At 47.9% G+C, this 254,078-nt stretch overlaps 1 protein-coding gene across 1 annotated transcript; it reads left to right on the forward strand.

Moving 5' to 3' along the window:
- The first annotated feature begins 120,150 nt into the window (after positions 1 to 120,150).
- Positions 120,151 to 233,102, forward strand: LOC144819190 (protein mab-21-like 3). The gene is given in 6 exon segments (XM_078677166.1): positions 120,151 to 120,383; positions 120,386 to 120,707; positions 170,352 to 170,574; positions 173,825 to 173,975; positions 207,155 to 207,401; positions 232,912 to 233,102. Coding segments are annotated over 5 exon segments (987 nt in total). The 5' UTR covers positions 120,151 to 120,329; the 3' UTR covers positions 207,392 to 207,401; positions 232,912 to 233,102.
- Positions 233,103 to 254,078: the final 20,976 nt, after the last annotated feature.

Consider the following 254,078-nt stretch of genomic DNA (forward strand, 5'->3'; position numbering starts at 1 on the left):
GCATGGCGTCGCTGATTAATACCGTGGCAGTAGCCATGTGCAGCCAACAGGGAAATGTCCGCCGCAGCGCTGATGGCTTGGTTTGAGACCAGCATCCCTTCTTGGACGATCTCCATGAAGTCCTCTTTCCTGTCACGCGGGACAAGATCCGCGAACCGTTCCATGGAATCCCACAGCGCACGGTCGTATCGTCCCAGCAACGCCGAGTCGCTGGAAGCCTTCATTGTCGTGGAAGACGTCCCACACGCCTTCCTTCCAGCCGAATCAATCCAGCGGCTCCCCTTATCCGGCGGCACGGTGGAGGACGGGGAGGTAGAATGCAGCTTCCTGGCCGCCGTCACAATCACTGAGTCGGGTATAGGATCCATCCGTAGGAAGGCCGGGTCCGAGTCAGGGGCCCTGTACTTCTTTAGAAGCCTGGAGGGAGCGGCCTTTACCACTGCTGGCGTAAGAAAAAGCTGTTCAGCAGGTTCCACTAGCCCTGGCACCAAAGGCAGGAGGGGGCGAGACAGGTGCTTCTTGTGCAAAGTCTCGAATATCACGGACGTCGTAGGTGTAGGAGCTGTCACCGTGATACCCAGCTTCGCCGCACCCCTCAGGAGAACCTCCTGAAATGTACCGATGTCATCGATAGGAGACACCCTAGTCTCCGGGGAGTCTGACAGCGTAGGCGAATAGGAAGGGGTCCGAGAGGTCGAACGGGACTTGGACCTATGCCTCCTATGGCGATGCCTGGATCTCGTGGAGGACCTGTGTCTGCTCCTAGATCTCTCTCTCTCTCTCTTCCTGGAGCGAGACCTCGATCTCCTGGGCCTGGGACGTTCAGCCGGGTTCGGGGCGGACGTCTTGGGCTTAGGCGGTTCCTTCGCCTTAGGAGTCTTCTTGGGAGGGGTCGGAAGCTTGGGTAACGAGACAGACCTCGGCGGAACCGGAGGAGGCTTGAAAGGTACCGGAGTCTGCGGTCCCGTTGGAAGCGGAGGTAGAGTAGGCAATGGAGGAGGGGTCGGAGCCCTCGGAGGAGGTGTAACCGACTTCTTCGGAGTGTACACCTCCGAGTACACCGATCCCGGCGACCCGCCATCCTTCCCGGACTTAGGGGAGCCCCCCACAGTCTTAGGCCTGCCAGTACGGCCCCTCGACGTCGAAGAATGATGTCCTGACGTCGAGCGCATGTCCCTCGACGTCGAGCGCCCCTTCGGCGTTGACCGTCTCCCATGCTTCAGCGTCGAAGGGCGTCGATGCCTCGACGTCGATCCAGACCATCTCGACGACGATCCTTTATGCCTCGACGGCGATCTCGTGCGCCTCGACGGCGACCTCTTCGACCGCCTCGACGGCGATCTCTTCGACCGCCTCGACCTCTTCGACCGCCTCGACGGCGACCTCGACCGCCTCAACATCGACCTCTTCTTCTTCTTCGACGGAGTCCTCGACGACGAGGATCCCCTCGACGACGATGATGTCCTGCTCGTCGACGGCGAAGGGCGGTGTCGCCTCAACGGCGAGCGCCGACGCCGGGCCCGTCGACGTCGAGCAGTCGACGCCGACGTCGTCGACGACTACGAAGAAATCGTCACTGGGTTCGACGGCGGCCTGTGTAAGTCCCTCAACGTCGACGGGCGACGTTTTCTCGACCCAGAGCCCTGGGGAGACCGGGAACTGGCCGTGGACCTCCCTCTCGACGTCGTAGTCAGAGCCACTGACCCAGACGGAGAACGGGGGCGTTTGCTGGACTTCCTGCCCCTGGGGAGCCCCCCAGAGGCCTCAGCATGGGCAGATAAAGCCCCTCCAGACCCACCTTGAGCCTTCAGTCTTCTATCTTCGAGGCTCTGAAGTCTGATCTTCTTCCTGTCCTTCAGGGTCCTGCCAGAGAAGCCTTTACAGATCTCACACTCCTCTGGGATGTGGGAAGAGGGAAGGCAGAGGATACACACCTCATTGGGATCTGACTTGGCCTTCTTCCTGGAGCACTCCGGGCATTTGTCAAATAATGCAGGCATTATGGACAACAAAAGGGTGCAGAAAACCAAGAAGAAAGTCACCAAAGTACTTTAAAAGTACACAAAATCGAATTTAGTGAAAAAACACCAACAAAACCCTTGAAAAGGGAGAGCTCAATGCTCCAGGGTCCTGCTTGCAGGAGCCGGAAAAAAGAACTGAAAGTAACTGGGACCTGCAGGGCATTCTGGGATACTGTGATGTTCTGGAAGGTTCTCTTAAAGGCACAGTATCCTGTTCTGAGCCACATAATGGCAGCCTATGGGGCTTGTCTGTCCAGGTTCTTCTCTCTATCATTCCTGAGGGATTTTGCTGGTAAAGCAATGCAAATCTGTACAGGCTTTTGCTGTTTTGTGGATTTTTTGGTGGAATTTCTAGTTGAAGTACTAGACAGTGTAGCCTTTTAGGCTGCATTATCTGTCTTTAAATTCTCTCTTAAGTGTCTATGCATTTCTGCATTTTTTGACACTGTAAGAGATTATTTTTGATTGCTCCGGGGTCCACGCACATGGGCGGGACTATTCACTAGATTATGACTATACACAGAGATCCCCTACTACAGAAGCTAGGCTGTCTTATCACCTCCATCTCCCAACTTAAGCTACCATTTCACTTTTAAGCTCCAAGATTTCCACTTTTTCATACACCTCAATTCCTTTGGAAAACACTCACCTTCCCACAAGATGCACCTCGCCCCCACACCCCATAATGGCCAAGCATAACCTGTTGTCTGCAAACATCGCAAACTCACACAAGCACTGGAACACCACCCTTCTTCCACTTTCATCTCCAAGTAACCCTACTATCTACACTATTCTGACCATCTCCTTTGTCAGAACCAAGCATCCACCTAAACCCTCCCGAGCACCCTCGTATAAGTACAATATCCCTATCACCCCTCATAGCCACATGCCCCCGTCACCAAAACAGTCTCGACAGAGCTGCGCTGTCTGCTCCACAACTGCAGATCTGCAATAAAACACAAACCTGAAATCTCCGACACCATCATACTTCACAATATTGACATGCTCTTTCTCACAGAGACCTGGTTCAACAATACCTCTCACTCTATGCTTGATCTCCTATTACTCACAGGCTATCCTATATTTAGAAATGACAGAATTGACAAAGTTGGGGGAGGTCTTGCAGTCATCTTTAGAAACTCCCTTCAATATAAGACTTTTCCTACCAGTTCCTTCCACACTTTGAAATGCCTTTCTCTTGAGCTTCAATTGCACCACCCCTCACCCCTCAGATTCCATGCCCTTTACTGCCCGCCTTGTAGCGGCCCCTCGTTTATGGAGGAGCTCACTGACTTCATCAGTGACCAATACTCACAAAGTGACAATCAGATCTTCGTGGGTGACTTTAATCTCCACTGGAGCTTGTCTCAAGACTCTGCTGTGAATTTGCTGGCCACCTTCCTCTCTGCAAACGATCTTAACTAAACACTACACAGAAACAACACACTTGAAGAGCTCAATCCTGGACCTTGTTATTTTGAAAGCAGGCATACTTACTATTGCTACCCCTATTCATGTAGACTGGTCTGACCACCTCCTCATCCCATTCTCTCTTCACCTATCACACTCTAAACACTCGGACAACCTAAGAGGGCTACCTCCTGTTTCCGTGACACTAAAAATATTGACCTCGGTACCCTCTGTGAATCAGCTTTGCTATCACTTCCAAGGCTAGACCCGAACCTAGATGTTAACGAACTCACCTCCCAATGCCTCAGAGTCCTTGCTGTTGAAATCAATAACATCGCTCCTCTCCAAAGCAAAAAGAAAAGGCCTACTCCCTCAGTACCTTGGTTCAACAAATCCCTCTATGAAGAAAGGAAGTACCTAAGATCCCTGGAGAAACAATGGAGACAAGCGCCCTCCACCGATAATTTGGCCACTCCTCGTTCAGCAAGATCCAAGTACCACAAGCACATCTTCCTTGGAAAAGCGTCGCACTTCGGAACCCTCCATGACTCAGCCAAAAGTCGACCCAAAAAACTATTTGATCTCATCAAGAAACCAAACTGATCTCCCCCAACCTCCAAGTTGGAGGATTCTGCAAAGAAAGCAGCTGAATTTGCTATATTCTTTGACGAAAAAGTTAAATCACTTGTGGAACAGGTCATTCATCATACCCCTCCAGAGGAGTGCAAATCCGTAGCTATTTGACAGAACTTTGACCCCATCTCTGAAGATGCCCTCCTCAAATTCATCCACCAAACAAAGCCCTCCAACCATTTTCTTGACCCTATTCATAGTGCCATTGCTATTGACTTCTATACCCATTCTCTTTCCTATTGGACCACTCTGGTCAACCTCTCCCTCTGTCAAGGCTCCCTTCCTGTTTCCTTAAAAACTGGGGAGGTCACCCCTCTGCTTAAAAAACCCACTGCTGATGCGAACGAGCTCAACAACTTCCGCCCCATCACTAACCTACCCTTTCTTTTTTTTTTTTTTTTTTTTTAAAACCTTTATTTAACAAAGTATGGAAATACAGATTCTCGCCTACAACCCCTCGGGCCGGCCAAGAAAACAGCACAAGGTATAGCATAATACACAGCTCATCATCCGACAACCAGGGGTCCGGCAGCCATGGTAAGAAATTCGTTAAGTTCCAAACGACAGGATACGAGCGGTTTCATTTTATAACATTCAAACAACAAAAGAAACAAGGCTGCACTCCGATCAGTTTGGTCATTACATATGTGGCAGGAAGAAGCGGTCAGGAAACAATACGGTAGACAGGAGAAGAGTCAGGGAGGGAGGGACAGAACGGGAGCCCAGAGCAAATGGAAATATCGATATATCTGTACATGTGAGAGCCGAAGTGTACAGTCAAGGGGAACAAGGAGTATCAGGGGGATCCACGAGGGGGGGTTCACAAATGTCCCCACGGAATGCATTCCACTGGTTCCATATCCTACCCCACTTTCGGGGCCTGCCACGGGAAATTTTCTCTCTGAACATACACCAGTCCATGTTATCTTCCCACCCGGAAACCAAGGGCGCCCTCTGAGACCCCCATAACTGCGCAATGTCCCTCTTCGCGATCATGTTGCCCAGAGTCACCCATTGAGTCTGAGCAACATTACAGTCGGTCGGTTCCCACACATTCAATAGACAGCGCTTAGGTTCAGGTAGCAGCCGAACATTCGTGACTTCATTCATCACTTTATGCACTCCCCTCCAGAAGGACTCAACCACTGGGCACTCCCATACAATATGGAGGAAAGTAGCAAGCATACCACAACCCCGCCGACACAGTCCACCCTCAGAAAAACCCATACGCATCAGTCGGGGACCAGTGACATAGACTCGGTGCAGGACTTTCAGCTGAACAAGTCGCAGGCGCGCCGGAATCGCGAACTCTTTAGGAGAGGACACCGCAGCCTGCCAATCCTCATCGTCTAGCTCCAGCCCATCGGCAGTCCAGGCGCCACGCAAATGGACAAGCAAGTCCGACCGAACATTAATAAGTTTTTTGTAAATAAGAGAAATAGTGCTGTCTGGAACATGACCGTCCAGCACCCTATCCTCCAGAGGGGAACTCTCCGGAACATCAGAACCGGTCGGAAAAACCGACCCAACGGCATGGCGAACCTGAAGATATCGAAAAAATTCCGAGTCATGCAGACCATACTCTTGCTGTAGTTCCGCAAAGGTCTTCACTCTATCCTTAACCCAAAGATCGCTCAATTTACTAATCCCGATGAGGTCCCATCTATCGAACCCCTTCGACGTCCATAGTTCACCCAGTCTCTCCGCAGCAAATAAAGGGGTCGCCCTGGTAAGCCTATCCGACCACCCAGTAGCCGCGGTCGCGCTGCTCCAAACCCGCACCGCCACTGCCGTGGGACCCGTCAAGTTCCTCCTAGCACTCCTAGAATAAAATGCCCTATAGTAATCCCCCCCAGGTAAGAGCCATCGGTCCATTTCAAAAGCCGGGTTCGGGACAGGACCATACATAGCATGATTCACAGCACTCAACTGGGATGCCCAATAATATCGTCGTATGTCGGGTAAGGCAATGCCCCCGTCATACCAGGGTAGCGTGAGTTTAGCCAGTGCTATACGGGGCCGACCAGCCCACACCAGCTTCCTCTGGAGGCACTCTATTTCATGAAAATAGTGAGCCGGCACCAAATCTAGCGTGTTTTGTACGGCATACAGGAACCGGGGGAGGGACATCATTTTAAACAGCGCCGCACGTCCCAAGGGGGAGAGAGGCAGATTGCACCACGCCGCAACGTCCGACCGGAGCCGAGCGAGCGGAGGCAGCAAATTCCGATCATAACGCAGCACAGGGTCAAGTGAAATATAAATCCCCAAATATTTAAAGCCATCAGTGCAGACCGGGATCGGACATATTCGGGGCAGAGAAAGTGGGTCGCTAGTGAGCGGGAAGATACAGGATTCAGACCAATTGATAACCAACCCGGAGTTGCGGCCAAAAGAGCGCAATACGTCAATAAGAACTCCCAGCGATTTGCGGGGGGACGTCAAATACAACAGGATGTCATCAGCATAGAGAGAGACTCGGTCTTCGAAATCCGGGGACCAGCGTATACCTTTCAGAGAGGGTTCCCACCGAAGCCAGGCGGCCAGCGGTTCAAGCGCAAGCGCAAACAACAACGGCGACAAAGGACAACCCTGCCTCGTGCCACGCCCGAGAGCGAAGGGCGCCGAGGCTCTGCCATTAACCACCACCTGCGCGAGTGGCTGTTCATACAGGAGTTTAACCCAAGTGATGAATTTAGGGCCAAAACCGAACTTGGCGAGGGCGGCCCACAGATACGGCCACCCAACCGTGTCAAAGACCATCGAAGCATCGAGAGAAACCAAGATGGCCGGCTCACGAAGAGATCCCGCCCTCGCAACGACGCCATGTAAACGGCGAAGATTGAGAGCAGTATTGCGCTGAGGGATAAAACCGGACTGATCCGGGTGAACCAGTCCGCTGATCACCGTGACCAGTCGATTTGCCAGTATTTTTGCCAATATCTTCGGTTCAGCGTTCAGAAGGGAGATCGGACGATACGATGAGAAACGCTCGCGGGGCTTACCATCTTTATGAATGACCACAATGGAAGCCAACCTCTGGTCCCTGGGAAGAGAACCAAGATCTCGCGAGGCCGCAAACATACGCAGCAAATACGGCGCCATTTTGTCCGGACACAATTTATACAACTCAACCGGTATACCATTAGGGCCCGAAGCCTTCCCCGAGCGAAGGGAGCGAATGGCAAGCGCAACCTCATCGGCGGAAAAATCAGCCTCCATTAACACCTCGTCCGACTCCGAGAGACTGGGCAACACAAGGTCACGAAGTAACAAGCACGAGTCCTCCTCCGGGAGGCCGGAAACCGGGGCATATACGACCCGAAAATGCTGAGCAAACACCTCAACTATCTCCACCGGGTCCACGACTCGCACCCATCATCTCTCTCAATCACTGGCACCACACGATTCAATCTGTCTCTCCTGTCCAGCCACGCAAGCAATTTCCCGGCCTTATCACCCACATCATAAAGTCGCCCTTGCTGCATGCGATGCATCGCCTCAGCAGCGGCAGTCACAAGTGCCCTGTATTCAGTTTGCTTAAGAGCCAAAACATGCAGAATCTCAGGCGTCACTCCAGCCTCCAACCGTCCCTCAAGCACTGCAATCTCAGATTCCAAACGCACCACCTCCTCTTGGTTACGCCGCTTCTCATCGGCCACAAGGGACAAGGTCTGACCTCGGATCACCGTCTTGTAGGCCTCCCACAATGAAACCGGGGAGGAGACAGAACCCTCATTTTCTGCAAAGTAATAGTCCACACATTTGACCACCTCGGATCTGAGTCTAGGGTTCTGGAAGTGCCACGGATTGATCGGGGCGATACGGCCCCCCGTCCCCAAACAAATGTCTAAGTGAAACCATATCGGGGAGTGGTCCGAGATCCCCCTAGCCAAGTGTCTGATTTCACGCACCGAGGCCAACTGCACCATAGGCACGACAATATAATCAAGTCTCGAGAGACTTCCGTGAGCCCCCGAATGAAAGGTATACTGAAGTTGGCCAGGGTGCAGCTGCCTCCAACAATCGGCCAACCCAAAGGCATCAAGGAATTTCCCCAACCACAACTGCGATGCAGGGAGGAGCCGGGGGGGGCTACGATCACTCTCACCATTCGCCACTGAATTGAAATCACCACCCAGTACAAGCAGGCCCTCGGGCAGGCCCAGAATGACCTTGCCCAAGTCAGCGAACGTGGTAGACTGCAGCCCAGGCGGAACATAAATAGACAGTATGGAGATCAATTTCCCCTCCCACCTCCCGGTAACGCCAGCATAGCGGCCCCTATCATCTAACAGTGTGGTATCCACCTCCAAGGGAAGGGAATTCCTGACCAGGATACCAGCCCCCCTCGATCCCGAGGTGAAGCCGGAGTGCGCCACCAGACGATAGCCTCTCCTGTTCAAAGCGTGGCACGTGTTGCCCACCAAATGGGTCTCCTGAAGCAGGACCACATCCGGGGAGCACCTCTTCAAGTATTGCAGCACAATCCCACGTTTTATCCTGTCCCCAAGACCATTAACATTCCAGCTCAAAACCCTAAGCCCCCTACCCCCCATCCCTGAAGCAAACCGACCGCACTCCCCACCTCGAAACAGTCATGTAAAAGCAAGTCATAAACAGAGCACAGCCTCGACCAAACAAGAAGAAAAAAGCCCCCCCCCCACCCCCAAGGAACCCAACAGTGTCGAACCCCCCACCCTGCACCCCTGCGGTAGACCCAAAAGCCACCCCAACTTGCAGTGTGCCTGTCGCCCCATTAAACTAACCTACAGAAAGAGAGAAAGAAATCCCCAGAGGAGGAAGACCCCTCAGACCCCCTCACACCCCCGGGCAGTCACATAATACTCAAAACACAGTCCGGCAGCCCATGCGATGTAATCCGGCTCGCCAACGTAGACTCACTGCTCCTGGTCCTCCACTCCTCCCTCGGCCCCTCCCGAGTCTTCCGGGCCATCGGTACGCTTCGGTAAAGTGTCCAACCAGTCACTCACCACCTCAGGGCGGTCGAAGAAAAAGGCACGCTCAGCATGTTCGATCCTCAGGCGGGCCGGGAAAAGCATGGCATACTTCAGTCCCAGATCCCTGAGGCGCCTCTTCACGCCCGTAAAGCCCATCCTCTGTTTCTGGACGGCTTGCGTGAAATCTGGATAGAAACTTATGGAGGCGTTCTCGAATTTAATGGGCCCAGTGGTCCGCGATGCCTGCAGGATAGCGTCTCTATCGCGAAAGTTAAATAGTCTAGCTATAATAGGCCATGGAGCGGCACCGAGCTTCGGCTTGCCTCCCGGAACACGATGGGCCCTTTCGACCGCAAAAAATTTACTTAGGCCCTGCGCCGCCAGATGCTTCAACACAAGGTCCTCCACCAGGATATCAACAGGCATATCGGCAGAAGTCTCCGGGACACCAACGATGCGGACGTTGTTGCGCCTGGCCCGGCCCTCAAAATCCTCCAACCGATTGGCAAATAGGTCACAAGTGGTCCGGAGATTACGGACCGTGGTCTGGAGGTCCGAGACATCCGTGGTCAGACTAGCGGTCTTAAGATCAAGAGATTTGACACGCTCGTTAGTTTTCCCAAGGTCTGCTCTGATAAGGGAAACATCAACCGCCACTGTGTCTATTTTAGCAGCCAGGGTTTCATACTGCTGGCCCATGCTGGATTGAATACTCGCAATGGCGCCCATCACGTCTTTCAGGGTAGGCTCCTCGCCATCAGGAGCACCGTCCCCAGCTTCCTCCAGGGCACCACTCGATCCGCCCGGGGAGCCCTTGGGTCGAGTAAAGCGATCAATGGTCTGAGATTGGGTGGCCCCCCCTCGGGACGAGCCTCTTGCGCCGCGTCTCTCGACCACTGTCCTGCCCGTCATGACCGGGGAGAAACTTCAACTGGAATTGCGAAACTCGGACAAAACAGCCTCCGTCGTGGCAGGCGCCGAATTGCGAGGAAAGAAGGGCACAGCACAAGACCAGGCCAGCAGTCGCAGAGTAAGAACTCCAATCGGGAAGTTGGCTAGCACTAGAAGCAGAAACGAAACCGAAAGCACACCAAAGGAAGAGGGCGTGGCCCACCAGCCGCTGTTCTTCAATTGCCACCTGGGTACCTCGGGGACTCGAGCCCCCGGTTGGCATACGTGGTAGGCCTCAAAGTTCAGGTCGCAGTAAGTCCAGCGTGCGACGGCCAAAACAAGTCACGAAAAGAGCGCTGGCATCAGCAGGGCGTCAATGAAAAATATCCGTCGTCAGAATCAGGATAGATGACAGGATAGTCGCCGGAGGTGGAAGGGGTCCCGCGAGCTCTTAGCTCACGCGTCCATCTTGGAATCGCGCGAAGCCCCTCCAACCTACCCTTTCTTGCGAAAATCACAGAAAGATGTGAGTGAAACAACTCTCTCGTCATATCAAGGACAATGATTTTCTTGACCATTTCCAGTCCGGCTTCATCCAAAACTTCAGCACTGAAACAGCCCTACTGCAAGTGATTGATGACGCGCTGCGGATACTCGATTCGGGGGAGTCTTGGCTTCTTATTCTCCTTGACCTTTCTGCAGCCTTTAACACTGTCAATCACAACACTCACCTTAACACTCTTCAACAGAGAATGGGCATGAAGGGCACTGTGCTTAAATGGTTTGCTTCCTTCCTCTCTGATAGATCCCAAATGATCAAAATAGCGAACAGTCTTTCATCTCCTTTGGCGATAGATCAAGGTGTTCCTCCAGGCTGGAGAACAGCGTTTACAACACAACTTTTACCACGCAGTACCTTTACCACGCAGCTTTTACAATGCAAGTAGTTACAACGACTTGCGCTGGGGGGCACTGTACGATAGGGAATAGTTTAATTTACTATCCAACTCCTTCCCTACTATCCACGGGGACTGGAGTTGGAATAGTAAATTAAACTATTCACTATCCAGCACCCCCCAACACAAGTCGCTGTAACGACTTGCGTTGTAAAAGTTGTGTCGTAAAGGCATGCGTTGTAAATGCATGCGTAGTAACGACATACATCCCTCAAGGCTCTATACTTGCATCCACACTGTTCAATATCTATTTAGAACAATTGGGAAATCTCCTAAGTAAATCTGGAATCCACTATCATCTCTATGCGGACGACACTCAGATCTACCTTAAGGTGGCCTCCACTCACGATCTCTCCATCCTAAGCTCTACTCTCGATTCCACTCAAAACTGGATGTTAACTCATCAACTGATTCTGAATCCCTCTAAAACTGAATTCCTCCTCCTCTCCTCCTCACTTTCTCCTCCCCCGGTTCAATCATGGATGGATCAGATGAATCTACTTAACAATAAACCCATCATTGTCGACAGTGCAAAATCCCTTGGTGTCATACTCGACAAAAAACTCAATCTACTCTCGCACATCAATTCCATTGCAAAGTCTGCTCGATACCAACTGCGCCTTCTTTGGGGTATTTGTCGCTTCTTCCCGGAGCAAGACCTTAAAACCCTGGTCCAATCGCTGGTTCTCTCCAGACTGGACTACTGCAACTCTCTTCTTACTGGCCTACCCAAATCCCACCTCTCCCCCCTTAAATCTGTTCTCCATTCAGCAGCTTGTTTCATATATGGAGCCAAAAGAAGCAACCACACCACACCCATCTTATCCACCCTCCGTTGGCTTCCCATCGCGGCAAGATCTATCTACAAGACTGCCTGTATCACCCACAAAGCCTTGCACTCCTCCTCTCCTCGCTACTTGGCGAATAAACTGAAACTCTCTGGGGGCTCTAGACCACGGGTACCCATAGTACGGCCCGCGGCCCGGCAAGCTTTCCGTGGCGGCCCGCGGACCATGAGACATCGTACCCGTGTTTTCAAAGAGTGTCTGCAAACACTCTGCTGCTCTGTGGGGGGCGGGCGATTCATTCCAGCGAGGCCAGAGTGGAGCTGCAGGGGCGCTAAGAGGAGGTGAAATACAGCAAAGCCCCATTCACATGCAAATGGTCTTTTTAAAGACCTGTGAAGTGCTCGGGTGGGGCTGTGTGTCTATGCGCCCTGGGGAAGCTGGCTGGGGAAGCTGTCTCAGCCCGGTGACACACAGGCAGGGTGAGATAACAGAGGGTGACAGAGGGATGTAGAGGTACAGAGACAGAGGGAGAGAGGAAAAGGGAGGGAGGGAGGGAAGACAGACACAGAGGGAGAGGGAGGGAAAGGGGGACCGAGAAATGGAGACAGAGAAAGGGAGACAGACAGAGGGAGGGAGACGAAGTGAGGGAAGGGAGTGATGGAAGGGAGTGAGGGAGGGAGTGAGGGAAGGGGAGTAAGGGAGGGAGGGAATGAGGGAAGAAGAGTGAGGGAAGGGAGTGAGGGAGGGGGTGAGGGAGGGAGTGAGAGAAGGGGAGTAAGGGAAGGGAGTGAGGGAATGGAGTGAGGGGAGGGGAGTGAGGAAAGGTGAGTGAGGGAAGGGGAGTGAGGGAGGGAGTGAGGGAAGGGGAGTGAGGGAAGGGGAGTGAGGGAAGGGAGTGAGGGAAGGAGTGAGGGAAGGAGTGACGGGAGGGAGTGATGGAAGGGGAGTGAGGGAAGGGGAGTGAGGGAAGGAGAGTGAGGGAGGGAGAGAGAGAAGGGGAGTGAGGGGAGGGGAGGGAGAGAGGGAAGGGGAGTGAGGGAGGGAGAGGGAAGGGGAGGGACTGAGGGTGAGGGGAGTGAGGGAAGGGACTGAGGGAGTGAGGAAAGGTGAGTGAGGGAAGGGGAGTGAGGGAGAGAGTGAAGGAAGGGGAGTGAGGGAAGGGGAGGGAGGGGAGGGAGTGAGGGAAGGGGAGTGAGGGAGGGAGAGGGAAGGGGAGGGACTGAGGGTGAGGGGAGTGAGGGAAGGGACTGAGGGAGTGAGGAAAGGTGAGTGAGAGAAGAGGAGTGAGGGAGAGAGAGAGTGAGGGAAGGGGAGTGAGGGAAGGGGAGTGAGGGAAGGGGAGTGAGGGAAGGGGAGTGAGGGAGGGAGTGAGGGAAGGGGAGTAAGGGAAGGGAGTGAGGGAAGGAGTGAGGGGAGGGAGTGAGGGAAGGGGAGTGAGGGAGTAAGGGAAGGGGAGTGAGGGAAGGGGAGTGAGGGAGGGAGGGCGAGAGGGGAGTGAGGGAGAGAGTGAGGGAAGGGAGTGAGGGAGTAAGGGAAGGGGAGTGAGGGAGGGAGTGAGGGAAGAGGAGTGAGGGAAGGGGGGGTGAGGGAGTGAGGGAGAGAAGTGAGGGAAGGGGATTGAGGGAAGGGGAGTGACGGAGGGAGGGAATGGGAGTGAGGGAGGGAGAGAGGGAAGGGGAGTGAGGGAGGGAGAGAGGGAAGGGGAGGGGTGAGGCTGAGGGAAGGGGAGTGAGGGAGGGAGAGGGGGGATAGGGGGAAGGGGAGTGAGGGGAAGGGAAGTTCAGTGAGGGTGAGGGTGAGGGAGGGACGGAGAGGAGAGAAAGGGAGAGGGAGTGAGACAGTCAGAATGAGGGAGAGATAGGGAGAGAGATGGAGTGAGAGGGAGTGAGACAGTCAGAGTGAGTGAGACAGAGGGAGACCGGGGAGGGAGAGAGGGAGATATAGGGATGGAGGGATGGAGACAGAGAGAGGACGAGAGAGAGAGAGAGAGAGAGGTGTATGCTGGGTCTGGTAGCTCAGTGGACGAAGGTGTCTGCTGCAGGGACCTGTGTTCAACCTCATGGTCACAGTTTTTTTTGTTGCTTTAGTACCCACCCCCTCCCCCACTGACCCTACCCCACTGGTGCGGCCCTCGGACACAAACCACACTGTAAATGTGGCCCCCGAGAAAAGTTTGTGAGTACCCATGCTCCAGGCCATCATGTAATGCGGAAGATCTATTGCTTGAACCTCCCACTTTCAAGAAGGAAAGATCGATGGCCCAGTCCTTTTCAGGCAACGCAGTGAGAATCTGGAACTCATTCGGCCTCAGCTCCGGACCACCACCTCCTCCTAGGCCTTCAAAACTGACCTCAAAGCTCCCCTCCTTCAAAGACACTTCCAAACTTAATTCACGCCCTCTCTATTATCTGAAGGAAGTCCTTCCATTATAGGAAATTCTGTTCTCCATGACTATAAGAAGTGCCTTCCCAGTGTGTTTTGTGGTTTGAGAGTCTGCCATTTATTGCAGTATTATACTTCTGCTTGTATTGTGTATTCCTTTGTAACATGCACGCGTCACTTTCCCTCTTGTAATGTATCATTTACAACCTCTTGTATTTTGTTTGCTTCTGATACCTGCACCTTGTTCACTTGGCCACTGGATTCAAGATAGCCTGGCTGATGAGGATTATGAATCCAAAACCGGTCCCAGGATGCTTGTTTCCGGTCCAGGGAAGACATGGCTTGGCAGTTCGGGCTGGACTGTTCCCATGAGGCACAGGGTCAGACTGATTTTCATATAGCCATGTCTGAACTGGGGTGGCTGAGTGAACTAAAGAATGGTGCTGGATTAAACCCAGATTAGTTGACTGGGGGTGAGTGTTTGATTTGTTCAAGCAACCCGTCCATCATCCCCTTTTGTATCGCTTTGTTCGCACTAAGTGTGGCAGGGTATGCTCAGACGTGAGTCCCTTGTTCACTTGGCCACTGGATTCAAGATAGCCTGGCTGATGAGGATTATGAATCCGAAACCGGTCCCAGGATGCTTGTTTCCGGTCCAGGGAAGACATGGCTTGGCAGTTCGGGCTGGACTGTTCCCAGGAGGCACAGGGTCAGACTGATTTGCATATAGCCATGTCTGAACAGGGGTGGCTGAGTGAACTAAAGAATGGTGCTGGATTAAACCCAGATCAGTTGACTGGGGGTGAGTGTTTGATTTGTTCAAGCACTCCGTCCATCATCCCCTTTTGTATCGCTTTGTTCGCACTAAGTGTGGCAGGGTATGCTCAGACATGAGTCCCTTGTTAACTTGGCCACTGGATTCAAGATAGCCTGGCTGATGAGGATTATGAATCCGAAAACGGTCCCAGGATGCTTATTTCCGGTCCAGGGAAGACATGGCTTGGCAGTTCGGGCTGGACTGTTCCCATGAGGCACAGGGTCAGACTGATTTGCATATAGCCATGTCTGAACTGGGGTGGCTGAGTGAACTAAAGAATGGTGCTGGATTAAACCCAGATCAGTTGACTGGGGGTGAGTGTTTGATTTGTTCAAGCACTCCGTCCATCATCCCCTTTTGTATCGCTTTGTTCGCACTAAGTGTGGCAGGGTATGCTCAGACGTGAGTCCCTTGTTCACTTGGCCACTGGATTCAAGATAGCCTGGCTGATGAGGATTATGAATCCGAAACCGGTCCCAGGATGCTTGTTTCCGGTCCAGGGAAGACATGGCTTGGCAGTTCGGGCTGGACTGTTCCCATGAGGCAAAGGGTTAGACTGATTTGCATATAGCCATGTCTGAACTGGGGTGGCTGAGTGAACTAAAGAATGGTGCTGGATTAAACCCAGATCAGTTGACTGGGGGTGAGTGTTTGATTTGTTCAAGCACTCCGTCCATCATCCCCTTTTCTATCGCTTTGTTCGCACTAAGTGTGGCAGGGTATGCTCAGACGTGAGTCCCTTGTTCACTTGGCCACTGGATTCAAGATAGCCTGGCTGATGAGGATTATGAATCCGAAACCGGTCCCAGGATGCTTGTTTCCGGTCCAGGGAAGACATGGCTTGGCAGTTCGGGCTGGACTGTTCCCATGAGGCACAGGGTCAGACTGATTTGCATATAGCAATGTCTGAACTGGGGTGGCTGAGTGAACTAAAGAATGGTGCTGGATTAAACCCAGATCAGTTGACTGGGGGTGAGTGTTTGATTTGTTCAAGCACTCCGTCCATCATCCCCTTTTGTATCGCTTTGTTCGCACTAAGTGTGGCAGGGTATGCTCAGACGTGAGTCCCTTGTTCACTTGGCCACTGGATTCAAGATAGCCTGGCTGATGAGGATTATGAATCCGAAACCGTTCCCAGGATGCTTGTTTCCGGTCCAGGGAAGACATGGCTTGGCAGTTCGGGCTGGACTGTTCCCATGAGGCACAGGGTCAGACTGATTTGCATATAGCCATGTCTGAACTGGGGTGGCTGAGTGAACTAAAGAATGGTGCTGGATTAAACCCAGATCAGTTGACTGGGGGTGAGTGTTTGATTTGTTCAAGCACTCCGTCCATCATCCCCTTTTGTATCGCTTTGTTCGCACTAAGTGTGACAGGGTATGCTCAGATGTGAGTCCCTTGTTCACTTGGTCACTGTATTCAAGATAGCCTGGCTGATGAGGATTATGAATCCGAAACCGGTCCCAGGATGCTTGTTTCCGGTCCAGGGAAGACATGGCTTGGCAGTTCGGGCTGGACTGTTCCCATGAGGCACAGGGTCAGACTGATTTGCATATAGCCATGTCTGAACTGGGGTGGCTGAGTGAACTAAAGAATGGTGCTGGATTAAACCCAGATCAGTTGACTGGGGGTGAGTGTTTGATTTGTTCAAGCACTCCGTCCATCATCCCCTTTTGTATCGCTTTGTTCGCACTAAGTGTGGCAGGGTATGCTCAGACGTGAGTCCCTTGTTCACTTGGCCACTGGATTCAAGATAGCCTGGCTGATGAGGATTATGAATCCGAAACCGGTCCCAGGATGCTTGTTTCCGGTCCAGGGAAGACATGGCTTGGCAGTTCTGGCTGGACTGTTCCCATGAGGCACAGGGTCAGACTGATTTGCATATACCCATGTCTGAACTGGGGTGGCTGAGTGAACTAAAGAATGGTGCTGGATTAAACCCAGATCAGTTGACTGGGGGTGAGTGTTTGATTTGTTCAAGCACTCCGTCCATCATCCCCTTTTGTATCGCTTTGTTCGCACTAAGTGTGGCAGGGTATGCTCAGACGTGAGTCCCTTGTTCACTTGGCCACTGGATTCAAGATAGCCTGGCTGATGAGGATTATGAATCTGAAACCGGTCCCAGGATGCTTGTTTCCGGTCCAGGGAAGACATGGCTTGGCAGTTCGGGCTGGACTGTTCCCATGAGGCAAAGGGTTAGACTGATTTGCATATAGCCATGTCTGAACTGGGGTGGCTGAGTGAACTAAAGAATGGTGCTGGATTAAACCCAGATCAGTTGACTGGGGGTGAGTGTTTGATTTGTTCAAGCACTCCGTCCATCATCCCCTTTTCTATCGCTTTGTTCGCACTAAGTGTGGCAGGGTATGCTCAGACGTGAGTCCCTTGTTCACTTGGCCACTGGATTCAAGATAGCCTGGCTGATGAGGATTATGAATCCGAAACCGGTCCCAGGATGCTTGTTTCCGGTCCAGGGAAGACATGGCTTGGCAGTTCGGGCTGGACTGTTCCCATGAGGCACAGGGTCAGACTGATTTGCATATAGCAATGTCTGAACTGGGGTGGCTGAGTGAACTAAAGAATGGTGCTGGATTAAACCCAGATCAGTTGACTGGGGGTGAGTGTTTGATTTGTTCAAGCACTCCGTCCATCATCCCCTTTTGTATCGCTTTGTTCGCACTAAGTGTGGCAGGGTATGCTCAGACGTGAGTCCCTTGTTCACTTGGCCACTGGATTCAAGATAGCCTGGCTGATGAGGATTATGAATCCGAAACCGTTCCCAGGATGCTTGTTTCCGGTCCAGGGAAGACATGGCTTGGCAGTTCGGGCTGGACTGTTCCCATGAGGCACAGGGTCAGACTGATTTGCATATAGCCATGTCTGAACTGGGGTGGCTGAGTGAACTAAAGAATGGTGCTGGATTAAACCCAGATCAGTTGACTGGGGGTGAGTGTTTGATTTGTTCAAGCACTCCGTCCATCATCCCCTTTTGTATCGCTTTGTTCGCACTAAGTGTGACAGGGTATGCTCAGATGTGAGTCCCTTGTTCACTTGGTCACTGTATTCAAGATAGCCTGGCTGATGAGGATTATGAATCCGAAACCGGTCCCAGGATGCTTGTTTCCGGTCCAGGGAAGACATGGCTTGGCAGTTCGGGCTGGACTGTTCCCATGAGGCACAGGGTCAGACTGATTTGCATATAGCCATGTCTGAACTGGGGTGGCTGAGTGAACTAAAGAATGGTGCTGGATTAAACCCAGATCAGTTGACTGGGGGTGAGTGTTTGATTTGTTCAAGCACTCCGTCCATCATCCCCTTTTGTATCGCTTTGTTCGCACTAAGTGTGGCAGGGTATGCTCAGACGTGAGTCCCTTGTTCACTTGGCCACTGGATTCAAGATAGCCTGGCTGATGAGGATTATGAATCCGAAACCGGTCCCAGGATGCTTGTTTCCGGTCCAGGGAAGACATGGCTTGGCAGTTCTGGCTGGACTGTTCCCATGAGGCACAGGGTCAGACTGATTTGCATATACCCATGTCTGAACTGGGGTGGCTGAGTGAACTAAAGAATGGTGCTGGATTAAACCCAGATCAGTTGACTGGGGGTGAGTGTTTGATTTGTTCAAGCACTCCGTCCATCATCCCCTTTTGTATCGCTTTGTTCGCACTAAGTGTGGCAGGGTATGCTCAGACGTGAGTCCCTTGTTCACTTGGCCACTGGATTCAAGATAGCCTGGCTGATGAGGATTATGAATCCGAAACCGGTCCCAGGATGCTTGTTTCCAGTCCAGGGAAGACATGGCTTGGCAGTTCGGGCTGGACTGTTCCCATGAGGCACAGGGTCAGACTGATTTGCATATAGCCATGTCTGAACTGGGGTGGCTGAGTGAACTAAAGAATGGTGCTGGATTAAACCCAGATCAATTGACTGGGGGTGAGTGTTTGATTTGTTCAAGCACTCCGTCCATCATCCCCTTTTGTATCGCTTTGTTCGCACTAATCAATCAATCAATCAATCATGCCATTTGTATAGTGCACTACTCACCCGGGAGGGTCTCAAGGCGCTTGGGGGGAGGGGTATGCTACTGCTCGAACAGCCAGGTCTTGAGTTGTTTCCTGAAGGCGAGATGGTCCTGGGTCAGCCGAAGGTGGATGGGGAGGGAGTTCCAAGTCTTGGCAGCCAGGTAAGAGAAGGATCTTCCTCCGGTGGTGGCTCTTCGGATGCGTGGTACGGCTGGGAGGGCGAGGCTGGTGGACCGTAGCTGGCGGGTGGGCGTGTAGAAGGTCAGGCGGTCGTTGAGGTACTTGGGGCCCAGGTCGTGGAGAGACTTGTGTGCGTGGGTGAGGAGCCAGAACGCGATCCTCTTGTCGACGGGGAGCCAGTGCAGGTTCCTCAGGCGGCTGGAGATGTGGCTGCATCGGGGGACATCCAGGATGAGTCGGGCGGAGGCGTTCTGGATGCGCTGGAGTCTTTTCTGTAGCTTGGCTGTGGTTCCGGCGTAGAGGGCGTTTCCATAGTCCAGTCGGCTGGTGACGAGTGCCTGGGTGACAGTCTTCCTGGTCTCGGTCGGGATCCAGCGGAAGATCTTGCGAAGCATACGCAGGGTGTTGAAGCACGCTGAGGAGACGGCGTTGACTTGTCTGGTCATCGAGAGGGAGGGGTCCAGGATGAAGCCCAGGTTGCGTGCATGGTCGGTTGGCTTGGGTGTGGTGCCCAGGGCTTGGGGCCACCAGGAGTCGTCCCAGGCGGAGGGCGAAGATCCCAGGATGAGGACTTCCGTCTTGTCCGAGTGTGGCAGGGTATGCTCAGACGTGAGTCCCTTGTTCACTTGGCCACTGGATTCAAGATAGCCTGGCTGATGAGGATTATGTATCCGAAACCGGTCCCAGGATGCTTGTTTCCGGTCCAGGGAAGACATGGCTTGGCAGTTCGGGCTGGACTGTTCCCATGAGGCACAGGGTCAGACTGATTTGCATATAGCCATGTCTGAACTGGGGTGGCTGAGTGAACTAAAGAATGGTGCTGGATTAAACCCAGATCAGTTGACTGGGGGTGATTGTTTGATTTGTTCAAACACTCCGTCCATCATCCCCTTTTGTATCGCTTTGTTCGCACTAAGTGTGGCAGGGTATGCTCAGACGTGAGTCCCTTGTTCACTTGGCCACTGGATTCAAGATAGCCTGGCTGATGAGGATTATGAATCCGAAACCGGTCCCAGGATGCTTGTTTCCGGTCCAGGGAAGACATGGCTTGGCAGTTCGGGCTGGACTGTTCCCATGAGGCACAGGGTCAGACTGATTTGCATATAGCCATGTCTGAACTGGGGTGGCTGAGTGAACTAAAGAATGGTGCTGGATTAAACCCAGATCCATTGACTGTGGGTGAGTCTTTGATTTGTTCAAGCACTCCGTCCATCATCCCCTTTTGTATCGCTTTGTTCGCACTAAGTGTGGCAGGGTATGCTCAGACGTGAGTCCCTTGTTCACTTGGCCACTGGATTCAAGATAGCCTGGCTGATGAGGATTATGAATCCGAAACCGGTCCCAGGATGCTTGTTTCCGGTCCAGGGAAGTCATGGCTTGGCAGTTCGGGCTGGACTGTTCCCATGAGGCACAGGGTCAGACTGATTTGCATATAGCAATGTCTGAACTGGGGTGGCTGAGTGAACTAAAGAATGGTGCTGGATTAAACCCAGATCAGTTGACTGGGGGTGAGTGTTTGATTTGTTCAAGCACTCCGTCCATCATCCCCTTTTGTATCGCTTTGTTCGCACTAAGTGTGGCAGGGTATGCTCAGACGTGAGTCCCTTGTTCACTTGGCCACTGGATTCAAGATAGCCTGGCTGATGAGGATTATGAATCCGAAACCGGTCCCAGGATGCTTGTTTCCGGTCCAGGGAAGACATGGCTTGGCAGTTCGGGCTGGACTGTTCCCATGAGGCACAGGGTCAGACTGATTTGCATATAGCCATGTCTGAACTGGGGTGGCTGAGTGAACTAAAGAATGGTGCTGGATTAAACCCAGATCAGTTGACTGGGGGTGAGTGTTTGATTTGTTCAAGCACTCCGTCCATCATCCCCTTTTGTATCGCTTTGTTCGCACTAAGTGTGGCAGGGTATGCTCAGACGTGAGTCCCTTGTTCACTTGGCCACTGGATTCAAGATAGCCTGGCTGATGAGGATTATGAATCCGAAACCGGTCCCAGGATGCTTGTTTCCGGTCCAGGGAAGACATGGCTTGGCAGTTCGGGCTGGACTGTTCCCATGAGGCACAGGGTCAGACTGATTTGCATATAGTCATGTCTGAACTGGGGTGGCTGAGTGAACTAAAGAATGGTGCTGGATTAAACCCAGATCAGTTGACTGGGGGTGAGTGTTTGATTTGTTCAAGCACTCCGTCCATCATCCCCTTTTGTATCGCTTTGTTCGCACTAAGTGTGGCAGGGTATGCTCAGACGTGAGTCCCATGTTCACTTGGCCACTGGATTCAAGATAGCCTGGCTGATGAGGATTATGAATCCGAAACCGGTCCCAGGATGCTTGTTTCCGGTCCAGGGAAGACATGGCTTGGCAGTTCTGGCTGGACTGTTCCCATGAGGCACAGGGTCAGACTGATTTGCATATAGCCATGTCTGAACTGGGGTGGCTGAGTGAACTAAAGAATGGTGCTCGATTAAACCCAGATCAGTTGACTGGGGGTGAGTGTTTGATTTGTTCAAGCACTCCGTCCATCATCCCCTTTTGTATCGCTTTGTTCGCACTAAGTGTGGCAGGGTATGCTCAGACGTGAGTCCCTTGTTCACTTGGCCACTGGATTCAAGATAGCCTGGCTGATGAGGATTATGAATCCGAAACCGGTCCCAGGATGCTTGTTTCCAGTCCAGGGAAGACATGGCTTGGCAGTTCGGGCTGGACTGTTCCCATGAGGCACAGGGTCAGACTGATTTGCATATAGCCATGTCTGAACTGGGGTGGCTGAGTGAACTAAAGAATGGTGCTGGATTAAACCCAGATCAATTGACTGGGGGTGAGTGTTTGATTTGTTCAAGCACTCCGTCCATCATCCCCTTTTGTATCGCTTTGTTCGCACTAATCAATCAATCAATCAATCATGCCATTTGTATAGTGCACTACTCACCCGGGAGGGTCTCAAGGCGCTTGGGGGGAGGGGTATGCTACTGCTCGAACAGCCAGGTCTTGAGTTGTTTCCTGAAGGCGAGATGGTCCTGGGTCAGCCGAAGGTGGATGGGGAGGGAGTTCCAAGTCTTGGCAGCCAGGTAAGAGAAGGATCTTCCTCCGGTGGTGGCTCTTCGGATGCGTGGTACGGCTGGGAGGGCGAGGCTGGTGGACCATAGCTGGCGGGTGGGCGTGTAGAAGGTCAGGCGGTCGTTGAGGTACTTGGGGCCCAGGTCGTGGAGAGACTTGTGTGCGTGGGTGAGGAGCCGGAACGCGATCCTCTTGTCGACAGGGAGCCAGTGCAGGTTCCTCAGGCGGCTGGAGATGTGGCTGCGTCGGGGGACATCCAGGATGAGTCGGGCGGAGGCGTTCTGGATGCGCTGGAGTCTTTTCTGTAGTTTGGCTGTGGTTCCGGCGTAGAGGGCGTTTCCATAGTCCAGTCGGCTGGTGACGAGTGCCTGGGTGACAGTCTTCCTGGTCTCGGTCGGGATCCAGCGGAAGATCTTGCGAAGCATACGCAGGGTGTTGAAGCACGCTGAGGAGACGGCGTTGACTTGTCTGGTCATCGAGAGGGAGGGGTCCAGGATGAAGCCCAGGTTGCGTGCATGGTCGGTTGGCTTGGGTGTGGTGCCCAGGGCTGGGGGCCACCAGGAGTCGTCCCAGGCGGAGGGCGAAGATCCCAGGATGAGGACTTCCGTCTTGTCCGAGTGTGGCAGGGTATGCTCAGACGTGAGTCCCTTGTTCACTTGGCCACTGGATTCAAGATAGCCTGGCTGATGAGGATTATGTATCCGAAACCGGTCCCAGGATGCTTGTTTCCGGTCCAGGGAAGACATGGCTTGGCAGTTCGGGCTGGACTGTTCCCATGAGGCACAGGGTCAGACTGATTTGCATATAGCCATGTCTGAACTGGGGTGGCTGAGTGAACTAAAGAATGGTGCTGGATTAAACCCTGATCAGTTGACTGGGGGTGAGTGTTTGATTTGTTCAAACACTCCGTCCATCATCCCCTTTTGTATCGCTTTGTTCACACTAAGTGTGGCAGGGTATGCTCAGACGTGAGTCCCTTGTTCACTTGGCCACTGGATTCAAGATAGCCTGGCTCATGAGGATTATGAATCCGAAACCGGTCCCAGGATGCTTGTTTCCGGTCCAGGGAAGACATGGCTTGGCAGTTCGGGCTGGACTGTTCCCATGAGGCACAGGGTCAGACTGATTTGCATATAGCCATGTCTGAACTGGGGTGGCTGAGTGAACTAAAGAATGGTGCTGGATTAAACCCAGATCAGTTGACTGTGGGTGAGTGTTTGATTTGTTCAAGCACTCCGTCCATCATCCCCTTTTGTATCGCTTTGTTCGCACTAAGTGTGGCAGGGTATGCTCAGACGTGAGTCCCTTGTTCACTTGGCCACTGGATTCAAGATAGCCTGGCTGATGAGGATTATGAATCTGAAACCGGTCCCAGGATGCTTGTTTCCAGTCCAGGGAAGACATGGCTTGGCAGTTCGGGCTGGACTGTTCCCATGAGGCACAGGGTCAGACTGATTTGCATATAGCCATGTCTGAACTGGGGTGGCTGAGTAAACTAAAGAATGGTGCTGGATTAAACCCAGATCAGTTGACTGGGGGTGATTGTTTGATTTGTTCAAGCACTCCGTCCATCATCCCCTTTTGTATCGCTTTGTTCGCACTATTTATTTCTGAATTTATTTCTGAATTTATATAGCGCCTGGTTACACTGTCAGTGTGTCCCCGCGCTGTCCGAAGAGTCAGTTGCTCCATCAGTCAGAACAATACGGGCTTAGTCTTTAGGAAAGAGAAATGTTTTCAGTTTCCTGCGGAAGATGAGCTCCGATGTTTCAACTCTTAAGCTCAGGGGGAGAGAGTTCCATTTGTGTGCCGCCAAAGTACGAAAGGATCTGCCTCCCATTCTGGCTTTCTTGTGTCTGGGGACAGCGAGAAGGCCTGCTCCTAATGAGCGGAGTTGACGGGTAGGCGTATAGGGGCATAGCAGGTTCCGAAGGAAGGCCGGGCCCTTGCCATGTACGATCCTGTGTCCAATACAAAGGGCCTTGAAGTCGATCCTTTCATTGATCGGGAGCCAATGTAATGTTTGTAGGGATTTTTTTGAGGCGGCTCTTCTGGGCAGCCGGAGGACCAGGCGAGCGGCAGCATTCTGGATGGTCTGCAGTCGCCGCCGACTAGAGGCGTTGGCACCTAGATACAGGGCATTGCCGTAGTCCAATCTTGACGTAACAAGAGCATGGACCAGGGTCTTCCTTGAGGATTCTGGGAGCAAGTCGATGGTTTTGCGGAGTTTCCGTAGAATTGAAAAGCAAGTACCAGCTACTCGTCTGGTGTGGTAGTTGTAGTCAAGCTTTGAGTCCACCCATACTCCAAGATTCTTGACCTGATCACTGGGGGTAGGGAGGGGCCCCAAGGTCTGCGGCCACCAGGCAGATGACCAGACTGAGGGGGGTTTTCCCACGATCAGCACCTCAGTCTTGTCACCATTAAGACGGAGGCAATTCTTCGCCATCCATCCAGCCATCTCCTGTAGGCATGCTGAGAAGTTCGCGGCGGCTTGTTCAGCAGGTTGTGTCAGAGCGATCACCAGCTGGGTGTCGTCTGCGTATGTTACTACTTCCACCCCATAGCGTTCCGCAGTAGTGGCCACGGGGGTGACATATAAATTAAATCAATCAATCAATCAATCAATCATGCCATTTGTATAGCGCACTACTCACCCGGGAGGGTCTCAAGGCGCTTGGGGGGAGGGGTATGCTACTGCTCGAACAGCCAGGTCTTGAGTTGTTTCCTGAAGGCGAGATGGTCCTGGGTCAGCCGAAGGTGGATGGGGAGGGAGTTCCAAGTCTTGGCAGCCAGGTAAGAGAAGGATCTTCCTCCGGTGGTGACTCTTCGGATGCGTGGTACGGCTGGGAGGGCGAGGCTGGTGGACTGTAGCTGGCGGGTGGGCGTGTAGAAGGTCAGGCGGTCGTTGAGGTACTTGGGGCCCAGGTCGTGGAGAGACTTGTGTGCGTGGGTGAGGAGCCGGAACGTGATCCTCTTGTCGACGGGGAGCCAGTGCAGGTTCCTCAGGTGGCTGGAGATGTGGCTGCGTCGGGGGACATCCAGGATGAGTCGGGTGGAGGCGTTTTGGATGCGCTGGAGTCTTTTCTGTAGCTTGGCTGTGGTTCCGGCGTAGAGGGCGTTTCCATAGTCCAGTCGGCTGGTGACGAGTGCCTGGGTGACAGTCTTCCTGGTCTCGGTCGGGATCCAGCGGAAGATCTTGCGAAGCATACGCAGGGTGTTGAAGCACGATGAGGAGACGGCGTTGACTTGTCTGGTCATCGAGAGGGAGGGGTCCAGGATGAAGCCCAGGTTGCGTGCATGGTCGGTTAGCTTGGGTGCGGTGCCCAGGGCTGGGGGCCACCAGGAGTCGTCCCAGGAGGAGGGCGAAGATCCCAGGATGAGGACTTCCGTCTTGTCCGAGTGTGGCAGGGTATGCTCAGACGTGAGTCCCTTGTTCACTTGGCCACTGGATTCAAGATAGCCTGGCTGATGAGGATTATGAATCCGAAACCGGTCCCAGGATGCTTGTTTCCGGTCCAGGGAAGACATGGCTTGGCAGTTCGGGCTGGACTGTTCCCATGAGGCACAGGGTCAGACTGATTTGCATATAGCCATGTCTGAACTGGGGTGGCTGAGTGAACTAAAGAATGGTGCTGGATTAAACCCAGATCAGTTGACTGGGGGTGATTGTTTGATTTGTTCAAGCACTCCGTCCATCATCCCCTTTTGTATCGCTTTGTTCGCACTAAGTGTGGCAGGGTATGCTCAGACGTGAGTCCCTTGTTCACTTGGCCACTGGATTCAAGATAGCCTGGCTGATGAGGATTATGAATCTGAAACCGGTCCCAGGATGCTTGTTTCCAGTCCAGGGAAGACATGGCTTGGCAGTTCGGGCTGGACTGTTCCCATGAGGCACAGGGTCAGACTGATTTGCATATAGCCATGTCTGAACTGGGGTGGCTGAGTAAACTAAAGAATGGTGCTGGATTAAACCCAGATCAGTTGACTGGGGGTGATTGTTTGATTTGTTCAAGCACTCCGTCCATCATCCCCTTTTGTATCGCTTTGTTCGCACTAATCAATCAATCAATCAATCATGCCATTTGTATAGCGCACTACTCACCCGGGAGGGTCTCAAGGCGCTTGGGGGGAGGGGTATGCTACTGCTCGAACAGCCAGGTCTTGAGTTGTTTCCTGAAGGCGAGATGGTCCTGGGTCAGCCGAAGGTGGATGGGGAGGGAGTTCCAAGTCTTGGCAGCCAGGTAAGAGAAGGATCTTCCTCCGGTGGTGACTCTTCGGATGCGTGGTACGGCTGGGAGGGCGAGGCTGGTGGACTGTAGCTGGCGGGTGGGCGTGTAGAAGGTCAGGCGGTCGTTGAGGTACTTGGGGCCCAGGTCGTGGAGAGACTTGTGTGCGTGGGTGAGGAGCCGGAACGTGATCCTCTTGTCGACGGGGAGCCAGTGCAGGTTCCTCAGGTGGCTGGAGATGTGGCTGCGTCGGGGGACATCCAGGATGAGTCGGGCGGAGGCGTTCTGGATGCGCTGGAGTCTTTTCTGTAGCTTGGCTGTGGTTCCGGCGTAGAGGGCGTTTCCATAGTCCAGTCGGCTGGTGACGAGTGCCTGGGTGACAGTCTTCCTGGTCTCGGTCGGGATCCAGCGGAAGATCTTGCGAAGCATACGCAGGGTGTTGAAGCACGATGAGGAGACGGCGTTGACTTGTCTGGTCATCGAGAGGGAGGGGTCCAGGATGAAGCCCAGGTTGCGTGCATGGTCGGTTGGCTTGGGTGCGGTGCCCAGGGCTGGGGGCCACCAGGAGTCGTCCCAGGAGGAGGGCGAAGATCCCAGGATGAGGACTTCCGTCTTGTCCGAGTGTGGCAGGGTATGCTCAGACGTGAGTCCCTTGTTCACTTGGCCACTGGATTCAAGATAGCCTGGCTGATGAGGATTATGAATCCGAAACCGGTCCCAGGATGCTTGTTTCCGGTCCAGGGAAGACATGGCTTGGCAGTTCGGGCTGGACTGTTCCCATGAGGCACAGGGTCAGACTGATTTGCATATAGCCATGTCTGAACTGGGGTGGCTGAGTGAACTAAAGAATGGTGCTGGATTAAACCCAGATCAGTTGACTGGGGGTGAGTGTTTGATTTGTTCAAACACTCCGTCCATCATCCCCTTTTGTATCGCTTTGTTTGCACTAAGTGAGGCAGGGTATGCTCAGACGTGAGTCCCTTGTTCACTTGGCCACTGGATTCAAGATAGCCTGGCTGATGAGGATTATGAATCCGAAACCGGTCCCAGGATGCTTGTTTCTGGTCCAGGGAAGACATGGCTTGGCAGTTCGGGCTGGACTGTTCCCATGAGGCACAGGGTCAGACTGATTTTCATATAGCCATGTCTGAACTGGGGTGGCTGAGTGAACTAAAGAATGGTGCTGGATTAAACCCAGATCAGTTGACTGGGGGTGAGTGTTTGATTTGTTCAAGCACTCCGTCCATCATCCCATTTTGTATCGCTTTGTTCGCACTAACTGTGGCAGGGTATGCTCAGACGTGAGTCCCTTGTTCACTTGGCCACTGGATTCAAGATAGCCTGGCTAATGAGGATTATGAATCCGAAACCGGTCCCAGGATGCTTGTTTCCGGTCCAGGGAAGACATGGCTTGGCAGTTCGGGCTGGACTGTTCCCATGAGGCACAGGGTCAGACTGATTTGCATATAGCCATGTCTGAACTGGGGTGGCTGAGTGAACTAAAGAATGGTGCTGGATTAAACCCAGATCAGTTGACTGGGGGTGAGTGTTTGATTTGTTCAAGCACTCCGTCCATCATCCCCTTTTGTATCGCTTTGTTCGCACTAAGTGTGGCAGGGTATGCTCAGACGTGAGTCCCTTGTTCACTTGGCCACTGGATTCAAGATAGCCTGGCTGATGAGGATTATGAATCCGAAACCGGTCCCAGGATGCTTGTTTCCGGTCCAGGGAAGACATGGCTTGGCAGTTCGGGCTGGACTGTTCCCATGAGGCACAGGGTCAGACTGATTTGCATATAGCCATGTCTGAACTGGGGTGGCTGAGTGAACTAAAGAATGGTGCTGGATTAAACCCAGATCAGTTGACTGGGGGTGAGTGTTTGATTTGTTCAAGCACTCCGTCCATCATCCCCTTTTGTATCGCTTTGTTCGCACTAAGTGTGACAGGGTATGCTCAGATGTGAGTCCCTTGTTCACTTGGTCACTGTATTCAAGATAGCCTGGCTGATGAGGATTATGAATCCGAAACCGGTCCCAGGATGCTTGTTTCCGGTCCAGGGAAGACATGGCTTGGCAGTTCGGGCTGGACTGTTGCCATGAGGCACAGGGTCAGACTGATTTGCATATAGCCATGTCTGAACTGGGGTGGCTGAGTGAACTAAAGAATGGTGCTGGGTTAAACCCAGATCAATTGACTGGGGGTGAGTGTTTGATTTGTTCAAGCACTCCGTCCATCATCCCCTTTTGAATCGCTTTGTTCGCACTAAGTGTGGCAGGGTATGCTCAGACGTGAGTCCCTTGTTCACTTGGCCACTGGATTCAAGATAGCCTGGCTGATGAGGATTATGAATCCGAAACCGGTCCCAGGATGCTTGTTTCCGGTCCAGGGAAGACATGGCTTGGCAGTTCGGGCTGGACTGTTCCCATGAGGCACAGGGTCAGACTGATTTGCATATAGCCATGTCTGAACTGGGGTGGCTGAGTGAACTAAAGAATGGTGCTGGATTAAACCCAGATCAGTTGACTGGGGGTGAGTGTTTGATTTGTTCAAGCACTCCGTCCATCATCCATTTTTGTATCGCTTTGTTCGCACTAAGTGTGGCAGGGTATGCTCAGACGTGAGTCCCTTGTTCACTTGGCCACTGGATTCAAGATAGCCTGGCTGATGAGGATTATGAATCCGAAACCGGTCTCAGGATGCTTGTTTCCGGTCCAGGGAAGACATGGCTTGGCAGTTCTGGCTGGACTGTTCCCATGAGGCACAGGGTCAGACTGATTTGCATATAGCCATGTCTGAACTGGGGTGGCTGAGTGAACTAAAGAATGGTGCTGGATTAAACCCAGATCAGTTGACTGGGGGTGAGTGTTTGATTTGTTCAAGCACTCCGTCCATCATCCCCTTTTGTATCGCTTTGTTCGCACTAAGTGTGGCAGGGTATGCTCAGACGTGAGTCCCTTGTTCACTTGGCCACTGGATTCAAGATAGCCTGGCTGATGAGGATTATGAATCCGAAACCGGTCCCAGGATGCTTGTTTCCAGTCCAGGGAAGACATGGCTTGGCAGTTCGGGCTGGACTGTTCCCATGAGGCACAGGGTCAGACTGATTTGCATATAGCCATGTCTGAACTGGGGTGGCTGAGTGAACTAAAGAATGGTGCTGGATTAAACCCAGATCAATTGACTGGGGGTGAGTGTTTGATTTGTTCAAGCACTCCGTCCATCATCCCCTTTTGTATCGCTTTGTTCGCACTAATCAATCAATCAATCAATCATGCCATTTGTATAGTGCACTACTCACCCGGGAGGGTCTCAAGGCGCTTGGGGGGAGGGGTATGCTACTGCTCGAACAGCCAGGTCTTGAGTTGTTTCCTGAAGGCGAGATGGTCCTGGGTCAGCCGAAGGTGGATGGGGAGGGAGTTCCAAGTCTTGGCAGCCAGGTAAGAGAAGGATCTTCCTCCGGTGGTGGCTCTTCGGATGCGTGGTACGGCTGGGAGGGCGAGGCTGGTGGACCATAGGTGGCGGGTGGGCGTGTAGAAGGTCAGGCGGTCGTTGAGGTACTTGGGGCCCAGGTCGTGGAGAGACTTGTGTGCGTGGGTGAGGAGCCGGAACGCGATCCTCTTGTCGACAGGGAGCCAGTGCAGGTTCCTCAGGCGGCTGGAGATGTGGCTGCGTCGGGGGACATCCAGGATGAGTCGGGCGGAGGCGTTCTGGATGCGCTGGAGTCTTTTCTGTAGCTTGGCTGTTGTTCCGGCGTAGAGGGCGTTTCCATAGTCCAGTCGGCTGGTGATGAGTGCCTGGGTGACAGTCTTCCTGGTCTCGGTCGGGATCCAGCGGAAGATCTTGCGAAGCATACGCAGGGTGTTGAAGCACGCTGAGGAGACGGCGTTGACTTGTCTGGTCATCGAGAGGGAGGGGTCCAGGATGAAGCCCAGGTTGCGTGCATGGTCGGTTGGCTTGGGTGTGGTGCCCAGGGCTGGGGGCCACCAGGAGTCGTCCCAGGCGGAGGGCGAAGATCCCAGGATGAGGACTTCCGTCTTGTCCGAGTGTGGCAGGGTATGCTCAGACGTGAGTCCCTTGTTCACTTGGCCACTGGATTCAAGATAGCCTGGCTGATGAGGATTATGAATCCGAAACCGGTCCCAGGATGCTTGTTTCCGGTCCAGGGAAGACATGGCTTGGCAGTTCGGGCTGGACTGTTCCAATGAGGCACAGGGTCAGACTGATTTGCATATAGCCATGTCTGAACTGGGGTGGCTGAGTGAACTAAAGAATGGTGCTGGATTAAACCCAGATCAGTTGACTGGGGGTGAGTGTTTGATTTGTTCAAACACTCCGTCCATCATCCCCTTTTGTATCGCTTTGTTCGCACTAAGTGAGGCAGGGTATGCTCAGACGTGAGTCCCTTGTTCACTTGGCCACTGGATTCAAGATAGCCTGGCTGATGAGGATTATGAATCCGAAACCGGTCCCAGGATGCTTGTTTCTGGTCCAGGGAAGACATGGCTTGGCAGTTCGGGCTGGACTGTTCCCATGAGGCACAGGGTCAGACTGATTTTCATATAGCCATGTCTGAACTGGGGTGGCTGAGTGAACTAAAGAATGGTGCTGGATTAAACCCAGATCAGTTGACTGGGGGTGAGTGTTTGATTTGTTCAAGCACTCCGTCCATCATCCCATTTTGTATCGCTTTGTTCGCACTAACTGTGGCAGGGTATGCTCAGACGTGAGTCCCTTGTTCACTTGGCCACTGGATTCAAGATAGCCTGGCTAATGAGGATTATGAATCCGAAACCGGTCCCAGGATGCTTGTTTCCGGTCCAGGGAAGACATGGCTTGGCAGTTCGGGCTGGACTGTTCCCATGAGGCACAGGGTCAGACTGATTTGCATATAGCCATGTCTGAACTGGGGTGGCTGAGTGAACTAAAGAATGGTGCTGGATTAAACCCAGATCAGTTGACTGGGGGTGAGTGTTTGATTTGTTCAAGCACTCCGTCCATCATCCCCTTTTGTATCGCTTTGTTCGCACTAAGTGTGGCAGGGTATGCTCAGACGTGAGTCCCTTGTTCACTTGGCCACTGGATTCAAGATAGCCTGGCTGATGAGGATTATGAATCCGAAACCGGTCCCAGGATGCTTGTTTCCGGTCCAGGGAAGACATGGCTTGGCAGTTCGGGCTGGACTGTTCCCATGAGGCACAGGGTCAGACTGATTTGCATATAGCCATGTCTGAACTGGGGTGGCTGAGTGAACTAAAGAATGGTGCTGGGTTAAACCCAGATCAATTGACTGGGGGTGAGTGTTTGATTTGTTCAAGCACTCCGTCCATCATCCCCTTTTGAATCGCTTTGTTCGCACTAAGTGTGGCAGGGTATGCTCAGACGTGAGTCCCTTGTTCACTTGGCCACTGGATTCAAGATAGCCTGGCTGATGAGGATTATGAATCCGAAACCGGTCCCAGGATGCTTGTTTCCGGTCCAGGGAAGACATGGCTTGGCAGTTCCGGTTGGACTGTTCCCATGAGGCACAGGGTCAGACTGACTTGCATATAGCCATGTCTGAACTGGGGTGGCTGAGTGAACTAAAGAATGGTGCTGGATTAAACCCAGATCAGTTGACTGGGGGTGAGTGTTTGATTTGTTCAAGCACTCCGTCCATCATCCCCTTTTGTATCGCTTTGTTCGCACTAAGTGTGGCAGGGTATGCTCAGACGTGAGTCCCTTGTTCACTTGGCCACTGGATTCAAGATAGCCTGGCTGATGAGGATTATGAATCTGAAACCGGTCCCAGGATGCTTTTTTCCAGTCCAGGGAAGACATGGCTTGGCAGTTCGGGCTGGACTGTTCCCATGAGGCACAGGGTCAGACTGATTTGCATATAGCCATGTCTGAACTGGGGTGGCTGAGTGAACTAAAGAATGGTGCTGGATTAAACCCAGATCAGTTGACTGGGGGTGATTGTTTGATTTGTTCAAGCACTCCGTCCATCATCCCCTTTTGTATCGCTTTGTTCGCACTAATCAATCAATCAATCAATCATGCCATTTGTATAGCGCACTACTCACCCGGGAGGGTCTCAAGGCGCTTGGGGGGAGGGGTATGCTACTGCTCGAACAGCCAGGTCTTGAGTTGTTTCCTGAAGGCGAGATGGTCCTGGGTCAGCCGAAGGTGGATGGGGAGGGAGTTCCAAGTCTTGGCAGCCAGGTAAGAGAAGGATCTTCCTCCGGTGGTGACTCTTCGGATGCGTGGTACGGCTGGGAGGGCGAGGCTGGTGGACTGTAGCTGGCCGGTGGGCGTGTAGAAGGTCAGGCGGTCGTTGAGGTACTTGGGGCCCAGGTCGTGGAGAGACTTGTGTGCGTGGGTGAGGAGCCGGAACGTGATCCTCTTGTCGACGGGGAGCCAGTGCAGGTTCCTCAGGTGGCTGGAGATGTGGCTGCGTCGGGGGACATCCAGGATGAGTCGGGCGGAGGCGTTCTGGATGCGCTGGAGTCTTTTCTTTAGCTTGGCTGTGGTTCCGGCGTAGAGGGCGTTTCCATAGTCCAGTCAGCTTGTGACGAGTGCCTGGGTGACAGTCTTCCTGGTCTCGGTCGGGATCCAGCGGAAGATCTTGCGAAGCATACGCAGGGTGTTGAAGCACGATGAGGAGACGGCGTTGACTTGTCTGGTCATCGAGAGGGAGGGGTCCAGGATGAAGCCCAGGTTGCGTGCATGGTCGGTTGGCTTGGGTGCGGTGCCCAGGGCTGGGGCCCACCAGGAGTCGTCCCAGGAGGAGGGCGAAGATCCCAGGATGAGGACTTCCATCTTGTCCGAGTGTGGCAGGGTATGCTCAGACGTGAGTCCCTTGTTCACTTGGCCACTGGATTCAAGATAGCCTGGCTGATGAGGATTATGAATCCGAAACCGGTCCCAGGATGCTTGTTTCCGGTCCAGGGAAGACATGGCTTGGCAGTTCGGGCTGGACTGTTCCCATGAGGCACAGGGTCAGACTGATTTGCATATAGCCATGTCTGAACTGGGGTGGCTGAGTGAACTAAAGAATGGTGCTGGATTAAACCCAGATCAGTTGACTGGGGGTGAGTGTTTGATTTGTTCAAACACTCCGTCCATCATCCCCTTTTGTATCGCTTTGTTCGCACTAAGTGAGGCAGGGTATGCTCAGACGTGAGTCCCTTGTTCACTTGGCCACTGGATTCAAGATAGCCTGGCTGATGAGGATTATGAATCCGAAACCGGTCCCAGGATGCTTGTTTCTGGTCCAGGGAAGACATGGCTTGGCAGTTCGGGCTGGACTGTTCCCATGAGGCACAGGGTCAGACTGATTTTCATATAGCCATGTCTGAACTGGGGTGGCTGAGTGAACTAAAGAATGGTGCTGGATTAAACCCAGATCAGTTGACTGGGGGTGAGTGTTTGATTTGTTCAAGCACTCCGTCCATCATCCATTTTTGTATCGCTTTGTTCGCACTAAGTGTGGCAGGGTATGCTCAGACGTGAGTCCCTTGTTCACTTGGCCACTGGATTCAAGATAGCCTGGCTGATGAGGATTATGAATCCGAAACCGGTCCCAGGATGCTTGTTTCCGGTCCAGGGAAGACATGGCTTGGCAGTTCTGGCTGGACTGTTCCCATGAGGCACAGGGTCAGACTGATTTGCATATAGCCATGTCTGAACTGGGGTGGCTGAGTGAACTAAAGAATGGTGCTGGATTAAACCCAGATCAGTTGACTGGGGGTGAGTGTTTGATTTGTTCAAGCACTCCGTCCATCATCCCCTTTTGTATCGCTTTGTTCGCACTAAGTGTGGCAGGGTATGCTCAGACGTGAGTCCCTTGTTCACTTGACCACTGGATTCAAGATAGCCTGGCTGATGAGGATTATGAATCCGAAACCGGTCCCAGGATGCTTGTTTCCAGTCCAGGGAAGACATGGCTTGGCAGTTCGGGCTGGACTGTTCCCATGAGGCACAGGGTCAGACTGATTTGCATATAGCCATGTCTGAACTGGGGTGGCTGAGTGAACTAAAGAATGGTGCTGGATTAAACCCAGATCAATTGACTGGGGGTGAGTGTTTGATTTGTTCAAGCACTCCGTCCATCATCCCCTTTTGTATCGCTTTGTTCGCACTAATCAATCAATCAATCAATCATGCCATTTGTATAGTGCACTACTCACCCGGGAGGGTCTCAAGGCGCTTGGGGGGAGGGGTATGCTACTGCTCGAACAGCCAGGTCTTGAGTTGTTTCCTGAAGGCGAGATGGTCCTGGGTCAGCCGAAGGTGGATGGGGAGGGAGTTCCAAGTCTTGGCAGCCAGGTAAGAGAAGGATCTTCCTCCGGTGGTGGCTCTTCGGATGCGTGGTACGGCTGGGAGGGCGAGGCTGGTGGACCATAGCTGGCGGGTGGGCGTGTAGAAGGTCAGGCGGTCGTTGAGGTACTTGGGGCCCAGGTCGTGGAGAGACTTGTGTGCGTGGGTGAGGAGCCGGAACGCGATCCTCTTGTCGACAGGGAGCCAGTGCAGGTTCCTCAGGCGGCTGGAGATGTGGCTGCGTCGGGGGACATCCAGGATGAGTCGGGCGGAGGCGTTCTGGATGCGCTGGAGTCTTTTCTGTAGCTTGGCTGTTGTTCCGGCGTAGAGGGCGTTTCCATAGTCCAGTCGGCTGGTGATGAGTGCCTGGGTGACAGTCTTCCTGGTCTCGGTCGGGATCCAGCGGAAGATCTTGCGAAGCATACGCAGGGTGTTGAAGCACGCTGAGGAGACGGCGTTGACTTGTCTGGTCATCGAGAGGGAGGGGTCCAGGATGAAGCCCAGGTTGCGTGCATGGTCGGTTGGCTTGGGTGTGGTGCCCAGGGCTGGGGGCCACCAGGAGTCGTCCCAGGCGGAGGGCGAAGATCCCAGGATGAGGACTTCCGTCTTGTCCGAGTGTGGCAGGGTATGCTCAGACGTGAGTCCCTTGTTCACTTGGCCACTGGATTCAAGATAGCCTGGCTGATGAGGATTATGTATCCGAAACCGGTCCCAGGATGCTTGTTTCCGGTCCAGGGAAGACATGGCTTGGCAGTTCGGGCTGGACTGTTCCCATGAGGCACAGGGTCAGACTGATTTGCATATAGCCATGTCTGAACTGGGGTGGCTGAGTGAACTAAAGAATGGTGCTGGATTAAACCCAGATCAGTTGACTGGGGGTGAGTGTTTGATTTGTTCAAACACTCCGTCCATCATCCCCTTTTGTATCGCTTTGTTCGCACTAAGTGTGGCAGGGTATGCTCAGACGTGAGTCCCTTGTTCACTTGGCCACTGGATTCAAGATAGCCTGGCTGATGAGGATTATGAATCCGAAACCGGTCCCAGGATGCTTGTTTCCGGTCCAGGGAAGACATGGCTTGGCAGTTCAGGCTGGACTGTTCCCATGAGGCACAGGGTCAGACTGATTTGCATATAGCCATGTCTGAACTGGGGTGGCTGAGTGAACTAAAGAATGGTGCTGGATTAAACCCAGATCAGTTGACTGGGGGTGAGTGTTTGATTTGTTCAAGCACTCCGTCCATCATCCCCTTTTGTATCGCTTTGTTCGCACTAAGTGTGGCAGGGTATGCTCAGACGTGAGTCCCTTGTTCACTTGGCCACTGGATTCAAGATAGCCTGGCTGATGAGGATTATGAATCTGAAACCGGTCCCAGGATGCTTGTTTCCAGTCCAGGGAAGACATGGCTTGGCAGTTCGGGCTGGACTGTTCCCATGAGGCACAGGGTCAGACTGATTTGCATATAGCCATGTCTGAACTGGGGTGGCTGAGTGAACTAAAGAATGGTGCTGGATTAAACCCAGATCAGTTGACTGGGGGTGATTGTTTGATTTGTTCAAGCACTCCGTCCATCATCCCCTTTTGTATCGCTTTGTTCGCACTAATCAATCAATCAATCAATCATGCCATTTGTATAGCGCACTACTCACCCGGGAGGGTCTCAAGGCGCTTGGGGGGAGGGGTATGCTACTGCTCGAACAGCCAGGTCTTGAGTTGTTTCCTGAAGGCGAGATGGTCCTGGGTCAGCCGAAGGTGGATGGGGAGGGAGTTCCAAGTCTTGGCAGCCAGGTAAGAGAAGGATCTTCCTCCGGTGGTGACTCTTCGGATGCGTGGTACGGCTGGGAGGGCGAGGCTGGTGGACTGTAGCTGGCGGGTGGGCGTGTAGAAGGTCAGGCGGTCGTTGAGGTACTTGGGGCCCAGGTCGTGGAGAGACTTGTGTGCGTGGGTGAGGAGCCGGAACGTGATCCTCTTGTCGACGGGGAGCCAGTGCAGGTTCCTCAGGTGGCTGGAGATGTGGCTGCGTCGGGGGACATCCAGGATGAGTCGGGCGGAGGCGTTCTGGATGCGCTGGAGTCTTTTCTGTAGCTTGGCTGTGGTTCCGGCGTAGAGGGCGTTTCCATAGTCCAGTCGGCTGGTGACGAGTGCCTGGGTGACAGTCTTCCTGGTCTCGGTCGGGATCCAGCGGAAGATCTTGCGAAGCATACGCAGGGTGTTGAAGCACGATGAGGAGACGGCGTTGACTTGTCTGGTCATCGAGAGGGAGGGGTCCAGGATGAAGCCCAGGTTGCGTGCATGGTCGGTTGGCTTGGGTGCGGTGCCCAGGGCTGGGGGCCACCAGGAGTCGTCCCAGGAGGAGGGCGAAGATCCCAGGATGAGGACTTCCGTCTTGTCCGAGTGTGGCAGGGTATGCTCAGACGTGAGTCCCTTGTTCACTTGGCCACTGGATTCAAGATAGCCTGGCTGATGAGGATTATGAATCCGAAACCGGTCCCAGGATGCTTGTTTCCGGTCCAGGGAAGACATGGCTTGGCAGTTCGGGCTGGACTGTTCCCATGAGGCACAGGGTCAGACTGATTTGCATATAGCCATGTCTGAACTGGGGTGGCTGAGTGAACTAAAGAATGGTGCTGGATTAAACCCAGATCAGTTGACTGGGGGTGAGTGTTTGATTTGTTCAAACACTCCGTCCATCATCCCCTTTTGTATCGCTTTGTTCGCACTAAGTGAGGCAGGGTATGCTCAGACGTGAGTCCCTTGTTCACTTGGCCACTGGATTCAAGATAGCCTGGCTGATGAGGATTATGAATCCGAAACCGGTCCCAGGATGCTTGTTTCTGGTCCAGGGAAGACATGGCTTGGCAGTTCGGGCTGGACTGTTCCCATGAGGCACAGGGTCAGACTGATTTTCATATAGCCATGTCTGAACTGGGGTGGCTGAGTGAACTAAAGAATGGTGCTGGATTAAACCCAGATCAGTTGACTGGGGGTGAGTGTTTGATTTGTTCAAGCACTCCGTCCATCATCCCATTTTGTATCGCTTTGTTCGCACTAACTGTGGCAGGGTATGCTCAGACGTGAGTCCCTTGTTCACTTGGCCACTGGATTCAAGATAGCCTGGCTGATGAGGATTATGAATCCGAAACCGGTCCCAGGATGCTTGTTTCCGGTCCAGGGAAGACATGGCTTGGCAGTTCGGGCTGGACTGTTCCCATGAGGCACAGGGTCAGACTGATTTGCATATAGCCATGTCTGAACTGGGGTGGCTGAGTGAACTAAAGAATGGTGCTGGATTAAACCCAGATCAGTTGACTGGGGGTGAGTGTTTGATTTGTTCAAGCACTCCGTCCATCATCCCCTTTTGTATCGCTTTGTTCGCACTAAGTGTGGCAGGGTATGCTCAGACGTGAGTCCCTTGTTCACTTGGCCACTGGATTCAAGATAGCCTGGCTGATGAGGATTATGAATCCGAAACCGGTCCCAGGATGCTTGTTTCCGGTCCAGGGAAGACATGGCTTGGCAGTTCGGGCTGGACTGTTCCCATGAGGCACAGGGTCAGACTGATTTGCATATAGCCATGTCTGAACTGGGGTGGCTGAGTGAACTAAAGAATGGTGCTGGATTAAACCCAGATCAGTTGACTGGGGGTGAGTGTTTGATTTGTTCAAGCACTCCGTCCATCATCCCCTTTTGTATCGCTTTGTTCGCACTAAGTGTGGCAGGGTATGCTCAGACGTGAGTCCCTTGTTCACTTGGCCACTGGATTCAAGATAGCCTGGCTGATGAGGATTATGAATCCGAAACCGGTCCCAGGATGCTTGTTTCCGGTCCAGGGAAGACATGGCTTGGCAGTTCGGGCTGGACTGTTCCCATGAGGCACAGGGTCAGACTGATTTGCATATAGCCATGTCTGAACTGGGGTGGCTGAGTAAACTAAAGAATGGTGCTGGATTAAACCCAGATCCGTTGACTGTGGGTGAGTGTTTGATTTGTTCAAGCACTCCGTCCATCATCCCCTTTTGTATCGCTTTGTTCGCACTAAGTGTGGCAGGGTATGCTCAGACGTGAGTCCCTTGTTCACTTGGCCACTGGATTCAAGATAGCCTGGCTGATGAGGATTATGAATCCGAAACCGGTCCCAGGATGCTTATTTCCGGTCCAGGGAAGACATGGCTTGGCAGTTCGCGCTGGACTGTTCCCATGAGGCACAGGGTCAGACTGATTTGCATATAGCCATGTCTGAACTGGGGTGGCTGAGTGAACTAAAGAATGGTGCTGGATTAAACCCAGTTCAGTTGACTGGGGGGGAGTGTTTGATTTGTTCAAGCACTCGGTCCATCATCCCCTTTTGTATCGCTTTGTTCGCACTAAGTGTGGCAGGGTATGCTCAGACGTGAGTCCCTTGTTCACTTGGCCACTGGATTCAAGATAGCCTGGCTGATGAGGATTATGAATCCGAAACCAGTCCCAGGATGCTTGTTTCCGGTCCAGGGAAGACATGGCTTGGCAGTTCGGGCTGGACTGTTCTCATGAGGCACAGGGTCAGACGGATTTACATATAGCCATGTCTGAACTGGGGTGGCTGAGTGAACTAAAGAATGGTGCTGGATTAAACCCAGATCAGTTGACTGGGGGTGAGTGTTTGATTTGTTCAAGCACTCCGTCCATCATCCCCTTTTGTATCGCTTTGTTCGCACTAAGTGTGGCAGGGTATGCTCAGACGTGAGTCCCTTGTTCACTTGGCCACTGGATTCAAGATAGCCTGGCTGATGAGGATTATGAATCCGAAACCGGTCCCAGGATGCTTGTTTCCGGTCCAGGGAAGACATGGCTTGGCAGTTCGGGCTGAACTGTTCCCATGAGGCACAGGGTCAGACTGATTTGCATATAGCCATGTCTGAACTGGGGTGGCTGAGTGAACTAAAGAATGGTGCTGGATTAAACCCAGATCAGTTGACTGGGGGTGAGTGTTTGATTTGTTCAAGCACTCCGTCCATCATCCCCTTTTGTATCGCTTTGTTCGCACTAAGTGTGGCAGGGTATGCTCAGACGTGAGTCCCTTGTTCACTTGGCCACTGGATTCAAGATAGCCTGGCTGATGAGGATTATGAATCCGAAACCGGTCCCAGGATGCTTGTTTCCGGTCCAGGGAAGACATGGCTTGGCAGTTCGGGCTGGACTGTTCCCATGAGGCACAGGGTCAGACTGATTTGCATATAGCCATGTCTGAACTGGGGTGGCTGAGTGAACTAAAGAATGGTGCTGGATTAAACCCAGATCCGTTGACTGTGGGTGAGTGTTTGATTTGTTCAAGCACTCCGTCCATTATCCCCTTTTGTATCGCTTTGTTCGCACTAAGTGTGGCAGGGTATGCTCAGACGTGAGTCCCTTGTTCACTTGGCCACTGGATTCAAGATAGCCTGGCTGATGAGGATTATGAATCCGAAACCGGTCCCAGGATGCTTATTTCCGGTCCAGGGAAGACATGGCTTGGCAGTTCGGGCTGGACTGTTCCCATGAGGCACAGGGTCAGACTGATTTGCATATAGCCATGTCTGAACTGGGGTGGCTGAGTGAACTAAAGAATGGTGCTGGATTAAACCCAGTTCAGTTGACTGGGGGTGAGTGTTTGATTTGTTCAAGCACTCGGTCCATCATCCCCTTTTGTATCGCTTTGTTCGCACTAAGTGTGGCAGGGTATGCTCAGACGTGAGTCCCTTGTTCACTTGGCCACTGGATTCAAGATAGCCTGGCTGATGAGGATTATGAATCCGAAACCAGTCCCAGGATGCTTGTTTCCGGTCCAGGGAAGACATGGCTTGGCAGTTCGGGCTGGACTGTTCTCATGAGGCACAGGGTCAGACGGATTTACATATAGCCATGTCTGAACTGGGGTGGCTGAGTGAACTAAAGAATGGTGCTGGATTAAACCCAGATCAGTTGACTGGGGGTGAGTGTTTGATTTGTTCAAGCACTCCGTCCATCATCCCCTTTTGTATCGCTTTGTTCGCACTAAGTGTGGCAGGGTATGCTCAGACGTGAGTCCCTTGTTCACTTGGCCACTGGATTCAAGATAGCTTGGCTGATGAGGATTATGAATCCGAAACCGGTCCCAGGATGCTTGTTTCCGGTCCAGGGAAGACATGGCTTGGCAGTTCGGGCTGGACTGTTCCCATGAGGCACAGGGTCAGACGGATTTGCATATAGCCATGTCTGAACTGGGGTGGCTGAGTGAACTAAAGAATGGTGCTGGATTAAACCCAGATCAGTTGACTGGGGGCGAGTGTTTGATTTGTTTAAGCACTCCGTCCATCACCCCCTTTTGTATCGCTTTGTTCGCACTAAGTGTGGCAGGGTATGCTCAGACGTGAGTCCCTTGTTCACTTGGCCACTGGATTCAATATAGCCTGGCTGATGAGGATTATGTATCCGAAACCGGTCCCAGGATGCTTGTTTCCGGACCAGGGAAGACATGGCTTGGCAGTTCGGGCTGGACTGTTCCCATGAGGCACAGGGTCAGACTGATTTGCATATAGCCATGTCTGAACTGGGGTGGCTGAGTGAACTAAAGAATGGTGCTGGATTAAACCCAGATCCGTTGACTGTGGGTGAGTCTTTGATTTGTTCAAGCACTCCGTCCATCATCCCCTTTTGTATCGCTTTGTTCGCACTAAGTGTGGCAGGGTATGCTCAGACGTGAGTCCCTTGTTCACTTGGCCACTGGATTCAGGATAGCCTGGCTGATGAGGATTATGAATCCGAAACCGGTCCCAGGATGCTTGTTTCCGGTCCAGGGAAGACATGGCTTGGCAGTTCGGGCTGGACTGTTCCCATGAGGCACAAGGTCAGACTGATTTGCATATAGCCATGTCTGAACTGGGGTGGCTGAGTGAACTAAAGAATGGTGCTGGATTAAACCCAGATCAGTTGACTGGGGGTGAGTGTTTGATTTGTTCAAGCACTCCGTCCATCATCCCCTTTTGTATCGCTTTGTTCGCACTAAGTGTGGCAGGGTATGCTCAGACGTGAGTCCCTTGTTCACTTGGCCACTGGATTCAAGATAGCCTGGCTGATGAGGATTATGAATCCGAAACCGGTCCCAGGATGCTTGTTTCCGGTCCAGGGAAGACATGGCTTGGCAGTTCGGGCTGGACTGTTCTCATGAGGCACAGGGTCAGACGGATTTGCATATAGCCATGTCTGAACTGGGGTGGCTGAGTGAACTAAAGAATGGTGCTGGATTAAACCCAGATCAGTTGACTGGGGGTGAGTGTTTGATTTGTTCAAGCACTCCGTCCATCATCCCCTTTTGTATCGCTTTGTTCGCACTAAGTGTGGCAGGGTATGCTCAGACGTGAGTCCCTTGTTCACTTAGCCACTGGATTCAAGATAGCCTGGCTGATGAGGATTATGAATCCGAAACCGGTCCCAGGATACTTGTTTCCGGTCCAGGGAAGACATGGCTTGGCAGTTCGGGCTGGACTGTTCCCATGAGGCACAGGGTCAGACGGATTTGCATATAGCCATGTCTGAACTGGGGTGGCTAAGTGAACTAAAGAATGATGCTGGATTAAACCCAGATCAGTTGACTGGGGGTGAGTGTTTGATTTGTTCAAGCACTCCGTCCATCATCCCCTTTTGTATCGCTTTGTTCGCACTAAGTGTGGCAGGGTATGCTCAGACGTGAGTCCCTTGTTCACTTGGCCACTGGATTCAAGATAGCCTGGCTGATGAGGATTATGAATCCGAAACCGGTCCCAGGATGCTTGTTTCCTGTCCAGGGAAGACATGGCTTGGCAGTTCGGGCTGGACTGTTCCCATGAGGCACATGGTCAGACTGATTTGCATATAGCCATGTCTGAACTGGGGTGGCTGAGTGAACTAAAGAATGGTGTTGGATTAGACCCAGATCAGTTGACTGGGGGTGAGTGTTTGATTTGTTCAAGCACTCCGTCCATCATCCCCTTTTGTATCGCTTTGTTTGCACTAAGTGTGGCAGGGTATGCTCAGACGTGAGTCCCTTGTTCACTTGGCCACTGGATTCAAGATAGCCTGGCTGATGAGGATTATGAATCCGAAACCGGTCCCAGGATGCTTGTTTCCGGTCCAGGGAAGACATGGCTTGGCAGTTCGGGCTGGACTGTTCCCATGAGGCACAGGGTCAGACGGATTTGCATATAGCCATGTCTGAACTGGGGTGGCTGAGTGAACTAAAGAATGGTGCTGGATTAAACCCAGATCAGTTGACTGGGGGTGAGTGTTTGATTTGTTCAAGCACTCCGTCCATCATCCCCTTTTGTATCGCTTTGTTCGCACTAAGTGTGGCAGGGTATGCTCAGACGTGAGTCCCTTGTTCACTTGGCCACTGGATTCAAGATAGCCTGGCTGATGAGGATTATGAATCTGAAACCGGTCCCAGGATGCTTGTTTCCGGTCCAGGGAAGACATGGCTTGGCAGTTCGGGCTGGACTGATCCCATGAGGCACAGGGTCAGACGGATTTGCATATAGCCATGTCTGAACTGGGGTGGCTGAGTGAACTAAAGAATGGTGCTGGATTAAACCCAGATCAGTTGACTGGGGGTGAGTGTTTGATTTGTTCAAGCACTCCGTCCATCATCCCCTTTTGTATCGCTTTGTTCGCACTAAGTGTGGCAGGGTATGCTCAGACGTGAGTCCCTTGTTCACTTGGCCACTGGATTCAAGATAGCCTGGCTGATGAGTATTATGAATCCGAAACCGGTCCCAGGATGCTTGTTTCCGGTCCAGGGAAGACATGGCTTGGCAGTTCGGGCTGGACTGTTCCCATGAGGCACAGGGTCAGACTGATTTGCATATAGCCATGTCTGAACTGGGGTGGCTGAGTGAACTAAAGAATGGTGCTGGATTAAACCCAGATCCGTTGACTGTGGGTGAGTGTTTGATTTGTTCAAGCACTCCGTCCATCATCCCCTTTTGTATCGCTTTGTTCGCACTAAGTGTGGCAGGGTATGCTCAGACGTGAGTCCCTTGTTCACTTGGCCACTGGATTCAAGATAGCCTGGCTGATGAGGATTATGAATCCGAAACTGGTCCCAGGATGCTTGTTTCCGGTCCAGGGAAGACATGGCTTGGCAGTTCGGGCTGGACTGTTCCCATGAGGCACAGGGTCAGACTGATTTGCATATAGCCATGTCTGAACTGGGATGGCTGAGTGAACTAAAGAATGGTGCTGGATTAGACCCAGATCAGTTGACTGGGGGTGAGTGTTTGATTTGTTCAAGCACTCCGTCCATCATCCCCTTGTGTATCGCTTTGTTCGCACTAAGTGTGGCAGGGTATGCTCAGACGTGAGTCCCTTGTTCACTTGGCCACTGGATTCAAGATAGCCTGGCTGATGAGGATTATGAATCCGAAACCGGTCCCAGGATGCTTGTTTCCGGTCCAGGGAAGACATGGCTTGGCAGTTCTGGCTGGACTGTTCCCATGAGGCACAGGGTCAGACTGATTTGCATATAGCCATGTCTGAACTGGGGTGGCTGAGTGAACTAAAGAATGGTGCTGGATTAAACCCAGATCAGTTGACTGGGGGTGAGTGTTTGATTTGTTCAAGCACTCCGTCCATCATCCCCTTTTGTATCGCTTTGTTCGCACTAAGTGTGGCAGGGTATGCTCAGACGTGAGTCCCTTGTTCACTTGGCCACTGGATTCAAGATAGCCTGGCTGATGAGGATTATGAATCCGAAACCGGTCCCAGGATGCTTGTTTCCAGTCCAGGGAAGACATGGCTTGGCAGTTCGGGCTGGACTGTTCCCATGAGGCACAGGGTCAGACTGATTTGCATATAGCCATGTCTGAACTGGGGTGGCTGAGTGAACTAAAGAATGGTGCTGGATTAAACCCAGATCAATTGACTGGGGGTGAGTGTTTGATTTGTTCAAGCACTCCGTCCATCATCCCCTTTTGTATCGCTTTGTTCGCACTAATCAATCAATCAATCAATCATGCCATTTGTATAGTGCACTACTCACCCGGGAGGGTCTCAAGGCGCTTGGGGGGAGGGGTATGCTACTGCTCGAACAGCCAGGTCTTGAGTTGTTTCCTGAAGGCGAGATGGTCCTGGGTCAGCCGAAGGTGGATGGGGAGGGAGTTCCAAGTCTTGGCAGCCAGGTAAGAGAAGGATCTTCCTCCGGTGGTGACTCTTCGGATGCGTGGTACGGCTGGGAGGGCGAGGCTGGTGGACTGTAGCTGGCGGGTGGGCGTGTAGAAGGTCAGGCGGTCGTTGAGGTACTTGGGGCCCAGGTCGTGGAGAGACTTGTGTGCGTGGGTGAGGAGCCGGAACGCGATCCTCTTGTCGACAGGGAGCCAGTGCAGGTTCCTCAGGCGGCTGGAGATGTGGCTGCGTCGGGGGACATCCAGGATGAGTCGGGCGGAGGCGTTCTGGATGCGCTGGAGTCTTTTCTGTAGCTTGGCTGTGGTTCCGGCGTAGAGGGCGTTTCCATAGTCCAGTCGGCTGGTGACGAGTGCCTGGGTGACAGTCTTCCTGGTCTCGGTCGGGATCCAGCGGAAGATCTTGCGAAGCATACGCAGGGTGTTGAAGCACGCTGAGGAGACGGCGTTGACTTGTCTGGTCATCGAGAGGGAGGGGTCCAGGATGAAGCCCAGGTTGCGTGCATGGTCGGTTGGCTTGGGTGTGGTGCCCAGGGCTGGGGGCCACCAGGAGTCGTCCCAGGCGGAGGGCGAAGATCCCAGGTTGAGGACTTCCGTCTTGTCCGAGTGTGGCAGGGTATGCTCAGACGTGAGTCCCTTGTTCACTTGGCCACTGGATTCAAGATAGCCTGGCTGATGAGGATTATGAATCCGAAACCGGTCCCAGGATGCTTGTTTCCGGTCCAGGGAAGACATGGCTTGGCAGTTCGGGCTGGACTGTTCCCATGAGGCACAGGGTCAGACTGATTTGCATATAGCCATGTCTGAACTGGGGTGGCTGAGTGAACTAAAGAATGGTGCTGGATTAAACCCAGATCAGTTGACTGGGGGTGAGTGTTTGATTTGTTCAAGCACTCCGTCCATCATCCCCTTGTGTATCGCTTTGTTCGCACTAAGTGTGGCAGGGTATGCTCAGACGTGAGTCCCTTGTTCACTTGGCCACTGGATTCAAGATAGCCTGGCTGATGAGGATTATGAATCCGAAACCGGTCCCAGGATGCTTGTTTCCGGTCCAGGGAAGACATGGCTTGGCAGTTCTGGCTGGACTGTTCCCATGAGGCACAGGGTCAGACTGATTTGCATATAGCCATGTCTGAACTGGGGTGGCTGAGTGAACTAAAGAATGGTGCTGGATTAAATCCAGATCAGTTGACTGGGGGTGAGTGTTTGATTTGTTCAAGCACTCCGTCCATCATCCCCTTTTGTATCGCTTTGTTCGCACTAAGTGTGGCAGGGTATGCTCAGACGTGAGTCCCTTGTTCACTTGGCCACTGGATTCAAGATAGCCTGGCTGATGAGGATTATGAATCCGAAACCGGTCCCAGGATGCTTGTTTCCAGTCCAGGGAAGACATGGCTTGGCAGTTCGGGCTGGACTGTTCCCATGAGGCACAGGGTCAGACTGATTTGCATATAGCCATGTCTGAACTGGGGTGGCTGAGTGAACTAAAGAATGGTGCTGGATTAAACCCAGATCAATTGACTGGGGGTGAGTGTTTGATTTGTTCAAGCACTCCGTCCATCATCCCCTTTTGTATCGCTTTGTTCGCACTAATCAATCAATCAATCAATCATGCCATTTGTATAGTGCACTACTCACCCGGGAGGGTCTCAAGGCGCTTGGGGGGAGGGGTATGCTACTGCTCGAACAGCCAGGTCTTGAGTTGTTTCCTGAAGGCGAGATGGTCCTGGGTCAGCCGAAGGTGGATGGGGAGGGAGTTCCAAGTCTTGGCAGCCAGGTAAGAGAAGGATCTTCCTCCGGTGGTGACTCTTCGGATGCGTGGTACGGCTGGGAGGGCGAGGCTGGTGGACTGTAGCTGGCGGGTGGGCGTGTAGAAGGTCAGGCGGTCGTTGAGGTACTTGGGGCCCAGGTCGTGGAGAGACTTGTGTGCGTGCGTGAGGAGCCGGAACGCGATCCTCTTGTCGACAGGGAGCCAGTGCAGGTTCCTCAGGCGGCTGGAGATGTGGCTGCGTCGGGGGACATCCAGGATGAGTCGGGCGGAGGCGTTCTGGATGCGCTGGAGTCTTTTCTGTAGCTTGGCTGTGGTTCCGGCGTAGAGGGCGTTTCCATAGTCCAGTCGGCTGGTGACGAGTGCCTGGGTGACAGTCTTCCTGGTCTCGGTCGGGATCCAGCGGAAGATCTTGCGAAGCATACGCAGGGTGTTGAAGCACGCTGAGGAGACGGCGTTGACTTGTCTGGTCATCGAGAGGGAGGGGTCCAGGATGAAGCCCAGGTTGCGTGCATGGTCGGTTGGCTTGGGTGTGGTGCCCAGGGCTGGGGGCCACCAGGAGTCGTCCCAGGCGGAGGGCGAAGATCCCAGGATGAGGACTTCCGTCTTGTCCGAGTGTGGCAGGGTATGCTCAGACGTGAGTCCCTTGTTCACTTGGCCACTGGATTCAAGATAGCCTGGCTGATGAGGATTATGAATCCGAAACCGGTCCCAGGATGCTTGTTTCCGGTCCAGGGAAGACATGGCTTGGCAGTTCGGGCTGGACTGTTCCCATGAGGCACAGGGTCAGACTGATTTGCATATAGCCATGTCTGAACTGGGGTGGCTGAGTGAACTAAAGAATGGTGCTGGATTAAACCCAGATCAGTTGACTGGGGGTGAGTGTTTGATTTGTTCAAGCACTCCGTCCATCATCCCCTTTTGTATCGCTTTGTTCGCACTAAGTGTGGCAGGGTATGCTCAGACGTGAGTCCCTTGTTCACTTGGCCACTGGATTCAAGATAGCCTGGCTGATGAGGATTATGAATCCGAAACCGGTCCCAGGATGCTTGTTTCCGGTCCAGGGAAGACATGGCTTGGCAGTTCGGGCTGGACTGTTCCCATGAGGCACAGGGTCAGACGGATTTGCATATAGCCATGTCTGAACTGGGGTGGCTGAGAGGACTAAAGAATGGTGCTGGATTAAACCCAGATCAGTTGACTGGGGGTGAGTGTTTGATTTGTTCAAGCACTCCGTCCATCATCCCCTTTTGTATCGCTTTGTTCGCACTAAGTGTGGCAGGGTATGCTCAGACGTGAGTCCCTTGTTCACTTGGCCACTGGATTCAAGATAGCCTGGCTGATGAGGATTATGAATCCGAAACCGGTCCCAGGATGCTTGTTTCCGGTCCAGGGAAGACATGGCTTGGCAGTTCGGGCTGGACTGTTCCCATGAGGCACAGGGTCAGACTGATTTGCATATAGCCATGTCTGAACTGGGGTGGCTGAGTGAACTAAAGAATGGTGCTGGATTAAACCCAGATCAGTTGACTGGGGGTGAGTGTTTGATTTGTTCAAGCACTCCGTCCATCATCCCCTTTTGTATCGCTTTGTTCGCACTAAGTGTGGCAGGGTATGCTCAGACGTGAGTCCCTTGTTCACTTGGCCACTGGATTCAAGATAGCCTGGCTGATGAGGATTATGAATCCGAAACCGGTCCCAGGATGCTTGTTTCCGGTCCAGGGAAGACATGGCTTGGCAGTTCGGGCTGGACTGTTCTCATGAGGCACAGGGTCAGACGGATTTGCATATAGCCATGTCTGAACTGGGGTGGCTGAGTGAACTAAAGAATGGTGCTGGATTAAACCCAGATCAGTTGACTGGGGGTGAGTGTTTGATTTGTTCAAGCACTCCGTCCATCATCCCCTTTTGTATCGCTTTGTTCGCACTAAGTGTGGCAGGGTATGCTCAGACGTGAGTCCCTTGTTCACTTGGCCACTGGATTCAAGATAGCCTGGCTGATGAGGATTATGAATCCGAAACCGGTCCCAGGATGCTTGTTTCCGGTCCAGGGAAGACATGGCTTGGCAGTTCGGGCTGGACTGTTCCCATGAGGCACAGGGTCAGACGGATTTGCATATAGCCATGTCTGAACTGGGGTGGCTGAGTGAACTAAAGAATGGTGCTGGATTAAACCCAGATCAGTTGACTGGGGGCGAGTGTTTGATTTGTTTAAGCACTCCGTCCATCACCCCCTTTTGTATCGCTTTGTTCGCACTAAGTGTGGCAGGGTATGCTCAGACGTGAGTCCCTTGTTCACTTGGCCACTGGATTCAATATAGCCTGGCTGATGAGGATTATGTATCCGAAACCGGTCCCAGGATGCTTGTTTCCGGTCCAGGGAAGACATGGCTTGGCAGTTCGGGCTGGACTGTTCCCATGAGGCACAGGGTCAGACTGATTTGCATATAGCCATGTCTGATCTGGGGTGGCTGAGTGAACTAAAGAATGGTGCTGGATTAAACCCAGATCCGTTGACTGTGGGTGAGTCTTTGATTTGTTCAAGCACTCCATCCATCATCCCCTTTTGTATCGCTTTGTTCGCACTAAGTGTGGCAGGGTATGCTCAGACGTGAGTCCCTTGTTCACTTGGCCACTGGATTCAAGATAGCCTGGCTGATGAGGATTATGAATCCGAAACCGGTCCCAGGATGCTTGTTTCCGGTCCAGGGAAGACATGGCTTGGCAGTTCGGGCTGGACTGTTCCCATGAGGCACAAGGTCAGACTGATTTGCATATAGCCATGTCTGAACTGGGGTGGCTGAGTGAACTAAAGAATGGTGCTGGATTAAACCCAGATCAGTTGACTGGGGGTGAGTGTTTGATTTGTTCAAGCACTCCGTCCATCATCCCCTTTTGTATCGCTTTGTTCGCACTAAGTGTGGCAGGGTATGCTCAGACGTGAGTCCCTTGTTCACTTGGCCACTGGATTCAAGATAGCCTGGCTGATGAGGATTATGAATCCGAAACCGGTCCCAGGATGCTTGTTTCCGGTCCAGGGAAGACATGGCTTGGCAGTTCGGGCTGGACTGTTCTCATGAGGCACAGGGTCAGACGGATTTGCATATAGCCATGTCTGAACTGGGGTGGCTGAGTGAACTAAAGAATGGTGCTGGATTAAACCCAGATCAGTTGACTGGGGGTGAGTGTTTGATTTGTTCAAGCACTCCGTCCATCATCCCCTTTTGTATCGCTTTGTTCGCACTAAGTGTGGCAGGGTATGCTCAGACGTGAGTCCCTTGTTCACTTGGCCACTGGATTCAAGATAGCCTGGCTGATGAGGATTATGAATCCGAAACCGGTCCCAGGATACTTGTTTCCGGTCCAGGGAAGACATGGCTTGGCAGTTCGGGCTGGACTGTTCCCATGAGGCACAGGGTCAGACGGATTTGCATATAGCCATGTCTGAACTGGGGTGGCTAAGTGAACTAAAGAATGATGCTGGATTAAACCCAGATCAGTTGACTGGGGGTGAGTGTTTGATTTGTTCAAGCACTCCGTCCATCATCCCCTTTTGTATCGCTTTGTTCGCACTAAGTGTGGCAGGGTATGCTCAGACGTGAGTCCCTTGTTCACTTGGCCACTGGATTCAAGATAGCCTGGCTGATGAGGATTATGAATCCGAAACCGGTCCCAGGATGCTTGTTTCCTGTCCAGGGAAGACATGGCTTGGCAGTTCGGGCTGGACTGTTCCCATGAGGCACATGGTCAGACTGATTTGCATATAGCCATGTCTGAACTGGGGTGGCTGAGTGAACTAAAGAATGGTGCTGGATTAGACCCAGATCAGTTGACTGGGGGTGAGTGTTTGATTTGTTCAAGCACTCCGTCCATCATCCCCTTTTGTATCGCTTTGTTTGCACTAAGTGTGGCAGGGTATGCTCAGACGTGAGTCCCTTGTTCACTTGGCCACTGGATTCAAGATAGCCTGGCTGATGAGGATTATGAATCCGAAACCGGTCCCAGGATGCTTGTTTCCGGTCCAGGGAAGACATGGCTTGGCAGTTCGGGCTGGACTGTTCCCATGAGGCACAGGGTCAGACGGATTTGCATATAGCCATGTCTGAACTGGGGTGGCTGAGTGAACTAAAGAATGGTGCTGGATTAAACCCAGATCAGTTGACTGGGGGTGAGTGTTTGATTTGTTCAAGCACTCCGTCCATCATCCCCTTTTGTATCGCTTTGTTCGCACTAAGTGTGGCAGGGTATGCTCAGACGTGAGTCCCTTGTTCACTTGGCCACTGGATTCAAGATAGCCTGGCTGATGAGGATTATGAATCTGAAACCGGTCCCAGGATGCTTGTTTCCGGTCCAGGGAAGACATGGCTTGGCAGTTCGGGCTGGACTGATCCCATGAGGCACAGGGTCAGACGGATTTGCATATAGCCATGTCTGAACTGGTGTGGCTGAGTGAACTAAAGAATGGTGCTGGATTAAACCCAGATCAGTTGACTGGGGGTGAGTGTTTGATTTGTTCAAGCACTCCGTCCATCATCCCCTTTAGTATCGCTTTGTTCGCACTAAGTGTGGCAGGGTATGCTCAGACGTGAGTCCCTTGTTCACTTGGCCACTGGATTCAAGATAGCCTGGCTGATGAGTATTATGAATCCGAAACCGGTCCCAGGATGCTTGTTTCCGGTCCAGGGAAGACATGGCTTGGCAGTTCGGGCTGGACTGTTCCCATGAGGCACAGGGTCAGACTGATTTGCATATAGCCATGTCTGAACTGGGGTGGCTGAGTGAACTAAAGAATGGTGCTGGATTAAACCCAGATCCGTTGACTGTGGGTGAGTGTTTGATTTGTTCAAGCACTCCGTCCATCATCCCCTTTTGTATCGCTTTGTTCGCACTAAGTGTGGCAGGGTATGCTCAGACGTGAGTCCCTTGTTCACTTGGCCACTGGATTCAAGATAGCCTGGCTGATGAGGATTATGAATCCGAAACTGGTCCCAGGATGCTTGTTTCCGGTCCAGGGAAGACATGGCTTGGCAGTTCGGGCTGGACTGTTCCCATGAGGCACAGGGTCAGACTGATTTGCATATAGCCATGTCTGAACTGGGGTGGCTGAGTGAACTAAAGAATGGTGCTGGATTAGACCCAGATCAGTTGACTGGGGGTGAGTGTTTGATTTGTTCAAGCACTCCGTCCATCATCCCCTTGTGTATCGCTTTGTTCGCACTAAGTGTGGCAGGGTATGCTCAGACGTGAGTCCCTTGTTCACTTGGCCACTGGATTCAAGATAGCCTGGCTGATGAGGATTATGAATCCGAAACCGGTCCCAGGATGCTTGTTTCCGGTCCAGGGAAGACATGGCTTGGCAGTTCGGGCTGGACTGTTCCCATGAGGCACAGGGTCAGACTGATTTGCATATAGCCATGTCTGAACTGGGGTGGCTGAGTGAACTAAAGAATGGTGCTGGATTAAACCCAGATCAGTTGACTGGGGGTGAGTGTTTGATTTGTTCAAGCACTCCGTCCATCATCCCCTTTTGTATCGCTTTGTTCGCACTAAGTGTGGCAGGGTATGCTCAGACGTGAGTCCCTTGTTCACTTGGCCACTGGATTCAAGATAGCCTGGCTGATGAGGATTATGAATCCGAAACCGGTCCCAGGATGCTTGTTTCCGGTCCAGGGAAGACATGGCTTGGCAGTTCGGGCTGGACTGTTCCCATGAGGCACAGGGTCAGACTGATTTGCATATAGCCATGTCTGAACTGGGGTGGCTGAGTGAACTAAAGAATGGTGCTGGATTAAACCCAGATCCGTTGACTGTGGGTGAGTGTTTGATTTGTTCAAGCACTCCGTCCATCATCCCCTTTTGTATCGCTTTGTTCGCACTAAGTGTGGCAGGGTATGCTCAGACGTGAGTCCCTTGTTCACTTGGCCACTGGATTCAAGATAGCCTGGCTGATGAGGATTATGAATCCGAAACCGGTCCCAGGATGCTTGTTTCCGGTCCAGGGAAGACATGGCTTGGCAGTTCGGGCTGGACTGTTCCCATGAGGCACAGGGTCAGACTGATTTGCATATAGCCATGTCTGAACTGGGGTGGCTGAGTGAACTAAAGAATGGTGCTGGATTAAACCCAGTTCAGTTGACTGGGGGTGAGTGTTTGATTTGTTCAAGCACTCGGTCCATCATCCCCTTTTGTATCGCTTTGTTCGCACTAAGTGTGGCAGGGTATGCTCAGACGTGAGTCCCTTGTTCACTTGGCCACTGGATTCAAGATAGCCTGGCTGATGAGGATTATGAATCCGAAACCAGTCCCAGGATGCTTGTTTCCGGTCCAGGGAAGACATGGCTTGGCAGTTCGGGCTGGACTGTTCTCATGAGGCACAGGGTCAGACGGATTTGCATATAGCCATGTCTGAACTGGGGTGGCTGAGTGAACTAAAGAATGGTGCTGGATTAAACCCAGATCAGTTGACTGGGGGTGAGTGTTTGATTTGTTCAAGCACTCCGTCCATCATCCCCTTTTGTATCGCTTTGTTCGCACTAAGTGTGGCAGGGTATGCTCAGACGTGAGTCCCTTGTTCACTTGGCCACTGGATTCAAGATAGCCTGGCTGATGAGGATTATGAATCCGAAACCGGTCCCAGGATGCTTGTTTCCGGTCCAGGGAAGACATGGCTTGGCAGTTCGGGCTGGACTGTTCCCATGAGGCACAGGGTCAGACGGATTTGCATATAGCCATGTCTGAACTGGGGTGGCTGAGTGAACTAAAGAATGGTGCTGGATTAAACCCAGATCAGTTGACTGGGGGCGAGTGTTTGATTTGTTTAAGCACTCCGTCCATCACCCCCTTTTGTATCGCTTTGTTCGCACTAAGTGTGGCAGGGTATGCTCAGACGTGAGTCCCTTGTTCACTTGGCCACTGGATTCAATATAGCCTGGCTGATGAGGATTATGTATCCGAAACCGGTCCCAGGATGCTTGTTTCCGGTCCAGGGAAGACATGGCTTGGCAGTTCGGGCTGGACTGTTCCCATGAGGCACAGGGTCAGACTGATTTGCATATAGCCATGTCTGAACTGGGGTGGCTGAGTGAACTAAAGAATGGTGCTGGATTAAACCCAGATCCGTTGACTGTGGGTGAGTCTTTGATTTGTTCAAGCACTCCGTCCATCATCCCCTTTTGTATCGCTTTGTTCGCACTAAGTGTGGCAGGGTATGCTCAGACGTGAGTCCCTTGTTCACTTGGCCACTGGATTCAAGATAGCCTGGCTGATGAGGATTATGAATCCGAAACCGGTCCCAGGATGCTTGTTTCCTGTCCAGGGAAGACATGGCTTGGCAGTTCGGGCTGGACTGTTCCCATGAGGCACATGGTCAGACTGATTTGCATATAGCCATGTCTGAACTGGGGTGGCTGAGTGAACTAAAGAATGGTGCTGGATTAGACCCAGATCAGTTGACTGGGGGTGAGTGTTTGATTTGTTCAAGCACTCCGTCCATCATCCCCTTTTGTATCGCTTTGTTCGCACTAAGTGTGGCAGGGTATGCTCAGACGTGAGTCCCTTGTTCACTTGGCCACTGGATTCAAGATAGCCTGGCTGATGAGGATTATGAATCTGAAACCGGTCCCAGGATGCTTGTTTCCGGTCCAGGGAAGACATGGCTTGGCAGTTCGGGCTGGACTGATCCCATGAGGCACAGGGTCAGACGGATTTGCATATAGCCATGTCTGAACTGGGGTGGCTGAGTGAACTAAAGAATGGTGCTGGATTAAACCCAGATCAGTTGACTGGGGGTGAGTGTTTGATTTGTTCAAGCACTCCGTCCATCATCCCCTTTTGTATCGCTCTGTTCGCACTAAGTGTGGCAGGGTATGCTCAGACGTGAGTCCCTTGTTCACTTGGCCACTGGATTCAAGATAGCCTGGCTGATGAGTATTATGAATCCGAAACCGGTCCCAGGATGCTTGTTTCCGGTCCAGGGAAGACATGGCTTGGCAGTTCGGGCTGGACTGTTCCCATGAGGCACAGGGTCAGACTGATTTGCATATAGCCATGTCTGAACTGGGGTGGCTGAGTGAACTAAAGAATGGTGCTGGATTAAACCCAGATCCGTTGACTGTGGGTGAGTGTTTGATTTGTTCAAGCACTCCGTCCATCATCCCCTTTTGTATCGCTTTGTTCGCACTAAGTGTGGCAGGGTATGCTCAGACGTGAGTCCCTTGTTCACTTGGCCACTGGATTCAAGATAGCCTGGCTGATGAGGATTATGAATCCGAAACCGGTCCCAGGATGCTTGTTTCCGGTCCAGGGAAGACATGGCTTGGCAGTTCGGGCTGGACTGTTCCCATGAGGCACAGGGTCAGACTGATTTGCATATAGCCATGTCTGAACTGGGGTGGCTGAGTGAACTAAAGAATGGTGCTTGATTAAACCCAGATCAGTTGACTTGGGGTGAGTGTTTGATTTGTTCAAGCACTCCGTCCATCATCCCCTTTTGTATCGCTTTGTTCGCACTAAGTGTGGCAGGGTATGCTCAGACGTGAGTCCCTTGTTCACTTGGCCACTGGATTCAAGATAGCCTGGCTGATGCGGATTATGAATCCAAAACCGGTCCCAGGATGCTTGTTTCCGGTCCAGGGAAGACATGGCTTGGCAGTTCGGGCTGGACTGTTCCCATGAGGCACAGGGTCAGACTGATTTGCATATAGCCATGTCTGAACTGGGGTGGCTGAGTGAACTAAAGAATGGTGCTGGATTAAACCCAGATCAGTTGACTGGGGGTGAGTGTTTAATTTGTTCAAGCACTCCGTCCATCATCCCCTTTCGTATCGCTCTGTTCGCACTAAGTGTGGCAGGGTATACTCAGACGTGAGTCCCTTGTTCACTTGGCCACTGGATTCAAGATAGCCTGGCTGATGAGGATTATGAATCCGAAACCGGTCCCAGGATGCTTGTTTCCGGTCAAGGGAAGACATGGCTTGGCAGTTCGGGCTGGACTGTTCCCATGAGGCACAGGGTCAGACTGATTTGCATATAGCCATGTCTGAACTGGGGTGGCTGAGTGAACTAAAGAATGGTGCTGGATTAAACACAGATCCGTTGACTGTGGGTGAGTGTTTGATTTGTTCAAGCACTCCGTCCATCATCCCCTTTTGTATCGCTTTGTTCGCACTAAGTGTGGCAGGGTATGCTCAGACGTGAGTCCCTTGTTCACTTGGCCACTGGATTCAAGATAGCCTGGCTGATGAGGATTATGAATCCGAAACTGGTCCCAGGATGCTTGTTTCCGGTCCAGGGAAGACATGGCTTGGCAGTTTGGGCTGGACTGTTCCCATGAGGCACAGGGTCAGACGCATTTGCATATAGCCATGTCTGAACTGGGGTGGCTGAGTGAACTAAAGAATGGTGCTGGATTAAACCCAGATCAGTTGACTTGGGGTGAGTGTTTGATTTGTTCAAGCACTCCGTCCATCATCCCCTTTTGTATCGCTTTGTTCGCACTAAGTGTGGCAGGGTATACTCAGACGTGAGTCCCTTGTTCACTTGGCCACTGGATTCAAGATAGCCTGGCTGATGAGGATTATGAATCCGAAACCGGTCCCAGGATGCTTGTTTCCGGTCCAGGGAAGACATGGCTTGGCAGTTCGGGCTGGACTGTTCCCATGAGGCACAGGGTCAGACGGATTTGCATATAGCCATGTCTGAACTGGGGTGGCTGAGAGGACTAAAGAATGGTGCTGGATTAAACCCAGATCAGTTGACTGGGGGTGAGTGTTTGATTTGTTCAAGCACTCCGTCCATCATCCCCTTTTGTATCGCTTTGTTCGCACTAAGTGTGGCAGGGTATGCTCAGACGTGAGTCCCTTGTTCACTTGGCCACTGGATTCAAGATAGCCTGGCTGATGAGGATTATGAATCCGAAACCGGTCCCAGGATGCTTGTTTCCGGTCCAGGGAAGACATGGCTTGGCAGTTCGGGCTGGACTGTTCCCATGAGGCACAGGGTCAGACTGATTTGCATATAGCCATGTCTGAACTGGGGTGGCTGAGTGAACTAAAGAATGGTGCTGGATTAAACCCAGATCAGTTGACTGGGGGTGAGTGTTTGATTTGTTCAAGCACTCCGTCCATCATCCCCTTTTGTATCGCTTTGTTCGCACTAAGTGTGGCAGGGTATGCTCAGACGTGAGTCCCTTGTTCACTTGGCCACTGGATTCAAGATAGCCTGGCTGATGAGGATTATGAATCCGAAACCGGTCCCAGGATGCTTGTTTCCGGTCCAGGGAAGACATGGCTTGGCAGTTCGGGCTGGACTGTTCCCATGAGGCACAGGGTCACACTGATTTGCATATAGCCATGTCTGAACTGGGGTGGCTGAGTGAACTATAGAATGGTGCTGGATTAAACCCAGATCCGTTGACTGTGGGTGAGTGTTTGATTTGTTCAAGCACTCCGTCCATCATCCCCTTTTGTATCGCTTTGTTCGCACTAAGTGTGGCAGGGTATGCTCAGACGTGAGTCCCTTGTTCACTTGGCCACTGGATTCAAGATAGCCTGGCTGATGAGGATTATGAATCCGAAACCGGTCCCAGGATGCTTGTTTCCGGTCCAGGGAAGACATGGCTTGGCAGTTCGGGCTGGACTGTTCCCATGAGGCACAGGGTCAGACTGATTTGCATATAGCCATGTCTGAACTGGGGTGGCTGAGTGAACTAAAGAATGGTGCTGGATTAAACCCAGTTCAGTTGACTGGGGGTGAGTGTTTGATTTGTTCAAGCACTCGGTCCATCATCCCCTTTTGTATCGCTTTGTTCGCACTAAGTGTGGCAGGGTATGCTCAGACGTGAGTCCCTTGTTCACTTGGCCACTGGATTCAAGATAGCCTGGCTGATGAGGATTATGAATCCGAAACCAGTCCCAGGATGCTTGTTTCCGGTCCAGGGAAGACATGGCTTGGCAGTTCGGGCTGGACTGTTCTCATGAGGCACAGGGTCAGACGGATTTGCATATAGCCATGTCTGAACTAGGGTGGCTGAGTGAACTAAAGAATGGTGCTGGATTAAACCCAGATCAGTTGACTGGGGGTGAGTGTTTGATTTGTTCAAGCACTCCGTCCATCATCCCCTTTTGTATCGCTTTGTTCGCACTAAGTGTGGCAGGGTATGCTCAGACGTGAGTCCCTTGTTCACTTGGCCACTGGATTCAAGATAGCCTGGCTGATGAGGATTATGAATCCGAAACCGGTCCCAGGATGCTTGTTTCCGGTCCAGGGAAGACATGGCTTGGCAGTTCGGGCTGGACTGTTCCCATGAGGCACAGGGTCAGACGGATTTGCATATAGCCATGTCTGAACTGGGGTGGCTGAGTGAACTAAAGAATGGTGCTGGATTAAACCCAGATCAGTTGACTGGGGGCGAGTGTTTGATTTGTTTAAGCACTCCGTCCATCACCCCCTTTTGTATCGCTTTGTTCGCACTAAGTGTGGCAGGGTATGCTCAGACGTGAGTCCCTTGTTCACTTGGCCACTGGATTCAATATAGCCTGGCTGATGAGGATTATGTATCCGAAACCGGTCCCAGGATGCTTGTTTCCGGTCCAGGGAAGACATGGCTTGGCAGTTCGGGCTGGACTGTTCCCATGAGGCACAGGGTCAGACTGATTTGCATATAGCCATGTCTGAACTGGGGTGGCTGAGTGAACTAAAGAATGGTGCTGGATTAAACCCAGATCAGTTGACTGGGGGTGAGTGTTTAATTTGTTCAAGCACTCCGTCCATCATCCCCTTTCGTATCGCTCTGTTCGCACTAAGTGTGGCAGGGTATACTCAGACGTGAGTCCCTTGTTCACTTGGCCACTGGATTCAAGATAGCCTGGCTGATGAGGATTATGAATCCGAAACCGGTCCCAGGATGCTTGTTTCCGGTCAAGGGAAGACATGGCTTGGCAGTTCGGGCTGGACTGTTCCCATGAGGCACAGGGTCAGACTGATTTGCATATAGCCATGTCTGAACTGGGGTGGCTGAGTGAACTAAAGAATGGTGCTGGATTAAACACAGATCCGTTGACTGTGGGTGAGTGTTTGATTTGTTCAAGCACTCCGTCCATCATCCCCTTTTGTATCGCTTTGTTCGCACTAAGTGTGGCAGGGTATGCTCAGACGTGAGTCCCTTGTTCACTTGGCCACTGGATTCAAGATAGCCTGGCTGATGAGGATTATGAATCCGAAACTGGTCCCAGGATGCTTGTTTCCGGTCCAGGGAAGACATGGCTTGGCAGTTTGGGCTGGACTGTTCCCATGAGGCACAGGGTCAGACGCATTTGCATATAGCCATGTCTGAACTGGGGTGGCTGAGTGAACTAAAGAATGGTGCTGGATTAAACCCAGATCAGTTGACTTGGGGTGAGTGTTTGATTTGTTCAAGCACTCCGTCCATCATCCCCTTTTGTATCGCTTTGTTCGCACTAAGTGTGGCAGGGTATACTCAGACGTGAGTCCCTTGTTCACTTGGCCACTGGATTCAAGATAGCCTGGCTGATGAGGATTATGAATCCGAAACCGGTCCCAGGATGCTTGTTTCCGGTCCAGGGAAGACATGGCTTGGCAGTTCGGGCTGGACTGTTCCCATGAGGCACAGGGTCAGACGGATTTGCATATAGCCATGTCTGAACTGGGGTGGCTGAGAGGACTAAAGAATGGTGCTGGATTAAACCCAGATCAGTTGACTGGGGGTGAGTGTTTGATTTGTTCAAGCACTCCGTCCATCATCCCCTTTTGTATCGCTTTGTTCGCACTAAGTGTGGCAGGGTATGCTCAGACGTGAGTCCCTTGTTCACTTGGCCACTGGATTCAAGATAGCCTGGCTGATGAGGATTATGAATCCGAAACCGGTCCCAGGATGCTTGTTTCCGGTCCAGGGAAGACATGGCTTGGCAGTTCGGGCTGGACTGTTCCCATGAGGCACAGGGTCAGACTGATTTGCATATAGCCATGTCTGAACTGGGGTGGCTGAGTGAACTAAAGAATGGTGCTGGATTAAACCCAGATCAGTTGACTGGGGGTGAGTGTTTGATTTGTTCAAGCACTCCGTCCATCATCCCCTTTTGTATCGCTTTGTTCGCACTAAGTGTGGCAGGGTATGCTCAGACGTGAGTCCCTTGTTCACTTGGCCACTGGATTCAAGATAGCCTGGCTGATGAGGATTATGAATCCGAAACCGGTCCCAGGATGCTTGTTTCCGGTCCAGGGAAGACATGGCTTGGCAGTTCGGGCTGGACTGTTCCCATGAGGCACAGGGTCACACTGATTTGCATATAGCCATGTCTGAACTGGGGTGGCTGAGTGAACTATAGAATGGTGCTGGATTAAACCCAGATCCGTTGACTGTGGGTGAGTGTTTGATTTGTTCAAGCACTCCGTCCATCATCCCCTTTTGTATCGCTTTGTTCGCACTAAGTGTGGCAGGGTATGCTCAGACGTGAGTCCCTTGTTCACTTGGCCACTGGATTCAAGATAGCCTGGCTGATGAGGATTATGAATCCGAAACCGGTCCCAGGATGCTTGTTTCCGGTCCAGGGAAGACATGGCTTGGCAGTTCGGGCTGGACTGTTCCCATGAGGCACAGGGTCAGACTGATTTGCATATAGCCATGTCTGAACTGGGGTGGCTGAGTGAACTAAAGAATGGTGCTGGATTAAACCCAGTTCAGTTGACTGGGGGTGAGTGTTTGATTTGTTCAAGCACTCGGTCCATCATCCCCTTTTGTATCGCTTTGTTCGCACTAAGTGTGGCAGGGTATGCTCAGACGTGAGTCCCTTGTTCACTTGGCCACTGGATTCAAGATAGCCTGGCTGATGAGGATTATGAATCCGAAACCAGTCCCAGGATGCTTGTTTCCGGTCCAGGGAAGACATGGCTTGGCAGTTCGGGCTGGACTGTTCTCATGAGGCACAGGGTCAGACGGATTTGCATATAGCCATGTCTGAACTAGGGTGGCTGAGTGAACTAAAGAATGGTGCTGGATTAAACCCAGATCAGTTGACTGGGGGTGAGTGTTTGATTTGTTCAAGCACTCCGTCCATCATCCCCTTTTGTATCGCTTTGTTCGCACTAAGTGTGGCAGGGTATGCTCAGACGTGAGTCCCTTGTTCACTTGGCCACTGGATTCAAGATAGCCTGGCTGATGAGGATTATGAATCCGAAACCGGTCCCAGGATGCTTGTTTCCGGTCCAGGGAAGACATGGCTTGGCAGTTCGGGCTGGACTGTTCCCATGAGGCACAGGGTCAGACGGATTTGCATATAGCCATGTCTGAACTGGGGTGGCTGAGTGAACTAAAGAATGGTGCTGGATTAAACCCAGATCAGTTGACTGGGGGCGAGTGTTTGATTTGTTTAAGCACTCCGTCCATCACCCCCTTTTGTATCGCTTTGTTCGCACTAAGTGTGGCAGGGTATGCTCAGACGTGAGTCCCTTGTTCACTTGGCCACTGGATTCAATATAGCCTGGCTGATGAGGATTATGTATCCGAAACCGGTCCCAGGATGCTTGTTTCCGGTCCAGGGAAGACATGGCTTGGCAGTTCGGGCTGGACTGTTCCCATGAGGCACAGGGTCAGACTGATTTGCATATAGCCATGTCTGAACTGGGGTGGCTGAGTGAACTAAAGAATGGTGCTGGATTAAACCCAGATCCGTTGACTGTGGGTGAGTCTTTGATTTGTTCAAGCACTCCGTCCATCATCCCCTTTTGTATCGCTTTGTTCGCACTAAGTGTGGCAGGGTATGCTCAGACGTGAGTCCCTTGTTCACTTGGCCACTGGATTCAAGATAGCCTGGCTGATGAGGATTATGAATCCGAAACCGGTCCCAGGATGCTTGTTTCCGGTCCAGGGAAGACATGGCTTGGCAGTTCGGGCTGGACTGTTCCCATGAGGCACAAGGTCAGACTGATTTGCATATAGCCATGTCTGAACTGGGGTGGCTGAGTGAACTAAAGAATGGTGCTGGATTAAACCCAGATCAGTTGACTGGGGGTGAGTGTTTGATTTGTTCAAGCACTCCGTCCATCATCCCCTTTTGTATCGCTTTGTTCGCTCTAAGTGTGGCAGGGTATGCTCAGACGTGAGTCCCTTGTTCACTTGGCCACTGGATTCAAGATAGCCTGGTTGATGAGGATTATGAATCCGAAACCGGTCCCAGGATGCTTGTTTCCGGTCCAGGGAAGACATGGCTTGGCAGTTCGGGCTGGACTGTTCTCATGAGGCACAGGGTCAGACGGATTTGCATATAGCCATGTCTGAACTGGGGTGGCTGAGTGAACTAAAGAATGGTGCTGGATTAAACCCAGATCAGTTGACTGGGGGTGAGTGTTTGATTTGTTCAAGCACTCCGTCCATCATCCCCTTTTGTATCGCTTTGTTCGCACTAAGTGTGGCAGGGTATGCTCAGACGTGAGTCCCTTGTTCACTTGGCCACTGGATTCAAGATAGCCTGGCTGATGAGGATTATGAATCCGAAACCGGTCCCAGGATACTTGTTTCCGGTCCAGGGAAGACATGGCTTGGCAGTTCGGGCTGGACTGTTCCCATGAGGCACAGGGTCAGACAGATTTGCATATAGCCATGTCTGAACTGGGGTGGCTAAGTGAACTAAAGAATGATGCTGGATTAAACCCAGATCAGTTGACTGGGGGTGAGTGTTTGATTTGTTCAAGCACTCCGTCCATCATCCCCTTTTGTATCGCTTTGTTCGCACTAAGTGTGGCAGGGTATGCTCAGACGTGAGTCCCTTGTTCACTTGGCCACTGGATTCAAGATAGCCTGGCTGATGAGGATTATGAATCCGAAACCGGTCCCAGGATGCTTGTTTCCTGTCCAGGGAAGACATGGCTTGGCAGTTCGGGCTGGACTGTTCCCATGAGGCACATGGTCAGACTGATTTGCATATAGCCATGTCTGAACTGGGGTGGCTGAGTGAACTAAAGAATGGTGCTGGATTAGACCCAGATCAGTTGACTGGGGGTGAGTGTTTGATTTGTTCAAGCACTCCGTCCATCATCCCCTTTTGTATCGCTTTGTTCGCACTAAGTGTGGCAGGGTATGCTCAGACGTGAGTCCCTTGTTCACTTGGCCACTGGATTCAAGATAGCCTGGCTGATGAGGATTATGAATCTGAAACCGGTCCCAGGATGCTTGTTTCCGGTCCAGGGAAGACATGGCTTGGCAGTTCGGGCTGGACTGATCCCATGAGGCACAGGGTCAGACGGATTTGCATATAGCCATGTCTGAACTGGGGTGGCTGAGTGAACTAAAGAATGGTGCTGGATTAAACCCAGATCAGTTGACTGGGGGTGAGTGTTTGATTTGTTCAAGCACTCCGTCCATCATCCCCTTTTGTATCGCTCTGTTCGCACTAAGTGTGGCAGGGTATGCTCAGACGTGAGTCCCTCGTTCACTTGGCCACTGGATTCAAGATAGCCTGGCTGATGAGTATTATGAATCCAAAACCGGTCCCAGGATGCTTGTTTCCGGTCCAGGGAAGACATGGCTTGGCAGTTCAGGCTGGACTGTTCCCATGAGGCACAGGGTCAGACTGATTTGCATATAGCCATGTCTGAACTGGGGTGGCTGAGTGAACTAAAGAATGGTGCTGGATTAAACCCAGATCCGTTGACTGTGGGTGAGTGTTTGATTTGTTCAAGCACTCCGTCCATCATCCCCTTTTGTATCGCTTTGTTCGCACTAAGTGTGGCAGGGTATGCTCAGACGTGAGTCCCTTGTTCACTTGGTCACTGGATTCAAGATAGCCTGGCTGATGAGGATTATGAATCCGAAACTGGTCCCAGGATGCTTGTTTCCGGTCGAGGGAAGACATGGCTTGGCAGTTCGGGCTGGACTGTTCCCATGAGGCACAGGGTCAGACTGATTTGCATATAGCCATGTCTGAACTGGGGTGGCTGAGTGAACTAAAGAATGGTGCTGGATTAAACCCAGATCAGTTGACTTGGGGTGAGTGTTTGATTTGTTCAAGCACTCCGTCCATCATCCCCTTTTGTATCGCTTTGTTCGCACTAAGTGTGGCAGGGTATGCTCAGACGTGAGTCCCTTGTTCACTTGGCCACTGGATTCAAGATAGCCTGGCTGATGAGGATTATGAATCCGAAACCGGTCCCAGGATGCTTGTTTCCGGTCCAGGGAAGACATGGCTTGGCAGTTCGGGCTGGACTGTTCTCATGAGGCACAGGGTCAGACGGATTTGCATATAGCCATGTCTGAACTGGGGTGGCTGAGTGAACTAAAGAATGGTGCTGGATTAAACCCAGATCAGTTGACTGGGGGTGAGTGTTTGATTTGTTCAAGCACTCCGTCCATCATCCCCTTTTGTATCGCTTTGTTCGCACTAAGTGTGGCAGGGTATGCTCAGACGTGAGTCCCTTGTTCACTTGGCCACTGGATTCAAGATAGCCTGGCTGATGAGGATTATGAATCCGAAACCGGTCCCAGGATGCTTGTTTCCGGTCCAGGGAAGACATGGCTTGGCAGTTCGGGCTGGACTGTTCCCATGAGGCACAGGGTCAGACTGATTTGCATATAGCCATGTCTGAACTGGGGTGGCTGAGTGAACTAAAGAATGGTGCTTGATTAAACCCAGATCAGTTGACTGGGGGTGAGTGTTTGATTTGTTCAAGCACTCCGTCCATCATCCCCTTTTGTATCGCTTTGTTCATACTAAGTGTGGCAGGGTATGCTCAGACGTGAGTCCCTTGTTCACTTGGCCACTGGATTCAAGATAGCCTGGCTGATGCGGATTATGAATCCGAAACCGGTCCCAGGATGCTTGTTTCCGGTCCAGGGAAGACATGGCTTGGCAGTTCGGGCTGGACTGTTCCCATGAGGCACAGGGTCAGACTGATTTGCATATAGCCATGTCTGAACTGGGGTGGCTGAGTGAACTAAAGAATGGTGCTGGATTAAACCCAGATCAGTTGACTGGGGGTGAGTGTTTGATTTGTTCAAGCACTCCGTCCATCACCCCCTTTCGTATCGCTCTGTTCGCACTAAGTGTGGCAGGGTATACTCAGACGTGAGTCCCTTGTTCACTTGGCCACTGGATTCAAGATAGCCTGGCTGATGAGGATTATGAATCCGAAACCGGTCCTAGGATGCTTGTTTCCGGTCCAGGGAAGACATGGCTTGGCAGTTCGGGCTGGACTGTTCCCATGAGGCACAGGGTCAGACTGATTTGCATATAGCCATGTCTGAACTGGGGTGGCTGAGTGAACTAAAGAATGGTGCTGGATTAAACACAGATCCGTTGACTGTGGGTGAGTGTTTGATTTGTTCAAGCACTCCGTCCATCATCCCCTTTTGTATCGCTTTGTTCGCACTAAGTGTGGCAGGGTATGCTCAGACGTGAGTCCCTTGTTCACTTGGCCACTGGATTCAAGATAGCCTGGCTGATGAGGATTATGAATCCGAAACTGGTCCCAGGATGCTTGTTTCCGGTCCAGGGAAGACATGGCTTGGCAGTTCGGGCTGGACTGTTCCCATGAGGCACAGGGTCAGACGCATTTGCATATAGCCATGTCTGAACTGGGGTGGCTGAGTGAACTAAAGAATGGTGCTGGATTAAACCCAGATCAGTTGACTTGGGGTGAGTGTTTGATTTGTTCAAGCACTCCGTCCATCATCCCCTTTTGTATCGCTTTGTTCGCACTAAGTGTGGCAGGGTATGCTCAGACGTGAGTCCCTTGTTCACTTGGCCACTGGATTCAAGATAGCCTGGCTGATGAGGATTATGAATGCGAAACCGGTCCCAGGATGCTTGTTTCTGGTCCAGGGAAGACATGGCTTGGCAGTTCGGGCTGGACTGTTCTCATGAGGCACAGGGTCAGACGGATTTGCATATAGCCATGTCTGAACTGGGGTGGCTGAGTGAACTAAAGAATGGTGCTGGATTAAACCCAGATCAGTTGACTGGGGGTGAGTGTTTGATTTGTTCAAGCACTCCGTCCATCATCCCCTTTTGTATCGCTTTGTTCGCACTAAGTGTGGCAGGGTATGCTCAGACGTGAGTCCCTTGTTCACTTGGCCACTGGATTCAAGATAGCCTGGCTGATGAGGATTATGAATCCGAAACCGGTCCCAGGATGCTTTTTTCCGGTCCAGGGAAGACATGGCTTGGCAGTTCGGGCTGGACTGTTCCCATGAGGCACAGGGTCAGACGGATTTGCATATAGCCATGTCTGAACTGGGGTGGCTGAGTGAACTAAAGAATGGTGCTGGATTAAACCCAGATCAGTTGACTGGGGGTGAGTGTTTGATTTGTTCAAGCACTCCGTCCATCATCCCCTTTTGTATCGCTTTGTTCGCACTAAGTGTGGCAGGGTATGCTCAGACGTGAGTCCCTTGTTCACTTGGCCACTGGATTCAAGATAGCCTGGCTGATGAGGATTATGAATCCGAAACCGGTCCCAGGATGCTTGTTTCCAGTCCAGGAAAGCCATGGCTTGGCAGTTCGGGCTGGAATGTTCCCATGAGGCACAGGGTCAGACTGATTTGCATATAGCCATGTCTGAACTGGGGTGGCTGAGTGAACTAAAGAATGGTGCTTGATTAAACCCAGATCAGTTGACTGGGGGTGAGTGTTTGATTTGTTCAAGCACTCCGTCCATCATCCCCTTTTGTATCGCTTTGTTCGCACTAAGTGTGGCAGGGTATGCTCAGACGTGAGTCCCTTGTTCACTTGGCCACTGGATTCAAGATAGGCTGGCTGATGAGGATTATGAATCCGAAACCGGTCCCAGGATGCTTGTTTCCGGTCCAGGGAAGACATGGCTTGGCAGTTCGGGCTGGACTGTTCCCATGAGGCACAGGGTCAGACTGATTTGCATATAGCCATGTCTGAACTGGGGTGGCTGAGTGAACTAAAGAATGGTGCTGGATTAAACCCAGATCAGTTGACTGGGGGTGAGTGTTTGTTTTGTTCAAGCACTCCGTCCATCATCCCATTTTGTATCGCTTTGTTCGCACTAAGTGTGGCAGGGTATGCTCAGACGTGAGTCCCTTGTTCACTTGGCCACTGGATTCAAGATAGCCTGGCTAATGAGGATTATGAATCCGAAACCGGTCCCAGGATGCTTGTTTCCGGTCCAGGGAAGACATGGCTTGGCAGTTCGGGCTGGACTGTTCCCATGAGGCACAGGGTCAGACTGATTTGCATATAGCCATGTCTGAACTGGGGTGGCTGAGTGAACTAAAGAATGATGCTGGATTAAACCCAGTTCAGTTGACTGGGGGTGAGTGTTTGATTTGTTCAAGCACTCGGTCCATCATCCCCTTTTGTATCGCTTTGTTCGCACTAAGTGTGGCAGGGTATGCTCAGACGTGAGTCCCTTGTTCACTTGGCCACTGGATTCAAGATAGCCTGGCTGATGAGGATTATGAATCCGAAACCGGTCCCAGGATGCTTGTTTCCGGTCCAGGGAAGACATGGCTTGGCAGTTCGGGCTGGACTGTTCCCATGAGGCACAGGGTCAGACTGATTTGCATATAGCCATGTCTGAACTGGGGTGGCTGAGTGAACTAAAGAATGGTGCTGGATTAAACCCAGTTCAGTTGACTGGGGGTGAGTGTTTGATTTGTTCAAGCACTCGGTCCATCATCCCCTTTTGTATCGCTTTGTTCGCACTAAGTGTGGCAGGGTATGCTCAGACGTGAGTCCCTTGTTCACTTGGCCACTGGATTCAAGATAGCCTGGCTGATGAGGATTATGAATCCGAAACCAGTCCCAGGATGCTTGTTTCCGGTCCAGGGAAGACATGGCTTGGCAGTTCGGGCTGGACTGTTCTCATGAGGCACAGGGTCAGACGGATTTGCATATAGCCATGTCTGAACTGGGGTGGCTGAGTGAACTAAAGAATGGTGCTGGATTAAACCCAGATCAGTTGACTGGGGGTGAGTGTTTGATTTGTTCAAGCACTCCGTCCATCATCCCCTTTTGTATCGCTTTGTTCGCACTAAGTGTGGCAGGGTATGCTCAGACGTGAGTCCCTTGTTCACTTGGCCACTGGATTCAAGATAGCCTGGCTGATGAGGATTATGAATCCGAAACCGGTCCCAGGATGCTTGTTTCCGGTCCAGGGAAGACATGGCTTGGCAGTTCGGGCTGGACTGTTCCCATGAGGCACAGGGTCAGACGGATTTGCATATAGCCATGTCTGAACTGGGGTGGCTGAGTGAACTAAAGAATGGTGCTGGATTAAACCCAGATCAGTTGACTGGGGGCGAGTGTTTGATTTGTTTAAGCACTCCGTCCATCACCCCCTTTTGTATCGCTTTGTTCGCACTAAGTGTGGCAGGGTATGCTCAGACGTGAGTCCCTTGTTCACTTGGCCACTGGATTCAATATAGCCTGGCTGATGAGGATTATGAATCCGAAACCGGTCCCAGGATGCTTGTTTCCGGTCCAGGGAAGACATGGCTTGGCAGTTCGGGCTGGACTGTTCCCATGAGGCACAGGGTCAGACTGATTTGCATATAGCCATGTCTGAACTGGGGTGGCTGAGTGAACTAAAGAATGGTGCTGGATTAAACCCAGATCCGGTGACTGTGGGTAAGTCTTTGATTTGTTCAAGCACTCCGTCCATCATCCCCTTTTGTATCGCTTTGTTCGCACTAAGTGTGGCAGGGTATGCTCAGACGTGAGTCCCTTGTTCACTTGGCCACTGGATTCAAGATAGCCTGGCTGATGAGGATTATGAATCCGAAACTGGTCCCAGGATGCTTGTTTCCGGTCCAGGGAAGACATGGCTTGGCAGTTTGGGCTGGACTGTTCCCATGAGGCACAGGGTCAGACGCATTTGCATATAGCCATGTCTGAACTGGGGTGGCTGAGTGAACTAAAGAATGGTGCTGGATTAAACCCAGATCAGTTGACTTGGGGTGAGTGTTTGATTTGTTCAAGCACTCCGTCCATCATCCCCTTTTGTATCGCTTTGTTCGCACTAAGTGTGGCAGGGTATACTCAGACGTGAGTCCCTTGTTCACTTGGCCACTGGATTCAAGATAGCCTGGCTGATGAGGATTATGAATCCGAAACCGGTCCCAGGATGCTTGTTTCCGGTCCAGGGAAGACATGGCTTGGCAGTTCGGGCTGGACTGTTCCCATGAGGCACAGGGTCAGACGGATTTGCATATAGCCATGTCTGAACTGGGGTGGCTGAGAGGACTAAAGAATGGTGCTGGATTAAACCCAGATCAGTTGACTGGGGGTGAGTGTTTGATTTGTTCAAGCACTCCGTCCATCATCCCCTTTTGTATCGCTTTGTTCGCACTAAGTGTGGCAGGGTATGCTCAGACGTGAGTCCCTTGTTCACTTGGCCACTGGATTCAAGATAGCCTGGCTGATGAGGATTATGAATCCGAAACCGGTCCCAGGATGCTTGTTTCCGGTCCAGGGAAGACATGGCTTGGCAGTTCGGGCTGGACTGTTCCCATGAGGCACAGGGTCAGACTGATTTGCATATAGCCATGTCTGAACTGGGGTGGCTGAGTGAACTAAAGAATGGTGCTGGATTAAACCCAGATCAGTTGACTGGGGGTGAGTGTTTGATTTGTTCAAGCACTCCGTCCATCATCCCCTTTTGTATCGCTTTGTTCGCACTAAGTGTGGCAGGGTATGCTCAGACGTGAGTCCCTTGTTCACTTGGCCACTGGATTCAAGATAGCCTGGCTGATGAGGATTATGAATCCGAAACCGGTCCCAGGATGCTTGTTTCCGGTCCAGGGAAGACATGGCTTGGCAGTTCGGGCTGGACTGTTCCCATGAGGCACAGGGTCAGACTGATTTGCATATAGCCATGTCTGAACTGGGGTGGCTGAGTGAACTATAGAATGGTGCTGGATTAAACCCAGATCCGTTGACTGTGGGTGAGTGTTTGATTTGTTCAAGCACTCCGTCCATCATCCCCTTTTGTATCGCTTTGTTCGCACTAAGTGTGGCAGGGTATGCTCAGACGTGAGTCCCTTGTTCACTTGGCCACTGGATTCAAGATAGCCTGGCTGATGAGGATTATGAATCCGAAACCGGTCCCAGGATGCTTGTTTCCGGTCCAGGGAAGACATGGCTTGGCAGTTCGGGCTGGACTGTTCCCATGAGGCACAGGGTCAGACTGATTTGCATATAGCCATGTCTGAACTGGGGTGGCTGAGTGAACTAAAGAATGGTGCTGGATTAAACCCAGTTCAGTTGACTGGGGGTGAGTGTTTGATTTGTTCAAGCACTCGGTCCATCATCCCCTTTTGTATCGCTTTGTTCGCACTAAGTGTGGCAGGGTATGCTCAGACGTGAGTCCCTTGTTCACTTGGCCACTGGATTCAAGATAGCCTGGCTGATGAGGATTATGAATCCGAAACCAGTCCCAGGATGCTTGTTTCCGGTCCAGGGAAGACATGGCTTGGCAGTTCGGGCTGGACTGTTCTCATGAGGCACAGGGTCAGACGGATTTGCATATAGCCATGTCTGAACTAGGGTGGCTGAGTGAACTAAAGAATGGTGCTGGATTAAACCCAGATCAGTTGACTGGGGGTGAGTGTTTGATTTGTTCAAGCACTCCGTCCATCATCCCCTTTTGTATTGCTTTGTTCGCACTAAGTGTGGCAGGGTATGCTCAGACGTGAGTCCCTTGTTCACTTGGCCACTGGATTCAAGATAGCCTGGCTGATGAGGATTATGAATCCGAAACCGGTCCCAGGATGCTTGTTTCCGGTCCAGGGAAGACATGGCTTGGCAGTTCGGGCTGGACTGTTCCCATGAGGCACAGGGTCAGACGGATTTGCATATAGCCATGTCTGAACTGGGGTGGCTGAGTGAACTAAAGAATGGTGCTGGATTAAACCCAGATCAGTTGACTGGGGGCGAGTGTTTGATTTGTTTAAGCACTCCGTCCATCACCCCCTTTTGTATCGCTTTGTTCGCACTAAGTGTGGCAGGGTATGCTCAGACGTGAGTCCCTTGTTCACTTGGCCACTGGATTCAATATAGCCTGGCTGATGAGGATTATGTATCCGAAACCGGTCCCAGGATGCTTGTTTCCGGTCCAGGGAAGACATGGCTTGGCAGTTCGGGCTGGACTGTTCCCATGAGGCACAGGGTCAGACTGATTTGCATATAGCCATGTCTGAACTGGGGTGGCTGAGTGAACTAAAGAATGGTGCTGGATTAAACCCAGATCCGTTGACTGTGGGTGAGTCTTTGATTTGTTCAAGCACTCCGTCCATCATCCCCTTTTGTATCGCTTTGTTCGCACTAAGTGTGGCAGGGTATGCTCAGACGTGAGTCCCTTGTTCACTTGGCCACTGGATTCAAGATAGCCTGGCTGATGAGGATTATGAATCCGAAACCGGTCCCAGGATGCTTGTTTCCGGTCCAGGGAAGACATGGCTTGGCAGTTCGGGCTGGACTGTTCCCATGAGGCACAAGGTCAGACTGATTTGCATATAGCCATGTCTGAACTGGGGTGGCTGAGTGAACTAAAGAATGGTGCTGGATTAAACCCAGATCAGTTGACTGGGGGTGAGTGTTTGATTTGTTCAAGCACTCCGTCCATCATCCCCTTTTGTATCGCTTTGTTCGCTCTAAGTGTGGCAGGGTATGCTCAGACGTGAGTCCCTTGTTCACTTGGCCACTGGATTCAAGATAGCCTGGTTGATGAGGATTATGAATCCGAAACCGGTCCCAGGATGCTTGTTTCCGGTCCAGGGAAGACATGGCTTGGCAGTTCGGGCTGGACTGTTCTCATGAGGCACAGGGTCAGACGGATTTGCATATAGCCATGTCTGAACTGGGGTGGCTGAGTGAACTAAAGAATGGTGCTGGATTAAACCCAGATCAGTTGACTGGGGGTGAGTGTTTGATTTGTTCAAGCACTCCGTCCATCATCCCCTTTTGTATCGCTTTGTTCGCACTAAGTGTGGCAGGGTATGCTCAGACGTGAGTCCCTTGTTCACTTGGCCACTGGATTCAAGATAGCCTGGCTGATGAGGATTATGAATCCGAAACCGGTCCCAGGATACTTGTTTCCGGTCCAGGGAAGACATGGCTTGGCAGTTCGGGCTGGACTGTTCCCATGAGGCACAGGGTCAGACAGATTTGCATATAGCCATGTCTGAACTGGGGTGGCTAAGTGAACTAAAGAATGATGCTGGATTAAACCCAGATCAGTTGACTGGGGGTGAGTGTTTGATTTGTTCAAGCACTCCGTCCATCATCCCCTTTTGTATCGCTTTGTTCGCACTAAGTGTGGCAGGGTATGCTCAGACGTGAGTCCCTTGTTCACTTGGCCACTGGATTCAAGATAGCCTGGCTGATGAGGATTATGAATCCGAAACCGGTCCCAGGATGCTTGTTTCCTGTCCAGGGAAGACATGGCTTGGCAGTTCGGGCTGGACTGTTCCCATGAGGCACATGGTCAGACTGATTTGCATATAGCCATGTCTGAACTGGGGTGGCTGAGTGAACTAAAGAATGGTGCTGGATTAGACCCAGATCAGTTGACTGGGGGTGAGTGTTTGATTTGTTCAAGCACTCCGTCCATCATCCCCTTTTGTATCGCTTTGTTCGCACTAAGTGTGGCAGGGTATGCTCAGACGTGAGTCCCTTGTTCACTTGGCCACTGGATTCAAGATAGCCTGGCTGATGAGGATTATGAATCTGAAACCGGTCCCAGGATGCTTGTTTCCGGTCCAGGGAAGACATGGCTTGGCAGTTCGGGCTGGACTGATCCCATGAGGCACAGGGTCAGACGGATTTGCATATAGCCATGTCTGAACTGGGGTGGCTGAGTGAACTAAAGAATGGTGCTGGATTAAACCCAGATCAGTTGACTGGGGGTGAGTGTTTGATTTGTTCAAGCACTCCGTCCATCATCCCCTTTTGTATCGCTCTGTTCGCACTAAGTGTGGCAGGGTATGCTCAGACGTGAGTCCCTCGTTCACTTGGCCACTGGATTCAAGATAGCCTGGCTGATGAGTATTATGAATCCAAAACCGGTCCCAGGATGCTTGTTTCCGGTCCAGGGAAGACATGGCTTGGCAGTTCAGGCTGGACTGTTCCCATGAGGCACAGGGTCAGACTGATTTGCATATAGCCATGTCTGAACTGGGGTGGCTGAGTGAACTAAAGAATGGTGCTGGATTAAACCCAGATCCGTTGACTGTGGGTGAGTGTTTGATTTGTTCAAGCACTCCGTCCATCATCCCCTTTTGTATCGCTTTGTTCGCACTAAGTGTGGCAGGGTATGCTCAGACGTGAGTCCCTTGTTCACTTGGTCACTGGATTCAAGATAGCCTGGCTGATGAGGATTATGAATCCGAAACTGGTCCCAGGATGCTTGTTTCCGGTCGAGGGAAGACATGGCTTGGCAGTTCGGGCTGGACTGTTCCCATGAGGCACAGGGTCAGACTGATTTGCATATAGCCATGTCTGAACTGGGGTGGCTGAGTGAACTAAAGAATGGTGCTGGATTAAACCCAGATCAGTTGACTTGGGGTGAGTGTTTGATTTGTTCAAGCACTCCGTCCATCATCCCCTTTTGTATCGCTTTGTTCGCACTAAGTGTGGCAGGGTATGCTCAGACGTGAGTCCCTTGTTCACTTGGCCACTGGATTCAAGATAGCCTGGCTGATGAGGATTATGAATCCGAAACCGGTCCCAGGATGCTTGTTTCCGGTCCAGGGAAGACATGGCTTGGCAGTTCGGGCTGGACTGTTCTCATGAGGCACAGGGTCAGACGGATTTGCATATAGCCATGTCTGAACTGGGGTGGCTGAGTGAACTAAAGAATGGTGCTGGATTAAACCCAGATCAGTTGACTGGGGGTGAGTGTTTGATTTGTTCAAGCACTCCGTCCATCATCCCCTTTTGTATCGCTTTGTTCGCACTAAGTGTGGCAGGGTATGCTCAGACGTGAGTCCCTTGTTCACTTGGCCACTGGATTCAAGATAGCCTGGCTGATGAGGATTATGAATCCGAAACCGGTCCCAGGATGCTTGTTTCCGGTCCAGGGAAGACATGGCTTGGCAGTTCGGGCTGGACTGTTCCCATGAGGCACAGGGTCAGACTGATTTGCATATAGCCATGTCTGAACTGGGGTGGCTGAGTGAACTAAAGAATGGTGCTTGATTAAACCCAGATCAGTTGACTGGGGGTGAGTGTTTGATTTGTTCAAGCACTCCGTCCATCATCCCCTTTTGTATCGCTTTGTTCATACTAAGTGTGGCAGGGTATGCTCAGACGTGAGTCCCTTGTTCACTTGGCCACTGGATTCAAGATAGCCTGGCTGATGCGGATTATGAATCCGAAACCGGTCCCAGGATGCTTGTTTCCGGTCCAGGGAAGACATGGCTTGGCAGTTCGGGCTGGACTGTTCCCATGAGGCACAGGGTCAGACTGATTTGCATATAGCCATGTCTGAACTGGGGTGGCTGAGTGAACTAAAGAATGGTGCTGGATTAAACCCAGATCAGTTGACTGGGGGTGAGTGTTTGATTTGTTCAAGCACTCCGTCCATCACCCCCTTTCGTATCGCTCTGTTCGCACTAAGTGTGGCAGGGTATACTCAGACGTGAGTCCCTTGTTCACTTGGCCACTGGATTCAAGATAGCCTGGCTGATGAGGATTATGAATCCGAAACCGGTCCTAGGATGCTTGTTTCCGGTCCAGGGAAGACATGGCTTGGCAGTTCGGGCTGGACTGTTCCCATGAGGCACAGGGTCAGACTGATTTGCATATAGCCATGTCTGAACTGGGGTGGCTGAGTGAACTAAAGAATGGTGCTGGATTAAACACAGATCCGTTGACTGTGGGTGAGTGTTTGATTTGTTCAAGCACTCCGTCCATCATCCCCTTTTGTATCGCTTTGTTCGCACTAAGTGTGGCAGGGTATGCTCAGACGTGAGTCCCTTGTTCACTTGGCCACTGGATTCAAGATAGCCTGGCTGATGAGGATTATGAATCCGAAACTGGTCCCAGGATGCTTGTTTCCGGTCCAGGGAAGACATGGCTTGGCAGTTCGGGCTGGACTGTTCCCATGAGGCACAGGGTCAGACGCATTTGCATATAGCCATGTCTGAACTGGGGTGGCTGAGTGAACTAAAGAATGGTGCTGGATTAAACCCAGATCAGTTGACTTGGGGTGAGTGTTTGATTTGTTCAAGCACTCCGTCCATCATCCCCTTTTGTATCGCTTTGTTCGCACTAAGTGTGGCAGGGTATGCTCAGACGTGAGTCCCTTGTTCACTTGGCCACTGGATTCAAGATAGCCTGGCTGATGAGGATTATGAATGCGAAACCGGTCCCAGGATGCTTGTTTCTGGTCCAGGGAAGACATGGCTTGGCAGTTCGGGCTGGACTGTTCTCATGAGGCACAGGGTCAGACGGATTTGCATATAGCCATGTCTGAACTGGGGTGGCTGAGTGAACTAAAGAATGGTGCTGGATTAAACCCAGATCAGTTGACTGGGGGTGAGTGTTTGATTTGTTCAAGCACTCCGTCCATCATCCCCTTTTGTATCGCTTTGTTCGCACTAAGTGTGGCAGGGTATGCTCAGACGTGAGTCCCTTGTTCACTTGGCCACTGGATTCAAGATAGCCTGGCTGATGAGGATTATGAATCCGAAACCGGTCCCAGGATGCTTTTTTCCGGTCCAGGGAAGACATGGCTTGGCAGTTCGGGCTGGACTGTTCCCATGAGGCACAGGGTCAGACGGATTTGCATATAGCCATGTCTGAACTGGGGTGGCTGAGTGAACTAAAGAATGGTGCTGGATTAAACCCAGATCAGTTGACTGGGGGTGAGTGTTTGATTTGTTCAAGCACTCCGTCCATCATCCCCTTTTGTATCGCTTTGTTCGCACTAAGTGTGGCAGGGTATGCTCAGACGTGAGTCCCTTGTTCACTTGGCCACTGGATTCAAGATAGCCTGGCTGATGAGGATTATGAATCCGAAACCGGTCCCAGGATGCTTGTTTCCAGTCCAGGAAAGCCATGGCTTGGCAGTTCGGGCTGGAATGTTCCCATGAGGCACAGGGTCAGACTGATTTGCATATAGCCATGTCTGAACTGGGGTGGCTGAGTGAACTAAAGAATGGTGCTTGATTAAACCCAGATCAGTTGACTGGGGGTGAGTGTTTGATTTGTTCAAGCACTCCGTCCATCATCCCCTTTTGTATCGCTTTGTTCGCACTAAGTGTGGCAGGGTATGCTCAGACGTGAGTCCCTTGTTCACTTGGCCACTGGATTCAAGATAGGCTGGCTGATGAGGATTATGAATCCGAAACCGGTCCCAGGATGCTTGTTTCCGGTCCAGGGAAGACATGGCTTGGCAGTTCGGGCTGGACTGTTCCCATGAGGCACAGGGTCAGACTGATTTGCATATAGCCATGTCTGAACTGGGGTGGCTGAGTGAACTAAAGAATGGTGCTGGATTAAACCCAGATCAGTTGACTGGGGGTGAGTGTTTGTTTTGTTCAAGCACTCCGTCCATCATCCCATTTTGTATCGCTTTGTTCGCACTAAGTGTGGCAGGGTATGCTCAGACGTGAGTCCCTTGTTCACTTGGCCACTGGATTCAAGATAGCCTGGCTAATGAGGATTATGAATCCGAAACCGGTCCCAGGATGCTTGTTTCCGGTCCAGGGAAGACATGGCTTGGCAGTTCGGGCTGGACTGTTCCCATGAGGCACAGGGTCAGACTGATTTGCATATAGCCATGTCTGAACTGGGGTGGCTGAGTGAACTAAAGAATGATGCTGGATTAAACCCAGTTCAGTTGACTGGGGGTGAGTGTTTGATTTGTTCAAGCACTCGGTCCATCATCCCCTTTTGTATCGCTTTGTTCGCACTAAGTGTGGCAGGGTATGCTCAGACGTGAGTCCCTTGTTCACTTGGCCACTGGATTCAAGATAGCCTGGCTGATGAGGATTATGAATCCGAAACCGGTCCCAGGATGCTTGTTTCCGGTCCAGGGAAGACATGGCTTGGCAGTTCGGGCTGGACTGTTCCCATGAGGCACAGGGTCAGACTGATTTGCATATAGCCATGTCTGAACTGGGGTGGCTGAGTGAACTAAAGAATGGTGCTGGATTAAACCCAGTTCAGTTGACTGGGGGTGAGTGTTTGATTTGTTCAAGCACTCGGTCCATCATCCCCTTTTGTATCGCTTTGTTCGCACTAAGTGTGGCAGGGTATGCTCAGACGTGAGTCCCTTGTTCACTTGGCCACTGGATTCAAGATAGCCTGGCTGATGAGGATTATGAATCCGAAACCAGTCCCAGGATGCTTGTTTCCGGTCCAGGGAAGACATGGCTTGGCAGTTCGGGCTGGACTGTTCTCATGAGGCACAGGGTCAGACGGATTTGCATATAGCCATGTCTGAACTGGGGTGGCTGAGTGAACTAAAGAATGGTGCTGGATTAAACCCAGATCAGTTGACTGGGGGTGAGTGTTTGATTTGTTCAAGCACTCCGTCCATCATCCCCTTTTGTATCGCTTTGTTCGCACTAAGTGTGGCAGGGTATGCTCAGACGTGAGTCCCTTGTTCACTTGGCCACTGGATTCAAGATAGCCTGGCTGATGAGGATTATGAATCCGAAACCGGTCCCAGGATGCTTGTTTCCGGTCCAGGGAAGACATGGCTTGGCAGTTCGGGCTGGACTGTTCCCATGAGGCACAGGGTCAGACGGATTTGCATATAGCCATGTCTGAACTGGGGTGGCTGAGTGAACTAAAGAATGGTGCTGGATTAAACCCAGATCAGTTGACTGGGGGCGAGTGTTTGATTTGTTTAAGCACTCCGTCCATCACCCCCTTTTGTATCGCTTTGTTCGCACTAAGTGTGGCAGGGTATGCTCAGACGTGAGTCCCTTGTTCACTTGGCCACTGGATTCAATATAGCCTGGCTGATGAGGATTATGAATCCGAAACCGGTCCCAGGATGCTTGTTTCCGGTCCAGGGAAGACATGGCTTGGCAGTTCGGGCTGGACTGTTCCCATGAGGCACAGGGTCAGACTGATTTGCATATAGCCATGTCTGAACTGGGGTGGCTGAGTGAACTAAAGAATGGTGCTGGATTAAACCCAGATCCGGTGACTGTGGGTAAGTCTTTGATTTGTTCAAGCACTCCGTCCATAATCCCCTTTTGTATCGCTTTGTTCGCACTAAGTGTGGCAGGGTATGCTCAGACGTGAGTCCCTTGTTCACTTGGCCACTGGATTCAAGATAGCCTGGCTGATGAGGATTATGAATCCGAAACCGGTCCCAGGATGCTTGTTTCTGGTCCAGGGAAGACATGGCTTGGCAGTTCGGGCTGGACTGTTCCCATGAGGCACAAGGTCAGACTGATTTGCATATAGCCATGTCTGAACTGGGGTGGCTGAGTGAACTAAAGAATGGTGCTGGATTAAACCCAGATCAGTTGACTGGCGGTGAGTGTTTGATTTGTTCAAGCACTCCGTCCATCATCCCCTTTTGTATCGCTTTGTTCGCACTAAGTGTGGCAGGGTATGCTCAGACGTGAGTCCCTTGTTCACTTGGCCACTGGATTCAAGATAGCCTGGCTGATGAGGATTATGAATCCGAAACCGGTCCCAGGATGCTTGTTTCCGGTCCAGGGAAGACATGGCTTGGCAGTTCGGGCTGGACTGTTCTCATGAGGCACAGGGTCAGACGGATTTGCATATAGCCATGTCTGAACTGGGGTGGCTGAGTGAACTAAAGAATGGTGCTGGATTAAACCCAGATCAGTTGACTGGGGGTGAGTGTTTGATTTGTTCAAGCACTCCGTCCATCATCCCCTTTTGTATCGCTTTGTTCGCACTAAGTGTGGCAGGGTATGCTCAGACGTGAGTCCCTTGTTCACTTGGCCACTGGATTCAAGATAGCCTGGCTGATGAGGATTATGAATCCGAAACCGGTCCCAGGATACTTGTTTCCGGTCCAGGGAAGACATGGCTTGGCAGTTCGGGCTGGACTGTTCCCATGAGGCACAGGGTCAGACGGATTTGCATATAGCCATGTCTGAACTGGGGTGGCTAAGTGAACTAAAGAATGATGCTGGATTAAACCCAGATCAGTTGACTGGGGGTGAGTGTTTGATTTGTTCAAGCACTCCGTCCATCATCCCCTTTTGTATCGCTTTGTTCGCACTAAGTGTGGCAGGGTATGCTCAGACGTGAGTCCCTTGTTCACTTGGCCACTGGATTCAAGATAGCCTGGCTGATGAGGATTATGAATCCGAAACCGGTCCCAGGATTGTGGAAAAGTAAATTTTGCCATGTTCTGTGTCCCTACGTGTTCCCCATCTTATGTTATGTGTGCATGATTAATATGCATATGTATTCCCCATGATCGATTAAAGACGCAATTACAGTTGTGTCCATCTCTAGTATGCCAGTTTCCAGTTCTCGTGAAAGCTACGAGTATTGAGCCTATGCAAAGCTACGTTGCCACGTTTCACAGTGTGCACGTTATTTCATTGTAAAGTCCCTGTTTCTAGGCCTCAAAAGGGCCCGGACTCAGATTCAGCTCCTGTCTCCTGAACCCTCGCTGAGGAGCGATACAGCCCCCACCTGTATCCCTGACCCTTCACTTACTTCCTGCCTCACAGTGCCCGGCTCGGCCTGGCTCTGCCTGCCAGTCTGCCAAGAGTATGTTATGATTCCAGTTATCAGTCCAGCTCTCCTTCTCTGCATTCCTAAGCTACTGAATCGCATCAATAGTTTCAGTCATCGTCTAGCCTTTACGTCTCCATGTAAGAGAAATACTGTATTAATGATCATTTAATATTCCTCAACACACACTACATGTAGAATAATGCATGCACCAGTCTTAGTGTCTGTTAGCCTTTGCCCTGATAACTTTTGGATTCTATCAACATGTTCTCTAAACATCAGATACTAGATAGTGTTTAGGTACATGTCGCTCTGACTCTCCAGACTTCAGTCTCTCCTTCTAGCGCAGAAGTCATAGCCCCCAGCTTCTCCTTAGTAACACGTCATTGCCAGCCTGCGCGCACCGCTAGGTTAGAGGTCCCGGCTCCTTAGGTAGCCCCCTCCATGTTTCCGCCCCATTTGTGACATATTCCGTTACGTTTACATCACATGTCTATGTATACGCCCTGTTCACGCCTCTTGTTACACCTACTTTCACCCTTATCTCTCGCGACTGTTACAGGCCCCACCCACTGTTACGCCTACTGTATGTACTGTAATGTATTTTGTTTAACTATATATACTTGTGTACTGTTATTAAAAGCCAGCGCACTCATTCCAGCTCCTGCCCGACAGCTGTCGGGGCCCCCCTGTTGGCTAGCCATCCTAGATCTTGCCCGTGCAGGTTGTCCTGTTCCTGTCCTTTATGCTGTATTAAAACCTGCAAACTCCTACTACCTCGAATCTTGACTCTTATTTATTGAGCTATCTGTTATTGTTATGTCCAGTCAAAAATAGAGGTATTATTTATTTATTTACCACATAATGGCGCCCGAATAGGGACTTGCCCTTACCCCACGCGCCGGTGAAGCCACGCAAGCCCCCTGATCCTCTGCAGCCGTGACGGAACCATACCGTGCACGTGCAGATATTTCTGCTTCAAGTATCCCTCAGGCCCGGATGTATGATGTTACAACGCATACTTTTACTCCGCATACCATTACAACGCGGTATTTACAACGAATACCGTTACAACGCATAGCGCTTAGAGGTGCTGGATAGTGGTAAGTATAATTTTCTATTCCAACTCCAGTCCCCGTGGACACTAGGGAAGGTGTTGGATAGAAAATTAAACTTATTCCCTATCCTAGAGCGCCCTCCAGCGCAATGCGTTGTAATAGTATGCGGAGTAATGGTCGCGTTGTAGTGGTAGTGCGGAGTAAAAAATGCGTTGTAACAGGTGTATACCCTCAGGCCCACGGAGGAGACGGAGGTTGCGGTCCAGCATCCAGACGAGGCGGTGGAGGAACGCGGCGAGTCCCGACCAGAGCCCAAGCCGAGAGTTCAAGGTCCGAGGTATCCGGAGGCCCACCCGTAACAGAAGTCCGAAGTCCGTCCGTCCGGCGTCGTAGCAGTCCAGTCCAGTCCGAGGCCTTCCGTTCTTGCTGCCCGGTGAGTACCGTTGCTGGGGTAGTATCTAGACAGGGTCAATTGTATTGTCTCTGGTCCATGGGTTTGGGTACACAGATCCAACACGAAGTGTCCACTTAGGTGGATGCGGGTCCTGACGTGTCTCTTTATGAGACCGGTAAGTTTCGTACTGTTTTAGCAGTGCATCTAGTTTCAGTTCTAGTCCGTTCTGTTCTCGAGAAATTCATGTATTCTGTTTTCAGTATTCCAGGTAGTATTTTGTCAAAACTGTTAATTTAAATGTCATTTATGTATTTCAATGTCGTGGTATGAAAGTGGTGTAATTATCGTGTTCATTGTGTATTGTATTGTGTCTAGACTACAGTTCAGTCATGCCGCTGCTCTCAAAACTACGTCAGTTAAAAACTAGAAAAGGTCTGTTAGAAGAAGCAGTTCCTGTCCCGCCTAGGGACAGTCCAGGTCATTTTATGTATCAGAAACATGGCATAAGTGCCATATTATATCTAGATTTATGGGTGGAGTACACCAAACAGTTAGAAGAAAAGTACAGATGGCCCGTATCGGGTACATGGGATGCCGAGTGCATCATGCGAGTAGAAGAAGTATTATGGAAAAAGAAAGCCAGACAGTCACAGAAAGATGCCATCGAGTTATGGCGCAAAGAATCTCATAAAAGAACCGAAAAAGAAATCAGAAAGTCAGAATTAAGTAGAGAATCCTTAGAAAGAGCCCAAGAAAGGGAATTAATCGAGATAGGTGAACGAGTTAAAACCGAACAGTCAGACAGACAGAGGAATGCCCTCATTAAGGGTATGTACCCTCTTCTTGCCGAGGGCTTGCCAAAAGCAACCCCGGAAGCATCCAGTAATTTTCCGCCACCTTTAGTTCCGACCAATCTGCGTCACAAACCGACCGCAGCTGAGATTTTTCTCTCGTCCTATTTGGACGACACAGTCCCAGAATATGCAAATCCTGTTCCGCCAGCTCCAGTAAATAATGTAAATCCTGCTCCTCCAGTCACCGGGGCACCTGTTGCAGTACCTGTTACGGTACCCCCGGTCCAGCCCGTAGTACAAATTCCCGCTACTTCAGTCACTCTGCCAGCTCGAAGAGTATCAGTCGACGATTCCAGTTCAGGGGCCGCGGGAGGAGGTCCTCCTGGTACCCCGCCGCCAAGTAGACGTTTAGGAGCAGTCGAGTTACATGAACGTGCGTTACAGCGTACGCCCAAATATAAGACTATTGCAGAAATCAGGCGACTTCTTACTGAATGCTGTTATGATCCAGTCCCAGGCGAGGATAGTATGGTTATATATTCCGTACGTATAAGACAGGTGTCCGAGTATTTGGTCACCCTACCGAATATGAAAGAAGATCTAGACAGAATGTATCGTTTCATTCGTACAGGAGACGATCCAGAAAGTATTGGTGAAGTCATGTCTCTCAGGAAAGCTGAGATCCAGTTCATGTTATTAAAGTTTCTGATCAATTGTTTAATACGGGAACAAGATTCCCCGACTAAAGATCCGACCGAAATGAGAATTCTGACAAAGTGGAGTGATAATATAGCCGAGGGTAAGCACAAGACACTCAATAGTATAGAGAGTATGTACAAGAAAATACGTAAAGAAATAATAAGGTTACACGAACAACGCAAAGAAGCACAAGTAAGCGAGAAAGAAAATGACTCTTCTACTGAAGAGGTAGACGACGAGAATACCGCCAGAATAGCGTATGTAGGTAAATCTAGATTTCCAGACCGACATTTACGCCTAGAACACAAGAAAACTGTTCCTCTTCCAGCACCAGAACAAGGTTCTCTAGAACAAAAATTTCAAGCTACCGATCACATTCTGAAATCACGAATCGGTTATAGTGAATTAAGTACTATGCATGAACAAGAACTAGCCCGATCAGCAGTCCGATGGATTACTGATTCTACCACTTTTCCAGACGAAATAGTGGCACAAATGTTTCTGAAACTGCCCCCAGCCGAGCAGCGACTGGTGGGTATGTATATGATCCAACACCTCATTACGCTGTATGAGGGTCAACATTCTGATCCAGGTCCGTTACATGATGTCCTGAACGAGTTACTCCAGTATAGATGGAAAGGTTTAGGTACCGATTTAATTAGTGTCATTCTAGAACAGCGCCACAAATATAGAACGTTTTTAAATCCGCATTTTGTTCATGTCTCACCTCCAGAAAGTAAACCGTTTTACATAGACAGGCAGCATCCGTTACGAGAAGTACACCCAGTTAGGACACCAGATGGTGAAATGCAACGAGTATTTGTTTACACCCCAGTTACCAAGATGGAACTCTTAGAGATGAAGAAATTAATTCCCTGTCACGACAAAGATCCAGCAGGGTTCCACCGAGAATTAAAAGACATGCTCCGTATGGGAGAATACACGTATCCAGATATTATTAAAATGTTAAAAGTCCTGTTGCCTGCGGGCATATATGAAAAACTCAAGGAAAAGGATTGGGAGGTGGGAGAGAAAAAGATCGATTGGACAGCTCTAGAAGCTGAAGATAAGATACGAGTACCAGGTACCGGCCTTGGAGACAAATGTAAAGAATTACCAGAATTATTAATACAAGTTTTACCTAGATTATTAGCCACTAAAAAGGAAGACTGGGATGCAATCTCAGCCTGTAAACAGAAACAAGACGAAGACACTAGTGATTTTTATTCCAGATTTGAGAAATGTTTTATAATAAACAGTGGTTTGAAGACGAGTAGCGAGTCATACCCTCATCTTTTTGTTACTAAATTAGTCGAGAATTCAAGTCCACAAGTTAAGAATCGAGTTTTGAAAGTCGAAAGTACTTGGCAAGCTAGTACCCCGTCCCAAATGCTCCAGATGCTCCAGTATCACCAGAATAGAATCAGAGAAGAGCAAGAACACGAGAGAAGACGTATGAAAGACACAAAAATGAAAGTACTAGTTGCACAATCTGTTCCTCAAGACAGTCAGAAGAGGGGTCCGAATCAAGCCAGTCATCCTGCAGCTCCCGTTAAAGGGACATGCAATTACTGTAAACAGCCAGGTCATTTCATAAACGAGTGTGCAGTTCTGAAACACAATATAGCCACTGGTAAAACTAAAGAAAGACCACGTCCGCCAAGACAAGAACAAGTTTCACAGACTTCTCAGCCACAGAATGCACAACAGACAGTTCCAGCACCGCAGCCTATTGCTGCAACACAGCATGTTACACAGCAGATGTACCAGTATGCACAGACAGAGTATCCAGAGTATCAAGCGTATTCATGAAACAGCCTAGAGAGGGAGGTAGGCTTGCCTCTCATCGAGATTCCTGTAGATCAAGAAGGTCCCTATGTTCATAGTCAAGTACTAGGGAAAGACAGAAAGTTTCTGATTGATACAGGGGCAAGTAGGACTACCATTAGTCACGACGAGGTTCCAGGGGCTCCGCTCTCAGGCTCTAGAAATGTTTCCCTTGGATTTTCAGGAAAGCCTATTGTAAACGAGATTTCAAAGCCAGTTACTCTAGAAGTAGGTCCATTGTCCCGAACTACTGATCTATTGCTTACGAAGTCATGTCCAGAAAATTTGTTAGGTATTAAGACACTGAAAGAATTAGGTGCAGTTATTTGTTGTTCCCCAGAGGGAATACGTTTGTTTTTACGTGACTTCAAGGGTCACTATGTTCTACGAGACTTTGATCCAAGATTGTCTAATGTCCCGCAGCATCTATGGGCGCAAGGTCCAACTGATGTTGGTTTCATGCAAATCACACCCCATCGTGTGACTCTCAAGCAAGGTATAGTCCTGCCACGAATCAGACAGTACAGATTGCCACCTGAGGCTGTAGCAGCCTTATCCAAAATTATTGACGAGCTCATTGCTCAAGGAGTAGTTGTAGAAACTGACTCCAATGTATGTAATTCTCCTATCATTCCAGTCATGAAACGTACTGATCCAAATGCACCCCCAGTATATCGATTAGTGATTGACCTTCGAGAACTCAATAAATGTATCATTCCCCAGTATCCAGTAGTCCCAGATATCTCATCTCTATTGACAGCCATTGATTCTGAGGCAATATTTTTCACCGTAATCGACCTCAAGAACGCATTTTTCAGTGTTCCAATTCATCCAGACAGCCAGTACCTTTTCGGTTTTTGTTTAAATGGAAGGAGCTATAAATTTACACGAGCTCCTCAAGGTTTCACAGAAAGTCCAAGTATTTACAGTCAAGCACTTAAGAGACAACTAGACAACATTCACATGCCAGCTGACACTGCCCTGCTCCAATATGTCGATGATCTACTGATCACAGCCCGTTCTGAACGTGCTTGCGAGCGAGCATCGCTTACAGTCCTGTATTTCCTAGCCGAGATGGGGCACAAGGTGTCTCCTTCAAAGCTTCAATTCTGTGTCCAGCAAGTGATCTACTTAGGCCACTTACTGTCCAAGTGGGGTAGGCAGTTGACACCTGACCGTATCCAGTTAATAGCGAGTCTTCCTCAGCCCAAGACCCAGAAGGAGGTACGTGCTTTTATCGGCCTTACTTCTTATTGCAGACAATGGATTCCTCAGTATGCATTTCTAGCCAAGCCACTGATACAGTTAACGACACAGGAGGCAGCCGTATCGACTGTCCTCCCTTGGACATCTGAACATACACTTAGTTTCAATGAGTTAAAGAAAGCCTTATGCCAAGCTCCCGTTCTAGCTACACCGAACTACAGTAAGCCTTTTACACTTTTTGTCACAGAACGTGATGGTACAGCATTATCTGTTCTCACACAAGATCAAGCAGGACAATACAAGCCCTGTGCTTATTTTTCGAGCACATTAGATCCAGTAGCCCAGGCTCTGCCTGCGTGCCTCAAGTCAGTTGCAGCCACAGCTCTAGCTATCAGACAAAGTGATTCCATAGTATTAGGACATTCCTTGGCAGTACAAGTTCCACACTCTGTGGAAGTTCTTTTAAACCGAACACAGACTCAGCACTTGACAATTGCACGTTTAACAGGTTAGGAACTGACACTGTTCCAGCCACACATAGAAATCAGACGCTGCAACGTTCTAAATCCTGCTACACTGTTACCGTCAGTTACTTCAAATCCTGCCACACATGACTGTGTGGAAGTTGTTAACACTATGACTAAGCCAAGACAGGATCTGACAGATATTCCGTTACCAGACCCCGACCTGACACTTTATGTGGATGGTTCATGTATGAGAACGAGTACAGGAGAACTAGTAGCCGCGTATGCAGTGACTACTGACACTGAAGTTATTGAAACACACCGTATTGACACCCTGTCTGCTCAGGCAGCAGAGCTAGTTGCTCTGACACAAGCCTGCATACGTGCCAAGAACCTGAAAGTTAACATTTACACAGATTCACGTTATGCATTCGGAGTCGTACACGACTTTGGAGTGCTCTGGCAAGAGAGAGGTTTCATGACTTCTCATGGAACCAAGATTCAGCATGGTCTCCTTATTCAAGCTCTGTTAGATGCAATACATTTACCGACATCCATCGCTATCATGAAGTGCAAAGCACATACGAAAGTTACAGACATTATTTACCAAGGTAATGATCTAGCAGATCGAACAGCCAAGCTTACAGCACAGACACCAGACATACCAGTTAACAAGACACCGACATCCACTCTAGAACAGACTACTTGTATGACAGTTAAGGACCCTACTCAAGATGTCATAGATATCCAGTTACATGCTACTCCCGAAGAAATCAAGAAATGGTCCGAACAAGGAGGGGTCCAGACAGATCAGGGATGGGTGACAAAGGGAAAAGCCACATGGTTTCTCCCCGACTCAATGGTTCAAGTCATTATCAATACCGCACATAGTCCTGCACACTTAGGAGAAAAAGCCATGTTAGACAGTATCCAGAACATTTGGTTTAACAAGCATTTACGAGCTGCAGCCAAGCAGAAAGTCCGTACTTGTATGATATGTTGTCAATTCAATCCAGGTAAAAGTGTCCCGGTGGAACAAGGTGGATTCCAACCCCCTGACCACCCTTTTGAAGTCCTCCAGATGGATTATATTCAGATGGAGCGATGTCGAGGTTTCAAGTATGTCCTTGTAGTTGTATGCGCCTTGTCCAGGTGGACAGAAGCATATCCAGTCCCAGATTACACAGCCGCGACCACTGCCAAGCAGTTGGTTCGTGAATATTTCCGCCGTTATGGACTCCCAAGGATCGTATATTCTGATAACGGCCAGCCCTTCTCATCTGAATTAATGAAGCACGTTTCCCTGTTGTTAGGGTACCAGTGGAAGTTCCATTGTGTACGCCATCCAGAAGCAGCCGGTCTCGTAGAGAGACATAATCAAACCTTGAAAATCCGTATTGCCAAAGTCTGTAAAGAGAAAGGTGTAGACTGGTTAGTTGCCCTGCCAGTCGCTCTGTTCTATATGCGCATGGTCGCACATTCTAGATCAGGTCTGTCTCCTTATGAGGTCGTATTCGGCCGTCCCCCGAACGTGTGGGGTACACCCAGACCCCGAAGTATTACAGATGTTTCCAGTAATATGCTGACAGATTACCTAGCTTCCTTGATGTCTGCCCTACACTCTTGTCGTTCACAGGTTGCCGCCGCATTTCCAGATAATACTGAGGTGAAACCGCATGAAATCGTTCCAGGAAGCTTGGTTCTCGTCCGGAATTTTGATCGTTCAAGTCCGCTGGAGCCTCGCTGGAAGGAGCCGAAGTTAGTCCTTCTAACCACCCGTACTGCCGTCAAGTTGGAAGGCAGGAAGGGGTGGGTGCATCTGTCACACGTCAAGAAATTTCACGGACTAAAAGCTGTTTCCAAGAACATTTCCAAGGATTGTCAAGATTTTAAAGACTGCCAAGATACTATTCTTAAGGACTGTCCCGCAAATGACATTGATATCAAGCCCTCCCTGTTAGAGAAAACTCCACAGCAGGAGTATAAAAGTAAGCTACGGTCTAGTAAAATAAGTCAGCCAGTTTAATTGTCTAAGTCCTCCCCTAGGTGAAACGGTTAGACAGGTATCTGACATGTATGAAATAGACCCCCATAGTGAGAGAGTTAGTCAAAACTCAATCCGATGTATCGTTTTTCTAAGTTTTATATTGTTTTTAAGCTTAATGGTTACCTGCACGAGTTATGCATTTCATTTATGTTTTCCAATTTCTCATGTAAATAAGTCTTCTAATGCTACAGTAGAGCACACGTTTAGTGATCTACCTCCTCACGAACTATCCTATCGTCTTGCTATGTGCAACAATTCATTTATCCGTATGTTAAATTATTCACACCAGACCAGCAATGCCACAAATTGTTGGGTGTGTGGTCGACTCCCCCCTTTCCAGACACCGAAGGGAGTTCTGCCACTCTTTCCTTATCCGTTTTCACATAATGGTTCATGTGGAGCATGGTCCATGTTAACGTCATCCTCAACTGATATGTCCCTTCTGAACAGTACATGTTTTCCAGACAAGCAAGGTCTTCCCCACAGAACAGGGTTAGATCTAGAAAATGAAGTTTATAATTTAGGTAATTATTCTTCGAATTTTATGGTCCTGAATGTTCAGTCTGATCCTACTCCAGACTTACCTGCTATTTCAGTATTACCAGTCAAAGGCGAATTATGTGTCCGAAATAACGGTTCCGTACATGTAGGACATAGTGATTGTACTACTATTGTCATGTATAGTGACAGTGGGAAATTTATTTTCAAAGCTTCACGTCATTCTTATTTTGTTTGTGGTCAGACCACATATGTTCGTCTGCCCCTCGATTGGGAGGGAACCTGTTACATTGCCTTCCTACTGCCACCAGTTTTCCTAGCCCCATCTGATTATCACAGAAACACACATCTAGTACACATTAGACATAGAAGGGAGATCGAGTCCCCAGTTGTCGATCAAACTGAAACTGCTCTAGAACAGTATACAGATTTCAATAGAGAATTCTTTTTCTTTATAGGACCTATCCAGAATAGTAAGTTAATCCGTAGGTTAACAAGAACTCTTGAAGCAGTAGTGAATGAGACTGCCTCTGCCCTAGGTAACTTAACCGAAGAGCAATCTGCTATGAGATTTGTCGTGCTCCAAAATCGTCTCGTTCTTGACGTCATACTGGCCGATAGAGGAGGAGCATGTAGAGTCATCGGATCTAGTTGCTGCATTTTCATTCCAAATAACGCGCCGTCTGTTTATTCAGCTATAACCAGACTTCATAAAATTGCCCATCAGTTACACCAGGATCCAGGCACCTGGACATGGTCCGGTTGGTTTTGGAGTATAATTTCTGCCTGGGGATGGAAAATATTGTCCTTTCTAGGTATTGCAGTAGCGATCATATTCAGTTGCTGCCTCTGTATACAATGTGGCCCTGCGATTTGCGGCATTTGTGCAACCTCTTGTATTCCTAGTCCCAAGTCCCGTCCTAGATCCCGTTCCAAGAAAATTCGAGAAGAGCAAATGATACTGTATGAAATGATAGATGGTATCATGAATATTGATGTTTCTTGATGGAAACGCAGTGACAAGGAGGGAATGTGGAAAAGTAAATTTTGCCATGTTCTGTGTCCCTACGTGTTCCCCATCTTATGTTATGTGTGCATGATTAATATGCATATGTATTCCCCATGATCGATTAAAGACGCAATTACAGTTGTGTCCATCTCTAGTATGCCAGTTTCCAGTTCTCGTGAAAGCTACGAGTATTGAGCCTATGCAAAGCTACGTTGCCACGTTTCACAGTGTGCACGTTATTTCATTGTAAAGTCCCTGTTTCTAGGCCTCAAAAGGGCCCGGACTCAGATTCAGCTCCTGTCTCCTGAACCCTCGCTGAGGAGCGATACAGCCCCCACCTGTATCCCTGACCCTTCACTTACTTCCTGCCTCACAGTGCCCGGCTCGGCCTGGCTCTGCCTGCCAGTCTGCCAAGAGTATGTTATGATTCCAGTTATCAGTCCAGCTCTCCTTCTCTGCATTCCTAAGCTACTGAATCGCATCAATAGTTTCAGTCATCGTCTAGCCTTTACGTCTCCATGTAAGAGAAATACTGTATTAATGATCATTTAATATTCCTCAACACACACTACATGTAGAATAATGCATGCACCAGTCTTAGTGTCTGTTAGCCTTTGCCCTGATAACTTTTGGATTCTATCAACATGTTCTCTAAACATCAGATACTAGATAGTGTTTAGGTACATGTCGCTCTGACTCTCCAGACTTCAGTCTCTCCTTCTAGCGCAGAAGTCATAGCCCCCAGCTTCTCCTTAGTAACACGTCATTGCCAGCCTGCGCGCACCGCTAGGTTAGAGGTCCCGGCTCCTTAGGTAGCCCCCTCCATGTTTCCGCCCCATTTGTGACATATTCCGTTACGTTTATATCACATGTCTATGTATACGCCCTGTTCACGCCTCTTGTTACACCTACTTTCACCCTTATCTCTCACGACTGTTACAGGCCCCACCCACTGTTACGCCTACTGTATGTACTGTAATGTATTTTGTTTAACTATATATATTTGTGTACTGTTATTAAAAGCCAGCGCACTCATTCCAGCTCCTGCCCGACAGCTGTCGGGGCCCCCCTGTTGGCTAGCCATCCTAGATCTTGCCCGTGCAGGTTGTCCTGTTCCTGTCCTTTATGCTGTATTAAAACCTGCAAACTCCTACTACCTCGAATCTTGACTCTTATTTATTGAGCTATCTGTTATTGTTATGTCCAGTCAAAAATAGAGGTATTATTTATTTATTTACCACAGGATGCTTGTTTCCTGTCCAGGGAAGACATGGCTTGGCAGTTCGGGCTGGACTGTTCCCATGAGGCACATGGTCAGACTGATTTGCATATAGCCATGTCTGAACTGGGGTGGCTGAGTGAACTAAAGAATGGTGCTGGATTAGACCCAGATCAGTTGACTGGGGGTGAGTGTTTGATTTGTTCAAGCACTCCGTCCATCATCCCCTTTTGTATCGCTTTGCTCGCACTAAGTGTGGCAGGGTATGCTCAGACGTGAGTCCCTTGTTCACTTGGCCACTGGATTCAAGATAGCCTGGCTGATGAGGATTATGAATCTGAAACCGGTCCCAGGATGCTTGTTTCCGGTCCAGGGAAGACATGGCTTGGCAGTTCGGGCTGGACTGATCCCATGAGGCACAGGGTCAGACGGATTTGCATATAGCCATGTCTGAACTGGGGTGGCTGAGTGAACTAAAAGAATGGTGCTGGATTAAACCCAGGTCAGTTGACTGGGGGTGAGTGTTTGATTTGTTCAAGCACTCCGTCCATCATCCCCTTTTGTATCGCTTTGTTCGCACTAAGTGTGGCAGGGTATGCTCAGACGTGAGTCCCTTGTTCACTTGGCCACTGGATTCAAGATAGCCTGGCTGATGAGTATTATGAATCCGAAACCGGTCCCAGGATGCTTGTTTCCGGTCCAGGGAAGACATGGCTTGGCAGTTCGGGCTGGACTGTTCCCATGAGGCACAGGGTCAGACTGATTTGCATGTAGCCATGTCTGAACTGGGGTGGCTGAGTGAACTAAAGAATGGTGCTGGATTAAACCCAGATCAGTTGACTTGGGGTGAGTGTTTGATTTGTTCAAGCACTCCGTCCATCATCCCCTTTTGTATCGCTTTGTTCGCACTAAGTGTGGCAGGGTATGCTCAGACGTGAGTCCCTTGTTCACTTGGCCACTGGATTCAAGATAGCCTGGCTGATGAGGATTATGAATCCGAAACCGGTCCCAGGATGCTTGTTTCCGGTCCAGGGAAGACATGGCTTGGCAGTTCGGGCTGGACTGTTCTCATGAGGCACAGGGTCAGACGGATTTGCATATAGCCATGTCTGAACTGGGGTGACTGAGTGAACTAAAGAATGGTGCTGGATTAAACCCAGATCAGTTGACTGGGGGTGAGTGTTTGATTTGTTCAAGCACTCCGTCCATCATCCCCTTTTGTATCGCTTTGTTCGCACTAAGTGTGGCAGGGTATGCTCAGACGTGAGTCCCTTGTTCACTTGGCCACTGGATTCAAGATAGCCTGGCTGATGAGGATTATGAATCCGAAACCGGTCCCAGGATGCTTGTTTCCGGTCCAGGGAAGACATGGCTTGGCAGTTCGGGCTGGACTGTTCCCATGAGGCACAGGGTCAGACTGATTTGCATATAGCCATGTCTGAACTGGGGTGGCTGAGTGAACTAAAGAATGGTGCTTGATTAAACCCAGATCAGTTGACTGGGGGTGAGTGTTTGATTTGTTCAAGCACTCCGTCCATCATCCCCTTTTGTATCGCTTTGTTCGCACTAAGTGTGGCAGGGTATGCTCAGACGTGAGTCCCTTGTTCACTTGGCCACTGGATTCAAGATAGCCTGGCTGATGAGGATTATGAATCCGAAACCGGTCCCAGGATGCTTGTTTCCGGTCCAGGGAAGACATGGCTTGGCAGTTCGGGCTGGACTGTTCCCATGAGGCACAGGGTCAGACTGATTTGCATATAGCCATGTCTGAACTGGGGTGGCTGAGTGAACTAAAGAATGGTGCTGGATTAAACCCAGATCAGTTGACTGGGGGTGAGTGTTTGATTTGTTCAAGCACTCCGTCCATCATCCCCTTTTGTATCGCTCTGTTCGCACTAAGTGTGGCAGGGTATACTCAGACGTGAGTCCCTTGTTCACTTGGCCACTGGATTCAAGATAGCCTGGCTGATGAGGATTATGAATCCGAAACCGGTCCCAGGATGCTTGTTTCCGGTCCAGGGAAGACATGGCTTGGCAGTTCGGGCTGGACTGTTCCCATGAGGCACAGGGTCAGACTGATTTGCATATAGCCATGTCTGAACTGGGGTGGCTGAGTGAACTAAAGAATGGTGCTGGATTAAACACAGATCCGTTGACTGTGGGTGAGTGTTTGATTTGTTCAAGCACTCCGTCCATCATCCCCTTTTGTATCGCTTTGTTCGCACTAAGTGTGGCAGGGTATGCTCAGACGTGAGTCCCTTGTTCACTTGGCCACTGGATTCAAGATAGCCTGGCTGATGAGGATTATGAATCCGAAACTGGTCCCAGGATGCTTGTTTCCGGTCCAGGGAAGACATGGCTTGGCAGTTCGGGCTGGACTGTTCCCATGAGGCACAGGGTCAGACGCATTTCCATATAGCCATGTCTGAACTGGGGTGGCTGAGTGAACTAAAGAATGGTGCTGGATTAAACCCAGATCAGTTGACTTGGGGTGAGTGTTTGATTTGTTCAAGCACTCCGTCCATCATCCCCTTTTGTATCGCTTTGTTCGCACTAAGTGTGGCAGGGTATGCTCAGACGTGAGTCCCTTGTTCACTTGGCCACTGGATTCAAGATAGCCTGGCTGATGAGGATTATGAATCCGAAACCGGTCCCAGGATGCTTGTTTCCGGTCCAGGGAAGACATGGCTTGGCAGTTCGGGCTGGACTGTTCTCATGAGGCACAGGGTCAGACGGATTTGCATATAGCCATGTCTGAACTGGGGTGGCTGAGTGAACTAAAGAATGGTGCTGGATTAAACCCAGATCAGTTGACTGGGGGTGAGTGTTTGATTTGTTCAAGCACTCCGTCCATCATCCCCTTTTGTATCGCTTTGTTCGCACTAAGTGTGGCAGGGTATGCTCAGACGTGAGTCCCTTGTTCACTTGGCCACTGGATTCAAGATAGCCTGGCTGATGAGGATTATGAATCCGAAACCGGTCCCAGGATGCTTTTTTCCGGTCCAGGGAAGACATGGCTTGGCAGTTCGGGCTGGACTGTTCCCATGAGGCACAGGGTCAGACGGATTTGCATATAGCCATGTCTGAACTGGGGTGGCTGAGTGAACTAAAGAATGGTGCTGGATTAAACCCAGATCAGTTGACTGGGGGTGAGTGTTTGAGTTGTTCAAGCACTCCGTCCATCATCCCCTTTTGTATCGCTTTGTTCGCACTAAGTGTGGCAGGGTATGCTCAGACGTGAGTCCCTTGTTCACTTGGCCACTGGATTCAAGATAGCCTGGCTGATGAGGATTATGAATCCGAAACCGGTCCCAGGATGCTTGTTTCCAGTCCAGGAAAGCCATGGCTTGGCAGTTCGGGCTGGACTGTTCCCATGAGGCACAGGGTCAGACTGATTTGCATATAGCCATGTCTGAACTGGGGTGGCTGAGTGAACTAAAGAATGGTGCTTGATTAAACCCAGATCAGTTGACTGGGGGTGAGTGTTTGATTTGTTCAAGCACTCCGTCCATCATCCCCTTTTGTATCGCTTTGTTCGCACTAAGTGTGGCAGGGTATGCTCAGACGTGAGTCCCTTGTTCACTTGGCCACTGGATTCAAGATAGCCTGGCTGATGAGGATTATGAATCCGAAACCGGTCCCAGGATGCTTGTTTCCGGTCCAGGGAAGACATGGCTTGGCAGTTCGGGCTGGACTGTTCCCATGAGGCACAGGGTCAGACTGATTTGCATATAGCCATGTCTGAACTGGGGTGGCTGAGTGAACTAAAGAATGGTGCTGGATTAAACCCAGATCAGTTGACTGGGGGTGAGTGTTTGATTTGTTCAAGCACTCCGTCCATCATCCCATTTTGTATCGCTTTGTTCGCACTAAGTGTGGCAGGGTATGCTCAGACGTGAGTCCCTTGTTCACTTGGCCACTGGATTCAAGATAGCCTGGCTAATGAGGATTATGAATCCGAAACCGGTCCCAGGATGCTTGTTTCCGGTCCAGGGAAGACATGGCTTGGCAGTTCGGGCTGGACTGTTCCCATGAGGCACAGGGTCAGACTGATTTGCATATAGCCATGTCTGAACTGGGGTGGCTGAGTGAACTAAAGAATGGTGCTGGATTAAACCCAGATCAGTTGACTGGGGGTGAGTGTTTGATTTGTTCAAGCACTCCGTCCATCATCCCATTTTGTATCGCTTTGTTCGCACTAAGTGTGGCAGGGTATGCTCAGACGTGAGTCCCTTGTTCACTTGGCCACTGGATTCAAGATAGCCTGGCTAATGAGGATTATGAATCCGAAACCGGTCCCAGGATGCTTGTTTCCGGTCCAGGGAAGACATGGCTTGGCAGTTCGGGCTGGACTGTTCCCATGAGGCACAGGGTCAGACTGATTTGCATATAGCCATGTCTGAACTGGGGTGGCTGAGTGAACTAAAGAATGGTGCTGGATTAAACCCAGATCAGTTGACTGGGGGTGAGTGTTTGATTTGTTCAAGCACTCCGTCCATCATCCCCTTTTGTATCGCTCTGTTCGCACTAAGTGTGGCAGGGTATACTCAGACGTGAGTCCCTTGTTCACTTGGCCACTGGATTCAAGATAGCCTGGCTGATGAGGATTATGAATCCGAAACCGGTCCCAGGATGCTTGTTTCCGGTCCAGGGAAGACATGGCTTGGCAGTTCGGGCTGGACTGTTCTCATGAGGCACAGGGTCAGACGGATTTGCATATAGCCATGTCTGAACTGGGGTGGCTGAGTGAACTAAAGAATGGTGCTGGATTAAACCCAGATCAGTTGACTGGGGGTGAGTGTTTGATTTGTTCAAGCACTCCGTCCATCATCCCCTTTTGTATCGCTTTGTTCGTACTAAGTGTGGCAGGGTATGCTCAGACGTGAGTCCCTTGTTCACTTGGTCACTGGATTCAAGATAGCCTGGCTGATGAGGATTATGAATCCGAAACCGGTCCCAGGATGCTTGTTTCCGGTCCAGGGAAGACATGGCTTGGCAGTTCGGGCTGGACTGTTCCCATGAGGCACAGGGTCAGACGGATTTGCATATAGCCATGTCTGAACTGGGGTGGCTGAGTGAACTAAAGAATGGTGCCGGATTAAACCCAGATCAGTTGACTGGGGGTGAATGTTTGATTTGTTCAAGCACTCAGTCCATCACCCCCTTTTGTATCGCTTTGTTCGCACTAAGTGTGGCAGGGTATGCTCAGACGTGAGTCCCTTGTTCACTTGGCCACTGGATTCAAGATAGCCTGGCTTGTAGTGTAGTTCCTATTATCCCAATAGGCTCTGCGCATTGGAATAATACCTTCAATAGTATAGGCCTAGACCAGACGTTAACTAGGTCTACTACTGTCGATATTAGACTTAAAGTTTTGGGTTTTGCCAGCTAGCTCAGAGTTCACTAGAAACTTTCTCGAATAGGCAAGGAGGAGTTGAACCTCCCTGGATAGACAAGAAGGGATTTAGTTTCTGACAACCATAGAACATGACAACTTTGCTCTCCCCTAATCAAGAGTATATCTCTAGAGTCGTGTGAAAACAAAAGACGACTTATTTTACTCAGTCAGTACGTGCATTCTTAGTCTCACCAGTTTGTAGAGAAAAGGAAGAGACGGGCGTGTTCAATGAAAGATGTTATTTATTGATCAGTCTCTTTTCTCATACAAGAGAAATGGATCGATATTATTGCAATACTTATGGTTAAGTAAAGTGCATACAATAAAAGCAGAAGTATAAAATAATACTGTAAAAACATTGATATGGTTTCTAAGCCATATGAAGGTTTAAAACGAATAAAATGAATACATACACATTTACATTTGACTAATCGTACTCAACTGGTGTTTCTAATTACGCCTACCCCGTGTACCTGACCTAAGCCTAATACGTGGGCGGGAGTAGAAAGTTACAGTTTAAGTTAAGTTTGTTTTGCCAAGTGACTGACTAAAGAATTCTCTGCAAGGGGTTATTCAGTTCTGTACCTGGAATCTAGGATGAATGAGGGATGGTATCTCTCGTCTCTGGTCTCGATATTCCAGGCTGCCTGCGAGGGCTACCCGGAAGCGCCGGAGCTGGATTTCTCGGCAGGAGAAAGCAGCGTCTCGTTCTCAGCGCGTCAGGAAGGCGGGGCTGCGCCAGCGGGGTCTGCTCTGCTCTGGGCTTCGGCAAGTCTGGCTGCTCCGATCTCGTCACCACCGCGTGTGTTTGCATAGGGCAATATCGGTAATATTTATACCTTTAAGGTGCCGAGATTGACGTAAGGATGGACATAGATACGTCAATAAGGATGTCATACGACCTGGTCGTTAGCACATTCTTTTGCTGAAGTTCTCGGTGAAATCAAAACAATGGCCGCAGGGTTTTTCCCAGGTCTGTCATAGGTTTGATTTGTTTTGAGAACTCCGTATGCCTTATCAGGGGCTGGAGGAATATCGCTTGTCTAATTAGATGGCAAGCGTTATGACCTAATCAGATAACACGTTCCTGTGCCGTAGTGTGGCTTTATCAGATAACGGTTCCTGCATCATGGGGGTTTTCTGCCTCATGGGATGGCTGCTAGTTAACTTGTTAACCAGAATAGGGTCAGGAATAGGGGGATCGATACAGAACCTATAGGAATACATCACACCCACTCCACGCTAACTATGGACATATTTACGAATCTATGCATAGTAAAACATACTGTAGAGTATCGTGTATACCTTACCACCCCAAAATACATAAATGCATTTTGAAATTATCAAATATACGAAAAAAAACAGTCACATGTAATATATGCACTCAAGCTGTAGAATAACGCTAAAGTAATCACGCATATCTATACATTATCACTAATTTGTATATGAGAATTTACACATGAAATGGCTCTTAATACAGAAAAAAGGGTCGAGACCATTCCATCACAGAATAAAATAATTATGAACATTCCAGCGGGCAGATAATGTCTACAAAGTATCTAAAAATAGAAAGTTTAGTTCTCTAAGAATAGTTCTTACTTTAAGCAGAAAATAAGTGTCCCGAAAAATTCGTAAAAAATATTTTGGGGCTGCTGAAAAAAAATTGCTGTCCGTGCACTGGAGGGAAAATCGTTCATGGTATTTTTGCTATTCTAGTTGAAGGCCAAATTCAGGGAACGCCGTGTGCGAGCTTGCTCAAAAGTCTCTATTTCTGCTCTGGTGAGAACATCATATCATTTAGACTGTCAAAAAAGCTGTCAACAGCTTCCTGGGAGAGTTCCACCAACTCGGAAAAAGATGTAACCATGCATTCGTGCGCATGATTGTTTCCATTGACGTTTTGATTAGTATTGCTGACAGAAGGTCGTACCTGATCAATGCTGCTTTCATCTTGAACTTCACTACCCCTTAATCGTAGTGGTGAAGCTTCCACGAATGCCGTCATCAGGATTGGTAGCCGTTGAGGGCAGCACAAAGCATGAGCCTTTATTGGACTCAACAATGTTTCTGCATCCATTGGCGCATCTGATTGTAGAGTCAGACATGTGTCTAACACGCATTCTTCTCCGCATAGCAAGCACCTTAATACAGGTGAAACACATCGATGCCACATTGGTCGAAATGAAAGAAACCACGTCATGTTCAGGTCTCTAAGCCGGGATAGTCCCAGGATTTTTGATATCCGGTCCCGGTATCCAATGGCTAGGATTGTTTCTTCCCTTGTCGCAGGTGTTTTGTCTGTGACATGGTTTGCCATAACGAAATATAAGGAGTAGGAATAGGATTCCTGCAATTAGTCCTAAGATGAGGGGAAGTCCGCCAAAAATCGAATGGACGAAATCTGGAAAAATACCCAGTATGGCTTTGAATGGTGTTAATGCCATCGAAAATACTGTCTTAAATACTTTTGAGACTCCACTGGTATCAGAAATATTTAAGATTTCATTCAGGATTTCTGCGAAATGTATGGGGGAATTAGTAGATAATAAGGAGTGAATCTCTGCAGTCGTCCTTGCGACTAGGAGATCATACGTTTCTTTTGATGACGTGAGTCTGGTCGGCGTCTGAAGAAGCACTGTTTTCATTCTGCTTAAAGTATCTATTCGAATAGAAGTAATTTTCAAGTTGGGCCATGCCCTTGCCTCCCTGTCTGGAAGGGAGCTGGGGAACAATAAGCGTCCACAGCACTTGACCTTCGCAGTCGTAGTTACGAGATAAGGAGTCCCGGGCATAAGACTACAGCATCTGCGATCTACAATTAGAATGTAACTCCCATTATAGAGTCTTTGAAAGAATGGTTCTATCTCTGTTGCAGGTGCGCCTAGCTGGTGACATGAAAGGTTATTTGAGTTCCCTTCACAGGCTCCATGCAAACTAATTCCATTACACAGAAGTGTACCGCTCAGTGACATTGCACAATTATTGCCACTAAGAAACACTTTCTGTCCTTTATTACTGACACATGCATGTGAATAGGGCAAGTTCCATGTTGTTTTAATGTACCCCTTTCCCAATTTTTCGTACATGCCAGCCTGTATATATTTTTGGCAGTATTGAAACCTGAAGGTTGATATTGGAATATTAATTATCCCATGTATTATCCATTCACTGACAGGTCGTTCTGACATTGTCACTGGTAATCTCTCGAGTTTCTCAATGCTCAGGATTGTATAATCAGCACCCTTTTGTGCCATACTGATTTGTTTATCAGTAAGGTTAAAGATATTGAATAGTGACGTTGTGTTGATTAAACGCCAAGGCACATAGCCTGAACGCAGATTTTGTAACGTCCAGCCAAGCTGTACAATAGAACGCAATTGAGACTGACCGTGTTGTAACAACAGCAAGTCTTGCGATATTATGTCGATTGCTGAAGACACAATGCTGTCCAGAGAAAAAATTCTGGAGGACAGAGTCATTAACCCATTGTCCACTACAGAAAGTGATTTTTCCAAATTAATACGGTCAATTTCCCGTATTCTTTCTGCTGTCTCAATTTGAGTTACCTTCCAGGCCTCGTTGTATGCTGCATATACAGAGGCTGCTATGAAACGTTTCTGACGCTGTTTGCGCGGTCCCATAATGAAATCACGCAAGTCAGCACCATCAGTAAGTAAAGTTAGGTGTTGCTTAATTTCTGCCAGTGTGGAAGTCTGTAGCCACTGAAGGCATAATTTTCCCACACTGTAGGTGGTTATTATTCCTGGGTGTTGTCTTTGGGAATATCTAGGGTCTGGCCTGGTCATTTGGAACCCCTGTGTTTTGTTCAGGAATCTGTCTTGACAGTTATTAGTATCTGTGGGCCAGATCAACCACTTTTTCCAATCAGGATGTGTTCTGTTTTGGTTTAATACATAATTTACGTCTATCTCTTCATCTGTGGAGCTATTGCTGTTCATTGTTGGTTTTGGAATAGACGGTTTATTTAAGTCTTTGATTTTGGCTAAGCCAAGACAGGTAGTTTGTTGAACAGTGTCATTTAAAAATATAATTTGTTCTGGGATCATGCAGGCTCTAAACAAAGATTCTATACCCTGTACTTGCCATTCTTTTGTACCCCAAACACTTTTTACTTCAACATTTTTGTCCCAATAATCAAAACCAAAAGTATTCATTTGTTCAAAGAATGAGTCTGAATATATCAATTTCGTGTTTGTTATCATGGTCTTTGTCCCTGTCTTATTTGACAATTTGAAATAAAATGTTTTGGCATTACTTGTGTTAAAACCTGAAAAGTATGAGTATTTGTCATAAACGGTTCTTGAGCTTCCTTTTGGAGGGGTTGCACAATGTTCCCATTGATTATAATTTAAAACATTTCTAGGTTGTGCAGATCTATGTAGAAAATGGTTACCATAGTGGTTATAACAGTACATACTATCATAATTTGTCGAACCCTGCAAATAATCATGTTTGGTAAATTTAGCAGACATCACTAAGTCAGGCATCATATTATTTATACTTTCAAAGTCCCAATCATCAGCAAATGAGCTTGGTTTTACAAAGTCACTCAACGAGATCTTAATTTGGTGTGGATATTTCAGGATTTCAACCGGCCCATAAATTTCGTAGTCAGTTTTGTCCCATGCTACCCCACCCGGTATAGGATTGGCTGTGAAGTTGACTGAAGAAAGTTCTCTTTTCTCGACGTGTGAAGATGTGTGTGGTTTGAGGATCAAGTTGATTTTCTGACTTGCTGTGTCCATTTTAGCATATTTTCCCTCAATGAAGCGTCCCAAAGTTAGTACCATGATGAGCCAAAGTATGAGGATAAATGCACCAAAACCCACCCAAAATTCAATCCATGGAGAAATTAGATATGTTTCTTTCAGTTGTTTCAAAAGTACTTTAACTTTATCTTTAAAGGTTTTTGTTGATGGCTGTGTTTTTGATTCATTGAAGCCTTCAGAGGAATCATCGAAGTTTATGAAGTAGCCGGATGCAGTTCTGTCAATTGTTCCAATTGCTTCAGGATTACTGTTTCTTGCATAGTCGTTTGTTACTTCATTATAGATTGGTGTGTCTCTGCTAAATGTTTTTATTTGGGTTTTCAGAGGTCTAAGTTCCATTGCATTGTTGCATAGTCCTTGTTGTAGTTCTGTAGGCGTTTCGAATGTGATTAGCCTCTTAGATTGAACCTCTGTGTTAGTAGCAAATCTTGGTGTTCTACTACTTCGCGGGAGTCCACTTGGCCTACTATTTGTTATCGGCCACATGTTGTGGTTTTACCAGGTCGATGGATACAACTCGGTTCTCCTTTTTACCAGCAAGCGGCGGTAGTACAACTGATCTTGTCCCGTTGACAGACAAGACAGGAACTGCTTTTCTGTAAGAAGGCCCAAATTCCTTCTTTACCGCGATCTTTTCTCTGACTAGATCCCCGACTTTTGGAATCCAGACAGGTCTTGCTGGGACAGGTGGTGGTTCTTCAGTGGTTGTTGGCTGCTGTTTCAACTTTATGTTGCTCAGGTCTTTTCTTGTTTCGTTTAAGTCCTGCAAAACAGCCAAACGATCTTTGATATCAAAGCTTTTTTCCTTCACCACTGAAGTCTGACTGTCGAGGTCTAAGACTAACATCCTAGTTCCAAATAATAATTCGTACGGACTGAATCCCTTCAGAGAATTTCTTGGCAAGTTATTTAGACTACGTTGGACACTTATTAGATGTTTGACCCACCCAGCTCCCGAACCTAATACCTTTGCCGTTATAGATTGCTTTATGTCACGGTTTTTTCTTTCAACAATTCCGTTCCCCTCAGGGTGAAATGGACAAGAGTACCGCAATGTAACGCCCATGCTGACCATGGCCTCCTTATAAGCCCTAGAGCTAAAAGCAGGACCATGGTCCGAATGCAGCATGCCAATTGCGTATGTGCCGATAAAGACTCGCAAATCTTTTATAACAGTTCTGGCGTCAGCCGTTCGCTGGGGCCACATCCATATGAATCTCGTGCATGAGTCCACTGCAACCAAGATGTATTTATAGTTACCATCCCTTTGTAAGGGACCACAGTGGTCTAGGTAAACACAGGCTAATGGTTTATCCGAGATTAGAAGGGGCGTCTGCGCTGGACGTCTCGCCGTTGATACTTTCATTCTTTGACATATTTCACATTCTAGAACATAGTTCCTTGTTTGTCTTCTCATTTGTGGCCACCAGTATCTCTGTTTTAATAATGATACTGTGGCTGAGACGCCAGCATGTATAGAAGCAAGCCCTTCGTGTGCCGCTATTATCAGTCCTAACCTATGTTCCATGTTTGGAATTGCCCTATCCCCCACTCCAGGGATTCGAGCAAAAGGAACATTGTTTGCATCAGTTATGTATGAGTATTTTACTGGAAAGCCTTTCGGGAGTGTTTCTATCGAATCCTTTTCTGTAGCGCTGACAGCCTGTAATATTTCGCTGTCTATTTTTGTTTTTGACCGTGTGATGGCAGCTATGGAAGCCGTTTGCACAGCTGCCTTCGCGGCCTCATCAGCCAATTAATTCCCTGCAACGTGAACGCCATCACGTTGATGACTCAGCGTATGTATCACGTGAGTCTTTGGTAGTTCTTTTTGTAATAGAACTACTTGTTCCCAGAGCATCTTATGCTTGATTGTGCCTCCTTTTGCATCCTTAAAGCCATTCTGAAGCCAGATCTGCAAGTATTCATTGTAAGACTGAACGCAGTAATACGAATCGCACACTATGAGTGTGGGGAATTCTCGATCGGTATTTTCAAGCGCCATCTTAAACGCTAGTAGTTCTGCTCGCTGAGCTGTACAATCTCCTAGAGATTGTGTCTTAGTGATAGCCGGTTTGAATTTTCCTTCGTGCCAGCGACCTTTAACAATCGCGCACGCAGCACTGTAAGCTTGTTTACCCCCTACTGCGGGTTGTGCTGATCCGTCTGTATATATTATACAGCCGTAATGTTCTAGAGGCAGAATTTCGGTCGGCGGAGGATATTCAAATTCATATTGGAGAAATTCTTGTGTTTTTAAGTTAGGATCAAATTCGTATACCACGTCTGTTGCAGCAAGAGAATTAGCCCATTGTATCCATCTCGGATGGAGCGCTTTAGCATTTGGAATGCTTGCTTTTGTTACAGCCTCTAGGGCTGGTATTGGTGTCACGATTATTATTCGTTTACCTTGTGCCAGGGCTCGTTCTTTTGCTATAGCTGTCTGTGTTGCAGTAAGAATTTTTTCCGTTGGGCTAAATTTCATTTCAGCCTTAGTGTACAAGTGTGATTTGAATGCAATTGGTACCTTTTCTCCCTCATTAGAGGTCAGGTATGTGAATCCGCATCTTCCTGGGATGACTCGAATCACAAGATTGCGTGTGTTATCACGTGTTTCTAATTTTGTTTTAATTAACATGTCTGTTTGTAAGGATCTCAAAATTTCTGTGTGTATTTGAGTCCAATTGGTTCTTTTAAAATCTGGTTTTATTAGATCATAAAGGGGTTTGACCCTTTCTGCGTAATTTGCAATGTATGTTCTTCCGAAATTTAGGAAGCCTAGAATTGACTGTAGGTTTTTTAGTGTTCTAGGTGCTTGGAGTACGGCACATTTCTCTAGGAAATTGTCAGCCAGGCTTTTGCCTTCACTTGATAATTCGTATCCTAAGAACAGGACTGTTAGATGGGCAATTCTGGATTTTTTAAAGTTGAATTTGTAACCCTCTGCTGCGAACCCAAGTATTATGGTGTTTACTCTCTTCAAGTGAGTATCCAAGTCATCATCTGTTAAGTATATGTCGTCGACATAAGATAATGCTTCGTCATCATATGTTTGTAGTAATTCTGTTACTCTCGCTGAGAATACCCCTGGGCTATTCTTGTACCCCTGGGCTAACCGACAGAATTGTTTTTGAGTGCCATTTATTGAGAATGCAGACAAATATCTGCTCTCTGGTGCTATGTTTTGACAAAAGAATCCATTAGAGATGTCTAATGTTGTTTTGTATTTTTTGCGCACTATGTTATTCATTAGTGCAGCACTATGCGAGTTTTGCACTGCAAAAGTTTTGCAACATGAGTTAAGGTGTCGGTAATCCAAAACTAGACGATATGAATTGTCTGGTTTGGAGACCAGAAACAAAGGGTTGTTCATTTGTGAGGTGCAAGTTTCAATCACCCCCTGGTATTCTAGTTGATCTAGGATTTCTTTTACCTGTTTTTTAGCTTCTTGCTTAATTGGGTACTGTCTTTGTGCAGTAGGTTGTGATTTTAACTGAATTTTGTGAGGAGGAGAGTCCTCATCCCATCCTACATGATTTTTATATAAAGCAGGAGCTTGAGCTACTGCCCACTTTCTGGCAAGTGTGTATTTTTTATGAATTGGGATATGATTTGAGAAGGCAGGCATAATTATTTCTTCGCCATGAGGGCACTCCCTGACAAACTCTGGTGGCCAGTCTTTTTCAGCTAGAAGGATGTCATAGCCCTTGGAGAGATTATCCCAAAATAGTCCCCTTATTTTTCTAGTCTTTTCCCCTTCTATACGTAAAGTTATTTCATATATTTTGTGAGGTTTGCTAACTCTGGTGTCTGCAGTTTCCACTTGAAGATATTCATTCGTGTCCACTGTCTCCAGAAGATTCATAAGGACTTTGCGAGCTATGCTCACTTCTGCTGCGCTGTCTAGCATTTCTGAGCCCATTCTCCGTTTTTCATTTGTGTCCTCAGTATTCTCGGCATTGTTAACTACCTTGATACTGGCTACCTTCTTTTTTGGAAATTGTAATTTCTTTTTTAGATGAGCAGGTTCCTTGTCTTTGGACTTGGCGTGCTCTTCTCTTTGTTCTGATCGTCCTCTCCTTTCCGATTTCTGCGAGGAAGTCTGAAAAGATTGAGAGGGACGTGTATCAATGTCTTGATATCTATCAGGCTTCTTTATATTATCCCTATTTCTAAGGTTATATCTTTTCCTAGAGGGGTCACTTTGGGGTGACCTGTGTCTTTGGTTTGGAGATTTTTCTCTCCGCCTAGGAGACCTTCCTCTGGACTGGAATTTCTTTTCTTTAGGATTGGATTGTTTGTTTCCATCCCAGCTCTTTTTTTGTGATGTTGAATTATTATTAAAAAATATTTTTTCGGGACTTTCAATCAGTTGTGGTTTTACTGGTATTCCACCTAAACTATCTCTACCTAGTTACTCATAGGATTTTTCTATAATTCTGGCAATTTCAGCTGGTTGGTCTGCTATATCTGTCTCCTTTAACCTCTGGCGGATCGCCACATTTGCTGCTTCTCCCTTTATGTTGGCTAATAATATAGCCGAGACCTGCTTGAAGTCTTTTAGTAATTTCATACCAAGAGTTAAAGCGGGTTCTGGACCGTATTCGTCTTGAATTTGTTTTAGCACATCTGGTATTACCGAAATGGATGGAACACCGTGCGTTTTTGTGTAGATGGAAGCAAAGACTGTACCCCAAGTGTCACAGTCCTCCACGTGTGGTGCGATTCCCATTGGAAGACAGATAGTCAGAATCCTGTGTTTTCCTAACGGGGTGGTGTCTGGAAACACCGCCTCTATTTGGGTGATTTTTTGTGCTAACCAGAATGGTATTTGTTCCCGTTTAGCTGGTACCTTACCTAGGCAGGATTGTATGTTCTGTGGTGTAATTTTATTTGTGTTCCCCTGATGAGGGGTCAGCTGTGGAATTTTAATTGCTGGTTGAATTGTTGAAGTCCGCATCACATATTGGACTAATTGTCTATGTAGTTTTATTAATTGTTTTAGCTGTGTTAAAAGGTTTGCTGCAGACATCCCATCGATGTCTGGATGTGGTGTGTATCCGGCTAGAACCGGCCACGTTGCTCCTGGTCTTCCTAGTGGACCGAGCCTGGTGATGTGATTATTATGTTTTAGGGCGCCATTAAATAAGTGCAGATGCTCTTGAAATTTAAGTGGTACTTCCACCTCCTCGAAAGGAGTGTACTCATTAGGAGGGTCCTCTGTTTTGTAATAGTGGAAGTACTTTGTTACAGCATTTGCTGCTGGAAAATGTATCCATGAATAATATACCTCTGTCTGCCGATATTCGTGTGCCTCAATCACGAATATGACTGTGCCACCTCTAGGTGTCAGTCCATTTTCTATAAGTTTTAAAGTTATAGATTTCCTCTTGATGACCGGGATGAGTATTATATCCGGGTCTGTGTCTAGCAGTGCATTATCAGCTGCTGCGAGTTCAGTTGCTATCCTAACTGTCTCTCTTTCTTCATCACTGTCTACCATTTTACCGACAGGAAGGTTATTTAGTTTGTTTGCAGATCAGGTTTCTTATGGAAACAAAGATTAGATGCACAATATTTTGGAACAGTGTATCCTTCAACGTTGACTAAACCAAGGACCATACATAGGAGTTTCCTCCTGCGAGGTCTGGCGGATATTACCTTTTACCCACTCCAGACGTCTTTGGAGTATTATGGGAAAAAAGGGGTCTGAGTGAAAAAGCACGACTGAGTTACTCTAAATGTCTTACGTTAGTTTTATCGCCCTTCCAAACGCGTTGGGCGCCATGTAGTGTAGTTCCTATTATCCCAATAGGCTCTGCGCATTGGAATAATACCTTCAATAGTATAGGCCTAGACCAGACGTTAACTAGGTCTACAACTGTCGATATTAGTCTTAAAGTTTTGGGTTTTGCCAGCTAGCTCAGAGTTCACTAGAAACTTTCTCGAATAGGCAAGGAGGAGTTGAACCTCCCTGGATAGACAAGAAGGGATTTAGTTTCTGACAACCATAGAACATGACAACTTTGCTCTCCCCTAATCAAGAGTATATCTCTAGAGTCGTGTGAAAACAAAAGACGACTTATTTTACTCAGTCAGTACGTGCATTCTTAGTCTCACCAGTTTGTAGAGAAAAGGAAGAGACGGGCGTGTTCAATAAAAGATGTTATTTATTGATCAGTCTCTTTTCTCATACAAGAGAAATGGATCGATATTATTGCAATACTTATGGTTAAGTAAAGTGCATACAATAAAAGCAGAAGTATAAAATAATACTGTAAAAACATTGATATGGTTTCTAAGCCATATGAAGGTTTAAAACGAATAAAATGAATACATACACATTTACATTTGACTAATCGTACTCAACTGGTGTTTCTAATTACGCCTACCCCGTGTACCTGACCTAAGCCTAATACGTGGGCGGGAGTAGAAAGTTACAGTTTAAGTTAAGTTTGTTTTGCCAAGTGACTGACTAAAGAATTCTCTGCAAGGGGTTATTCAGTTCTGTACCTGGAATCTAGGATGAATGAGGGATGGTATCTCTCGTCTCTGGTCTCGATATTCCAGGCTGCCTGCGAGGGCTACCCGGAAGCGCCGGAGCTGGATTTCTCGGCAGGAGAAAGCAGCGTCTCGTTCTCAGCGCGTCAGGAAGGCGGGGCTGCGCCAGCGGGGTCTGCTCTGCTCTGGGCTTCGGCAAGTCTGGCTGCTCCGATCTCGTCACCACCGCGTGTGTTTGCATAGGGCAATATCGGTAATATTTATACCTTTAAGGTGCCAAGATTGACGTAAGGATGGACATAGATACGTCAATAAGGATGTCATACGATCTGGTCGTTAGCACATTCTTTTGCTGAAGTTCTCGGTGAAATCAAAAGAATGGCCGCAGGGTTTTTCCCAGGTCTGTCATAGGTTTGATTTGTTTTGAGAACTCCGTATGCCTTATCAGGGGCTGGAGGAATATCGCTTGTCTAATTAGATGGCAAGCGTTATGACCTAATCAGATAACACTTTCCTGTGCCGTAGTGTGGCTTTATCAGATAACGGTTCCTGCATCATGGGGGTTTTCTGCCTCATGGGATGGCTGCTAGTTAACTTGTTAACCAGAATAGGGTCAGGAATAGGGGGATCGATACAGAACCTATAGGAATACATCACAGGCTGATGAGGATTATGAATCCGAAACCGGTCCCAGGATGCTTGTTTCCGGTCCAGGGAAGACATGGCTTGGCAGTTCGGGCTGGACTGTTCCCATGAGGCACAGGGTAAGACTGATTTGCATATAGCCATGTCTGAACTGGGGTGGCTGAGTGAACTAAAGAATGGTGCTGGATTAAACCCAGTTCAGTTGACTGGGGGTGAGTGTTTGATTTGTTCAAGCACTCGGTCCATCATCCCCTTTTGTATCGCTTTGTTCGCACTAAGTGTGGCAGGGTATGCTCAGACGTGAGTCCCTTGTTCACTTGGCCACTGGATTCAAGATAGCCTGGCTGATGAGGATTATGAATCCGAAACCAGTCCCAGGATGCTTGTTTCCGGTCCAGGGAAGACATGGCTTGGCAGTTTGGGCTGGACTGTTCTCATGAGGCACAGGGTCAGACGGATTTGCATATAGCCATGTCTGAACTGGGGTGGCTGAGTGAACTAAAGAATGGTGCTGGATTAAACCCAGATCAGTTGACTGGCGGTGAGTGTTTGATTTGTTCAAGCACTCCGTCCATCATCCCCTTTTGTATTGCTTTGTTCGCACTAAGTGTGGCAGGGTATGCTCAGACGTGAGTCCCTTGTTCACTTGGCCACTGGATTCAAGATAGCCTGGCTGATGAGGATTATGAATCCGAAACCGGTCCCAGGATGCTTGTTTCCGGTCCAGGGAAGACATGGCTTGGCAGTTCGGGCTGGACTGTTCCCATGAGGCGCATGGTCAGACTGATTTGCATATAGCCATGTCTGAACTGGGGTGGCTGAGTGAACTAAAGAATGGTGCTGGATTAGACCCAGATCAGTTGACTGGGGGTGTGTGTTTGATTTGTTCAAGCACTCCGTCCATCATCCCCTTTTGTATCGCTTTGTTCGCACTAAGTGTGGCAGGGTATGCTCAGACGTGAGTCAATTGTTCACTTGGCCACTGGATTCAAGATAGCCTGGCTGATGAGGATTATGAATCCGAAACCGGTCCCAGGATGCTTGTTTCCGGTCCAGGGAAGACATGGCTTGGCAGTTCGGGCTGGACTGTTCCCATGAGGCACAGGGTCAGACGGATTTGCATATAGCCATGTCTGAACTGGGGTGGCTGAGTGAACTAAAGAATGGTGCTGGATTAAACCCAGATCAGTTGACTGGGGGTGAGTGTTTGATTTGTTCAAGCACTCAGTCCATCATCCCCTTTTGTATCGCTTTGTTCGCACTAAGTGTGGCATGGTATGCTCAGACGTGAGTCCCTTGTTCACTTGGCCACTGGATTCAAAATAGCCTGGCTGATGAGGATTATGAATCCGAAACCTGTCCCAGGATGCTTGTTTCCGGTCCAGGGAAGACATGGCTTGGCAGTTCGGGCTGGACTGTTCCCATGAGGCACAGGGTCAGACTGATTTGCATATAGCCATGTCTGAACCTGGGTGGCTGAGTGAACTAAAGAATGGTGCTGGATTAAACCCAGATCCGTTGACTGTGGGTGAGTGTTTGATTTGTTCAAGCACTCCGTCCATCATCCCCTTTTGTATAGCTTTGTTCGCACTAAGTGTGGCAGGGTATGCTCAGACGTGAGTCCCTTGTTCACTTGGCCACTGGATTCAAGATAGCCTGGCTGATGAGGAATATGAATCCGAAACTGGTCCCAGGATGCTTGTTTCCGGTCCAGGGAAGACATGGCTTGGCAGTTCGGGCTGGACTGTTCCCATGAGGCACAGGGTCAGACTGATTTGCATATAGCCATGTCTGAACTGGGGTGGCTGAGTGAACTAAAGAATGGTGCTGGATTAAACCCAGATCAGTTGACTGGGGGTGAGTGTTTGATTTGTTCAAGCACTCCGCCCATCATCCCCTTTTGTATCGCTTTGTTCGCACTTAGTGTGGCAGGGTATGCTCAGACGTGAGTCCCTTGTTCACTGGCCACTGGATTCAAGATAGCCTGGCTGATGAGGATTATGAATCCGAAACCGGTCCCAGGATGCTTGCTTCCGGTCCAGGGAAGACATGGCTTGGCAGTTCGGGCTGGACTGTTCTCATGAGGCACAGGGTCAGACGGATTTGCATATAGCCATGTCTGAACTGGGGTGGCTGAGTGAACTAAGGAATGGTGCTGGATTAAACCCAGATCAGTTGACTGGGGGTGAGTGTTTGATTTGTTCAAGCACTCCGTCCATCATCCCCTTTTGTATCGCTTTGTTCGCACTAAGTGTGGCCGGGTATGCTCAGACGTGAGTCTCTTGTTCACTTGGCCACTGGATTCAAGATAGCCTGGCTGATGAGGATTATGAATCCAAAACCGGTCCCAGGATGCTTGTTTCCGGTCCAGGGAAGACATGGCTTGGCAGTTCGGGCTGGACTGTTCTCATGAGGCACAGGGTCAGACGGATTTGCATATAGCCTTGTCTGAACTGGGGTGGCTGAGTGAACTAAAGAATGGTGCTGGATTAAACCCAGATCAGTTGACTGGGGGTGAGTGTTTGATTTGTTCAAGCACTCCATCCATCATCCCCTTTTGTATCGCTTTGTTCGCACTAAGTGTGGCAGGGTATGCTCAGACGTGAGTCCCTTGTTCACTTGGCCACTGGATTCAAGATAGCCTGGCTGATGAGGATTATGAATCCGAAACCGGTCCCAGGATGCTTGTTTCCGGTCCAGGGAAGCCATGGCTTGGCAGTTTGGGCTGGACTGTTCCCATGAGGCACAGGGTCAGACTGATTTGCATATAGCCATGTCTGAACTGGGGTGGCTGAGTGAACTAAAGAATGGTGCTTGATTAAACCCAGATCAGTTGACTGGGGGTGAGTGTTTGATTTGTTCAAGCACTCCGTCCATCATCCCCTTTTGTATCGCTTTGTTCGCACTAAGTGTGGCAGGGTATGCTCAGACGTGAGTCCCTTGTTCACTTGGCCACTGGATTCAAGATAGCCTGGCTGATGAGGATTATGAATCCGAAACCGGTCCCAGGATGCTTGTTTCCGGTCCAGGGAAGACATGGCTTGGCAGTTCGGGCTGGACTGTTCCCATGAGGCACAGGGTCAGACTGATTTGCATATAGCCATGTCTGAACTGGGGTGGCTGAGTGAACTAAAGAATGGTGCTGGATTAAACCCAGATCAGTTGACTGGGGGTGAGTGTTTGATTTGTTCAATTACTCCGTCCATCATCCCCTTTTGTATCGCTTTGTTCGCACTAAGTGTGGCAGGGTATGCTCAGACGTGAGTCCCTTGTTCACTTGGCCACTGGATTCAAGATAGCCTGGCTGATGAGGATTATGAATCCGAAACCGGTCCCAGGATGCTTGTTTCCGGTCCAGGGAAGACATGGCTTGGCAGTTCGGGCTGGACTGTTCCCATGAGGCACAGGGTCAGACTGATTTGCATATAGCCATGTCTGAACTGGGGTGGCTGAGTGAACTAAAGAATGGTGCTGGATTAAACCCAGATCAGTTGACTGGGGGTGAGTGTTTGATTTTTCAAGCACTCCGTCCATCATCCCCTTTTGTATCGCTTTGTTCGCACTAAGTGTGGCAGGGTATGCTCAGACGTGAGTCCCTTGTTCACTTGGCCACTGGATTCAAGATAGTCTGGCTGATGAGGATTATGAATCCGAAACCGGTACCAGGATGCTTGTTTACGGTCCAGGGAAGACATGGCTTGGCAGTTCCGGCTGGACTGTTCCCATGAGGCACTGGGTCAGACTGATTTGCATATAGCCATTTCTGAACTGGGGTGGCTGAGTGAACTAAAGAATGGTGCTGGATTAAACCCAGATCAGTTGACTGGGGGTGAGTGTTTGATTTGTTCAAGCACTCCGTCCATCATCCCCTTTTGTATCGCTTTGTTCGCACTAAGTGTGGCAGGGTATGCTCAGACATGAGTCCCTTGTTCACTTGGCCACTGTATTCAAGATAGCCTGGCTGATGAGGATTATGAATCCGAAACCGGTCCCAGGATGCTTGTTTCCGGTCCAGGGAAGACATGGCTTGGCAGTTCGGGCTGGACTGTTCCCATGAGGCACAGGGTCAGACTGATTTGCATATAGCCATGTCTGAACTGGGGTGGCTGAGTGAACTAAAGAATGGTGCAGGGTTAAACCCAGATCAATTGACTGGGGGTGAGTGTTTGATTTGTTCAAGCACTCCGTCCATCATCCCCTTTTGTATCGCTTTGTTCGCACTAAGTGTGGCAGGGTATGCTCAGACGTGAGTCCCTTGTTCACTTGGCCACTGGATTCAAGATAGCCTGGCTGATGAGGATTATGAATCCGAAACCGGTCCCAGGATGCTTGTTTCCGGTCCAGGGAAGCCATGGCTTGGCAGTTTGGGCTGGACTGTTCCCATGAGGCACAGGGTCAGACTGATTTGCATATAGCCATGTCTGAACTGGGGTGGCTGAGTGAACTAAAGAATGGTGCTTGATTAAACCCAGATCAGTTGACTGGGGGTGAGTGTTTGATTTGTTCAAGCACTCCGTCCATCATCCCCTTTTGTATCGCTTTGTTCGCACTAAGTGTGGCAGGGTATGCTCAGACGTGAGTCCCTTGTTCACTTGGCCACTGGATTCAAGATAGCCTGGCTGATGAGGATTATGAATCCGAAACCGGTCCCAGGATGCTTGTTTCCGGTCCAGGGAAGACATGGCTTGGCAGTTCGGGCTGGACTGTTCCCATGAGGCACAGGGTCAGACTGATTTGCATATAGCCATGTCTGAACTGGGGTGGCTGAGTGAACTAAAGAATGGTGCTGGATTAAACCCAGATCAGTTGACTGGGGGTGAGTGTTTGATTTGTTCAATTACTCCGTCCATCATCCCCTTTTGTATCGCTTTGTTCGCACTAAGTGTGGCAGGGTATGCTCAGACGTGAGTCCCTTGTTCACTTGGCCACTGGATTCAAGATAGCCTGGCTGATGAGGATTATGAATCCGAAACCGGTCCCAGGATGCTTGTTTCCGGTCCAGGGAAGACATGGCTTGGCAGTTCGGGCTGGACTGTTCCCATGAGGCACAGGGTCAGACTGATTTGCATATAGCCATGTCTGAACTGGGGTGGCTGAGTGAACTAAAGAATGGTGCTGGATTAAACCCAGATCAGTTGACTGGGGGTGAGTGTTTGATTTTTCAAGCACTCCGTCCATCATCCCCTTTTGTATCGCTTTGTTCGCACTAAGTGTGGCAGGGTATGCTCAGACGTGAGTCCCTTGTTCACTTGGCCACTGGATTCAAGATAGTCTGGCTGATGAGGATTATGAATCCGAAACCGGTACCAGGATGCTTGTTTACGGTCCAGGGAAGACATGGCTTGGCAGTTCCGGTTGGACTGTTCCCATGAGGCACTGGGTCAGACTGATTTGCATATAGCCATGTCTGAACTGGGGTGGCTGAGTGAACTAAAGAATGGTGCTGGATTAAACCCAGATCAGTTGACTGGGGGTGAGTGTTTGATTTGTTCAAGCACTCCGTCCATCATCCCCTTTTGTATCGCTTTGTTCGCACTAAGTGTGGCAGGGTATGCTCAGACGTGAGTCCCTTGTTCACTTGGCCACTGTATTCAAGATAGCCTGGCTGATGAGGATTATGAATCCGAAACCGGTCCCAGGATGCTTGTTTCCGGTCCAGGGAAGACATGGCTTGGCAGTTCGGGCTGGACTGTTCCCATGAGGCGCATGGTCAGACTGATTTGCATATAGCCATGTCTGAACTGGGGTGGCTGAGTGAACTAAAGAATGGTGCTGGATTAGACCCAGATCAGTTGACTGGGGGTGTGTGTTTGATTTGTTCAAGCACTCCGTCCATCATCCCCTTTTGTATCGCTTTGTTCGCACTAAGTGTGGCAGGGTATGCTCAGACGTGAGTCAATTGTTCACTTGGCCACTGGATTCAAGATAGCCTGGCTGATGAGGATTATGAATCCGAAACCGGTCCCAGGATGCTTGTTTCCGGTCCAGGGAAGACATGGCTTGGCAGTTCGGGCTGGACTGTTCCCATGAGGCACAGGGTCAGACGGATTTGCATATAGCCATGTTTGAACTGGGGTGGCTGAGTGAACTAAAGAATGGTGCTGGATTAAACCCAGATCAGTTGACTGGGGGTGAGTGTTTGATTTGTTCAAGCACTCAGTCCATCATCCCCTTTTGTATCGCTTTGTTCGCACTAAGTGTGGCAGGGTATGCTCAGACGTGAGTCCCTTGTTCACTTGGCCACTGGATTCAAAATAGCCTGGCTGATGAGGATTATGAATCCGAAACCTGTCCCAGGATGCTTGTTTCCGGTCCAGGGAAGACATGGCTTGGCAGTTCGGGCTGGACTGTTCCCATGAGGCACAGGGTCAGACTGATTTGCATATAGCCATGTCTGAACCTGGGTGGCTGAGTGAACTAAAGAATGGTGCTGGATTAAACCCAGATCCGTTGACTGTGGGTGAGTGTTTGATTTGTTCAAGCACTCCGTCCATCATCCCCTTTTGTATAGCTTTGTTCGCACTAAGTGTGGCAGGGTATGCTCAGACGTGAGTCCCTTGTTCACTTGGCCACTGGATTCAAGATAGCCTGGCTGATGAGGAATATGAATCCGAAACTGGTCCCAGGATGCTTGTTTCCGGTCCAGGGAAGACATGGCTTGGCAGTTCGGGCTGGACTGTTCCCATGAGGCACAGGGTCAGACTGATTTGCATATAGCCATGTCTGAACTGGGGTGGCTGAGTGAACTAAAGAATGGTGCTGGATTAAACCCAGATCAGTTGACTGGGGGTGAGTGTTTGATTTGTTCAAGCACTCCGCCCATCATCCCCTTTTGTATCGCTTTGTTCGCACTTAGTGTGGCAGGGTATGCTCAGACGTGAGTCCCTTGTTCACTGGCCACTGGATTCAAGATAGCCTGGCTGATGAGGATTATGAATCCGAAACCGGTCCCAGGATGCTTGTTTCCGGTCCAGGGAAGACATGGCTTGGCAGTTCGGGCTGGACTGTTCTCATGAGGCACAGGGTCAGACGGATTTGCATATAGCCATGTCTGAACTGGGGTGGCTGAGTGAACTAAAGAATGGTGCTGGATTAAACCCAGATCAGTTGACTGGGGGTGAGTGTTTGATTTGTTCAAGCACTCGGTCCATCATCCCCTTTTGTATCGCTTTGTTCGCACTAAGTGTGGCAGGGTATGCTCAGACGTGAGTCCCTTGTTCACTTGGCCACTGGATTCAAGATAGCCTGGCTGATGAGGATTATGAATCCGAAACCGGTCCCAGGATGCTTGTTTCCGGTCCAGGGAAGACATGGCTTGGCAGTTTGGGCTGGACTGTTCTCATGAGGCACAGGGTCAGACGGATTTGCATATAGCCATGTCTGAACTGGGGTGGCTGAGTGAACTAAAGAATGGTGCTGGATGAGACCCAGATCAGTTGACTGAGGGTGAGTGTTTGATTTGTTCAAGCACTCCGTCCATCATACCCTTTTGTATCGCTTTGTTCGCACTAAGTGTGGCAGGGTATGCTCAGACGTGAGTCCCTTGTTCACTTGGCCACTGGATTCAAGATAGCCTGGCTGATGAGGATTATGAATCCGAAACCGGTCCCAGGATGCTTGTTTCCTGTCCAGGGAAGACATGGCTTGGCAGTTCGGGCTGGACTGTTCCAATGAGGCACAGGGTCAGACTGATTTGCATATAGCCATGTCTGAACTGGGGTGGCTGAGTGAACTAAAGAATGGTGCTGGATTAAACCCAGATCCGTTGACTGTGGGTGAGTGTTTGATTTGTTCAAGCACTCCGTCCATCATCCCCTTTTGTATCGCTTTGTTCGCACTAAGTGTGGCAGGGTATGCTCAGACGTGAGTCCCTTGTTCACTTGGCCACTGGATTCAAAATAGCCTGGCTGATGAGGATTATGAATCCGAAACCGGCCCCAGGATGCTTGTTTCCGGTCCAGGGAAGACATGGCTTGGCAGTTCGGGCTGGACTGTTCCCATGAGGCACAGGGTCAGACTGATTTGCATATAGCCATGTCTGAACTGGGGTGGCTGAGTGAACTAAAGAATGGTGCTGGATTAAACCCAGTTCAGTTGACTGGGGGTGAGTGTTTGATTTGTTCAAGCACTCGGTCCATCATCCCCTTTTGTATCGCTTTGTTCGCACTAAGTGTGGCAGGGTATGCTCAGACGTGAGTCCCTTGTTCACTTGGCCACTGGATTCAAGATAGCCTGGCTGATGAGGATTATGAATCCAAAACCGGTCCCAGGATGCTTGTTTCCGGTCCAGGGAAGACATGGCTTGGCAGTTCGGGCTGGACTGTTCCCATGAGGCACAGGGTCAGACTGATTTGCATATAGCCATATCTGAACTGGGGTGGCTGAGTGAACTAAAGAATGGTGCTGGATTAAACCCAGATCAGTTGACTGGGGGTGAGTGTTTGATTTGTTCAAGCACTCCGTCCATCATCCCCTTTTGTATCGCTTTGTTCGTACTAAGTGTGGCAGGGTATGCTAAGATGTGAGTCCCTTGTTCACTTGGTCACTGGATTCAAGATAGCCTGGCTGATGAGGATTATGAATCCGAAACCGGTCCCAGGATGCTTGTTTCCGGTCCAGGGAAGACATGGCTTGGCAGTTCGGGCTGGACTGTTCCCATGAGGCACAGGGTCAGACTGATTTGCATATAGCCATGTCTGAACTGGGGTGGCTGAGTGAACTAAAGAATGGTGCTGGATTAAACCCAGATCCGTTGACTGTGGGTGAGTATTTGATTTGTTCAAGCACTCCGTCCATCATGCCGTTTTGTATCGCTTTGTTCGCACTAAGTGTGGCAGGGTATGCTCAGACGTGAGTCCCTTGTTCACTTGGCCACTGGATTCAAGATAGCCTGGCTGATGAGGATTATGAATCCTAAACCGGTCCCAGGATGCTTGTTTCCGGTCCAGGGAAGACATGGCTTGGCAGTTCGGGCTGGACTGTTCTCATGAGGCACAGGGTCAGACGGATTTGCATAGCCATGTCTGAACTGGGGTGGCTGAGTGAACTAAAGAATGGTGCTGGATTAAACCCAGATCAGTTGACTGGGGGTGAGTGTTTGATTTGTTCAAGCACTCCGTCCATCATCCCCTTTTGTATCGCTTTGTTCGCACTAAGTGTGGCAGGGTATGCTCAGACGTGAGTCCCTTGTTCACTTGGCCACTGGATTCAAGATAGCCTGGCTGATGAGGATTATGAATCCGAAACTGGTCCCAGGATGCTTGTTTCCGGTCCAGGGAAGACATGGCTTGGCAGTTCGGGCTGGACTGTTCCCATGAGGCACTGGGTCAGACGGATTTGCATATAGCCATGTCTGAACTGGGGTGGCTGAGTGAACTAAAGAATGGTGCTGGATTAGACCCAGATCAGTTGACTGGGGGTGAGTGTTTGATTTGTTCAAGCACTCCATCCATCATACCCTTTTGTATCGCTTTGTTCGCACTAAGTGTGGCAGGGTATGCTCAGACGTGAGTCCCTTGTTCACTTGGCCACTGGATTCAAGATAGCCTGGCTGATGAGGATTATGAATCCGAAACAGGTCCCAGGATGCTTGTTTCCGGTCCAGGGAAGACATGGCTTGGCAGTTCGGGCTGGACTGTTCCCATGAGGCACATGGTCAGACTGATTTGCATATAGCCATGTCTGAACTGGGGTGGCTGAGTGAACTAAAGAATGGTGCTGGATTAGACCCAGATCAGTTGACTAGGGGGTGAGTGTTTGATTTGTTCAAGCACTCCGTCCATCATCCCCTTTTGTATCGCTTTGTTCGCACTAAGTGTGGCAGGGTATGCTCAGACGTGAGTCCCTTGTTCACTTGGCCACTGGATTCAAGATAGCCTGGCTGACGAGGATTATGAATCTGAAACCGGTCCCAGGATGCTTGTTTCCGGTCCAGGGAAGACATGGCTTGGCAGTTCGGGCTGGACTGTTCCCATGAGGCACAGGGTCAGACGGATTTGCATATAGCCATGTCTGAACTGGGGTGGCTGAGTGAACTAAAGAATGGTGCTGGATTAAACCCAGATCAGTTGACTGGGGGTGAGTGTTTGATTTGTTCAAGCACTCCGTCCATCATCCCCTTTTGTATCGCTTTGTTCGCACTAAGTGTGGCAGGGTATGCTCAGACGTGAGTCCCTTGTTCACTTGGCCACTGGATTCAAGATAGCCTGGCTGATGAGGATTATGAATCCGAAACCGGTCCCAGGATGCTTGTTTCCGGTCCAGGGAAGACATGGCTTGGCAGTTCTGGCTGGACTGTTCCCATGAGGCACAGGGTCAGACTGATTTGCATATAGCCATGTCTGAACTTGGGTGGCTGAGTGAACTAAAGAATGGTGCTGGATTAAACCCAGATCAGTTGACTGGGGGTGAGTGTTTGATTTGTTCAAGCACTCCGTCCATCATCCCCTTTTGTATCGCTTTGTTCGCACTAAGTGTGGCAGGGTATGCTCAGACGTGAGTCCCTTGTTCACTTGGCCACTGGATTCAAGATAGCCTGGCTGATGAGGATTATGAATCCGAAACCGGTCCCAGGATGCTTGTTTCCGGTCCAGGGAAGACATGGCTTGGCAGTTCGAGCTGGACTGTTCCCATGAGGCACATGGTCAGACTGATTTGCATATAGCCATCTCTGAACTGGGGTGGCTGAGTGAACTAAAGAATGGTGCTGGATTAGACCCAGATCAGTTGACTGGGGGTGAGTGTTTGATTTGTTCAAGCACTCCGTCCATCATCCCCTTTTGTATCGCTTTGTTCGCACTAAGTGTGGCAGGGTATGCTCAGACGTGAGTCCCTTGTTCACTTGGCCACTGGATTCAAGATAGCCTGGCTGATGAGGATTATGAATCCGAAACCGGTCCCAGGATGCTTGTTTCCGGTCCAGGGAAGACATGGCTTGGCAGTTCGGGCTGGACTGTTCCCATGAGGCACATGGTCAGACTGATTTGCATATAGCCATGTCTGAACTGGGGTGGCTGAGTGAACTAAAGAATGGTGCTGGATTAGACCCAGATCAGTTGACTGGGGGTGAGTGTTTGATTTGTTCAAGCACTCCGTCCATCATCCCCTTTTGTATCGCTTTGTTCGCACTAAGTGTGGCAGGGTATGCTCAGACGTGAGTCCCTTGTTCACTTGGCCACTGGATTCAAGATAGCCTGGCTGATGAGGATTATGAATCCGAAACCGGTCCCAGGATGCTTGTTTCCGGTCCAGGGAAGACATGGCTTGGCAGTTCGGGCTGGACTGTTCCCATGAGGCACAGGGTCAGACGGATTTGCATATAGCCATGTCTGAACTGGGGTGGCTGAGTGAACTAAAGAATGGTGCTGGATTAGACCCAGATCAGTTGACTTGGGCTGAGTGTTTGATTTGTTCAAGCACTCCGTCCATCATCCCCTTTTGTATCGCTTTGTTCGCACTAAGTGTGGCAGGGTATGCTCAGACGTGAGTCCCTTGTTCACTTGGCCACTGGATTCAAGATAGCCTGGCTGATGAGGATTATGAATCCGAAACCGGTCCCAGGATGCTTGTTTCCGGTCCAGGGAAGACATGGCTTGGCAGTTCGGGCTGGACTGTTCCCATGAGGCACAGGGTCAGACTGATTTGCATATAGCCATGTCTGAACTGGGGTGGCTGAGTGAACTAAAGAATGGTGATGGATTAAACCCAGATCAGTTGACTGGGGGTGAGTGTTTGATTTGTTCAAGCACTCCGTCCATCATCCCCTTTTGTATCACAAGTGCCACCATTGCCTCATGTAACGCAACGTTTGTTCTTGTGTTTTGGTATCTGCCATTTAGTGCAGTATTATACCTCTATTTGTACTTTGTACGCTTTTGTAACATACACACATGTCACTTTTTCCTACTGTAACGTATCTTTTGCTACCTCTTCTTGTATTTTGTTTGCTTTTGATACATGAACAATTGTCCCTTTTGCTTCTAATGTAACGTTTGCTTTTGTAATTTGTTCACTTGTATTTTCTCCTCATTTATCATTACTGTTCATATTGTGAGGCGCTCTGACACCTTCGGGGAAAGTCCGTGCTTTATAAAAACGCATTAAATAAATAAAATATTTTTTTTAAAAATTCAAGAAAGTGCCCACCCTAAGGCGGTGGTTGATCTGTGCGCATTTGTCTGGCGGGCACTGGCGGGTGCCTGGAGCGGGCATGGCTTCCTCCGTCCCGGCTGCGCAGTCACCCTCCTGGAGCAGACGTGGCATGACTCCCGGTGGCTTTGCTCATTCGCTGTCCCCGTCCGTGGGCGTGGACGGACGAGGCGCGGGTCATATGAACTGGTGCCTTCTCTCGGCTCACTCCTGCAGGTGCCAAGCAAGAAGAGAGGTGTCTACTAGTGTCTGTGCCAATCCTGGCCATGAGCGCGCAAGAGGGATGGGGCCCCCTGGCCCCCGAGACTCTGAAGACCTTCCTGGAGGGACAAGTCCTGATCCGCAGGGAGGACACCTCCCGGGCCCTGAGGGGGGTGCTGGCGGCGGTGGAGCCCCTCCTGAAGGAGGTGCATGCCCGGGATCACAGGTTCTCCTCGGTCGCGCTGAGATCCGGCAGCTACATCGAGGGGCTGAAGGTGTCCGCGCCCGACGAGTTCGACCTGCTGGTGCCTCTGGGCGGGCTCCCGGCCCTCTGCACGGCCCCGGCGTCCTCCCTGTGGGGGGTGAGTGAGCAGCCCCCCGATGCTTCCTTCCAGGCGGTGGTGCTCAGCAGCAATGTATGGGGGGGTGGAGCGGGGGTCGCGGGCCTGCAGGACTGGCTCACTCTCGTCCACCAGCGACAATGCATTTTTGTTGGTTGTAACTATATCTCTGTGAGCATGCTGATCCCCGGGAAATTGATGCAGAGCTTCAAAGCGCTTGTCCGTGACGTCAACAGCTCCCGGGCAGGTAAGTGGCTAAGATTTAAAGCCATGCGTAAAAGGCTTGCAGGCACCTGTCGGGATAGCTGCGATATTGCCATGCCTACTATTTTTAAAACTCTTGTGTTTTCAGTTTATTCCTGTTAAAGTGTTGCACACATACCTTAAGGCCTCGCTGCTTTGGTGCCAGGCCACCAGCGGCTTAAACGCAGGTTCTTTTAATGACGTTTCTCCCTGACAAGGATTGTGGCTGTTCCTTCAGAAGGGCTCTCACCCCCTAAACCCACACCCAATTTACCACCGTGGATTTGTTAATAGTGCTCGGCCTGGAGAAACCAGAGGGCGGGTGAGCTTTCAGCCCCGCCCACTGCTTTTAACGTTATCCTGTCAGTGTCTTTTTTAAACTGTAAATGTAAATGTAAATTGATACTTGTATAGCGCACTACTCACCCGCAAGGGTCTCAAAGCGCTTGTACGAATACTGCTGTGGAACCCATCCTGGCTTTCCCTGTGAGGTGTCCACTCCTGGGCACCCCCAAGGTGGAGGCCAGGCATCCTTAGCCTTGTGGGGGCCGTTGTGGAGATTAAGCAAGCTATTGCCCAGAGTTGCAGAGTGGGACCCATGATTGGAATAGGCACCGAGGCGAGAATTATCAGGTCCGTGGAAGTTGAGCCCAAGACCCGCCGAGGTGGGGAATTGAACCCTGGTCCCGGGCCAGACCTCTGCATCAGGGTCTGCCGCTCTAACCATTGAGCCACACTTCTCCACACTTCTCCAAACTCTGCCTTCTATATTGTTATTTTGCTCTTTGTCCCGCCTTTTTCTGGTTCGTTCACCCCGGGAGCAGTTCCTCATTACTTGCACCCTTCCACATGTCCCATTTAGCTCATGGAAAAGGGCTACGTTTTACTTAGTGTTAGAGCACCCCCAGGAGCAATAGATGTTTCCACTTGATCCGACTGTCACTGCCAGTGCTGGGCTCTAAATCTGGTCACCTTTATTAGGTCGAGTGCGCAAGCGCTGCTCTGCGAAGACCTGGGGTAGTTGAGTACGGAGGGAAGCTTCGCCCACTCCCCCGCCCCTATTTTCATTGCCTTGTGTGTTTGTTCTTTGTCAATGCTGTCTTCTAATTCATTACGAGGCTTGTTAGTCCCTTCTTAGTACGGCCATGTCTTAATTTGTATCCTATATACGCACAATAACCCTAATATTCAAAAAGGGGAGGGAACCAGAGGCTACGGGGCAGTCAAGGGTAAGCTGGCCTGCAGGTGACATGTAACACACAACCAGAAGCTCCCGCCTCCCAGCTGCTCCTCCCTCGCTCCGCCCCCCTCCACTATCTACTTATGTCAAAGCAACTTTCGTGCAGTGTTCACGCGCAGCGGACGCGCCCCATGTGCGCCGAAGGCATGCCAAAGGTAAGCCCGTCTACGCCCGTCCGCGCCAGGACCGCGCCCAGCGCCAGATCCCCTGGTCCCCGCAAAATCCACTCCAGCCGCATAACGTACGACGCCGATACCCTCTCAGCACTCAACTCCGCCCGTCTCCCAGACTGCCACCAAGCCGCCCCAGGACACACCCATGGACCCTTCACCTGCCACTCCTGCAAGTTCGACAGCATCAGGACCCACGCCAAATACACTCACACCAAACAGAGCTCCGATACCATCCACCTGAAGTGCATCCTGCTCAACACCCGCTCGGTCCACAAACACGCCACTGAACTATGGAACCTACTAGACACCACAAAGCCGGACGTCGCCTTTCTTACAGAAACCTGGATGAACGCCTCATCTGCGCCCGTCATCGCCATAGCCATCCTGGACGGCTACAAGATCATCCGAAAGGACCGCATCAACCAAACAGGAGGAGGCAATGCCATCGTCCATAAGAACACCATCCGCATCACCACCAGTTCCGACGACAACCTCGCAGCCGCCGAACACCTTCACTTCCAGATTCACACCGACCCTAAGACCACACTCAGAGGCACCCTCATCTACAGACTACCAGGACCCGGCACACAATTCAGCGAAGACATCACTGACTTCATCAGCCCACACGCCCTCCCCTCCAAGGACTACATTCTACTAGGAGACTTTAACTTCCACCTGGAAAAGAACAACAGCAGCAACACCACCACCCTTCTGGACAACCTCGCCAATCTTGGACTCAAACAACTGGTAGAACCCCCACCCACTACGCCGGACACACGCTCGACCCAATTTTCTCCTCCAGCAAGCACATCTCCTTTAATCACGCCACAGGACTCCATTGGACGGACCACAGCTGCGTTTACTTCAAATATAGAAAAACCACGACCCACCACCACCCACAACAAATCCCCCGTAGAAACTGGAACAAAATTACCACCGACCAACTCACCAAATCGCTATACCAAAACCTTCCCGCCAAATCATTGGACCCAAATCAAGCAGCCATCAACCTCACACAATGGATCACCCACACCGCTGACGAATTAGCACCCTTGAAAAACCATAAAAACAAGCCTGGTAGCAAAAAAGCCCCCTGGTTCAATGACGACCTTAAGAAATCCAAAAAGATCTGCCGCACCCTCGAGAAAGCATGGCGAAAAAACCCAACCACAGACAACATGACCGCCCTCAAGAACGCCACCCGCAAACACCACCAGCTGATCCGATCCACCAAGAAATCAGCATTCAAGGATCGACTAGACAACAACGCCCACAACAGCAAAGAACTCTTCAACATCGTCAAAGAGTTTACTAACCCCACCGCCGGCACCAACGACATCACTCCCTCTCAAGACCTCTGCGACTCTCTAGCCTTGTTCTTCCACAGCAAAATTGCTGACATACATAACAGCTTCGGCGACCAGTCCACCCTCCTTACCTCTGAATCAAAGCCCCCCACCACCAACCTTTACGCCTGCAACCCAATCAGCACTGAAGACACCATCAGCTTGATGAACTCCATCCACTCCGGATCGCCAACTGACCCATGCCCCCACCACATCTTCAACAAAGCCGACTCCATCATCGCACCCCATCTCCGAGATATCATCAACTGCTCCCTCAACACCGCTACCTTCCCTGAAAGCTGGAAACATGCCGAACTCAGCGCCCTCCTGAAGAAACACACAGCAGACCCCACCGAACTTAAGAATTACTGCCCCATTTCGCTCCTCCCATTCCCTGCCAAAGTCATTGAGAAAACCGTCAACAGTCAGCTCGCCGCCTTCCTCGAGTCTAACGGCTCCCTCGACCCATCACAGTCCGGCTTCCGAGCCAAACACAGCACCAAGACCGCCCTCATCGCAGCCACAGGCGACGTTCGAACACTACTTGACAACGGAGAAACAGCTACCCTCATCCTACTGGACTTCTCCACAGCGTTCGGCACGGTCTGTCATAGCCCCCTTATTCAATGCCTCAGCAACGTCGGGATACAAGGAAAAGCATTGGACTGGATCATCTCGTTTCTCGCCGGAAGAACCCAGAGAGTCCGCCTCCCCCCTTTCAAATCAGAGGCCACTGAAGTCATCTGCGGCATACCACAAGGATCATCACTCAGTCCCACCCTCTTCAACGTCTACATGAGCCCCCTCTCATCCATCGCGCGCCAACACAACCTCAACATCATCTCCTACACAGACGACACCCAGCTGATCCTCTCCCTCACCACAGACCCAAACACCGCCAAAACCAACCTACACGAAGGGATGAAAGACGTAGCCGAGTGGATGAAGAACAGCCGTCTAAAACTGAACTCAGACAAGACGGAAGTCCTCATCCTAGGATCATCCCCCTCTGCTTGGGACGACTCATGGTGGCCACCGGCCCTGGGCAGCGCACCCAAACCAACGGACCACACACGCAACCTGGGCTTCATCCTGGACTCCTCCCTTTCGATGACCAAACAAGTCAACGCCATCTTATCATCATGCTTTAACATCCTACGTATGCTCAAAAAGATCTTCCGCTGGATCCCCACCAAAACAAGAAAGACGGTCACCCAAGCACTTGTCACTAGCCGACTGGACTATGGAAACACCCTCTATGCCGGAACCACAGCTAACTTACAGAGAAAACTCCAACGCATTCAGAACGCATCCGCCAGACTCATCCTAGACATCCCCGCCACATTCACATATCTGGTCACTTGAGAGACCTCCACTGGCTCCCCGTCAACAAGAGAATAACGTTCCGTCTCCTCACCCACGCACACAAAGCCCTCTACGACCTAGGACCCAAATACCTCAACACGCGCCTGTCCTTTTACACCCCCACCCGCCAACTACGATCGTCCAATCAAGCCCTCGCCGCGATTCCACGCATCCAACGATCCACCATGGGAGGAAGATCTTTCTCCTACTTAGCGGCCAAAACCTGGAATTCCCTCCCCACCCACCTCCGCCTTACACAGAACCACCTCTTCTTCAGAAAACAACTAAAAACGTGGATATTTGATAAGTAACGTACCCCCCTCCCTCAAGCGCCTTGAGACCCTCTGGGTGAGTAGTGCGCTATACAAATCTTAACTTGACTTGACTTGAGAAGCTACCCTGGCTCGGTGTATTTTTCCTAAAGAAGGTAGCGGCGCCCTATGCCTATTCCCTATGTGGTGTCGGCAAACTCAAAAAAAATGTAAGGACTGTCCTCACACACCACCAGGTGTCATGCTTCATCATTGGCAGTCCTCGCTCTCTAAAGACCGCGTTGGATAGAGAGCGGGTGTAGGAGAGTAGGGTCTGCTATCCTATGGTCACCCCAAATTTTTGCTTTTTGCTTCACTGGTTTTCGACTACTGAGGCTGTGGGCCTGCTGATCAGACCCCCAGCCTGCTGTTCTCTCACTAAATTAATGACACATGTGCTATAGGCACATACCAATTGGAAATGGACTCCTTGTCAGCCCCTGTAGAATGCACTATAGGTGCACAGGGCACAGGAGCCACTAAGGCCTACCAGGGGCTGCAGCATATCTTTTGCCACCCCTGGCTGGTTCTTAAATTGACACAACTGGCTGATCACCCAGCTGGGGTAAGGTGGTGTACACACCCCTTGCTTAGATATAGTATACCTATGTCTAAACCTATATCTGGACACATGTAAACCTGTGAGCCACTCCTATAGTCAGGCCTCACCAATCCTGGAGGCTGGGTGCATGGTTTTATGTGAGATGGAGCTCTAGCATGAGCTGAGCCTGTCTGCAGCCGTCGGGAACAAATCCCTAAGCTGTTTCAGGATAATGCCATACTATATACTATTAAGTGCCTTATAATCCTCGCGGTTATTTAGCAACTTTGGTTTGGCTTTATCAAAACATGTCGTGTAAGGTGTCATACGCTTTGGAATACCATCCCCTCGCCAGTTCTGGCGACGGGGATGGCATTCCACCCCTCTAGAGGGGTAAGACATGTTACTTCACTTTAATGCGGTTGATTTCTCCAAAGGCCTTAAGATCCACAAAATGGATGCCTCTGCCACAGACAAATGTCTGGACCCCTGGAGCTGACCGAAACTCAGTCAAGGGGGTCCTGGACAAAGGGTTTCCTGTCACAGGAGGGTGTCACCGCCCTCCAGACAGGAGATAGTGTATTGTAGCAGGGAGGTTTGAAAGAAACCAGACACTGCCTGGGGCGCACAAGGCTGCCCCTTGCATAATCCGGCCAAACCGGTTCTGGGGCACTCCAGCCCTCGTGCCAGGGCGGCCTGGATCAAAGGAAGGGGGTGTATCCACCCACTTCCTGGGTCCCACCCATAGGAGGGGACCTAGCAGGTAATCACGCCCACCAGATTCGAATAAGAGTGGGAGCAGTGCTAATGCACATCAGATTTCCTGGAAGAAACATTTGAAACGATATTCTGGACCCTTCGCCCTCCATCTCAACGTGGAAGCCCGAAGAATCTCCCTTGTGGTCAAGGAGTGACCACCCTGCAGCAGCAGGCACCATCCAGCCCTCGATGTCTACTTAGTTGCAGTTCCCGCCGGAACTCGAGCGACTGAGATCGACGAGATCAAGCCTGCCCAGCTTCTAACAGCCCGATCCACAGTCCCTGCAAAGATGAGACCCGTGGAGGCGACCGGAAGCGTGGGGCACGCCATCTTGAAGTGACCACGAGACGCTGACCGTGCAGCCCACGAGTGACCCTTGAAGCTGTACACCGGGGTTTGAGAAGCCCCCACCCTGAGCTACTCCTGAGCCGAAGTTCAGCCCTCCACACTCGACGAGTGCTGCGTGGGGCCCTTTGGCACGATTTGGCTCAACGCGTTGGCCCGGTCACTTGCCAGCTGGCTTGTGGTCCCTGTGCCGACGAACTACCTAAGAAGACTTGTGATTCTGGTTGCTCCAGATCCACACCAGCTCCCCTGAAAAGGAGCCCCGACTCTGACCTTCCTGGTCCGAGTGAGAAGCAATCTTCTGATCCTGCGTGGATTGCTCTTACCAAGGCTTGTTTGCTCCAAACTTGAAGCCGACTGCACCGACGGTGAGAGCCTGCGTGGGACAGATCGTGACCTGCTCCTGGACATTGCAGATGCCCCAGAGCCCACGTGACAGCGGAGAGAAGCTCCTCGACGACCACCTGATTGCGCCCGACATTGCCTGGTTCCGTCCTGGTTCCACCCTGGTCACTGCTGAGTGACCCAGACTCTGTCCCCTCTGCTTTCAGGTACTCTACAACTTGAGTCCACCCTTGGACTCCACCGGACACTTCATCTTTAACCCGCCTGCAGCCCTTTCAGCTCCAAGCACCAAGAGCCTGCGTGTCAAAACCCGACGCCACTTCGACCCTGTGCACCCACTTCCTGTGGGTGAGGTAACTTTGCTCCGCCGGTGTTCCACACTGGTGCACACCTCTAGGGTCTGTGTGTTAAGTTTTGTTCCTCTAGGTTCAGCGGAAGTGTCCTTAAACTTTAACTCTTTGACTTTTACGCACCATTGGTTAACATTGGTGCATGCGTGCGCTTTCCGCACATCTCCCGAATCCCGAGGGCCATTCCCGACTTCAGCATTGCTTGTCCTGACTGCTCCCAGCGATTCCCTAGGCCCTAGGCCTAACCACTGCTCGAGTGGCATCTCTTATACCACTTGTTTAGTATATGGTTTGAGTGGCCACCCGCCCTCATCCATAATTGTGCAACTTGTATGTTTAAACAGTGCTTTTTGATTTAACGCTTGTGCCCCTTTATTCATAAAGAATACTGGGGATTGTTTTTAGTAATAAATACATATATTTTTATAATATATACTTGTGTGGTGTCCTTTCATTTGGTATTACAGGATTGTATGTGGTAAAACAGCTCGCTTAACACGACCTCTTAAGTTAAGCCTTTAGGCTGCTTAGTCCATGCTACCCCTAGGATAGCTTGTCTAATAAGGTTGACTTACAACCAGACACCATAAGGGATTGTTTGGTCAGGTAGTAGGTGGTTCCAGAATTGGAAACATCCCCTACCAGGCCAACTTCTCACATTGGTGAGCAGCGGTGCGGATTTGAGCTTGCTGTTGTTTTACCATTGCAATCTTTATATCAAATTGAAAGATCACATCAAGTACCTCTAGGTACATATAAAATCAAAAGCTTAGCATATTAAGTTCTACTGAACTTAGTAGTTGTAGGTTGAAGGGAGTAGCACACCCCTGACTACAACTCACTAGCAAGGTCCAGTAGGAAAACACTTAGTGTAGGTAAGTGCACCACTTACACCTCACTAGTAACCATGTCTGACACAGGAAAGGCCTCAGGGTCTAGTCCTGTGACAGTTGACCCTACCCAGGCAACTTTTGGATATGACAAACTAACCCGCAGAGACTTGATTGCCTTGTGCAAAGCAAGAGGGTTAAAAAGGGGCAGAAGCCCCACCTGCCTAATCCTGGTAGAAATCCTAGAACAGGATGACTTAGAGAAGGCAAAAGCAGCTTCCCTAGACACAGGAACTGGAGGGAACCCCCCTGCAGTTGATCCCCCTGAAGAGGAGGATGATGATGACTTGGATGAGGACTCAGAGGTTGAGGACTTAGAAGTACAGGATCAGGGTAGCCAGGTTCCAGTTGGTAGGCTTAGCCAGGCCAACTTGGACCTACTGGGGAATGGAGAGGGCCAGCACCTCCCCAGAACCCAACATGTTATTCTCCCAGGCAACAGAAGAGTGAGATCCCCCTCAGGGGACTCTCATATTTCTAGTGCCTCCAGAGAATCACAGAGAGGCATGAATGCTTCTCAAAAGCTAGAGCATAGGGCCAGAATGAGGGCTGTCAAACTCCAGATAGAGAGGGAGGAGGTAGCCTTGGCTCAAGCTAGACTTGCCTTGGCAAGAGAGCAGAAATTAAGTGGCTTAGATGTCACTGGTGGCAGCAATTTTCCAAGAGAAAAAGACAGGGCCTATGATAATAGAAACCTGACCAAAATTGTGCCCCCCTTTAAAGAAGGGGATGACATCCACAAATGGATGACTGCTCTTGAGAGAGCCTGCATGGTACAGCAGGTTCCTGAGAATCAGTGGGCTGCAATTTTGTGGTACTCCTTTTCACAGTTAGACCTGAGGATGCCAAAAACTACTCTGTTTTGAAGAGTGCTCTCATTGAAGGGTATGGCCTAACCACTGAGCAATACAGGTTGTTGTTCAGAGACACCCAGAAAGCACAGACTCAAGACTGGACTGATTTTGTGGAGTGTGCCACTAAGGCTTTGGAGGGTTGGTTGCAGGGAAGTAAAGTTTCAGACTATACAGGATTGTACAATCTTATGATGAGAGAACAGATCCTTAATAACTGTACAAACCAGCTGTTGCATCAATACCTTATTGACTCTGATCTGACCTCTCCCCAAGAATTGGGAAAGAAGGCAGACAAATGGGTCAGAACAAGGATTAAGCAGAAACCCCAGAACCAAGGTGGTGACCAGAAGAAAACAGACCAGAAGGGTGGTAATCAGAATCAGAAAGATAAAGAAAAAGACCAGAAGTATTCAGGCCCCCAAACTAATAGTAAGGAGGGTGGTTCCCAAAATGGTAACAAGAAGAAGAAGAACAAAGGTCCAAAGACACCTTGGTGTAATACCTGCAAATCAGTTTCACACTGGGGCAGTGAGTGCACCAAGGCAAATCCAGTTCCCACCACTACAGCTCCTAAAGCAACTGCAACCCCAAGTACAGTAAGCAGTGGTGGAACACAGTCCAAGGGTGTAGCTGGGTTGACCCTGGGTATTGAAGTAGGATCTGGCCTAGTCAGAGTCCCTACACAGGCAGTTCTCCTGTATGATGTGGACATTGAGTTGCCCACTGCAGTAAGCCCCACTAACCTGGGCAAATACAGGCAGACTCCCTTAATAAATGAGAAACTGGCTCAAGCTTACAGGGACACATGTGCTAGTGTCACCATGGTGACCCCTGGCTTTGTGGACCCTGGACAGATTGTACTAGGAGAGAGCTACCTAGTAACCAATGCAAGCAACTCCACTACCTCCCATAGTGTGGCAGTTGTGAACTTCTCCTGGGGAGGGGTTGATGGCCTAAAGAAAGTTGTGGTGAGTGCAGACCTACCGGTAGACTGTCTGTTAGGCAATGACCTTGAAAGCTCAGCATGGTCAGAAGTGGAGTACAGGACTCATGCAGAAATGCTAGGGATTTCAGAGCATGTCCTTGCCATGACAAGGGCTCAGGCTAAGAAGTGCCTTCCTGAACCAGTGGTGGATCTTGAGACCATAGACCAGCCACAACCCAAGAGAAGGAGCAAGAGAGGAAAGGCCTCGCCTTCCACCTTGCCCCAGGTTGAGGATCAGGTTTCAGAGGAAACTGATTCTGCAGTCCAAGAGGAGACTGTCTCTGAGGAGCTTGAACCTGACCAGGTTGAGTTTCTGGGGACAGGGGGACCCTCAAGGGCAGACCTGAGGCAGGCTCAATTAGATTGCCCTTCCCTTGAACCCCTCAGACAGCAGGCTGCTGCTGAGGCTGCTGGGGATGCCCAAGGTACCCATACTGTGTATTGGGATGAGGGACTCCTTTACTCAGAGGCTAGAGCCCCCAAGCCTGGCATGACCAGGAGGTTGGTGATACCTCTGCAGTTTAGGGGATTCCTCCTTACCTTGGCCCATGATATTCCCCTTGCAGGACACTTAGGCCAGAACAAGACGTGGGACAGGCTTGTTCCACACTTTCACTGGCCTCACATGTCAGAGGATGTCAAGGAGTTTTGTCGCTCCTGTGTCACTTGCCAAGCCAGTGGTAAGTCAGGTGGCACAACAAAGGCCCCCCTAATACCACTACCTGTGGTGGGGGTCCCCTTTGAGAGAGTTGGAATTGATATTGTGGGTCCAATGGACCCCCAAACAGCATCTGGGAACAGATTCATACTGGTGGTAGTGGATCATGCCACCAGGTACCCAGAGGCTATTCCCCTAAGGACCACCACAGCACCTGTGGTGGCAAAGGCCCTCATTGCAGTTTTCTCAAGAGTGGGCTTTCCTAAGGAGGTACTATCAGATAGAGGGACGAATTTTATGTCCAGCTATCTAAAAGCAATGTGGAAGGAATGTGGAGTAAACTATAAGTTTACCACCCCATATCATCCACAATGCAATGGGCTTGTGGAGAGATTTAACAAGACCCTAAAAGGCATGATAAAGGGATTACCAGAGAAGCTCAGGCGGAAATGGGACATTCTTTTACCCTGCCTGCTCTTTGCTTACAGAGAGGTCCCACAGAAGGGGGTTGGCTACAGCCCTTTTGAACTTTTGTTTGGCCACCCTGTGAGAGGTCCATTGTGTTTGGTGAAGGAAGGATGGGAGTTACCTCTCAAAAAGCCCAAACTAGACATAGTGGACTATGTACTTGGTCTCCGCTCCAGGATGGCTGAGTACATGGAAAGAGCATCCAAAAACCTGGAGGCCAGCCAAGAATTACAGAAAGCTTGGCATGACCAAAAGGCTGTGCTGGTAGAGTTCCAACCAGGACAGAAGGTATGGGTACTGGAGCCAGTGGCTCCAGCAGCACTCCAAGACAAATGGAGTGGACCCTATCCTATTATTGAGAAGAAAGGGGAAGTCACCTACTTGGTAGACTTTGGAACACCCAGGAGCCCTCACAGGGTAATCCATGTGAACCGCTTGAAAGCATTTGTGGACAGGGAGGACATGAGCTTGCTCATGGCCACAGATGGGGAACAGGAGGAAGAGAGTGACCCTCTCCCAGACCTGCTTTCTCAGAACCCTGATGATGGTTCAGTTGATGGAGTAGCCTTGGCAGGCAGCCTCACTGACCAACAACAGAGGGACTGCAGACAAGTTTTGCAGGCTCACAGGCAAATGTTTTCACTCACACCCAGCCAAACTGACTGGTGTACCCATGTTGTGGACACTGGTGACAGTCTGCCTGTCAAGAATAAGATCTACAGGCAACCTGATCATGTCAGGGATTGCATCAAGGCTGAGGTGCAAAAGATGTTGGAGCTTGGAGTGATTGAGCCATCAGAGAGCCCATGGGCCAGCCCAGTAGTCCTGGTGCCAAAACCTCATACCCAAGATGGTAAGAGAGAAATGAGGTTTTGCGTGGATTACAGGGGTCTCAATGCTGTCACTAGGACAGATGCTCACCCCATTCCAAGAGCAGATGAGCTCATTGACAGATTGGCTTCTGCCAAGTTTCTGAGCACATTTGATCTGACAGCTGGCTACTGGCAAATCAGACTAGCTGAGGAGTCAAAGGCCAAGACAGCATTCTCTACCCCTAGTGGACATTATCAGTTTGTGGTAATGCCCTTTGGTTTAAAGAATGCACCTGCCACTTTCCAAAGGTTGGTGAACCAAGTCCTTACTGGGTTGGATGACTTTTGTGCAGCTTATCTAGATGATATTGCTGTCTTTAGCTCCACCTGGGAGGATCACCTGATCCACCTGAAGAAAGTTTTGGAGGCCCTGCAAAAGGCAGGCCTAACTATCAAGGCCACAAAGTGCCAGATAGGGCAGAGTAAGGTTGTATACCTGGGCCACCTAGTAGGTGGAGGCCAGGTTCAGCCACTGGAAAGCAAAATCCAGGCCATACAGGACTGGGCTCCTCCAGTTACCCAGACACAAGTCAGAGCCTTCTTGGGCCTGACTGGGTATTACAGAAAGTTTGTGAAAAACTATGGGTCTATAGTGACACCATTAAATGACTTGACATCCAAGAAGATGCCAAAAAAGGTTCAGTGGACAGTTAGCTGTCAGAAGGCATTTGAAGACCTGAAGAAGGCCATGTGCTCTGCACCTATCCTAAAGAGTCCTGACTACTCCAAACAGTTCATTGTTCAGACAGATGCTTCTGAGTTGGGGGTGGGAGCTGTACTCTCACAACTTAATCAAGATGGTCAAGACCAGCCAATTGCTTTCATTAGCAGGAGGCTAACCCCAAGAGAAAAACGTTGGTCAGCCATTGAGAGGGAGGCCTTTGCTGTGGTTTGGGCATTAAAGAAGTTGAGGTCCTACTTGTTTGGAACTCACTTCCTGGTGCAAACGGACCATAAGCCCCTCTTGTGGCTTAATCAGATGAAGGGTGAAAATCCCAAACTACTCAGGTGGTCCATTTCCCTACAGGGGATGGACTTTACAGTGGAGCACCGCCCAGGGACTGACCATGGTAATGCAGATGGTCTCTCCAGGTACTTCCACTTAGAACATGAAGACTTATCTGGTCAAGGTTAGTTTAATGTCCCTGCGTTTGGGGGGGGGTTGTGTAGGAGAGTAGGGTCTGCTATCCTATGGTCACCCCAAATTTTTGCTTTTTGCTTCACTGGTTTTCGACTACTGAGGCTGTGGGCCTGCTGATCAGACCCCCAGCCTGCTGTTCTCTCACTAAATTAATGACACATGTGCTATAGGCACATACCAATTGGAAATGGACTCCTTGTCAGCCCCTGTAGAATGCACTATAGGTGCACAGGGCACAGGAGCCACTAAGGCCTACCAGGGGCTGCAGCATATCTTTTGCCACCCCTGGCTGGTTCTTAAATTGACACAACTGGCTGATCACCGAGCTGGGGTAAGGTGGTGTACACACCCCTTGCTTAGATATAGTATACCTATGTCTAAACCTATATCTGGACACATGTAAACCTGTGAGCCACTCCTATAGTCAGGCCTCACCAATCCTGGAGGCTGGGTGCATGGTTTTATGTGAGATGGAGCTCTAGCATGAGCTGAGCCTGTCTGCAGCCGTCGGGAACAAATCCCTAAGCTGTTTCAGGATAATGCCATACCATATACTATTAAGTGCCTTATAATCCTCGCGGTTATTTAGCAACTTTGGTTTGGCTTTATCAAAACATGTCGTGTAAGGTGTCATACGCTTTGGAATACCATCCCCTCGCCAGTTCTGGCGACGGGGATGGCATTCCACCCCTCTAGAGGGGTAAGACATGTTACTTCACTTTAATGCGGTTGATTTCTCCAAAGGCCTTAAGATCCACAAAATGGATGCCTCTGCCACAGACAAATGTCTGGACCCCTGGAGCTGACCGAAACTCAGTCAAGGGGGTCCTGGACAAAGGGTTTCCTGTCACAGGAGGGTGTCACCGCCCTCCAGACAGGAGATAGTGTATTGTAGCAGGGAGGTTTGAAAGAAACCAGACACTGCCTGGGGCGCACAAGGCTGCCCCTTGCATAATCCGGCCAAACCGGTTCTGGGGCACTCCAGCCCTCGTGCCAGGGCGGCCTGGATCAAAGGAAGGGGGTGTATCCGCCCACTTCCTGGGTCCCACCCATAGGAGGGGACCTAGCAGGTAATCACGCCCACCAGATTCGAATAAGAGTGGGAGCAGTGCTAATGCACATCAGATTTCCTGGAAGAAACATTTGAAACGATATTCTGGACCCTTCGCCCTCCATCTCAACGTGGAAGCCCGAAGAATCTCCCTTGTGGTCAAGGAGTGACCACCCTGCAGCAGCAGGCACCATCCAGCCCTCGATGTCTACTTAGTTGCAGTTCCCGCCGGAACTCGAGCGACTGAGATCGACGAGATCAAGCCTGCCCAGCTTCTAACAGCCCGATCCACAGTCCCTGCAAAGATGAGACCCGTGGAGGCGACCGGAAGCGTGGGGCACGCCATCTTGAAGTGACCACGAGACGCTGACCGTGCAGCCCACGAGTGACCCTTGAAGCTGTACACCGGGGTTTGAGAAGCCCCCACCCTGAGCTACTCCTGAGCCGAAGTTCAGCCCTCCACACTCGACGAGTGCTGCGTGGGGCCCTTTGGCACGATTTGGCTCAACGCGTTGGCCCGGTCACTTGCCAGCTGGCTTGTGGTCCCTGTGCCGACGAACTACCTAAGAAGACTTGTGATTCTGGTTGCTCCAGATCCACACCAGCTCCCCTGAAAAGGAGCCCCGACTCTGACCTTCCTGGTCCGAGTGAGAAGCAATCTTCTGATCCTGCGTGGATTGCTCTTACCAAGGCTTGTTTGCTCCAAACTTGAAGCCGACTGCACCGACGGTGAGAGCCTGCGTGGGACAGATCGTGACCTGCTCCTGGACATTGCAGATGCCCCAGAGCCCACGTGACAGCGGAGAGAAGCTCCTCGACGACCACCTGATTGCGCCCGACATTGCCTGGTTCCGTCCTGGTTCCACCCTGGTCACTGCTGAGTGACCCAGACTCTGTCCCCTCTGCTTTCAGGTACTCTACAACTTGAGTCCACCCTTGGACTCCACCGGACACTTCATCTTTAACCCGCCTGCAGCCCTTTCAGCTCCAAGCACCAAGAGCCTGCGTGTCAAAACCCGACGCCACTTCGACCCTGTGCACCCACTTCCTGTGGGTGAGGTAACTTTGCTCCGCCGGTGTTCCACACTGGTGCACACCTCTAGGGTCTGTGTGTTAAGTTTTGTTCCTCTAGGTTCAGCGGAAGTGTCCTTAAACTTTAACTCTTTGACTTTTACGCACCATTGGTTAACATTGGTGCATGCGTGCGCTTTCCGCACATCTCCCGAATCCCGAGGGCCATTCCCGACTTCAGCATTGCTTGTCCTGACTGCTCCCAGCGATTCCCTAGGCCCTAGGCCTAACCACTGCTCGAGTGGCATCTCTTATACCACTTGTTTAGTATATGGTTTGAGTGGCCACCCGCCCTCATCCATAATTGTGCAACTTGTATGTTTAAACAGTGCTTTTTGATTTAACGCTTGTGCCCCTTTATTCATAAAGAATACTGGGGATTGTTTTTAGTAATAAATACATATATTTTTATAATATATACTTGTGTGGTGTCCTTTCATTTGGTATTACAGGATTGTATGTGGTAAAACAGCTCGCTTAACACGACCTCTTAAGTTAAGCCTTTAGGCTGCTTAGTCCATGCTACCCCTAGGATAGCTTGTCTAATAAGGTTGACTTACAACCAGACACCATAAGGGATTGTTTGGTCAGGTAGTAGGTGGTTCCAGAATTGGAAACATCCCCTACCAGGCCAACTTCTCACATTGGTGAGCAGCGGTGCGGATTTGAGCTTGCTGTTGTTTTACCATTGCAATCTTTATATCAAATTGAAAGATCACATCAAGTACCTCTAGGTACATATAAAATCAAAAGCTTAGCATATTAAGTTCTACTGAACTTAGTAGTTGTAGGTTGAAGGGAGTAGCACACCCCTGACTACAACTCACTAGCAAGGTCCAGTAGGAAAACACTTAGTGTAGGTAAGTGCACCACTTACACCTCACTAGTAACCATGTCTGACACAGGAAAGGCCTCAGGGTCTAGTCCTGTGACAGTTGACCCTACCCAGGCAACTTTTGGATATGACAAACTAACCCGCAGAGACTTGATTGCCTTGTGCAAAGCAAGAGGGTTAAAAAGGGGCAGAAGCCCCACCTGCCTAATCCTGGTAGAAATCCTAGAACAGGATGACTTAGAGAAGGCAAAAGCAGCTTCCCTAGACACAGGAACTGGAGGGAACCCCCCTGCAGTTGATCCCCCTGAAGAGGAGGATGATGATGACTTGGATGAGGACTCAGAGGTTGAGGACTTAGAAGTACAGGATCAGGGTAGCCAGGTTCCAGTTGGTAGGCTTAGCCAGGCCAACTTGGACCTACTGGGGAATGGAGAGGGCCAGCACCTCCCCAGAACCCAACATGTTATTCTCCCAGGCAACAGAAGAGTGAGATCCCCCTCAGGGGACTCTCATATTTCTAGTGCCTCCAGAGAATCACAGAGAGGCATGAATGCTTCTCAAAAGCTAGAGCATAGGGCCAGAATGAGGGCTGTCAAACTCCAGATAGAGAGGGAGGAGGTAGCCTTGGCTCAAGCTAGACTTGCCTTGGCAAGAGAGCAGAAATTAAGTGGCTTAGATGTCACTGGTGGCAGCAATTTTCCAAGAGAAAAAGACAGGGCCTATGATAATAGAAACCTGACCAAAATTGTGCCCCCCTTTAAAGAAGGGGATGACATCCACAAATGGATGACTGCTCTTGAGAGAGCCTGCATGGTACAGCAGGTTCCTGAGAATCAGTGGGCTGCAATTTTGTGGTACTCCTTTTCACAGTTAGACCTGAGGATGCCAAAAACTACTCTGTTTTGAAGAGTGCTCTCATTGAAGGGTATGGCCTAACCACTGAGCAATACAGGTTGTTGTTCAGAGACACCCAGAAAGCACAGACTCAAGACTGGACTGATTTTGTGGAGTGTGCCACTAAGGCTTTGGAGGGTTGGTTGCAGGGAAGTAAAGTTTCAGACTATACAGGATTGTACAATCTTATGATGAGAGAACAGATCCTTAATAACTGTACAAACCAGCTGTTGCATCAATACCTTATTGACTCTGATCTGACCTCTCCCCAAGAATTGGGAAAGAAGGCAGACAAATGGGTCAGAACAAGGATTAAGCAGAAACCCCAGAACCAAGGTGGTGACCAGAAGAAAACAGACCAGAAGGGTGGTAATCAGAATCAGAAAGATAAAGAAAAAGACCAGAAGTATTCAGGCCCCCAAACTAATAGTAAGGAGGGTGGTTCCCAAAATGGTAACAAGAAGAAGAAGAACAAAGGTCCAAAGACACCTTGGTGTAATACCTGCAAATCAGTTTCACACTGGGGCAGTGAGTGCACCAAGGCAAATCCAGTTCCCACCACTACAGCTCCTAAAGCAACTGCAACCCCAAGTACAGTAAGCAGTGGTGGAACACAGTCCAAGGGTGTAGCTGGGTTGACCCTGGGTATTGAAGTAGGATCTGGCCTAGTCAGAGTCCCTACACAGGCAGTTCTCCTGTATGATGTGGACATTGAGTTGCCCACTGCAGTAAGCCCCACTAACCTGGGCAAATACAGGCAGACTCCCTTAATAAATGAGAAACTGGCTCAAGCTTACAGGGACACATGTGCTAGTGTCACCATGGTGACCCCTGGCTTTGTGGACCCTGGACAGATTGTACTAGGAGAGAGCTACCTAGTAACCAATGCAAGCAACTCCACTACCTCCCATAGTGTGGCAGTTGTGAACTTCTCCTGGGGAGGGGTTGATGGCCTAAAGAAAGTTGTGGTGAGTGCAGACCTACCGGTAGACTGTCTGTTAGGCAATGACCTTGAAAGCTCAGCATGGTCAGAAGTGGAGTACAGGACTCATGCAGAAATGCTAGGGATTTCAGAGCATGTCCTTGCCATGACAAGGGCTCAGGCTAAGAAGTGCCTTCCTGAACCAGTGGTGGATCTTGAGACCATAGACCAGCCACAACCCAAGAGAAGGAGCAAGAGAGGAAAGGCCTCGCCTTCCACCTTGCCCCAGGTTGAGGATCAGGTTTCAGAGGAAACTGATTCTGCAGTCCAAGAGGAGACTGTCTCTGAGGAGCTTGAACCTGACCAGGTTGAGTTTCTGGGGACAGGGGGACCCTCAAGGGCAGACCTGAGGCAGGCTCAATTAGATTGCCCTTCCCTTGAACCCCTCAGACAGCAGGCTGCTGCTGAGGCTGCTGGGGATGCCCAAGGTACCCATACTGTGTATTGGGATGAGGGACTCCTTTACTCAGAGGCTAGAGCCCCCAAGCCTGGCATGACCAGGAGGTTGGTGATACCTCTGCAGTTTAGGGGATTCCTCCTTACCTTGGCCCATGATATTCCCCTTGCAGGACACTTAGGCCAGAACAAGACGTGGGACAGGCTTGTTCCACACTTTCACTGGCCTCACATGTCAGAGGATGTCAAGGAGTTTTGTCGCTCCTGTGTCACTTGCCAAGCCAGTGGTAAGTCAGGTGGCACAACAAAGGCCCCCCTAATACCACTACCTGTGGTGGGGGTCCCCTTTGAGAGAGTTGGAATTGATATTGTGGGTCCAATGGACCCCCAAACAGCATCTGGGAACAGATTCATACTGGTGGTAGTGGATCATGCCACCAGGTACCCAGAGGCTATTCCCCTAAGGACCACCACAGCACCTGTGGTGGCAAAGGCCCTCATTGCAGTTTTCTCAAGAGTGGGCTTTCCTAAGGAGGTACTATCAGATAGAGGGACGAATTTTATGTCCAGCTATCTAAAAGCAATGTGGAAGGAATGTGGAGTAAACTATAAGTTTACCACCCCATATCATCCACAATGCAATGGGCTTGTGGAGAGATTTAACAAGACCCTAAAAGGCATGATAAAGGGATTACCAGAGAAGCTCAGGCGGAAATGGGACATTCTTTTACCCTGCCTGCTCTTTGCTTACAGAGAGGTCCCACAGAAGGGGGTTGGCTACAGCCCTTTTGAACTTTTGTTTGGCCACCCTGTGAGAGGTCCATTGTGTTTGGTGAAGGAAGGATGGGAGTTACCTCTCAAAAAGCCCAAACTAGACATAGTGGACTATGTACTTGGTCTCCGCTCCAGGATGGCTGAGTACATGGAAAGAGCATCCAAAAACCTGGAGGCCAGCCAAGAATTACAGAAAGCTTGGCATGACCAAAAGGCTGTGCTGGTAGAGTTCCAACCAGGACAGAAGGTATGGGTACTGGAGCCAGTGGCTCCAGCAGCACTCCAAGACAAATGGAGTGGACCCTATCCTATTATTGAGAAGAAAGGGGAAGTCACCTACTTGGTAGACTTTGGAACACCCAGGAGCCCTCACAGGGTAATCCATGTGAACCGCTTGAAAGCATTTGTGGACAGGGAGGACATGAGCTTGCTCATGGCCACAGATGGGGAACAGGAGGAAGAGAGTGACCCTCTCCCAGACCTGCTTTCTCAGAACCCTGATGATGGTTCAGTTGATGGAGTAGCCTTGGCAGGCAGCCTCACTGACCAACAACAGAGGGACTGCAGACAAGTTTTGCAGGCTCACAGGCAAATGTTTTCACTCACACCCAGCCAAACTGACTGGTGTACCCATGTTGTGGACACTGGTGACAGTCTGCCTGTCAAGAATAAGATCTACAGGCAACCTGATCATGTCAGGGATTGCATCAAGGCTGAGGTGCAAAAGATGTTGGAGCTTGGAGTGATTGAGCCATCAGAGAGCCCATGGGCCAGCCCAGTAGTCCTGGTGCCAAAACCTCATACCCAAGATGGTAAGAGAGAAATGAGGTTTTGCGTGGATTACAGGGGTCTCAATGCTGTCACTAGGACAGATGCTCACCCCATTCCAAGAGCAGATGAGCTCATTGACAGATTGGCTTCTGCCAAGTTTCTGAGCACATTTGATCTGACAGCTGGCTACTGGCAAATCAGACTAGCTGAGGAGTCAAAGGCCAAGACAGCATTCTCTACCCCTAGTGGACATTATCAGTTTGTGGTAATGCCCTTTGGTTTAAAGAATGCACCTGCCACTTTCCAAAGGTTGGTGAACCAAGTCCTTACTGGGTTGGATGACTTTTGTGCAGCTTATCTAGATGATATTGCTGTCTTTAGCTCCACCTGGGAGGATCACCTGATCCACCTGAAGAAAGTTTTGGAGGCCCTGCAAAAGGCAGGCCTAACTATCAAGGCCACAAAGTGCCAGATAGGGCAGAGTAAGGTTGTATACCTGGGCCACCTAGTAGGTGGAGGCCAGGTTCAGCCACTGGAAAGCAAAATCCAGGCCATACAGGACTGGGCTCCTCCAGTTACCCAGACACAAGTCAGAGCCTTCTTGGGCCTGACTGGGTATTACAGAAAGTTTGTGAAAAACTATGGGTCTATAGTGACACCATTAAATGACTTGACATCCAAGAAGATGCCAAAAAAGGTTCAGTGGACAGTTAGCTGTCAGAAGGCATTTGAAGACCTGAAGAAGGCCATGTGCTCTGCACCTATCCTAAAGAGTCCTGACTACTCCAAACAGTTCATTGTTCAGACAGATGCTTCTGAGTTGGGGGTGGGAGCTGTACTCTCACAACTTAATCAAGATGGTCAAGACCAGCCAATTGCTTTCATTAGCAGGAGGCTAACCCCAAGAGAAAAACGTTGGTCAGCCATTGAGAGGGAGGCCTTTGCTGTGGTTTGGGCATTAAAGAAGTTGAGGTCCTACTTGTTTGGAACTCACTTCCTGGTGCAAACGGACCATAAGCCCCTCTTGTGGCTTAATCAGATGAAGGGTGAAAATCCCAAACTACTCAGGTGGTCCATTTCCCTACAGGGGATGGACTTTACAGTGGAGCACCGCCCAGGGACTGACCATGGTAATGCAGATGGTCTCTCCAGGTACTTCCACTTAGAACATGAAGACTTATCTGGTCAAGGTTAGTTTAATGTCCCTGCGTTTGGGGGGGGGTTGTGTAGGAGAGTAGGGTCTGCTATCCTATGGTCACCCCAAATTTTTGCTTTTTGCTTCACTGGTTTTCGACTACTGAGGCTGTGGGCCTGCTGATCAGACCCCCAGCCTGCTGTTCTCTCACTAAATTAATGACACATGTGCTATAGGCACATACCAATTGGAAATGGACTCCTTGTCAGCCCCTGTAGAATGCACTATAGGTGCACAGGGCACAGGAGCCACTAAGGCCTACCAGGGGCTGCAGCATATCTTTTGCCACCCCTGGCTGGTTCTTAAATTGACACAACTGGCTGATCACCGAGCTGGGGTAAGGTGGTGTACACACCCCTTGCTTAGATATAGTATACCTATGTCTAAACCTATATCTGGACACATGTAAACCTGTGAGCCACTCCTATAGTCAGGCCTCACCAATCCTGGAGGCTGGGTGCATGGTTTTATGTGAGATGGAGCTCTAGCATGAGCTGAGCCTGTCTGCAGCCGTCGGGAACAAATCCCTAAGCTGTTTCAGGATAATGCCATACCATATACTATTAAGTGCCTTATAATCCTCGCGGTTATTTAGCAACTTTGGTTTGGCTTTATCAAAACATGTCGTGTAAGGTGTCATACGCTTTGGAATACCATCCCCTCGCCAGTTCTGGCGACGGGGATGGCATTCCACCCCTCTAGAGGGGTAAGACATGTTACTTCACTTTAATGCGGTTGATTTCTCCAAAGGCCTTAAGATCCACAAAATGGATGCCTCTGCCACAGACAAATGTCTGGACCCCTGGAGCTGACCGAAACTCAGTCAAGGGGGTCCTGGACAAAGGGTTTCCTGTCACAGGAGGGTGTCACCGCCCTCCAGACAGGAGATAGTGTATTGTAGCAGGGAGGTTTGAAAGAAACCAGACACTGCCTGGGGCGCACAAGGCTGCCCCTTGCATAATCCGGCCAAACCGGTTCTGGGGCACTCCAGCCCTCGTGCCAGGGCGGCCTGGATCAAAGGAAGGGGGTGTATCCGCCCACTTCCTGGGTCCCACCCATAGGAGGGGACCTAGCAGGTAATCACGCCCACCAGATTCGAATAAGAGTGGGAGCAGTGCTAATGCACATCAGATTTCCTGGAAGAAACATTTGAAACGATATTCTGGACCCTTCGCCCTCCATCTCAACGTGGAAGCCCGAAGAATCTCCCTTGTGGTCAAGGAGTGACCACCCTGCAGCAGCAGGCACCATCCAGCCCTCGACGTCTACTTAGTTGCAGTTCCCGCCGGAACTCGAGCGACTGAGATCGACGAGATCAAGCCTGCCCAGCTTCTAACAGCCCGATCCACAGTCCCTGCAAAGCTGAGACCCGTGGAGGCGACCGGAAGTGTGGGGCACGCCATCTTGAAGTGACCACGAGACGCTGACCGTGCAGCCCACGAGTGACCCTCGAAGCTGTACACCGGGGTTTGAGAAGCCCCCACCCTGAGCTACTCCTGAGCCGAAGTTCAGCCCTCCACACTCGACGAGTGCTGCGTGGGGCCCTTTGGCACGATTTGGCTCAACGCGTTGGCCCGGTCACTTGCCAGCTGGCTTGTGGTCCCTGTGCCGACGAACTACCTAAGAAGACTTGTGATTCTGGTTGCTCCAGATCCACACCAGCTCCCCTGAAAAGGAGCCCCGACTCTGACCTTTCTGGTCCGAGTGAGAAGCAATCTTCTGATCCTGCGTGGATTGCTCTTACCAAGGCTTGTTTGCTCCAAACTTGAAGCCGACTGCACCGACGGTGAGAGACTGCGTGGGACAGATCGTGACCTGCTCCTGGACGTCGCAGATGCCCCAGAGCCCACGTGACAGCGGAGAGAAGCTCCTCGACGACCACCTGATTGCGCCCGACATTGCCTGGTTCCGTCCTGGTTCCACCCTGGTCACTGCTGAGTGACCCAGACTCTGTCCCCTCTGCTTTCAGGTACTCTACAACTTGAGTCCACCCTTGGACTCCACCGGACACTTCATCTTTAACCCGCCTGCAGCCCTTTCAGCTCCAAGCACCAAGAGCCTGCGTGTCAAAACCCGACGCCACTTCGACCCTGTGCACCCACTTCCTGTGGGTGAGGTAACTTTGCTCCGCCGGTGTTCCCACACTGGTGCACACCTCTAGGGTCTGTGTGTTAAGTTTTGTTCCTCTAGGTTCAGCGGAAGTGTCCTTAAACTTTAACTCTTTGACTTTTACGCACCATTGGTTAACATTGGTGCATGCGTGCGCTTTCCGCACATCTCCCGAATCCCGAGGGCCATTCCCGACTTCAGCATTGCTTGTCCTGACTGCTCCCAGCGATTCCCTAGGCCCTAGGCCTAACCACTGCTCGAGTGGCATCTCTTATACCACTTGTTTAGTATATGGTTTGAGTGGCCACCCGCCCTCATCCATAATTGTGCAACTTGTATGTTTAAACAGTGCTTTTTGATTTAACGCTTGTGCCCCTTTATTCATAAAGAATACTGGGGATTGTTTTTAGTAATAAATACATATATTTTTATAATATATACTTGTGTGGTGTCCTTTCATTTGGTATTACAGGATTGTATGTGGTAAAACAGCTCGCTTAACACGACCTCTTAAGTTAAGCCTTTAGGCTGCTTAGTCCATGCTACCCCTAGGATAGCTTGTCTAATAAGGTTGACTTACAACCAGACACCATAAGGGATTGTTTGGTCAGGTAGTAGGTGGTTCCAGAATTGGAAACATCCCCTACCAGGCCAACTTCTCACAGCGGGCCTTCACCTGCAGACAGGGAGGCACTTCCACAACTAAGAGGGGCCCGTGCTAGGAAAGTTAGTGAGTGGTGTTAACCCTTTGGCTGTGCCGCCCGTTTTGTGTAAGTGCGGCACTTCTGCAAAACGGGTGGGGCCTGTCGGCCATTGGCCAACGGCAGCACCAGCGAGGTAGTGCTGCCATCAGCCAATGGCCGACGGCAGCATGGAAGGGGTTAAAAATTGATACAAATACTACATGAATATTTTAATTGCACAGTATTTGCTCAGTATTAAAACTAATAGAGGGGACTTGGGGCTTTAGTACCCCCATCCCCATCAGTGTCGACGGCATTCATCAGGATGTGAGAAAATGGGCTCCTATCTCGTCTGTAAGAGACTAAGATGAATCCACTTAAGTAGGTCGACCTTTGTCAGACTCTACTATGAGACTTCAAAACCCCGGATTAGGGGTAGGATTGTCCCATGGGAAGAAAAGAACTTGCCATGCGGGGAAGCAACGAGGACATCACGTAGGAGCATCGCGAAGGACACACCTTGAGGCAAGTGTGACTACAGGGGTCTCTCGAGTCCTTTTCTTCCCATGGGACATGGGCGGGGGATTTTTTGCTTAACTGAAGCAACCTGTAACATGCCCTCGGTTCCAGATTGCACATACTTTGCTAAGTTTGACCCGACATTTGCACAGACCTTTTTGATTGCTAAACCAAGGCGAACACATTAATGGTGTCAAATTTTGTTTGAGGAACTGTATGTATTGTGCCCTCTATTGCTGTCACCACACCCTTTCTTGGAGTAGTAATTTACTCAGCTCACCAGGCTTGCTTAACTGCTAATTAGCTGTGACCCTTGGTGCCTGAACCAGCAATAGACCTAGTTCACTTAGTTTTCCCCGGAATTGACTGACCTCCATCAAATACAAGCTGGGTTCGGATTTCATGTTGGTACATTTTTACCCCGCATAGTCAATGATAATGTCGGAATCAAGATTCCCAGTTTCATGTTTTACCGCAACCCACCTTTTGTGGGGCCGCTGGGACCCCTCTACCTCCCTGCAAGTAACCTTTTTACTTAATACAAATCCCTTACTGCACTTGCCTGTCACTCAAAGACAACTGGCCACAACATGACGCCCTGACGCTCGGAGAAGAAGATGCTTGAGCCAAACGTACCCCAGTCCGTGTTTTCAGCATTTACCCTTTATGGAGGCTCCCGTTCGTGTGAAGTGTGTGTCAATAGCCTGTTCAACCACGGTGACTATCCTACAATGATATGTAAAGGCGCAACTATCCAATGAGCTTAGAACTATGTGACATTAAGCAAGGGAGTCCTCGTGTACTTGCCATGTATCACTCTTATCTTACAGGAATTTAGCCTGTTCAGTTTATCGGTGGTGTTTGGCTCCTGACTTCCCAGGCTGCTTACTGCTAACCATGTGAGCAGCTGCTAACGTTAATGAGGGAAGTCTCCGAGCTGCAACTTGACTTATACACCGCCGCCTTAATGTGCTACTATGTAGACAATGAAGCATCTAACTTATATCCCTTCCCCTTGAAACGATACAATAAACCCCCTGGGTCATGAGAACCATCATGAGCACAAAGTTTTAACATGGACATCCTCTAAGTGAGATTAAGTGAGATGGCTCTACTCAGCCATAAGACCAGAGATACTCATGCATTAAACCCACAGATATACCTTTGAGGTATGCTGACCTGTCCCAAAATCTGCTTTCCTCTGCTCCTGAACTGGGAACCTGTTCCTGGAGGTACAACCCCATCACCCCTGAAACTCTCAATGATATCAGCTGGCTGAAGCTGCGAATAAAGGCATTACATTTGTTTGCCCAGGCCTGTTGAAAGTACATTTTATTCGGAGTCTGTGTGATCTTGAGGTGGGTGGTGGGACTAATACCTGCCTTCAAAGAACCAGACTTAGGGCCATATGTATCAAGCACTAATGCGTTCGAAAACGTCGAAATTCGCAGAATTTCAGCGTTTGCGAACGCATTAGTGCTAAATGGTATGTATGAAAGAAAACTGCGTGCAAAATAAGGAATCGAAAAATTAGCGATTCCTTATTTTGCGATTGCATTTAAGGAATCGCAAATTTTGCGATTCCTTAAATGCAATGTAAGAAGCAAAAAAAATCCAAATTTACCTTAAGGAACCGCAAATTACCACCAACTTCAAGTTGGTGGTAATTTGCGAATTCCTTGAAAAATTCACTTTTTTGCATTTTTCAAAGTGCAATGTGAAGCACATACATGCCCTTAGGTCATGTATGTGCGCCACACGTGCACCCATGCTAATTTCAGGGGTGCAACAGGGTGTCCTTTGGACACCCCTGCACCCTTAAAATTATTCTCAATTTACGATTCTCAAATTGCGAATCGCAATTGGAGAATAACTTCCCATAGAAATGAATGGGAAAGAATTCCTTAATTGTGATTCGCAATTAGCGAATCGCAATTAAGGAATACTAAGAAATCGCAAAAAAATTGCGATTTTGTACATACATCCCTATTTGCGATTCTCAAATAGCGATTTCTAAAAAATCGCTACTTGAGAATCGCAAATCAGGTTGTTGATACATATGGCCCTTAATGTTTTAACCAGTTTATGATCCACGTGCTGCATAAAACCGGTCCTTCAGATCCCCCAAGCTATGGAATACTCTGCCTCTTCACATCAAGTGTAGTCCCACCCTCCTTCAATTCCGTAAGCATCTAAAAACCTGGTTGTTTACCCAATAGTCACTCATGCTCAGAGTTATTCACAAATAACTGGCATACAGCGCCAAGACGCCTACGGGTATAAGCAGCGCTTTAGAAATGTTAAAAATAAATAAATAAATAAATCTCTGACTCTCTCCAATTAAAGCATAAACCTGTGGCTTTGCCTAAGAAACCTGTATGTATGTGTCTTTGAGTGCACCGTCACCCTGAAAGGTCTGCTGGCTCTGAATAACAGATGTCTGTTGATACTCAACTTAATGGTAGTCATATTATCGACCTCAAGAGGCCGAAAGGCTAGGTGAACCTGCTGGGAGCTGCACCTGTGACAAAGGGTAAAAGACGGTCCCGTACCGGGTATGTAATATTCCTAATGCTTTCGTCTGTCTAAAGCAAGGAATGCCCCCGAGTGCAGCGCTCAATCCCTCCCGAATCATAATTGTTTGCACTGGCAAGGTTAGCCTAGGTGATTGTTCCATTGAGGTCCTGTATGGGGCCTACTTCACACTATAATAATAATAATAATAATAATAACGTAATTTTATAAAGCGCGCAGCTGCCCCAGCAAAGGGGCGTCCCGGCGCTAGAAGCAAAAAGCAGAACAAAGGCAGCTGCACAGTGTAGGCAGGAAACAAGAGGGTTTTGATGGCCTTACGGAAGGGGAACAGACCATCCAAATGGCGGACATAGGCAGGGAGGGAATTCCACAGCCTAGCCGCCAAAAGGCAGAAAGACTTCCCTCCGGCACTGGCCAGCTTCACACAGGGAACCACAGCCAACAACTGCTCCGAGGAGCGAAGTTGGCGATTGGGAACATAAGGAGTCATTAAATTGGATAGAATCTCACGAGAAGAAAATTTTAAAATCTTAAAAGTAAGACAGAGTGCTTTAAATTCAATCCTTTTTTGAAAAGGCAACCAATGAAGTTGCCGGATGGCACCTGACACGGAACAGAATCTAGGGAGCCTAAGCAGGACCCGTGCCGCTGCGTTTTGGACTCTCTGCAGGCGGAGAACGTCCGCCTTGTTGGCCCCTAACAAGAGAGAATTCGAATAATCTATGCGTGAGACAATGGTGGCCTGAACTATCAGTTGGCGAGTGGCAGAATCAAAGAATCCCAAAATGGGCTAAGGCCACGTAGGAGACCAAAACAAATGCCAGCCACCTTTTTAGTGTGATCCTGAAACCCCAGAGTAGAATCAAGCCAGATCACCAGATTTTTTACAACTGGCTTGGGAGTTGGCGCGTTGCCCATAGAAGTAGGCCACCACTGTGAGCTCCAAAGGTCCTTGTTTTTGCCAACCAGCAATACTTCCGATTTGCTAGCATTTAATTGAAGACAATTCGAGGTCATCCACTCCGAAATTGCCTCGAGTCCAGTACGAAACTGCACCGGACCACAGACTCCGCCATCCGAGAGGGCAACCACCAATTGCGTGTCGTCGGCATATGACACTAAGGTCAAGGCGGCTTCATGCGCCACTCTTGCCAGAGGCTGGACATAGATGTTAAACAAGCAGGGGCTCAAGGCAGAGCCCTGAGGAACCCCCTGCTTGCTAAAATGGACATGCGAAAGAAAAGGGGGCGAAGTAACCTGGAACGTCCTGTCAGCAAGAAAGGAGTGAAACCAATCCAAAGCAAGGCCCACTACCCCCGCCTCCTCCAGCCTGCTTAGTAAGATCTGATGAGAGACAGTATCAAACGCGGCGCTGAGATCACTTAAAGAAAGACCTACTATCTTGAAGGAGGTGATGCACGTTTGAACTGGCGGCTACTATTGTTACTTACGCCTGCATATATTAAGCTCACAACAGAGTGCACTTGCTCTGTAGTCCTATGGATTCTTGTTTGGCATTCCTTTATGCACAGATATACCTAGGGCAATGCTTCAATTCTGAAATGATGGGATTGTGCAAGACTGTATCTGGGGCCTTATATATGCTTAGGGTCACATAGTCAGCATAAGACCAAGGAGCAGTCCTGGCTCATGTAAGCATGCAAAATGCCTAATATGGGCATGCAAGATCTGCTTTCTGAACAAAGTGGGAGGAGAGTTACTTCTCCATAGAGCAGCAAAAATAGCCTGACAGTTATACTATAGGAGCAGGTGCATTCTACTAGCTAGGCCCTTCTGAGCATATGCAAGGCTCTCAAGAGGGAAATAGCGCATGGCGAGAACAAGGCTAACTTAAATGTCCGCCAAAATACAAAATGGCTTTCAGGTCATGCTAACAAATCCCTGCAATCTTTAACAGATAGTCCTTTTAGCATGAGCTAAAGACAGTAGGAACGCAGAAAATATTTGCAAATTAATTTTCATAAATTTATCAATATCCTAATTCATTGCTAGGTGGGCATTTTCCATTCTAAACATTTCATTAAGCGGGTATATATGAGGTATAAGCAGGAAAACAAAGGGAACATAGCATCGGGTCATAATTAACATTCAGATAGCAGGAGAGAGTAATGACCACTATTACAAACAGAATTATAATTTTTCCTAGTCCTAAGCAAATCCTAGAACCATCTAGTAAAAACATTTTCTGGGCTCCTATGCATTTCAGTGACCATCAATTTCAGTTTCAGAATAACTAACAGGACATCTCTTATAAAAACATTTTCCAATTGACTTTTACATTTTCCTTTTATGAGGGTTAGAACATCAATTATATTTGGGACCAGGAGGACCACAGAGGGCCATAGGAATTAGGACGAAGAGCTGCAAAGGGCTGCTCCTCCTCAAAAATGGGACGACTAAAGGGGTACATTATTTTTTTTTAATATATTTTTTTATTTTAACAGTAAGACAAGAATAGGCAACACAAACATCAGGTGTTTCGCAGTGAAATACAGAACAGGGCCAGGCGGGGGAAATATACAAACAATAATCACCGTAGGAAGTAAAACGCCCATCACGGGTACACATAACGGAAAAAGGAAATAAGCAATCTGTTAATCAATCAAAGGCAATCCCACCCGCGCGACCTCGTCCACAATGTTACAGGATAATTAAGCCAGCGAAGACACCCGGACAATAAAGGATTCGTGAAAAAGAAACAGCCCATCTCTCGTAGAAGGAAAAAGAAAGACAAAAGGGGCCATAGAACAAAAGAAAGGCAAAATAAAAAACCCCACCCCTAACCCCCCACCCTGCACCCCTGCAATGGCTACGGCCTAACCCCACTAGCAGCGTGCCTGTCGCCCAAGAACTACCCTAAAGGAAGGGAAAAGAGAAAGCGGAGGAGGAGAAAGCAAACACACTCCCGGTCTCCAACACCCCCCGCCAACAGCGACCACCACGAGACATGGTAAAATCAATATTTAGCAATTATACAAACCAGTCAGGGGAGGATAAACAACAACCACCCAATTCCCATCACAATATAGGCACAACCCCGGCATTGCGAAAAGCTATTATATCGGATCCCAGCAGGAAAGTTCAACCCTGGCCAGTACGGTCCGTCAGAAGAGTCTTTGCCACTCGAGCCGCCATTTTGATGGAAAAGGCAAAGCGTCCATAAAAGTTCTTGGCAGCACAGGAGGATCGAATACAGGATAAAAGTTCATGGCTCGAACGAGGAAAGGCGTCCAAGAACAGCAAGTATCCGAAACCATCACCAAGGAACTCGTAGCCACACGGAAGACCGTCTATAGATGGGTTGGGCGGCAGCAGGGTCAGGCAAAAGACGCTAGCGAGAAGCACGGGCTGGCTTGCCGGTAATAGGGGACCGTCAAGGTTCATGAATTCCGGGTTATGCACGGGGACCTCGACCTCTGATGTGCAATGCACCGCTGGTACCATCTCTAGCTGGAAACTAAACGAGGTGTCGTCCTCAGGTTCCAGGATACCGTCCACTTTCACCATCAGTGTCCGGAACACAGCGACTGTGTGCGAATGAAGCGCCCCAATGGCGGCCACAACGGCCTGTAGCGATGGCGTGCCCTCCGTCCGCTCCATGTCCTCTCAATAGGCGACAGAGCCGGACTTGAACCCCGGAGGCCGGCTGCTCCAGAGTCGCAGGCCATGCAAATCTGATATCAAATAATGGGCGCTCCTCGTCTTACAGAACACACCTTCGCCGTCAGAGAGGACCCCAGCCCGTCGACCCCGAGGGGGCAGCAAGGTCTCCGGGCACCGGGCCCCCACCACAGCAGCCGGCGTGGCACGCTGGCGTGTCCCGGGTGTAGATCGTTCAAAGGATCGTCACAAAAAGTCAACAATTCAGGCACTCTTCGGGAGACCGGGCTCAGTCCAGGTCTCACGGCCGATGTTGTTCAACTCTGACTCGGGTAGTCTAGAAATCGAGGCCCCGGCTTCCACACGTTGTTAGGCCGAGAATGGAAACACGGCGTATCTTCGTCAGCCGATGAGGTAGAAATCTCGGGATTGCACCTTTGGAAGCAGTAGACCTTCATAAACAAGGAAATCAGGTGCAATACCCTTACAAAACTATGTAGCATGAGAATAACATACAATAATGGTGTTATCACCTAAGACTTGTAGAACAAAAACTACCCACATCTAGTTCCCCTTAAATATCAAAATAAGGGAGCAACAATCTAGACTACTGATCCTGTCATAATTTCATCAAACAGCAGTAACATAACATATATACTTATTAATTTTATTAATGCTAACAATGTTTAAAACAGTATTACTGAATAGCCAATTAAATGTCTCATTGCTATTTCACAGACAGCTTAGACAGGCTACAAATAAATGAGAAAAAGAGAGAGCAACATACATATTACCTAGCCTTAATTTGTAGAGGAGATAGCCTCCTTCCCCCATTTTGAAAGTAGGAAACCTGAAACAGGTTTCACTTCTGTCAACACTATCAACCCCTATTTGTAGCAACTGGGCATAAACAAAGTTATAGGAGGTAAATAGTACGTTGAAGCTAAAAACATGAATACCCAAACACCAATCCTTTTAGCAAATGTACAAATGTAACATGAGGGCAAATTTATTCAAACTAAATTTCATTGCCTTAGCTTTTTTTACAGTAATCCTCAGGCTAAAAGCATTAGTGCTGTATATAAATATGGCACAGCATGTCTGTTATGTTGTGGCTCACTGGTTAGAGGCGGCAGACCTGGGAGCAGAGGACAGCCCGGGACCAGGGTTCGATTCCCGACGCGGCAGGGTCTTGGACCAGGGTCAACGGACTCGATAATTCTTGCCTCGGTGCCTACTCTAACTAGGAATCACACTCGGCAACTCTGGGCATTAGCTTGCCTCAACTCCACACCGGCCCCCCACATACGCCGGGGATGCCTGGTTTCACCTTGGAGTACCCAGTAGGGACCATCTCACAGGGAAAGCCAGGACGGGTTCCCCAGCGGTCTACAGCGCAGAGATACTCCTTCGGGAGTCGATTCTAGCGCTTTAGAAACCCGCAATTAAATTAAATTAAATTAAATTAAATTAAAGTTCACATATACCATATAACATAAAGTTTTCTATCATATGAGTACATAAAGTACTTGCTTTTGCCAAAAAAGTAAAACTTCTCCTTTTCTCCCCTGTCCTCTTTCAAAAAGTTTTAGAAGTCAAAATGTCAAAGCAGACCTTTCTATGGGAGCCATAGGCTACTAAATATAGAACTGACATTTAACCCTTCCCAGCTGTCCTATTCTGTATTCAAGGGTTTCCATGCAGCTGTCCCAATTCAAAGTCACCCTAGAGACAGAATGCTGACCCATTCCCCTGTTTGTCAGTTTAGAGCTAAGAAAATAACTTCTGCTGGTTTGTTTATATTTATTTTCAGTTTTAAGCAGTGTGCAGTATACTTGTCTAACAATATAGAAGTCAGCTGTTTGTATTATACCTAAGTGTATGCATTTACTGAAGCCTAAGGCAGTTTAAAAGCTGCTCAGAATGGCAGAATTTGTTTTTAAATTAGTGAATTTTACCCAATTTCGACTCTGATATTTGGGGCACTTAAAAATGAATATTCTATACTTTATTTGCATAATAGTCATCCTCAGAATGTTCTCTACAAATTCCAGAGATTGGGCATCAGAAATATATCATTTAAACCCTCATAAAAATTAGTTTTTTACGCCTGCGCAGACTGATATTTCATATGCAAATTTCCTCATTATGCGGTATAACACAACGTACATTTAATCTTAATGCTAGGAGGTCAAAGTGTGAGTATTACGCTTTATAAATATTAAAAAACGAGTTTAAAAGCACTTATTTTTAAAATATTATTTTCATATATATTTATTTTAATAATAAAACCAATCATGTTGGTAATTCCACATATGAAAAGCAAGCTGCATCCCTTGCCTATCATTTCATTTCATAAATCTTTATTTCGGTAAAAATTTTCACCATAAAAGACATTTATAACATCCATAAAAGTATTTAAAAGATAAAATGTATACTTTATAGGGTCACCCATGACCGTTAAAAACAGAGTTTCGTAGTACAAATGTCACATTCTTGGTACGTTAGAGTCAGTGGCCGGCCTTAAGGCATTTTCTTCTCAGAAACCAAATGGCACCCAGGTATTTGGCCACTGCAAAAACGATGTGGTCCGACAGATCTGATTTCAGAACTCTAAAGGCAGCTAAACACTCTCCAAATCCCAAGTTTCTGCATAGAGGGACTATCCATTTCTTGCGAATCTCATGGTAGACCGGGCAAAAAAAGAGTATATGGAGTTCGGACTCATGGGACATTCTACAAGCTGGGCACACACTATCTGATTGTTCTCTCCACTTGCTTGTGAGTGTTCGAAGTGGGAGGGACCCGTGCCTCCATTGCAGATAAAGTTTCCTAAGCAAGGGAGGATACAATTTATCTAGAACTGGCTCAAAGCTGTAGGTGTCCTTAATAATTAGAAATGACTCCGTTAGTAACCCGGAATTTTGACGGTGTAGGAGTGCCATTAATTTACTATCATGGTATACCTTTGCTAGTGTCCTTTTGGGAAAAAGTGGACAAGTGCATAGAGGATCAGACCACAACTTTGGGAGGCCCAGGCCCTCCAGCTCTGATTTAATAAATTTCAACCATTTAATTTTCCCTGCATTGGGCATGGCGAGCACCTCCTGGAGTCCCTGTCTATAGCTGATCAGTTCGGGAATTGCCCACAACCTGCGCCAATAAGCCAAGGGTCGAAAAGCCAGTTCTTCATCTAGGGGTCGCATCCCTAGAGCTAGCCTTAGAGGGACAAGAGGCGTACTGGGGGGAAGTGCTACAACCCTCCGAATGAATTTATTCTCCTCTTTTACCAGGTCTGGGGGTACTGCATGGCCCCAGAGCTCACACCCATACATGGCTGCCCCCCTTGCCTGTGCCTTATAGATCTGTATGGGAGGACCAACAGGCCGAATGGATGACTTGTTTTTACCCAGAAGCTTCATGGTACCCCCCGAATACTGAATCAATTTGAGGAGTGCTTTCTCTTGGGGCGTGCTCCAGGATAGTCTCTCATTTAGCATAACTCCAAGGTACTCAAAAGTTCTCACCCTTTCTAATCTGCTCTGTCCGATTTTAGGGCTAGAGCGAAATTTCGGTGGGGGGTTAAACACCATGAATTTGGTCTTTAGGGTGTTAATTTCTAGACCATGTTCCCCACAGAAGTCCGCAAAGCCGTCAAGGACACGCTGGATGTCCATTGCAGACTTTGAAAGCAACAGGGTGTCATTGGCGAACATGATCGCCGGCACCCTGATACCCGCCAGCTTTGGAGCATCGGAGTTAACAACCCCATTCAGGTGAGAGATAACCCCGTTGACGTAGAGGCAAAACAGGGTCGGTGCGAGCACACAACCCTGTCTTACCCCCCTGTCAACGGGGAACCTATTCGACAAAGCTCCCTCCTTACCGCACCTCACCTTTGCAAAATTGGCAGTGCGGAGCCGAACAATCATCTCCAGCAAGCCCTCAGGGACCCCCAGTTTGGCCAACACCTCCCAGAGCTTTTTGCGGGGGACCAGGTCGAAGGCCGCCCTCAGGTCCACGAATACAGTGTAGAGGCTGCCACCCTCCAACTGCACCGTTTTCCAGAAAATGAGGACGAGCCGAAAGACCTGATCTATAGTTGAGACCTTCTTCCTAAAGCCCGCTTGGAAGGGACTCAGAATATCATATTCCGTCATCCATTCCAACAGACGGTCCAACAGCAACCTGGCGAATAGCTTTTGTGAGACGTCTATCAGGCTTATTGGCCTGTAGTTGACTGGGAGCAGAGGTGATCCCTTCTTAAAAATTGGGACTATCTCTGCCCCCAGCCAAGTTGGGGGGATCGTCATGCCATTCAAAATCGCGTTGAACAGCACCCTAAGGTACGGGGCCCAGATTTTGACTTCATGTTTATATAGGTCCCCTGGCAGTCTATCTAGACCTGGCGCCTTTTCAGCAGCCAGGCCCATGATTGCCATACTAACTTCTGCCAGAGTGAATCCATCCATGGGAGCTACAGTTTCATTAGATTGGTCCATTATAACTTCTGAGGAAGTCAGCAGTTGGTCCGGATTATGTGATTTATACAGGGTATTAAAGTGGTCCTCCCAAACGGCGGGTGATATATTTGCTTCTACTGCCGCTAGAGGTTCAGCTGAGCCGTGCTTAACGATTTGCCAAAATTTTCGGGCATCTCGCAGTGTCAGGGCAGTTATCATTTCAGACCAATTTCCCTCATCCCATTCTATTTTGGCGTTGCATAGGGTGGACTTATAAGCTAACCTCTTTTCCCTGATCTTGCTGGGAGTTTCTCGTATTTTAAGGGACTCTAGTAGGGCGGCCTTTGCTCTCCTGCAAGAAGCATTGAACCATGAGGCTCTTTTCTTCTTGGGCTTCTTCAGCCTGGTCACCGGGTTCAGTACTTCTACCATATTAGAGCATAGCTCAGAGTGAATAGCCCCTAGCGCAGTGAACTCTGCAGAATTGGCTAGCAAGATGATAGATGCCTCGGCTTTTTCTAGAGCAGATGGCTCAGTGTCATTGACTGGCTGATACCTAAGAACCTCGACCTTTTCTAGGGCAGGAACCACTGCCGCATACAACCTTTGGATGTTAGAGGGGTTCTCCAAGAGTTTTAGCCATTTAATTCTACGTCTGTTGCTAGTTAAAACTAGGTCAGCTGGGAATACTAAGTTTTCTTCTGCCTGACCCGTGGGCGATCCCTGGATCGCAAATCTCAGTGAGAGTACGTTATGGTCACTGTCAGACCTGGGAACTATCCCAAAGTCCCTCACTTTAGCCCAGTCCTTCGCTAAGACCAGGATGTAGTCTATATGTGACTCATAACCAGGTCTATTGAAAGTGTGTTTTGGTGGGATGTCCCCTTTAATCCGCCCATTGCAGGCCCTCAGGGAGTGGCAGAGCGTAAGAGATGTTATTTGTGTGGCAAGTGGTGTCCAAGCCTTTACAGGGGGACCCACCAAGGTGGAGATATCCCAAAGATCATCCTCTTCACTTGTTAGGCCTGCCAGATGATCCGGGAGGGGCTCATACTGAGTGTTAAAGTCTCCGCCAACTATTAGTGAGGAGCAAAGAGTGGCGGAATCAAGGAACAACGCTAAGTCCTCGATTGTTCCCGAGGAGCCTGCTATCCCTACCTCTCTTGAGTATACATTAATCAGTGTTACACTTGCCCCACATGGCCACTCCAACGCTACGCACTGGAAGTCTGCTGAGTTAGTTTCGAGTTTTGTAGCCCTACAGCCAAGATGGGATCCCACCCAGATCAGAAGCCCCCCAGATGGTCGTCCCTTTCCACCCCATTTTGCCAGAATCTCAAAGGAAGCATATCCTGTACGGGATTGTTTTTCCCTGGCCCATGTTTCTTGGAACAGGCATATGTCATGCCCTTCAATTAGTTCCGCCCACTCAGGGTAATCTAGTTTGTTGGCCAGCCCGGCGACGTTCCAAGAGAGTATGGATACTACGCCAAGCGCCGCCAGCTTATCAGTGGCACTAGCTACCGGAGAACACTTGTGTATCCCGGACTGGCCTTGCTGAGAGAAGGGCAGTCCATCCGTTACCGCTGACCATATTTTCGGCGTGACCTCAGGAGGGGGATTGTCCTTATTAATTTGATCTACTTTGGCTTTATCTGTGTTGTTAATTTTGACATTAATTGACTTGGTTATTGTGGTGCCCGCAAGATATTCAGCGGAAGCCCTATCTTTGTACCTAGTTTCACCTGCGGTTTGATTATAGTCTCCCAATTGGAGTTTTAATGAGGGAGAAGCAGGTCGGCCCAGGGGGTAGACAGAGCGACAGAGTAAGTCTGCCACTGATGGAATGTTAATGGACCTATGTGAGAGTCAATCCACTTCCTCGAGGCACCCAAATCTATTGTGGGTAGGTGCCCCAGTCCACCCACTGTATGTGTCTGGCCAGTAGTTGGGTAACCCGCCCCGCACACCTTTTCTCTCCGGGATCCAGCTCCAATTCCCTCCTGTATTAGAATGTAAGCGTGGTGGATAAAAGTAAGTGAGGGGTCTCGATGCTATGGGTGAGTTTACACTGATGTTATTCCAGGAGTGAATAGACTGCGCAGTGTTGGGATTTTCAAATGAAACAATTACACAGTCGCCAGTAATAGACTTGTGCGAAGTGCCTATCCACGGGACCCGACGCACCATGAGGATTTTACTCCTCAGGTGGTTCGGTATTGGCCTATTGACGTTGAGCCAATGGATTACTTTGTTCTTTAATGATCCAAAGTCTTCCTGCTGGTGGTATGGCAGTTCCGGCACCCCTGTTAACACAACTACATAAGGTCTTACATCAGGGGGAAGATCAACGTAGCCCCTGTAGAGATTTTTTTTGTTAGCGTTTACTCTCTGGGTAGTGGGATGGTTGGTGTTATAATCTGTGGCCCTCGGGATAGCCGTAACTGTGGGAGGTAATACAGGGTGACCCACCATAAATGCCGGAAGTGGTGCAAGGTGAGCCGCCGGCTGGTTAGTATCCGCCGCTACCCTGTTAGCGGAAGTATCTATAATAGCCTTATGTCGAGGTTTTGGAATGGGTTTAACCTTCGGGGCAACAGATGGAATAGCAACAGATAGTGTTGTGGCGACAGGTAGTGATGGAGTGTTGGTAGTGGCCAGTGGGCAAGTTAGTTTATTGTCATGCATACTAAGGGTTGCTTGGTTCAGGATGCTTTTTTCAGTCTCCAGCAGCTGGGTTTCTATGCGCGAAAGTCTTGCTTCAAGGGGGGTTAAAAGTTTTTTTAATGTTTCCCACACAATTGTTAGGAATTCCACATCCTTCCCTTTTATAGTACAGAGTGGAACCCCACCGTTCTCGCTTTCTGTCACAGGGTTATCATTATCATGTTTACCCACCAGTTGTGTGGAGCTGAGTTCTATTCTGAGTTCAGAAGGGCATGTATTGCTCATTGGAAGGGGTTCTGGGAGTACCTGGGGTAATGCCTGAGTGGGTAACTGGGCCTTTGCTACCTTGGCCTTTTTCCTTGAGTAGGCAGAAATATTATTACGCTTTCTTTTCTGGTTTGGCCCCTTTTGTGGGGTGTGGAAATTCCCCCCACCCATTGCCATAGGTTTAAGAATTGGTGCCGTCTCTAAAGGGACCCCATCACCCACTGTGTCCAGCCTAACTATCCCACCCGTTGAAAGTCTTAAAATGGCAGTGGATGCAGGTGGGGACCCCAACTTGGGTAAGGATGACGTAGCTACTAGTGGCTGGTGAATATCTGCCTGTGTCACAATCAGAGTGGGAAGTGGGCCAATTGGACGGTCGGGTGTTTTAGCAAAGGCAAAGTGCCCTAGGGAAGATTTTTTGGCCGCGGCCAGCTCCTGGGATATCCTTCTTGCTGCATCTAGTTCAGTAGATACTCTGTGCTGCATTTTGTTAATCTCCGTATCAATAGCAATATTAGTCCTAGTGATAAAGTCATCTAATGTCCCATTTTTCAGCTTGCCCTTAGCTGCCCTACTTCTGTACTCACGGGATGACATGGTGCTTTAATCTGCAAGAGGTTCAGCAGCCGTTACGGCTAGGATACAAGGTTAGGGCCAAGGGGTGTGGGCCAGTCCAGTCACTCCCGGTCTCTAACGGCCTCAACCGGCCCGCTCTTTGCCCGGTCTTCGCCCCGAGCTCCGTCCCGCGCGTGTCCCGCTGCGCGTGACGGTTACACTATTTTTATCCTTCCAGGCGGGTGGGCGTTGCCGCTGCGGGAAGAGGCTGCAGGTGTGTTGGTTCGCCTCGCAGTCCCGCAGCGGTGTGGGCGGGTCCGGGGTCAAGCAGCAACTGTGGAGCGGGTGCCGCGACCGCAGGACAGCATGGCACAGTCCGGCCAAAGTTCCGCTGGTGAAAGCGCCCAGTCAGGTCAGCAACACAAAGCCCCAGCAAAGAGTAGCACCCGCGCAGCGTATGCTGCGAGATTAAGTTCAGGAGCCAGGCGGGGGGGGCGTTGCCGCTGCGGGAAGAGGCTGCAGGTGTGTTGGTTCGCCTCGCAGTCCTGCAGCGGTGTGGGCGGTGTGGGCGGGTCCGGGGTCAAGCAGCAGCCGTGGAGCGGGTGCCGCGACCGCAGGACAGCGAGGCACAGTCCGGCCAAAGTTCCGCTGGTGAAAGCGCCCAGTCAGGTCAGCAACACAAAGCCCCAGCAAAGAGTAGCACCCGCGCAGTGTATGCTGCGAGATTAAGTTCAGGAGCCAGGCGGGGGGGCGTTGCCGCTGCGGGAAGAGGCTGCAGGTGTGTTGGTTCGCCTTGCAGTCCCGCAGCGGTGTGGGCGGTGTGGGCGGGTCCGGGGTCAAGCAGCAGCCGTGGAGCGGGTGCCGCGACCGCAGGACAGCAAGGCACAGTCCGGCCAAAGTTCCGCTGGTGAAAGCGCCCAGTCAGGTCAGCAACACAAAGCCCCAGCAAAGAGTAGCACCCGCGCAGCGTATGCTGCGAGATTAAGTTCAGGAGCCAGGCGGTGTGGGCGGTGTGGGCTGGTCCGGGGTCAAGCAGCAGCCGTTGGAGCGGGTGCCGCGACCGCAGGACAGCAAGGCACAGTCCGGCCAAAGTTCCGCTGGTGAAAGCGCCCAGTCAGGTCAGCAACACAAAGCCCCAGCAAAGAGTTGCCTATCATATTTAGACACATTCATTTATGAGCCTAAGCACAGAAGCCTAACTTGAAACATGAAAAGTTTTGCGCCACTTTTTAAAACGACAGTCATTATTTAACATCAGAACCAAGAATGTGCTTATGTAAAAAGGCATTAACCCCTTCGCTGCGGGGGTTATTCCCCCGCTGTGCTGGGGGTGAGGGGGCGCGCACAGCGCCCACATGCTCATGACGAGCTCAGCTCATCATGAGCTACGTCGCTCCGGTGCTCATGACGAGCTGAGCTCGTCACAGGTGCATTGGCTTCCTTGGAACGCTCAGCACTGCGGGGGAATTCTCCCCGCACCTGAGCTTTCCACGGCTCATAACGAGCTGAGCTCGTCATGAGCACCGGAGCGCCGTGGCTCATGACGGGCTCAGCTTGTCATGAGCTCCGAAGGTGCTAAGAAAGGAAATCCCTACTTTAAATGTTTTCCTGTTATCTAAAATAATGAACCTGATTTTTGTAACTTTTTAAAACAGCAGTCTGAAATGCAGGATTTTTACAGTGTGTTTCCACTTAGCTGAGTCAACAGCCCTGTCTCTCGGTGGCCTACAATCAAAACAACAGCTGTTGCTCAGCGGCAGTTAAAACACAGCTGTTGGAAAGCCTTTTTTAGTGTTGAAATGTAAGCACGATGACAGTCTATTTAAAACTGAGGCATTTCAATGCATGTTCTTTAACGTGTTTAGTTCAGCAAAAATGTACTCAGATGATGTGTTTGCCTGTTAATATCTAATACAATGTATCTAAGGAAAATGTTGTAACATTTTATAATTGTTTATTTATTGCACAACACACAATTTCGTTTTTGAGGCCTATTTTATTCCTATTCAATGTGAATTCTAATTTGAGCTTTTAAGCATTGGCAGTTTGTACATGTGCAAAGTTGCTTACTCTATCAATTTAATAGTAACATCCAGATATTTAGCATATCATATGGTTCATTTCTGGATTTTTATTTAATTTGTATTTAATATTAATTAAATGACATTTTGCATAACAGACTGATGGCAGCAAGAAAACACAAACAAACACATTGAGCTCATTCCAGACATATACAGAAGGGGGGTCAAACACTTAAAACACACAATACAGCTTGCTTAAGGCTAGCCATTATTTCACAAATAGCGCAATCGCTATTTACGCACAGAAGTACCACTAATGTGAAACCACGAACCACATAGACATTTAAACACACGATTAACCCACATATCAACACTTAGGACAGAAACAAAGGACAGCCCACAGACTGTACTTAAACCAAACCATTTGTAAATACTAGTTGTAAGTCATATTTACAAGAAGAGCTTCTCAATAGTATTCCAAATGACTGCAAAAAAACAGCCCACCAGACTGTTTTATTTCCAAGAACCAAAATACACTCAATTCACTAGCTTTGGCTGGCAGGACACCAACAATTCGCTCTGCATATCTCCATTTATAAACGTAAGCAGAAAAGGATCCTTGTTTGTATTATTGTCATATTATAATTCCATTGGGGTACAGAGTCACCAAGAAAGAAATATGTTTTTATACCTAAACCTATTTAGGTATCTCCTCAGAGGAGCTTGCTAATTTAATTCACATCTCACTATGGTACCTCCAAAAAGCAACACATTCTTCGATGTGTGCTTGAAACAGGCATGCCAAAAATATTGCAACATATGCAAATATTATAACCAAAGTAGCACTTAAGGTACTCTTGTACTGTGTGCCGTTCAAATCAATTCAAAACAGTGAAAATGTTCCTCATTACCTACCTACATAAATTGCAATTTATATATTACATACATACAAATACAAATATTGGCCAATCATTCAAATCAAAAGCCATAGTAAGCATTACTAAACTACCTTACCAATCCAAGGCATCAAAAACCAACAGCAAGTGTTGCATCAAAACAACCCTTACTAATCACTTGGTGTCCAAATTCTAACTGTCAAGTTCTGATTGACCTAACGGTCGTTTTTAGAATACTCACGCCAAAAAGGTTCTCAGTCAGGAGTGACATCATGTGGAGAATCAAAATCAGGAAGATCAGAAAAATATTGAGCTGCAGAGACAGATAATCCCCAGAATCTCTGTGCACAAAATACCTCCTTAGAAGAATCCTGTCCTGTCCTCCTCAGTAGTTTCTGTCTCATGACAAGATCACTCCCTTAGATAGCCACTTCTCTAATGAGGTCCACCTTGGAGCGCCATTTGAAGAACATAGAAACCTTCTCATGGGTCTGACTGATACCTGGTCCTTTTACACCAACAAAGAAGAAGTTGGTACAGAAGCTGAAATATAAAAAGAATGCATTTATTCACCTCAGATGAAGGAGACTACGTCACACAGAACCCTTAGCAACTGAATGAGGCAGTCTAAGGAGTACAGATTACTGGGGCCTTATATATGCTTAGGGTTACATAGTCAGCATAAGACCAAGGGGCAGTCCTGGGTCATGTAAGCATGCAAAATGCCTAATATGGGCATGCAAGATCTGCTTGCTCAACAAAGTGGGAGGAGAGTTACTTCTGCATACAGCAGCAAAAATAGCCTGAAAGTTATACTAGAGAAGTAGGTGCATTCTACTAGCTAGGCCCTTCTGAGCATGTGCAAGGCTCTGAAGAGGGAAACAGCACATGGCTAACTAAAATGGCTGCCAAAATACAAAATGGCTTTCAGCTCATGCTAACAAATCCCTGCAATCTTTAACACAACTACTTAAACCTACACCTTGGCAATAGTTTATCCACTAAACATACACCTGAGAACCCAACTGCTCACTTTCCCACTGAGAATACCTCCACACTGGCAGCATGCTGGAGGTCTGCACCACCGAAACAAACTGCTCAAAGTGCACCCTGGACGTGAGCCCCACCAACCTCATAGCATAAAGCCGCAGGGCAGCTTCATGTGCACTGCTTATCTGGCAGCTAAGAGGAAATTGCATTTTTCCTTGGGAGACCGGATGCTATCAATAGATAAACGCAAAAAAATACATGGGGCAGGAAGGGATACTCTGAACCCTAGACCTGCTGGTAAGGTCCCCGCCTGGGGCCAAAACTTTTTTTTTAGATTTTGCTGCACATTTTGGAATTTGTTTAAACAGTTTTAGAAATTAACAGGAAAAAACCAAAGGTTAATGTAATGTTATAGTTAGGTGAAAAAAGAAAGAGAAAAAAGAAAAAAAAAAGAAAAAGAAATGTAAAAAGAGATAAAAAAGAAAAAAAAAGGACATCATGATAGATCCAAGTCTACGGACTAGATTCCTCTTTCCATTGCCTAATCGGGTCCCAAATTCGCTCCCCCAGCTTTCTCCCTTTTTTCCCCTTTCTAGCAAATATTGCAGTCTCCAGGTTATATATCGACAGTAACCTGGCTAACCATTGATAATATGTTGGAGGTATAACGTCCAACCAAGCTGAAGCGATACATAGTCTCAACACTGCCATTGCGACAAATATAAAATATCCCCCCTTCATATGCCTATCATTATTGTTGACGCCAAGAAGAATTATCGAAGGGGAGAGAGTAATTTTACCACCTAACACTCTACTAAGGAATCTCTCTATATCTTTTTGAGTTGATTGCAAATGTGTACATGTCGCAAACATATGTGCTAAATCAGCGTCTGCACTTCCACATCTAGGGCAGCTAATTCCTGAAATCCCTCCCCACTGTGCAATTCTTGCAGGGGTATAGTATAGATGGAATAGAGTTTTATAGTGCTGCGCCTGGAGGGGTGCAGAACATAAGATACTATGCCCCAACTCTAACGATATATGAAAACATTCCTCTCCTATTGCGAGCTTGTTCGCCCATTTCTCCGCCGTCCTATCAGTGTCACCCTGTTTCACTTTTATCAGTTCCAAGTATAACCTCGTGATCGTGCAGTCCGAGCCTGCTGGTATGATATCCATAATTGTGATTTTGCCAAACCCTGCCGGTCCCCCCCTCTTTGTTTCAATATAGCTTCTCACTTGTGGAAATTTGAAGAAGTGACTCGGATCTATTCCATACTTTGTCTGCAACTCCGAAAATTGCAATACCCCTTGTGTATTCCTTAGATCACCAATCATCCTTATCCCCTTCCTCCCCCATTCTCCAAAAACCAAGCCCGTAAATATATCTACAGGGAAAGTAGGATTCGCACTCATCCTAGTGTAAGCATTATATTTCCCTAGTCCAAAGCTTTTTGCGAATGCTTTCCAAATGGTATAAGCTGCCAAAATCGTCTTAAATTGTGTCCTTTAAAAATAACTAAAGTCAGTATACTTCAAAAACAAGTTCTCTGCTTCTGCTCCCATAACTAATCCGTAAATTGCTAATGTGCCGAACTCGTTCTGGCCTTCTGCTTCTGCCCCTCCTAGGAGACCTGCCATATTTTGTAATGCCGCTGCCCAGTAATAAAGTTTTAAATCTGGCAATGACCATTCACCCCCCAGATAAATCTAATTATCATATGCTCAGATCCCTTAAACCATTTAAGTTCAAACAACAATGGAATCGCTCTAAAAATATATAAAAACTTGGGTAAAACCATCATCTTTACAATGTTGGTGCGTCCCACAATTGAGAGATGTAAATTCTCTAGTCTATCCAAATCCTTCCTTACTTTAGCCAAAATTGGTGTTATATTTTTCTCCACTCGGGTATCTAAATCAGACGAGATGGTTACCCCCAGGTATACTCCAGCCTGCACCATTCGATGATCAGAGCATTCAACAACATTGTTTTTTATTATTTGCGTTTTGCTAGTGTTCAATGCATATCCTGAGACCTGACCAAATCTCTTAGCCTCAATCTCAACCTGTACTATAGCCTCTGTGGGGTTAGGTGTAATCACTGCCACGTCATCGGCATATGCAAGCAATTTACATTGACCCATAGGCGTGTACAATGGGGGAATACTCTCACAGCTCTCTATTCTTCGTATCAACGGGTCCATGTACATCGCGAATAGAAGCGGGGAGCATGGACAGCCCTGTCTGGTGCCTCTCCTTATTTGAAGAGGGCGAGTTGAGCCTGCATTTATCCGAATTGCAGCTCTCGTGTCCCTGTATAATGCCTGGATTGCCTTAATGTAACCACCACCAAAGCCTGCTCTTCTTAAGATATGCCACAGATAGTCCCAGGAGACCCGATCGAAAGCTTTTTCTGCATCTAATAGCATTACCGCCATCGGGTCTCCTGCTACCTCCATGGCATCGAATAATGTAATAACCTTACGCGTGTGATGAGTCGTACCCCTGCCCGGGATAAACCCATGTTGATTACTACTCACAAGGGAACCTATTACTTGTGCGAATCTTGTTGCTAGGGCCTTCGAGAATATTTTGGTATCAGAGTTCATAAGCGTAATTGGCCTATAAGAACCGGGTTCAATGGCTAGCTTCCCCTTTTTTAAAATTATCACTATGTCAGCACCTCACCATGACCCCGGTATAGAGTCCCCAACCTGTGCCTCCTGCATCGTTGTTACCATGTCCTCCCGAAGAACATCCCAAAATACCTTATAGAATTCCATAGGAATTTGGTCAGGACCTGACGCTTTTCCAGAAGGGAGGTTTGATGAAGCAATTTTAATCTCTTCTGAATATAACAATTTTTCCAATCCTTCCAATTCAACCTCCATCACTCGCACCACTGGAATGTCTTCTAAGTATGTCCCTATTTCCTCCGGGTCTCGTCCTTGCTGATCATCATATAGTGTGGCGTAGAATTTCCTAAATACCTCTCTTATCTCGTCTGGATCTGTGTGTAATCTACCTGCAGAGTCCCTGATTTCCCTTACTTCTCCCGAGGCAACCTTTTGCCTTGTGCCTACGGCTAGGGTTCGGCCCAACTGTTTCGCTGAACTCATGGCATCTCTCCTTTTTGGTCAGAAAGATCTTAGCTGCTTTATTTGCGATATCCTCTTCCGCCTCCATTTTTACCTTTGCTATTTTTAGGAGGACCTGGTCCAGCAGAGCCCCTGTTGAGACACAGTGATGAAGCTCTTCCTCCGCATCCAACACTGCCCTCGTCAGATCTCTGTTCCTAGACTGTTCCAGGTTTCGTTTATGGGTATTGAAGCTTAAGGTTTCACCCCGTGCTCCCGCCTTCAAGGCGTCCCAAACTATCCCTGTAGCCGCGCTGCCCCTGTTAATTTAAAAAAACTCTTTAATCCAGCGAGCCATGTGCAATATATAATTTTGGTCCTGCGGGAGCCCTGTCTCAAAAGTCCAGACTCTCTCCTTGCTGACCCTAATTGTTATATCTAACCTTAAAATCAAAGGGTTATGGTCACTCAGTATTCGGGGGCGTCTCTCAATCTTAACGCAAGAGATCAATGAGTTGGAGGCAAAAAAGTAGTCCAGTCTCACACACACCTGATGAGGGGCAGAGTCGTATGTGAATCCTTTGTCACTAGGTCTTGTTTTCCCCCAAACATCTGAGAGCATGTTATTTATTACCAATTGTCCTAATGCTCGATGCACTCTTTTTTTCCTCCCCTGATATCTCCCAAAGGGCCCTACACCTAACCCATCCGCTCTGTTAATATTAAAGTCCCCCCAGTATAACTCGAGGAGCCCAAGCGGCTAACTCCACATCTAGAAACTCAAGAATCTCCGAATCATCCTCCGTTGAGCCATAAATTACCCCTAGGGTAAACCACACTCCCTCCCAAAGACATTCAAGTAATGCCCTGCCCACCTACCCCATTGATCTTCAAGTTTCTTTCTAGTGATCAAATTCCTACTCTTAGATAATATAGCGACACCTCTGTGTTTTGAACCTTGTTTTGAGTACGCTAGTACCTGGAAGCCTAATTGATCCAAAAGGTACCCATGCGAGTCCATAACATGAGTTTCTTGTAACAACATAAAATCCACGTTCATCCGCTTTAGTGATATTGCAATTTTTTGTCTTTTCTGACAATCATTCAGGCCACTAACGTTCCAAGTTACTATACTAATAACCATTAAGTAGTATTGGATGCATCACCTACGATGTAGTCAAGAGACCAACAAAGAAAATGTCCTTCCCCTTCCCCTTCCCAAATGGCATTTACATCTGATTCTAACTTCTGTTCAGTTATTATTTTCATCATTTCCTTTATGTAAAACATGATAAACCAAACCCACACCAAACCTGTTCCCCTCGTGCCTGTCTTAATCTGTCGTGCCCTGCCCCCCTTCTCCCCCCCCTCCCCCTCCCCGGACACCCCACCCTTACGAACCCCCCCCCCTTACTAGCAAATAGGTCAATCCTGACCTATGTTTGACAGTCTGGGCCCCAGGATGTCTCCCCCCCCCTTTCCTTAACTGTCTATTTCTCGTGTGCTGATCCTGATTTTGTGCCATTTATCACCTTTTTGTGCTAGCATTCATTCATCTAGCGGTCTAGGAAACTATTATTTCTGAGACTTCAGATTAACTTGCACTAGAACCATTGACTGGGTTTTCTGGCCCCTACTCTCCTTCAGTGATGAAAGATACTCCTGAGCCAGTATTTCAGAATAAAACATCCTAAACTGCCCATTGGTTCCTACTTTGAGACGGGATGGGAACATCAAATAAGCTTCACAGCCAACATTTCGGAAAGGAGTTATTAATTGTCTCATCCGCCACCTTCTCTCAACGGTGGTGTGGCAGAAATCCGGCCGGGCAAAAAATGTTACATCTTTATACACTCTTTTAGCCCCTGGCTTTGCCTTGCTCATTATTTCCTCCCTTGCCAGAAAGTTCCCGACATATACCAATATCGCCCTTGGTTTGCCGGCTGTGATCCCTTTTTTCTGGGCCAGGGGAAACCGATGGGCCCATTGTACCTCTTCTTCCCAATCCCAATTAGTGATTTCAGGGAATGCTCCTCTGAACAGTCCCACCACAAATGCTCGAGCGTCCTGCCCTTCCTTTCCTTCATCCACTCCAAGCAATCTTATATTATTTCGCCTTTGCCTGTTCTCAAAGTCTTCGAGCTTCCACAGAACATCTGATGTTGTTTTCTCCTGCTCCTGTTTATCCACCTGGAGCTTGGCAACTTCATCCTCCAGCTTCCCAGTCCTATCCTCGACTTCTGCAACTCTACCAGCCATATCTGCATATAATTTATTGAGTTTTTGCAGAGACCCCTGTATTTTTTTATTAGCATGTCTCTACGACCTTCAGCTCTTGCTTCACTCTGCATTTGTTTTAAGGTTGTAAATAACAAATCAAAGTTAGCGCTAGAGTTAGAATTAGGCTTAGGATTAGAGCTGTGACTAAGTGATTGATCGAGTTGGTGAGACCCGGCACCAATGCCCTCGGGGTAAACTTGTGATGTAGCAGAGTAGTCCCAGTCTAGCTTCTTGGCCACTTCCCTCTGGCTGGACTAAGTGAGCTCTGTACTCTCATATGTGACCTCCTCTTGGCGCTACAGGGGCCCTGTGTGCTGTTACCCGTTCAGCTTCTGATATTTCTAGCCCTGAGTTCCCATTTTGCTGTTCCGGTGAAAGGGAGGCCTCATCTGGATCTGATTCAATGCTACCACTTTTGCTTAATCCTGAACCTACATCCGTTTCAGAGGCGCCTTCCTCATCATTGACTGAGAAAAAACATTCATCGCTAGGTGAGCCTGGCACACTTAATCCTTGGGCAAAGAGAACGTCAGTAGCATGCTCCTCTCCATTGTCTGCCCTGCCTTCCCTTAGGCCCTTTAAGTCAGGTAGACTCTTCACCCCAGACTCACCGCCAGCGTCATGTCTTAACAACTCATAGCCCATAATCATAGAAGATTCAACAGTATTTCCACTTGCCCCTAGCTCAGCAGGTGCATTTATACTAGGCCCACTCAATGATCCTGCTCCATGGGGTGCAACCTCAGTCAATAATACGTCGATAATTGTAGGGTCCCGTACCTGAGCATGCGCCCGAGCCTCTCCCTTTTTCAAAAGTTCCACATTTTCTGGCTGCGACCTCGCATCTTCGCTATCCCCCCATGTTTGCCCTTGTACCTGTGTTTCAGTCAGGGTCTGACCTGCTTGGAGGCCCCGGTACTCGTCCTGATGGGCACGTTGTTTCTGCATGGGAGTGGGCACTGCTGAGCTTTCCGCCGACACACCCCTAACGTTCGTGTTCTGGGCTCCTGAAGCCGAGCCCGTGGCCTGCGTCTCCGTTACTGCCGATTGCTCGCAGCTCGCCTTGCTGATCTCATCCTGGATGCTGCTGCTGCCGGCTGCCTCCGATCCCGCGTCACAGATGAGAGGCGGCGGCGGGAGAGATGTCTGGTCCTGAGCGGCTCTCGGAGGAAGTGGTGTTCCCGCGGAGAAAACTTCAAGCAAAGTAGGTTGACAGAGAACCGTCTCTTTTACCACTTCAATCGCTGTTGCTGGCTCCAGATCAGCCAACCGATCCTTAGCGCCTTTCTTAATCAAAAGCGCTTTTGCCTTTCTTTCCTTTTCTTTTTCTTTTTTAGCCACGCTCTCTGGTATTCTGTCACCTTTCTCCGCACCAAGTGTACCATCCTTCCGTGCCTGTATCTTTAGCCTGGACTTTGCTCTCAAGTTATCTGCTGGGGCACCGGGGTCACTGTGCACCGCGTTGTCGTTTTCGCTCTCCTTTTCTCTTTCCCCCAGCAAGTCTCTCAGCTCCTTCACCGCCCGCTGAGGTTGCGGGGCCATTTTCTGCTTAGAATACCACTAAAGAGAACTATAACAGAATAATGTGCCTATGACTTCAATTCCGCCGCTAGCACTCTGGGTGATTTTCCTTTGGACTTTCAGGTTTAGTTTATACAGCTGAAACCGTCGCATTTCTCCTTTACTATCTCGGGCTGACCCATTTAATGAAGCTACCTTCTATTTAGCCATTGTTAGCCATTGTTGATGCACAACTCAGGATACAGCGCCGGTGAGGATCAAAAAGTAGTATAGCCACAGGAGGAGAGGGAGAGTGCGACTATCCCTTACGGCCAGCCGGCGGCCATCTTGCCCCCAGAGTAAGTAACAATTTAACATTTCAAACAAAAAAAGGACAGAAATTCTCCAATTATAATTATCTCAAATAACTATAACTCGTGCCCAAAGTTAACTATAACTCCCGCCTTCGCCCTGCACTGCTAATTATGCACATATTACATTTCGCATGGCATCTTCTATGACATCATCGATAATATCACAGCAACATTTACAATGATATGATTGATGAGAAAACTGTGCACGGTGGGGGCGTGACGATATAGATATACACATATCATGACAGTAATTTTACGTTGGTAAGCATAGATTTACTATACATCACTCCACCTCTGCGTACCTTGAAGATATATGTATATCATGATGGTACGTTTATGTGCATAAGTATAAATTTACGGTAGCAGGAGGAGTTTGTGAAGTGTAGATGTATTTGTAGACCCTTAATGGCATCTGAAATCTTTGAACAATTGTATCTTAATGCCCCCGTCGTATGTTTCTGCTGTGTAGGTTCAGTGACAGTCCGGCCACTGCAGCAGGAGACACCCGCACTCACACTCACGGTGACCTACCACAGGAAGGAGATCAGCGTGGACCTGGTGCCGGTCATCAAGAATCCGTTCAGTCAGTGGAGCATCAGATGGCCGCGTTGTGGACAGTCCTGGCCATCTGCAGAGAAGATCCAGGAGATCCAGGAGACTGGCGTGGACCTGGTGGCCAAGCACAAACTGTTCTGGAGGTAAGAGATGGACTGGGCAAAGAATAACTTGAAACTGGTTCTTGCCTTTATGGGGGCCTGTGACGTGACTGTGTTTCTCCATTGTTCTATTTCCATGAGGAGGAAGAGGATGCAGGGTCCCCCCACTGCATAGAAAGATAGGTCTCTAGTGTCCACCTCACTCCACTCGCCCCCTCACATTAACAACTTACCAGCCTGATGGCTTTGTTGGTGCTTAATGCATAAGACACACATGCAGTTAGATGGAAAAGCAACATTCCTCAATCAAACGTGTAGGTTTGCTTAATATTGGGAATATCAGGTTAACAATGGGGTTTGGGCACGTCTGGTAGGACATCAGGTATACCTGTTGTCCGCCTGACCCCGGTTTTCTCTCTCAAACACCTTCTACTGAACTAGGTGTTCCAGGCCAAACCACCTCAGCCTTCTTATCCTGGAGGAAGCTTTGTGTAAAGTGTGCACCTCTGTAGAAAAGTGGGGTATTAGTCAGTGAGGCTGCAGGGCCTTTTCTATGTAATACCTTCATGATACCCCCAATAGGTTCTTTGCATTCACAATAATAAATCCCTAGCTCATGTGCTAAGCATGTCAGAGTACCAACATGGATGATACGTCATTGACACAACTCGAAAGAAATCCGACACCAATTTATAAAAAGAAAGCATATTTTAATATCATTTTAGACTCAAAAATAAATGTAATTGGATGAGTATAACGGAAGCTATGGATTTTTAAACGAAAAATAAATCAGTGCACTTTACTCTTGCAAAGCTTTGACATTGCGGTCAATAGAGAAATGGACTAGTGGTAAATGGCCACTTGCTGGTCAAGTTCATGGGACCCCTTAAAAGGTTAAGGTGAGGCTGATCTTAGGACCGGACCTGGACAGTCCATAGATTTGTTACCAGGATCGTACGGCCCATGTGCAGTGTTGTTGGGGCTGTCTGTTGTGCGGAACGGGAGGGCAGTGGGGGCTGGATTTCCTCTTTGATGGTGCTGGTGAGGAACGGGATGCAAAATCTCAACAACAGGGGCCACTGGGGCGACAGGTTGAGGATGCTGTCAAGTTCCCTCGAGGCACAGCGTCAAGCAAAGTAGGCGGTAGCTGGACTGGCCACTAACAAGCCTTGGTACTAGCAAACACAGCTGTCAATTATTTCGATATCCTGAAGTTCAGGGGGAAATTGTAGCCACCTCAAACTTGCTGGAGGTTAGGACTACATTTCCCACATGCACTGGACTTTTTACCAGTCCCTCTGCAGGCCCACTGGCCCATGATTCTTTGGTTCCGGGAGTTCGAGTTGCCTGTGGGCTGCAGGGGACTAGTACCTCTAGTCCAAGGGAGGTCTGGAGCTGCCTTTGGCTTGCAGAGTGGTTCCCCTTTCATTTGGAGCTGGTCTCTGGTCCAGGATGACTTGTAGTTGTGCAGTTGCACGATGGTTGTACCTGGTGCAGGTTATAGCACCTTTATTTTGTGTAGGTCCTGAAGTAGCAGTCACGGGTCTGTTGTTTGTCTTTTGTAACAGGTTCCCCAGATCTGAGGTTCTGTGTCAGGGGTCTACCTTAAAACCTACATTTATGGGTGTTAGGGGTATGGAGGCTAATGGACAATGGGCTACTAACCCCAGCGTCTAATCTGCCCCTGAGCTGACCACGTATGTAGGAGTGTTTCACATATTCTGCCCCTCTCTCTCCCAATCAGTGACTGTTGGTTACTTTTGAGAGTGATGGGGGCGCCGATATCCTTTATGACTCTCACTTAGCAAATAGGCAAGCCTGGTTCATACAATGAGTGTTCAGGGACAATGGTGTTCACATAAACAAAGTATAATGTTTACAAACTCTAGCAGACAGAAGGGACAAGTGGACAGAGAGAGAGAGAGAGAAAGAGAGAGAGGCAGTAGGTAGTTAGACGCAAGAGAAGGGTAACTATGACAGACCCGAAGAAACCCAAACAACCAAAGAAAACCAATAACCTTAGCTGAAGATATTGAGGTACTGGCATTTCAGCTCTCCTCTGCATTGCCAAAGGCTGTCTGGTAAGATATATTAATTGTATCACTTGGCACCAATGAATATAAAGACAATTTCTCTAAAATGTTTCTTTTAAAAGGGGAATAGTTTACCAACCCTATCTAAGTGTGCTGGCCGAAGGTCCCACCTAGGTGTCTACCAAGACATCCAAGTTAAAGATTGTGCAGGCTCCAACAACAAAGGGCCTTGTACATGCACTAAAATCAATGCTAGATGTCATCATGAGCCGGTGCAGGGCTTGTAGACGTGCTGAAACGTACTGACTATGAGATGGCCCTGGCAGCATCATTGTGGGGCCTTTGTAGCTGACCCAAGTGAATGTTCTACCTTGAGGGTTTCATGAATGTGTTCACCTGTGTTCACATCCAGGGTTTGAAATTTAAGGACACATGAATAACTCAGTGTCAGTAGAGCATGCACAGAACCAACCAACACCAACTCAGTTTTGGAGGAGTGAGGGATAGTTGTAACGTGTCCAAGACTAGAACATATTCTATAGCTTGTATATGCTCTGATATCCATTCCCGTCTCTCTAGATAGAGGTGATGCTAGCTGGGTGTTAGCGACGTAAGTGTGGTGGCACACAGATCCCGGCAGCCTGCAAGAGTGGTATAGAGTGACTGTGTGGATGTATTAAAAACAACAGTTTATTTGAGGAAAACCCTGATGGATCCCAGAGTGACCAACAGGACATTAGGATCCAAGCGGCCGAGTGCTCGTTGCGTTTACCTTGGGGCCACAAATCTTTCAAAAGCAGTTTGAACCACAAAATTGGTGAAACATGGGGCAGAGCAAGTGCAGAAGGAGCAAATACAAGGGAGGCAGACAAGAGCTGTGATTGGAATAAGAAGCAGAAGAAGGACAGGGATTCATTAAGGGGTGGTAGGACAGAGATGGAACATTGGATGGGGAGGGGTAGAAAAAAGATATGGAAGCCAACAGTGAGGATTGGCTGAGTGGAAGGAGTTTTACGGGGGTCTTCACCATGTCGCAGTGGGCTCAGGGGCGGCTCTGCTTTCAAAATGGGTTGCTGGATGGGCAAGAGTTGTGTGTGAGATATAAAAATGTTGATGATTTGGAAAAATTAAACTAGACCTGAACCTCTCAGGATATAATATAAGGTCTGCACCCTCTCATTGTATAATATAGGTAATCTGTCCAGGAACTGCTCTGTTTGTGTTTCAATAACTTGATGTGCTTTGCTTGCATCGGTCAGATATTCTTTCTCTCGAATTGAGCGATTGCTGCTTGAAAAAATTGATGAAGATGGAGGACGCCGGCGTGACAGTCTTCGTATCCTGAAGAAGGTCCGAGAGGATCATTGGAAGACCAAGTATGGGAAGGTGCTGGTGTCCTATCACCTGAAGGTGAGTCTGCAGTAAACTTATCTCCTTTGTGTAAATCTTTATCAGTCGGGAGCATCAGCCATGATCATGGTACCTCTCTCACCCACGCCCCACTTGCCATATATTATATTATGTATTATATATAGTAGAGAAGTGTGGCTCAATGGTTAGAGCGGCAGACCCTGATGCAGAGGTCTGGCCGGGACCAGGGTTCAATTCCCGCCTCGGCGGATCTCGGGCTCAATTTCCTCGGACCTGATAATTCTCGCCTCGGTGCGTAGTCTAATCATGGGTCCCACTCTGCACCTCTGCGCAATAGCTTGCTTAATCTCCACAACGGCCCCCACAACGCTGAGGATGCCTGACTTCACCTTGGGGGTGCCCCGGAGTGGGCTCCTCACAGGGAAAGGCCAGGAAGGGTTCCTCAGCGGTATTCATACAAGCGCCGAGATGCCTACGGGTAGTCGTGCGCTATATAAGTGCGTAATCATTTCATCATCATCATTTCATTTCATTTCATTTCATATATTCGTCATTAACTGACCATCTCAGTGACCTGTCATGCCACTGCAACAATCTCAGTTTGATAATGTGCTGCCAGCTCCACAGCTACATTCAGTTACTATTAGAAAAACACTAATTGACTCATTTCTGTTGAAGAGTAACACAACTCCTGATTGTGGCTGTATATGGTCTTTGCATGCACTGATTGTTCCAAGAGATTTCCAGAGTATGAACCTTAGCCAGGTTGTTTTCCTCCCAAGATCTGTTTTCGGCATGGGACTTCCAATATTTTTCTTGATCGTCTACAGTTTTGAACCTCAGATTTATGATTTTGCTCTGGTTTCCATTTTTTTTGTTACAAACTGGTACACAAGAGTCTGGTTCTATATCTACAGTGGGTGTCAATGTAGTCACATCTGCAGCTAATTGTTCCCGTCAATCAGTAATGAGATTTTCCTCCTTCAGTCGCTAGTTCTCTCCGATGGCTATAAAGCATCCCTTAAGTCCCCTTAGGTTCACATCCACTTTTCAAAAACCTGATTTATCATTGGCTGAAAATCTCATAATTGGGCCATCCTGTGACCAAGGGAGGATATAGATTTGTGGCGGGTGATCGGAGGATTATGATCCAAATTTCTATTTTAGAAGGTGATCAATCCCATGCATATCTGGACTGAAGTTCCCACTTCTGCTGTTAAGCTTCCTTTCCCTGCTCCTTACTGAATGAGGTGAATCCACTTCCCCCAGATGTTGCTAAAACTAAAAAATGACTAAAACAATAGAATTCCCTAGACCCTCCTATCACGCTGCACCAACTACCCAAGAACCTTAATTGTAACTAGGGCAAGCCATAGGCATTCCCCTATGGAATGACACAGCTTGCCCACACCTGATAAAAAGCCAGATCTTGCATTATGGGATACTTCCTGGCCACATGTGAGCATCCATGGCATAATGTCTCCCCCTCATAACATGCTGGCCCTGGTCCAGTGGTTGTAGTTCTTGGTGTCATGTGTCAATCCGGGACATCTACCAATTGACTATACATGATAAAATGCTGGCCCTTGCATAAGAGTAGTATCTCTTGGCAAACCATATGTTATCCATGGCAGGATTTTAAACACTGGTGAAATCTGGGAACGTATATAATTGTGCCTTTTCACAGCAATGTTTGCCCCCTGATTAATTATTGGTACTGCAGGCATCCATGTTATGATGGTTTCAACCTCTGGCATTATTGGAGGACTTTACATAATAGTGGTAATTCCTGGCATACCGTCTCCATCCATGGAATAACCATCTCTTTCTCTCTCTCTCTCTCTCTCTCTGGCACAATGCTGGTCCTGAAAGAATGGAAGACATTTTTGTCTTATCATGGCTGTCAAGGTGGTGCCCACCCATGGCATATCTGTGGTCCAGGCAGGTAATTCTTGACATATTGTGACCACCCATGGCTCTATGGTGCCATGTTGTCATAATGCTGGCCCTGGCTTGATGGTAGCAGTTCCTAGCATATTGTGGGCAGCCATGGGGGGATGGTTCTGAGGCACAAATATAAATAATGTTGACTGTGTTAAAGTTCACGCAGATAAATACACTTTATCTTAGGGAAAGCAGTCTTGAAAGGATGAGTATAATGTTTCTGTCACCTACTATCCAGATTCTCACTCCATGAAAAAAGATAGGCCCCTCAGCTGCACGTGCTGCGGGGTCCCCTGCTTCCCTTTCACAATGGTGCACACTTGTTGCCTCACTCTTTCGGTATGGTGTTACAAGATTTTTTCATTTTAGTAAATCTATATGTTGAAAAGAAGACTCTCAGAGGCATGAGAAGTTAAGAGTAGTCTTTATTCTGCCACCCACTCTCCAGACTGCCTGGAGGATCTCAACATTCTAAAGCAGACTCGTGGAACACACCAACAGGTGGGGTCCAGAGGGGGTAGCGGAATGTGCCACTATAAAATACATAACAGTGTAAGCAGATTACAACACTTCTCCCTTCGCTAAGGATAGGTAACAAGAGGAGGAGGGAGAAGGGAATGAGATCTAGCACAGGGAGAGTGGAAAATATAAGAGAAGGTGTGGTAATAACAATGCAAAACAGAGGCAAAATTTAACAAGGGTGCAGTCAAGGATAACCCTTGATGTACACCAGCAAACAGGAGGAGCGGGTGGAAGCGGGAGAATGCCTAGGACCTGTAGGAAAAGAACGGCCGATGGGAAATAAGATCAGTTAAGAATAAACATATTATAATGTCGATGGTAAAGGTACACTTGCACAGACTGCAACAATGTAATGGCTCTCTAGACATGGACCTGTAGAAAAGAAAGGCATGTGGATTGTACTAGCATTTACAAGAATGACACATTTGTCATGTCGCAGGGCAAAGTACCCAGGTACACATCCACCATTGTATTTTTTTTTTTTTTTTTTTTTTTTAAAAAAAACCTTTATTGCGCAATATCATGCAACAAATACGGGCCTACAACCATCCGGCCGGCCTCAAAAACATTGTGGAGCACATCCGCAAACAATACGACATCGCAGTAGTACTTAAAACAAAATATAGTCGATTCGAGTCACATTGGAAAAATACGTACTACTGGGGAGCAGGAGAAGAGTCATTGTTAAAGGTTTTTCTTTTTTAATGCTATAAATGAAGAATATTAAGCTGGAAGAGACTAGAAAGGATCAAAGACCGAACCTATCAAACAAAATGGAAGTGGGCAACGCACAGCAAGAAATCCAGCAAGCATGGAGACATCATCAAAATGGCGGCACTAAAACAGCAAATAAGGATAGACAATCGCAGAACACGTTGTGTGCCAGTTGCTACCCACCCACCGAAAACTAACACCAGTGACCCAAGAAAAGGGGAAAGGAAAAGAATATAAAATAAAGAGAAATAAAGGCCCATAGAAACCAAAAAGGACAAAATAACAGCCCCCCACCCTACACGCATGCAGAGGCTACGGCCTACCCCCCCCTCGCAGTGTGCCTGTCGCCCCAAAAGAGTACCCGAAATGAAGAAGGAAGAAAAGAGAAGAAAGGAAAAGAAAAACATGTATTACCGGAGGAGGGCCATTCACATGCACCCAGAACGATCATCAGGAGTACTATCGGCCACCCCACCCCCGACCCCTAATCAAACATAGCCAACGTCCAGCTCCCTTGTCTATCCATCATCGGTAAATAAAAAGGGGAAAAACAGAGTCAACCTTGTCCCTTGCGATACAGTGTGCCAATGAAGTACAGTAGCGAAGTAGCCCCACGGAACCAGGGGGGCAGCCAGAATGACCACAGCAAGACGAGGCACCATCCACCTATATCCATCCGACTCCAGACAATGCTATCCATCAAGGCACAGCACGGGCCAGCACACAGCAGCAGTCCAACCAAGCGAGTAAACCCAGGCGCAGGCAACATGTCCAAAAGAAGAGCGTCAGTCTCGCCATTAGATCTCAAAGGAGGCATCAGACATGGCTTCCAACGGCGATCCCCCAGCATCCGTAAAAGCGCGGGGCGCGAGCCAACCACCAATGTTGTGACCGGCAGAGTCGCGATGTCGTTTGGCTCCCTCAACCTTAGACTCTCATCGCACTTCTGAAGAGGCGGCTCGCAACAGTCGAGCCCAGGATGTGGCAAAACGCTCCGCACGCGAGCGCCAGCTCGGTCAGGCGAGGAGAGTGGGGACAAAATGTCACACAGTCGGCCCTCCAGATCACGGGCGTTATAACACAGGGCATCGCGCAAGTCTGCCAGAGTACGAAGAACAGTGCCGATATTCAAAGGCGCCTCGAAAAAGGGCGATATTACAGCCCCCTGTACATGGGGCTCACTGACGCGTGGCAACCCCCGGTCTCGATCGCTGGCGCAAGCTCCCAGCCGTCGGTCATCAATTCGGCTCCCCGACAAGCACAGCCAGGGCGAGGGGACCAGGGTAGCACCTTCCATGTCAGCCCGCGTATGATGGCAATACAATGTCAGTTGCAGCAGGCATCCACGGCAAAGAACAGTTCGGCAATGCCGGCGCTGATCACTCCGTCCAAAATGGCCCCCACCCCTCCGCTCCAAAACCAGAAGATTCACGGAACCATCAGGGGAGAGGGATACAAATGTTGCAGCGCCAGCGAAGAAGCCTTGAGAGCGCGGAAACCAAAGGGAATACTGTTGCGCCACTGCAAAAGACCCAGGACCGCCGCCGTGAATCACCAGCCGATGCCGCCCGTCTTCAATGGCCGACGTTGTTGTTGTCCGGCCGGGCGCAGCCGAGAACAAAGGATCGGTCCCCTTCTTCGAACACCAGCAGGATAGAAGGGCGTCCTATCACTTCCACCGCAGAGAAACCAACGGGGAGCACATCGTTGGAAACAGCGTCGCTTCCCAAACCCGATACCGCACAACAGTAACAAGATAGCACGCAGGAGAAGAAGCGGTACGGGAGGGAAGCGGAAGGGTCGGCGGAGCCAAGGGCTCAGGCGGCCATCACCACATCCACCATTGTAACAACAGAAAAAGATCTAAAGGCACAGGAAAAAACGTATAATGCAAATATTCCTAGGCATACAGCTAGAGAGAAACCTTGAGGGGTAAAAAGCAGAAGCTCACCCTGCCATCCCTTTAAAACACGAACTTGGGAGTCTGTTCATCTTCACTGTGTACCACCCTTACCTGATTCATCTCCCCTTCTTTGCACACTCTTGCAAAATGGCCCTTTTTATTGCACTTAATGCAAGTGGAATTACGTGCGGTGCAATGGACACTGTTGGCCAGGTGATTGCTGCTCCCACAGTGGGATTTTTAGCAAGTAATTTCTCTTTTATTCGAGGGTTGTGTGTACACCTTACCAGCTGATCCCTGATAAGGGAGTCATTCAATTCTCCAAATTCGCATAACTGAGTAAGACCCCGGAGTGCGGCTATATAATTGGTGACTGGCTCATGCTTACCCTGAACTCGCGAAAAAAAACTTATGCCGCTCTAGGACCACATTAACTTTGTCCCCAAAGTGGGTTTCTAGTTTCAAAGTGGTAATCCTAAATACATCTAAGTCTATCTCATCATCCTCTAATTCTGGATCAGGAAGGGTGTCATAAATTTTCCTTCCCTGAACTCCTAGGTTATGGAGTAACACATGGTGTTTACGTACAGCCTAAAATTCCCCCCCCCCAATGGCAATGAGGTAGGAATCAAATAAATTGATCCAGTCATTCCAGTGGATATTTGGATCCCCTATTTTGTTTAAACAGGAGGGGGGTGGGTTCATGGATGATGCCGCCATGAGAAAGGAAACACATTGCTTTACTACAAGTTACAATTGAGGCAGGAGGCCGAGAAATGTAGAATCTAACTTTAGCTCTGGAGACTTACAAAAGGTAATTTTCCTAACTAAACCTTACAAAATTACATGCAATGCTGTAAAATGTGTCCACAATGCACGATAAGACTGAAAACTGGTACCCTTAAAGTTCAAAATCGCTCCGAAAATGTACAAGGGAACAACTTGACTGTAAAAAATACAGGGTACTTACAATCTTTGAATGATAGAACTAACACACTCTACTGACACTGCAGAATGTACCTAGTGTACCAAGTTCTCACCACTACCCACTGTAATTATACTTAGTCACAAAAGCACAATATCACGTAATTCTGAGTTTGTAAACACCACAGTACAAAACATCCCCCACCCCGAAAAGTTAAATACATGCAGGAAAATAACCTGGGGGAAACTGATTACAGAATACTATAATGTACCTAATAAATATGGTAAAATACAGAGTCACTCAGTGTGAACACAGGAAGATACCTGATCTCTGATTTTAAAATGAGGGGAAGCAGGGGGTCGACATACATAAGAGCTAAAGATGGCACCAATGACTGTTAAAAGCTATAAATTAGAAAATATTGACGCAATGCAGAGTGAACCCTGCAAACATTAAAACTACACCTCGAACACTGTGTTTTATCCCCTAACATAGAAGAGATGTAAAGAGGAATACAATTCCAATGAATCTGCTCATTAAATACAACAATACGACTAGGAAGCGGGGAGTAAGTAAATTTTATCCAGAAGGCTGTAGTAAGGGAAGATTGAAATAAAAACAAAAAAACAGTCTAATGAGGCTAAAGTCAGGTCTAGGAAGGCGTAAAATGATTGGCAGTCTTACTGTAGGAACAGACAGTCTCACAATGTCCCCTTCTTCAAAAGTAATAGTTCCACAGGTAATCAGGTAGCTTCTGACTCAATCTGCACCAATCGGCACATCCAGCGACATCCAGGAACTGAATTGCTGCCGGTAACTGATGAGATGACAGACTAATAGTGCTGAGGCGGTTGGGGCGCCGGGAGACTGGCTAGGTGTGCCCAGAAAAGAATGACGAGCACATGCGAGGAAGATGATGGCTGGAAGGCAGGAACGGTGCTGAGGCGGCTGGGGCGCCGGGAAACTGACAAGATGTGCCCTGAAGAGAAATGACACGCTGATGCTGACAGGAACACTCTCAAACAAAGAGCTTCCCCCTGGAGGATCTGTTGCGCGCAGCCGGTGCACTTTGAAACTGACGAGAGGCACGCTGAGGGAGAATAATAATCGCCACTGGCAGAGCAAAACCCATGGAACACTTGAAGAAATACAAGCTGCCCCCTAGGGAATTGGCGCACACAACTGGTGCCCAGGAACTTGACTGGAGGCGCAGTGAGGGAACAATTTCTTCCTACAATCTCGGCGCTCTTAATTCCAGGACCACAGAGTCCATAGCACAACCGCCCAGAAAGCAAATGTAGAGCGGAGCACAGGGGCAAGCTTGAACGGTGCAAAAGGAACAGAACTTAAACGATGGGCCATCTGAGGCAAGGAGGAGGTCAAAGTTCTTGAAGCACAAACAGCCAGGTAACTTGAGACAAAGCTCTGCAAAGCGCTGTGGGTTTCGGCAGAAAGTGCAGTCTCACATTGGAAGTCACAGTTGGACCAGAAACCAAGGTAGGTCGGTCACTCTACTGGGAAAGGACCGCGAAAGGTGCCAGGGACACAGGACCTTGAAGGTACACGCAGTTAATTGATGACAGGATCCCACGTTGTCACAAGCGACACCGGAATGGTCCTCCCCCAGGAGATCAACCGTTGACAATACAAGAACCTCACCACCACTCCAACAGGCAGTCACTGGCTTAAGGACCAACACGGGCAGGGGTGTACTCACACTTCCTATGGCTCTAGATTAACTGGAAGTAGTTTCCCCCGTTTTCACCATAATCCTCACCATCCGCTTGCAATTAGTACAATATCACTGAAGAACTGGACACCAGGGACAATAAGCAGTTTTCTTCATGTATCGCACCAAATTCACCTGGAATCTGCAGCAAATGGAGAGAGCACTGAAAGGGGAGGTGACAGTGTGGCCCCCTTTGCCAGTTTTCGTCGCCAGTGTTGAAAAGAAGACACTCAGAGGCATGAGAAGGTAAGAGTAGTCTTTATTCTGCCACCCACTCTCCAGACTCTCAACATTCTAAAGCAGACTCCAGTGGAACACACCAACAGGTGGGGTCCAGAGGGGGGAGCGGAATGTACCACTACAAAATACATAACAGTGTAAGCAGATTACAACACTATATATGTTACATACATTCTGATAGGGGCTTTCGTCCAGGCCTCTTCATCCATTGATCTGTTGGTGTGTCATGGAGAGTTTTCTTCTGCCCACTACAGCATAAACATTGGCACTGGGTCAGCCCACTTCAGTCATTGGCTAACTTCACTGTGAGTGACAGTATATTTCCCTTTGACAAGAAGCACATCCACACACAAAGTAGTTTCCTTCAGTGATAGGTACTACAAGGCAATTATAAGATGACTGTTCCAGCGTCAGTCACAAAATCACCAGTTGCTATCACTTCAAAAATACTCTTGCGTGTTCTCACATGCAGCAAGCGCGCCATGGTGCTGCCGCTGTAGGAAGGGTGGGGAGCTACCACTGTAGCAATCCTTGCTGATCCAACATGCTCCCAAAGTCCCCTGTCTTATATTATTGCAATGTTTTTATTACACAGGGATAACTACATGGTAGAGTATTTGATTACAGGTCATGAGGTCTACTGTCAAAGTGAACTCTTATCATTTTAAAGATGCTTTAGATCCGGTGCCATTATTTTGTCGTTCCTTGTGGGAACGCACCTTCTCTCACTAACACGCACATGTATTTTCTGTGCACTGCAGAGCACATGGCACTCTTCCTGCACTGTAACATGAAGATTACTGGTAAGTAATCGGGGCATTACCTCTACGCCCCTCGTCGTCATCACAGTCTATAAACTCTGAGATGTACCACATTATTTGCCTTTGTCAGAGGCGTTCCTCCCTGCGAAATGCAGGTTTAAGGAGCGCCTTTTAACGTTTATAGACCCAGCAGTTCTTATACCTATTGCGGAAGTATGAGTTGTGTAAACCTTTGCAAACTCTCTAATAACAACCAGAATACATTTAACACTAAAGTAGAGATGCCATGTACACGTTAAGCCTCTGGTGGCTGTGTTTGCACTGAAATAGCTACAACTTAGGGGCAGAGGGACTAAATGCTGAGGAAACAGCCTCTGGATCACCATACTCTTGGGGCCCGATGTACGAAAGGAAATTTCATTTCTTAATGGACCGAATAGCAATTTCGGTCCATTAAGAAATGCAATAATGTTTTCCAACATCCCCAAAGGACCAAACGCGGTGGCAAAATGAGATTTTACCCAGTAGAAATCGCATTTTGCGATTCCCCAGGTAGAATTCGCAAATAGAGATTTCCTATAAGCACATGTACAAAGCATTCCCGAAATGTGAAATGGGTTTTCAGGAAATGCTATTTTCATTGACTCCAAGTCGATGGTAACCATGCACAATTTTAAAAATACACCCAAAATTCACTTTTCAAAGTGCCATGCAGTGCCCAAATGCCCCTAAGGCTTTTGTGCGTTTTACCTGTGCACCACTTTATTTGATGTGTCTCAAGGGGGCTGTAGGCCCATAGGAACCCTTGGTTTTGCATTTCCTAATTTATGATTTTCTATTAGAGAATTGCTAATTCGGAAATGCAAACCCATTCGTTCCTATGAGCCTTTGAGGCAAGATGTACAAAGCATTTTACAGGTTGCCAAAGGCCAGGCGGGCTGTTTGCGGCTGGTAAAATGCTTTTTGGACAGTTCTAGGAAACAAGGGAACCCGAAGGTAGTACACTAGGGACCTTGGGCGTTTAGCTTATTACAAAAAACTGTGGACCCTAGTAGTTTGGGTGATCAGGGTAAGAATAGACACAAACTGGAATAGTATTTATGTCCTTTGTCCAGCCGGACAGGAATTTATTTGGCGATGCACACAATCAGAAAGTAATGTCAAGGGCGCACAGCCCGTGACCCACAGTGAACAAGACAAAACAACAAGTATAGGCAAGAACGAGCAAATCGGTCTGTATACTTATAATCAGTGAACAGACTTGATTGTAGTTTGAATGACCATTGTACATAGTATTCACAAGCATATTCAGTACATATGATCCTATTGTGTCGACGACGTTTCGATGCCGAAAAACAAGATAAATGGCATCATCTTCAGGACAAATATATAAATCATGTTTGTCTTGGAATTATAAACAATTGCTTTTCATGTAAGACAAATCCTTAGGCGGGGAGGTAGTACAGGTCGAGAGAGGTGGATCGATTTGGACCAATGATACAGTGTATTTCAGATTATCCAGCTTTTGAGTCAATTAGACCATCCAGATCACGGCTCGAGTTGTGCCGGTTGCAGAATCGCAGGACGCGGCATCTCTGGTGGGGATCGCTTGACATTACTTTCTGATTGTGTGCATCGCCAAATAAATTCCTGTCCGGCTGGACAAAGGACATAAATACTATTCCAGTTTGTGTCTATCCTTACCCTGATCACCCAAACTACTAGGGTGCACTGTTTTTTGTAATAAGGTAAAATGCTTTTTGGCATGTGCCAACCCTATTTTGATGAGTCTGTAACCTATTACTGACTCGCAGAACAGGTTTGTGATTCACTATTAGAAAGGGGAGTGTTAACCTCTTCCATGCTTTGGACGGCCCCCAGCCGTCATACGTCACAGTGGGCATGTGCGGAGTATGGCCGTTGGCCGTCCGAATCCCTCCCACTATGCAAATCGCCCCCACAATGCGAAAATGTGCACAGCATGCAAAGCGTTAAGGGCGTCCCTTCCTAATAGCGAGTCACAATGGTATGGTGGATTGTCTTGCAAGTGAGAATGCAGTTGCAAAACATTTGCCGTTACCACCGGTCCACAGACATAATATCGACTTTTTTTATTTTGACCTCCATAAATATTGAGTTTTAAATATCGTAGGGACAGAATATCGACATCAAGAATATCAGTGACCAGAATATAGAGCTGAAGTTAAGAAATATTGTTTTTGATAATATCGAAGTTAGTAATATCGATAGCAAAAATATCGATGTTAATAATATCGGTGTTTATGATAGTGTTATATAGTTTAGTATGTATTTTATATGTATGTGTTCCACATGTTTTGTATGTTTTTTTAAAATATATGTAATAAATGTTTAGAAGTTAGTAATTTTTTTTAAGTAAATTTTGCGTTTTAGTGCTGTAGTGGGTTGTGGGTTTATAAGGGAATAGGATGGGAAGTAATTTAATTATAGTAAATTAGATCCTAATCTTTAGAAATTATTCATTATTTTTAATTAAATTTTGCATTTTAGTTCCATAGCCGGTTGTGGGTTTATAGGGGAATTGGGTGGGAAGTAAGTTAATTGTAATTAAGTAATGATTAATGTTAATTTATTGGGATTTATAATTCATTTATTGTTAAATAATTATTCATTGGTAATTAATTTGTATTAATTGATTAATTGATAATTATATTAATTGTGTTATTTTTTTATTGTAGTGGGTTGTGGGTTTATAGGGGAATAGGGTGGGAAGTAAATTAATTATAATAAATGAATTTGTATCTTTTATTTTTTGGTATTGATAATTAATGTACTGTTAATGAATTATGAATTGTAAATATTTTAATTAACTAATTGATAAATATATTAATTGTGTTAATTTAATTTAGGAGTGGGTTGTGCGTTTATTGTCAGGGTGTGGAAGGTGAAATTGTCTGATTGGGTGGATCTCCTAGAGTTCTTTGTTAAGCCCTACCCTATTTAACATCTTTATGTTCCCTCTGACCTATATGGTTGAGCCGTTTGGGTGTAAAATCATTCCATAAGCCGATAACACACACTCGCTCTTTGCCTTCAATGGTTCCGGTGCCTCAATTGCAATATCTTTCACTGAATGCATCCAAGCCATTTTTGATTGGATGCCGGGTAGTCAACTCAAATGTAACACGGAGAACACAGATATTATCCCATTTGGATCACATACATCTAACTGGTGGGAAAATCTCTGCCCCCCCTGCACTGCGGGCCACACCCCCTCCATCTTCAGTGGTTAAAAACTTTGGGGTGAAGCTGGACATTGCCCTCTCAATGCGGCCGCAGATCTCAGCAGTGGCGGGCCAATGTTTCGCTATGCTTCACACTCTGAAGAAATTCCTCCCCCTCCCTTCTCTGGAGGCTAGGAGAGTGGTGATTCATGCGCTGATCACCTCGTACCGTGACTATGCTAACACCATCCATCTAGGACTTGCGGAGGCTCTGGTGAATCACCTGCAGGTGGTACAAAATGCAGCAGCAAGGCTTCTCCTGCATTTACCTAGACATTCTTTCATTTTGTCGGCCCGGAAAGCCGGCCATTGGCTGTCCGTCAGGACATGGACTCTATTTAAAGCCCTGGTCCTTGTTCATAGGGCAGTGTTTCAGTCCATCCCATGCTATCTGCCGAAGAGATTAGCAAAGTCTCACTGCACCAGAGCACTGTGTTCTGCCTTTGCCTTGCTTCTGTTGAATCCTCGCTTTCAGCGTGTTCTAAGGGGTAGTAAAGCTTTCTCTTTTCGGGTGGCCAAAGCATGGGACAAGCTCCTAAGTGAATTGCATTTGATCTTCCTTGAGACTGTATTCAACAAAAAACTAGAAATGTGGCTTTTCTCTGCGGGGCAGTAAGGCCTGTGTTTTTGTGGCCGTGTACCTTGGGGCACTGCCCGTTAATGTTGGGACACTCCTTGGAGCAGCTGCTTGCTCTACAAATCCCCATCATTCATTCATACGCCTGGGAGACATAGCATTGTGACGAATTCCCACCTCTACCACTAATGGTATATCTGGGACTGTGCAAAAGTACATGGGTGGATGTGTGGGACCACCCAGTCTCCACTCATGGAACGCCTCCCTGCCACAGAGTAACGCAAGGCAGCGATTTGAGCTGCTTTGCGTAACTCTAGATCTAGGAAGCCATGCAGGGCCAGTCAAGGTGGCCTTGTATAGCTCGACAAATCTCACTTAGGTTTTGTGTCTCCCTTGCGCCATCTTGCGTGGAGCAAGGCCGATGCAAAACCTTGATAAATATGGGCCCATGTCTAGTGTGCTCAATGTCTCAAAGGTAATTGTAGGTCTCGCTAGGGTACTCATTTAACTGCAAACGGTGTAGGTCTGTATGCCTAAAAGCTCCCTGTGTTGGGACATATATCATCAAACCCGAATTCTCTACCCATAATTAAAAGTATTTGTGAGAGAAATGCAGCAAATGTATCCACAAATATTTCAAAGAGGTATGCAGCATGTGTATTCACCCTCTCTTCCTTTTAGGAACACATCTAGCAAAGAGATATGTTTGTGTGCCCTTAACTAACTCCTATTGCAATAGAAGTTACTTGTACCACGTTAGCAAACAGATTTAATAAACATGAGATTCATACTCAGAAGCCAAATGGAGAATAACCTTTAATCAGTGGAGAGCTTAACAAACCTCTGTCAAATGGTGCTCCCTGATTGACAAGTAGGAGGTAACACCAAAATTATACCTGATGGTTCAGACATCTATTTTTAAGCGTAAAATTAGTCTTTTGAGTTTGCAATCAGAAAAAACGAAAAAGTTCAGATAATCAGAAGGTTCCACATTGGGCACCAATGTTGCATAAATTGAGGGGCTTATTTAAGAGCCCGTGCATCACTTTTGCGCCACCGGTGCGTCACTTTTTGTGACGCACCAGCGGTGTAAAAAATTTGCCTTGTTGCACCATATTTACAAAGTGACGCATCTCGGTAGATGCGTCACTTTGTAAACCCCTGCGCCACATTATACCTGCGCCAGGTATAATGTATGCAGGGGGGCATTCCGACGCAAGAAAGGGTCATAGAAGTGACGCAGTGAAATCTATAAGATTTAACTGCGTGAATTCTAGGATGCAAATGCGTCAATATCCTACGTCTGCCTCATGGCAGGCGTAAGACTGACCCAGGTAGATTTCACATGGGACTTGCTCATGTGTAATGACCCATTGCTAGAGTTGCGTCACTTTTGTGACACACTCCAGCAATGCGTTATTTTTGCGCCTACAGATACATCAGAAATACTGGCGTATCTGTAACTCCTTGCGGCATGATGTGTCATACTGTAAATATGACGCATCATTGGTGTCGCAAGGAGGGCGCAATGAAAAGGGACGCATCACTGTTTTCTTGCAGCGACACGAGTAAACTTAGTTCAATGCACCAGCGCTGAATCTTTAGTGGAGAAGCGTGACTCAGTGGTTAGAGGCCGCAGACCCAGAAGCTGAGATCGACCGTGGACCAGGGTTCGATTCCCCGCCTCGGCGGGTCTCGGGCTCAAAAATTCCACGGACTCGACAATTCTTGCTCTGGTGCCTACTCAACTCACGGGGTCACACTCTGCGACTCTGGGCAATAGCTTGCTTAATCTCCACTACGGCCCCTCGCGGCGGGATGCCTGGCTTTCACCTTGTGGATACCCTGCAGGGGTATCTCACAGGGGAATACCAGGACGGGTTCCCTAAGCAAGTGCCGGGACGCTTACGGGCAGCTGTGCGCTTTACAAGTCCAGCACATTTACATTTACATTTACAATGTGAAAAACTGGTTATTATAGCTCTGCAGAACCAAACCCAAGACATAAGTGAGGTGGTGTCAGTGGTTTTGGGTTACTAACAGGGAGCAGTGGTTAATCCTAGCTATAATTCATAAATAATTAACAAACTTGACGTCACTAGAAGCAGAATATGTGTTTTAACATATTTATTTTAAAACAGTTATTTTTAAATGCTGGGACCTAGTGCACATAATATCGGTAACATCACAGAAGATACTAAGAAGCAGCTAAGCTTTTCAATAACAGAAAAAAACATTTAAAAATCATAGCATCACAATGTGTAGCCCTTACAGTCTCACTGTGCTATCTCCAAGCGCTATGCTAGTTCTAGCAGATGAATAAAGAATAAGCCTGAGTTTTGGAGGCGTATTTATTCCCGTACAACAGGGTTTGCTGTCGGTTTGGAATAGCTTGTCAGCTATTTCAAGCACAAGGCCAAGGGCTAGGAGAGTGTGTTTCCAAAAGAACACAATCTTGGCACCATTTTCTGAAGGCAGAATGGAATGCTCAGCAAAGCCTCAGGAGTCTTGCTGCGGGCTTCTTCTGTTGAGCTGGACACTGGTACTGCTCTCATCTGCGTCTGTAACCTGGGTTAAGTCATTCCACACTTTACCAACCAACCACCCCACCTGCTTGTATCATGGCAACACAATCTCACCATACCAATCCTTGCTCGACCACCACTTCGAGAAGGACAATAGCGCGTCAAATCGACAAAAATGTTTTCACCACCACCTCCCTGCATACACGGCCTAACCACAAGCCCAAAAGAACCAACACACTCACACCTCCACCTCCAATAGACCTACACAACAAAGAGACTCAGACAGAACAGACACCTCAGTACCCCCCAACCTAAACTCCACCCTCCGACCACTATGCTGAGCTTGAAGCCAGACTTAGAGACATCACACAGGCTCTCCAGCAACTCAAAACTGACTTACTGAATCTAATGAACATCACATCGGATATCTCACACAAAAGAGGACCCTCTAAACTACAGGAGAAACTTCAACCATTACACATTATCAACAATTCACACCACTCCCACACCCCCAAGTATGACTCTCAACAGATCCACCCCTTTACGCCCACCCCTGGCACTAAAACTGTGCTCCACACACCACAACCCCTCATCTAGACTGGCCAGGACCAAGATTCCCTTCTCTGAAAAGGACATCCAAGCCCTTCTCCTCACTTACGAGACAAAACATCAGGACTTCCCACATAATCTGAACCCCATCTCAACAATTGCATCAAACCCACACAGAGAACAAAGACCAAACTCGAGAGAGATAAATAACGCCAACCTCAAAATAGTACCCCTGATGGAGACAACCTCTACGGACAAAAAAACCTCCCTTGAAGTGCATGCTCCAAAACTGCAGGTCAGCCGTAAATCACGCAGCTGACATAGCAGACCTCATTCTTACGAATGATATTGACCTAATCCTCCTAACCGAAACATGGCCAAAGACATATTCTACACCCATACTTGACTTTCTAATCCCTCCAGGCTATGACATCATAAGGGCAGATAGACCAAAAAGATCAGGGGGTGGCATAGCTTATATACATCTCACTAACCTCAAGGTAAACCAATCTCAAACCACAGACCACCCTTCCTGCTACTACCTAAGCAAATTACACCTGATTTACCACCCTTAGGACAACAATCACTCATTAATTGGACAAATTATGGAGACCATCTCCTCCAACACAGGACAACACTGCACCCACATCTTCCTTGGAGACTTCAACCTACACTGGAACAATCTCAATGTCCCCCCAGTCAAGAGCCTTAAAACCTTACTCACTGACCTTAACCTGGTCCAAATATGTGACAGCCCAACTCACAGCCAGGGTTCAATACTGGACCTTGTCATAGCTAGACCAAATTCCATCAAACTAGAATCGATCATACCCTCTGATTGGACAGATCACCACTACATCACCTTCCTCATAACCGAACCAACTAAAACACATAAACACCAACTTAAGAAACCCAAACAATGGAAAAGGAACACCTGTGACATCAACCCCCATGACCGAACCTGCCTCAGCAACAACATTCTATTACCGCCAGTAGACATGACAGAGGTCCTCGTCCTCACTAACCACTACAACAACTCAATGACAAGCATTCTTGACGCAGTTGCGCCATTTCAGCTAACAAGAACCTCCTCGAAAGACTCCAAACCATGGTTCAATGGGTGCCTAAATGACCAAAGACTCAACCTGAGACTAGCTGAACGGACAACTAAACAACTAAACTAGGCCAAAATTTGGCGAAGGAAACTCTTCGAAATTATCAAGCAACAATCCGCTCAACAAACCAATGCTTCCAGGTTAGGACCAAACTCCCAACCAAACTGCAACATATTTGCCTCCCACTTCCTTGAAAAGTCTAAAAACATAGAGAATGAACTCCTAATAGCAAATGACCACCTCAATAAAATACCTCACCCTACCCCCCACTAACCTCCATCTAAACAAACCCCTAACCAAAACGAACTCCCCCTAAAAAAAAACGTCATATAACACCTTCAAATCTCGTCCCGAAAATGACATTCTCAAGATCATAACATCACTTAAACCATCTAACCACTTCTGCGACCCCCTTTCAGCCAATATCTTCAATGAGATCAACACCTCTCTAATCCCACTCTGGACAAAGATTGTGAATGCCTCCCTACTGCAAGGAACCCTTCTGAGCTGCGGAAAAACAGGTCAGGTAACCCCCATTCTAAAGAAACCCACAGCTGACCACACTATCCCAGATAAATGCCGTCCAATCTACACTATCCCTACCCCAGCAAAACTACTAGAAAAATGAGTCCATTCCCAACTATGTAGCCACATAGCTCAATTCCACCTCATTGACCAGTTCCAATCTGGCTTCTGTCAGGACCACAGCACGGAAACTGCCATGAGGCGTGGATGACGAGCTCAGGATACTAGACCAAAATAAATCCTGCCTCCTAGTCCTCCTAGACCTATCCTCAGCCATGATACGGTCAAACACGATAGTCTCCTAGACTTACTTGAACACAGAATGGGGGTATCTGGGAATATCCTAAAATGGTTCGCCTCCTTACTAGACAACCGAACACAAAGAATCAAGCTAGACCAATTGCTGTCGGCCTCCACGGGGTCACCTTAGGAGTCCCTCATGGCTCCTCCCTCTCACCTACTCTCTTCAATCTATTCATGGAACCCTTAACCAAAATTCTAAAACTCTCTAATGTTCAATACCACAAATATGCTGATGACGCCCAACTACACCTAAAAGTATAATCACCTGAGGATATCCGCTCACTCAATACAACCCTACAAAAAACACACAACTGGCTAACCAGAAACCACCTCAAACTCAACGCACTCAAAACTGAATTCCTCCTAATTACCCCACCGCGAGGACACTCTAACATAAAAGACTGGATGAAACATTTAACAGCCTTCGACTGCAAACCACACATCATAGATTCCGCAAAATCCCTAGGAATAACAATCAACGAAAAATCTCAACATGCAGGAACACATCAGTGCAGCCACCAGAGGAGCAAACTTCCACATGAACATCATCAAAAAAATAAAACCGATCCTTCTCATCGACAAAAAAGCAGCAATACAATCCCTAGTGATACTGAGACTAGACTATGATAATACAACTTTATGTGGTCTACCAAGATCCAGCCTAGCTCCACTAAAAGCCTCGCCCAATGCGGCCGCAAGACAGGTCACCGACTCCAAAAGGAACAACCACATCACTCCTGATCTAAAGGCACTGAACTAGCTCCCTTTCGAGGCAAGATCCCGACTAAAAGTCATCTGTATGACACACAAAGCCTTGCATTTCTGCACACCAAAGCATCTAGCAGATAAAATGGAACTATCAGGCACTGGCAGAGCATCGAGAAGATCCAGCACCTGGCTATTAAAACCACAAAAATTCTGAAAAAAAGAACATACATCCAAACTCACTCAGGAACCCCCACGGACCCCTGCCCCCCTCACATCTTCCACAGAGCCTCCACGGCCATTGCTCCAGAGCTAGCCCGCACCGTCAACTCCTCCCTGGCCTCAGGCACCTGCCCCATGGACTGGAAACGTGCAGAAGTGAAGCCCCTCCTCAAAAAAACATCGGCCGACCCAACTGAGCTCAAGAACTACTGGCCCATCTCCCTCTTTCCCTTCATTGACAAAGTCACCGAAAGACTAGTGAACGCCCAGCTGGCAACTTTCATTGAAGACAACAGCATCCTGGACCCATGCCAATCCGGCTTCCGCAGCAACCACAGCACAGAGACAGCCCTGATCGCCGCCACAGACGACATCCGTATGCTGCTCAACCAGGGCCACACCGCAGCCCTCATCCTCCTGGACCTCTCCGCAACTTTTGACACCGCACACTTACCACCAGGCTCCATAATGCAAGAATTCATGGAAACACCCTCAACTGGATCCGCTCCTTCCTCTCCAACCGAACACAGAGAGTCAATCTCCCCCCCCTTTCTCTCCGAACCCACCCACATCATCTGCGGAGTTCCCCAAGGAACCTCTCTGAGCCCTACTCTATACAACATCTACATGGCCCGATCACCGCCATCGTCAGACAGCACGGACTCAGCATCGCGTCCTACACTGATGACACCCAGCTCATCCTCTCCCTCACCACCAACCCAGAAGACACCAGACTCAGTTTTTAGGAAGGAATGAGGAACATGGCCACCTGGATGAAGGACAGCTGCCTCAAACTCAACTCCGAAAAGACCGAGGTTCTCATCTTCGGACCCCACCCCTCCACCTGGAGCGACTCATGGTGGCCTTCCACCCTCGGACCCCCACCCACCCCTACAGACCACGCTCGGAACCTCGGCATAATCCTGGACTTCTCCCTCTCCATGAACCACCAAATTAACGCTATCTCCTCCACCTGTTTTAACTGACTCCGGATCCTTCATAAGATTTTCAAGTGGATCCCCCCGGACTGCAGAAAGACCATCACCCATGCACTCATCCCCAGCAGGCTCGACTACGGCAACGCCCTCTACGCAGGAATCAACAAATCCCTACTATGCAAACTCCAAAACATCCAGAACGCAGCCGCCAGGCTCATCTTAGGCATACCGCAACATGAACACATAACCCCACACCTGGGAGAACTCCACTGGCTCCCAGTCGAGAAGAGGGTCACCTACAAACTACTCACGCACGCCTACAAATCACTCAACCACATCTGACCCAAATACCTCAACAACGGAATGAGCTTCCACGCATCCAAAAGGAACCTCTGTTCAGCCGACCTCGCCCTGGCAGAGGTCCCCCGCATCTGCCGAAGCAGATCCGGAGGGAGAGCCTTTTCCTACACCGCGGCCACAGCATGGAACACTCTCCCAGTAGAAATGAGAAGCTCACCAACCCTGCACACCTTCATACGGGCTCTCAAGACCTGGCTTTTCGACTGACCGGAACTGCCCTACCCCCCCCCCCCCCAGCGCCTTGAGACCCTCATGGGTGAGTAGAGCGCTTCACCAAACCCCTGATTGATTGATTGGCGTAGCACCCAGAATCTGGAATGCCCTGCCCCCAAAAGTTAGAATGAACCCTTTGAGCACCTCCTTCAAAAATGAAGTTAAACTGCTTTTAATTAACACATTTCTACCCAACCACCTCATTCAACTTGCTCGCCAAACAGAACCTACACTTGATCATCAGGACCACTGACTTTCACACTCCTGAATCCCCTGGACCTCGAAGACTGTTTGATGTCAAATCTGCCCACCCTACTCCTTACTCTCTCTTTGTAGCTATTTGTATTAAACTTTTACGTGTTGTAACTTTTGTAAAGCACTCTGATACCCTTCCAGGGTTATTCTGCACTATAGAAAACTTTTCAAATAAATAAATAAGTGTCTCTCTGTCGGAAGCTGGCTTTTTATATGGTAGTGCCAATGCAAGGGTGCACCATGAAAAATGACCAGACGACCCTTATTAGTTTATAGGCCTTAAATTAATAATCCCAAACGCACTCCTTTGTGGTAATATAGTAGAGCAGTTTAGACTTACCAGAGGGTAGTGTTAAGCATTTGTTGTACACACAGAGTCAATAAATGAGACGCACTCAAGAAGAAAATCCTAGACCAATTTAGAAACATAACAGATTTTTATATAAATATAGACACCACAATCATTGAAATCAGATAACTACTCTCTGAGTCATATTTCGGAGTTATAGATTTTTGTAGCAACAGAAAATACAGTCGAATAACGATTTTGAGGAGTGAGTGGTAATGTAATCCTATGGGAGAAACATACACACTGCATAGATACACTTACGATTGGTTTCAAGGGGAACCTTTCCGAACTTAAGGTGTTTGGGGTCCAAGGAACAAAGAACCAGCACCAGTTTGGTGCCCTGGTGTGTCCGGGTACAAAGGTGCAGGGCACAATGGTAGCCTTGAGCTCTACATGGTAAAGTCAATGGAAGGGTATCTGTATGAAAAAGGCTGCAAGTGGGGACTTAGGAACAAGTTTGGCTGAACCCAAAGGGGGGCTCAGCTCATGAAGGTCTCTGGGGAATGTGGACACTGTCGTTCTCTGTGAACTTAGGCCGTGGCGCTTGGGTGCAGAGTGTTTTGTCCGGAAGGGGTCACTGGAGTTAGAGGCTATCACAGTTCTTGGGTGACCTGGACAGGGGACGAAAACAGGGCAGCAGGGCTGCTCTTGGTGTTGGCCTTGTTGGTCCTGCAGTCCTTCGTTGGTAGGTCAGTTGTGGCATTAGTGATGCCTAGACTAGACACACAACAAGCCTTGGTTCTGGCAAAAGCTCCAATACCCTTGGTATTGATGCTGAGTGAGTCTTGGAGGGCCTGGTGTCTCCAAACTCTGCAGGGACTTGGGTTTGACCTCCTGGAGCAGTGAAGAATTCTTCCTGGCGAGATGCTCCCTCTGTGGACCCAATGGCCAGCAAGTCGAATATAGGGCAAGTGCGGCCGGTGCCTGCAGCTGCAGGTGGATGGCTCCTCCACCCAAAGGGCGATGTTAACTAGTTTCTGAAGTGCTGGGCAGTCCTCCAAGCATTGGAGAGTGAGCACAGCTTTTGGACGAGCCGGGTCTTTGCAGTTGTCGAGGGTCCAGCAGTTAGGCAGGGTTTTATGCCAAGTTTGTGGTCCGTCCTCATCTCTTGTGGTGACGGCTTTCCCTGTGTCCTCTCCAGTTCCCAGTAGACAAACCTTATTTTCTTGTGTCAGGGGAACACCTAAATACTAGTGTTTGGGGTGTTTAGAGGAGTGTAGGATAGTACCAATGGACTACTTACCTCTGGGGTGACTACACCCCCATATGACCACTTCCTGTGAGGAGTAGGCATAATCCTGACCCAGAGTTCCTAGTTTCACTAAAAGCAAGATGATGTAACCCTTCCTCGACTGCCCACTTCAGGTGGCCCACCTTAGGGATGTGCCCAGCCTGTAAGGTGATACAGGCAGGGGAAACCCAATAAACCCTTGTAGGCCTGGGCACTAGATATTTAAAGTCAAAGTATGCTACAAGGGACTTATTTAAGAAAACAATAAATCTTAATTGTGAGTCTAACACATGTAACACACTCAAGTGTATCCACAAAATATCACACTTCGTATTCAACTGGAATAAATCAAAGGAAGGAAGAGAGAACACACGGAGGAAGTGAATAATATTCAGAATAAATTGTATTTAGTGATGAAACAACAAATGTACATCTGGGGAGACGGATACAAGGAAATCAATTAAAGCAACAGTTATGAACAGACGTATAAATGACATCTACTCATCAGTTCACAACAAAAACATCAACTCCTGGTAATTATGACAGACTACCAAATTAATCAATAAACAATGGTCGTATGTTGGTGATAACGCAACATTTCTGGAGATGATGGAGATGTCGACGTTTCGGTCTAATATGCAGTCGTCATGAAGACCATCATCAGGACAGAATATTTCATTGCTGAAAAAACTCCCTACATTGAAACAATAAATCCAAGTTACTAACAATGTATGTTAAAAATCACTAAACTTATACATAACCAACATTCTGACAAAATTAAAAATGTTTTTTTATAAAAGAACTCCTTGTGTCAGGCAGAGACCCGATGTCTAATTTATTCCAAGCATATTACCCCTTCCTGGGAATGCCTAGAAGAGACATTCATTCGACAGTTAATCATGAATTTAACTTATTGATTTTATGGGGGGGTCGCAAGAACTATATAAAGATTCTCAAATCTTTATGAATTGTAAGAGAAAAATTATCTAGTATTTTGTCTTTAGAACATTGTTACAGTACACTAAAATATTTACATTTGTACAGTAATAAAAACAAAACATAGACAAGAAACAACTTATCATCCTACTGAATGTGGATACAGTCGTATAGCCAACACAGAGAATTGGTAAAACAACACGTTTGTCACCTGAAATTTCCAAGAAGGTTTGTTTCTAATTTCGATGAAACAATAGATATGGGGCAGAGGATCCAACAGATTGGTTTGAATCTAAAGGGATATATAACTGCTATTAATATGGTGTTATGAGTCGTAGGAGCAGCCTAATGAAACAGGCGTAGTTCTAAGCATACCTTCAATTTGGTATATGGAGGCCCCCTTTGATGAACGGTTCTTGGATAGCTGGTAGCTAAACGTACAGCGTAGCTCTGAAATTTTATAAAAATAGACATCACGTCTTAAAATGCTTATATTCAAGTAGCCTTTATCTATTGTATGGCAAGACATGACAAATAGTCTGTTTATATTAGCAGGAGTTATGCCAAGAATGTAACAACATGAAAGGCATACAGGGAACACAATCCTACGTGGTTACGGGATGACAAAGATGCGCATCGTAAACCTGAATAGTTATGATAAATTGAGGACAGAACAAACTAACCGACAGTTTGGGCAACCTACTTGGAAACCGAGCACGATTCTCATAGTCTATGGAACCAATATCCGCTATTTAAAAAAAACTATTTTTTTTTTTACAGAATAGCGGTGCTATCTTACTTCAATCTAACAAGTTGCGCGATCGAGAAAGCAGCGTCTTCCTTCGGCATGCCAGGTCATGGATCGCCAAAGGTGGACCATGTTGTGGCATTTAAACCCGCCGAACCGGAAATGATTTGGCGGACAAAAAATCGAGGCCGGACTGTGTTGTTAGTTACATACAACAACGGTCGCCATCTTGAATGAGTATATATTTATTTCGTAAAATCTACTTGGGAGTTCTTACTCGGTATCTAAACCAAAATAGTTCTATAAATGTTGTATAATGTACCAACACCTACAAAGAGCCCCTAGGGTAAATAAGGTATCAAACAAGTTGCTAGTGATTTGTGATGGGATATGTCAGCCTGGCGGACATATTGAAGGAATGATATTGCCAATTGTGTGTGATGGAATTATTGATTAACAGAGTCGGGAAATTTCAAATGACAAACGAAATAGACAATCAATATTTCAAAGAACTGTTTTAAATAAATAAAAAAACGAGAAAAATTAAAAAAAAGCATGTGTTAGACCATAATCACATTTGTATAAGCCTAGGTTAGACATGGAATAGAGCCTATATATAATACGACCGCAAACATACTAGTATATGTGTTATTTGGCGATGTGCATATAGAAATGCTGATCACTGGGTGTGAAATGACTAATTTAAGTAAGGCATGCCAATGCATGCCATTCTGTACTAGAATTCAAGCCAAATTTCACTGAGTCTGCCAGACAGATCCAACGTTGCTCTTTGAGCGTCAACAAATGGTCAACATTGGGTTGTCTAATTGTGGGCTTGACAACCTCTACTACCCACCAGTGTAGCTCATTTTCGTTGTGTTTACTAGCTGAATAAAGATCCACGAGTGGAGCATTCTCTGTATGGCAGCGAATTCTGGATTGGTGTTGCAGAATTCTTTTTTTGATGGGCTGTGATGTCTTACCGAAATATTTCAGGCCACAAGGGCATTCAATGCAATATACAACATTGGTTGTATTGCAATTGGAGAAGTTCTTTAACAAAAAAGTTTTATTATTCAAGCTGAATTGTTTGATATTTACCGTGGTGGCACACGCTGTACAATGATTGCATTTGTAGTGTCCTTGTAGTGGACTAAGTTGTCTCATGTTGTCCACTAAGTGGGTTTCTTTATTCTTATAGGCATGCACCAACCTATCCCTCAGGTTCCTACCCCTTTTGAACGCAAACATAGGTTTGTCGACCAATTCCAGTAAGTCTGAGAGAAGGGACCAGTTTTTAGAAATTGATTTTTTGATGGAGTTACTTGATGTGCCAAAGGTGGTAACACATACAAGTTTGGGTTCAGTTCAGTTGGTCTTGCCTTAACTTGAAGGAGTGATTCTCGATCATGGTACCAAGCCCGCTTTAATGAGCGTTTCAATAGTCTGTTTGGATAACCGCGAGCCAGCAATTTGATTTTTAGTTGTTGTGCTTCCCTGAAATAGTCAACCCGCCTGGTACAATTTCTACGCAAGCGTAGAAATTGTCCAAAGGGTAACCCATCACGTAATGCTTGGGGATGACAGCTGTTGTATTTTAACAGGGTATTTTTGGCAGTGGGTTTGGTGAACAGAGTGGTGTATAAGGTTTTTTCCTCATTCACCTTGATGGAAATATCTAAAAAATCCATACTAAGGTTGTTTGAAACCATTGTGAACTGTAGGTTGATATTTCTAGAGTTTATCCATTCATAGAATTCAGTTAGTTCGTCAGAGTTACCATGCCAAATGAAAAAAATGTTGTCTATGTAACGCAGCCAACATCGAAGATGGGCTGCGAAAGGGTTGTTGATATCATAAATGAACTTATCCTCGAAGTCAGAGACATAGATATTAGCTATGTCCGGCGCAAAAAATGCGCCCATTGCCACACCTTTCAATTGTTGATAAAAGGTTCTATCATAGATGAAAAAGTTTTCACACAAAGGAATGCGTAGACAGTCAATGATGAACTCCGATGGAACTGAAAGGGGTCTTGGTCTACTTTCAAGCTGTGATAGCAGTATGGTTAATGCATCATCCTGAGGGATGTTAGTATATAGACTTTCGATGTCCATGGACACCAAAAGTTCCTTATCACTATCAAACGGAGTGTTCTCCACACTATTGATCACTGCCATTGTGTCTCTGATATAGTTCTTATTCTCTGTGGCAAAAGGGCGGATGAAAAAATCTGCATATTGAGCCAGGGGTTTCAAGATGGAATTACACCCTGACACGATGGGACGTCCAGGAGGACAGGTCTGATATTTGTGAACTTTTGGCAGTATATAAATTGCCAGAACGGTGGGCGCCTTATTAATAAGGAAAGCTGCCTCTTTTTCACTTAACCAGCCCCCATTTAAGCCAGCCCTGGATAGATCTTGAATTCTTTTCTCTAATTTGGGAGTTGGATTGCATGGTAATCTACGATAGTTGGATTCAACTGAAAGTTGTTTTTGTAATTCCAAATTGTAGGCTGCTTCATCCCACAATACTATCCCCCGCCTTTATCGGCTGGTTTGATGATGGTATCAGGGAGGGATTGTAGATGGAATAAAGCCTGTTGTTGTTCCTTACTAAGATTATAGGGGAACCATTTCGGATGTTTGAATAGATGTTCAATTTCGGTCATCACAACATTCTCAAAAGTAATGATTTCTTTGGCTACCAAGTTGTTAGATGGAAAAAAGGTTGAGTTAGGACGTAGACCAGTCACGTCAAAGCATGGGATATTAGTTTTGTTGGCAAAAAAGTTTTTGAGACGAATGGCTCTAAAGAACTTATACAGTTCTAACTTGGTAGAAAATAATTCGTTCTTATATGTTGGGACAAAATATAGGCCTTGTGAAAGGCCAGATATTTCAGTGGTGGTTAAGGTGTGTTTAGATAAGTTGAAGAAGGGTAAACTTACATTGTCTTCTACCACTCGTAATATTGGTTCCTCGTGCGTCGGAACCCCGGGGTATAGTTGTTCCGTCCCCATCCTCTGCGTGATTGTCTCTGCTGGCCTCGTGATGGTGGACCTTGTCCCCTCTGGCCCTGTCCTAAAAAAGGCTGCCTGGAAGTAGATGGTTGTTCCTGTCATGCTCTTTGTTGGTAATCAGCGCCCCTTTTACTGTCAGTGTCTGAATCCGTGCCTGAGAAGGTAATTCTCTTCTGTTGACCACGAAAAGGACCTTGTTGATACCCTTGAGGTTGGTAGAAGTCTTTGTTAAGATAGGGGTAGGTCTTCTCTTTATTGTACCGCTTGATGTCTAATTGAAGTTTCGTAGTCTTTTTCTGAGAATTAAAAGCTTCAAAATCTTTGATGGTGAGGGCTATTTTATCAAGCAAGGCCTTCACATTGTTGTTACATTCTTGGCATAACTCCTGCTAATATAAACAGACTATTTGTCATGTCTTGCCGTACAATAGATAAAGGCTACTTGAATATAAGCATTGTAAGACGTGATGTCTATTTTTATAGAATTTCAGAGCTACGCTGTACGTTTAGCTACCAGCTATCCAAGAACCGTTCATCAAAGGGGGCCTCCATATACCAAATTGAAGGTATGCTTAGAACTACGCCTGTTTCATTAGGCTGCTCCTACGACTCATAACACCATATTAATAGCAGTTATATATCCCTTTAGATTCTAACCAATCTGTTGGATCCTCTGCCCCACATCTATTGTTTCATCGAAATTAGAAACAAACCTTCTTGGAAATTTTCCGGTGACAAACGTGTTTTTTACCAATTCTCTGTGTTGGCTATACGACTGTATCCACATTCAGTAGGATGATAAGTTGTTTCTTGTCTGTGTTTTGTTTTTATTACTGTACAAATGTAAATATTTTAGTGTACTGTAACAATGTTCTAAAGACAAAATACTAGATAATTTTTCTCTTACAATTCATAAAGATTTGAGAATCTTTATATAGATCTTGTGACCCCCCCCCCCATAAAATCAATAAGTTAAATTCATGATTAACTGTCGAATGAATGTCTCTTCTGGGCATTACCAGGAAGGGGTAATATGCTTGGAATAAATTAGACATCAGGTCTCTGCCTGACACATGGAGTTATTTTATTAAAAAAAATTACATTTTGTCAGAATGTTGGTTATGTATAAGTTTAGTGATTTTTAACATACATTGTTAGTAACTTGGATTTATTGTTTCAATGTAGGGAGTTTTTTCAGCAATTAAATATTCTGTCCTGAAGATGGTCTTCATGACGACTGCATATTAGACCGAAACGTCGACACCTCCATCATCTCCAGAAATGTTGCGTTGTCACCAACATACGACCATTGTTTATTGATTAATTTGGTTGTCTGTCATAATTACCAGGAGTTGATGTTTTTGTTGTGAACTGATGAGTAGATGTCATTTATACCTCTGTTCATAACTGTTGCTTTAATTGATTTCCTTGTATCCGTCTCCCCAGATGTACATTTGTTGTTTCATCACTAAACACAATTTATTCTGAATATTATTCACTTCCTCCGTGTGTTCTCTCTTCCTTCCTTTGATTTATTCCAGTTGAATACGAAGTGTGATATCTTGTGGATACACTTGAGTGTGTTACATGTGTACGACTCGCAGCCTGTAAGGTGACACGTCATATGATCTGGGGCAGTGCCTCCTTTAGAGCATTGGGGGTTTGCCCTACTTATATTATGGCCCCCCAACCCTCTATTAATCTGAGTAAAGTACCATTTATAAAAATGTACTGTTTACGTTCTGCCCGCAGCCCACGGCAGTCATCTTTTGCCATTGGTCGGTTGCATAATCGCGGCCGATGCGGGTCCTAAGCCTGGGCAGGCCTGAGGGAGGTGGGGCTCGCTTAACATTATTGGCAGACACTCGTTAGAGGCACCTGGGCCCAAGTGCGCATGTTGAGTTGGCCGGCTGCCTTTCTCCGGCCAATCCTACATGCACACTAGAGGCCTCTCTAGTGCCTATTAGTGGGCCAGGGTGACTCAAAGCCACATCCCCTGGTCTCAGTAATGAGCACTGAGGTTGCCTGCCCTAGCCAATCCAAGTGCAGCTGTAACAGCAAAAGCAGCATCTGGATTGGCTAAGAGGCGTCTGGTTTTTCAGACAGGGCCTTTGCCCTGGTGTGGACTGTATGTGCATGTGACTGAGGTAGCGCGGGGATAGGAGGAGGCTGTCTCTCTTCCCTTTTCATGCCGCAAGGACAGAGACAGTCGCAGGGGTTGTTGATTCCTAGTTTTGCTTCGGGCTTACAGCATGCACTTGATTTGAAAAGTGCTTCCATCCACAGCAGGTAAGTTTGAATTGCCTGCATTACAGAAAAAGGTTTTGTTGCCAGCTTCCCTCGCCTTTGTTCGAGGACCAGCCAGTTGTGTGTAAACGATGATTCACTTCACGTCGAAGGATTTGTTTTTGTTTTAAATCGTCCCTGAGCTACAATTTTAATTGGCACTGATCCTCAGCTGGTACCTTCTATGTTAACAATAATTATAGCTCATTGAGGCATGTTAAGGTATGCCATATGATCAGGGCACGAGTCGGGGGTACACGCAGATACACGGCGTCCACCCCCTATTTTCACAGGGTGGACGCCGTTCCCCTCCGGCCAAGAAGTTAGGCCCCACTGAAATATGTTGAACTTCAATCATAGTAGTACAATCAGAGTACTTGTAGAGCGCGCTACATACCCGTGAGGGTCTCAAGGCGCTGAGGGGAGTGCTGCTACTGCTCGAAGAGCCAGGTCTTGAGGAGTCTTCTGAAGGTGAGTAGGTCTTGGGCCTGCCCTATGTGGGTAGGGAGGGTGTTCCAGGTCTTGGCGGCGAGGTAGGAGAAGGATCTGGCGCTGGAGGTCGTTCGTTGGATGCGGGGAACAGCGGCGAGGGCGAGGCTGGCGGAGCCGAGCTGGAGGGTGGGGGTGTAGAAGCTGAGTCTGCTGTTCAAGTAGGCTGGTCCGGCGTTTTGGAGTGCTTTGTTTGCGTGGGTGAGGAGCTTGAAGGTGATCCTCTTGTCGACGGGGAGCCAGTGTTGGTCTCTCAGGTGGGGGGTGATGTGACTGTGGAGGGGGACTTTGACGATCAGTCGGGCGGAGGCGTTTTGGAAGCGTTGTAGTCGACGTAGGTGTTTGGCTGGGATTCCTGCGTAGAGTGCGTTGCCTCTGCTGCTGACGAGGGCCTGTGTCACAGTTCTTCTTGTTTCGGTCGGTATCCACTTGTAGATCTTGCGGAGCGTGCGGAGGGTGTTGTAGCAGGAGGAGTTGACGGCGTTGACCTGTTTAGACATGGAGAGGGAGGAGTCGAGGATGAATCCTAGGTTGCGTGCATGGTCGGTGGGTGTTGGTGCTGCTCCCAGTGTGGTCGGCCACCAGGAGTCGTCCCAGGCTGAGGGGGTGGGTCAGAGGATGAGTACCTCCGTCTTGTCCGAGTTCAGCTTCAGACGGCTGCTCCTCATCCAGTCGGCGACGGCCTTGATTCCCTCGTGGAGGTTGTTCTTGGCGGTGTGTGGGTTCTTGATGAGGGAGAGGATGAGGTGGGTGTCGTCGGTGTAAGAGATGATGTTGAGGTCGTGATGGCGGGCCACTTGTGCGAGGGGGGCCATGTAGATGTTGAACAGTGTCGGACTGAGGAATGAGCCCTGGGGGACGCCGTGGATGATTTCTGTGGCTTTCGATCGGAAGGGTGGGAGGCGGACGCTCTGGGTTCTGCCGGAGAGGAAGGATGTGGTCCAGTCAAGGGCCTTCTCTTTGATTCCGTGTAAGACACCAGGACACGTTCAGCTGCGCATGTACGTTGGCTTCTTTCAATTCCAGCAGCAACGTGCAGGCAGCGAGGGAGCCTCTTTTCACCTCCAGCTGGGCCAAATTTAAGGGGCCATCTGGCCTCCTTTTGTTTGTGTATGCTGACTGGGGGCCGCCTGGAACCTCCCACGTAAATTTGAATGCCACGGAAGGGAAATAAAGGCACACAGCTTGCAATCTCTTCACAGGTACTTAAGAGAGGCAGCTTTTGCCTTGGTCTATCCCTGTATATAAATGCAGACACTGTCAGACTGTCAGATGGGTTGGTCTGTCCCAGTATTTACACAAATAGTTTAAAAGCGCTATTTATTTCTTTTATAGCGATACGTCGTGATGTCATGATGTCATTTGCATACTGTCTTACTTGGTCAGTCCCCCCACTTCTCTCTTATAGGACCTGTGCCCTGCATATGATGTCTTCGGCCCCGGCCCGTACAGGTAAGAGCGGCGGGGCCGGGTGGGGGGAGGGGTGGATTTTGACAGACGACAATGAGGGGAAATTAAATAAATAATTAAGTTTCCCTTTTCAATGTCTGTCGAAATCCCACCCACCACTCTTACCTGCGCGGGCCGCGGCTGGATGTCTCCCCAATTAAATTTACAGTAGGTCGTACGCTGGCCATTTCTCAGTAACTGCCTGTTGTGTATTCCAGCGGCATCCGTGGTTCTGCATGTAAAGTTTTGTTTTGTTTTACGCTTTAGGTTTGTACGCGCATGCTACACAGCTGCACAACAAAGAGTGTTGTGCAAAGCTGATCGTTAATTTGTTCCAGTGACATAAATCACCCCTGACCGGTGCAGCACCAGGCACGCCACGCGGCCCTCTGTCTCCGCGAGGATCGATAAAACAACTGTTTTACTGATGTACTATTATTGTGCACATTTTATTTACATGTGAGCGAGAGGCGAGCCTGCACGCCTTTCCACAGTTTTTCACAATTGACTTGGGCTGTCTTGTCATTTCCTTCACCAAGAGTTTACAGCCCATCCGACTCCTCCTGAGGACTGGCCTCAGCCCTGTGTGCATTCCTTGCCTCCAGCAATTTTAGGCAACAATAAAAATGTTAAATTAACCCTGGTGATTATTGTTTTTCCTGGAGAGTTTTGTCTAGTGGACGTTTTGACTCGTGGAAAGGTAGTGCAGAGGGTTAATGTGCCTGCTGCAAAGAACGTGTACCATACAGATCACACAGTGCATATAATGTAACTAGGTCAGTGGGTTACTGCTTTTGTCAGAGAGATCCTTTTGTGACTTTCAGTTTATAAGTTAAACCTTAATATAGAACAGTGAGTTATTAACTGTCATCAAAGAGCTGCATGCAAACTGCACAGTATAGTTTAGAGTGTCGTGATTTTCCCTAGTCTTTCATGATCCTAATGTTGTATAAAGGGTTAATTTCCATATAAATCAATTCTTATTACTAAAGAGAACCCGAACCATGGTGTTAGATTTTAAATTCTGAGTTTGTGCTTCTCCAGACCAAGCACTCTTAAAATATATTGTCTAGCCGTTTAGATGACATGTGACTTCTACATCTTGTATTCCTTTGTCGAATTTAACATTTCCTATACACTGATTTATACAAGTATGATTGATTGTCTCTGTGTAATGTGTGTGAGACGTAATGTAAATGTAAATGTACAGGAATTTATATAGCGCAAATCACCAAGCGGTTTCTAAGCACTTGCTTAGGGAACCCGTCCTGGTATTCCCCTGTGAGATAACCCCGGCAGGGTATCCGCAAGGTGAAAGCCAGGCATCCCGCCGCGAGGGGCCGTAGTGGAGATTAAGCAAGCTATTGCCCAGAGTCGCAGAGTGTGAACCCCTGAATCGAGTAGGCACCGAAGCGAGAATTATCGAGTCCATGGACATTTTAGGACTCAAGACCCCGCCGAGCCGGGAATTGAACCCTGGTCCCGGGCTGACCTCTGCTTCCAGGTCTGCCTCCTCTAACCAGTGAGCCACACAGTGTAAAGTGCTCTGACACCCTACACTGGTATGAGTGGCACTATAATACTAATTAATTGCATCTCAGAGAGAGAGTAGTTATGGAGACTTGAGGGGCACGGTTAAAGGGTGCTAGTAAGGGTATCCGTTGCGGATCTGGTCATTGGGGGGCGCCAACAAACATTGTCTCACCGGGCGCCATCAATACTAAAGCTGGCCCTGCTGTGTGCTGTCTTCATGGCCTGACAAATGGCTCGCATGCTGCCTACAAAATAAACTCATTGGTTTGCTGTAAGCAGGCTCTTTCAAATGCAGGCAGTAAAATTCAAGCCATTTGTCAGGACAGAAGCTAACACAGGGCCTGCCTGGTGACAGATTCCATGGGTGGCCCCAACGGGGCTGACACAATGATCAGAAGGGGGGTGCTGTCATCAAAGTTGCATGCCTGACTGAAGTCTGGGATTTTTAAAAATACACGGGTAGCACGTAGCAGTGCACACAGAACAGGTGTTGCAATATGATATATGAAATCTCTTTATTGATGTCATAATTACACTTTCACAATTGCTCTATTAACCTTCTTCCTTTTTCAAATTTCCTTGAAAATGCACCAGTGCCCACTCTTTTTTTTCCGGGGGGGGGGGGGGGGGGGAAACTTCCGGTCCTCCTTTACGGCAGTCAGGCTCACTCACTATGCTCACTCACCACAGGGCAATTATCACAAACTTTTGCGCCTCACCACTTTAAAATCTCACCAGCCACCACTGATACATAGGAACGTCTTATATAATTACCAAAAACAAATGCCACAAAAACCATTGAATGCAGTGATTCGCACATGGCTTGATGAGGCGGTTTAGAGCATCTTTTCAGGGACTAATAGTTTATGTGCTTGTTTCTACAGACCGTGTTGTTCTGGGCCTGTGAGGAGCACCCCTCAGAGAATGATTGGGAGGACCTGACGGTGAGCTTCAAAAGGCTGGTGAATTATCTTGTGTTTTACCTCCGGCAACGAAATCTACCCCATTACTTCCTGGGTGCAGGTGTCAACCTGTTCAAACCGGAGCATCGCCCCCGCCTCCAGGAGCTCCACGATGACGTCATCAAGTTCAAAACTTCTCCAATGGAGTATTTCAAATGATAATTCCCAGGTAACCCCACCACATTTTGAGCAGAGGTTTGTTCATCCCACATGCACCCACGACTGTTTTGAAAATTTTCTGATGCTGGGATTGTGGACCCTTCAGTCGAGCACCCGGTGGATTTATTTTATACTGCGCATGCCCTAAGCATCATCTTGGTGCTGGTGAAAGGTGTTTATTGTTACTTAAAACCAGAGGAAATGTGGCTATTTACTGTGTGATTTTATTTCTATTAACATTATGTGGCATGAAAACGATGTGATTTTAGGAATCTCAATTTCTGTATTAATGTTAACGCAAAGTCTGACACTAAGGGACTAATTAATATTATAGCAGGGGGCCATCTCTCCATCAAGGAGACCAGGGAGACAGAGTAAATTACTCTCTCTCCCTGATGGAGGTGACCACTAAGCTGGTGATCCTTTCTAAAGCATTGGCTGGAATGGTCATCATGGCGGTTCCCGTCAATGCTGTTATAATTGGGTGCAAGGCTCCGTCAACATTACAAAGCTCTGCACCACACTATTTTCTTTTCTACATTCAAAAAGAAAATCCTGAACATTGGAAATAATAAAAGAAAATGCGCCTTTCGCCATGGGAGCGCTCCCATTTCAAGAGGAGCATTTATCAGTTTTCACTGCCCCTCATCGCTAGTGGTTTCCTGGTGGTGACGGACACTGAAAACTGACCTCTGATTCCGTCCAACTAAATTTGGTGGTTGGAATTAGAGGTCTGCATGGGCATTGGAGGGTTTTAACCATAGTGGAGGTGGAGTAGTCTCTGCTGTAATTAAATCGAAGGTCCGTTTGCTTTTGAATTTGGCTGGCAGATCATTACCTTTGCGCTATGTATACTCCATCGCCGTTGCAACGGGGTATACATACATCCAAGATATAGGTTAAGCCCTAATTCTATCTTTTCTTTAGGCCCCCACCCATATGTGTAGTCTTATCTTAGACTGAATTTTGGGAACCTTATATGTAATGTTATTTTATGTTAATGTATTTATAAAGTGTGTGATTACCTAGAGATGTTTTGGCGCTCAGAGAACACTGGCCACAATCCAGTGGAAAAACTAATGTCAGAAGAAAAGGTAGATCTTCAGGTCTTTGCGAAATGGAACAAAAAATGTAATACCCGGTGCAGGTCAATTCAATTCAATTCAATTCAATTCAATTCAATTCAATTCAATTCAATTGTCCTTATTCGATCTTCCAGAGGCAGATCATAAAAGATACACACAATATAATAATCATACAATAAAACACACAACATGTTAAAAGAAACATCTATGGTTAAAAAGAAGTGGTCATTTGTTAATTCACATTTGATAAAGTGACAGTGCATAAAAATTGGTTCCAAAAACATCAAATCAGATAAAACAGCATAGTGAGAGAATGAGGAATGTAAGAAACAGAATACATTTTGCAGTACGGAGCCGGCAATACTTGATTAAAAACAAATATAAAAGCTTGTTTTATCAAAACAGCCTATGCCTTCGTTTGGCCAAAGTGCATTTCAGAAAGCTAACAACTGCGTAGCATACGCTACAGTCATTGAGTCGCAAAAAACAAATAGAGCGGCTTTAGATTTAGAAAATTTGTATCTAAGCAGCAGAGGTGATAAAAACTTCCTTAGTAAATTGCAAATAAAATTGGCAGAAAAAGACAAAGTGTGAAATAGTTTGATTAGATTGCTCATCACAAGGACAGGTTCCAATAGAGGCAGGTGAATACTAGCCTAATTGAAAACATATTAACTAGTGAACAGAACCTACCCTAAATCTAGCCAACAGTGTTTTCTCATGGACGTTGTAATAGTATGTAGATGGGGACGCCCTCTAAATTTACTTCAAGCCAGGGAAAAGAGGGGAAAATGTACACACATGAATAAAGAATTTCCCTTATGGCTTACATAATTTATACATTGTGTCTCAGTTCACATCAATATCTCATGTCCTTCAAAATATGCTAATAACACATTTTTTAGATTTGTATTTATCAAGTTTTATTTCTTTTTTTAAAGAGTATATCAAAAAAGAGCTTTTTTTCCTTTTTAGATGCTTTTTTTATATAACATTTATAACATTTCTTTTTTATAAATTCATTTGGACAATTAACACATAATTCATCATTTACATATTTGTTTCAAGTTTTTATCCACAAAATGTAAAAAACTATCCTGATGCCCACACCTAAATCACACTCAACAGTCGTTCATACTAACACTTGCATACTATCCATTTATCCACTAAATATTCTTTCTGTATGTAAGGTTTTGACAGAGAAAGAAACTCTGACTGAGTAGCAACCACAGAATGTTATGTGGGATTCCACGCTAGGTCGACGCGCGTTTCGGCGAACTTGTACCACCTTCCTCAGGACCTCAAAACTGCTATTTTTTGATTATCGTGTGGATGCAGGGTATCCTCAAGCTAGCGTTGCTACAAGTTGCGGGGTCTGTCAATATCCAAAGGGATATTCGTATTGGTTTTCACTCCCCATATCATAACTGACTTATTTATTCAAAACTATTCTCAAAACGGCTTCACTTTTTCAACTTCTGTGCGACTTCAGTAGAAATTTTTTGTTTTCTGTATTTTTCAGGTCTATAAAAACTTTGCCATCCTTGTGATTAGCTTCGTTTTGTTGTCCAAAGTCGAGGGAAACACTTTTTATACGAGAGGCCACATCTTATATAATTGCCATAAGTTACGGCAGGAGTTGTCAATATCAGTCCACACGAAGGCCGTCATGGACGTTGATCACATATAATAAATATGGAGCGATTGTTGGTAACATTTGGATAATACAATTATCTCTGACTAAAGGTTTGGAAACTTCTGTTAATTCCCTCATCACTAGTTTATACTTACGAAAGCTATCCTGAACCCATGTTTTGTCCTTTTTTTGGATGGACTCTGGATGCTCGAACATCTGGACACAACCAAGGGCCAAAAAACTATCTTTAATATATTTTTGCGATGGAATAGCCAGACCGTGGGCACAGGATAAACAATCTCTAATGACTGCCCGATTAAGAGCGGCTTCGTTGTTATACTGAATTGAGCACCAGAGAGCTAACGGAGCAACATTGATGATATCTTCGACATACTCCATGCTTAGCTCCAGGTGCAGTGGGAAATGTGAGGTTGCGGGAGGCGACAGAATCTATTCTCCTCCGTCTGCATTGCATGAACATCCCTGCCTCCCCAAATACCCATTCCATACGTTAAATTTGGGAGGCATTTCTGATTATAAATATCTAAAATCGGGGCAATATGTTTTTTGTCAATGTACATTGCGAGCGCTGAAGTGGTACCTACAGCTTGGGTGTGACGAGTTATCCTATTATTGGTACGAGTTGACCATGTACATTCGTCATCGAAATCTATGCTCAGGTAAGAAAAGGTGCTGACCCTACCTAGTATTTTACCATCAATATTTAAGGTACAGGTTTTCGTATTTCTGGAGCCACATACGATGGTGAAAGTTTTCTCAAGGTTGGTCTCCAGGTCTTTCATAAAGCTATCATAACTAGAAATAAGCTTCTTGAGGCTGTTGGCCGTCATTTGCAGGAGGACCGCATCGTCATCATAGGATAGTGTGGGCACAGCCTTCTTCGCCACATACGGAACGTCTGCCCCAACAGATACCAAATCGTTAGTATAAAGGAAAAATAGGACTGGGGCTAGGACACATCCCTGGCACACCCCACGTTTGATGCTAAATGGCTGTGTACATGCGCCAGCACTGCCCTACCTAACTGATGCTGTGAGATCATGGTGTCAGTCTCTAGAAAATAAAACCAAACCTGCATCAATATGCATACTCTCTAAAAAAGCCCCAAGTGGGTAGAAACTCCCTTGGCATATTTGTATTTTGCCATAAAAAGATGGAGTTTGAGGCACTGTTCAATAGTCCCAAGGCCCTTCCTAAACCCATAATGACTTTGGACAAGTAAACTCTTTTTATTGATCCAGTCAAGTAAACTGTCCAAGGCCACCCTCCCAATGACTTTAACTGTGGAGTCTAGCAGGGGAATCGGCTGATAGCTTTTGGCATCATGCACATTACCTTTTTTAAAAATAGGGACGATTATTGAAGAGCTCCATGACCTTGGCACACCCAGGTTACAGACTGCGTTAAATACCAATGTAAGAATCGGAGTCCCAAAAACGGGCTTTCTTCGCTGCTATTTTTAAAGTCATCCTACCTTTTATCTGCTGCTATTTTTATAGAAGCCTTGCAGAGATTGGCATTGTATTTTTCACCTATCCTGTTGAGCCTCAAGTGAATCATTCCTCTTCACCTCTTTGTCAGCCTGGCGACGGTTTGAAGGCTTTCACCCCTCCTAACGTAGACCAGGTTCCGCAGATTGTTAGATCAGTGAAAGCAGGGGCTCCATCAGAACCCTGAGAGGGGGGTTATTGGTTTAAACTTATGTTGGGCAAAAGGGATCATTAGTTGCACAAAAAAGGGGTTATGGTCGCAGTAAATCTCAGTAAGGACCTCGCTGTTTATTATATTTGGAGACATGCTCCAAGAGCTAAAGATATAGGTCCCGATTACGATGCGGTTGGGAAATCTTCCCGATCAAATGGGTTTGGGAATGGTTTCCGGCCAAGACGAATTGGGAGAGTCCGACCGACTGAGTATGATGCATCTGGATGCTTCCAGATACGATTTGGTTGGACTCCCATTGACTTCAATGGGAGCCTATGTTCCTAACCGCATCGTAATCTGGTCCTCGGTCGGGAAGAAACATTCCTCATTTGATTAAGAAGGAGCAAATGCCGTTAGGAGGCCATTGTGGTTTCTGAACTCACTACTTGCAGTTTCAGATGTTTGATATTTACTCTTCCATTTAAAGCGAGGAGAAGAAGATCGAGCTGCCACAATATCGAGGTACAAATATTGAGTAACAGAATATCGACTTCCTATCTACAAAAGGTAAATATAAAAATATTGAATCCTAAATATCATTGTTAATAAAATAGTTTGCTAAAATATCGACTTGTCTTAAAAGTAATATAAAATTAATTAAATAATAAATATAATTAAGTATAGCTTCTTAATAAGAATTAAAAAAGATTAAAATTAATAGATAATAAATGTAATGTAAAAAACATGCATTTTCAAATGTTTTATACATATTAACTTAATAATATTAGAAAATAATATATATTTAAACAAAATATTAAAAACATAATTTAAAATATAATTACATACATATATAAATAAACCTATAACATGAATATTAAACTAAATTATGTATAATAAGTTAAAACATTAAAATAAATATTAAAAAAAATAATAATATTTTACACTACATTAAATATAACAATACTGAAAATTTTGCATAGCGTAGGGGATAAAATTACTATTCCTACTCCAGCGAGTGGTACAGTAGGGAAAGTGCTGGATAGCAGGTGGATAAAAATGACTATTCCAACTCCTGTGAGTGGAACAGTAGGGAAAATGTTGGATAGCGGGTGGGGAAAGATTACTATTCCCACTCCAGCGAGTGGTACAGTAGGGAAAGTGCTGGATAGCAGGTGGATAAAAATAACTATTCCCACTCCAGTGAGTGTAACAGTAGGGAAAGTGTTGGATAGTGGATGGGCAAAAATTACTATTCCCACTCCAGTGAGTGCAACAGTAGGGAAAGTGTTGGATAGCGGGCCGGTGAAAATTACTATTCCCATTCCATGGAGTGCAACAGTAGGGAAAGTGTTGGATGGTGGATGGTTAAAAATTATTATTCCCACTCCAGCGAGTGCAACTGTAGGGAAATTGTTGGATAGCGGGAGTTTAAAAAATACTATTCCCACTCCAGTGAGTGCAACAGTAGGGAAAGTGTTGGATAGCGTGTGTGGGAATAATTTACTATTCCCACTCCAGTGAGTGCACCAGTAGGGAAAGTGTTGGATAGCGGGTGGGTAAAAATTACTATTCCTACTACAGCGAGTGCAACAGTAGGGAAAGTGTTGGATAGTGGGAGGGTAAAATTACTATTCCCACTCCAGTGAGTGCACCAGTAGGGAAAGTGTTGGATAGCGGGTGGGTAAAAATGACTATTCCCACTACAGCGAGTGCAACAGTAGGGAAAGTGTTGGATAGCAGCTGGGAATAATTTAATATTCCCAATCCACCAAGTGTAACAGAAGGGAAAGAGTTGGATAGCGTAGGGGAATAACTTAGTATACCCACTCCTGCAATATAATTAATTTACCTCCCACCATTTTCCCCTATAAATGTCACCCACAATATTGTTAAATATTAATAAATTAACATAATTAAATAATGAATTAATTAACTAATAACAATTAACAATAAATTAATAACATCAAATCTAAATTAATTCACACAATTAACACTATAAAATACCTTTTAATAAATATTATATAAAAATATCAAAAATTACATTAAAATTAAATTACTTCCCACCCTACTCCCCTATCAACCCTCAACCCACTCCTAAAAAAGTACACAATTAACATATTTACAAATTAAGTATTAATAATTAATATCTAATTAATTACAAATAAAAAAACACAATTAAGAATTAATTATTAATTGTTATTAGTCAATATATAATTAATTACTAATAAATAAATTAACTTAATTAACAATATAAATTATTAAATACTAAATTATTAATTAATTAAATAATTGATTTATTAATTTCAATTAATTTGCTTTCCACCCTATTCCCCTATAAACCCACAATCCACTACAGAATTAAATTATGCAAAAAGTAATTAACATATAATTATTTAATTCTAAGTAATTCTTAAAAAATATATCATAATTAGGGCTTTCGGTTTTATGGTATTTTTTCACGTTTCCGTCTGTATTTATCCATATTTATATTTTGTCAACTTTATCTGTATTTGTCCATATTTATTATGGGTTTTGTGAAAAAAATAAAGCTGAAACTGGTGTATTTCTGTATTTAACCAATAAATATGTAGTCACGCTTGAATGCCTGCCAGGACTCAGTGATCTAAACACCTGCAGAAGATAAATCATTGCACCTAAATGAAAATATGCACATTTCAGTATCAGCCTTGTGCATATCTACTGCTGTTTAACCTCTTTACTAAAAATCCCTTTTGTTAAACCAGCTTACCTATCAATCCACACAGTTTTTGGCCTGGCAGTCATGGCACAGTGTATTTAGAATCACTCAAAAAACACAAAATTTCCGTTTTTATCCACATTTAAAAATAAATCCATACAAGAAAATAAATGGTTTTCTGTATTTATCTGTAAAAATCAGTAAAAACGGAAAACAGGAAGCCTTAATTATAATTAAATTACTTCCCACCCTATTCCCCTATAAACCCACAACCCACTACGCAATTAAAGTACGCAAAAATTGATGAACATACAATGCATTATTTAAAAAAAATTCAAACATACATTACAAAAATAATACATACTTGTAACACATACTAACATACAAAACACAAAAAAAGTCAAAATTATTAAAAACGATATTTTTACAAACAATATTGCTAACTTTGATATTATGAAAAACGATATTTCTTACCTGCATGTTGATATTCTTACCACTATATTTTTGCCAATCGATATCCTGTCCACTCGATATTAAAAACTCAATATTTTGTCCACTCAATATTTCTAATTCGATATTGTGACTAGTTACCGATTTAAAGAGTAGGCGGTACCCCTTCACGACTCTTTTAAATGTTCTTAATTGAAGTGTATTAACAAAGGGTAGAATTGTCCTACTCAGTTTTTTGCAATAAAAATAAACTTCTTTTTAGTCCATGTGCATCGAAGGCCATCGTACTGTATATTCATTATCAAAACACTTTATTTCGGTCAAATGACCATAAAAGTGCAACAGCAATACATACATACAGTACATAAATAGCCACCATTTTAAGTGCTCATTTCCATTACCAATAAATGTCCATTCAAGCATTTTATAACGTCCTCTGAAGGGACAATGAGCTCGAAACAATATAAACCCTCCAAAAATACTAAACACTGGACTAAAGGGGTCTGCCAAGTTGGATGTCTACTCCATGCCGGTAAACAGCATTTACTTTGCATGCTAAACAACGCATGCCATAACAACGCAGTCGTTACAACAACCGCGTTGTTATTTAGCATACCGTTACAATGCAAGTTGGAAAAAGGACTTGCGTTAGGGGGCAGAAGGTGTTGGATTTAAAATCCAACACCTTCCCTAGTGTCCGCACAGACTGGAGTTGGAATAGTAAGTTATACTATTCCAACATCCAGCGCCCCCTAAAAGCAAGTCGTTGTTCCGACTTGCGTTGTAACAGTATGCGAAATAACAACGCGGTCGTTGTAACAACCGCGTTGTTATGGCATGCAAAAAAAAGGCCTATATTCCTCGTGATGTTTGATCGACCCCGCCGTGCCGGAATGACCCCCGCCATATTAGCATGGCTGGGGGGTCTGCGGCGGACGGAAAGACCGTCCGCCGCTTTGGCGACCGGGGCGGAAAAGGGATTATATGGTGGCAGTGTCTATCAGACACCTCCATCCATTTTTGGATGGGCATTTACCAATGTCGCCACGGAAAGGCATGCGGAGTCTACTTCGCCACTGCAGGGCCTGCATGTGCACATTACAACTACTTGCCAAGCCTTTTCCTCCCATTTTATTACACATAGGTCACCCCTAAGCTAGGCCCCAGGTATCTCTATGAGCAAGGAGCTGTGTAAGCAAAAGGTGCAGTGTCCCCCTGGCACTCCTTTGTCTCCCCAATAGGGGTTCAATGGTTCCACAAATATACTCAAATAAAAAAAAATATATATCATCCAACTGTTCTTTTGCCTGAAACTCAAGTGCATTGAATCCTTAATAATTACATTTCATGTTTATCCATTTCACTCATTCATTAAATGTTCAATCTTTGAATCCTCAATGCATTTCAGACATCATTGTCCTTCATCAAGAGGTTAAATTTATGCTACAGAACAAAAGAAAAACAATATAACAATGTATGTTCAACAAATATATCAAAATTGTACATCTGATTATCATAACATCACTGTTAGATGATCACTTGTTCTCCCCTGACACAGATAGAACTCTCTATAAGGTCCATATGAGACAGGTAATCATGGACTCTAGGTGGTAGACACTATTGGGACTCTATCGGTTCAGCAAGAATCAGGCACACATGCGAATATATATAATGATATTGTGGGGTATAGATTTGAGCTGTTTTGCAATATTTCAAGTTCCTGACCTCAAATTGGGGAATAACACAATCCAGGGCCACCTAATCCTTTATTTGGTAATTCAACCTTAGTGCTAAAGTCAGACTCGAACTCCTCATGTTTTGTAAGCAGGACTTTCTAAAGTACTTCATACTACATATAGATCTTTCTTTTTTTTAATTTCTGTAATTTTTTATTGTAGAAAAAATATATATTTACATGGAGCATAACATATACGTGGGTGGGGGAAGAAAAAGAAGAAAAAAGAAAGAAAAAGAAGGAAAAGAAAAACGCCCGGGGGAGGGGGGGGGTGGGGGTTGGAATGCTTCGTTTCTGGCTTCCAGTCTTATTGGAGTAGGTCCGATTTCCAGTCGTTCGAGCGCGGTTTTGTCGTTTTGGTCCTCCGTCCCCCGTGTTGGATTGATTGTCCTTCTTGGTCCCACACCCCGGCCACATGCGGGAGAGATAGAGAGGGAGGAGAGAAAAGGAGCAGTGCGGGTTTCTGGTGTGTGCACTATCAGGTGGTCCATATAGATCTTTCTAACAGTGGCAGGGCGGGCTGGAGGGGACGGTCTGATTTGCACATGGCTAGATCCAAACTGGGGTGGCGTGAGGAGCAAAACAACGATGGATTTAGGCCCAGATCTCTCTACTGGGGGTGAATGTTTGACATTGTTCAGCATTCCGACCATCAATTGTTCTTTTTGCTCAGGCAGTGTATGCCGAATCACCCTTGATTCCCCAGAAAACAACGTGTTGCCTGACTTGTGCCGTACAGGCAGTTCGTGCGTAAGCCAATGAACCACATTTGTTTACACGTGTTGCCAAGGCAACGTGGAGACCTCAGAACAGTGCAGCCTCTACCCTCCCCCAGGGAGCACAACACTCGTTGCCTGTTCCTTGCTAGAAACCCGGAGGGAGGAGCCCGACTGGGCTAGGCATTAAGACAGGAATCCAAAGATGATGATAACAAGCATTTACAAGGCAACAGGTCTCGCATTTACACAAGTTTGAGTTATTGGCATTGTAAATGACAATGCGTTTTATTTGTGTTTCAAAAACCAAAACATTAATAAAAAATGCCTAGAAAAATCCAAACTTTTTTACTAGACCTGCAGGGGTCTAGTGACATGAATAATCTACTCGACCTAATTATAATGCTTTTGACCCTTAAACTGGTTTTAAACTGTGTGATCCTGGGCAAGTATTTTAATTCACTGAGACACCATTTTCTTCTTTATCACATATGAGAGCTCCTACAAATACGTAAGATCAGCATGTCTGCTGTACATAAAACTCTTGTTTAGTTTAAAAGACTAAATCTTTGCTCCATATATAAAACAAATCTTGCCACAAATAGGATGACGGCTGAGTAGCCTCAATTCATTAACCACATTGTCATCAGTGCAGGGGCATGAATGTTTAAAAACTGTCACTTTTAATACATACATAACTAAAGCATGAGGTAGCAACACATTTGCAATCAGCAGATTTTACATTGAAATGCCGACAGAATTTCCCAATGACATGTGGTTTTACAACTACATAGTATACAATGTTTTGAAATCGAGTTTCTGCAAATATTTGTCATTTTCACATCACCAAGTAAAGTGTTATGATTTGTTTTGCTCCTGTGTAAACTTTGTTTGCAACACACTTCTGAATTGCAAAAAAAGTTCTTTCATAATTCCTGATATATTTTGAAATAATTGTACTATTTATTTACAAGCTATTTAAATGTCCTGTTAGGAAAAAAAACTGACATTTTACAGATTTTTGTTTCACAATTATTGTCAGATAAATCAGTTGACAGAAGGCACTAACTATAATAAGAGAAGGAAAAGTGAAACAAATTTTCCATGAACAGATAAGCAGCAATTACTAAAAAAAAAAACTAACATTTGATCTCTGTCCTTGAACATACAGCAAATGTGTCAAGACAAAAAAGATTTAAAGGCGTCTTTATTGCTTACTCACTTTCTGAATGAACCAAACACCTGTTCCTTCCAGTTTAAATTAACTCGCCAGCATGGTCGAGTAATTGCAAAAAATTGCTCGACCTGACAAAATCTCTGTCCACATTGCGAGTGGGCAAGAGGATTTTTCGTGTCCTGTAAAAGGCATTGTCATTTACAATGCCAATAGCTCAAACTTGTGTAAATGAGAGACCTGTTGCATTGCAAATGCTTGTTTGCATTTGCTACACTGAACTGATACGGACAGCGCAGCAAATTAATTAAGTAAAGCAGCGCGGCTGCTAAGGTGAAAGTGTACCGTGCTGGACTAAGGAAAGCCCATTAAAGAAAATAGTTCACACCCGCTAAATAACAGAGACCGTGTAACGAGCCAAGTAAAAGGTCCAGTCTTTATGAGCGGTAACAAATGCAGACGCGGCGGTACCAAGGCGGTACTAAGAAGCCTATGTACTAATCAGAAGCCAGCATTTTTGAAGGACAATGACACAAGCCAATGACAAATATTGGTGGAGTGTGGACGAGGCTTCCAAGTCATACTCTAATACAGCATGCCTCGCAGAGCGAGCAGCGCATGCGCGCTTCCGCTAGGCTCGACCTCAAAAAGAAGATTTATTTTAAATAATAAATATCATGAAGGCCCACACGCAGGTGAAATCCATACGTGCTGCTCCTGAACGAAGTGCCGACAAATTCATCCGACATTCCATTACATCATGTAAATACCCAACAAAGATTCCATGATGATATATCATAATGTTGATCAACCTGATTGGACACAAAAGTCAGGAAATACACTTGCACTATATGGCACTGAGATCTAAATAAATAATTGAAACATTGCAAAAAAGAGCATATTTACAACACTAGGGATCGCTGTGTTCTTTGCCCTTGAACAGCCCACGTGGCCCCAACTCTCAAGGCAGTTCCCCCGCCACTTTCACAAATGCGGCAAGGCAGGCGAGTGTAGTCGCCTGGCGCTCCAGCAAGCGTGGGCCCTGAGAGACGCGCTGTTGCAAGGGACCGCAGGAGGCCCCTCGGGCTCTCACTTTGTGCAACTCGGTTGGGCCGATAGATGCCATCACAAGGAGTTGGCGGAGTGTTGAGTTGCCCGCTCCCGCCTTAAGGAGTCCTTTGATTAATCCCTGATGAGGATCATTGTCCCTAAACAGACTGGTTACCATTAATGCCCTGGTAGAAGCAAAGGTGCTTCAAAGCTTGTTGTTTATTTGTTGTATTTAATGTGGTCTTAACATCTCTCAAGGAAGCAAATGTTTATTAGAACATTGGATGCCCTTCAGACATTTATTGTGATAACTAGAACGGTACTTGTGGATATTTGTATTGCATTTGTCTTGTGTGAATAACATCCCAGAAAGTACCGTATAACTGCTAGTAGGAGTGCGGTGCTTCTGTGCCCAGGCTTTTCCTGCGATATATAGGATTGCTCCTGAAAGGTACTGTGCACTGGGGAAAGAGACTCTCTGTTACCCACATCATGAAGTAATAATTATGCAATGGTTATTTTCTGAATCTAATGGGACATTGTGATCTGACATTAATCACACTACTTTTGGACCTCATGTCATTTTGATCTTCTGATAAATATAATACTGAAAGTACATTTTTAAACAATCCTAAGTGTAGTTTATTTTGTGGTGTAGTCATTGTGTTGCTGTGTGAGTTTGTTGCACAAATGCTTTACACATTTCCTCTGATAATAAGCCTGCCTGCTCTGCACCAGGCTGGCAGAAGGTAAGCACAGGTTACCTCTGTGTGTAACTGACTTGCCCTGGCGAGAGTGGTGGGTTCTGCCTGGCTTAGGTGCATACTCTGGCCTACCAGAAACCCCATTTCTTTTTTTTTTAAGTTTGATTTTATTGAAGAAATGAAGAAAGGGAGGGAGGGGAGGGAAGGGGGAAAGTAGTAGTTACAATGAATATATAACTGAAATAGGCAGTACAATAAAATTCTCATGATAAGCAAACATAACAAGCATGAGGATTTATGAACAAATCATATAAATACGAATTAAAGATACAATACAATACAATATAATGAAAATTTAAATTATAATTACAAGAATAAGGCAGAGGGAAAATCATGGGGGGTTGCGTACCTCGACTGTGCTAGAATCTGGAGAGGGATGCACAGGAGCAGAGGAAGAAAGATATGTCACTAAAGGAAGCCAAACCAGGTCACGTTTAATTGCTAGGGAGGTGGGGGACACATAGTTGGTATCTAAACGATGATGAAAGCAGACTGCATTCCACCAAGATTGGTAGGAGATATTGGTAGCTTGCTTCCAGTTAGAAGTAATGGTATGGAAAGCTACAGCTATGAAAATGTCAAGTAATAGATAGTGACGGGGAGATTGAGGGAGATCCGGTGAAAGAGAACCAAGAAAAACTTGTGAGGGGGAAAAGGGAACTTGAAATTGGAAAATCTTTTGTATTTGGTTCCAAACTAGCTGCCAGAACTGGGAAATAGGAGGACAATCAAATAACATGTGTTTGAGATCTGCAAAGGAACAGGAGCATGACCAACAAGTAGAGGGGGAATCTGATGAAAAACGGGATAAAGCAAGTGGGGTAAATAAAGTTCTGTTATAAATGAAATATAACGTTTGGGTAGTATTAGCAGCTCTAGAGGTTTTATGAAGTTTAGTCCATATTTTATTCCAAAGAGGTACCGGCCATTCCTGAGTAAGATCCAATTCCCAGGCATTCTCGATTTTAGACTTTAGTCTATCATTGGTGTAACGGAAAAAATTGTACAGAGCAAAAGCAGAGGGAGAGGCCTCCAACAATAAGGAAGTGGGTTTACGCTCTAAGGGAACATCATTGGAAGATGATAAGGAGCGAAGGTACAAGATCAGGACTGGGTAGAGGGCAGCGTGTTGTGCTTGAGCAAAAGCTGGCAGTGAGAAAGAGGTTTGAAGAGCCTGAAAGGAGAGAGGAGTACCATGAGAAATTAATTGAGAGATCCAACATAATCCTCAAGAATGCCATGTTTCCCAGAAGATGATGCGATTACGGATTTTGAGAAGCGAATTGTTCCAGATCGGCTGTTCGTGAATGGAAAGGAGGGAAGGGTAAAATGAAGATAAGTAGGTTAGAAGGAGAGAGCGGGAATGAGAAATAACAGGCGTACGAAGACGGGCTGAAGGAGATGTAAAGGCCATGAATTCGTGAAAGGTGAAGGGGGAAATAAAGGAAGACTCCATACTCAACCAAACAGGAGGGTAGTGAGGAAGATCAGAAGAGAACCAACGGATTGATTGTTTCAGAGAGAAGGCTCGATGGTATTCCCTGAAGACAGGAAAGCGTACTCCAGAGTGAGCTTTGTCCTTGCGTAAGGAGGCAAGAGCTAACCGGGAGCGTTTACCGTTCCACAAAAATTTCAGCAGTAAAGAATCGATCCTTTTAAAGAAAGAAATTGGGATGTGTAAGGGAAGCATGGAAATAGTATAAAGAAGAAGGGGGCATAGCATCATCTTTATAGAGTTGAGTCGACCCCACCAGGACAAAAAGAGTGGATTCCATCGAGTAATAGCCGCCTCCATTTTCTTGGAAATATAATAAAAGTTTAGTTTGAGAGTATCAGACAAGAGAGGAGCGAACCAAACACCCAGATATTTGATTTTAGATGGCTGCCATGAGAAACCGGTTTGAGAAAAGAGATGTTTCTGGCAGAGAGGATTTAAAGGTACAATTTCACACTTATCAGCGTTTAAGCGATAGCCAGAGACTGCAGAAAAGGAAGAGACCTGCTGAAGAAAGGAGGGAATAGAAGAAATAGGATCCGAGCAATAAAAAAGAATGTCATCAGCATAAACCGAAAGTTTAACCTGAAGAGATCCAATTTGGAAACCAGAAATGGTGTCATCCAGACGAATCTTAGTAAGGAAAGGTTCCGGAGCTAAAACAAAAAGCAAAGGGGACAAAGGGCAGCCCTGTCCAACTCCCCTATGTAAAGAGAAATAGTCAGATGACATTCCGTTAACAAAAATGGAAGCCTGAGGGTCGGAATAAAGTAGAGAAACAATAGAGATGAATTTGGAAGGGATGCCGATCCAGCGCAAAGCCTGGAACATAAAGTCCCACCCAATCCTATCAAAGGCTTTCTCCGCGTCTAAAGAGATAGCCGCAAAAGGGAGAACCATAGAGGAAGCCTTGTTAAGTATGTTAAGGAAAACATGAGAATTGTCTGATGAGAGACGACCCTTGACAAACCCCGATTGTTCGGTTCCAATCAAATCTGGTAAGAGGGGATCCAAGCGTAACGCTAATATCTTAGCTAGGATTTTATAATCAGTATTGACCAGGGATATTGGCCTGTAGTTCTTGCATAAGGAGTGATCCTTATCCTCCTTGGGAATCAAACAGATTAAAGCCTGCTGAAAAGAACCGGTTGATGAGCCCGGTCCAAGGAAGGATTGAAATAAGAGTACAAGCTTAGGAAGAAGGAGAGAAGTGAAGTGACTATAAAATTCGATAGTAAAACCGTCCGGGCCTCGAGATTTCCCGTGACGTAGTTTAGACACAGCGTGAGAAATTTCAGATAGTGAAACATCTCGTTCCAGGGGGTGAAAATCAACATGAGAAACCGGAGGAGAGGGAAGAGATTGAAAGTAAGAAAGAAGATCAGCAGACTCCGGGACCCGTTCAGGAGTGTATAGATTGTCGTAAAACTTGACAAATTCAGCAAGAATGTCTTTATCCTTAAATGTAGATTCTCCAGAAGAAGTCTTAATGGATTCAATCTTAGTATGCTCCTTTCTTATCTTTAAGTAATTGGCTAGGAGTTTTCCCATCTTATTCTTGCCTCCATAGTAACGAGGGTTACATTTTAGTAAGAGATTAGAGGCGGCGGCCGTTGTAAATTTGTTAAAAGAGATTTTTGCCTCAATAAGTGCCTTAAGGGAAGACTCAGATTTAGAAGCGTAATAAGCAAGTTCTAAAGTTTTAATGTCAGTTAAGATTTTCTCAGACTTGAGCTCACGGAGTTTCTTCCGCCGAACTACAAAGTTGATAATAAAACCCCTAGAGGCTGCTTTAAAAGAGTCCCAAACCATGACAAAAGGGGAATTAGGGGTATGATTTAGCAGGAAAAATTCAGTGGCAATGGCGCTAAATTCAGAACAAAAAGTGGGTTCCAAAAGCAAAGCATTATTGAAGCGCCATCTGCCGGAATGGGGAAAAAAAGGGAGTAAGTCAATGTCCACAAAAACCGGAGCATGGTCGGAAAGCAGAATGGAAGCAATTTCAGAGCGAATAGCATGTTGGGACAGGGATTTACTAAGGAAAATATGATCAATGCGGGACTGAGATTGGTGGGGAGGGGAGAAAAAACTGTACTCTCTAAGGTCAGGGTTACACAATCACCAAATATCTACCAAAGCATTGTTTTGAAAAGTATTTACAAACTGAGTATGAATTTTAGAGGGGACAAATTTGACTTTGGAATGACGATCAAGGAAGGGATCAACAACCTGATTACAATCACCTCCGAGAAGTGTGTAATCCCCAGAGATAGAGGACAACTCAGCAGAAATAGAGGGCCAGAAGGATCTATCAATCCCAGTAGGAGCGTATACATTAAAAAGGGTGAGAGGAATATTGTCTATAAGCAATGTAACAATAACCCAACGACCGACTACATCACATTCATGAGAGATTGAAGAAACGTTTAACTTTTTATGTAACAAAATTACAACAGCATTCTTCCTGGAAACTGTGGGAGAGTAAACAACATCACCCACCCAACAACGCTTGAGCTTTAGAGCCTCTGCTTCAGAGAGATGAGTCTCCTGGAGGAGGGCAATATCAGTCTTAAGTCTTGCTAAATGTGACAAAACTCTTTGTCTTTTAATGGGATTATTCAATCCCTTAACGTTCCATGTCGTTACACGGAATGGAACAGTAAAGAAAAACACCTATCAGCAACATGCTTATTAATACATAAAAATGAACTGAGAGAATTGAGAAAAATGCAAACATAGTGATGAGGAAAAAAGGAAAAAGGAAGAGAGAGACAGGAAGGAAAAAAGTAATTAATAGGCTAAAGAGGAGAAAAATGGAAAGAGAAAAACCACTGCTACAGAGAAAATATTGAGTTCGAGAAAAAGAAAGGGGAAGTAAAGGGAGGAGAAAGGGGGAAGAGAAGGAAAGGAAAGAGGGAAGAAAATCTGTCAGGAGAACAAGTGCAGAAGAGTAGGATAAAAGGACAGAAATGAAAACGAACAAGAAGACAGTACATGTCCAAAATGAGCGACTGAAGTACATACTTACGAAAACGAAAAACGCAAAAACGAGGATGGGAAGGTGGCGTCGGGAGACAACAGCGACAACATCCAGAGCGGACATCAATCCTCTAATATCATGAATCCAAACGCAGCATATAGAACAGTATGGTACACCAGGGTAAAAAGAGAAAGAGAAAGGGGAACATCTGCAAAAAAACAAGAGAAACAGACTAGTGAATAGAGGAATGCATCAAAAGAAAACAGGAAAAGAAACTAAATATGAACAATAGAGACACAAAAGAATAAAATAACGAATGTAATGGGAAACATTAGGAAAGCACAACGTCAGCATGAATAAAGAGACAACCGGACCATAGCACAACAAGAAGAAAGAGTCAGCAGGTCCCGTCAACCAGGATTTGATACATCTATAACATCTGGACAATGTCGTAGAAGAAACGCTTGCAAGGCTGCAGGATCATCGTAGGTGGTCGTTCTGTCCTTATAAGTGACCTTGAATAGGCAAGGATGAAGGAGACCATATCTAGCATTGAGTGCCCTAAGCTGAGGTCTCAAGTCCAAAAACTTCTTCCTCCGATCCGCGGTGGTCTTGGAGACATCTTGCGATAGAAACAGGCGGTGTCCTTCCCATATGATTTGTTTCTTGAGCTTGGCAGGTGAAAGGACCTGTAAAAGGTCAGTGAATTGCAGGAATAACATAATGACACCTCTAGGTTTGCTAGCGACCTTGGGACCAAGGCGATGAGCCCGTTGGATATTGACGGAGGCTAAGGCCAGAGCGTCCAAGATCTTGGCGAGAAAGGATTGGAAGAAAGTGGTAGGATTAGACCCCTCTGTAAGTTCTGGAAGTCCATATAAGCGTAGGTTGTTCCTACGGTTCCTGTTTTCCAAATCCTCCGTCTGGCGTTTAAGGAGGAGTATCTCCGCCTCCAGTGACGGGATATTAGAACAAGAAGATTGCAAAGAATCTGTCGTAAGTTCCAGAGTCTGAACACGTGAGTCCAAAGAAGACCATTTTTCCTGCATAGCCTGCATGTTTTTGGTGGTGGCTTCCATAAAAGGTTTGAATGCACGAAGTTCTTCCAAAATGAGATCCATAGAGGAGGATGATGAGTTGCTCCCTGGTGATGGAGGATCTTTCTTGAGACGTTTAGAGGAAGTTAAGGAAGACGGCGCCTTGCCTTTGCTACGTTCTTTCGGGATGGCTCCACGAGTTGAAACAGCTTTTGATGACGCGTCGTCCTCCATGTCTTGGTAAGGAGAATCCGAATCTGAGCCAGCCGGCAAAACAGAGGAGGCAGCCAGTTTTAAAGTACGAATTTTCCCCATGAAAAACTGGAAAGTCAGGTGAAGGTAAGCAAGCCGCCAATGATGAGGAAAACAGAACTATTAACACAGAGTAATGCAAGAAAAAATGAGAATAAATTGAAGTCACATGAAGGCCAAACAGGGCGGTCTGATGCGGGCCAGACAGGGTTACGCAGGAGTAAGGTGGTTAGAGGATATGTGTAGAAGTACACGCTGAAAGCTTGTAAAGGCAGATCCTGAAGCGACAAGTTCCATCAACGATGAGTGTCACTGCATGACTCAAAAAGCGTTAGCGAGGGTATATATGGCAAAAAGCACAGCAGGCCATAGAAACTCTAGTGAGCTGAATGTTAAGAGGAAAAGCAGGGAACATGAGGAGGTTGGTAATGGAGGACATAGGTAGTGCGCAGAGTAATGGTTAGACCGCTGACAAAAGGCTCTCTGTAGGAGAAAAGGCCAGGAAAGAAACAATCAACATCTGTGCCAGGTCACCAACGGTTTCCAATGTAGAATAGTATGTCTGAAGGAATTGCAGACATCTTATGATTCACGGTCCCTCAGGAATACACAGCCAGCTCATGAAAAGTAGATATAAGGGGTAAAGACAGGATCCTTTGCGTAGTATGGAAGAAGCGCAGTGTAGGCAGCAAACAATGATGAGGGGTTCCAAAATACGCTATAAGAGCGAGCTGCGGTGATCAGAGAGACCTTGTGGAGAGGTGAGGGAATCCACAAAATGGCGGGCGGAGCCGCAAATGCCAGGTCGCTTCAAGCGCAAAGTAAAGGAAATGTCCAGAAGCAACACCAGGGTGGACGGAGGGCTCACCTCTTGTGCAGGGCCGTATTCAGGATAATTGGCTTAAGTTGCGGCATGTCAGGAACTTCTCAGCCGGCCGCTGCCGGCGCACAAAATGGCGGCCGCAATCGCCGGAATCAGCACCTCCGTGTAGTAGGCGAAATTCAGTGCGGAACCGGGAAACAAAGAGGGCATGCAGCGCACCTCACGTTCCGGTCCGCATATTCGCCTCAAAACAGCGTGAAAACCCCTTCAGTGCTGCGAAGAGAAAGTGGTGCGCTGAGGCTTGTGCCGGAGCTCCGGAGCTATGCCGCCATCATGGCCGGCGCTCAAGCGACGCCCCCCCAGAAACCCCATTTCTAACACTAATATTTATCAATAATGAAGGTAACTCATTTCACTTATTACGCATCTTATCCACATTTATTCCTTAATATTGCATATATGTCGATGATCAATTGTTTAACATGGTTGATGGCTGGCATTCCAAATGTCTCTTCTCCCATTAATGTCAAAATATGTCCGCATTACCAGAAATTAAAAGCAAGTAACATATTTTTAAAGTCTCTCATAAACTATTCCACAAAAATAAACTGGTATGAGGGGTAAAGACAGGATCCTTAGCGCGGAGATACCCCTATGGGGGTCGATTCCTGCGCTATATAAGAAAATAAATAAATAAATAAATAAACTTACTAAGGCGTTAGGTTAGAAGGCTAGAGTAAGGTGATTGGTTGGAATGGCTAGGGCGGTTGACTCTGCATCTGGGGAACTGGGTTTGTGTCTCAGCAATGACGCTGACCATCGTGTGATTCTGGGCAAATCACCTAATCTCCTTGTGCCTAACAAAAATGAATGTGTCCTCATGTAATGCAACTGGTGCTATGTAAAGCGTTTTGATACCCTATTCGGGTCAAGTTTCTGCTATATAAAACTCTGCAAAAAAAAAAAAAAGAAGCTAGAGTAAGGTGAAGGGTTGAAAGGCATGAACAAGGTGTTGGGTTGTAAGACTAGTGTAAGGTGTTGAGTTCTAAGGCTAAAGTAAGGTGTAAGACAGGTTGTAAGGCTACAGTAAGGTGTTAGACAGGTGGAGCTAGAGTAAGATATTGGGTTGGAAGGCTAGAGTAAAGTGTTGGGTTAGACAGCGAGAGTAAAGTGTGGGGTTGGAAGGTTAGAGTAAGGTGTTGGGTAGGAAGGCCAGAGTAAGTTGCTGGATTGGAAGGCTAGAGTAAGATGTTAGACAGGTTGGAAGGCTTGAGTAAGGTGTTGTGTTGGAAGGCTAGAGTAAGGTGCTGGATTGGAAGGCTAGAGTAAGATGTTAGGTTGGAAGGCTGGAGTAAGGTGATGGGTTTTAAGGCAAGGGTGAGGTGTTGGGTTGGATGGCTAGAGTAAGGTGTTGGGTTGGAAGGCTAGAGTAAGGTGTTAGACAGGTTGGAAGGCTGGAGTAAGGTGATGGGTTTTAAGGCTAGAGTAAGGTGTTTGGTTGGAAGGCTAGAGTAAGGTGTTAGAAAGGTTGGAGGGCTAGAGTAAGGTGTTGGGTTGTAAGGCTAGAGTAAGGCATTAGACAGGTTGTAAGGCTATAGTAAGGTATTGGTTTGTTAGGCAAGAGTAAGATATTAGACAATTTGGAAGGCAAGAGTAAGGCGTTGGGTTGGAAGGCTAGAGTAAGGTGTTAGACTAGTTGGAAGGCTAGAGTAAGGTGTTAGAAATGTTGTAAAGCTAGTGTAAGGTGTTGGGTTGGAAGACTAGATTAAAGTGTTGGGTTGTAAGGCTAGAGTAAGGTTTTGGGTTGTAAGTTTATAGTAAGGTGTTGGATTGGAAGGCTAGCGTACGGTGTTAGGTTGGAAGGCTAGAGTAAGGTGTTAGACTGGTTGGAAGGCTATAGTAAGATGTTGGGTTGTAAAGCTAGAATAAGATGTTAGGCAGGTTGGAAGGCTAGAGTGAGGTGTTTGGTTGTAAAGCTTGAGTAAGGTGTAAGAGAGGTGTTGGGTTGGAAGGTTAGAGTAAGGTGTTGGGTTGGAATGCTAAAGTAATGTGTTAGACAAGTTGGAAGGCTAGAGTAAGGTGTTAAACAGGTTGGAAGGCTAGAGTAAGGTGTTGGGTTGGAAGGCTAGAGTAAGGTGATAGACAGGTTGTAAGGCTAGAGTACGGTGTTGGTTTGGAATGCTAGAGTAAGGTGTTAGACAGATTGGAAGGCTAGAGTAAGGTGCTGGGTTGGAATGCTAGAGAAAGGTGTAAGACAGGTTGGACCGTTAGAGTAAGGTGCTGGGTTGGAATGCTAGAGTAAGGTGTTAGACAGATTGGAAGGCTAGAGTAAGGTGCTGGGTTGGAATGCTAGAGAAAGGTGTAAGACAGGTTGGACCGTTAGAGTAAGGTGCTAGGTTAGAAGGCTAGAGTAAGGTGTTGGGTTGGAATGCTAGAGTAAGGTGTAAGACAGGTTGTAAGGCTAGAGTAAGGTGCTGGGTTGGAAGGCTAGAGTAAGGTGTTGGGTTAGAAGGCTAGAGTAAGACTCTTGAACTAAATGTACAGACTACATAGTGACAATGCCTACGAGGAATATGTGCAGCACATTCTCGTGTTAGAAACGAATTTGCGAAAAGTCACCATTGGAAAAAGATGTCAAGCTAAAAAGGGAAATCCAAAATGGAGATTAAGGACAGACCCGACAACACAACATGCTTGGCTTTTCCTCTTGGTCAGTCTCCTACTCCTGGACCAGGCTCTCTCCTTCATTGTTTCAGCAGGTGGGAGACTTCTCAGCAAAGTCTCAGCTACTCAAAGTGCAGACTTCAGGTGATGGCCCCTCAACATCCATGTGTGAGTCTGGTTGTCATACAGACACCAGCCCTGGTCACACGATAGTCCTTCAATTACTCTAGAGATGCCCCCTTCCTTGGACGAGAAGAACCTGAACTGGAACAAAGTGGGATACTTTGGATTTCACTTTTATACTCGGTTTTCATCCGGTTTGGGTTGGTTCTCTTTCAAATGTCAGTGTATGGGTGCTTCTCGGTAATGACTCTCAGCAGGGAATAATGATGCTGACTCCAAGCAGGAGTGCACATAACAAGGGCACAGAGTGACGCGTGAGAGCTCGCAGGAGTGCACATAACAAGGGCACAGAGTGACCCGTGAGAGCTCGCAGGAGTGTACATAACAAGGGCACAGAGTGACCCGTGAGAGCTCGCAGGAGTGTACATAACAAGGGCACAGAGTGACGCGTGAGAGCTCTGTACCTAATGGTCATCTGCCTTCCTAAAGCAGAAATCAAGGACAGATGAAAATATGTACCTAGAAAATATGTATTTGCCTTGAACAACAGACACTACAGCCCCACCCCTCATCCCTAAATATTATCAAAATGGCAGTGCTAAAGAAGAACTAATCAGTAGTAAGGATTGCGAGGAATTACTATAGGTTGCCATACATCTATGTCCCTCAGTATGGTGTCTGGGTCTGCACTCTACAGTCATAGAAATGCAGTCAGTACACTTCCACTGTCTGGGAACGCAGTATCCACCCTTCACCGTGGAGCATGACAAATCAGGAACCCGCCAAAGTTGATACCACTTGCCTCCAGTCTGCAGACTTTCACCAAACAGAGCCCTGGTTCCATACATGGGCACCACCCTCACTGCACACACGTGCGATCAGCACATATACAGAATGTCAGCTCTGTCAGGGTTCCATTAAACTGGAACTTTACGCCAGCTTGGTCAGGAGACTTCACTCTCCCCTGATCCAGCTAGTAATGGTCTGGTCCTACTAAACATTCACAAATAGGGTCACCACAGAGGCAGCAAACATGGCAGCTCCTGGGTTTCCCTTTTGTGGATGCCTCATGGGCAGTGAGTGAAATGATAATATAGAAGTGCAGGCATTTACTACTTAGAGAATTGCTTGCTGCTGAGAAGTGCCGGTAGGCTCCTATTAAATGCATTCCCACAGCGCGGAGAAGTGCCGGTACGCTCCCTTTCAAAATAAAGAAGTGCAGGTACTCAGTACTGGACACAAACTGCTAACTTGAAGCACTGTTCAAGTCAGAGGTGCAACATTTCTTGCTGCCATGGTTCTCGAGGGGGTCAGAAGTGGATACTGGCATGGTAATTAAAGAAGTGTGCCTATTAGCCAAAGGTCTGTCTGGGAAGGGGTCTTGTGGTTGTGGTGTTCAGGAATGCAGGAGGAAGAGGAAATAACCAACAGTGGCCAAAAGAAGTGGCAGAATCATAGATGGTTGCAGCGCAGGGCCTGACTGGCTGTAGCATTTCCCCGGTGGGCTGCCAGGGTGGGAGCTGGTTTTGGGCCCCCGGGGGCCGTTTTTGTTATAGGGCTGCTTTTGCAGCATAGCTGCAATATCGGCCTCTGTAACAAAATTGTCAGAAACCGGCCCCGGCAAACAGCTCGGCCGCAACCTCAACCCCCCGGGTGTCCGGCCGAGCACTTTGCTAGGGCTGCTTTTGGTTCCCAGTCCAGCCCTGTTGCAGGGTCCACATTTACCCTGTTTTGAGTCACTCAAGGTTACCGGAAATTTTATGAGGGCTGAAATCCCACTGCTGCCAGGGAAAACCTGACTTCGCTAAACAGACTGGCTGACTCCACTCGTGGAGGAGAGCCAACATCCTGTGTCTGAGATGTTGTGATATTGTTGCTACCTCTTTTGAGATATGATCCTACAAGATTTTGCCTCCCACTTCTCACTCGGGAGAGTCATGAGGTGAAGATTATTAGGTTGTTTTTTAATTTCCAAGAGTATTGATTCATGTAGAGTTGTACTGATATGTGGTATCGAACGACCTGTAATGGGGCCGCTCCCACTTGTCGGACCCCTTGGAGTGGCTTGTACTATACTCACCCCTTTCTCTGATTCTGGAGGAAGCAGGCAAGCCAAGGTTCTGGTTGGAGACCCCCACTGTGGTTTCCAGACTCTCCTGCAAGCAAGTGAGTGGTATCAAAGCCGTCAAGAGTCGAGCATGACCACTTCTGCAGCCCCACCCACGCCAGGCCTGGCTCGAAGAAAAGATCCTTTTTAAAGTCCATTGGATCACTTTCACACTCCCTGCGGGGGCCTTTGTACGAAGGCAGGATTTCTCTGGGTGCAACACCCAATTCTTTTACATCAGAAAACCATAAACTGTTGGATACTGGTTTGGTGTTTGGACAGAATATCGATTCCAAAATATTGTGTGAAGAATATCGAGGACAAAAATATTGTGAAGGTAAGTTACTACGGGTGAACATAGTTTCACTATCCGTCACTCCACATATATGTACAATGAGGATACTCGTCTTCAAGGTAAGATGTGGAGTTAAGAACAGTAACTCTATACTTACCCCTTTGCACTTACCCTCTCGATAATTGGTCCTCGATATTTGTGACACAATATTCTGTCCACATGATACTTTTTGCATTGTTATCCTGTCAGACGACAGTTGGATTTATCACTGTTTGTTTAAAATTGTTTCTGGTCAGCAGAGCACCGAGCGTCCTTTACAGCTTCCAGCTTAGAAATGACCTTTTACTATGTGGAAGTGTTTGCAGCATCCTACTTACAGGCAACAATACTTGAAAAGAGCTGCTTGGCAGCTAAAATGTGCACCATGTAGTTACAAGAACTATTATAACACAACGCATTGCGAGTGTGCAGGTGCCCTTAGTGTCTGCATCTCAGTCAGATCAGTACATAAGAGAGGAGGGGCGTCGAAAAAACTACAACAAACTACCATTGGCTTATGTTGATGTGACGAAACATGTATACGATGCATGATCTATGATCCATAATGTCTATCATATCCCACCCTCTGACTCCCATTGGCTTATGGACATGTGACGTATCACGTACATGATGTATGATGTCTATGTCTATCATCTCCCACCCTCTCACTCCCATTGGCTTATGGTGATGCGATGTACATGACCTCTAATGTCGTTCTCTTTCCATCCACAGCCCCGCCCTCTCTTTCGACGTGTCATGCCATGTGACATCATCCATGACCAATGAATGAAGACATTACCCAATAAGAAGCGTGAGATCCAGATCTGGGACGTCATCAAGCCTTGACATAAAATTGTGACTATGTTGGTAAAAAAAGATTCAATTGGCAAAGTATAATTATAAAAAATAAAGTATTGCATGCATTCGCTGCCTCATTGTGGTCTATTCCAACAGCGATGAAGTGAGAACAATTAAACAGCCTTTTACTATGATCAGTGCCTGAGTGATAGTGGCGAGGTACCTTCAAAGAGTAAAGATAACTCGGTCAGGACTGCAGCAGGGCAGTCTATAGGCCCTAGAATAACTGACTACACGCCTGTAGCTCCCTCTGACCTGTGATGGGTCTTGAGGCGTAGATGACCTAATCAGTGCAGAACAAAGTAGAGCTGAAGTTTGAAACTTCCCGCTTCTGGACATGGGCAAAAGAAGAGAATCCTGCACAACCCCCCAAAGTTTTCATCGTTGGCACCTCCCAGACAAGAAACAATGGGGAATATTCACAAGCAAGAGGCGTTAGCCTTCTTGGCTTAACTCCTCTCTTCGCCACTTCAGAAAAGCAAGGCTGCGCCATATTCACAAGCACATGGTGCAGCCTTGATTTTCCCCCTGCGATTGCGCTGTTTCACAACTTACCGCCAACGCAGGCACCCTTGCACTAGAGTACAAGGATGTCTGCATGCAGGGGAGGATTGGTTATGTGTAGGAAGGTGCCCCTTCCTGCACATAAACAATCCTAAAATGCCGGTTTGTTAAATTTCATCTGTGGTGCTTCATGCAGCACACATGAAAGTGACAAATTTGGCATTTAAAAAAATTGTTAATGTACAGGAAGGGGCACTTTCCTGAACAGAAACAAACCATGGCATTTTGCATTTTCCGTGTGTGCTGCACAAGGCGGATCGCGATTTCGCGATCCGCGAATCACGTGAAATCACGGCAAAATCCACGAATTCGCGAGCAGGACTTATTTGGCTCAGGAAGCACTTACAGGGTTACAGCAGGTGCCCAAGTTTAAGCTAATTTAATAGTAACCATTTACAAAATGGTTACAAAGAAATTAACTTCAACTTGGGCACCTGCTGTAACCCTGTAAGTGCTTCCTGAGCTGTGCCTTCTTGCCTACTTGCAACTATTCTCTGACCCTGCTCTGACCCTCGAAGCAGGGTCAGAGAATAGTCACAAGTAGACAACGAGGCTCCTGCAGGAAGCACTTACAGATATAGATAAAGCAGGTGCCTGAGTTGAAGGTCAAATTCAGTAACTCCTTAATCAGCCCAAAAAAAATGTGCGTTTTGATGAGGCTGGGCAGGTGTGTGTTCTCCCCATATCTACCGTCGAAAATTAGCTATGATGCCCTTCAGCGCGATGGCAAAGTTAATCAGCCCAAAACAAATGTGCGCTTTGTCCAGGCTGGGCAGGTGTGTGTTCTCCCCATATCTACCTTTGAAAATTAGCTATGATGCTTGATGGAGGCCTTTGCATCCTTGACTTTCACGAGCTCTATCCCCGTGCAGTTCCTGTGACCACAAGCTTCTTTCTCCCCGGATCTGCTGCTCTGATCGGTGCCTGTCCTTTTATACACACAAGAGGCATGTGAACTCGCATAGAAGCCCGCCCGTTTGCCCCCCGGGCCCCCACAGACACACTAGTGGTGTGCACCGTCTTCCCACCCTTTAGCCACTATGATGGACAGCTCACTCGAGGGTCCCCGGCGCCCTTCAGCGCGATGGCAAAGTTATCAGCCCCAAAAAAATATGCACTTTGTCCAGGCTGGGCAGGTGTGTGTTCTACCCATATCTACCGTTGAAAATTAGCTATGATGCTTGATGGAGGCCTTTGCATCCTTGACTTTCACGAGCTCTATCCCTGTGCAGTTCCTGTGACCACGAGCTTCTTTCTCCCCGGATCTGCTGCTCTGATCGGTGCCTGTCCTTTTATACACACAAGAGGCATGTGAACTCGCATAGAAGCCCGCCCGTTTGCCCCCCCACACACACTAGTGGTGTGCACCGTCTTCCTGCCCTTTAGCCACTATGATGGACAACTCACTCAAGGGACCCCGGCGCCCTTCAGCACGATGGCAAAGTTAATCAGCCCAAAAAGAATGTGCTTATGTCCAGGCTGGGCAGTTGTGTGTTCTCCCCATATCTACCGTCGAAAATTAGCTATGATGCTTGATGGAGGCCTTTGCATCTTTGACGTTCACGAGCTCTATCCCTGTGCAGTTCCTGTGAACACGAGCTTCTTTCTCCCTGGATCTGCTGCTCTGATCGGTGCCTGTCCTTTTATACAGACAAGAGGCATGCGAACTCGCATAGAAGCCCACCCGCTTGCCCCCCCACACACACTAGTGGTGTGCACCGTCTTCCCGCCCTCTAGCCACTATGATGGACAGCTCACTCGAGGGACCCCGGCGCCCTTCAGCGCAATGGCAAAGTTAATCAGCCCCACAAAAATGTGTGTTTTGTCCAGGCTGGGCAGGTGTGTGTTCTCCCCATATCTACCGTTGAAAATTAGCTATGATGCTTGATGGAGGACTTTGCATCCTTGACCTTCACGAGCTCTATCCCCGTGCAGTTCCTGTGACCACGAGCTTCTTTCTCCCCGGATCTGCTGCTCTGATCGATGCCTGTCCTTTTATACACACAAGAGGCATGTGAACTCGCATAGAAGCCGCCCGTTTGCCCCCACACCACACACACACACACACTAGTGGTGTGCAGCGTCTTCCCGCTCTTTAGCCACTATGATGGACAGCTCACTCGAGGGACCCCGGCACCCTTCAGCGCGATGGTAAAGTTAATCAGCCCCCCAAAAATGTGCGTTTTATCCAGGCTGGGCAGGTGTGTGTTCTACCCATATCTACTGTCGAAAATTAGCTATGATGCTTGATGGAGGCCTTTGCATCCTTGACTTTCACGAGCTCTATCCCCGTGCAGTTCCTGTGACCACGAGCTTCTTTCTCCCCGGATCTGCTGTTCTGATCGGTGCCTGTCCTTTTATACACACAAGAGGCATGTGAACTCGCATAGAAGCCTGCCTGCTTTCCCCCCCCCACACACACTAGTGGTGTGCACCGTCTTCCCGCCCTTTAGCCACTATGATGGACAGCTCACTCGAGGGACCCCGGCGCCCTTCAGCGCGATGGCGGAGTTAATCAGCCTAGAAAAAATTTGCGCTTTGTCGAGGCTGGGCAGGTGTGTGTTCTACCCATATCTACCGTTGAAAATTAGCTATGATGCTTGATGGAGGCCTTTGCATCCTTGAATTTCACGAGGTCTTTCCCCGTGCAGTTCCTGTGACCAGGAGCTTCTTTCTCCCCGGATCTGCTGCTCTGATCGGTGCCTGTCCTTTTATACACACAAGAGGCATGTGAACTCGCATAGAAGCCCACCCGTATGCCCCCCACACACACTAGTGGTGTGCACAGTCTTCCCGCCCTTTAGCCACTTTGATGGACAGCTCACTCGAGGGACCCCGGCGCCGTTCAGCGCGATGGCAAAGTTAATCAGCCCAAAAAGAATGTGCTTATGTCCAGGCTGGGCAGTTGTGTGTTCTCCCCATATCTACCGTCGAAAATTAGCTATGATGCTTGATGGAGGCCTTTGCATCCTTGACTTTCACGAGCTCTATCCCCGTGCAGTTCCTGTGACCACGAGCTTCTTTCTCCCCGGATCTGCTGCTCTGATCGGTGCCTGTCCTTTTATACACACAAGAGGCATGTGAACTCGCATAAAAGCCCGCCCGTTTGCCCCCCCACACACACTAGTGGTGTGCACCGTCATCCCGCCCTTTAGCCGCTATGATGGACAGCTCACTCGAGGGACCCTGGCGTCCTTCAGCGCGATGGCAAAGTTAATCGGCGCAAATAAAATGTGCGTTTTGTCCAGGCTAGGCAGGTGTGTGTTCTCCCCATATCTACCGTCAAAAATTAGCTATGATGCTTGATGGAGGCCTTTGCATCCTTGACTTTCACGAGCTCTATCCCCGTGCAGTTCCTGTGACCACAAGCTTCTTTCTCCTCATCTGCTGCTTTGATCGGTGCCTGTCCTTTTATACACACAAGAGGCATGTGAACTCGCATAGAAGCCCCCCGTTTGCCCCCTCCCACACACACTAGCGGTGGTGCAATATCGGAAAAAAATCTGCGATTTTGCAGGGAAATCCGCGAATTCGCAGATTTATTTTGCGATTTCGCGCAAATTCGCGAACCGCTGATTCGCAAAATTTGCCCATACTTAGTCTTAAGTTTGGCGTTAACACCTATTTACGCTGCCCTTGTGAATAGAGGGCAGCGTAAATATCAATGGGTGTTGCGGTGGAACACCCACCACAACACCCACTGCATGCCCCTATCATGCTAAACACATCGTGAAAGGGGGCCTTTTCACAAGCAGCATTACGCCACGTTAGGTGTCTTAATGCTGCTTTGTGAATAAGGTGAAGCCCCTTTCTCCACCACAACGTCACTGGAAGTAACGTTGTGGTGGCATAGGGGCTTGTGAATATGCCCCAATGTTTCTTTAACCCCTTCGATGCCTCTGACGCGCGGGAGCCGTCCGACGCATCAGTGCTCATGTGCGTCGGACAGCTCCCGTGTGTCCGACGCCATGGCACTGGGAATCCCTCTGGTGTGGGCACCAGAGTTATTCCCTGTACCCTCTTAAGAGCCTCGGGAGCTGAGGAAGAGCTTCCCCTGCTCTCGAGGCCCCCCCTGGTTTCCCTGAAATGACGATCAACGCGCACGTCGCGCTGACGCCATTTCAGTGAATAAACACAAACTCCATTTGGGTCTCTTTTAGAGCATACACATTTACACTTCTTTCATTCCAATTCAATCAAATCACCAAAAGTTGAATAGAAAACCAAAAGATTACAATACAATATATCTTTATTTCATCACATCCTATTTGTATGTGTCACAATATTATGATTCATTAAAAAAACTATCTATCTTCATGTATGTCATATATTAAAACACAATTTATATTAAAAACTTGGGAGAATCTCACAGACAAACAATATATATATCCAAGACCAGAAGGGCCTAAGGTCATACAACAAGTGGAACAACAATTATTATAATCACTGGTTCCACACTTAATACAATTATTTTATTCCTGGCGGATCGGTGTGGCTTGGGTGACATCTAAAAACAAAGTGACGCGTTTCGGTGAAGTAATCTGGTAAACCACCTTCTTCAGGCTTACAATTGTATAGTGGTGTCTCCCAACACAGTTATCCACTATAATAAGTGGGATGTCGGAGGAATCTCAGTTCTCCTCGATGGAGTCTTCACACATATGAGTACTTATTTAAGCCAACTCCCTTTTTTATAAATTCATCTGTGTACTGCAAAACTGATTAAAACAATCTCACCATAGAGATGAAAGCATATCTTTCCTATGATCCTTTTGTAAAGAGTTTCTTTTCAATGGCCACTGGGGCTGTGGTCCAAACCGTTAATTACACGTTGTCCAAAGAGTTCTTCAGTCAATAATCGCTCATTGGTTGATCAGAGGTAAGGTGCTAGTCTGAGCCGTCGATCTCGGGATTGAAGAATCTCCATGCGGGCTCTGGTATCATTTGTAAAGCATAATGGTCATTTCAGTGAAACCAAAACTGAAATGAGCCAGTTCCCCTTTCTACTTGCTCAGGGGGCTATCTAAGCCCCCTGAGCACATACAAAGACGGGAGAGGTATCGTTGGAAAGGGGAGAATCTCCCCTTTCAATTGTACCCCTCCCCAGTGAATGTTTGAAGTTTTTCTTATTAAATTAGCACAGTTAATTAAAGCCATTGCGATGGAGTGTCAACATAGCACAATTATCACGTTAAAAGCAAAAACTAAGAAAACCATCAAGGTTTAAGTTCCTATACATATAACTAAAAAGGCAATCTTGTAGTTAACATTGTAATCACATAACAGGATTCCAAAGCCTAAAATAAAATAAATTAGTAAAGGAATACTAGGCCAGGGGACGAAAAAAGTCTATGATAAGTTTTTGAGGAGGGAGGAACTGGAAGAGCAGGGGCCAAGGAGGGTAAATAAAGATTGTCCAGGAGTCTCACATATTTTCTAGTCCTTGCAAGCACTTGAGTGTCTAAGGAAGTAAAGCAAAGGGCAGATGTCTCCCAACATGTCCTGATGCCCCATTTTAAATATAAGGGTTTTAAAAGAAGTCTTCTGGGAGAGTCAAGGGCGGGACAACAGCACAGAAGATGCAACCATGATTTGGACCTGTGGTTGCAGTCTGCAGGCCCCCTCCTCAATTGTTGGAGCCCATCGGTTGAAGCGCAGACCTAGGAGACGCATGAACATTATGTTCTTCCGAGCCACTGCGTTCAGATTTTCCAGGAGGTAAGATTGAGGTACCCCAGGGAGGTATGAGATATTCAGGGAAGCAAGAGAGTTGATGTTTTTAGAGCCTGGGATTCCATCCGGTGGGAAATTTGTCTGACCTGCTTATTGATAACCTTTTTCCAGACTGTGTATGGAATAGTGTCTGTGGTTAGTAATGAGTTATCGATGTCTAGCGATCTTATGGCCTTTATGATTTGACAATTCCACGGATTCCCAGGGCTGGCAAGAGTTTCTTTTAACCGGGATTTTAGGGTGTTGTCTGCGGCTTTTAGTGTCCTTATAAAGTATTTCAGGGTATTAGCCTCACAAAAAATAGATTGTCTTTGAAGGCCCAGCTCCAGTTGTAGTCTTGCCCTGTGGATGAAGTTCGGAAGATGTAAAAAAATTTTATAAATGGAAACTTGGGCGTGGTCGAGACTGGCAGAACATGCGCCAGGGAAGGCCTGATGCCCATAGTTTAAGGCGGGGAGAAGAGTGGCTTTAATAGCCTTCAGAATGGGTCCTGCAGAAGGACTACTCAGGGACTGGTTAAGTCGGATTAGAGAGTACGTTATTGCTCCAGCTCTCTTTTTCAAGGCAGCTAGGTGAGCTGATGGTCTAGAGGACTCGCTAAACCAGACCCCCAGGTAATTATATTTTGATGTTGTTTTGATCTTTGCGGGCCCAATGTTCCACCTTAAATTTTTCTTGTTCTTGCAACAGTCGAATATCAAATAATTCCCCTACAGGCCATGGGACGAAAAAAGTCTATGATAAGTTTTTGAGGAGGGAGGAACTGGAAGAGCAGGGGCCAAGGAGGGTAAATAAAGATTGTCCAGGAGTCTCACATATTTTCTAGTCCTTGCAAGCACTTGAGTGTCTAAGGAAGTAAAGCAAAGGGCAGATGTCTCCCAACATGTCCTGATGCCCCATTTTAAATATAAGGGTTTTAAAAGAAGTCTTCTGGGAGAGTCAAGGGCGGGACAACAGCACAGAAGATGCAACCATGATTTGGACCTGTGGTTGCAGTCTGCAGGCCCCCTCCTCAATTGTTGGAGCCCATCGGTTGAAGCGCAGACCTAGGAGACGCATGAACATTATGTTCTTCCGAGCCACTGCGTTCAGATTTTCCAGGAGGTAAGATTGAGGTACCCCAGGGAGGTATGAGATATTCAGGGAAGCAAGAGAGTTGATGTTTTTAGCGCCTGGGATTCCATCCGGTGGGAAATTTGTCTGACCTGCTTATTGATAACCTTTTTCCAGACTGTGTATGGAATAGTGTCTGTGGTTAGTAATGAGTTATCGATGTCTAGCGATCTTATGGCCTTTATGATTTGACAATTCCACGGATTCCCAGGGCTGGCAAGAGTTTCTTTCAACCGGGATTTTAGGGTGTTGTCTGCGGCTTTTAGTGTCCTTATAAAGTATTTCAGGGTATTAGCCTCACAAAAAATAGATTGTCTTTGAAGGCCCAGCTCCAGTTGTAGTCTTGCCCTGTGGATGAAGTTCAGAAGATGTAAGATTTTTTTATAAATGGAAACTTGGGCGTGGTCGAGACTGGCAGAACATGCCCCAGGGAAGGCCTGATGCCCATAGTTTAAGGCGGGGAGAAGAGTGGCTTTAATCGCCTTCAGAATGGGTTCTGCAGAAGGACTACTCAGGGACTGGTTAAGTCGGATTAGAGAGTACGTTATTGCTCCAGCTCTCTTTTTCAAGGCAGCTAGGTGAGCTGATGGTCTAGAGGACTCGCTAAACAAACAAAAACCTCCTGAGGCGGAAAGCCGGGAGCGCTGCAGGAATTGGTATTTTGCTTTTAAAACTTGTGAATTATTGTGTTTTTAAAACTTACTTGCACTGAAGCCAGGCATTGAACTTTAAAACCCCCGAACAGCCGACTTGACGCTGTCACGGGGAATCTTTTCCTCTCGATCGCCATTTCCAGCGAGGGACTTAGCCCCGCCCACCTCGCTGGTCACGCCCCCCTCCCCCCAGGCTAAAAGGGCGCGCTGACTACAAGCGCGGCCATACAAACAAAAACCTCCTGAGGCGGAAAGCCGGGAGCGCTGCAGGAATTGTTATTTTGCTTTTAAAACTTGTGAATTATTGTGTTTTTAAAACTTACTTGCACTGAAGCCAGGCATTGAACTTTAAAACCCCCGAACAGCCGACTTGACGCTGTCACGGGGAATCTTTTCCTCTCGATCGCCATTTCCAGCGAGGGACTTAGCCCCGCCCCCCTCGCTGGTCACGCCCCCCTCCCCCCAGGCTAAAAGGGCGCGCTGACTACAAGCGCGGGCATACAAACAAAAACCTCCTGAGGCGGAAAGCCGGGAGCGCTGCAGGAATTGTTATTTTGCTTTTAAAACTTGTGAATTATTGTGTTTTTAAAACTTACTTGCACTGAAGCCAGGCATTGAACTTTAAAACCCCCGAACAGCCGACTTGACGCTGTCACGGGGAATCTTTTCCTCTCGATTGCCATTTCCAGCGAGGGACTTAGCCCCGCCCACCTCGCTGGTCACGCCCCCCTCCCCCCAGGCTAAAAGGGCGCGCTGACTACAAACGCGGCCATACAAACAAAAACCTCCTGAGGCGGAAAGCCGGGAGCGCTGCAGGAATTGTTATTTTGCTTTTAAAACTTGTGAATTATTGTGTTTTTAAAACTTACTTGCACTGAAGCCAGGCATTGAACTTTAAAACCCCCGAACAGCCGACTTGACGCTATCACGGGGAATCTTTTCCTCTCGATCGCCATTTCCAGCGAGGGACTTAGCCCCGCCCACCTCGCTGGTCACGCCCCCCTCCCCCCAGGCTAAAAGGGCGCGCTGACTACAAGCGCGGGCATACAAACAAAAACCTCCTGAGGCGGAAAGCCGGGAGCGCTGCAGGAATTGTTATTTTGCTTTTAAAACTTGTGAATTATTGTGTTTTTAAAACTTACTTGCACTGAAGCCAGGCATTGAACTTTAAAACCCCCGAATAGCCGACTTGACGCTGTCACGGGGAATCTTTTCCTCTCGATCGCCATTTCCAGCGAGGGACTTAGCCCCGCCCACCTCGCTGGTCACGCCCCCTCCCTCCCCCCCACTGCCCTTAACGCTGCCATAAAAATATGTGCATTGGCCGGAAGCGCAGCGGACGGGCGCAGCGGGCGCGACGATTGCGCGCCGAACGTGCGCCTAAGGCAAGCCCGTCTGCGCCCGTCCGTGACCAACCGGGGCCAGGGGCACTCCATTCTGCCCAATTTATCACCTACACTTCCCCCCAATTCCTCAGTCTCCAAGGTACTTGGTCTCTACCCGCTTCTGCTCGTTCCCTTATATCTTCTCTTGATTTGTCCCCTCCCTTCCCCCCCCCCGAAGGAGATACTAGCCCAGCATTACCTAGGACTCTCTCAGCCTACTACCTTAACACCCGGTCAGCAGTGGCCCATTCGCACGAACTGTCGGTGCTGTTGGATCTCAACGCACCGGATCTTCTCTTCCTAACAGAAACTTGGTTTAGTGACGACTCCCTCCCCGTTTTACTGGCCACTCTCCCCGCCCCATATTATGCCCTACGTGCTGACCGTTCTGCGGGTAGGGCGGGAGGTGGTGTAGCGGTCATTGCTCGAGCTGACCTTTCCTTTCAATTATTATCTTTGCCAGGTATTGCCACTACAGAGTATCTGGCCATTCGTACCACATCTACCACTCCCCCTCTTACTTGCTTTCTCACCTACCGCCCCCCTCAATCACCTTTATTGTTTCTCTCCGAGTTTCAGGAGGTATTGGCCACCCTTACGGTTAATAACTCCTCTATCTTATTATTGGGAGATTTTAATTTTTGGCCTATAGACCCAGCAGAATGTCCGTCCTCTAGAGAGTTTTCAGACATCCTCCAATCCCTTAATTTTATATCCCATGTTCACTCCCCCACTCACGTCAAAGGACACATTTTAGATCAGATCTGGTCTCTAAATTGTCCGGTAAGCTCCCTATCTATCTCACCCTGCACCTGGTCTAACCACCATTTGATCTTTTTCTCCCTCCCCATCAACCCCTCTATCAGGCCCCCGCTCCCTAAGAATGTGTGGGTCCCATCATGGAGCCGAGTGGATCCCGAAAAATTATCCACATCACTAACCTTTTCCTACCCCACCCTACATGGTTTATCCACTCTCTCTCAAGCCATTGCCATTGAACACTGGCTCTCCTCAAGCTGTGACTCCGTTACCCCGTTGAAGCGGGTAACTTCAAAGCGGGAGAAGGACGCCAACCTGTGGTTTAAAGAAGATCTCAAGACCTCCAAACTAGCGGTACGCCGAGCCGAGCGTGCCTGGAGGAGGAATTACTGCCCCTCTCTCAGATCTGAGTTTATCAATACTCTGGCCCAATACAAGAAGGCTATCTTAGCTGCCAAAACGGCCTACTTTCCCTCTAAGATCCTTGCAGCGGAGAATCAATCGAGGGAAATTTTCTCGATTGTTCACAACCTGGCATTCTCCGACAGGACATCTCTAAAGCCCACTCCCTCCCAGGATCTCTGCCACTCCTTAAATAATTTCTTCATAGAGAAGATTGCCATTATCAAAGCCAATATTCCCCCACCCTCCCCTTCTTTTGTTGACCCTCAGTGCCCTCCTCCTAAGGGACAACTCAATGTCCTTCCTCCTCTGACCAAGGAAACCCTGTCCTCGATAATTCCTCTTGTTAAATCTGGCTCCCCATTAGACATCTGCCCTGCGCACATCCTCCGCCATATTTTCACTTCGTGCCCGGACCCAGCTCTCCACTTCCTCAATAGCTCTCTTACTCATGGGGTTGTTCCCAGCTCTCTGAAGACAGCAGGTATTGTCCCCATTCTGAAGAAACCCGGCGCAGACCCCTCGGGACCCTCCAACTATCGCCCCATCTCCCTCCTACCATTTCTTGCCAAAGTGCTCGAACGTCATGTCACCAGTTCTTTGAGCACTTTTGTGGAGAAGCATGGAGTCTTAGCCCCCCGCCAGGCTGGTTTCCGCCCCGCACACTCTACTGAGTCCGTTATACTCTCGGTCCTCGACAACCTCAGGGAGGGTATGGATACCAACCAGACCCAGGCTTTGATCCTCCTTGACCTCTCAGCCGCCTTTGACACGGTTGACCACACCATCTTGCTTTCCCGTGTCAGGGCGGCTGGGATCGGAGGGACCGCCCTGGTATGGTTATCCTCCTTCCTGAGGGACCGCACCCAGGCCGTCCGCCTGGGTGATTTTTCTGCGGACTTCCAGAAAGTTCAGTGCGGGGTCCCCCAAGGTTCCTCCCTCTCACCCCTTTTGTTTAATCTTTATATCTCCCCTTTAATTTTTGCACTACAGCAAATGGAGGTCGACGTATACAACTATGCGGACGACCTCCAACTTGTGTTCAATCTATCTCCTTCCCCTGCTTCCATCCCTAATTTTCAGTCTATTATGATTTTTATCCGGGACTGGATGAACCACAATCATCTGAAACTTAATACGGACAAGACCGAGTTGGTGTTGACGGGTGGTTCATCCAGTCCCTGGTCCTCGCTTTTCTGGCCCCCTTCGCTTGGCCCTCCCCCCGTCCCTTCTACCTCAGTCAAAACATTAGGCATCAAGCTCAATTCTGAGCTCACCCTTCACTCCCAGGTTAGCGCTGTGGTGTCCTCTTCCTTTCTGTCACTTCGCACCATACGCAAGGTTTCCCGCTTCTTTTCCTTTGATGCCCTGAAAACGATCATCTTGGCAATGGTTATTTCCCGCCTGGATTATGGCAACGCCCTATATGCAGGTTTACCTGCATATAGCTTAAGGCGTTTGCAGTTGATACAGAACCAGGCGGCGCGGCTGGTATTCAATCTCCCTAAATTCCATCATGTAACACCCCTTCTCAAATCCCTTCACTGGCTTCCTGTTCGTGAACGTGTCCAGTTTAAGCTTGCTTCTATCATCTGTCAAGTACGACTGGGCATGGCTCCGGCCTTCATTACATCAGAGATAGTTCCCTACGTTCCCCTAGGGCACTGCGTTCAGCCTCGCAAGCCCTCCTGACAGTTTCCCGCTTCCGGAGGAAGAAATGGGGAGGATCAAAGTTTTCCACCCTCGCACCTATTCTATGAAATTCCCTGCCTTTAGAGCTTAGGTCCACACCTCTCTACCCTCAATTCCGAAAAAAGCTCAAGACCTATCTATTTGCCAAAGCTTTTAACTAGACCACTCGCTACTTCTGTTCTCATTTCATTTACCCTCTCTCATTTCCCACCCTTTGAGGTTTGTCTGTTGCAGCGCCATGAAACCGCTGGTGAAAGTGCGCTTTATAAATAATTTTAAATTCAAATTCAAATTCAAACCAGACCCCCAGGTAATTATATTTTGATGTTGTTTTGATCTTTGCGGGCCCAATGTTCCACCTTAAATTTTTCTTGTTCTTGCAACAGTCGAATATCAAAACCTTTGTCTTTTCCTGGTTGATTTTTAGAGCGTTAGCAGTATTATATTTGTGGAGCGTGCTTAAAGCTTGTTGAAGCCCAGATTTTGCCTGGTCCATTATGACAATATCGTCGGCATATTACAAAATGTGCAGGTTCGTTTTTACAAGGCCCAGTTTTGGCGGAAGGAGATTGCCTTTCTCCAGGAATGTTCCCAGGTCAGCGGTGTAAAGGTTGAACAAGAGGGGGGCGAGAACGCAACCTTGCTTTAGGCTGTCTGAGGTTGGAATTTTTGCAGAGACTGTCTTTGGGTCAGTTCCAACTTGCACCCATGTGTTCTTATGCAAGGCTCCAGCAGACTCTGAGGGATCCCCTACTTGTCTAATTTCCTCCATAAGGTGTTATGAGACACTTTATCAAAGGCAGCGCTGTAGTCTATAAAGCAGCAATAAAGAGGTAGATGATTTTTTGTGCTGCGTGTTGACTCAGGATAGCTAGAGTGGTGATGTTTTCTATTGTAGAGGCCGAGGATCGAAACCCAGTTTGAAAATATGGTAGAATGTTGTTTTCTACTATACCTTATGGCATATACCTTATGGCATACACCTTGGCCTCAAGATCTAATAGGGCAATGAGCTGATAATTAGCTGGAAGAGAGGGATCTCCTTTCTTAAATATTGTGCATAAGATCGAACCTGTCCATGAGTCTGGTAACCGATAGGTAGTAAACCCGTTGTTGTATAAGGGGACCAAAAGCTTGGCCCACTCTTCGAGCGCACATTTGAATACCACATCACATATCACTTTGACCGAAGGATTACATGTTTGGGAATCTACTTTTTCGGTTGGGTGTGTATATCGCACTTGTAGTCACTTTAACGCCTTTGTTTTGGTCATGAAAAACAGTGATGTATGTGGTGCAATTACATGTATGTAACATGCAACCATTGTACATTTTGTAGAGCCCTGATGAAGTCGTGGGCAAAGTGCCCTGACGAAACACGTGTTGGCTGGGCGTTGTGAATAAAATCTGAATTGAAGAATCTGAGTTGAAGGAATACATCTATCAAGGCTTCATCTGCATTTATTGTGTTTTACTTTGTGCTTTTGTTATAATACGACCTACAGTATTTTTCCTGCAATAAGTGGACATGTGCACAGATCTCTGTTGTAACAGATGGAAGGCCGTTGGGCCCGGGAGCACCATCGTTTTTCATGGCTTTCCAGTAGTTGGAGACCTCAGCGGGAGTAGTCAGCTCATGGATTTCTATCTGCGTAGTATCGACACAATCTCTAAATTCGCTCACCACAGGGTCCAGGGTGTCACAGCAGTATTGTTGAATCACATGCTGGGCCCAATCTTCTTCACGGACCGCGTGCTCTCTGTTCTTATTGGAGGAACAAAGCTTGTTTATGTGACTCCAAAACTGGGACAGGTTTTTTCCCTTTAACAGGGCAAATATTTTTAGCCACTCATTCTGTTCTTTTTGACTCTTAGCTTCCTGTTAGAATTGGCTATTTCTGGTAGGCTAAGGCTGACGCCAAAGCCAGGCAGAAACCATCATTCTAGTCAGGGCAAGGGAGTCACACCCCAAGATAACCCCTGCTCACCCCTTGGTAGCTTGGCACGAGCAGTAAGGCTAAACTCGGAGGCAATGTGTAAAGCATTTGCGCCAGCACACAACAGCAACAACATCCTAGGCACACCACAAAAGGAACTCCACACAAGGTTATGTAAAAATAACTTTTGTATTGTCAAAACCACATCAGATAGGAATCACACATGTACATTGTGCCAACTGGCACAGGCAATATTCACAAGGGATTATTCACAAGACAGGGCCACATGGGCCACTGTCAGGATCAATACTTTTAGAAATATAAATACTGTCAGAAATTAGAATAAAAGGATATAAAATCACTGTAGCACAAATTAGCAAGAATAACACTCAACCAGTAACTACTGGTAACAGGTAAGTACCACCTACGCAACCCTAACCACCTTAGGAGAATGTCACGCAGGGGACCAGGACCTCACTAGGACCACCTGTACTGGAAAGAACAACCACCTAAGAATCAAATACATTTAGGGGTATCAGCAAGAACGCATTACACATGATGCATCAAACATTCAGAGGTGTAGGGAAGGAAAAAGGTAAACACATGATGTATAAAAACATACATTCAGCGGTGTAATAACAAGGCACATGATGTATAAAACAACACATTCAGAGGTGTAAAATCAAGGGAGACACATGATGCTTAAAAACATTCAGAGGTGCCAGAACATAACTCAATAGCGCAAAAACACATGATGCATGAAAACACATTCAGAGGTGAAATACAACCACACAATTGCGCAAAACTTACATAAGGCAAATACCATCACATAGATAATCGCATTGCGCCTAAATACAATCACATACCAGCCCCCATCTAATAAAGGGACTAAAGAGCCCTGTGTCCAGAATGTCAGGGCGCACTGCCAATGCAGCACCAGTCAGGGGTGCGCCACTGGCGCAAAACCTAAACGTTGCAGGTGCCCACTACTTGCTGGGCACCTGAGAACAATCAAGACCTAAACGGTGCAGCTGCCCACTAATTGCTGGGAAGCTGGGAATCATCAAAAACTGCGACAGGACCCTCACCGACCCTTAGGCGCAAACTGCGCCCACTGCTGGAGCCACGCAGGCTCTGGGCATATCACGTGCCCCAAACGTTGGAGCCACACAGACTCTTAAACAATTATGGCCCATGGAGCCCTCAGGCTCTGCAAACAATGGCACCTCGAGCCTCGCTGGGCTCGTAAATCAACTGTGGCACTGCGGGGCCTCTCTGGGCTTTAACCAAACCAAAAATGGCCCCCTGAGCCTCTCTAGGCTCGACACATAACTCTGGGGCCTCATAATGGTCCCTCGCAGGGGGGGGGGGGCTCGACTTAGCAAAAATGCCCCCTGGAGCCTTTCACTAGGCTCAAAGACAAGTAAGGCCCCTCTGAGCCTCGCAGGCTCCTTAAACAACTTGTCGTGCCCCCTATAGACAAAATGCCCCTAACGCGAGACAATCACGGGCCTACTAGCCCCGGGAACAACTCTCGCCATGTTGGAGCGGCCCGCTATCAAGTGGGGCCGCTCAGGGTGAACTCACTCCCCCTATCCCCCCCAGCCGGATTCGACTCACCGGCTTCCGTGGGGGGGGGGGGTGAATCCTATCGTGGCTCCAGTCCCGCTCTGGTGCTGCTCTGGTGCTGCCTGTCCTCACGCCGTTTAGTGGAGCCCCCCCTTCACAGTGGCTCCTCCTCCTGGGCGGCTGGGCAAGGCGGCAGGGCTCTACCGTCAGACCGGGGCTCTCCCTCGCTCCTGGGAGCCCCGGTGATGACGCGGCTCTCCCTTCCGGTGGGCAGCCAATGGCTGCGCGGCAACTCTTTCACTGGCCAGCCAAAGGCAGCGCGGCCCCACTGACGAGCACACCCTGGCTCCGGTCGCGCTGCCGAGGCCAGTGCTGCGATTTCCCCGACAAAAGCACGGAGTGGGCTCCCGTTGCCATTAAACCATCAAGCGATGGGGGACTCGCTCGGGGGCACAACACTCAGGGTGGGCACCTGCTTCTAAATATACAGGTTTGGCAGCCATGACGCGGGACGGCCCCCGCAACAAATACATGAATCGGGGCAGAAAGCAGCGAGGTGGGCTCTCGCTAGCACAATTGAAGCGCTCCCAAGCACTAAAGGAAATTGAAAGCGCTCCCTGTGCTAAAATAGCAAATCAAGAGCACCCAGGCGCTAGAGCACAAATAAAGCGCTCCCAAGACATCCAAAGTCCAGCAAAGTCCTTCAGGGGTCCAGGACCTCAGCAGTCCAGGACATAAGGTGGAGCCCAGCAGCTCCCAGAAGAGGAAAGTCCATCAGATATCCAGGGGTTGGGCAGGGCCCAGGGATTCCCCTGGGCTCAAGCAGCAGCACGCCCCTGGCAGGATTCAAGTTAGAAACAAGAACCTTTTGGAAGGGGGCACAGCCCCTTTTTATACTATAAAATCCTTTGTCTAACGGGTGCAGGCAGTGTGAGAACCAGCTAGAACTGGTTATAGGGAACTCCTTTCAGGGTGAGGGGCAGAGGCGACAGTCGCCCAGGAGGGGGTGGAGCCAGCATTGTGGCAGGCAGGCACAGCCCTATTCACTCCTAGGTGCCATCTCCTCCCACTTCCCTGGCAGCAGATGCAGCCTTTCATCCACGGGCTGACTCAGACAACCTCCTGGGGCTCCCCAGCCCCTGTCACCCTCAAACCAGACAGTCAATCCACAAGCAGGCCCAGGCACTCTGGGCCAGGCTCACCAGCCAATCACACGCCAGGCACAAATTACACAAATATGCCAACTTCTAGAAGTGGCACTTCTCCACTAGACACAATCATGCCGCATATACCATTGCGCAGCATTCAATCTCACAAGTTCGCACATACCAAACTCGACGCTGCACTCCCCACACATCAGGAACTACCATGGGCATACATATTCCCCATTCATTCCTATGGGAGGGCAGGTCACTCACCACACATACGCAGAGAGCTCACACACTTTACACTGTACCACAGTGAAAAAGTGCGCAGAGGCCTAAAATCACCACCACCAGGTTCCAGAAACAGGCTAGGAAAAAGCAAAAAGTTTCTGGGTGAACCTGCCAAAAAGGGCCAGGTCCAACACTTCCCATGATGATTTTTTAAAGGCTTTGCGCAGTGAGGCCATATTGTTATAGAGTGCGCAGTGCCTTTTGATTTGTGAAGGTGCACAGCCCTCCTTAGGGCTCTTCTTTGGATGGCTAATACCAGGTCAAAAGTCTGCTTCGGGCGAGGCCCGTGGGGTCTGCGGTGAGCTTCAGGGCCTGTTAAGAGGTCTCGTAATTTGACAATGGCGTTGTCCCACCAGTGATGGAAGTCTGTGGGGGCATTGTGCGTGGAGTTTGGAGTTGCTCCCATAAGCCAGGAGCCCACCTTATCAGAACCCGAGGCGTCCCATTTAATACGTCTGACTAGAGTGTGCAGTTCGACCTGCATTGAGTGCCCCACTTCAGTTATTTCGGCAGCGGCAGGCACTTGCAGGTCCACTGTTACAGTTAAAGGATTATGGTTGCTCTCGGTACGAGTGGGGATTTCCATCATGATTAATTTATTCGCCAGAGATGCTGATAAAAAAATATAGTCAATGGTCGAAGGATTCTTAAATGTTGGGGACAGATGGGCACCAGGATTCTGTTCCAATGTGATTTGCTTTGCAGAACATAAGTTGTAATTGGTTAAAAAAGTAGTCATGGCTTCTTGCTCTTTAGTTTTGGTGACTGAATGGGCGTTGGTAGCCAGGTCTCTGATGTGGAAATCCCCTAATAACAGCACTTCTGCAGAGGGGAATTCCAATAAAAGTTCTTCCAGATGTTTGACCACTAAGGCTGTTGCCATTGATTTTGAAGTTTTAGCTATGTTGTGGTAACAGCTAATTAAGAGCAAGGAAAAGACCCTGCTTAAGGTTGAAAGACCGGTAATTAATACAGTCTGCCCTGCCCTTAAGTTCCGATAGATGGGAGTAGCTGCGATCTTGCACCTGTGTTTGATGAAAATGGAGAGGCCCCCAAAAGGTCTTCCATAGGAATTGGGCTGGGAGGCTGATTGAAAAAGTTCGCAATAGCCGTGGAGAGGCAATGGAGATAGAGACCAAGTCTCTTGAAAACAAATGATGTCACTTTTATTCAGAAATTCCAGAGCTGATGTGGATGAGAAGGTTGACTTTAACCCAGCCACATTCCAAGAAGAAATGGTCAGTTTGGAGGCTGACCCAGTGGATACCTGCTTGGGGGTTGCCCCAGGAGGGCGATTTCCAAGCAGGGATCCACCCACTAGGCACCAGGGAGGGGTAGCGACCCCTTGAGCAAGGGCCTTTGCTGCCCCCAAACTAATGGGCCATATTCAGTCTTTCTTCCCCGGGGCAGTAGCCCCAATATGCCTCCCGGGGGGGGGGGGCAGAAAACCCACTTGACACCAGGGATTTTTTTTATTGGCATATGTAATTAGGGTGGGGGATGCCCAAAACGGGCATGCCAATGCCCCCACCCCGGCCAACATTACAGCCTTTCTGTCCCCCTTGGGGGACATATAGGGGCAGTAGCCCCCAATCTGCTCCCCCTGGCGGGCAGAAAGCCCACTAGATGCCAGGGATTTTTTTGCTGCAATATGTATTTTATGGTGGGGGTTGCCCAAAACAGGCATGCCAATGCCCCACACCCTGCCACAATTACAGCCTTTCTGTCCCCCTTGGGGGACATATAGGGGCAGTAGCCCCCAATCTGCTCCCCTGGGCGGGCAGAAAGACCACTTGATGGCAGGGATTTTTTTGTTGCCATATGTGTAAGGTACGAGCCAAGCGATTTATATCTTAAAAAGGATTTATTGAAGGTAGAAAGGGCACAGAGCATCCAGTTGAACAGCAGGGCAGGATTAAACTGCCAAACAGAGAATCTGGAACATAGAACCAGGAAGGCTCACGCAGGAGCAGGGTTCTAGTTCCAGCAAAGGATATAAATAAATAAGAGGTGAAATGCAACACATCTCCTTCCTATAAAACAAGTCAAACAGTACAGTGAAGAGGAGGATTAGGATAAAAATCTAGAAGGCATAACAACAGGTCTAGCATTGGTTTTAACTCTATTAGCCACAGATTGGGAAGGTAGAACACAGTTGCTGTCGTCATGGGAAGAACTCTGAGCAGAACATTTGTCATGAGTAGATGTTTGGGCAGAACCTGGAGGAACAGACTTACACTTGGCAACCCTCCTCATGTTCCAGGCTCTACCATCTTGGGTAATGACAGAATTCTTGAACACTTTGACAATCTTAATAGGTTTGCCGAACTTAGAAAGACCTTTGAGAGTGAACCCAGGTTTCTTGATCCTGACCCACTCGCCCACAACAAAATCAGGAACCTTCACATTCATTTTCCTGTCAAACAAATTCTTCATAGTGTCCTGCTTGGTTTCAACCCGACTGGCCACTTGCGAGATATCCAAGTGGTCAACCTTAACATCCAACTTCTTAACCCACCAGGGACAGATTTCGGAACTAGGAGTTCTTCCTCTCAGAAGCTGGAAGGGACTGACTTCAGTGACGGCATGTGGGGTGATGCGGTACATCCAAAGTCTTTCCCTTACCACATCCCTCCAAGATTCACCCGAAGAACAAGCAAGCTCCACAGCATTTTTGAGGACACGGTTAAACCTCTCAACCTGGCCATTTTCCCTAGGCTCATACAACGAGGTAGTGTGATGCTTGATACCACAAGAAACAAGAAAATCCTCCATGTCTCGAGAGATAAGTTGAACGCCATTATCAGTAATGAGGATTTCAGGGGAACCCTCTCTAGCAAAAACTTCCCTGAGGAAAGAAATGATGACCAAGGTGGTGGCAGAGGAGACAAACTTAACTTCCGGCCATTTGCTGTGATAGTCAATTAAAACTAAAGCAAAACGAGCATTCTCTGGCAGACGATGGAAAGGACCAGAAATGTCAAAAGCTATCTTCTGCCAGGGATGGTTAGGCCAAGAAACAGGATGTAGAGGAGCAGAAGATACCTTAAGCATCTTATCACTACTAATGCAATCCACACAGTCACGGACAGTTCTGTCTACCATCTTGTCTAGGCCAGGCCACCAAAAATTGGTCCTAATGAGACGTTTCATAGAGGACATTCCAATATGAGTCCTATGGGCCAAAGAAAGAATCTTGTTGTACAAAGAAGCAGGAGGAATCATCTTCCCAGCCTTAAACAAAATCCTCCCTACAGCCTCAATCTCAGACGAAACCTGACAAAAAGGAGCAAATTCAGGTAAAACAGATTTATCCTTGGGCCAACCTTTTTCTAAACAGTCAAAAATAAATGAGAAAATAGGATCCTTCTCAACTTCCGACATCCACTCAATCTCAGAGATACCCCTGAAATCACTAGACATATAGTCATTGACCACAGAAACAATATCAATTTCACGATTATCCGGGTTGGAACCAACATCAGGGCAAGGCAACCTGGAGAGAAAATCTGCTGTGATATTACTCCTACCAGGAACATACAAAACTTCAAAGTCATACTCCTGCAATTTTGAAGATAAGCGTGCAATGCGAGCAGTTGAGTTCCAACCCCCCCCAGGAGACAAAATTCCAACCAAGGGCTTGTGGTCAGTTTTAAGAATGAATCTGTTGCCCCAAACATAATTGCGAAAATGCTCCACAGCCCATGTGCAGGCTAACAACTCCCTTTCGATGACCGCATATCTCCTCTCAGTGAGAGATAGGGTCCTTGACGCAAAGGCAACACACCATTCTTCTTT

The sequence above is a fragment of the Lissotriton helveticus genome, chromosome 2_1, assembly GCF_964261635.1.
Source record: "Lissotriton helveticus chromosome 2_1, aLisHel1.1, whole genome shotgun sequence".
Classification (NCBI taxonomy): domain Eukaryota; kingdom Metazoa; phylum Chordata; class Amphibia; order Caudata; family Salamandridae; genus Lissotriton; species Lissotriton helveticus.